This window comes from Mugil cephalus, chromosome 14, assembly GCF_022458985.1.
Source record: "Mugil cephalus isolate CIBA_MC_2020 chromosome 14, CIBA_Mcephalus_1.1, whole genome shotgun sequence".
Lineage (NCBI taxonomy): Eukaryota > Metazoa > Chordata > Actinopteri > Mugiliformes > Mugilidae > Mugil > Mugil cephalus.
In genome coordinates, this window is record NC_061783.1 from 24,248,793 (window position 1) to 24,537,150 (window position 288,358).

The window sequence follows — 288,358 nt, forward strand, 5'->3', positions numbered from 1 at the left end:
ACACCAGGAGCACATTATAGATTGTGTTTGTGCGTTTTGTGTCATCTTTCTACGTCCTCTGAGTCTGTGATGGATGTTGTTTTATATTTTTATTTCAGACTTAAGATGGAAAAGAATCTGGTGCACACACCTATTCATGCCCGTAACACTGATTAATTAAATGTGCACAAACCTAACAAAACACATAATATAATACAATTTAAATTCATTTATTTTAAAAACCCACTTGTTATCAGCCACTGCAGCTGTTTTATTCAATCTCATGAAACATATATTTAAATCTCATGTTTTATTTAGTTTTAATATATTTTTATTTTTCACTGCGCACATTTTTCAGACATTTAAAATTTAAATGCAACAAAAATGTATAAAAATCTCCTTAAAAATAGCTGTAAATTTAATATAATTCACATTTTATTGTTTAATGTCTAATTTTATTTGTGTAACCTCTTCTCTAACGTCAGGATAATTTTATTAATTGCTTCTTTTTTTTACAGATTAGTGAATTTTTAGCCTAAATCTTTTCAATATTCGACCGTTTCCTCCGCAGCAACGCGTCAAAATATAATTTAATGATCTGTAAATTATTTTTGTTTCTCTGATGCATTTAAAAGACGAACGGTAGAAATAAAAAGCGACGCCTTCGAGGTGCAGAGCGTGAAGCCACAGCAGCGTCTCTGTGGCAGAAGAGTTTTTTTTTTTTTTTTTCCTGCAACTGGAAGCTCTTGCCAGTGTCTCCAGAATACACAATCAGGTAATGTTGCCAGGCAAAAAGTGCCAGCTCTAACCAATAAGCAGAGTTTTGGCCAACATTGCTTAGCAACAAAAGTTAAAATCTGAAGCACTCAAGGCTTAAAAACAGTCTTTAAAATAGTAATCAGCAACCGTCTGTGTCACAAGTTTGGGGAGAAAAACGCTTCGCAGGTGATAATTGTCCGAGAGAAAAGGAAAGAGAAGTTCACGTCCCGGTCCGAAGTCGGTTTTTATCATGTTTAATGAAAACACATGCAACAATCAGCCACAACATTATGACCAGTGGGTGAGGCTGATTAACGGGTTATAAAGGCTCCTTAGAATATTTGATCCACAGAGAAACAGAAAACAGAACTGGTTCTGGTCTCCAGTCACCAGAACCGATCAATGGAGATGGGGGGAGGAGGAGGAGGAGGAGGAAGAACCAGAGATATCATCAAAGACCAACAATCTCCGAGAAAGAAGAAGAAGAAGATGAAGATGAACAACAGGAGCAGGAAGAGGAAAAGAACCAGAGCCGGGGTCCTGGACCAGGATCACTGATTCTGACCCGTGTGGTTCTGGTTCTGATAGAACGAAGTCAGAACTCAGTGGATCTCAGACCAGTCAGGGGGTCCATGCTGACCTCTGACCTCTGATGGAAACTCAGACCTGGACCAGGGAGACCTGGATTACGGTGGTTCTGGTTCTAATCGGGTTCTAATCTGGAGAACATATGTTCATTCATATATAAGTTTCTATGTAGGAAACAAGATCTTCCTAAATAAATTCTGAAGCTTCAGGATTTATTCATCTACCTCAGAGGTTCATTCAGATCAAATGTGACAGAGTAACAAGTTTAACTCCAACCAGGTACTAACACACATGAAGACACTATAATATTATATATATATTAATATTATATATATATTAATATTAGCGTTAGACATGAGTTAGAGACTCATATCTGTTTGACTGTAGTACTCTGTTTTGGACTCGACTCGACTCATATGTTCTCGTATTGGACTCGCATGTTCTGTGTGTTGACTCATTGTTCTGTGTGTTTTGGACTCGTGTGTGTTTACTCGTAGTTCTTGTTTGACACTTGTGTTTGGGTGTTGGACTCATATGTTCTGTGTGTTTTGGACTCGCATGTTCTGTGTGTTTTGGACTCATGTGTTCTGTGTGTTTTGGACTCATATGTTCTGTGTGTTTTGGACTCGTATGTTCTCTGTATTTTGGACTCGTATGTTCTGTGTGTTTTGGACTCATGTGTTCTGTGTGTTTTGGACTCATGTGTTCTGTGTGTTTTGGACTCATATGTTCTGTGTGTTTTGGACTCATATGTTCTGTGTGTTTTGGACTCGTATGTTCTGTGTGTTTTGGACTCGTATGTTTTCTGTGTTTTGCTCGGTGTGGAGATCTGAACAGGCCCCGAGAGGCTTCATTCCCACCTTGCACAGATTTGTAACATAATTTGCACTAAACCAATAAACTGAACTAAACTGATTACGGGTATCGGTGGATTATCTTTGGTCTCTTGTGGATGTTCCCTGGACCTGATGCTCCTCCCTCAGCATCGCTGCAGAACATGTCCCCCCTTAAGTGGAGACAGGATTCACTGAGGGACTCTTTCTAATCCTGACCTGCTTTACCTGGTTCAAGGTGGATCTCAGTCCAGACTCTAGTCTGATCCATGACCCAGGACCCCACAGGTGGACTCCAACGAGTCCAACGAGGAGCTGGAAGTCAGAAGATGAACGCACATTAATGAAGACTTTCAAAATAAAATGTAAATGCACCCAATTGCAGCCAAAAGGCTGGTTTCCATTGGGCAGAAGGATCATGACCATATAACCATCTCCTACAGAGGATTCAGGGACTAGTGGTGACAAATTAGCCATTTATTAAGATTTATTTATGAATTAAATTATGAATTTGACTCTGTGACGTTTTGTGGCATTGTATTCCACTCATTAGCTGAGCTGTAAGTAAAACTGAGTCTCCAAACGTGGTTTTTCCCTCTGTCAGCTCCTCTGGTAACACTGGTGATAGATTTAACGTAGTAGTGGAGTTTGCAGTGACCCAGGAGGATAGATAGATATTAAAAGGAGATATTATGAGAAAAAACATTCTGTAGAATCAGGATCAGATGGAGATGAGGACTGGTCGGGACGACCATGGAGACGAGATTAGGAATGGACGGAGGAATGACTGACTCTGAGAAGGACAAGCCAATAGTCTATCAGGTAAAAGGTGAAACAGATCATGAGGAGGAGGCCATGTGGTCATAATGATATGGCTGATGGTTTTGGTGCATGGAACACAGAGTTGAGCTGAAACCCGTGAAACTAAAAGAGGAAATAAACCGAACCACAGGAATCTCTGATTTGTGGCACCGACCAGGTGGACGTTTGAATATTTACGACAAAACAGGAAAAAGTTTGTGACAAAGAAGATTTACATAAATATTGTGTTCAGACAAAACCGGTTATATTTTTCTACACATCCGCCATGAGAAAAACACAAAGCAGGCTTCGAGCAGCCATCCACTCAGCAGCAGGAGTCAAAATAAAACCGGTGTGAACTTTAAAACCAGACACGAAGCAGCAGAAAGCGAAAAGGTTTCATTTATTTATTTATTTATTTGTCCTGCAGTTAAATCAAATGAGTCACAAAAAGAAAAGCAGTTATTGTCAGAGCTCGGCATGTTGAAGAGTTCCTTTGTTGGGTTTGAGGATTTAAAATCCGTAAAACAAAATAATCTGATCCCAGCTCAGTTTAATGGATCGTAAAAGCTAAAAAGAACCGAGGAACGTCTCTTTGTGAGCAGGTTAAATCAAATCACTGACGCAGAAACGTCATATGATCAATATCTGTAAGGAACAAATCACCGGAGGAATCTGAGACGCGACAAATCTTCTCCATGTTTAAAGGTTGATTCACCAACAGAGGATTTAAAAAGATGAATGAACCCTGGTTTCTGAGTCTCCACCGAACTCACAGGGACTTAAAAACAGTCAGAGACGACCGACACCAACCGAAAAATGTCACCGACAGAGAAGTGACAAAAAGCAGCAGTTCCTCTAACGTCCACTAGATGCTTGTAGCCTCATAGACAGAACAGAACCAACTCAAACCATGGATGTTTGCTACATCAGAGGTTAGATTCTACCGTGTAACTCTATGTTGAAATAAATGTCTTATTTCCACCATTAACGTTCCTATAAATGTTATTAATATGTAAAAGGTCCTCACTTAAATATCCCAGCATCTGCTTCCTTTAAATATCTTAAATGAGCTGTAAAATGCTTTGTAGCCCAATCACCTCATCAGTCATGGAGCTGTGTTTACCTTCTCCTCAGCCTCTGTTCATCCATCACCGTTAAAAGGCTGAAATAGTAAAAAATTAAAGTCTTAATGTTATTCAGCACTGTCGTTATAGCATTAGCATGCTAGCCATAATAACTTAGTATCTACATGGACATAAATTACATGAACACATGGTTTCACAGTATATATGACGCTAGCTGCTATTTTTCTAAGCCTTTAGTCTAGATAACTAGCTAGCATAAGGCTAGCATAAGGCTAAGCTAACTTCAAACTTCAAGGTTCAAGGTTCACATTAATGATGGTGTGACTTTATTTTTCTATATAAAATCTTAACAAACATCAAAGAGAGACATTGACATTTACCTCATCACATAATAGAGAGAAACCAGCTGACGTCCAGTTCTTCCTTTTAATCTTCTGCTCCATAACTTTCTCTGTTTTTAACTTTTAATACAACTTTATTCTCTGAATATGTTATTGACACTTCTCTATGAGTGAATATTGGTTGGATGGATCCAACATGGCCCCCATGAAACATGTGACCAGCTCAGAACCAATCAGCAAAGAGGGACAGATCAGACGCTCCATTCCCTCTATAATATACGTCTCTGAGACTTTATAAATATGGACGGAGGAACAGCTCCTCTGCTGTGAAGCCAAAGCTAGTAGAGCTCCCCCTGGTGGCTGGAGGCTGCAATATAGGTCATAAGCTCCGCCTCCTTCATGTTATTGGGCATGTTGATGAATGTTCAAATTTAGTTAGTTTAGTGTGAGTCTGGAGGGAGGGTGGGCGGGGCATCCAGGTGAGGCGTTCAGGTGAGGTTGGAGAGTGATGTGGTGGGAGAAGAAATGATGGAAGGAGAAGGAGTCACTGTCTCCTCTGTGTTACTGTCCCGCCCTGAATTGATGGAGTAGAAGAAGAAGAGGAGCCAACATGTCTCCAGGTTTGTTCAGCTTCTTCATCTTTTCATTCAATAACATGTGAAGCTGATGTGAATTCGTCTTTGATCTGAAACATTTATTTATTTTAAACCTGTCAGTTATAGACCAATCAGAGGTCAGAGGTCATTAATAACCATCAGGTTTTATTCCTGAAGCCTCGACGTTAACGTGACGTATTTATCCGTCGGTCTCTTCTATAAACAGCTCCAGTCACAAGCCTTTTATTTCCAGCCTGATTAAATTAGCTGCAGTAGATTCTGACCTCATGTGTCGGATTAAAGACGATTTCTCTAAATATTCGACAAGTTTTACACACAAGACGTTGTTGTCAAGTTTTGTCATGAAATTGAATTTAAGCTAAACTTTTTTTTTTTTTTTTTAAGACATGTGAGTAGACGACTTTAAAAATAAAATAAAATAAATTGGTGAAACTATTTGCTGCGGCTTTATTTCCCAGATTTGTTGATTTAATTTGGATTAAAAAAAGATTTTAAAAAAAGAAGCAAAGTCCAACAATTAAGTTAGAAAAGAACTTTTCTCACCTTCGTTCTCAACATGTGCTTAAAATTAAAGCAGATTTACTCTTTCAGTCTCTACAGGACGAAAAACTACAACTAGAAACATGGTCTTTGTTTTAGTTTATCAAGTTTCAGAAAAGTTCTTCAGGAAATGATGGAGAAGAAAGAGGAAGAGGAGAAGATGAGAGAAGGAGAGGAGGAAGAAAGGAGGAGGAGAAAGATGAGGGGAAGAAAAGTTATGGGAAGAGGAAGAGGAGGAAGATTGTGGAGGAAGAAATGAAGAAGAGGAAAAGAAAATGAGGACGGAGAAAAAGGGAGAATTCTTTTAAAAATATTCTTTGTGGATTTTGTATTTTATTTTATTTATCGTTTCGTTTATTTCAACAAAAACTGAAACAACTTGTGGAAATAAAATCCTGGAGAGGAGACGTTACACCACCACCAGAGGGCAGCACAACCAAGAACCAAGAACCAAGAACCAAGACCCAAGACCCAAGACCCAAGAACCAAGAACCAAGAGTCTGTCCTCTCCTGAAGAACTTTCAGAATAAATAACTAAAAACGACTGAATATGAACGATAACATTCAGGATGAAGGTAGAAAGAGAAGAAGAAGAAGAAGAAGAAGAAGAAGAAGACGACGACGACTTTGACAGGTTTATCAAACAAACACAAAAACAAAGGAGACAAAGACAAAGTCTGGAGAGTTTAGTTCTGAACCTAAAGTTTAAATAAAGGAATAAATGTTCAATCATCTCAACATGTCACTAAAAACTTTCACCCTCATTCAGTCTGAGCTCAAACACAATCAATAAGTGGAAATAAAAGTGTACAATTGTACAAATGTATTAAATCTTAATGTTGTTCTTTTCCACTGATCAGGTTTTGTGTCATGGTCTCATCTGTTTCTCCTCCATCGGCCTCTAGACTCTTTATTTCTCCTCATTAAAATCATTTCAGTTTTTAAATCTTGACAGATGTTAGGAGACGTTTAGAGCTGGAAAATCAGGAAACTAGGTTCTATACACTCTGACCGATTATTATTATTTTTATTTTAACCACAGTCTGATGCCAACTTTTATCATCATTATTATTTTATTTATTTGTATGTTTTTTAATCTTTTTCTTTAAGTTAATGTCATAAGTTAATGTAATTTAAATGTAAACGTGTATTGTGTCTGTGTACAGGGAAACATAAAATCAGGACGTGTCTGAGCTCCACCACACGGGGGCAGCATTTATCTCTTTGGAAGCTGTTCACTCCGTCATGTGTCTTTTTATTTTCATTTGGTAGTTTTTTATTTAAACTGAACCACCTTCCCTCATTATCTACTGATTCTGTTCATTGATTCCACTGTGTTCTTTCATATTTGACTTGCTCTGTTGTTTTGAATTGAATATCATTGAATTTGATTTTCTTACTCATAGTTTCATTATTTTCATGAAACTCTTTTCTTCCTCAGTCTCTAGTCAGTTAATTAGTTGAGCTCAGACACAGACTGTGGATGTTAGTCGTCCTGTCTTTAATATATTTACTTTGTTATACAAGTCTGACCTCATCTGGTTTTATTTGTCTTTATCTCGTCTCATTTATCGTCTCATCACATCTCGCTCCTCATTCTGTCTGATCTCGTCTTGTTGACCGTCCTTTTTTATCCGTCCTGTGCCACGTTTCAGTGATTTACAACCGATGAAACATTCAGTATTTTATCTTATTTGTGGTTTTAAGAGACAGCATCTTTAGTTTGTCTCCTTTAAACGTCTGATCAGTTTGAGGTCTCGTTTCTTCTTCCTCTGCACTTTTTTCCGTCCTGCATTTATTTTAGTTTGAGGAATAAATCTGCTGCAGAGACGAGACGATGAGTTAAAGGTGTTTGTGAAGGTGAACTCTTTAAACGAAGCGTTTGTGTTCAGGTTAAAGTGAAGATGAATCCTCCATGAAACCAACCAGCTCTTCAGCCTCTAATCAGACCCGTCTCACTTTCTCTTCACCACGTTCACTTCTTCCTCTTTCAGAATAAATCACATCTTGTGGATCAGTTTGAACATTTCCTCCAGCTACACTTAGTTCAGTTTGGTTCTGACTGTTTCATTATTAACAGCATAATAACAATAATTAGAATAACAATAAAAACACAATGTGCCACTAGGTCAATGATTTCTACTAAAATTAGACTGAAAATAAATGAGTAAATAAACTTAATCTGAACATGAAGCATCATTTAAAACGTATTCATTTTAAAATGGGAGCAGGAATCTCTAATATTATTTTATATTATTATGTTTTATATTTTAACCACAATGAGCTGCAGATGAGTTGATAAAGAGAGAAGTGGTTGAACCGTAGCCTCAATGTTCTGCTTCCTTCAGCCTAATATTAGACCAACTTCTGCCTCTTCCTCTTCTTTAACCTCTGACTCAGAGGAAGTCGTGGTTGAATCACATCTAACACACTTTTTATTTTACTGAAGTGGAAGTTTCACTTTTAGCATAAACACATGAAACTCAGAGAACACAAGAAAAACACAAAACACCAACACACAGCGAAACGCTGCAAGTGAAAACACTGTTGTTACATGTTGTCAAATAGATTGAGACCTTTTCTTTCATTACTTGTGTTTTCTAGAGCGTCAGTGTGTTGAATAAACCAGTGAAGGTAAAAGAAAGTATTTTATCTAAAATTAAACTCTGTACTTATTGAAAAATATTGAGAAAACAGCACAACATAAATTTCTGAATAAAAAAATTAGAAAAAATAAAGGAGCAGATATGACTTGAACAGTAAATATACAGAAATTAAGAGTTATTGCTTGTGAGAATGGTCAAAGTTAAAATCAGTAATTATTAATCATAAAATCAGTAAAATGTCATTTTAGTTTTTGGAGGTTTTATCGCATCAAATGTTTTAAGAGAAAAAGTTTTATTCATCAGTAGCTCCAGGAGGCTGCAGGAAGGAGTTTTCTTTCCAGCTTCAAACAGCACATGAACCAAGCCAAGCATACGTTAGTCGGGGATTCTGCTAGCACTTGGGCTAACGCGGCTAACAGCTGGAGACAAACCAAGACAAACCAAGACAAAGACAAGCTGCCAATGCTGCTGCTAATATGTGTCCACTCCTGCAGCCACTGTTCACTGGGAGACACTGTTCTCAATAAGAAGCGTCAGCTCTGCTCTGGTTGGACAATGTCAACAAGTTAGTTTGTCTCCGTAGCAACAGGGACACATTAATGTGGACACATGGTGGCTAAAAGTCTTTCTGCGATTAATAGAGATTAAAAAATGAACGATATTTAATCGCGATTAATCGAAATGAATCCACAGCCACCCTGAGATTAATCTGATAAAACATTATAATGGTTTGACACTAATCTTTACGTCCAGCGGAGACGTTTAAATGTGGATGTGTTTATAACCTGAAGCGTCTCAGCTCAGATCACCTGCTGACAAACACACAACACACACACAGACAACAACAACAGTTGAACTTCAGTTTTATTGTTCTGAGAAAATCAATACCAAGTAAAAAATAAATTACTTCCTTGATTTTTATTTTATTTGAATGTATTTTTTTAACTTCTTCCTGGTCAGAGGTGTAGAGGGACCGACCACCTGAGGCCTCAAACACTCAACGGATTTGGAAAAGTGTGCTTAAGTTTTTGACCCAATGATGAGTTCACGCCTCTAAATAAACCAGCAGTGAAAACTAATCCAATAAATCACACGAGGGTTCGGACTCGTGAGCTGTGACGACTTCAGGAGGTCGAACTTAAAAAATACAAACAGGAATTAAATATGTTCTGTCGGTCGTGTTCCTCTTAAATAAAACAAAATAATAGAAAAAAAAATCCCTTTTCTTGATTGTTAAGTTTGTTTCTGCTTCTTTAACTGAAACTCATTCATCACGGTCGACGACAGAAGAAACAAACCTTAAAGGATTAAAACAGTTTCTGGTTTTTACAACTTATATTTTAGCTTCTCAAACACACGGAGCGACAGTTTGAGTTTAATGTGTCTACGGCTCTATGAGATTAAACACGACGATACATGACACGGTAAAATTAAAAAAAAAGAAAGAAAAAGAAAACATGCAAAACTTTCCATAAATAATTGTTCTGAAGCTGGAAACGAAGGTAACGAATAAGGAACATCTAAATAATTATTATCGTTGGTGTCAAGTCAAAACCTAATTAGAGCGAAAGGTTGAATCTAAATCTTCCAGTACAGGACTTGATGAGGCACTTAACCAACCAGGAACAAGAAATAAACGAAGGAACCTGGAACCAGGAACCAAACTCGACACAGGATCAGTTTTTAAACAAGATTCTCGACTGAGACGAACACAAACGACATCAAACTGTTTTCTTGATGTTAATTCGATAGCATAGATGAGTTTAAATCCTCCCAACCTGATTCCCACCCTGTCCCACCCCGTCCCTCCCGTCCCGCCCCTTCCTAGATGTCCATTAGAAACCCTCTACATCAGGCACTTGTTGATTAGTCCATAACCGCCCAATCAGAAGCAGCGAGCGTCCTCCGTCCTCCAGTCGCCTCCTCTCAGTTAGTTAGTCCGATCTTCGCTGCTCTCTTTAGCCTCCTCTTCGGCCCAACTTTCTCCTCCTCCTCCTCCTTCTCCTCCTTCACCTCCTCCTCCTTCTCCTCCGGTAGGCTCCGGGAGATGCGGTGGACGCCGGGGGACCTCAGCTCGATGTCGGGGTCGTCGGGCGACACGGGCCGGGGGGCCGGGTAGTTGGGCTGGTAGTAGCGGTACGGGTCGTCCTCCTCCGCCTCGCCGTAGTTCTGGAAGACGTTGGACGGCAGTTGGACTGCAGGGAAAGTGCCACGGTCAGTGACGTCGTCTTCGCCTTCTGTGTCGCCCAAGCCGCGGCGAACCAGCCAACGGGCCAACGAGCCAACCACCACCAGGTCAGTGAAAGCCCAAAAGAAAGATGGCCGCCACCACAGGAAGCAATGTTGTGTTGGAGCGATTGGTTCAGTTTATTGGGTTAGCGGGAAGAAGAGGGGGTGGAAAAGAAGGAAGCAAGAGACACAGAGAGACAAGGGTTAACAAGGGTTACCAGGGGTTACCGGGGGATACCGGGGGGTTACCAGGGGTTACCGGGGGGTTACCAGGGGTTACCAAGGGTTACCAAGGAATACTAAGGGTTACCAAGCGTCACCAAGCGTCACCAAGGGTTACAGAGGCAGGGTTTATGCTTCAATGTTTATGCTTCAAATGAAAAGTTAGGATAAGCGCCAGTGTTTGGGTCTACGTCATACAGGTTTCACCAGGCGAGTATTAGACTTGTTATCTATTAGCTGACATTCAAACTGTCACAGTTAAAGTCTATTAAAAGGTTTAATCATACTTAAAATAATGAAAAGAATTTAAAAACGTGCAAAAACTTTATGTGAAAGGCCGTCGTGCAGATGAGCTTTTAGGACGTTTATGGAGGATGTGTTTGTTTTGCAGGAGTTTGTATTAAATGAGTCTGTGGATTAATAAAAAGCTGCTGGTGGACCGTACTCTAGAAGAAAGAGTGAGGAGACGACTGGGTTAGTGATGGTCCTGTGTTTCATATTTATTTCATTCCCAACAAAAAGACGAAAATCTGAGGGATTGTGTGTGAACGTTATTTTTACTGTTGTTATTATTATTATTTTATATACATTAAGCTGTAGATTATATTTAGATTTTAAAGACGAGCCTGGACGAGCTCTTTTTATTTTCCTGGGATGTGTTTGTAATAAGAAAAATAAAAAGCTTGTTTCCAAGAACTTCCTAAAATGAAGTCAGTGTTGACCTGGATGAGCTCAGATTATTAGGACTCGTTCCCCTGGTTCTCCTGTACAGACTAATCATTTGTTTCTGAACAACCTAATAAAATAAAATAAATATTTTCTGAGACAATACTGTACATTTAATAATGCAACAAACTAATTGTAGATGATTTGATCAGTGAATGAATTAAGTTGTGAAAATACGTGATGGCCTGAAGATATTTTGGTTTCTAACTCGCTGGTAAAGAAAAGCAGCAGGTTTGAAAAGTTGCAGGCTGTTTTTTTGCTGGTTTCTTGTTGGTTTCTTGTGGATGTTGTCGCTCTGTGTGTCAACATTTCGTCCATATGTGGCGACAGGGTCATGACGGAGGCTCTGCAGCACTTACAGCTTCTATCTGTTGCTGCTGTTTGATTGAACGTTTGTGGCTCAGTAGTCGTTGAAAGGCACAGCTGATGGTGGTTAAGAGGAAAAGATTGAAAAAGAAGGTGATGATGGACGGAGAAGACACACAAATACACAAAGACAGAGGAATGATTACAACATGCAGATGTTACTCACATAGCGCCCCCTGCAGGCTGCGAGCTGTGCAGCAGCATTTAGGCTGCAGCGTGACCTTTAACCTCAACACATCATCAACATGGACACAACCATGCGTTCAACAGCTACAGGTGACTCCTGCAAAGGTTTGTGTAGCTCCATGTCGGTTGATTTCTAACATTAACGTAGAACGTCCTGATTCATGCAGTGAATCCTGGTCCCATTGAGAGTAAATGAACACGCTGCAGCGTCAGTTCATGTGACTTTCATGTTTATTTTGAAAAGAGATTTGTTGCATTTGGAAGATTTTAATCGGTGTACGCAACAGAAAAGCCTCCATGGAGCATCTTTTCAGATTGAAGCCACACTCTCTGCACTGAGGGACTTAACACCAGGACTCAGTGGAAACACGTTAAGATGCAGAGTTCAGCTGTGTTTCCTGTTTGCTGACGTGAAGAAAAATCATGCAGCTCTTAAAAGGCTGGTTCACCCACTTCATCACAGGTTCTAGGTTTCATTCACTGACTGCCTGACCTTTAACGGCACTGATGAGTTGGACTAGATCAGACAGACCAGACGCTAGGTTGACACGCTAGGTGTCTATAAATCTGTGTTCTCATGAAATGTCACCAGTCTCTGTCCAAGTTCTGGTCCAGATCAAAGAACCATCTGACCGACTACAGTCCAGATACTAAGATGTGTTCTTGCCTCTTCTTGTTTTAGGATGAATCTGGAGGTTACTTGTGTGGACTTCGTACCCCAGAATTCATTTCAAGATTCCAACTTGTCAAATCCAGACTTCTTGTTCTTGGTGTTGATAAACCTCCTTCTGGTTGTGCACTGCATATTATTATTATTCCTTTAGTCAAGTTTTAAAGTTGTTGTGACTCTTTGCTGCTCTTTCTTGTGCTGAGGAAAACTTGGCTTGGATTCAGGTGCAGATTTAAGGGTTTTTGTTTGTAACGTACACTGAATACTACACCAAGTATTAGCTGGACATTTAAGGACTGAAAAGGAGTAACAGGACTTGTAGAGTTTCTTGAAGATGTTTGGTCCAAGTCTTTAGTTTTAGGAACATTTGTGAGAGTTGCCCACTTGAAACTCTGCTGACGACCAGATACTCACCTGGAGTTGGAGGAAAGTGTTGATGAATTATAATCTAATATCGAGATCTCTGAGATAGAATCTGACATTAATCTACAGTCCCAGATGGATCCCGAGAGAAATTCTGTGACATCTGTCCCAAAGAATTTGATGATAGTTCACATTTCCAGTCTGGAGTCCCTGGACAGTAATGGTTGACTGGAGTAACATTCATTAGGGAAGGAACACAACATCAAAACCATGTTCTCCAACTACAGGTGAGTATCTAGTCGTGTGGGTTTCAGGTGAACTCCACCCACAGATGTTAATAATAAACCTCCTACCAGTCATGTAGAACTTAAGACTTGGAAGAAATGTCTTCAGGAAACTCTGCAAGTCCAGATGTCTTTGTTTCATCTCAGGTCTTCCTGATATATCATGACCTGACTGACTGAGAACCTTCACAGAAAGTTGCATGCATGTTTGCATATTTTGGGTGAACCAAGCCTTTTAAGACGGTGATTGACAACTCTGAGGGAAAAGATTTAGAAGCTAATTTATCTCTGATTGGATAAATGAATCAATGTCTTTGAATGTTTACCATTCAGTCTCGTCCCCAACAATCTCCTGACATTTAACATGTTGTAAATGTCAGATCCAGAGACATAACCTCAGCGCACAGACTGGAGGCTGAGCTCTGTATCTTAGCTGTTGTGTATTCAAGGTGTTTCATGTTTCACCTTTAAATACGCGGAGCTGAGAGCAGGGGGACGACTCTGGTGTCAAGCTGAAGGTTTAACTCAGTGAGAAGGAGCCGAATGAATTAAAACGTTTGACTCGACCACCTTCAAACCAAAGGACCAACGCAGCGCCGGAACATTTTCATGCTCATTCATACAGTCACATGCTAAAGAAAGCTGAGTTTTATTATTATATTTTACATTTAAAATATTTTTTAAATTCTGTTTAGAGAACTGTTCATTGATTGTAATTATTCACCATGTCAGATGAGAGGATATTATGTCCGTTATACTAGAAGGGAACTAACTTTTAACATCGTTTTGGATGTTAATAGCTTGGCTGGAACCATACTTACCTCCAACATTGTAGCCCACACAGGAGTTCTGGTCACAGTAACCCGGAGGTCCTGCAGGGCCGATGGGTCCAGGGACCCCGGGTCGACCGGGGGTTCCAGGGTTTCCAGGTCGTCCTGATGGACCCTGGCTGCCGGGTCTGCCTTGTCCTTGGGCACCTGGGAGGATGAGAACCAGGATGTTAGTGGCAATAATTACAAATAAATGTAGAATAAACAGTAGTCATAGCTGAGCTGGAGTTCAATTCGTTTCCAAATTAACAGCCACCGGCAGAAAAAAAGATGTTTAGAGTCAAGAACGTTTCTCTCATTTGTTGTTTTCAGCTTATTCGATCAGCATTGAACCCCCTCCTCTCAGACCAATGACTTTTACTTTCAACATAACACCAGACACTAAATGAAAAGCTGTGGGCTGAAGCTCATGCTTATCATGCCTGGTTGTAATTATGTGTTTTCTCTGTGTCAGTGGGAACAAGCCTGATAATGAACTCCTTCTTGGTCTGGGTTAATTTACCGGGAGGTCCTGGGGGTCCTCGGGGGCCTTGGACACCAACTCCTTGAGATCCTTTCTCACCCTTCTCTCCTGGTTGACCTGGACACACATACAAATAAAACAGATCCTGTCACCACTGATGGTTAACTGTCGTTCAGACGGGATCTGAGGCAAACACTGGAAGCTTTTCAAAGACTAATTATAGGAATTAAGCGTCAAAAGAAATGTGTTCACATGTAACAGACGGCAGCCAGGATGCTTCCTGTCTTACCTCTTTCTCCCGGTTGCCCGTTCTGTCCGTTCTGTCCTGGGAAGCCCGGTCTTCCTGGGAGTCCCTGTTCTCCCTGGGGGCCTGGGTTTCCTTGTCGACCTGGTTCTCCAGGTGGACCTGGCACCGTGCGGATGGACACTGGCTGACTGGGCTGTTGGTTCAGGATGTTGTTGTAGCGCGCCATGTGACCTGGAAACAGGACATGGGAGGAAGTTATTGTGTTGGTCCAGGAGAAATGTGCAGGTGTAAATCTTTACTCCCGGTACCATAAACTTTGCACTATCTCCTGGTCTGTAATGAGCAGCGCCTGATATCTTGTTAATTACACCGTTGTTTGTTCTAAGTCAAACATTGTACTTTTTTTTTTTTTTTTTGTTGTTGTTACTAATTTCTATATATTTCTTGTTTTATGTTAATTTCACGTCAACCCATTAATATGTCCCAATGAAGAAAGTAAGACCTGAGGGAACACGACTTCTCCCAACTTACAGCTAGACCTTCTAGGCTTTTGATTCACTTTCCATGAATTGCCTGGGAAGAACTTAAGACCCAAAAAGTTGCACTAGAAAGACTACAGCCTAACCATAACCTAAACAACCACCTGAGAGGAAATGACCAACTAGTGGCAGTGATCTGGAGAAACAGGAAGAGCTGCTATTATTGTCACAGATGGCTCCTATAATAGAGCGTTTATCAAAACTAAGTACACAAGTATTAGACTTCAAGACTTAATAAGTTCAGCTGATCCTAGTTTAACTCCTTCAAAAACCTTTGAGTTTGAGGACGAGATATTTGAGCATGTAGGGTGAAGGCTTTTACTCACTTTGGATGAGCTGCTCACAGACCTGCCTGGCGATGTCCTGAACTGATGCTGTGGACTGAAGGTCACCCTGGAGAAACGTGAACACAAGTACGTTTATTCTTACAGGTCCGTCACAAACTTGGAAAGTTTCTTAATGTGGATGACTGAGAAGCACTTGGTTGGTTTTTCTATTTGAATCCATCTTTACTGACCAAGACGTCCAGACAGAGTTGTAACACATAAGGAGTTTGTGTAGATGATGTTTTCTTGTGCACCCAAACCATCTGACAACCTCCCGCCAACTCCAACTGTTTGCTTTGCATCAAATTAAAAATCTCCAGACAATTGCTCATCCCGTGTTTAGATTCACAGCTTTTTGCTTCAGTTTGCTCATTTTTATCGACTTCATGTCAAGCTTCAAGCTTCAAGACGTTGCTTCTTAAACAGGTGAGTAGACAAGTTATTTAAATGAGATAGATTATTACGTCATCGTTTGTGTAGTAATGAATGACGTGTGAAGAAACACTCACCCGTTCACCTTTCTCCCCCTTGCCTCCAGGAGGACCCTGCAACAGAAGACAAATTAATAAAGACGCAAACCTGGACAAGACTTAACTCTGAAGGGGAGCTGTTCAGACTTTATTATTATTATTAATATTATTAGAGGATTCTGAGGACTGAATATCAAGTTGGAAATCTGCTCATTGACACAACAGTTTATTGTTTCTCTGGTTTTCTTTGAAATGCTTTGGCTCCTCAGGAATAACATTCACATCCTGATTAGTCAGATTGACAATTTACAACCATCCAACTTTTTTATTTGTCAAATAAAGCTCATTTGTCCTGAATTAATCAGCAGAAAAGTTAAAGTTCTCTTCCAAACCCTGCGTGTGCTTCCATAAACTAAAGTCGTGTCCTTGGACCAGTCAATAAAACCAGTAGAGTCGCTGTAACCTACCACCAAACCATTTTCTAATGAAGAGCATACACTATAAAAATGTAAATATATGCAGTAAACGGACACTTTCAGATTAAATACCATAAATTCAAAGAGATTTTATGAATAAATACAGCACAGAGGTCCCAGAACTGAACCTTTAATCTGCCACTAAAGAGCTGAACCACATCTTTTCCCCTGAGTTCTCGTTAAGACCTGCAATTGACAAAAAGCAGTAATTACTTGATGAAGGCTCTCTGCAGTCCACCCACGCATCTGTAATTACATGCTTGACAACATTTTATCACATCCAAGGAAATTAATTTGTCAGCAGTTTGCATCGCCTCCCACAGAATCTCATTTCTTCTTCGGGTGTGAGAACTGAAACATGATTTACTCTCCGTGAATAATTCAAAGCAGGAATAAATCTGGTCACATATAGAGATAATACAGACACAGACATGGGATTTCCTCTGTGCCGATTTGATTCTTCCAGCTGTGTGCACTGTTTACAGAAACATAAGCAATTAAAACTCACGATAAATATTTAAACGACACAAGGAACATTCCTCCCTTTTTACGTTGTTTGATTTATATGACATCTAAACGCTACAAGGTCCCAGTGAGAAACTCAGATTACATCAGATTTCCAAAGGATTTTAATCCATTTCTGACAGATAGAGGGAAGCAGTAGATGTTTAAAGTCTGAGTTTTCTTGTCGGGTGTCGACATGGACACACTGCTCTCTTCCCTACATCTTGGTTTGTGTGAAACAAGCCGGTGGACGTCCAGACTGGACAGGAAGCCGTTAATCCCGATGACAGACAGTCTGATCGCCTCACTGCTCTGTCTCTCTCTCTGTTTGTCTGCTAAGCCTGACTGACACGACTTCCTGCCTCCCCCTGAATATTTCCACAGAACGATGATGGAAACACAAAAGACGACGTTGTTCCTGCAGAAGGTCTCAGCCCCAGACTGAGCAGGAGCAACGTTAATGAGGAGGCTGGTTCAGTCTATGACACACTCACCGTTTTTCCCAGTTCCCCCTGTTTTCCTTGAGGGCCTGTGTTTCCTGGAGCTCCCGGGGCTCCTGGAGTCCCCTGAAAAAATGATACGAAGACCAAGATGTAAAAGTAAAACAGTCTGACGTAACAGAGGCATTGATTCAACTATGAAATCATTCTGGAGGATGTAGGATTGCTGCTACGAACTCCTTTAAAACTTACAACCACGTTAAACTAAACGTGCAGCTGTTACACACAACAAAGTAGGAAAATGGGTGTGTCTTTGAACAAAGGTGAGCATCAAGCACCGTTCTTCATTAACAAGTGAAACCAGAAGAGCAGTGTCCTGCTGGAGATGATGTGTGTTTTATTCCAGTCTTTACATGTTTTTGTCTTTACAGATGTATTTCATTTGTGTGTCAAACATCCATATGCACGTAATTATTGGACAAAATTGAGTCTATTGGATTAGCTCTTTGAGTAAGCTTTAATTTAATGTAATCTGTTTTTATTACATTTATGAGCTTGTAGCAGCTTCACACAGTTCAGGCTCTCAATTCTTGGTACTGTTAAATATATATTAGATATAAAAAAAAATTGAAAATTAAATATGACAAAGCCCATAATTAGTAAATCAACCTCAAAAATGCATAATATATCAAAATGCACTAACAAATGCATCTTTTCTGTAATAGTCAGTTTAATAAAATGTAATGAAGCAATTGCTTCCATCAGTTTTAATGTATGAAGTTATTTTAGTTTGCTTCAATAGACTAAATATTGATATTGAAACATTAGTCACAAATAAGTTATAAAATATTTCAATGCAAAAACCACAGCCTTGACTTTGGAAATGGCCACATAAACTCCATAAAAAAACACTTACAATAGGCCCCGGGGGCCCCTGTCGGCCCGCTGGGCCGTCTTTTCCTGTCAGTCCCTGTGGAGGTGAACATAGACACACATGTTAAAACTAAAACACGACACAATGAATTAGAGAAGACACTGAAATTAGTCCCAGTAGTATAAGTGATAAAGACAGGAGAGGTAGAAAAAGCATGGGTTACTTCTGTTCTGTTGAAGAGTGTAATTTGAGTGGTAGGAGCAGTAGTACATGAGAAGGGCTGTAGTAGAGCTATGTAATAGTAATGATGATCATATGTTGAGTAGTCTTATAGCTTTTTCGTAGGAGTTAACGGCAGAAAATCAACCTAGTGAGACATCCAGGTATTTTTTGTATTGACACTTTCAGTGTTTTAATTATTAACAATGTCTGGTTGCAGGACTCACTCTGGCTCCTGGAGGTCCCTCTCTTCCTGGACCTCCGGGTCTCCCAGGAACTCCCTGAAACCCGATGAAGAGAGGAACCGATGGTTATTACAGGTCATTTTCAAACCAACTCAACTCAAACAAACTATATTAAAATCATAAACTGATCATTGACTCACGTTAGTTTCACACCCTCAGAAAGAACCCATTTCAAATGGAAATAGAACTCAACATCCGACGGCTTTTTGGTTTCAAAACGTCAGACTGGCCTCTATAACTTACAGGAGAGTAACTATTTGCTGGAGACTCTCTTTCAGTAACATGAAATCATTTTTATCTCTGACTAAAAAAGGTGAAGTGGAGCCCTGCATTATATAATACGCAGAATGAAATGAACGAACACTGAACAATACCATTGTGCCCGTCCTACATATAAAGAGAATTGCTTGTCGTGCATCTGTTTGTAGCTAACATTGGGTCCCTAGTGGACGCTCCAGGCTCTTGTTGTTACCCTCTTGTATGTATTTCTTACTCATGTTGTACCCAAGTAAACCAAGGAGAACATAAACATGTTGCTGGTGTATGGATATCTGGCTTCACCTTTTGGTTCCTACCAAACCATCATGTAAACGTTTGGGGTACGGGTAGTGGCAGCTGTGTCAGCTGGTCCTCGAAGCATCTCCAAAGTTTATTTTTTCTATCATCGCTACAGCAGTAATGGTCTCTTCACTACTAGTCTGTTCCTGTGCATATGTCCACATAGAGTCACCTGTGATCCTTGCTGTCCAGGATCCCCCTTCTGCCCTCGCTCTCCTGGAGGACCCTGCAGGCAAAGTAAGGAGTTAAAATAAAAAACAATTAATTATAGTGAGAGGGAGAAGTAGAAGACAGAGGAACATGTGTCCTACTGGGGGTCCAATAATAGAGCGTCCACTGGGTCCTTGTGGTCCTTGGGGTCCCTGAGGTCCCGGTACACCTGTATCACCAACGGGACCTGTTGGACCCTAAGAAAAGACACACACAGATGAGTTAAACACAAATTGTGGAGTACAAAGTGTAGTCTTGTGCAGCCTGATGTAAGGATGCTTGCTTGACACTTCCCTGAAGATTCACACATGATTATGAATGAGAAATGAAATAATTGTTACACTTCACTGGAATAAAAAAAACTAATAAAACAGTTGCCAAAGTTTCCTGAGGAAGCCTCAGTCAGTGTCAAAGCAAATATTGAAGAAGCTGCACAAAGACTCCTCCTTCTCTCTGAACTTCTGTATGAATACAGCAGCCAGCCAGACCTCATATCATCATATCAGGTTTCAGTCTTTTACAGTGTTTGCAAGACTGCATGGTATTTCCTGTTGTCTCGGACGTGGTAAGACGTCTGATGTCAGTGCCAACGTAGCTGCTGTTCTGTTTATTGGAAGCAACTGCCCCCGTCAATGTTCACTGCCCCAGATTTCACAGTGTTATAGTTACAGGTGAGTAAAGATTAAAGTTTGAGAGGGAATTTAAAATGCATCTCTTTTCAGAGGTGAAACAGTTGGTTTCATTGGATTTAAATCAGGTTTGAACACTCACTGGATGTATTTGAACCTAACTACTCTGTAAGAGGAAAGCAGTTTGATTATCCGAGATGATCATCACTGTAAACCTGGGATGTATTAATGTCATTAATTAACTAGAAAAATAGTTTTCCAATAAAAACTGAGTGTGACAATAAGACAGGCTGTGGAGCTACTGCTGCATTGATCATGATATGATTAACTAGAAAATTCCCTCTGGGAAATTTGAAGGGGCTACGGGAGCTAATGCCGGGGGTACCATCTCTGTCAACATGGGAATTAGCACACTTTGCCTACATTTAGCACAATTAGCTTATGGTTAGCACAGTTAGCTTACACTTAGCCTGTGTGTGAGAGAGTAATGTGCGCTTTTGCACACGTTTGTACATCCTACTACTCTTCCTGAATGTATCTGTAACTGTAATAACATAAAGTTTCCTGTACGTTTTTATGTGCATGTGTGTGCATGTGTGTGTATGTGTGTGCATGTGTGTGCATGTGTGTAGCTCTAATAACATAAAGTTACGTGTGTGTGTTTGTGGTTGAGGGTTAGGAGTGTATGTGTTACTGTAATAACAAATTACCTATGTAGTGTGTGTGTGTTGTTGTAAGTTAGCACATTTAGCCTACATTTAGCAAAGTTAGCTTACGGTTAGCACAGTTAGCCTGTGCGTGAGAGATTAATATATCCTACTACTCTTCCTGTGTGTATTTGTAACTGTAATAACATAAAGGTACCTGTGTGTTTGTGTGTGCATATGTGGGTGCCGCGCTTGCGCACACCTGTGTGTGTATCTATAATTACAAAGTTACCTGTGTGGGTGGGGAGGTGTGTATGTTGGTGTGTGTTGTTGTAACTTAAATGTGTGGGACAGGGATCAGCTGCGTTAACAGCAGAGACATCTGATTAATGAACTGGTCTCAGCTGTGGCTCAGGCCTGAGGGTCAGGGGTTGCCGTGGCAACTCACAGTGGTCGTCAATGACGACGGAAGTGCGCAGAGCTGGGACACAGAAAAGAGCTAGATTTCCCTCCTTTTCGCTGGTCTCACATTTGGGCTCACTGTGACAAAACAGTAGCTCCTATCAGAAAACCAAGCAGCCCGTGGGCGTCGTAAGACCTTCCTGAAGACTTTGATATGTTGTTTGTCCTTCTAGAGTAAATATTTTGTACACACTCGCAAGTTAAACACAAAGGTCCTTCTCCTTCTCTCAGAAAATCTTTGCATTGGAGTGAATGGAGAGCAGACAGGTACTTTACCGCGAACAAAGGCTCACAGTTTAAATTCTGTACGTCTCACTGCTTTGCTGAGCACATTCTGAGAGACACAACAAGTTTGTCCACAACTGTGGAAAAATGTGTGTAGTGTCTAGTGTGTAAATTGTGGCTGGGACGAGCGTGGAAAGAGAAACACGCACACGCTCTCTCACGCTAAGTAGCAACATTCCGCACTCTAAAACGAGATTCGAGAGAATCATTGAACAGTGACTGATCAACAACGATAAGACGTATCAAAACGAGGAAATAATACAGCAATACACAAGGCTTGTGTCTACATTTTAAAGTTCAAATGAAGTCTGTAGGTGAAAGTATGCCTGAGCAGTAGACCTTTGAAAAACTGATTTTTAGGTGTTCTTTTTCAGCCGTCCCATTCATTTTCTATGGGAAATTTGTCGCAGTTTTTCGCGACTTACGTCGTCAAAAATTTGTATTTCGGAAAGAAAAGTAATAGCACACCGATCCCGATTGAGACGCATGTTTTGATATATAACGGACGCAAACGGGGAGGAAACAGAAAAAAATAAAATAAAATAATAAGAAGCAACGCGGGATAACAATAGGGCTTCGCCGCCCCGAGGCTCAGGCGTTGCCCCGTAGCCTCTAATTACATTGTGGTAAAAGTTATTTGTGGTTTAAGAGATTCTTTTTGATGCATTTCATATATCAACTAACCAAGAATTAATATTATCAAAGTTGAGACAGCTCAGATGGATCTGAATGGTTCAGTTCTATCAAACTAAAAGCATTAGAAGCAGTGCTTTAATAAAACTGATCTAAACATCTCATCTCAGCTTTGTGTTGTTACCAAGATGTGATGATTCCTGATGTCTGTAAAGGCTCTTTTTCAAAAGTAAAAAAAAAAAAAAAAAAAAAACTCTTGTGCTCTGTACCATGAAATGAAACAGGAAGTGGTTAACACAGCCTGGTGTTCTAGCTGTATTAGAAGTTTAATTTAGACATTACATGTACAACCTTGCTACGAGTTTCCTTCTAACCACAAGCAAAATATGATCAAGTTTTCTGATAAAACAATACAGTGTTGAGTAATATGACTTCCTCTGATCTGCCTCCACAGGCAAGCATTAAATAAAACTCTTATTTTTGTACAGGGGAGATAATACAGAGAAGCAATGCAAAAATACACAAGAATACCAGAGATGATCTACTCATCATCCCTTCAGTGTCCCCTATGTGCTCCCTTCATACATGCTGCCTTTGACCAACTTCCTTGGAAGCAGTCAATCAAGATGGCAATTATCTAATTCTCAATGGAAAGCTGTGCCACTGGGGTCCATTAAAACCAACGACTACAGCTGTCGTCTATACTGTCTATAAAGTCCTTAACATTCTTAGATGAGTTGTCTTGGTGCGGTACGTTGTGAAAGTGTGATCATTACCAGTCTAGATAACTGATGATTAAGAGTTTCCACCACGTCTCCTCTAGTGATACTACATCACAAACAAACATGCTGTTATAACCCCAACTGCTGCTCAAACTATTTCATTGATAGATTGTTTTTACTTGAAAGATCTCAAAAAAAGCAGATGCATTCAAATCTTTAAACTTAGATTAGCTCTTTGACTAAGTTATAACGGTTGCTTTTTGGTTATTTCCAGCTTTATAAAACAGTAATGTAAAGGGACGCCACTGAGGAAATTCTGTAAGTCATGGTATCAATACGTCACATCTGCAGTAAGGTTCACATTACATGGTGCTGCAGGCTGCCATGATGTTCAACGTGTCAAACTCAGATTAGATTACAGATTTATATTTTTAAAGTTTTTATTCATTTATGGAATATTCAAGTGAAAGTGGCTCCTGAGGTGTGAGGAACCACACCGAGAAAAGCCAAATTACTTCCGCAGGTTTTACTGAAAGGTGATGAAATATTAGCTGTGCGCATGTTTATCTGCACGACTTCCTCAGGACTTCCTGTTGAAACATGGTCAAATAGTACAGGAACAGAAAGACGGAGAAACCTTAGCGGAGGACACAGATAGTAGCATCAGAAGACACAGCACAAAATACATCTTATTTATAGGAACACAGTATTAAAAATCTGTTCAGCGGGAAATACAGGAATTGAGTGATAGGACTGGACACCATTAAAGAGAAACGCGATCCTGCTGAAACTACTCTTCGGTTGTTGCATGTCTTAAGATGTCTTCTAACATCTACGAGTGCATGGATGATGAGCGCGGCGGACTGGAGAACAGGGCCGACAGTGAAAGTGTAGAGTCTAACGTAATGACGCAGGAGAGAAGTAAGTAACAGTGTTGGATATATTATTTTGACAAAATGGTGCCCAGTTCAGCCAGCTAACAGGTAGCGTCTTTGTCTCTATATGTCACAAAGTTGTGGTTGTTTCCTGTGGTTTGTTAATCTGCATTTTCTCTGTAGCAGCTCACACGCAAAGGCCTCCTCCAGCTGTCAAAAGAAACCTCTTTAAAACTACCACACTGATCCTGGCTCTACTGTGTCTCCTGCTCTTAGTGAGGACTGTCCTGTACAAATTTTGTGAGGACTTCATCTTGGCTTTAATGTCATACATTAAGTCACAAAATAAATCCCGTAGAGTTGGTGTGTTGTTGACATGGTGTGCTATATCCCTGTCTCTTTCTGTGCCTTGCATAAGATATTATGAGTGTCTTGGAAGATGAACAGCCGAACATCAAGAATGAGAAGCTGATGACAAACCTTACCAACCTGACGACCAATTTCTGCCAGATAGGAGAAGAAAACCAGACCCAGGGGAGCATTATAGGTGAGGTTTATACAAAACACAAAATGGATATGAAGTCATATCAGACCATCATTATGATGATGATATAATGAGTTTAAACATGTCACTAAAACACTTAAACAACATTTTCTTGGAGAATGGAAGAGATTTCGATGCAGCTGCTACTACATATCTACTGAGATGAAAACCTGGACAGACAGCAGAGAAGACTGTCAGAAGAGAGGAGCACATCTGGTCATAATAAACAACATAGAGGAAGAGGTAAGCGTCTGATAATTAAAACCTTCAGTTATGATTTTGTCATGTTTATATTAAAATATACTTTCTACAATAAGTATGTTTGAGCCTTAATGTTGTGCGTGTGAGTGTGTTTTTGTTTTGGAGCCTCCTCTGTTTAGAGATGGTTGTTCCAGGTCAGGACAAATTTCTTAGCTTATCTTTTAATCTCATGCTCTGGTGCACCGGATTGTTGTGTTTCTATAAAATCCTTTCAAACGTTGCACACATTATGACTACAAACTCTAGTTTTCTTCTATTTCTGGTAATTTGGTTGATCTTCCACATTTTTTTTCTTGCCTTTTACGTATTGTTTTTTGTTTGTTTGTTTGTTTTTTGTGTGCTAGATGAAAAAATAAAATAAAATAAAACAAAATTGTTGCCATTCGTTTATAGTTTTGTCTGTTTTTTTGTTAAGTTATGTGGCAAAGTTCACGTTAATAAGCATGGTCATTATACCTGTTGGATTTGTGCTGCGTCATGATTCTGTCTTTTGTCTTTGTTTTAAACCCCAAGCTTCTAATACTTTAAATTATTTATTTAAAAAAATATGTTTTTACTAAAGGAATGAATGTGTGACAAAAATAAGTTAAAAACCATCTGCTCTTTGACAAATTATCAGGAATATGTCAGTAAGATCAATGAACATGGAGATTCCTGGATTGGTTTGGAGTCGGTAAAAACAAGTGATTGGGGGAGGACGTGGAGCTGGACCTGGTTGGACAGATCAACCCCAAAATATGTGTAAGTCATCACAATAAGTATAATAAGTAAATAAGTAAGTTCCATATGTATCTCTACATTGTTCATTCTCAATTGAAGATCAAGTGCAGTATCTTGAAATCACTGATCTGGAATTTTACAAGGCCTTGGTCATGAAACTGCAATCGAGGGCTTCACCACATGTGAGCACCGAAGGGTTTAGAATAGACTTCAAGACTCAACATGTACAGGGTGAAAAAGAACTGGCAACAAAACACAGATCTCAACATCTTGATGTGCATTGTACAAATCTGTTTAAAGCCATAAGAAAAGTAAAGTGTCAGCGAACAAAGTCAGCGACAAGTTCTTGAAAAATCTCTCTGTTACCTCTAACAATTAATAACATGCTGCTTGTTCAACAGGGGCTGGAAGGTTGGCGTGAAAGCAAACCCCGAGGATGGTTCCAAAGCATATGTTGATCAACAAGGAAGATGGAGTCACACAAACACCTACAACCAAACCAAACACTGGATCTGTGAGAGAGAAATCTACTGAAAGTTTCTGCTGAGCAAAAATAGTGAAGACATGAGAAATAAAACTTACAAAACATGTAAAAAGGACAGAAAACTTACTCATAAGGACAAAATACCAACATGTTTTTCAATAATAAAGATTATGTAGATGTGACTAGAGAAAGGGATCTCAGAAAGTCCAAATTGAGAAGGATTCATTTCCCTGTGATACATGAAGACACTGTCCCTCATATTTAATGTCTTTTCTGCACTGCATGATTTAGCCTGATGGTGGCAGCAATGTAAACATTTCTTGTTTCACACAAATTAATTCTCTGTGTATGTGTGTGTGTGTTAATGCGAGACATTTCTTTTTTAAATGTCCCTGTTGATGCTCTCAATTTTATTTCCTGATTTGTTTAATGATTGTTTGATTTGTTGATGATTTGTTTGATTTTCTTTCTTTGATGATTCTCCTTCAGCTATTTCATAACCTTCACATGTGGAGAAGTAAAGATTTCTTTCTGAAGGTGTGAATAAAAGTTGTGCGTTTCTTTGCAGGCTGTTACTTCCTCAAACTGTTCTACTGAAACCAGACAAGAGGCTGGATTAAAGCACATTAGCATCAGCTCAGAGTCCTGCTCTAGTTAACTGGTAAAACTAGTAGCAGAAAGTCAAGTGAAGCTACGGTTCAGCTCTCTCAGTCTGAAGATGTCGTCAGATATTTATGCCAGACCAGATGTATCAAAGAAGTGAGATCTAATTCTCAATGGAAAGCTGTGCCACTGGGGTCCATTAAAACCAACGACTACAGCTGTCGTCTATACTGTCTATAAAATCCTTACATTCTTAGATGAGTTGTCTTGGTGCGGTACGTTGTGAAAGTGTGATCATTATCAGTCTAGATAACTGATGATTAAGAGTTTCCACTACGTCTCCTGTAGTGATACTACATCACAAACAAACATCCTGTTATAGCCCCAACTGCTGCTCAAACTATTTCATCGATAGATTGTTTTTACTTGAAAGATCTCAAAAAAAGCAGATGCATTCAAATCTTTAAACTTAGATTAGCTCTTTGACTAAGTTATAACGGTTGCTTTTTGGTTATTTCCAGCTTTATAAAACAGTAATGTAAAGGGACGCCACTGAGGAAATTCTGTAAGTCATGGTATCAATACGTCACATCTGCAGTAAGGTTCACATTACATGTTGCTGCAGGCTGCCATGATGTTCAACGTGTCAAACTCAGATTAGATGACAGATTTATATGTTTAAAGTTTTTATTCATTTATGGAATATTCAAGTGAAAGTGGCTCCTGAGGTGTGAGGAACTCCCGTCAAATAAATGACAAACCTCAGATCACATCTAACCATCGAACTACGAAAACAATGACCTGAAAAATGTGTTTATTTATATCAGATTTAAGGATATCAAAATCCTAAATGAGAAAAACGAGAAAAGCCAAATTACTTCCGCAGGTTTTACTGAAAGGTGATGAAATATTAGCTGTGCGCATGTTTATCTGCACGACTTCCTCAGGACTTCCTGTTGAAACATGGTCAAATAGTACAGGAACAGAAAGACGGAGAAACCTTAGCGGAGGACACAGATAGTAGCATCAGAAGACACAGCACAAAATACATCTTATTTATAGGAAGACAGTATTAAAAATCTGTTCAGCGGGAAATACAGGAATTGAGTGATAGGACTGGACACCATTAAAGAGAAACGCGATCCTGCTGAAACTACTCTTCGGTTGTTGCATGTCTTAAGATGTCTTCTAACATCTACGAGTGCATAGATGAAGACTATGGCAGACTGGAGAAAAGGGTCGATATCTACGACAGTGTAGAGCTAAATATTATGACACAGGACAGAAGTAAGTACCAAAAACTTCATATATTGTTTCAAAGTCATGTTGCTAAATATGACAGGTGTGTACATTAAATGGAATATTGATCCAACCATGATAAAAGTCATTATAATGATATTAGAGAATGTTTAAGTTGGGATAGAACATTTGTCACTAAAAGCTTTATATTCATTATCAAACTGTCGTGTAACATGCATCTGCTGTGTCTTTTATTTTAATGCAATCTGGGGTGCTCAGTGAATCTAGAGAGGCTCGAGGGACCCCTATATTCAATTCAAGTAAATAAAAAATACACTGCCTCATCCATCCCCTCCTTCTCAACCCTCCCTTTACATTGTTACTATATTATGATTATTGTGATTATTATTGTTGATAGTAGTACAGTAGTGGTAGTATTAGTATTATTGGTATTACTGCTATTATTATTACCATTGCTACTACTATTGTTATATATATTGTGAAATTGTTATTGTCACTATTTAGTTCACACTACATGTGTCTGTCCATGTCACTGTCTTTGTCATTGTTTTGTGTCACAGCACAATACAATAAAAAAAAAAAAAAAAAAGATTCTACGTGTATGCTTGAGTCAGATGTATGTCTATATGACATGTTAATGTTGATCTGGTGCCACCAGCCTCTCTTCTCTCTTTTTTGACCTCTACCTGGCCGGCCTTAAGACAGATTGGTCCGTCCATATGAGCTGGAATTTCTTTCCATTAAAAGTGAGTTTTTTTATTTCCACCGTGGTCTTCGTGCTCACTCTGGGGATTTCACACCAGGTTTTGTAAAACATCTTGAGACAATTTCAATGTACTAAATAAGATTTAACTCAAGAGAATGAGTAAGATTTAGCATTTCCCTCACAAATATGACTGTTTACCTGCTCAATGGAAAAAACACTGAATTTCTTTGAACATGTGACCAACAGTCGTTCCTATGTGATATCATAGCATTGGATAATTGCAGTATATCATATCAATATGAGCAAGTCTGGCAATGCATCTAAGGGAGGTGTTTCTACACTGAGGCTTCACACTGAAATGTCGTGTCAAAACCACAAATAGATGACAGCAGTCTGGTTAATGTAATCTTGTCAGCCAAGGTCAGCACAACTTTTTTATCTCATATTTTAATCTCATGCTCTGGTGCACCGGATTGTTGTGTTTCAACAAAATCCTTTCAAATGTTGCATACATTATAACTACAAACTCTTGTTTTCTTCTATTTCTGGTAATTTGGTTGATCTTCCAGATTTTTTTTCGGGCGTTTTTACTTATTGATTTTTTTGTTGTTGTTTGTTTTTTTGTGTGTCAAAATAATATATCCAACCTATTCAACCATTACAGTGACATTTGCAGTTTGGCTGGCAAGATTACAATAACTAGTCTAGTGTAATTTGTCATTTTGTGGTTTTGACATATTTCAGTGTGAAGTCGCAGTGTAGAATCACCTCCCTTAGATGCACTGCCAAACTTACCCATAATGACATGATATACTGTAATTAATAATAAACATAATAAACATGTCAAACTGCAAATGTCACCGTAATGGTTAAATAGGTTGGATATATTATTTTGACAAAATGGTGCACAGTTCAGCCAGCTAACAGGTAGCGTCTTTGTTTTTATATGTCACAATGCTGTGGTTGTTTCCTGTGGTTTGTTAATCTGCATTTTCTCTGCAGGAGCTCACACGCAAAGGCCTCCTCCAGCTGTCAAAAGAAACCCTTTTAAAACTACCACACTGATCCTGGCTCTACTGTGTCTCCTGCTCTTAGTGGGGATTACTGTCCTATCCAAATTTTGTGAGGACTTCATCTTGGCTTTAATGTCATACATTAAGTCACAAAATAAATTCCGTACAGTTGGTGTGTTGTTGACATGGTGTGCTATATCCCTGTCTCTTTCTGTGCCTTGCATAAGATATTATGAGTGTCTTGGAAGATGAACAGCAGAACATCAAGAGTGAGAAGCTGATGATAAACGACAACCTGACGACCAATTTCTGCCAGATAGGAGAAGAAAACCAGACCCAGGGGAGCATTATAGGTGAGGTTTGTACAAAACACAAAATGGATATGAAGTCATACCAGACCATCATTATGATGATGATATAATGAGTTTAAACATGTCACTAAAACACTTAAACAACATTTTCTTGGAGAATGGAAGAGATTTCGATGCAGCTGCTACTACATATCTACTGAGATGAAAACCTGGACAGACAGCAGAGAAGACTGTCAGAAGAGAGGAGCAGATCTGGTCATAATAAACAACAAAGAGGAACAGGTAAGCGTCTGATAATTAAAACCTTCAGTTATGATTTTGTCATGTTTATATTAAAATATATTTTCTACAATAAGTATGTTAGAGCCTTAATGTTGTGTGTGTGAGTGTGTTTTTGTGTTGGAGCCTCCTCTGTTTAGAGATGGTTGTTCCAGGTCAGGACAAATTTCTTAGCTCATCTTTTAATCTCATGCTCTGGTGCACCGGATTGTTGTGTTTCTATAAAATCCTTTCAAACGTTGCACACATTATGACTACAAACTCTTGTTTTCTTCTATTTCTGGTAATTTTTGGTTTTTTTTATTGTGTTTTTTTGTTGTTGTTGTTTTTGGGGTGTATGCTAGATAAAAAATAAATAAATAAATAAATAAAATAAAACAAAATTGTTGCCATTCATTTATAGTTTTGTCTGTTTTTTGTTAAGTTATGAGGCAAAGTTCACGTTAATAAGCATGGTCATTATACCTGTTGGATTTGTGCTGCGTCATGATTCTGTCTTTTGTCTTTGTTTTAAACCCCAAGCTTCAAATACTTTAAATTTTTTTATTTAATAAAATATAAGTTTTTGCTAAAGGAATGAATGTGTGACAAAAATAAGTTAAAAACCATCTGCTCTTTGACAAATTATCAGGAATATGTCAGTAAGATAAATGAACATGGAGATTCCTGGATTGGTTTGGAGTCGGTAAAAACAAAAGATTGGGGGAGGACGTGGAGCTGGACCTGGTTGGACAGATCAACCCCAACATATATGTAAGTCATTACAATAAGTATAACAAGTAAATAAGTAAGTTCCATATGTATCTCTACATTGTTCATTCTCAATTGAAGATCAAGTGCAGTATCTTGAAATCACTGATCTGGAATTTTAGAAGCCCTGGGTCATGAAATTGCAATCAAGGGCTTCACCACATGTGAGCACCGAAGGGTTTAGAATAGACTTCAAGACTCAACATGTACAGGGTGAAAAAGAACTGGTAACAAAACACAGATCTCAACATCTTGATGTGCATTGTACAAATCTGTTGAAAGCCATAAGAAAAGTAAAGTGTTCAACAGAAGTCAGCAAACAAAGTCAGCGACAAGTTCTTGAAAAATCTCTCTGTTACCTCTAACAATTAATAACATGCTGCTTGTTCAACAGGGGCTGGAAGGTTGGCGTGAAAGCAACCACCGAGGATGATTCCAAAGCATATGTTGATCAACAAGGAAGATGGAGTCACACAAACACCTACAACCAAACCAAACACTGGATCTGTGAGAGAGAAATCTACTGAAAGTTTCTGCTGAGCAAAAATAGTGAAGACATGAGAAATAAAACTTAGGACAGAAAACTTACTCATAAGGACAAAATACCAACGTGTTTTTCAATAATAAAGATTATGTAGATGTGGCTAGAGAAAGGGATCTCAGAAAGTCCAAATTGAGAAGGATTCATTTCCCTGTGATACATGAAGACACCGTCCCTCATATTTAATGTCTGTTCTGCACTGCATGATTTAGCCTGATGGTGGCAGCAATGTAAACATTTCTTGGTGTATGCAAATTAATCCTCTGTGTATGTGTGTGTGTTAATGTGAGACATTTCTTTCTAAAAACGTATCTGTTGATACTCTCAATTTTATTTTATTTCATGTTGTTGTTTTTTTTTTAAGGATTTTTTTGTCTCTTTCAGCTGGTTCATGAACTTCAAAAGTGGAGAAGTAAAGTTTTCTTTCTCTAGGTGTGAATAAAAGTTGTGTGTTTCTTTGCAGGCTGTTACTTCCTCAAACTGTTCTACTAAAACCAGACAAGAGGCTGGACTAAAGCACATTAGCATCAGCTCAGAGTCCTGCTCTAGTTAACTGGTGACACTAGTGGCAGAAAGTCAAGTGAAGCTACGGTCCAGCTCTCTCAGTCTGAAGATGTCGTCGGATATTGATGCCAGACCAGATGTATCAAAGAAGGCGAGATACACCAGGAAGGTAGAAGAAGATGGAGGAGAATGGGAGGAGAGGGAGGTGGTTATCTACCAGAGTGTAGACGATATCAGACACGATCCTAATGGTTTTCAGTCACAGGAAGGAGGTGAGTAAATTCTAAATGTGACAGTTCAATAAAATAAAAATAATATAAAATTATCTATCTAAACTATCTGTGCATGTGTGTATTAAAACATCTTGGACTAATAGAGGAACCTCGTGTTTGTTCTCAGCTCTACTGGGTTGTGTTTTACAGATGTTTCTTGCAGTTAGTATGATTATTTTCATCTCACAATCGCCCATGTAAACCTACCAGAGCCTCATTGTGTAGAAAACTCATGTGTTGTTTATCTGATGTGTTGATGCCACCAAGCCACAGACCTACACAGTGAGAATGACACCCAGACTCAGAAGTCTATTCATAAACCCACCGTGTGATATTTGCATGTGCAGGAACACAGTTGGACAATGAATTTTTCTTGCTGAAGTTAGAAAAACCACAAACTGAAACTGTGATACATATTTTTTTTTTTTTTCAAAGCTGCTACTTCCGCTAAGTTCTGTGATGAAAGCAAACAGGAGGCTGGACACAAAACACTGACAACAGATACATCAGTATCAACTATCACCTTCTTGAATTTCCAGTATATTTTCTAGAGTAATGTATTAGTGTAAACGACACAGATGTCGTCAGATATTTACACCGAACCAGATTTATCAAAGAAGGTGAGATACAGCAGGAAGGTACAGGAAGATGAATCACAGGGGGAGGAGAGGGAGGTGGATATTTATGAGAATGCAGATCATATCAGACCTGATGAGTTTCAGTCACAGGAAGGAGGTAAGAAAGGTTTAGACATTACAGAAAACAATACATTTCTGCGCATGTGTATTTAAATTGTGTTTGAGGAATCTCAAAAATGCTCTCATTTCAGTTTATTACACAAAGATTTCCAATTCATTTGCACATCTACGTTCTCTCAGGTGTTAACAGAATGTATCTGGGCTGTCTTGAGTAGAAAACTATATCAAACTATTTTAACACAATGTATATATAATAATTCCTTTTTCTTTGTTTCATGTTATTCAACTCAGATATCACCAAAAAGCTACTGATGTCACCAAAACCACAGATCTAATCAGAAATTCTAGTGATAAAAAGAATAGTAACCACAAACATCTACTTTGTGTTATTTTTAGCAGCAACACAAACAAAGAAACATCCTCCTGTCCAGAAAGAGCATTTTAGAAAAGCTACACTGGTTCTAAGGGCGCTCTGCTTCCTGATGTTAGCCGGGATCATCATCCTGATCATATACTGTAAGATAAGACACAACACAAGTTTGCACCAGAATACTTCCCACTGTGCAACATCCTATGACTTTCTTTTTATAGTATGATTAAAGATATAGTAGCATGTGTCAGCTCTGTATCATCCCCATGCTAAATAAACACTAAAAGAAATGGTTGCTGTCAATATAGGTCTTAAGTAACACTAAAAGATTATAAGACACATACTGATTTGAGTATCTCACATTTTATATTAGGTCTGAATCAATATTCTAAAACTATATTGACACATCTTAAAATAACTTGCAACCACACTGATGCTTTTAACTGCTTTTTGCTCACACCTAGGTTACCAACTTTCAAGTTATCTCACTTTCCCACCCCCACACAAATGCATGGGTACAGCAAAAATGTTTTACAGTTTGAAATGCTAAACATTTGAGTCACAAGTTACATTGAGGACTGCAAATAAATGATTCAGGTGGTCATTTTTCATTATGTTGTGATTCATTCAAATATAGTGTCTTTAGGAATAAGCCGGTTGCAGACCCAACTTCTAAGTAAGAAATGTCTATTATATATATATAAATCTAAACAAAGACCCATTCAAATGCACAGATTTCTTTGTAATCAACTGTTTTTGTTCTCAAGACATGGAAGCCAAAAACAGTCAGTTACAAAGCCAGTACAAAACACTGAGTAAAAATCACAGCCAGTTGCAGGATGAATTAGAGCGACTGAAGGACGACAGAAAAGGTGACTAAAAAAGAAACACACACACACACACACACACACACACACACACATATATAGTTTTTTTTGCTGTTTTTACACTTGTTACAACTACATATTTTCATATTGTTTTATTTTCATGAACTGTGTTCTCAAGACTTGGAAGCTAGCAAGAGTCTGTTACAGAACAGATATGAAACAATGAATAAAAGCTACAGTCAGTTACAGGAAGTAATTTTGGGTGAGTACATCGGTTTTATCCACCTATTTCCCGATTTATCTGTACTTGTCATTGTAATTGTTTATGTTGCATAACTTTATCAAGGACAGTTACTTAAGGAGGATGGAAAACTTGAATAAACATAAACTTGAAATGAGAATGAAATCTGTTTCTAAAACATGTTGATGTTCAGGGAAGTGGTGTCCTCAGGGATGGAAGAGATTTGGCTGCAGTTGTTACTTTAAATTGACAGAGAGAAAATATTGGCATGAAAGCAGGAGACACTGTCAGGAAAAAGGAGCTGATCTTGTGATAATAAACAGCAAAGAGGAACAGGTGGGTGAGTTTGTTAATGTGTGCGATCTCTGATGTAACTACCAGTGATCTGATCTCAGATTTCTTCACAATAGAAGAACATCGTCATAATCACAGTGTCACTTTAACAGGGATAAGGAATTATGGGTTAAATGTTTTTTATCTCCTGTCAACTAGAAATTTGTCTGGAAACTGAATATGAATGGAGAGTCCTGGATTGGTCTACAAGCCAATAGAAAGTGGTCATCACAATGGGAGTGGGAATGGGTGGATGGATCGCCACTTAAAGAAACGTGAGTACGTTTTTGTTTTATTAAAGTCAAATCAGTTTTTGAAAGTAACAAAGGTACACCGATCACTCATAACATTACGACCACATATAATGGGCTGGATCTACTAAGATCCCTAATTTACATATGGGCTGGAACTGCAGTTTGCGGGTGATTTCATAACATAACGGGTACAAACAGCCGTATTTAAATGATGGTTTCGTGTGCGCTACTGGTGCAAAGTGCGATGCAAGTGCAAAATGACATTCAGTATCGAAATTACTGGATGCCGACGGTCTATTTTGCACCTTTGAAAGACATCATGAAAATAATCAACAGACAGACATGATTTGAACCTGAGAATGATGAGTTTGGATCAATTTAACAATATTTTATATGTCACACAGGTTCTGGGCAGGGCACTCTGAATATCCCAGGTACCAGCCCTACGCAGTTTGCTGCAACCATCAAGGACAATGGATGCTAAAATATAATGATTATAAGAACTCTATCTGTGAGAAATAGATTTCCTGTTGTCACTGAAGAGGGATAGGTGGTTTTGGGACATCATGAAATGATGTAAAAGCTATGCAATGTCCAGCATGGAAATTTCTTCGCATCATCATTTTGTGTCACATGTGCATTAAATATATCCAGAAACAAAATAGTTGGTCAAGAATGATTCACAGGAATAAAATTAAAGGGTAACATTGTATTTCTGTGTTACCTTGTCAATATTGTTTATTCAAACTAGACACAGCACAAAAACAAGAAACACTGACAGCGGCATCAGTGCAGAATATCACCTGTACAGCTACACAGAAGCAGACTTACTACACAGTTTTGATTTGTGTCAGAGAAGCTTTTTTACAACAAGATTTGGTATTGCAAATGTTTATGATCAATGATCACCTTTTCAAAGGGAAGGTAAAGTATTTGTCACTCATTCAGCTTTTGCATGCATTTCTAGTGGGCAGCATATCTCAGGGCTTTCTAGGTGGGTGGGTTTATCTGCTTATTTTATTATTATGATTACTTTTTATTTTTATTATGGCTTTTAAAGTTCTGTCTATTGTCCCACACTTTGTTTGATTGTCCTGTAATTTTAGTTCTTACAGTTATTTTATTATACCTATATGGGAAAACTAAAGGAAGTCTTATTTGTCACATGTGTGAACCAGTCTTTCGCTTATCAATAAAAATATTTGAAACAGAATATCACTTTTACTACAGAAACTGTTTAGTTCCCTCAGTCCCCCTATGGTGTCCTCATATATTTATACCAAATCAGATTCATCAAAGAAGGTGCAGGAAGATGGAGCAGAGTAGAGGGAGAGGGATGATGATATTAGACATAGTATGATCATACACTATTGTAGAGGCCAATAACAGAATAACCTAATAAATTTGCCATTTTTAAAATGTAATAGGCAAATAACGTAATAAAAGTCCTGAACCAATAACGTCATAACTTTTAAATTGATGGTTCTAGCTATCTCCAAATGAAGATTGTTTGTTGTTTTGTTTTTAAAGAAAAATGTGTGTGTGCATGTATGTTTTTAGCTGATGACCTCTGGTGAATTTTGTGAAAATGAATGGATATATATACATATAATATATAAAACACCGCTCTCACTCTTGTCTGGGAGCTAAAGTTCCACAGAACCTTGGCCCTGCTGTTCTCAACAGCCTTCTGGGGTCTTGTACTTGGGGCCTGTTCTGTGCTGTCTGTCAGTCTAGTCTTTTCCAGCCAATGGTAGGTTTTCTCGATGTCAGCCACCTCTTCAATTTGATGGTGGTACATGCCGTGTAGGGCAGTGGTTCTCAACTGAGAAGGGTCTGGCTGCGGCCTGGGCGTTTCGGTCATGACACGAGAACGCCCATTTGGGCGTTCCTGGTGGCGTTTCATTGACCAATCATGAAGTGTTTCGCAGGGGACGCTGGGAACGCGAACAGGCCATGGCAGCGGCGTTGGCTTGCGCCTTAAAAGTTTTTCAAGGAGGAAGAACTGGCCAAGGGCACGCCTTGTAATGAGGCACATCTCTTATGTCAGATATGATATTATAGATATCTGTCTGTAGTTAAGGTGTTTGGACTCCAGTCTTCTGTTTTGATATGTTTTATGTTATCCTATACTTTTTAAATGTTTAAAATTTGTAGAAAATATGAAAATTCTCTTGAACAATGTTTAAAAAATGTTCAAGAGGAATTCTATGTTAGGTAGAAATTATTTTTGTTTTCATTAAATACAAAAATGGAAAAATAAATTAACCCTTGGAGTGAAATACTGTTTGAATTTTTATTAAGTGTCTGGTAACTGCCAATGTCCTATTTTTCAACAACTTTATTTTAAGTAAGTCACTTAGATTTAAAGTCATTTAGACTCAACAGCTCTTGTTGGAAACGAATATGCTTGCTGCGCAACCCCAACATTACCCAAATCAGTAAACTCGACCCTAGTTGATATCTATGCTTAAGTACGTTAATCAAATGTAAGCTTATTAAGTTTAAATTAACGTTCTTTAATTTGCTTAGCTTACTAATGGTAGCACTATGCTACCTGTCGTATAACCTGACTAGATGTTATTTTGAAATGAAATAACTAACAAAAGAACTAGCTAGCAGATGTTGCTATGTTAACTCAGATAAACCGGATGTTGACAAGTGTGGGTAGGCGAAGAAGAAAGGCGGCGTTCCTATCTGCAAGAACGGGAACCCCTCTCAGAGTCCCAAGCGGCTGGACTATAGACCAATTTACAGTGTATCCCATCAAGAAGCTGCGCGCGCAGCGTGGCAAGTGTCAACGAATGTAGCCTACTATTTTGCCCCAAACAACCAAGCAAGCAGAACAAGCGTCCTGCTTGGACAGACCAGTGACAATCAGTCAGTGTGTGTGCGCACATGCGTGCACACAGAGCAGCGTTCTGATGTAAACATTGGTATTAACTATATAAACTTCACCAGAGTCTCCCTCATTAACAAACCTGTCTCTTCTCATCCACACAGACGTCCTACACCACACCACTGTTTAACGGAGATCTGACATAAAATAACGGAGGGAATGTGACCTCAAAAAATATAAAACGTCCTGATCTCACACACAACATACAGTGGGGGAAATAAGTATTTGATCCCCTGCTGAATTTGTAAGTTTGCCCACTTCCATAGAAATGATCAGACTCTGGTTTTTATGGTTGTTTACTGGTTATGGGTATAGACAGAATATCAGTCGAAAATGCATAAAAAACACACAATCTAAAAGTTATAAATTGTTATGGATTTTATTAAGGGAAATAAGTATTTGATCCCCAAGCACAACACAAGTCAGTACTTTGTAGAGAAACCTTTGTTGGCAAGCACAGCGATGAGACGTTTCTTGTAGTTGGTCACCAGGTTTGCACACAGCGCAGGAGGGATTTTGGCCCATTCATCTTTACAGACAGTCTCTAAATCCTTCAAGTTTCTTGGCTGCCTCTTGGAAACTCGGAGCTTCAGCTCCCTCCACAGGTTTTCGATCGGGTTAAGGTCTGGAGACTGACTAGGCCACTCCATGACCTTAATATGCTTCTTCTTGAGCCACTCCTTTGTTGTCCTGGCAGTATGTTTTGGGTCATTGTCATGTTGGAAAACCCACCCACGAGGCATCTTCAGTGTTCTTGCTGAGGAAAGAAGGTTTTTGTCGAAGATGTTACAGTACATGGCTGCATTCATTGGCCCCATAATGCGGTGAAGTTGCCCTGTACCCTTTGCTGAAAAACAGCCCCAAAACATGATGTTTCCACCTCCATGCTTAACCGTGGGTATGGTGTTCTTTGGGTCATACTCACGTTTTTTCATCCTCCAAACACGGCGGGTCGAGTTAATGCCAAATAGCTCAACTTTGGTTTCGTCAGACCACAGCACTTTCTCCCAAGCCTTCTCTGAGTCATTTAGATGTTCACTGGCAAACTTAAGGCGGGCCTGTACATGTGCCTTCTTGAGCAGGGGGACCTTGCGGGCACTGCAAGAGTTCAATCCATAACGGCGCAGTGTGTTGCCAACTGTTTTCTTGGTGACGGAGGTCCCAACTGCTTCCAGATCATTAACAAGCTCCTGCCGTGTTGTTTTAGGCTGCTCCCTCACCTTTCTCATCATCATCCTCACTCCATGAGGCGAGATTTTGCGGGGAGCTCCAGACCGAGGACAGTTGATGGTCCTTTTATGGGTCTTCCACTTGCGAATAATGGCACCAATAGTTGTCACCTTCTCACCAAGCCTTTTGCTGATGGTTTTGTAACCTATACCAGCCTTGTGCAGGTCTACAATCTTGTCCCTGACATCTTTTGACAGCTCTTTGGTCTTGCCCATGGTGCTGTAGAAGTTGGAATGTAAGAAACTGATTCTTAGAGCAGGTGTGCTTTATATACATGACGAGTTAAGATCAGGAGTATTGGTAATTAGTTGACTGAGCACAGCTGTGTGCCACATGCGCACCAGCCAATCTGTAGGAGCCTGAATTCTAAGTGAATTGTTGGGGATCAAATACTTATTTCCCTTAATAAAATACATAACAATTTATAACTTTTAGATTGTGTGTTTTTTATGCATTTTCGATTGATATTCTGTCTATACCCATAACCAGTAAACAACCATAAAAACCAGAGGCTGATCATTTCTATGGAAGTGGGCAAACTTACAAATTCAGCAGGGGATCAAATACTTATTTCCCCCACTGTAACTGATCAAACCTTCAGGAAATATTTCTTACCTTCACTCTGGTGTCCAAAACAGTCAGCATATCAGTCATCCAGCTCCAACAGTTTAATAAATCCACCGATACTAATCTCGTTTTCAACCCGTTCCTCGCTGTCAGCGCATTTCATCCATTTGCATTGTGTGGATAAAAAAAAAAAAGAAAAAAAAAGTTTTAGCTCACTTTAGCTTCAGGTGTCCTGATAGAAGCCAACAGGACTTGGTACCGAGTCCATACCACAGGTCCAGACAGGCTGTTACTAACTCACCGAGTTGGAACCGTGAAACGGTCCGTGTCCTGGTGGAAGAAGACCAGGAATAAACGACTGAGCCAGCCGACCCGAAACAGCACTACAAACCTTTGTTTTCCCACACAATGTACACAGTTGTAGACAGAGCAACATCTGCCTGTTTTGGTCTGACAGATGTGTTAATGAGAGAGACTCTGGTGATGTAGTTTATTACACTAAATATCAATGTTTACATTTGGTGCTGCTGCTGCTGCCTCAACCCGTCTTTGCAAGGTCGCAAAGCTCATGTTTTGTTCCTTGCAGATGGAGTGGACGCCTTCACACAAAAGTTTGACCTCTGGCATTGCTGCAATGTCCCCCAGCCTTGCAGACTTCACATCAAGTCCAGTTGTCTTTATTCAACGCCTTTTGGAAGGAGCAGTAGTGATAGCTCATCTCCTTGGTATATGCTGCACTTAGGGTTAATGTTGATTTGGGCACCACTAGCCGCAGGACATTGGTGTTTTGTGATGCCTTTCCTATATGCCCTTCCAGTATTGTTCCACCTCAGCTCTTGGTGGGTCTAAACATTTGTTATTTGGGGGGCGGCTATAGCTCAGTAGGTAGAGCGGGTTGTCCATGAACAGGTTCGATCCCCCACGTGTGCCATATGCTGAATTGTCCTTGAGCAAGACACTGAACCCCCAAAATTCATGTGTGGTCATTTTGTACATCATCCTCAAAGAGGCATAGTTTTCATATCATTGGTCTCCATGCACTATATGAGTAATTGTCTGTGTTTGTAAACATAAGTTTTGGAACTTAAATGGCACAAGGAAATGAAGGCAGGACTGGACATAATAATTTTAACCATCGAGTTAAAAAAAAAACGAATGGTGGCGACAAAGAGAGAGACAGAGGAAGAGAGAAACAGTCACAGAGACAAAGTGACAAAAAGAGACAGACACAGAGAGAGTATGAATTTTCACAGTAATATCCAATAAGAAGAAGTTAAATAAAATGATATTGGTATATTATTACTTTATTGGCTCAGTTATTACATTTGCAAAGATTTGTCTCTTTAACCACATGCAATATTATGCTATGTTGTTGATCTGCAGTTAGATTTGTTTACACAACGCATAAATGTAATGACCTGTGATTATGTCATAATTAATATACTTCATACAAACATTTGTTCCTTTTGCACAAAGTCTTAGGTCACCCTTTATAATCATAGTGCTGCACTACAATATAAGCTAGCCATGAAACGTTGAATCAAAAGCGAAACTTAAATAATGTGAGTTCAAAATGAACACATGGGGGGAAAAAAACCCTTCTCACTTCACACCTCACATTTCCTTCTTCAGAGATACCGGTGGGTTTCCGTGTGTTTACTGTGTGGGCAGTTATGTGTGCAGCCATGCACACATGACAAATGCATGCTTCTGACATAAGCCTTTGCTATATGTCACGATTTAACTAGAATATCTCAAATAAGACATAATGAACCTCATTAATCTATAAGCCTTTGCTCTTGAGTGGTACAACTGGCAAACAACCAAAAATAATAATAAAGATTAGGTTTCCTTTGACCAATGGAATAATTGCTAAGTTTGTGTAGGCGTGCATCTGTGGTTGCCATCAGTCCTGTGACCACTTCCTGTGTTGAAGGCCTGGCGACAACATTACAGTGAAAGCTCTGAAGAACTCTTTCACTTGGTGTTCACTTGTGCAAAATATGAGCTTGAATGTGAAATATATGAGGAAAGAAAAAGGAGGCGAGGAAGAAGACAAGCAGGTGGAGATCATAAAAAATGAAGAGTGTCATGCTGAAACCGTGCCAGGAACTCTTAGTAAGTATAAAATTCTGAATTTTGTAAAGGTCTGTTTGATAATGAAGACTCATGTGCTCATAATCCACGACGGGTTACTCAAAATGAGTCAGTAATAGGCTAATGTAATCTATATCCACGCAAACTGAAAAATAACTATTTGTGTCGAGACAACGTAACAAGAGATAAAAGGTCAAATTTGCATCCTAAACAATGTATTTCACTCACATAGGACCAAACCATCCAAAGGACAGAACTGTCAAACGAGAGTGTTTGAATGTTGCTGCAGTGACTCTGGGAGTGAAGCATCTTCTGATATTGGCTGGAATCATTATATGCTGTAAGGAATTGAATCTTTTAACCAACTAGTCATACTCTACGTTTTAAATCAAAAACAATAAACAGACATTTTTTTTTCTTGTCTGGGTTATTTGTACACTGAGATGAGTGTGCACAGAGGCGCCCGCTGCATTCACACGTGGCATGACACTTATCACCCGTCACCCTTTCATTTCTGGTGTACTCGCAATATGCACGCGCATTTTTCAGTCTTTATGCAGTCTTAGGCAACGCGGTTTAGGTGTTTTAGTAAAGTTCGCTGGCATAAAATGCCCCTCATAGTGGGTGAGGAGGTTGCGAATACGGGGGCAGAGCTGTGGCTCTGACTGAGGTGTCAGAGGTTGTAATGGTAACTTGAGGTTGCTGTCAATGACAACAGAGGGCAGGGTCAGAGAGAAAAGAGTGTTTGTGTTCCTCTGCGCTGGTCTCACATTTTGGCTCACTGTGACCAAACGGTAGCTCCTATCAGAAAAACAAGCAGACCGTGGCCGTCATAAGACCTTCCTGAACACCTGATATGTTATTTGTCTTTACATTGGAGTCAATGCAAAGCAGACAGGGACGTGAATGCACTCAGAGGCCCATCTCATCAATCCTGTACGTGTCACTGTTTTACCGAGCACATTGTGAGAGACAGAACAACTCTGTCTACAACTGTGGAAAATAATCACGTGTCTAGTGTGTATGATGTTATATGCTGTAAGGAAGTGTGGTTTGGATCAGTAGTGAGCATGGGATGTAAATGAAGAGGAAATGTTTTTCCTTAAATAAAATTCATTAGAAATGAATGATCTTTATGACCTTTTGTTCTGTTTTGTCCAGACATTTTAACCGATTTTGGGAATGAGCAACTACAGAGAAAATCTGACAACCGGAGCCAGTTACAGGATGAATTAAAGCAGCTTCAGGAAAACACGACAGGTAACGATGTGTGAAGATCTGGACTAGACTACATCGGCCTCCTCATTCACTGGGGTCAATCAACCTGATATATCAACACACCAAAAGAATGCTAATGCTAATGAAGAGACAGTTGCAATATAGTCATAACATGACTATATTGTTGCATCACTGCAGGAATATGTCAAAATATAGTTTTTGTCCATGTCTGTGCAGATGAATAAATGTTGTGAAGTCCTGCAGGACATTATCATGACATTAGGAAGTTTACTTTTGACCTTTTGGATATAACGTATTAGTTTATTCTATTGGATATGTGTATTTCATTCTCATATTTTCATTCTCATAATTACTCCTCCGAGTCCTTGAGTTATGGCCAAAAACATGTTTTATGAGATCTCAGTGACCTTTGATCATTTTCAGGTCATCCTCAAGTACAGTCCCAACAAGATGTGTGCTGTCCCGAAGGATGGAAAAGATTTGGATGCAGCTGTTACAATAAATTCACTCAGAAGAAAAACTGGGAAGAGAGCAGAAGCGACTGTCAGAACAGAGAGGCATATCTGGTCATAATAAATAGCAAAGAGGAACAGGTGAGTTTCTTTGTCAGTATGGGATCTGATAAGTTTCCTGGTTGATTTATACAATCTTTGCATCTACTGTTATTTTATGTGGTCACTAACCATACTCAAAAGCAAAATAATAATTATTCCCTTTTTGGAATTATCAGATGTTTATCCATGAGCTCCAGCAGCCAGGGACATCTTGGATTGGTCTAAAGGCTGTATTTGAACACAACTCAATAGGATGGCATGCAAAATGGAAATGGGTGGACGGATCACCACTGATGATTGCGTGAGACATTATTTTTAAAAGCAACAAACCCAAGTCTTCATCTGCTTCAGAATGATTATTAATATCTTATTAATATAACAATTGAATATAAAGGAACACCTGATTAACTTTCTGTTATTATTAACACGAACTGAAAATATATGGTTTTGATATGTAGGTTCTGGGAGGTGGGGCACTCTCAGAAGACCTGGTACCAGTATGGAGAATGCTGCAGTCAAGGAGGAAAATGGACACAAAGTCGATATTATAATTCTAACAACTGGATCTGTGAAAAAAAGATTTCATGCTTTCCATGTCAGTAGGGAAGTGTGTAGTGTCAGGAAGTTTAATTAGTCAATTTAAAAGTTGCTGATGAAGGTGATGAAAGTTTTTATGAACAAACCTTGGCACCACAACATGGGAGCCTGCAGCACTCACTCACTTAAGCTCATTGTACTTTGGGCAATCCTACAAACTCTGCAAAGTGACACATTGTTATGTGTATATCTGTAGCCCTACTTGGTCCTTTTTCTTGCTGATACCTTGATGTTTGCATGATTTCATACAAATATTTAATAGGATAAAGTATGAAGTGACACATAATAGCCATTATGTAATATGTCTGTTAAAACAGGCAGTTCATATAACTTTAAGTTTATATTGTGTTACTGAGCTTGTCTTATATTAGGATAAAACATATTCACTTTTTTTTTTTTTTTTTGACGTTTTGTCTTCTCTGAGCTACATATTGCATTTTGTTTTTCCATCCGTCAGTGGGGCTAAGGTACACTTCCATGTAAACACCAGGCAGAAAACAAGGTAAGACATGTACTTACCTGGGAAAATCCAACACAAAGACAAAGACAGTGGACACTTACCTTCCCGAAGCTAAACTGAACTATATTCCAGACAACATTGGGATATTTCTTTGTGTGTGTGTGTGTAGTGAAATGTCCTCAACTGAGAAATGGATTAATTATATCATGTACTTACCGTTGAAACGTTTTGTTGTTGCGTTTTGGATTTTTCACGTTTTTTATCTGAAAGTTTGTTTGAACTGGTTTCTCTGTTTTACCGTGTTATATGAAATTATTGTGTGTCTAACTGTAAGTTTAAATTGGCTTACTGATGATTAACATAACTCAAAGCTTTGTACATTTCCGTCTCTCGTGTTGTGTTGCATAGTTTATGCCTTCTCTGTGTTACACACTGTATTTTGTTTTTTCCATTTGTCTTTTTCTGTATGCAGACAATGTTTGTGTGGCTGACATAGCAGCAGCTCTGAAATGTACTTACCTGGGAAAAACCGACACAAAGAGAAAGACAGGAGACACTTACCTTTTTGGGTCTGTCGAAGTTTGTTGTGTGATTGTATCTTGTCAGTGTAATCTAATTTTGTTGTAAAATGCATGCAACATTTTGCAGTCTAAAAACGTCTTCCTTTTAGTTGTACCTGTTCCAACAAGCAATGTGTCTAGGTTTAAGTTTGTATTGTGTTACTGAGCACGTTATTAATACTAAATATTAGGATAAGACTTATTTTTTTCCTTGGTGTTGCATTGATTGTTATGTGTTTTTATCTTGTCATTTTCATCTTAATCCTATGTCTTTTTTGCGTTGTGTGAAATGTTGTACTTGTGGTGTTTCTTTCATTGTTCTATTGTATTTTAGATTTAAACTTTGGGCAATATTACACCCCACACCGTGACAAACATTTTTACATGCATATCGAGCCCTAATTGGTCCTTTTTTCTCACTGGCACCTCGATGCTTGCAAAATTTTGTCCAAATGTTTAACAGGATAAAGTGATAAAATTAAATTTTACAGACAGTATGTATTATAACTGTAAAAAAGGAAGTTTGTATAACTCTGAGTTTATATTATTATTAAATGTATCAGTAATATCATGTATTTTCAGTTTTAGTTTAGTGAAATGCTGTTTGCGGTGTTTCTTTACTTGTTTTATCTTGTCACTGAAATCTTATTTCATGCATTTATAGAAGGTTTTATCATTTAAAATGTATTTTGTGTTATGAAACTAGACAGTTTTTGTGTAGTATTTTTCTCTGTACTTTTTGTACTTCTTATATTTTGTGTGTATATCTGTATGCATAAACATTTGGTTTGTCCAAGTTTGTGTGTGTTTGTATTGTTCATGTCAAAAAACAAACGTGCGTTTTTGTGAATTTATAAACGTACAGAAGTGAACCGGTCTGTGTGTGTTGCCATGTGTTCAACAGTTCCACAGAATGACAAGACAATAATAATAATAATATATTAAAAATGCCTCATGTAACACCTAAATCAGAGCTTTCAATCAGATTGTGTTCAATAGGAATAGGAACAGGACCGTGGAGGTAACAAAACAACCAGGTGTTTGAAAAGATGAATGAAGCTGGAGAATTATTTACTAGAGAAAAACTTACCTGAATGAATAACGCATAAAACAGTGGCCTCTCAGAGCGAAGTGTGCTGATACACTTCTTGCAACAAAACTGAATACAATCACCATGACACCGCAACCTTCTGAAGACAGCAGCACCACAATGTAAACCTAAACAACTTACCACCGGGCCTGGCTCTCCACGATCACCTCGGGCTCCTCTGATTCCTGGGCCTCCCTGTCACAAACACAAACAGCAGGAGGTGATTGGAAGCACACAATCACAGTGCGTCTGTCAACCAAGCTGAGATACAAGAACAGGTTTCAGTCAGACTGAAAAGTGGAAAAAAACTAAAAATAAAAACAACTGCACTACACTGAAGTGTGTGTCAGTCATTAAGGTGTGGTACAGTCTAGTATATGGGAAGAGATATGGTCAGGTGGAAAAAATATTATTCACTTTCATCAGAATCATCTTGATGATGTATCATTGTATTAGTGTGTGTCTCACTGGTACTCCAGCCGGGCCGGGGGGGCCTTTGCTGTCCTGAGTGCAGGTGCAGGCTTTGGGCAAAGCCGGACAGTCCACTTCCTTCCTCTGGATGATCACAGGATGAGCAAGGATGACGCAAAGAAACAAATACAATTAAGATAATGACAGTGAAATGGAAAAAAAACTGTGAATCTACACTGTTTGATATTTCAGGTCATAGCAAACACATTTGTTCATGTATCTCCCAAACAAACACATCAAATGATCACAAAAAATCTTTCAAAAGAATGACGTCAACTTCTTCATGCAATAAGAAGCAGTCTATTTTAAATGAACATTTTAAATCCTCTAGATGTGACCCCCAGCTGAACAAGTATTCAGTCAGGTGTTTGGATAAAGACAAAATGTGACCTCACCAGACCAGGAATTTCACAGCACTTGTCTCTGTTGGCCCAGGAAGTGCTACAGACGATATCAAAGATCTGGAGTTGGAACTGCAGAGGAAGAGGAAGTTTAATGACGCAAATGAGCCAAGAAACAAAATGCCAAGAATCACTGAGAACTGGAAACAAATACTCGTGTCACAATGCAAACATACAGGAACCAATTAAAGTGAACCATAAAATGGAGGAAGAAACAAGCATGACGGCATCCAGCTGTGAAATCAGAGATGTGATGGGAATCAACAGGGGGCATTTTAAGAGGATTTCAAGAGGTATTTTTATTTCACATGCCAGGATTAAGACCAGTGATGATCGGCTGCTACACGTCACTGAACTGTCTTGTGCAAATGAGGCTTTTAATCATAATCCTGTATTATGCTCAACAGGAAAAAAAAAGATTAGCTGGGTTTACAGCTCTACTTTAAATCATTTTGTCTGTGTTTTCAGTTTGTCTAATTAGGAGTGGTGTAAAATTAGAGTATTAGTCAGGGCAGCCCTGCGAGTCACGGCTTTAAATCGCAGTGGGGGACTCTAAGCCTCGTCTTGGATTGTGAAAATATACAAAATGCCAAAGTAGACAGAGAATATATTCAGATGCTCCTGGAGGCTAATGCACAAAACTGCTTGTCCTTCAAGACAGGCCAAAGTTCTCATTATTTTCTGGCTCAAGAACCTTGTCGAAGTGCAAGTTGCCTTGGAAATGTGAGCACAAACTGTACAACCCAGAGTCAGAATAAAAAGATTAGTAGGTGGGTTAATGATTTCTTGGAGGAAGGAATCTTGCCCCGGACTGGCAGTGTGTTATCTGACTTTGTGGTTTGGAGAAATGTCTATAAATCACACTTTGCCACACTGGTGGAATTTTTCAGCCTCAGAGCAGAGTCAGTGTCAAGGGTTTTCTCTTCAAAGGGAGATCAAACCAATCGGACGCGGGGTCCGCCTCTGTATTTCTAAGGGAGGATATCCACAAACGCATTTGTTTGCATTTATACATTTTCTCAAGGAAAAGGTTCAGCTTTGATGAGATCAGTGCATGTGATCAAACACAGAAACACGTCTCTAAGAGAGGTCAGCCGGACGGAGGGACGATAGAGGCAGTGATGATCTGACAGGAAGCATGTATTTGTGTAGAAGCTGATATTCACGTTAACATCCTGTGTGCACGGTTTGTTTACCGGTGCAGAGTTGTCCTTGTTCCCTCTGGACCGAACCATCCTGCCCAGGACCTCCACTCCCTCCGTGGTGATGTTTCCTGCTGCGTTGATGGCTTTCTCTGCCACCATTTTGCAGTCGATCAACACCTTGGCGCTGGTCTTGCTTATTGCAATGTGAAGCTGCACGAAAGAAAACACACATAAGTTACTTCTTCTAAACCCATGTTGTAGTGCTGAACACCTGACGTAGTAAGTAAGGTTTTGCCGTCTGAAAGGCTTAAAATTACATTTTAAATCACTTATTTTAACTATGTAAACTTCTTGCTAATGTAACCCAATTCTGGAGTAATACACGTTTTTATTAGTCTAGGTCCGAATAGAGCTCACACAAATTACATAGTCACAATTTAAGACACTTTCACAGTAAGTTACAATATTAAGTTAAATTTGGTAGAGTACATGTAAACAAAATAAAATGGCGTCTTCAAAAGAATTAAAATAAATAAGTGAATAACGGCTACTTGTTAGTAATTAAGGCTCCTTGAACTTACTCCTTTACGGCTAATTGTTTGCGGCTAATCGTTAGCACTAAGCTAGCGCTAAAAAAAAGTATCTCTTACCACATATTCATTTTCAATTCGGGCTCTGAAAAGCGCCGGGACTCCATTTTATTTGACTAAACAAAATTCCAAACAATTTATAAGTTCAGCTGGTTTGGTGTAACTCATTAATGTTATGATTTCTAATTTCTTAGCTTCTGTTTGTTGCTCACGTAACTTCCCGAGGCGCAGTTCAAATTCTGTTTCTAAGCAACGCGCTGAACTCGTCACGTGCCCTACGTGCTGCCTTCAGGCGCAGTCAGGTTGCTCAGAGATTTGACTACAAACATAAAATAATGTCTTTATCATTAAATTTAAGTGTCAAACGTCACTTTTTAAATAATTGTCCTCATGCAAAAGACAACTGATGGATTTCTTAACAACTTTATCTATATTTAAAAGCTTTCAAACGGTTTTATTGCTTTCACAAACATTTTTATAGACAACACAAGCTGAAACTTGTACAAGTTATAAGTAATATAATTTGTCATTTCCTTATTTGAACAATGCAAATGTGTTAGTAACTCTAAGTTTTAAAAAAAATATATGTTGTCTACATTGTCTGTATTTTTAGATGTAACAGCACAAGTTTTTAAAAGTAGAACATGTGAATTAGATCAATATCGTTGTCCACTAAAGTGGACTTATAATTAGTTTAATTAAACATTCATCAGGGACAATTTGAATAACTTTAACATCATGTTCAAGTATCATACATAACAGTGCTAGAAAGCTAATCACCAATTAGCATCTAAATTCTACCACGCTTCGTTTTAAAGAAACAGCTCAAAACCACACAAACATAAAAAAAAATAAATAAAAATAATTATAATTAATTACCTTCTGAAAATCTTAAAATGATCTTTACCCATTGATAAATGTTGCACTCATTAAAAACAAAGGGGCTACGTGTCTGCCAGACATGCAGTTGGTCTATGGTCCAAAGCCTCCAACGTCTCTCTGGTGCCCCTTGTTTGTGACATGGTGCAGAGGGCACATTCAGCTCAGTTTGATCTTCCATTTGTTTTAATACAAAGAAGAATAAGTACATCTGCATTTAAACAATGCAAATAAAAAGAAATATAAGTGTAACTTGCACCGTGGGTCTCAGTGTTGCATCTGTGTGTTGCATTGTCTTTAGAAATGTCTTGGTTCCGTGTTGTTGTGTCTTTGTGCTGCACCTGATCTAAAGGGCTGTGATGACGATAAAATAAACTTCTTGACATCGTGACCTCTTGCTTAAAGCAGATCTCATGAGAGGGATTCATCTTTCTGTCCTTACTAAACCCTGCAGGTTCAGCTCTGTGTGAGAACAGCTCCCTCTTCCTGTGAGATGCTAAATTAGCAGCTTTCTCTTCACATTTGGAAAATAGTAGTGAACATTATTAGATGCATTAATTAGCACATTTGCTTCGTATATCTCATTGATGTGGATTGATATAGAAGACACAAATGTACATGATGTCCAAAAAAAAAAAACCCTGTGCAAACAACTGCTGAACAGTGGTGAAAATAATGCATTTAAAAGCTGTTTTCAAATTAACATTTTATTTTATTATTTATTACATAATGCTGTTGTAATATTTTATGTTTAGCTGAGGCGTTTTAAAGACACCAGGCCCATTTAAATGTCTTACATCAATGCCACAGATTCACAGATTTCCAGCAGAGCACGTCTGTACTGTCGCTCTGCTCAATGTTCACTGGAATGGGGACAACAATTAGGAGCGCACTTGGTACCGACGCTAAAATTATCTCCACGAGTGACACTGCTATCTATAATTACACAAAGAGGCATTACTGTCAGCACCACGAATACTGACGTGCTGAACTGTGAGGCGAATGAAGCGTCCTCGATGCCATTAACTCGTCCTCTCATGTAAATGTGTCACTGGTGTGTACAACTTTGTGCAACAGGAAAACCATGAGGCTTTAAATGGGATTAAGTTGCTGAACAGTCACTGTATTTACAGAAAAAGGGTAAAAATAAAGAAGCAGCTGTGTGAGCACTAAACTTGGAATATCTTGTTTTCTCTGTATGCATTTTAAATCTTCTATATTTGGGAAAGAGAATGCTAAAAATGCAAAACGCACTTCTAAAGAAAACAAACTCTGCTCTGTAATTTGGATTCTGAATCCCTAAATGCATTTAGGAGAGTTGGCAGCAGAAAGTAAAATAAAAGATTCCACTTTGTCTGGTTGGACGTGTTTGGTTACTATTAGCTGGATGGCCCGGAAGATAGGAAGAGCTACTATCAGCTTAGAGGCTAAGAACCTATGAAAGCTATTTTTAGCTTGGAGGCTAGGAAGAGCTACTGTTGCCTGGAGGGCTGGGAAGCTGGGAGGCGCTACAATCACCTGGGAAGCTAAGAAGCTAGGATGAGCTACTATTGGTTGGGAATGGTTACTGTTAGCTGGGAGGCTAGAAAGCTAGGATGAGCTAGATGTCGCCCCTTCCATCGCTCTTCCAGAGGTCCAACTAACAGCAATGGTGCAGGACACAGAACCACAACCGGGGTCAAAGATGCTCCAGAAAACCACCAAACATCAGCTTCCTGTGTCATGACCTCAAGTCAGAACATATTCTGGTTTCAGGAGCATCATTTTATAAACATGGCTGCACCACTACAGCTTTAAAATATATCCAAACTTTGGTGGCTTACTTAATATCCAGCAGTAGATCTGTTCTGATAAACTGCTCAGCAGTAAATCCATATTTCTGTTCACATTCACAAGCAGAGCACAAGTCCCTCAGACCTCAATCTACTAAATATACAAAGTAAATCCTGTTGAGAGTATGAGTGTAAAGCTTGCTAAAGGATATTTCTGCTCTCTTGTCATAATCCCAAATGTCAGCTTTGCATAAAATAAGGACTACCTAATAAATGGGAGAAGGGAAAATCTGTGTGACTTATAGGAGGATAATTTAATCGTCAAAGACCCTCCGCACTGAGCCGACTATCGTGTTCTCAGATCCACAAACACACAACTATACAACCGTCACACAGAGCCGCCGGCTGCAGGTGCTGCTCCTGTGGAATTCTGCAGTGGCAGAACAAAAGGTGAAAAGGTAAAGCAGGATAAGCTCTGCTGACAGCGAGCAGACAGAAGTGACTGTGGATCAGTCAGCGAGTCCCTCGACTCCGACAACAACACGACTGAGCGGGTTCAGGCTCAGGGCAAGACTCGACTACCGTCAGCCCGTCAGGACTACGACTACAACTCTATCTTCGACAAGGCTCAGGAAAAGAAGGAGGGAGAGAAGATGAACTGAACAAATAAATAACCACTTTAGCTGTGGTGTCCTTTATCTTTCCAGCCTATTTAGTACATGGCCAAAGTTACTGGATGCTGTTCATGAACATCTCGGAGCTCATTCATGGTCTTGGTCTCTTTTCAAAGCCAAGACTCTGAAGTTTCTATCTCAAAAGTCAGAATCTCTCTAAGTGGTTTTGTTCTTGAGGAGTAAAAGTTGGAACACAGTTAAAAAATAACAAGAAGTTGTTGGGTTCTACTGAAGGTTTTGTGTTGGTTGAATCTTATAATGACTTTCATCAATGAAACGAGAAGAAAATGACATATTGCATCATGCAGCATTTACTCAAACACACCTGGAGTCCAGAGCTTTGATTGGTTCATAAACCACCCAGAGGAACGATAACTCTCTATCTAATATCTTTCCTTGTGTATCCTGAGATCCTGGTAAACACGTTAAAGTTGAAATGAATCAGTATTAGTATGCTGAACTCTGGGGTCTGACCTTATGGAAGCTTCCGTAGAAAAGCTTCTTGATTTCCGGTCCTTCGAACGTGACCGTCTGAAATTCTCTTTTGTAGTCGTTGTTGAAGAACGTCAGAGTTTTTCCGCCATCTGCAGGAAGACACAGAAACCTTCCCGTCAGTTTCTCCAACACGACCCTGACTTTGAATTTCAGAAGCGAGTTCTCTGTGTTTGTCGACTCACTGTCCAGGATGACTCCCACCAGTGGCTCGTTGTTCTTGTTCAGGATCTCCCAGATGGCGAAGGGCTCCTCAGGAGTGTTGGGCAGCAGCCTGAACAGCAGGGTGATGGTGTAGTCTGAGGGCAGCCCCTCAGGGTGGAGGAACCTGGGAGCCACAATGGAAAAATCTCAGCATTTTAATAATAATAATAATATATTTTATTTTAGGCACCTTTTTCTCAGTGTTGTCTTATATTAAAAAACAAGCAAGAAAAACACAACAAAAACACACAAATAAAAATAAAATAGAGTGGAGCATAGGGAAAAATTACTTTGAACAGGTGAGTTATGAGGGAGGATTTGATGAGTGGCAGCGACTTTTAGGTGAAACTGTAAATGACTGAAGTCGGTAGTTTGTTTTTTCATCTAACTTTAGGCTAGAAGACTAAGAAGAACTACTATTAGCTGGTTGGCTAGGAAGCTAGTAAGAGCCACTATTAGCTCAGATGCTGGGAAGTTACTAAGAGCTACTATTAGCTGGGAGGCTAGGACAGGCTACTATTAGCTGACAGGCTAGGAAGAGTTCCTATTAGCTGACAGGCTAGGAAGCTAGTAAGAGTTGCTATTATCTCAGAAGCTAGGAAGAGCTATTGTTACCTGGGAGGCTAGGAAGCTAGTAAGAACTACTATTAGCTGGGAGACTAGGAAGTTAGAAAGAATTACTATTAGCTGGGAGTCTGGGAGGCTAAGGGGAGCTATTATTAGCAGGGAGTCTAGGAAGCTAGGACGGGTCACTATTAGCTGGGTGGCCAGGAAGAGCTACTATTAGCTTTTGAGGCTAAGAAAAGCTAATATCAGCTGGGAAGCTGCGAAGGGCCACTATTAGCTTGGAGGCTAGGAAGAGCTACTATTAGCAGGGAGGCTAAGAAGCTAGGAGAAGCTACAGTAAATTAGCCAATGCTTGACACTGGTCACTGGAGGTCAGATGGACAGATGCTAATGTGTCACCTGGTTGGCTGAGCCAGCAGAGCATCACTGTGCAGGTGGAAACAGGGGAAAGCGTTGAAGGTGCCGGGTACCATGGAAACACCAGAGACGCTGCTGTACCGATTCTCCACCAGCCCAAAGAGCTCCATCATACGGAAACCTCAGGAGGAGACGGAGGGAGTTTGTTAACACCGACAGATGATTTAATAAAAAGGTAGAAATTAATGCAATGTAACTTTTCTCATGAACTGCTGTGATCCGAACTCTCACCTGGTGTTGTGCTTCCACTCATCGGTACGGACGGACACGCTGAAAGGACAAAAGCATGTGAAATATTTCAGCAGAACCACGTTAAAACTCTGAGAAAGAAACACAACTCGTCACTCACTGGCTGTGGCGGCTTCGCACACGAACGTCACCAGCTTCTCCTCGATCTTCTTGAAGGCATCCAGGTCGTCCACGAAGAACACGTGTCTGTCGCTGGGTTTGCTGGCGATGCTCACCAGCTCCCCGTAGTCGGCATCGGCGAAGCCAATAGCAAACACGATGTAGCCTTCGACAGGAAGAAACATTTAATCACCACAGGAAAGATGGCGACTCTTATTCTAGTATTCACAGAAAGACTTGAGGTCCGTGTGTTTATTTCAAGTTTGGTTTTTAAACCAGAAACAAAAACAGGAAAAACAACAATTATTTGATTTGGATTAAAACCTAAAGTAAAATGAACCTCCCTTTAATTCTCTGAGTTAATCTAAGTATTAGTGTTGTTTCTCCTGAGTGAACCAAGAAGTAGTCTCTTTGTTGAACCCTGGTCCAGGTCTTACTGGTCCTGGTCTAAATAAACCTGGTTCTTCTCCAGATTTGAGACAAACGCTCAGAGAGAAAAGACCTGAAATCACTGACTGATGGAAACAACTTCTTCTTCTTCTGGTTTTCTATGAATCAAATAACCACCTGTTTGTCCTTTAATTCTGTTTTTTAAAGGACCAACAGTAAATTTATTAAGCTAAAAAACCAAACCTGAAATACCACAAACTACTTATAAAACTGTAGAGCAACTAGAGAAGATTTAATATTTTATTTAAGGAACATAAATAAGCTTATTTAGCTCTTTTTGTACTCAATGACTCTACAGTTTGACCTGGAACATTCAACATATTTGAATATAAATTAAATTATGTTGCCTAGTTTTTTTTTTTTTTCTGTAAAGTCTCTGACCTTCCATCTGCATCTCCTTGGAAACTTTGTTGACGTCGTCCTGCGACCGCCCGTCGGTCAGAACTACCAGGACGTTGGGGACCCCCCTCCTGACTCCTCCCTCCACCGTGAAGATGTTCTGCTTCACGTGCTGGATGGCTCGACCTGAGAGGACGCACACATTCATCCTGAGTTATTTACTGACTGTCACATTAATTTGTTTTTCCACGGTTTTTCCCTGGGTCATGTGACTCAGTGGTTGGATGAGCTCAGAAAGTTGTGGCTGATATGTCGCCACCTAGAGGTTGCCATTCACACAACAGAATAAGACAAGATGGATAAAAACTGAAAAGGGACTCAATCCAAACTGGGTCCTGGAGAAAGGTCTGACCCAGTTGAAGGTCCCACTGTGAGTAGAGGTCAGAAGAAAGGAACCAGACAATGAAGGTTCTCTTTTACTTTTAGTCTGTTCTGCTTGGTGTGAGGGGAGAATCTGTCTAACATAGACGTCGTCCAAAGAAAACTTAAACACCATCTCCAAACAAAAATCCCGTAGGTGATGAGAAACTGATCATTATTTTATTATTTACATTCTGTGACTTTTGTATTTGGTGTCGTGGGATTTTTCTGTGATGTAAAATATGAGTCTTGTCTCCAGAAAGGTTGAGAAACACTAGTGTAGAGCTGAGCTCCTTATAGGAAACACATCAGCACCATCTGACGAGGGCTTTAAAAGTCAACATCAGAGTTGGTGACGAGAAGTCAAACTTTAATCAGAACTGATCATGTGGAAATAACTGTGACGTTAAATTAGATACATTTAGAACATGTTAAACTGGGCTTTTAGAAATATCAGCATTGTCTGTAAAAGACTAAACGTCCCAGATGAAGGAGGAGAAAAGGCGTTTTTAATCTCTGCCTGAAGATGAATCCTCCCCTGATGCTGATGTTGCTCTGAAGCAGTTTTAATTTGGTTCCAGTTAAATCGCTGTGTCTGCAGGAACCTTTGAGGTCGGTAGCTACAGAGCTCCGAGCTGCTGTTCTTCAGAGGATCAGTCCGTCCTCCCCCGACTTCTACAGCCGTGAGTCAACGCCTGATGTTTCCTAAAGACCTTTTTAAAGGTACATTCAGAAAATGAAGACTGATGCACGAAATCCTCGCACAGAAGCAAACATCTGAGTCTTTCTAAAACAATACTTTTTTTCCAACCGTCTTGAAAAGACTCATCTGAGCTCTGGTGGCATGTTTCAAGTAACAAAGACAACACAATCAATACGAAACACCTGGAAACATCCTAATATAGTCTGAATACTGCAGCCTGAATGCTAACGCAGAGAATTAAATCAGAACAATTTCAACATTAAGATAATTATTCAAAGATTGCTGTAAGATTGTGCCCCCTGGTGGATTTATCTACCCTCTGCAGTCAGTAGCTTTTGGCTCCATTTCCAAAATGGCCACCATCATTGCGGTTAAATCTTAACTAATTTTGAAAAGGTTACATTAAGAATATAATTTATTTATGTTGTTACTGATGTTTCATTATGAATATCTGCTTTATTTAATCAACCTATCATCCTACTTCACAATAATTGTTTAAAAGTGCCTATCACAATTAAAAATAAATTCTGACTATAATTTGATACCAGGCTCGTTCTCAGTGGTTCCCTCTGGCTGTGTGGCCACTTCATTCTCTTTATGTCTCAATAAAGGAGAGAAGAAGAATCACCAGGTTTTCAAACACTCTGGTAATGAAATACTCCTCAGACCTGAGGGAACGCAGGGAAACTGAATGTTAATTGCAGACTGTGCTGATTATTGAGCCCTTTAAGGTCCCAACCTGTTGCTTCCTGATAGCGAGTGGATGATTAGTGTTTTCCAATGATGCTGTTACGGATCCGTTCTCTGTAGGAGAGTCTGCTGCTGCCGCTGCTTTATAAACACTGATTAATGACTACACCTCTCCCAGCTTCCCCACACACTTCCTCTCATCACACACTCGCTCCTCAAATATAGACTCTGATACTAACACAACACTGCACTGGGGCACATGAACGCAAACACTGATTTCATTTTCTGTTTGCTCAGTTAGTTCTGCTACCATCTGTCTTTCATGTAGAGATCATTTCTTTTAGTCAAGGAGATTAGGTTTGAACTAATAACACAAATGAACGTTTCATTATTATGATCTCAGTCCAAACTGTTTGAGAAACCAGGAAGAGATCGAAGCAGCTGTAACGCTGTGGAAAGAAAGCAGAATATGAAGTGTAGTGGTAGTACATCATTCTAGCCTGCAGGGGGCAGCTGTGTATTAATCCAACCAGGGAATGTAGCGCCTGATCTATCCCTCTATGCTGATTGGTTCTGAGCTGGTCACGTGTTTCATGGCGCCATCTTAGATACATCTAACTAATATTCACCCATAGAGACGTGGCAATAACAGAGAATAAAGTTGGATTAAAAGTTAAAATATGCCACAGTGCTCAGCCTCAGAAGTTGCTTTGAAGTTTGAAGTTAGCCTAGCATTATGCCAGCCTTATGCTAGCCTTATGCTAGCTAGTTATCTAGACTAAAGGCTTAGAAAAATAGCAGCTAGCGTCATATATACTGTGAAACCCATGTGTAATTCATGGCCATGTAGATACTAATTTATTATGGCTAGCATGCTAATGCTATAATGATAATACTAAATAATAGTAAGACTAGTTTAATTTAAAGCTCCTCTGTAGAGTCCAGACTGACAACAATCCCACAAGAAGAAGAAGCAGAAGAAGAAGAGGAATCATATTTAATCTGGTGCAGACAAGTTGCTTCTGTGTTGCCATGGTTTCAAATCCCAACTTCTGTCATAATTTGATGATAAATTCACCGAAACCATTTGACCACTGGTGCAGCCAGAGAACAGATGCATGCGTCTCCTGCTGTGTCCTCCTCACCTGTCTTTGTGTTTCCTCCTTTGTAGGAGATCCTGTTGATGGCGTCCAGGAGTCGCTCCTTGTCGCTGTATGAGTTCAGCTTGAACTCGGTCCGGGCGTCGTCACTGAACTGGGCTATAGCCACCTGTAAACACACGGCAGCTCAAATAAAACGTCTTTATCTTGAGTTTGGAAGAAGAAGAAGAAGATTGTTTTAATATTAATTCATAATTTATCTGTGTGCACAGACAGAGGTGTCATCTTTGACTCAAGGGGAACATAAGTGAAACCAGAAGTTCCAGGTTCCAGGTACCAGACGTCAGAAACCTTCATTTGTTATACTCATTAATAAATAGTACGAATATCTGTTATTCTAGACTTAAAGTCAGGAGGGAAAACATCACAGAACCCAAATCTAAAAATGTGCCTCGTAGATACGGACAAAAACCACACAGAAAGTATATTTAAACTCAGCAGATATCTATTAAATATTTCAGGGGAAGCTATAGTTTTGTGCACAGGGAATTAATTAATTATTGTTTGTTTCTCTGAGAAAGTGCTGCAGCTCATCCTGGAGGAATGAAAACAAACCTCAGGAGGATCATTCACTCAGACAGAAGAAAGAAAATCTGAGTGAGACCGAGGAACCGGAGGAGGAGCTGGCTCAGCTCACAACAACACTACACGTCCCAGAAGCCTTGTTTTGTTGGTGTTTTTACTACTTTTACCATCTGTAAGCGACTCCTCACTGCGCAGACTACAGACTCCGGTTCAGACCATGTGTTAACATGTGTTTCTGCTTCGTATGCAAATAAACTCCAGCATCGTCCAGGGATCACGAGAATACTGTTAACAGCTGTTGTCTCAGAACAACACACCACCAACTAAATAAAATGTGTCTCCACATGTGTCCTCAGCCAGCCCTGGAGATCTGATCTCAGTCTTTGTGTGAATCAGCAGCAGCGCCACCATGTGGTCATGGGTCTCTACCTACCACTGGATCAGAACCAGGAACAGATGGTTGATGACAAAAAAAAATTCGGATTCATTAATACACAGGATAAGATGTTATAATCCATGATCCGAGGAAAAACAAATTTAGAAGCCCAGTCCAACTGCAAAGCTGACAGCAGGCTAGCAGTCAGCTAGCAGTCAGCTAACAGTCAGCTACCAACTAGCAACCAACAAGGAGACACCAGCTAACTAGCCTAGCCTAACAGCAGTAGGCAGTATGCAGCACGTCATTGGCTTTTTCCCATCGCTGAAGGTGCCCACTTCAAAATATAAAAACAATAATATAACAACACAGTATTAGATACATGTGTAGCACAAAGTATTATTTCCCATAGGCTGAGTCTTTCCATTGGAATTAAATTAAAAGACTTGAAATAAGTATTTTTATTAAACTGTTGAACATTTTCTGACACTGGTCACCGTGCTGAGAGGTTCCATCATATCTTTTCGTCTCTCTAAGGACAGAATGTCTCGTGTCATGCTAACGCCTAACAAGCTAAAAAGGACAACAACAAAACACAAGTGCAGCGTTTCAGTTGTCTACTAAGTCAACAGTGTGTCCCCTACGTCCACCTTTAGAGACCTGACGCTGTGCAGCATCATCTTTTCTGAAACCAAAATAATTCCAATCGCCGTGATTTTCCTCTAATGTCAGTTTCTGCCTGACGCCATTTACAACGAGTTCCGAGTTACACTGTTCTCCAGTCACACGACCACCGTTTATTACATCACGATATAATCACACGTTCAATTAATTGTTCATCCCTAGCTTCCAGGCTTCATCTCAACATCAAACATTGATGCAAAGAAATCAAGAAAAGAACTTGTGAGAGGATTAAATCTGATGAGTCCAGATTTTAGTTTTTGTTCGATGCAGAGAAGATGAACGGAAGGTGTCCACACATTTATGATTTATATATTTATGATTTATATATCATGGCTTCCACTCCATCCCATCTGGTTTAAACTGGAGTTTAGTTGTTTTTCAGCAGGTCAATGAGCCGCATCCCCCCTCCGGGCTATGAGAGCTCTGTCTGAGCGATGGAGTGATGGAGCGATGCATCATCTGAGATGAGCTGGAGATCATAAACTAAAGAAAACATCTCCTTCAAGAGAGTCAGTGACTGGTTGAACGTTGATAAATGTGGTTCTTTGTGGCTGACTGTGGACCAGAGGGAGAACACGGGGCCGGTGTTGGCGGTGTCGGCGGTGTTGGTGGTGTTGATGGTGTTGGCGGTGTTGGTGGTGTTGATGGTGTTGGCGGTGTTGGTGGTGTTGGCAGTGTTGGTGTTGGCGGTGTTGGCGGTTTTGGCGGTGTTGGTGGTGTTCGTGTTGGCGGTGTTGGTGGTGTTGGCAGTGTTGGTGGTTTTGGCGGTGTTGGTGGTGTTCGTGTTGGCGGCGTTGGCGGCGTTGGCGGCGTTGGCGGCGTTGGTGGTTTTGGCGGTGTTGGCGGTGTTGGTGGTGTTGGTGCTGGTGGTGTTGGTGGTGTTGGTGGTGTTGGTGGTGTTGGTGGTGTTGGCGGTGTTGGTGGTGTTGGTGGTGTTGGCAGTGTTGGTGGTGTTGGTGTTGGCGATGTTGGTGGTGTTGGCAGTGTTGGTGGTGTTGGTGTTGGCGGTGTTGGTGGTGTTGGTGGTGTTGGCGGTGGTGGCGGTGTTGGTGGTGTTGGTGTTGGTGGTGTTGGCGGTGTTGGTGGTGTTGGTGGTGTTGGTGGTGCTGGCGGTGTTGGTGGTGTTGGTGGTGTTGGTGGTGTTGGTGGTGTTGGTGGTGTTGGTGGTGTTGATGGTGTTGGTGGTGTTGGTGGTGTTGGTGGTGTTGGTGGTGCTGGCGGTGTTGGTGGTGTTGGTGGTGTTGGTGGTGCTGGTGGTGCTGGCGGTGTTGGTGGTGTTGGTGGTGCTGGCGGTGTTGGTGGTGTTGATGGTGTTGATGGTGTTGGTGGTGTTGGTGGTGCTGGTGGTGTTGGTGGTGTGGGTGTGTGTGGTGTTGGTGGTGTGCTGGTGTCGGATGGTCTGGCGTTGGTGTTTTGTAGCTCCGTCCCGGTGGTTGTGCCTGTCTCGGGCGACGTCCAGAGCCCGTGGTGCTGTACAGGAAGCGGATGATCTTCAGGAAGTTGTCGTCGCCGATGCTCCAGGAACCGTCCACCAGGAAGACCAGGTCTGCTTTAGCTGCTTTACACACTGAGAGGAAAAGACAAAATCCTTCCCATTAGTCTGACGTCTCCTCTAATAAAATCTCATCTAAGAGTCAGTCAGGGCTGATCTGCTCTTTGTTTACAGCCACCGCTCACTTTCTTTCAAAATAAAAGCCCGTCCTGACAGAGGTACTAATTGACTGACCTGTGAGGAACAGATTTACATTGATGCTGCTGAAGCTTTGACTCTGATACAATCAATATTTCAAATATGAAATGATCAAAGTGTTCTTCTGTTAATAAAAGCAGTCGGGTGAATCAGGAAGTTTGACATGTTTTATTGGATGTGTTTGGGTCTGGAAACTCTTTTATGTGTTGGACTGAACTTTATTCGTTTAAGTTAGATTTTTAATTAAGATTCTGCAGTTGCAGCTTGACTGATGCATGTTTCTGTTTTTTGGTGCAAAGATCCGCTCAGTTTCTCCACCGAAGGTCCTGGTGAATCCAGCGTCGCGTCCACTAAAGGCCCAAGTCTTCCTGCTGCACTGCTTCATTCATTCATTAAAATGTGTCTCCATTAATGTGTCCCAGCCAGAACTGGAGATCTGGTCTCAGTTTGTGTGTAAATCAGCAACAGTGCCACCATGTGGTCAGTAGAATATTGTATCAGCTGCTGCCTCTGATGGATCTCTACCTACCACTGGACCAGAACCAGGGACACATGGACGGAGACTTGGAGACATGATCCAGATTTAAGATGGAAAGACTCTCTGTGGTGTAGTGGCCTTTCTTATAATAACTCATTTAAGATCAACTTTAGATGTGAAACTTTTTCTCCTATGATGACGCACGCTGGCGACACAGTGATCCTCGGTCATGGGAACACGGCTAAACTGACTAACGCTCTGTTAAAGATTACACTCAGGCTAAATCAGTGCTGTTTACAGCTGAATCTATCTAAAACCGTCCGTATGGATTTCTCATAAAATAACAGCATGAAACCAGATGTTTTTATTTCTGGAGAAAAACTACAAGTTACCACAGAATATAAATAGTTGGGACTGAATGTGGACTCAGATCTCAGCTTCAGAACATAGCCACATAAAAAAAGTAAAAAAAAAAAAAAAAATCTGATTCATCAGTAATTTCTTGTTAATTGAAGCAGCAAATGTAAGTGTAGTTTCCTTAGTGGTCGTCTCTCATATCACACACTGTCGGAGCTGCTCTGATGCACTTTCTACTCCAATAAAACCACTGGAATCATTACACAAACAAGACCTCAAAAAATTATTTTCAACAACATCTGTCTAGTTTATAACCTCATGCACGGTTCTGATCCTCCTCCACTATCCAGTTTTATGAATTTAATGTCTCATGCAGAGTCACAGCCTGTCAGAGTCTCCATCACATCATTTCATGGAGTTAATGCAAAGGAAGGAACAGTTTGTTAGCATCCAAACATGTGAGCATGGATTCAGGGCGTCTTAATTCCATCCTCACTGCAGCAGCTAAAAGATGTTTTCATTGTTTTTCTTTTGTATAAATGATGATGTCACTGTGTAAATGTTATATTTGCTGATTTTATTGTTTCTAAACTTCCATAAAACACCTGAAAAGCGACGTCTGATGTAAATCAGCCTCAGCTAATTTATGAATGATGTTGAATATTGTCTGTGTTCAAATAAAGAACTGAACTGATGTGAATTAGTTGTATCTGGTTTTAATTGGGGATTTAAATAAACCTGAGTGTTTGTCTCTGGCTGAGACGTGTTGATTTCTGACATGTTTGTTGTTGTCGTTAAACGTCGTGTCGAGAGCGAATGTGAAGAATGTTAATCAGACGTCTGCTGCTGTAACAGATCCAACGTTTATGTTCAAAGCTTTGACTTTAAATGTCTCGTTTTAAGATTTCTCTGTAATTATACGTCTCTTTTGTCTGGAGCTGAGAGTTATCGCTCGTCTATAAACTCTGCATGGAAAGTTTATCTCGTCTGAGTCGTGTGTGGAGGAAGAAGAAGATGAGAACATACGAGAAGATGAATCTGAGGAAACACATAATCTGCTCTCACCTTCCTTGGCAGCGGGGATTGTGGGTACTGGGGCGGGGGTCGGGGGTTTGGGGGGCGGCTGCGTCGGGGCAGGAACTGTTCGGAGACAATAACACATGAAACATGAAGATCAGGACCATGAATGCATCAGCACAGACACAAAGAACAAACGTTCTTTACGTTCTTTACCTGTTTACAATTAGTTTCAATAAAGTGATAATTTGTCGATTTTGTTCAGATGAGTTTTTATCAGTGATGTTTTAGGGCACGATAGCTAGTATTAAACGTGTACTAAGCTCCAGTCACAGATCCAGATCCAGACTGACCATGACAGGAAGTTCAGAAGCTGCCACTTTTCTCTCTTTGTCTTTTACAGCCAGCGCCCACGATAAAAAACCCTCTCACACCACGGAGGCTAAAAACCAAACCGTTAAAAGTCTCTCACACTCATTAAAAACCCGGCAAACTGACTCAGATCACAACACGGCAAAAACAGCAGCATTAAGAACAGAAATTACAGGAGGAGGACGAGAAGGAGGAGGAGGTGGTGGAGGAGGAGGAGAAGGAGAAGAAGGAGGAGGAGAAGGAGGAGGAGAAGAAGAAGGAGGAGAAGGAGGAGGAGAAGAAGAAGCATTTGTGCATCAGAATGTGTTACATAAGTGGATTCAGCTCCTCTATAATCTGGAGGATTGATCACAGTCTCAGCTGCAGTTGTTCTAAATTAAACTCTTTCAGCATCTTACCTGCACACACACACACACACACACACATACACACACACACACACACACACACACACACACACTTTGTTTGGTAACAAGTTTTAATCTGTGATAGAGATTTATTTTATTTCTCTACTTCTTTAATTAAATCCAGTTTGAACTGATAGAACAGAAGGAAAGGTGGAGTTTTTCTGACGTATCTGAGAGGAAGTTAAGACATTTAAACATTTTAATTCAATCATGTGAGCAGTTAAACGTGTTTTAAGGTCCAGGTTTAATGTGAGTTCCAGTCTGGGAACCGCTGTTTTTTTATGCTTATTCATCTGTATTTATCCTTTACTTCATCACCTCTAAATAAGACAAGGTTCAGACTAAAGGAAAAACATAAATCACTGGTTTGTCCATGTTTTCAGTGAAGCTAAAATAACTTCAGCCGATCACTGAATTCACTGAAGAGAAGAGCAAAGAACGGCGGCCGCCTGCAGACCCTGGTCCTGATTAGTCCTGATTAGAGTTCACTGCAGAACAAAAGGCTCCTTCTGAACAGAGGGAAGAAGATTCAGGATGAAAGAGGTTTTTATGTGAACATGACGTGTGTGTGTGTGATGTATTGTTGCTCTGACATGTGTGTGGGGGTTTAAATGGGACACATTATGGGGGAGTAAACGGGACATGTGTTGTGTCCTTACGTGTCTTGGCGGTGGTGGTGACGGCCGGGCCCTCGGTCCCGTCCAGCAGCTGAGCGTAGACGCTCATCCTGTACTCCACGCTGGGCTTCAGGTTGTTGAAACAGTGTCGGCTGCTCCCTCCTCCCAGCTTGGTCTCCTGCTTCTGGCTCCCTGCAGGAAAACATCAGAAACACCTGCATGTCAACGTTATGGGCGCTAACGTGGGAAAGTAAAACCAGATTAACAGGTGGATTCAGGGAGGTCCAGGGGTTAGCATCATCATCATCATCATCTTCTTCTACTCTATCACTTCAGAACTGGAGACAAAGAAACAAAGTTGTTCTCATTATTTTCATGTTTTCTTCTCTTGGTTTTTGATTATTTCTTCTTCTTCTTCTTCTTCTTCTTCTTCTTCTTCTTCTTCTTCTTCTTCTTCTTCTTCTTCTTCTTCTTCTTCTTCTTCTTCTTCTTCTTCTTCTTCTTCTTCTTCTTCTTCTTCTTCTTCTTCTTCTTCTTCTCCTTCTCGTAGACCTCCGTCTCCAGTGGTTGATGTTTAGATGTGAACTCTGATCACATCAAATTCTTCAGGTTGTGGACGTGTTGATGGAGTTGACATCTTTAAATTTCAAAGACTCGTCTCATCAGTGTTTAATCTATCTATCTATCTATCTATCTATCTATCTATCTATCTATCTATCTATCTATCTATCTATCTATCTATCTGGTTTTCTCCACAACGTATTTCATTAAGTGGAGGTAAATTATCTGGAGCAGGAGAAGACCAAGTCTTTTCTACTCTCCATCGATCTCCCTCAAACCGACCTCCTTCATGCTCCTTCATTTTACAGCCTCACATCTCTCCTCCTCCTCCTCCTCCTCCTCCTCCTCCTGCAGACGTCACATGTTCCTTGTAATTATTCACCAGTGGTGTTGACATAAATCCTCGTTTAGCTCCTGCTGTGCGTCGATGGAACTGATCCAGGGGGGAACACGTGGCGTTAATGTGACGTTGATGACGGCGCTGATACTGAAGGACTGAAGGTGACCAGCAGCAGACGTCACCTCCCAACATGAGGGATGAAGCTCTTCTCTCTGAGTTGGAACCATCGGCTGCTTCTGTAGCAAAGAATCTGAATCTGAAGGAACTTAATTTGATGGAGACTCAGCTTCAGGAGATTAAAGGTTTGTTCCACAGTCGATCAAACGATCACCAGGAACTTTGTGAAAGTTTCATCTTTGTGAAAAATTTCCTCAAAACTAAACATCAGGTTGAAGAATGGAAAGATGGAGGAAGAACCAAAGCTGAGATCAATAAGGACAAAGACGATGGAGACATGGAGACATCTTGGTTCTTCTAAGACTCTAGACATTCAGGAGGAGGACAGGGAGGAGGACATAGAGGAGGACATTCTTCTACTTCTTTTGTTGTTATTTCTTATCATATTCATCATATTTATCTAATGCTTTTTAGACACAAACTAAACTAAACTTCTGATCAGACCCATCAGCAGAGGACGACTTTGTGCTTGTTCAGGTATTGTGTAGCTACAGCTACTTCCCCGCCCACTACCTAAACTAAAAGGCCTGGGGGCGGGGCTTAATGTGGTGATGGACAGAAGAGTAACAGCAGTCACAGATGTCTCTGATTGGTTGGAGGTGATGCAGAGATATGTTTTTATTCTCCAGATTATAATGAAATCCAGGTGTTTCCAGACTCGTTTTATGACCACTGTTGCTAAATTCCCCATCAGCTGGTTGAAAGTTTTATCTCTTATTTTTGTGAACAGATGACCCACAGATGACTCTAACCCTAACTCTTCACCAGGAACTAACTTCAAACTACATCTGTGTGTTTAACGTTGATGAACTGAGTTGAATTGTTCCGTAGAGACAATCAGAGGCTGCAGCTGCACCCAACTCTTCACCAGAGAAGCCTTCATCAGTAGAAACACATCAGCAACTCTAACATGACCTTTTTCCTTCTGTATTTCACCTCTTGCAGCAAATATAAATGTCACCACGCTGCCTTCCTTCCTTCCTTCCTTCCTTCCTTCCTTCCTTCCTTCCTTCCTTCCTTCCTTCCTTCCTTTCTTCTTCTAGAGTCTGAACCTTTAAAGCTGACAGCACGGCTCTGACGGGACAAAACAATATCTTTGTCGTCTGGCTGCGCTCTCTGCGCTGCATACTCAGACTCCTACTAACGCAGGTATGCAGCTATGAATGAGCCCCGCCCCTTCCTCCATCCTACTGCTGCAGACATGCGACGTAGGAGCTCGGCTCCAGCAGCATAAAACAGCTGATGTAGCATCAATGATTCACAGTTTCATAAACGGAACAAATCCACCAGATGATCCAAAGAGCCGGCCGGAGTGCTGAGAGAATATTTTCGTGCATGCACATTATTTACGTCTGCATACATCTTCTTCTAATAAAAGGTCAGGGTGACATTTATTAGCTCCGAGAGAGGAGGGGCAGTATGAAAGCTTACGGTAAGGCCTCGGTCAGAGCAGAAACAAGAAGGAAGAGTTTTCTACACGACACAGAAGGTGACTGGGTCTTAATTAGAGCTGTGAAATTAAACAAAATGAAAAGACTTTATTGTCATGGTATGATTTTAAAAGACTATTGCACCTAGATTGATTTAATATATAAATTAAAATAATGTTTCCTAAGCAGCTAATTAGCATGTAGCTAACGTTAATGTTGGTCGTTGTTCAGAGTTGGTTGGAGTTGTTTTCTATTTATTCAAAGTCATTTTTATGGCTCGTTGGTTTCGTTTGAACTCTCCGGAGGCTCCGTCTTGTCTTCTACCTGAGGTTCGTGGAGGAAAGATCACGATCACGATTCACGATCATGAAACTCACCGCTCACGGACTGGGCGGCCACTCTGTAGGAGCTGGCGTGTCGATGCGGCTGCCACTGGATGCACATACTGTTCATCTTCACCTGGTACGTATTCATGTTGGTCACTCCGAGGAAGACTGCAGGACGACAGAGGAGACACAGGTCAGAAGGAAGATTCTTTACTTCTGTTGCACAAACAGGCAAATGAAACAAAGACATGAAACTCAGATCCCAGTCAGAGGATCTGGCTTCTTCGGGCAGATTATTCCTCAGTCGTGGGGCCCTATAGTGCAGATGCCGGCCTCAGGATCAGACAGTTGATCTCTGCATGAACGGGTCAAACTACATGTTGTCATGTTTGGGGCTAAAAGGTCGGTATATGCAGAGAATCTTGGTAAAACCAGACTGACCTGACCCACTCCTGTGTTTCTTCTCCTGACTTAACTCCTGATATCTCTTTAACACTTAAACACGACTCCAGTTTTTGTGGAACACTAAAAATATGAGTTATGGAGCCGTAAGCATTCTTCTCCACACGCTGCTGTAACAACCAACCTATATTTAACAGATCTGAGAAACCACGACGTGTTTCCAGATGACAGAGCGGCCGCTCGGTTTCAGGGACACCAAAGAGCATTTTCACAAAGTTATTTACAGACACAGAGAGAAATATAGCAGCTGCTGTCTTTATGCTTCATGCACATCCCAAACAAACCCACCACACTCTCTGTGCTTATGCAAATAGGACGCGAACGCAGCCACCGTCCGACGTCTGAAAGCATCACTTGTTCTGAGCGGAGACACATTAGCATGCGTGTTTCTGGGAGTCGGTAGTTGGTAATGGCCTCGGGAGGTTCTACACTCATCTGACAAAACACAACACTGTGTCGCATAGATGTCATGACGTGTGTGTCGTATAGATCCATTATGTAGGTCTGCATAGGGTCCCTGAAAGAATGAGGTTTAATCAGGAGGCATGAAGAGACTCTGGTGTTCATCCTCCTGGTCCAGGGAGATTTAACCGAGTCCAGATCCTGCTGCTTCACGTCTCCTCACTCTTCACCACAAAAACCCAGCTCAGCTTTAAGGTTTCTGCTGACGTGGCTCGGTCGAACTCACACTACATCTCACAGGCATTAACAAAGAAACAAGAGGCTGCTTCGTTTGTGCCGTGACTGTGAAGGTCATAGAGACAAATGGACGAGTTCTAATGGATGAAGATTCTTCTTCTGGTATCTGATCTACTGGAAATACGTCCTGGACATGGATGCATTTATTTCCACCAGCGTTGCCAGATACAGCTGATGATTTCCAGCCAAAAAGCTGTTTATTTATATATATGTATATTTAGTTTACTAAAAGTAGTTGGAGCCAGTTCATAAGAAAGTCTGGACTGGACTTTTAGATGTTTGGGGAAAAACTGGTCCAGTTGCCTTTTTAAACCCTTTTCTCTCTGTAACTGAGATCAGAATTTATTCTGCAGTCTGACTTCTCAGTCTTCTTCCTTCTCTGCAGGATGTTGTGCACCAGGCCACATCCTCCAACTCTTCACAGATAATTCTGCAGGATTTCCAGGTTACATGGAATAAAATGGGTCCAGGTCCAGGATGCATGTGCAGGGTGTCAGAGGCCTTCATGCATTAGGAGCTGTTGTTGGTGTCTGGACTCATTATTATTATTATTATTTAGTGAGTAAGTCTTTAAAAAAAACTGTTTATCCTCTTTAAATCTTTAAGAGTTTAAATGTTCAACCAGATATTGTGTGAAACCAAAAAAAAAAAGATCTCAAACTTCAGTAAAAGTTTGTTGTCTCCTTACGTAACAGCTGAAGTTTAAGACGTCGTACAGTGGTACGATGTCTCTGGAAAAGCAGAACTGTGACAGTGAAGCTTCCTTCACTGCTCAGTCGGCTTCATTAAAATGCTGCCGAGTGACGCGACAGACTCCGTTCACCTCCTGGAGTCCCAGCGGCCTCATCATCTCGCCCCCCCCTCCGTCGTCTTTACATTTAGCTCTCTCTTCCTTTTCTTCCCAAACCCGACCTTTGGTTCAACCAAGAGGAGCTTCATTGTGATGCAGCCGGTGGAAACCGAGGCTCTGCTTAGGAGCTGGAGAGTCTCAGAGGAATGAGGACGGAGGCTCCTGCTCAAGGACAGTCCAGAAGGAGACGTGGTTACAGGTTTGGTCTAGGTGGGGGCGACATGTCTAAGTAACATCATCACCAATGAATACCAGGTCTAAACGTTTAACAGCAGAATAGTGAATTGTCACAAGATGGTTTTAAATGTTATTTACTTCCCCTGTCAGTGGTCATAATGCTGTGGCTAATTGGTGACTGTGACATGAACACCCCCACATCCCCTGACCTGGGAGCAGCAGCGGGACAACTCTTCTCTGGAAACAGTTGGCCTGAAGTCATGGGAGGTGCAACATGATGCATCTTTATTTGATTTTTCCCTGTAACGGTTGGACTGGAGAAGGAACCAGACAAGTGTCCACATCAGCAGTGAGGAAACTTTGATCCAGTCCAGGGCTTCAGGGGTGGAGCTCGGTGGAGCTAACCCTAAATCACAGCGATGGAGGAGACGGTAAAAAGAATCGAAGGTCCAAGGTAGAAAATAAAACACTTAGAGAGAGAGGACTATCCAAAGAACCACGGGACTGATGAGCTGACTATGATGAGGTTTAAAATGTAAGAGAGAATAATGTAAGATAAGCTTTCACTCTCCCTGATAAGAGGAAGAACTTTATCCTGCTTCGTCTCCTTTCTCTGCATCTAATGGTTTTCTAAAACGTCCTGGAGCTCAGAGACGAGCTGGAGCTGAGATCAGATCAGGGGGGAACTCACGGGTCTTGGCCTTTCCTGAGAGGGCGTCGCTGGAGCCGGTGGTGTAGGAGGCGATCACCTTGACGCTGTACTCGGTCCCGCTCAGCAGGTTGACGATCAGCATGGTGTTCACGTCCTCCCCCACGAAGGTCTCCAGGGCCGGTCCAGGAGCTGCAGAGGTCAGAGGTCAGAGAGCGACATTAGCTTCAGTTCTGGTAAAGAAGACTCTGTGGTTCCAACTCTAGTCATAATAAAACACATCTTCTCCTACTTGAATGTTAACACATCACTTCTGAAACGTTAATAATACAAATGATGTGGTTCAGATCCTGGTTTAGTTTCTATAAATTAGGGATTTGTCTCATGTTTGTGTTGAAGTGTGTGATGACAACGGATCAAGGGAGCTTTGTGAGGAGCTCAGAAAAGGAGTTGTTGTTGCTCATCAGGCTGGAAAAGGTTCCAGCCACCAACAAACATCACTCCATCATAGTGAGAGAGGAACCAGAGGAACCCAGGGGAACTTATAAGCAGCTAAAGGCCTCTCTCACATTGGCTGATGTTCATGTTGATGAATCCACTCAACAACCAAAGACACTGCTCTCTGTCCACAAAGAACATGTGGGACAATGTTTAGTGGACAGAGTAGAATAGTTTGGTTTAAATGTTTGGAGATGAACCAACACTGCATTCCAGCATCAGAACCTCATCCCTCCATGAAACATGGGGGCGCTAATGTCCTGGTTTGGGCCTGTTCTGCTGCATCTGCTCATCATTGATGGACCAATGAACTGTGAATTCTACCAGCGAACTCTAAAAGAAAATGTCAGTACATGAGTCCATGAGCTGAATGTGAAGAGAAACTGGTTCTACGAGAGAAACATCACAACACAACTCATAAGCGTGAGTTTGTGAGCAGATTTACCAGAAATGGGCTGGTAGACGACCCTGTAGCCCATGGTGGGAGACGGTGGGACGTCCCAGCTGATCCTGAAGCGGTTGTACCATTCCTCCGAGACTCTGAGGTTCCTGGGAGCTGAAAGAGGAACTGAGGAGGAAAAATTAAAGAGAAATGTTGTTTAGTTGGTTGGTGAGTCCATTTAAAACCACACACAAGGACAAAGGACAACAACGCTTTGTTTCATCCAGGGAGAAGAAGAGGTTTGATTTTAAGGCCACACAGATGCTTCAAATACGTCTTTAAAATACTCCACAAGTCCAGTCGCCCTAACCTGAAACTAGAAACCTGTGGAGTGAATAATAATTAACCAGCAGAGACACTGAATCCTCCAGGAAACAGAAGAAACATTCACACACACGTTTAGTGTCGAGTCACATTCAATAAAAACCAAATCTATTAATATTATTTAATCAAATATCAGCACACAGAGAGAAACTGAGACACGATGAAGCTGGATACGACACAAAGAGTCTGTAGCTCCAGAGACGACGGACGTCACAGCACGTTAGAAATAAATAGAAACTAATCACGGTGTATCACATGTTCAAGCCTCCTCCACCTCCATCACTGTTGTGCGATAAGCAGAACTACCTTCTACATACACATGTGCTCTTGTGAGGACAGTAGATTTACTTTTGGTTCCAGTTCTCTCCCTCTGTGTTCTAGTAGCATATTCCTGGTCAAGGCATCATATCAAACTTAATGTTGTAATCAAGCTAATGACATTATGATCGGACATATCATTGTAATTCAATCATAAACTTATAATCAAACATGACGTCATAGTCCTTCTGCTTGCATCTATTTTCCATTTATCTTCTTTTATAGCACATCACAGACTTTAAAATTACACTACAAAATCCACAGTATTTCTTTCCCAAACCACTGAAACCAACTCTTCGTCTTCTCGTTTATTGACCAGCTGAACTCTCCTCGATCCAAATCTTCTAAATTAAACTCCTCAGACGTACGTTCCTCCCTCAGGGCTTCAAACCTCCAGGCAATATTTGGCACCTGAGGAAATTAAAGTCAGCAACACCCACCGACCAATCAACACCCCCCCACCCCTCAGCGGATCGAGCCCTCCTCTTCTTCTGTCACATTATCTATCTTCAGCTCGAGGCTCAGAAACCAGTCGTCCCCTGAATCCCCCCAGAGTTCACCTCATCCCTCATAGGTTCAAATCCCCAGATTACAGCGGCTCCGTCTGTCACACCATCCATCCTCCCTCAGAAGAACCCAATCATCTCCTCCTCCACTCGTCCCTGGGCGATGGCCTCATCCTTCGCCAGCGAACAGGAGCCATTCATCAGCACTGGGCATCGTTTCAGGAGCAGAGTCTCGTTAGCGTCTGTTAATGTGAGATTTAACGTGTCCTCCTCACTGAAAGTCCAACGTTTCTTCTGAAATGATTCCCTCAGACATATATATATATATATATATAGATGCACAGTAGATAAAAGACGACAGGGAGACGCCTCGTTATCCTCCACATTCAGGATCTCTTCTTCTTCTTCTCTTTGTTTTTCAAACTAACGAAGCTGCAGCTAAAAGTGAGAATTAAAGAGAAAGATGTAAAACTGCTTCACTCCCACAGCGTCACTGGTCCTGATCCACAGTGACGCTGTGGGAGTGGAAACCATCCTGGACGATGTGTCCACCCCACTCCCACATGACGTCCACCAGACTGATTTCACCTGGATGCATCAGAGCCACAGGAAGTCTCTCCTGCCCGTGGACATCAACCTGCACAACTCTGCTGTGTAATAACTCACATTTATACTGATATTATGCAGGAACTCATGCTCTCTTCATATATTTGTTCATGTTTCTTTCTATATTTATTGGACTCATCGTTGCAATAATAACAAGTCTTTGTTCTGAGCACTTTGAGTAGGAGCTGATTATGTCTGTAAACAGACGAACCAGAGGACGAACAGGATCCAGGATCAATAAAAGATTAGAGGGAGTTCTCTTGGTTCTATATCTGACCTGTACGAGTCAAGAGTTTTTATTGCTTCCTTCAGGTCACAGTGTAAAACCATTCATCTTAAAACTCTTTTGTCCTGATGGCGACTGCATCACTGAACTCTTCTGATTCTTGATTTTAACTCACTGACGTTTAATCAGTATTTATTATCTATTGTCAAATCGCTCTCTTTTGCATTTCTGTACATCTTCTGATTGATTTATCTCATGTTAGTCTTGTGTGTTATTCTCTGTGTGTCTTCTGGCTGCATAGAGAGTAATAAACATTTGATTTGACTTTTTTCTTTTCTATATGACATGTTTTTTTCTACTTAAAGCACATATGGTTTCATCAGAAACTGTATTTATAGAGGATAATCTCAACAGATGTTTCTAAAACTACAGAGAATAAAGAATAATGATAAAGCTCAGTCCGTCCTCACTGCAGCTCTTAGAGCAGATACACAATACAGACGATGAACTGCACATTATATCTGCCTCTTTCCTTTTATAAAAATAGTTTTAGTTGTTAGAGAAAAGGGAACGAAACATTTTCTTTTCTAATATATTAAGAGACATTTCTGAGATGGAGGTTTTTCAACTGAAAGAAATGAATTTAGAGCAGGAATAAAGAACAACTCTGGTATCAGTCATGGGATATGTTGCTCAGCCTCCTTTTGCTTTAGTTGAAATTGTCTTAACAGTCAAAATGAAAAGGCGTTAAAGGGAAACATCTTCTTCTCCAGTAACATAATATTTCCTCCTGAAGCTGTGGAGCTGCTCTCGAGTTAGAAAGTGAACAGGACTCACGTGTCCGTCCCATCTGAGAGGCCATCGGTCCGTCTCCCTCTGGGTAGACGGGGGTGATGCTGACTTTGTACTCGGTGTCTGACAGCAGAGGCTGGAGGACCAGGCTGCTCTGACCCGTGGGAACCGTCCTCTGTGAAGAGAAGGGAGTTAAAACAACACCTGGACTCATCTCACTGGTATCAGTTATTTAGTGATCAGTCTCCTCTGGTTTAATGAATGTTTCACTGCAGTCGTACTGTGAGGTGTGTTGGTGGAACAGCAGGACGTTCTGAATGATGAGCAAATCTCTGCAGCACAAACTCACGCTGAGAACTTTAATTAACTCAACTGGATTCAGAGGAGAAACGTTTTCAGGTTTACAATCCAACAACGTCTCCTTTATTACACGGCCTCCACAATAAAACATAAATAAAAGAGTTACTGCCTTTAAATGGAGGTCTCAGGTGCTGAGGAGGTCAAGTCCAGGTTTCCTCCTCACGTGTCACTGAACTCAGACGTTTGTTAGAAACGTCCAGGAGAAGTTTTATATCATAGTCTTATAGTTATTTTACTCCATTTTGCAGTTTTATATTCTCACATTTTTATTATCTCTTTCATATTTTATTCTATATTTTTATCCTGTATTTTCCTTCATTTTATTTTTAATGTTCTTATATCTAACTATGTTTTATATTTTATAATTGTTATATTTGTATTTATTTAATCATATAAATTCATTTATTGATATTGATCTTTTATTATTTTAACAGATTCTTTTTACAGTGTGAATTCGTCTCTGTGTCCTTTTTCTTGTTTTACGTTTTATTTGTATTTCTGTCAATCAAAGTGTGAAGCTCTGGCTTTGAAAGAGCTGATTCTTCTGTTCATTCGTTTGTATTTTCTCTCTCTGAATAAATCCTCTTTCTTTCTTTTTCTTTGTTCTCTGAAGCCTTTGATTCATTTCCAATCTAAACACCTGCTCTTCTCTTCCTGTTATCTGAGGTTTAAAATGAGACCACGTCACATGATTAAGGAGAAATTAATATTAAAAAGAAAGAAACACTAAGGATCCCATTAGTCAAACCTCCAGTCCAGTAGGGGGCAGTGATGCACCCGTAAACTGGTTTAACCAACGGTACAAAAACAGTCTGAATGTAGGAACCAGTGGTGGAGCCCACGTTTCCCAGGATGCATTTCACAGGCGTCATCAGGTACGATGCTGCTCCGGTTTCTAGAATGACCCCCCAGAGAAGAACAGGCGAGGTCTGAACTGAGGAGGAGGCGGAGGAGGAGAACGCCTAGAGAGGAAGAGGAGTTCCTGTCCTCCTCTTATCATCCATCGCTCTGATTCCAGCTTCATCTCCTTAAACCTGGATCCAAACCTTAAACACTGGACTAGTTTTCCTCCTCCAGGTGAACAGCGCTGAGGTTTTTCTGTATGAGAATGTAGAGAAACCTCCTTCCCTCTGTCTGTCTGTCTGTATTCTGATCATGTGCCGTCTACCTCGTGTCTTTTCAACAAAAAAAGAAGAAGAAACTGAAAGAAACCCTCCGACGTGTCACTCAGACACAGACTCCTCAGTCCTTGACAAATCAATTCCAGCTCGGCCCGATGAAAAAGCCTCAGAGTCTCTAAACTGTCACCGAGCCACTCCGTCAGAACGCACCTCCTCCAGCTACGCCTCCTCCTTCCTGCTGCCTCTGCTTTGTGAAAGCAAACACGCTTTCATTCACTATTTATATGATCCAGAAAAACCAATCTAGGCCTGTCAGAGGCTGCGAGGCCAGAATATTAAGTTAGACATGGAGGGGGACAGATGCAGACCAGGACTCACTGCAGGACGGAGGAGGAAAGACATGACACAGCTGATCCATGACAGGGACATGTTTAAAAAGAATTACTGATTTATTACACTTACTGTAAATACATACGTTCATTTTAGCCAAACTTCTCTTCCTTGTACCTTAACTATGAGCGATGATCATGAAGCTGAGTCTGTTCTAAAACTTAAAGTTTATAACAGAATGTTTCTGATTCTCTTAATGATGAACTAAACCCTTGGAGACAGACAGCTCCAGAGGGAAACTTCCTAATCCTGTCTCTACTCGTCTTCCTCCTGCTGGAACAAAGGCGGCGCTGCAGAGAAACAATAATCAGCCAAACTGTGTTTACCCGGCTAAAAGCTGAAAGCTTCGGTTTCACTGCTTCAGCAGCAACAACACAACACAGACAGAGACCAGTCACAGACATGAGGCCAAGTTTAGTTTGAACGAGACGTTGGATTGATTGATGCTCACTTCTCTGGAGCATCTGAGTAAAGGACTAAAGACGGAGGAATCTAGACGTGAGCTTCTTGCACAAGTGACAACTTGAATTTAACATGTAGGATGCAGAAAAAGGGAAATGAAGATGTTTGTAGTTAAAGCTAAAGAGGAGTGTGATGTCTGTTTTTTAAAAAAGGAGCTTAGCAACGCTCCAAACAGAGCGGTGAGGTCAGACTAGTGGCTCCACATCGCTCCAGTCTGACCAGACATGGGTCACGAGCTTAAAGAAGGGAGCAGATGGACGGATGGATGGACGGATGGATGGACTAAAAAGTAGAAAACTAAAAAATTAAATAAAGATGTTTGGAGTTGAAGCCAAAGAGGAGAGTGATTAATGAACGCTAGCAGCTTAGCAACGCTGCAAACACAACAGAGTCCAGGGTGAGGTCAGAGCCGTGGGCTCAGCACCAGCACAATCTGACACAGAGACATGGAGACACAGAGACATGGAGCTGGTGGACATGAGGACGAGCAGCTGCTCTCAGTCTTTCTCCTTTACATATGAACCTGGCTGCTCTACAGTCCGAGAATGATCAGAGGATCAGATCTGGTCTCACTGTTCTCTCATCATTCCAGACTATTTACGACCAAGTAACTGAATGTTCATGAACATGTTGGAGCTCATTCATGGTCCTGGTCCCTTTTTAAAGACAAGACTCTGAAGTTTCTGCCACAAAAGTCAGAATCTCTCTAAGTGGTTTAGTTCTGGAGGAATCAAAGTTGGAACACAGTTAAAAAATAAGAAGTTGCTGGGTTAAATTGATCTGAGTCCAGACGCAGAGCTCTGATTGGTTCATGAAGATGCTGCTGTCCCACAAACTTTTCTACTAAAAGTTGCTACATGAACGTTACATCCCAGTAAAGTGGAGCTTCTGGGAAAATTTCGTATCTTTTCCTCTGGTTTGTTTCCATCCTCATCATCTGAGGAAGCTTCACTACACGCGTCTAAGTTCACACCAACTATTCTGCAGGAAACGAGTCCAAACGTTCAGCGACAGGTGCATCGATGGGACCTGTTTTCACTTTAGAGACGAGTTTGGCCGTGAAGGGAATTTAACCAGAAAGACGGAGGGAACAGCTGGTCGACACAAACCAGGACGTCTGAGCAGAGACAGGAGAACAAAGACCCAACTACTCATGAATAATAAAAATCCTTGGAGCAGAGAAAAGACGTCAGAGACGCTCAGAAGCAGAGAAAATAAAATAGTTTTTAGACTTTTGAGAACTAGGAGCCAGAAGAAACCTTCATCTGGTCCTCCACTAATTAAATCCTCCAGGTGGACGAGGAGGAGGAGACGTGGTAACCATGGTAACCTTTACTAATTAACCACCTCCTAACACATGAACATCAGGGGAGGAGTTTCCCAGAGGAACAGAAACATGGAGGAAGAAACAAACATGGAGGAGGAGATGGAGAAGAAGAGGGCTTTTTATATATGGACAGATGCTGGAAATAACAAACACATTTCATATATATATAAAATTGATAGTTGATCTGATTTTCATTTTAAAACAGAAGAAGAAAACAAAGAAAAGAAGAAGACCAGAGGTCACCATGGAGGAGAATAGGACCGGGACCAGAGAGACCCTGAAAGAGGGAGGAGAAAGTGAAGAGGAGGAAGAGAAGATAAAGGAGAAGTAAACAGAAAGCAAGGAAGAGATGATGAAGGAGGAGGAGGAGAATAAGAATGAAAAGTAGGAGGATAAATCTGAGGAAGAGGAGGAAAGAAGGTGAAGAGGATAAGAAGAAACAAATAGGATGGGGAGGAGAAGGAGAATGATAGAGAACAAGATGCAGGAGATACGGAAAACAAGAAGAAGGAGGAGGAGGAGGAGGAGGAGGAGGAGGAGGAGGAGGAGGTGTTTTCCCATCTCTGAATGTAAATATCTTAAATGTCGGTGTCGTTCTGTTTGTTTCCTCGTCTCTGCTGAGGCTCATTAGAGGGAAAACACTTCCTGTTTGAAGACCTGCCACTGGTTTCATCATCATCATCAGCATCGTCTCTGAAGGTCTGTCACCGACTCTAGCGCTGCTCTCCTCCTCCTCCTCCTCCTCATCTCTCCAAGGAGGAGTTTAATCAGACGGCCCTCCATCGTCTTCCTCCTCTTCATCAACTCTTCCTGCCTTCGCTCCAAACACCTTTTATTTCTCATGGCGGCGCGGTGCTAAACCACACATACCGTATTTTCTCCTTACATGCTAACATTAGCCATCATTGATAAGAGCAGAACTGGTGCAGTGAGTGTTTCATGTCCCCTTTAAAGTTCTTGTCCATCAGAAGACAGCCCCATGTGTCCATCTTACCGTCTCCTCTGCTCGGTCTCCCTTAGCGCTGACGTAGACCAGGCGATAATGTCGGATGTTGCTGGCGTCGACGGGCTGCCAGGACACTCTCAGGCTGAAGGTGGTTTGTTCATCGATCTTCATGGCCTTCACGCCGGGACGAGGAGCTGCAATGTGTTTGTATTTTAATGAATGTTACTCATGTTTCACTATTGTAGAGCTCATGCTGAGCCAAGTTAGCCAACTCGGCTAAGCTAGCATATTTACAGAAACGTTTATTAATGTGCATTGTCTCTGTATATTTTAAACCTAAGTACCATTTTTATCACGTCTAACTTATCAATTCATCTTTAATTAATAACAGAAATGATGAAAATGATCCTTCAGAGCAGATGAACCAATGGCGTCATATTTCCTTTTGAGTCCGATTAAATGGTGAAAAGACAAAATTTTATTTAATAAAAAAAAAGACAGATTTCTGTAAAACTAAATGAAATGTGGCAGAAAGAAGGATTTAATCCACTTTAACAAATATATCTGAATATGTATTATATTACAGTACTATATTGGATGCTAAATTAGGCCACGCCCACTAGTGCAGGATGACTCATTGTCATTTTTTCAAACCATTTTCTTGGAGTTTAAATTAAATTCTTGTCTTTCATTGTTACTTCAATAAAACTCTCTAATCACGATAAACATGGAGATTGACTGCTACGTCCAGAATGACAAGATTAAACCATATTAAATGTAATAAATATGGAGAGAGATGAGGAACATATTTACCTTCTGTGGTTGTGGTGGTCGTAGCGATGGTCGTTGTTTTTTTAGCTGAAAATTCAACAGAACGGTCAGAAACATTTGTGGAGTTTTTAAAATCATGAGGAGTTTCTAAAGGAGGACTTTCTACAGGAGGAGTTTCTAAAGGAGGACTTTCTACAGGAGGAGTTTCTACAGGAGGAGTTTCTACAGGTAGAGTTTCTACAGGTAGAGTTGCAGGAGCCTTTAATTTACCGGTGGTCTCCACCAGGATGACCTCGTCACTCTCCACCTCGTTCTGGTAGAGGGCGGCCAGGAGGATTTCATACTCGGTGGAGGGGCTGAGGCCTTTTATAATGTACGTGTTGATATTCCCATTCAACAGGATCTGAAACAGAGGCGTAAAATGATGATGATAATGATGGATAAATTCTACATGAACTGATTTTTCTTCTTCTAAAATTCATCTGAATACGTCTTAATTGTTCAGAGCTCCCACAGACAAACAGCTCATCCAGTCACTTGAAGTAGTTCTGCTGAAGGTGGTCAGCACCCTCTGGATCTAAAGGCATGTGCAGCATTTGAAAATGTTCAATGGAAAGTCACATTCTGTTTTTTTTAAATATCATAGAGGCTGTCCTCCAGGGTCAAAGCATTCCACCTGTAATTCCACGTATTCCAGCTCATTCAGACCTCGGCTTCGAGACTCACTAAGACTAAGACATCTGATCTAGTTTAAATGTAACGGCAGGTGAGGACACGTCTTGTTTAGGGAATTATCATGAGTCAGATAATCTCCAGTGAGTCTCATGTTGTCTTTTATCTGTTTCTGTTTCATTTTTCTATCGTAATAAAAAACGTCTGAATCAAGATAAAAACATTTTTCATTTTAATTTGAGTGAAGGCGATGATGCTCTGCTGCAGAGCCGCCGGTATCAGCAGGACAAAGGAACATGTTCGGTCACATGGATGAAATAAGACCATGAACCACCACCCAGCGTGTTTTATTCTCTCCACGAGCCAACAAAGTGCTAACTACAACGCTAGCTAAACCAGCTGCTTGCTGCAGGGGCTGAGTTATGAAATGAGTCGAGAAGAGGAAAATAAACTAGTACCATGTGTCTTGCTTGATTAATTTACATGAATGCACATCAGCTTTGGAAATCAGGCAGTTAATGGTGGATGTTTTGGATGTTTTGGATGTTTTGGACGCTGGATGACTGAGGACCTTCACAGTAGAGCTGCACCATTCTGGACAAAATGTGAATCGTGATGTTTTTGTTTAGAAATGAGATCAGGTGTATGTGTGATTTTTTTAATGATTTATTGTGCAGCTCTACTTCACAGACATATATTATTACACTTTTCCAGTGTTTTTACAGGTTTCCGCTGCAGACGTGTTTTTACTCCTTCCCTTCTCGTTTGCCTGATGAAAACTCGGACACACCTCTTCGCTGTCCTCTCCTCCGTCAGTGGCCGTCCAGACGAGTCGATACAGCACCACGTCAGAGGCCGGGTGACGCCAGGACACCCTGAAGCTCTCCGAGGACACGTCGCTGCTCGTCAGGTCCATCGGGTCTGGGACGGTCTCTGCACACAAACGCAGGGACACACACAGAGAGTTGAGCTGCTGCATGTTTCATGAGGCCGGGGGCCTGGTATTTACTGCCACAGGACGTCTGGATACTAATAACATTGATCCTAGTTCCCACTTGTGGTGAAGCTGTCCGTCAAGGCCTCGGATTGTCCCTCGTCGTACAGAGCGAAGACGCCGACGGTGTACTCCGTCAGGGAGGTGAGGTTTCTTAGCAACCAGGACGTCACGGCGCCCACGTCCTCCTGCAGACACAGGACCAGGCGGGTGAGCTCTGCTGGTCGGTGCATGAGACAAGTTAAAGCCCAGACTCGGTTCTTCCTCTCACCTCGGTGATCTGGACCCCGTTGGTCTTGACGTACATGACCCGGTAGCCTCGGACCTTCCTGGAGGCGGAGTCCCATGTGAGGCGGGCGGAGCTGTGGTCCACGTCTAAGAAGCGCAGGTTCTTAGCCGGAGTCAGCGGCACTGAAAGCAGATGACAGGTCCTGCTAGCTCGTCTTTAACACGAATCAGCACTTTATTCCTGCAGACGTTCATCTGTTCATGCATCAGATACACGAGCAACAATGTGAACACACGAGCCAAACAAGATCTCCGTGCTACTCAGAGGTCAGGACTTCAGCTCCCTCATGAGCTTTTAAACTCCACTATTCTAATTAAAATGTGGACGGAGCCTCGTTACATCAATCACTCTCCTTCAGCCTCCGTCCCGTCGTTCAGTTTTTTCTCCTCTCCGTCTCAGAGGAGGAAAAAAAAACCTCTTGGCCTCACAGGTTTTAAAATTCAGCCGGAGAATCTGATTTAGCTCCGAAACATTCCTGCTTGGAATTACTAATCTGCTCTCTCTCTCTCTCAAAAAAAAAAAAAGAAAATGTCCCCGCCACCGCTTCACCTCAATTATACCGAGGGTCAGAGTAAAGACAAAGCAGCAGCAGCAGCAGCGAGGAGGAGGAGGAGGAGGAAGGTGCTGCTCCTCTGGTACTGGAGACTGTGTCGAGGTCAGAACAGGAACGAGGAGGATGGGAAATTAAAAAGTTTAGACACAGACAAGTCTCCAAAGTTTCCATGTGTCACAAAAAAATCTCCACAACTCTAAATGACCCATTTAGACAATTGGTGGAGCAGCAGCTCAGCAGGACGCCTCCGACTGTCACAGAAACCGGCAGAAAAGTTTTAAGACTCTTCTTTAATATTTAATAAATTGACGGCTGAATGTTCCAGACCTCTGCTGTTCTCTTCATTCACAACTAACAAGACAATCACAGCTTCTAATAACGGCAGATGAGCAAACTTTGATCCTCATCGAAACGGTTCCTATTAATAATATAGTCAAATCTTTTTCAGAATTTCAAATCCTCAAATCCAATTTGAAACCGAATGAAATGAGAATCAGGTTCCAGATTAGCGGCAGTGATGAGATAAAAAGATGTAAAGAGCTCCTCTCAGGCTCCTGTGTGGACGTCTGGAAATGGATTTAAAAGGACCACGACTCCACCGAGACTAAATCATCTGCAAGTGGCAGAGTTTTAACGAGTGTCGGTTTGTTGCTGCTCGAGCAAATTCAGGCAAAACGAAGAACGTCTGAGCCCCAGAACTTCATCAGAGGTCAGATCTGAAACCAGGAAGAGAAATCTACGGAACAAAGCAGCAGCAGAGGAGCTGATGGGTTATTACTGGACATACAATGACCTTCATCATGATAAAAAGTCTTTACTCAGTGGTATAAATAATATTTAGAATCTGTCTGTGGTGACTGGTTGATTTAAGTCGTGATCAACTATGACAAACTCAGCAGTTACATAATGACCTGATGAACTGTTAGTGGTGGAAGATGATGTGATGTCAACGCGTCAGACAACGAGGATGTGAGGATCCTAAACACACATGACTCGTCATGTTTTCTCATCCATGATTTAACACCGTTAAAAACGACTCTGTCTATAAAAGCCGCTCGTTTTCTTCTGTCTGACGTGATTAACGCCAAGTCAACGCTGTTCCTTTGATGGTGAAACCACAGACGGCACCGAGGCGGATTCTGGTCTTTATCTCTGCTCTGCACCAGGCTCCATCCTCTGTTCACTGCTGCATATTTTATCTTAACAAGTTGGAAGATGGAAAACAACGAGAGGCTTCTGCAGAGGAGCGGCTGTGAGCGTGTGAAAAGCGTCGCAGCGTCTTCCACGCTGATCAGAACGTGATAATTCACTGCAGGCGTCGCCGCTGCACGACACAAACCAATCAACAGAAAGACCAACAGATGTGACAGCCGGTGCATGTGTGGTCGCGCGGTCGCGCCCAGGAATGAAGTGCACGAGCGAAACTTCGTCGCACAGTAATTTGAGAGAGACCTCAATCCTCCGCTCCATAAAAAACGACCAGAGCCTCCGTCCTGACCTGACCTGCATTCAAAGCCGTCCACACGCCACAGAGACATAAACATGCCCCGACGTAAAGCCACAGGCCGCAGACCCTAAAGGGACCTTCGTAAAACGTTAATTAGGGAGCGTCAAAACTTACAAAACGCTCACAGAAAGAAAGTGAGGTGCAGAAAATAGCTGTAGGTCAGAGGAAGCTGGAAACTGGAAGCCGGCACCGCGGACGACAAAGCGCCAGAACGTGACTCAAACGTGATCCAGCTGTTCCAGAAAAGACGTTTCACTCCGAACAAACGAGACCCAAACAGAACTGCAGAGATAATCAGCTAATCAGAGGAATTAGCTGCTGGTTCCTCCCAAAGCTTCAGAAACAAGAACCGGCCACATCCTTCAGGAGATGTGAGGTTTCCATCAGCCGCCACTGAATCTAAATGTCTTAATGTGGAAAATGAAATATGTGCAGATCGTTGACAGAGACGAGAGCGGCGGCGGCTCAGAGTTCAGAGGGTCATAAAAAATCTCTGAGGAATTTAATGAAATTGAATTTCATCAGCATTAAAGCGCGGTGGTGTGTGGTCGGCTATCGCTGGAAGGAGAGTTTAACTCTCTGTTGGAAAAAGAAACGTCTGGTTTCACCTGTTTGATGTTAGACACAAACAGTGACGATTAAAAGACCTTTTTAGATTATTGCATTAAATCCTCAGAGGAGACAAACAGAGCTCAATGAAACAGATGGAACAGAAATATTTTCTCTTTTCTCATCTTTGAACCGAGTCATGCGGCTCAGAATCGTGACACGTCTCTGGTGATATCAGAGGATTTGAGCCACGTTTAGAAGAACAACCACAGACGTCTCTGCTCGTGTTAAATGTTTGGTATCAGGCTTCGGCCAAGACTCATCTGTAGTAGATATTTTATTTGAGGTCTGACATGAACCAAAACCACGTTAATGTAGCCTCAAAACGTCAAAGCTGAAGAAGAAGAAGCTAAAAGAGCAAGAAGAACCAGGATCAGAAGAACAAGAAGAACCAAGCTCAGAAGAACAAGAAGAACCAGAAAAGAACCAGAAAAATAGGAACAAGAACCAGAAGATAAAAAAAAACAAGAACCACAAGATGAAGAACCAGAACCAGAAGATAAAAAAGAACAAGAACCACAAGATGAAGAACCAGAACCAGAAGATAAAAAGTATAAGTAGGAGAAGGAGGAGAAGTAGCAGTGATGGAGGCGTTAGTCAGTGACTAGTATAACATGTCGATGTTCGCAGGAGATAAACAGAATCCATGGAGTCACTCAGGTCAAAGGCTGCAGACAAACAACAACAACAACAACAACAAAAACTGAACGCTGCAACGTTTAAATAAAGAGAAACGTTTCCTGGAGACTCATCTTTCAAATTCATTGACTGAATCCAGTCAAAGAGTTGTTTTAAAGTGAAGGAGTGGAGATGTTAGCCTGCCTGCTGTTAGCTTACCTGCTGTTAGCTTATCTGCTGTTAGCTTGCTGCTGTTAGCCTGTATGCTGTTAGCCTGTCTGCTGTTAGCTTATCTGCTGTTAGCTTATCTGCTGTTAACTTATCTGCTGTTATCCTGCTGCTGTTAGCCTGTCTGCTGTTAGCCTGCTGCTGTTAGCCTGCCTGCTGTTAGCCTCTTTGCTGGTAGCCTGCTGCTGGTAGCCTGCTGCTGTTAGCCTGACTACTGTTAGCCTGCTGCTGTTAGCCTGTCTGCTGTGTGGATGGGACTCACGTGTGGTCTGCTGGCTGGTCATGGGGTCGCTGGCCTCCTCCCCGTACAGGGCGTAAACCGTCACCGTGTACTCGGTGGCTGGAGTCAGTCCTTCCAGCTCCACCTCGTTCACAGAGTCCTCCACCTTCACCTGCACACAGAGAGGAAGGCGGGTTCACAGCAGGCTCATCTCTACCTAACTCACCTGTCCTCTCAGAGAACCAGGGGGACAACAGAAGATCACCTCTGAACACTCCTTATTTTCTCCTCAACACATGATCAAATCTCTAAAGGTATAGTTTCATCTTCTCTGAGGTTTTACTTTCTGGTTTATTTTTGTAGCTCATTAACTCCACAACCACAACAAACTTTGACCTTTACCATCTCTCACCTTCTGCCAAAATGGCTGAGATTTCTTCAGACTAATTAAAACTAATGCTTGTCTACACGTCCCCAGAATAAACGAACCCTGTGAGAAATAACAGCACCGGGTCACGACGGATTCAGCTGAAATGAACTTAAATTAAATCTGTACATTTATTTAAACATAATTAATAAATTTAGTTTCACTAAATAAATGTTTTCTAATCAAAACCACAAGAATGAAGCTTAACTTTCAAAGGGAATGTGTGATCAGAGAGTGGTCCTGACCTCCCAACAGAGAAGAGGAGGAGGAGGAGGGGGAGGAGGAGGAGGAGGAGGAGGAGGAGGAGGAGGAGAGGAAGCACATCCACATGAATGAATCCGGGTCCAAACGTGTCCCAGCAGAACACTGAACGTCACCAGATGGTTGAAATGTTATTTACTCTCCTGTCAGTGGTCATAATGTTGTGGCTGATTGGTGACGCAGACTTTTACTAATTCCAGAGGTACCGATGAAGGACGTCTGCATCCAGCTGGATGTCTTTTAGCTTCCTATGTCCATTCTGACGTCTTTGTTGGACACATTAAAGTTTCAAAGGTCAAAGGTCGGATTCATTCGGTGTCCGTCCACCACTAATGGACGTCCATGTTCTTTAGAGCCTCGTCCTGTCTCCTTGTAGCAGACAGGTGGTCCTCCCTAGCGGTTGCCATGGTAACCCTCTAGCACATCAAAGCAGGACGTGTGAATGAGTCCAGAGTTCGGACGGAGCTTCTGTTTGACAAGAAAATTCATCAAAGCTCCACGATGTCCAGGACGTCTCCTTCAGGTAAAAACCAGGATTAGTTCAGCTCAGTGTCCTCCTGAGTTTACGTTCCTTTAAAACTCTGAGGCTTTGTCTTTTCATTTGGGTTCATAACATATTTTATGTTTCATGTTTACTTCAATCTCAAGAAAATCTGGCCCTCCTCCCAGAGCAGGAGACAACAGGACTTTATGGACTAGAGTTATAATTACTGCAATCAACATGGAAATCTCTTCACTTCTTTCTGAAAACACTAAAAGCACTTCAACAGGGATCTGCAGAGGTACTGAGGATTCAGTTGATTACACATTTTTTAAGGGACAGCTTAGTATTAAATGCTGAATGAGAACTATAACGTATAATGTATATTTCTAAATGGCACTAGACCGAGTTAATACAGAACATATAATCAAATTAAACTTGTTCTAAATTAAAGCTCTTCAGAAGGAAATGAACTGATTCTCTGATCGACTCAAATGTCTCATCTTCGTTCTAAAGCTTTAACTTTTCTCTCGTTTTATTTTTTATTAGTGTTCTTGAATCCTATGTCCTCCTCTATGATCACTGTCACCTGTTTATTTCTTTCCTAAACGACTAAAACCAACTCTTCTCTGAACTCTCTCAGGTTCAAAGCTCCGTCTCCTCGATCTAAATCTCCTAAATGAATCTCTCCAGACGTTCGTACGTTCCTCCCTCCAGGCTTCAAACCTCCAGACAACATGTGCCTCCCTGAGGGAATGAAAGTCACCGATCCCCTGAGTCTCTGTCAGGAAGTAATTCAGAAGACGTGGACATGTCCTCACCTCCTTCTCGTCGGCGGCGTCTCCCTCGGTGAGCGGCGCGTACAGGATCATGTACCCAGAAGCCCCGGCGGCGGTCTTCCAGCGGACCCTCATGGTGCTGTGGGTGATATCGAACAGCTCCAGGTCGTTGACCATCGGCAGAGCCCCTGAACACATGTCATAAAACGGCACCATGTTTGGTCTGGATGTTTTCATTCTTTAAGCGCTGGCACCGTTTCTAAAGATAAAACCTGAACCAGACCCAGACCTGTAAGACACTGGATATTTAGTGGTTACAATCTATAACCTCACCACCAGATGGAGCTAAATCCCACACACTGGTCCTTTAAAACTGCTCAAAATAATTAACAACAACAAAGATAGCAAGAGAACTGCTGCGTTTCAAAAGTACCAGATAAAACCTGGACCAGACCCAGACCTACTTATTTATCCCCCCAGGAGCTAAAGCCTCCTGCCTCAGGTCTGAGTCTGAAAAGTAAAGTTAGAGTTGAATTTGTTTTAGACTTTGAGCCTCAGTAAACTTTCTAAATGTCAGATAAATAAATGTAATTTAACCTGATCTATTTCAGTGGTTCTGTAAACTCTTCTTCTCTTCATCTCCACCAGAAATCACCAGTTTAGCTTCACGTCTCATTTTAGCCAGACTCCATTAACTCTGCTACAAGGCGATGAGGAGGTGGAGGAGGAGGAGGAGGAGGAGGAGGCCAGACGTCAGGACGAGGCCTCGGGCAACACTGGAACAATTAGAGCTCACAGCGGGGACTCGGATCCAGAATGAAACACCTGTGCAGCTTTAAAGGCCTGAGCTGAATAATATCTGATGAAGTACGACGTTTATCTGATGATCAGTCAGATGAACAGACCTGCTGCTCCTCCTCTGATCTCCTCTCTGATCTGATCCCCCCCCGTGAAGCCGGTGACTGGTCGTGAACCCATGAACTCACGTGTGGTGGCGCTCCCTCTCAGGGCTTCGCTGGCGGAGCTGCGGTAGATGGCGAACACGGCCACCTGGTACTCGGTCAGGGAGTTCAGGTAGTTGAGCTCCACGCTGTTCTCCGTCCCCTGGACCACCTGAAAGACAAGAGGCCCGTCCCGGGTTCTCAGAGGTTCTCAGAGGTTCTGAGAGGTTCTGAGAGGGTTCTCAGAGGTTCTCAGAGGTTCTCAAAGGTTCTCAGACGTTCTCAGACGTTCTCAGACTCCACCCAGCTGCATCGGTTTCAGATAAACGCCCGGGGACCTGGACGCTGCTTAGAAACGATTTTAATTTGCTCTGATTTTGACCATTTGTGTGTCAAAAAGCATGAAAGCACCAAAAACTAAAAAGCCTAAGAAACCCTCCTCTTTTCATTAGGCAGCGGCTGCGAATTACAAGGGTGAGAAACGCTCCACACGGCACCGCTGTAGGCACTCAGCTCTCCTCCAAAGAGACTGAAATCAAGTGGAACTGGATCAGATCAGCTTTGATGAAACCTCAGTTTCAGGGGGTGGGGGGGGATAGGCCGTTCCAGCTGGAAGTTATAACAAACATCAAAGAGAAAGTTGGATAAAAATAAAATAGGGAGCGAGAGTTGCAAAAAAATAAATAGACACATAGGAAATTACAGCTCTGTGCTTGGAGAAGGTCGAAGAAGTTACGACATCAGCAGCTCCAACGTCAAACATGCATCTAGAGCCGAGTTCCTGTGCTGTGATTCTTTCCACCTTTTTGTCTCAACACCTCCACCCATGTCTCACACTCCTCCCCTCCGAAATAACTTCTATAACGTCTTCCCCAAACAATCTCAGGTGGAGATAGAGCAGCGCTGAATCTTATATGTTCTTACATGTCCCATGTGTGTAGACTGAGAATTAAAATTCCCCCCCCAGGGACATTAAAGTATAAACATCTTGTGGTTCTGCTTCAGCTCCGAGCTATAACATTATTACTGTAGAGGAATTATGGGTTGTACAGGGTAGACAACATGGACGCCTCCTACAAGAAGGCGAGGAGTTAATGCTTCACTGAAGATGAAGCCTGTTCTACTGTGACACAATGAAGAAGACTGTACGAAGCTCTAGATTTCATTAATTTCTACTGAGTTTTTATCAGGATCTGAAGTGGTGCCACCCTGAGGAGGTGCATGAGGAGGGCCTCTGTTTTAAGATTCCCTGACTGCAACTGCTGCAGAGTAGGTTTAGTTTCTCATGCAGATCACACAGAGGCCTGGACTCGTGGCCCTAAAAGGATTAACTCAGCAGCTTTGACTATAAAACAAAGTCAGTTCTGTTTGACCCGCGCTGCAAAATCAGGAGCAAAGTTCTCCCAATTAAGGCGGCGAAAAGGAAACCACCTTTGATCACTGATCAGAAACACGAGAAGCAGCAGAGAGCTCAGCAGAATTGTCCAGGTCCCGTCAGTCCCACAGGTAAATGAGCCAGGTACCTTCTCCTCGGGCTGGCCTCCGCTGGCCGGGTAGTACACCACGCGGTATTTCTCCACCTGGCCTGAGGCGTGGGTCCACGTCACCCGGAAGCTTCGAGCCGTTATCTCGGAGATCACGAGGTCCCGAGGGGCAGCGACGGGGACCGGAGCCGGAGCAGGTTGTCCTCCACCTGCAGACGAGGACAAACTTTAAATCTCCTCAGGTTCAAACTGAATCTCAGATTAGCCCAACACGCCCTAAAACACCCTAAAGACGAACAAGCAAACAAGCCAGCAGAGACATAACAACGTCGATATATTTGTTGAATTTAAAGAAACCTGGTTCACTAAATCAGAGCGTTAGTCTGGATGTTTAATATCTGTCTACATGTGTAGCATGCTGGCTAACATTAGCCTCGAGGGCTGCTAAATGTAAATGCTAAAAATTAAAATGTAAATCAGCTCGAAGCGGCCAAGTATCACGTACATATTAACATACAGGGAATTTCCTCTGCATCTGTCTGAGGAGCAGGTTTATGGTTTAGGTGTTTTACTCGGCTGTGGATGTTTATAGTTAATAAATACCAAACGCTTCTGAAGAAAAACAAAGGTGATTTCTATTAAGCTGTAGGACTCAGCGTTGTGTTATGTCTACAACTCTCACTACATCTGTGTGAACCCTTGGAATAGTTAATACTTTTATTGGAAAAACTGAACTAAACGTCTTCAATGTAATTTCTGTACTTCTGCAAATTCATCCCACGCCCCAGACCAGAGCCTCTGGTGGCCCCCTTTCGATCCACCAGCCGTATGTTTGACACCTTTGGTCTATATATATACATATATGTGTTTTTGTGTGTTGTCTTGTTTAGCATTTCTTTACTTTATGCAAACAGCTGTTTAAAACCAAACCACACAAATGCGACTTTTGGGTGAAACTGCATAATTTTTGCACATTCAGACCGACCGTCATGACGGATCTGGATTTTCTGAATGTTTCTATATGGAGCAGAGTCGATGCACGTGTTCCACCTCTTCTTCTTCTATTTTTGACTAAGTTCTGTAGCAGAAACAGCACCACACACAGGCCTGAGTTATGTACTACAGCCTAGAAGCAGTTTTGCAATGGATCCTTCTTTACACGACGCCAAGGAAAACCAGAGAAGGAAAGATGGTTTTGGTGCATGTGGACGAGGCCTTAAAGCTACATGGCAGCATGGGGCTGTTTTTTATTGCCTCGGTGTTAATTAGAAACCACGGTGTCCCAACCTCGGATCTTCTTGTCCAGCTGCTCCACGCGGTCGCACACGGTCTTGGAGAGGCCGTCCACGATGTCACTCATCACGTTGAAGTCGGCCACGTTGTAGACGTGCGTCTCCTCCGGAGGGGAGGCGATGGCCTTCAGCTCGTTCTCATCAGCGTTTTTCACACCTGGAGGGAGAAGAAACGGAAACAGGCTGAGAGGAGGAGGAGGAGGAGGAGGAGGAGGAGGAGGAGGAGGAGGAGGAAACCGGTGCCACTGACGGGAGCACGGCCACATGAAAGGTGTCTGAAACGAACCTCGGATGATGTAACACGCATCTCATTTTACCCAACAGGCAGAAGCATTAGTCAGACTCCCCCATACTTTTCACTCTGCTCTATGAAAACTACCAACTGAAGCTGGGAAGTGATTTTCTCTGAGAGCTGACGAGATGAAATGTGTTTAAAAAAACGGAAAAACAAGAAGATTGATTTCCTTCCTCCTTCTTTAACGGAGGGATGAATTAACCTATTATCAAAATATCAGAATTGCAGCCCTTACATGTTGCGTCAGTGTTATTAAATCAGCTCTTTCAGATCAGAGGAGACGAAGCTCTGAGCTCTGAAATTACCCCGTGATTACGACAGAAAACAAGCAAACTACGCTTCTTTTTCCTGTAATGGACGAGCAGACGGGAAGAAAATGAATGGTCTTTATTCTTCCACTGATTATTGAGCTTCTCTTTGTGTCTTATTAGTGTTGGGGGGGGGGGGGGGGTCGTACCGATGGCGAACAGTTCTATCCCGGCGTCCTTCAGGCTCTGAGCTGGAGGGATCACGTCGTCCTGGGACTTTCCATCGGTGATGAGGATTCCTATCTTGGGGACGCCGGCTCTGGATCCAGACTCTGGTTTGAAGCTGTTCTCCAGGATGAAGGTCAGAGCCAGACCTGGACGGAGACAAAGACGGGACACAGTGAAAAAAAGCTCCTGAAAAGACTTGGCTTTGATTCACAGGCTCCTGATTTTATTTGATTTGGAGATTTTTCAGTTTTCAAGCAATTATTCAAAATTCTGGTAGAGACTTTGACTAAAAATCATTCTGATATTTCCACCAAAATTAGAATTAGAACTAGAATACCTCTATTGTCATTACACAGTGTGCATTCATTAACAACCCAACAGAATCAGAGGTAAAAATAGGGGAAATCACAAATTAAAAGCACATGTTGCTCATATATCCACAGTTTTCTTTTTTTTCTGTAGCTCTTCTGATTCTTTGCAGTGATTTGTCGTCATTCTCTGAGCAGTAGCTCCAACGCGCAGTGATGCAATAAGCTAAAAAGCGATGGAGCTATGATGAAAGGTCCCAGCAGACGCGTTATTCTTCTTAAGTTGAAAACAGAGCCACTGGTGGTAAATTTATTTGCATAGAAGGCTAAATCTCTAGAGCTGGCTGGAGACACATTTTAATACCGGGAAGACACGTGCTTGAGGCCGGTCATTTGAAATCAGGAAGCTAAGTTAGCGAGCTACAGCATTCAGCATTCAGCATTCAGCATTTAGCATTGAGCCTGTTTACGTAGCCCTGTTTAACTGTTAGACCACGCAAACTGCAGCAGGTCCTAGTCTGGTTTCAGTTACATGCCTTCATGATGAGGATGTGGGGAAACATGTTTACTTTACAGCAGAGAGGTGGAAGGTAGCCTGAAGAACTACACATCTCTTCTTCTCCTTCTTCTTCTTCTGACGTCTTCTATGATTTGTTGCACCGACAGACGTCGACTGTTTAAAGTGACAGAGAATTAGAGGCACTTTGTTGTAGCTGTAACTTAAAAAGTCTCAGCTGACACTTTGATGGATTCTTCAGTTCTCCCTCTGGGGAGAAGAGGACGGGAAAAAACTTCCAGTTTTTCTTCTTCTCCTCCTCCTCTTCATTCATCTTCTCATTTTACTATGTCTTCTTCTTCTTGTTTTATATTTTTTTATTTCTCCTCTCTCCTCCTCTTGCTCCTTTCCATTTTCCATTTTGTTCTTCTTGTTTTTCCTTGTCTCCTTCTAATTTTTCTCCTTGTTTGTTCATCATGTCCTCCTCCTCCTTCTTGTTCTTGCGTTTCTCCTTCTGCTCCTTCTTCTTTTCCTCTTTTATTCTAACCTCTTCCTCCTTCCCCTGATCTTCCACTTTCTTTTCTCTACTTCCTCTTTCTTCTACCTGGGTTTGTCATTCTTGTCCTCCTCCTCATCATTTATCATCATTTATCTTCTTCTTCTCTTCCTCTATTTCCTTCATCTCCTCCTCTACATCCTTCTTCTTCTTCTTCATCCATTAAAGTGTTGACTGAACTGTGTTGACCTGGTGATTCTGCTCTGATCTTCTCGAGGCTGGAAGGTCTCTGACGTTCTCTGAGTGAATACATTACTAACCGAGGCAGGGGCCAGGGTAACCCGGGTCCAGCTCAGACCGTGATCTGGACCGTGATCTGGACCGTGATCTGGACCGTGATCCGGACCGAGATGAGCCTACCTGTCAGAGTGTTTCCTCCTTTATAGGGCAGGTTCTTCACGGCGTCGATCACGGCGGCCTTGGTGGTGTGAGCGTTGAGATGCCACTCGATCCTTGGGTCTCCGCTGTACTGGGCCAGACCTGCACAGGAAACAACGTCACCGTTCAGTTTCTACCAAAAATGAGATTCTGTGAATGTGGCCGAGGCTAAACACTCTTCAAATAAACCTCCTCACCGATCCTGGTCTTGTCAATCTCCACAGCGAAGGACCGGACCAGGTTTTCCAGGAAGGTCCTGACCAGACGGAAGTTGATGCGACCGATGCTCCAGGAGCCGTCCACCAGGATGACGATGTCGGCCACAGCGGGAGTCTTACACATAAACCCCTCCTCAGCTAAGAACAGACAATAAAAATAAAAAACATTTTTTAAGAACAGCTTTCCACGAACACATTGCTAAAGATACGGAGCAGCAGCCTACAGCGCTCATGATGAATCTGCAGCAGTGAAAGTAGGACAGTTTAATGTGCAGCCTCCGTCCCAAAGTATTACAAAGTCTTTCATTAATTCTAATTCACTTCAACACGGCGTAATTAAACCCTAGAGGAGCGAGCCGCTTAGCTTTAGCGGATGAAGAATCGCAGCCCCTCCGTGCTGTTTGTCTCCACAGTTTACCGGCCGATAAAGCAGAGCGGACTCTAATGAGGCAACAGCAGTTCATTTACGACGCACAGCGGAGCCGATGGCCAGCCCAACGAGCTCCGTCAGCCAATTATCTCTCAGATGGAACCTCCGAGAGTTCGGGCCACAGTAGGAAACGGCGATAACAAAGGGTTCTGATTTCAATCCTCACTAATCTGAGTTAATATAAACTACTGAAAAGCAGCAGAGCAAGGCACTAACATCCCAACATCTGCAGGGAGAGAACGTCCCTGGATGAAACTTCATTTATCCCCAAAGGGCCAAAGGAGACTGCATAGAAGCAGAAATAAAGAAATAAAGTGCATATGAATTGGATTCATGTGTAGAATATCTGAGAAGCTGCAGATGTCAAGAATAGCACAAATATTATTCAAATGTAAAAGTATATTTCAGTGAAATATGGACAAGAGAGCGTGATGTGAATCTTGAGTTTAAATGGAACAGATTTTCACCATTTTACCACCAGGTCTTTTAAAGGTTCAGTTGAAAGGACGTGTTTTTGAACTAGGGTTGGAAGAGACGGGGACGTCCCAACCGGCCAACTGGATCCTAAATGTCCTAGAGTTGGTCTCCTAAAGTCTGTCCTCGTCTCCTCCTAGAGTCGACTGGATTCAGTCCAATAAATCTAATGTGGAGGGGGGAGCTTTTACTTTGTGGACTGGAAGATTAGTCTCCAGGAAACTTTTCTCTTCTTCTAAACGTTGCAGCGTTCAGCGTTTGTTGTTGTTGTTTGTCTGCAGTCTTTGACCTGAGTGACTCCATGGATTCTGTTTTCTTCTTCTTCTCCTCCTCCATCTGGTTCTTCTTCTTCTCCTCCTGGTTCTTCTTTTTGCAGTGTCTTCTTCAGTTTCTTTTGGAAGCTTTGATGTAGCCAACCACCCATTAAAACAGGGGGAGTTTTTACGGTATAGAGATGTGGACAGAATGGGGAAGCTGCTGGAACACTGTTGGGGCCATTATGGGGGATTGAAGCACACATTTGCAAAAACTTCGGCTACAATAATGGGCCCATAAAAAAACGTCCATGGCTCCTTTAAGTGCCACAAACTGCAGTTCCTCTAGTGTCCACTTGAGGCTGGCTCCAAAAGTAAGTCAGTCCTCCTGGACCTCCAAGTCAAAAACATATCAAGACATAAAGAGTTGCAGGATTAAGGGGCGCAGTCACTTTGAGTGACAGGTGGGTGTAATCACAGGTTGCTAGCTGCCTTTAGCCTCAGCTCCATTCACGCTCCACCTCTTTGAAGTTAGCTGGGAGCTAGGTGTAGTTAGCCAAGATCACCTCACTGAGCTTTTAAAACCAGGATGAAGGAGGGTTCACGTGTCTTTGTTTTACAGTGACTGGATCTGACAGATTCACCTGGATCCAGACCAACGTCCTGTCACTAAAGTCACGCAACACCACAAACACAGTGCAAATTACAGTGTTTTTGTGAATGGAGTCTGGTAGCTGTGAGGAGATTGGTGTACTTTAATGTCTTTAGTGCAAACTGATATGGTGGATGACTGTGGATAAAGTAGTAACTGGTAGAATTACCACATCACTTAGAGCAGTTCTTCTTTTTTAGCATCTTCTCTTTACTCTGCAGGATCACAATTTCTGATCCTCAGCACGTATAAGAGAATATTTCCTTCAGGTTGTAGCATGTTTTCAGGTGGTTTGTGTGTGTGTGTGTGTGTGCATGTATGGAGGGGTGGCACGGGCATTCTTCAGCAGTCATTTCATTCATCATTGACAGGAACTAAGTAGGGTATCACTTCTTACAAGTCTCTACAGTGTCGGAATTTAAGCCTCCTCCTCGGTCTAGCAGGAGAGTCTCTGAGCCGCCATCCAGCACGACTCCAGATGAAAGCAGTGACGCATGAGGTGCACAATTACTCCGCCGCTCTGCAAGGAATGAGCCGTGAGCTCGGCGTTGATGAGCAGTTACATATTTAGAAATTGAAGCCCATTCTTTGGCTGCTGCGGCGTACACCGCTCACCACACGGTGCACATACGTCTCAGAGAGAGCAGTCAAATGTCTTCATCTGGTCGGACCGTGTTATTTATGGGAGATGGTTGGCTGCAGAAAATTGAAAACACAATATATCACACTATCGACTCGCAGAGAACAGGCGTCACCCCTCGCTCTCAGCTTGAAGTCTTAATTACGATGCGGGAGTCTCAGTATAATAAAACTTTGAGAAAGGTTGAGCTTGTTTTTACACGCTGCACTTGTGGGTTCACTCCGAGCATTTTGTGCAATTTGAAACACAATCCCTGAGCTTAAAGCACAGCTTGTAACAGAAGACATTACAAAAATGGACAAAATTCAAATATGAACTCAAAATTTCAAGCTAGCAGCAGCATCTATGGATTAAAGACACCAGAATAAGGTTCTTTGATTCCAGACTGAGATCAGAATAACTCCCAGCAGAGCAAACATCTACAAAGCTTCAATAAATTACAGAGAGCAGGGACGGGCCTGTAATGACACCCGCTGCTTGTTATCGTGGAAGATTTAAGTTAGGAACACAGGTGACGATCCATGAACAATGGATCTTATAGAAAAGGAGGATTTAAAGAGATTTACGGCTGAGGGAACGGATGCTTCCCAGTTGGAGCAGGAGGAGAAACTGAAGGGCAAAACAGTGGTTTGGAGCTGAGAGAAGGAGGCCGAGCTACCCTTTAATAGCACATCTGGGAAAATACCAGCACCTGGACAGATGGCGGAAAACGGGAAAAAAGACAGAAGAGGAAGCGAAGGAAAGCTGGGACAGATGCATATTAAAAGGTGTAACTGCACAAGTGAGTCTGCTGCGAATACCAATGTGGTGTTTCACTCTGCTTCGTTCACAAATGCCCCCCCAGGTGCTGGTTCACGGTTCAGTTTTATTAGGTATTTATGCTGTAATTCAGTGTGTGTCTATAATTAAACTTAATAACTGCACATTAAAGCTGGAGAAAAAAATGATGCGCATATATCCGTGATTATAATGTGAACGTTTCTTCTGCAGGAGTAGTGCAATAGAAGTAGTGCAGTTTATTTATGGAAGAAAGAAAACAGAGGAGGAAGGACAAGGTAGTTAACTTAAGCTGCAATAAATATATAAATAAATACATAAAAGTAAAAAACAGTGTGGCTGGAATCGCAGAGAGAAGAGTGACCTACAAAACAAAACTAAAGGATCAGCGGGAAATCCTGTCACACATGCAGCATGGAAGGGAGGAACCCAACAAAAGACACACAGTCGGGATGAGGACGTACAAAAATAAAGAATAAAAGGATCTGCAGAGGTAAGCAGGTACAATCCAAAAGACAAATCCAGCTAAAGGCGTGATCCAAAGCAGACAACCAGAGCACACAGAGTCTAGGAAACCAGGCAGGAACAACTCAGCAACTAACAACCGGGCAAAAGACAAGGCTAAATATGGACACACGGGGGCTGAAGGTTAACAGGACACAGGTGAAACCAACAGAGGCAGAGCAATCACAACCAAAGAACAGAATGAAAGTCCTGAACTGAAACTGAAACGGCATAAGAAAAAAAACGTCCAAAGACCAAACTTCAGGACTTCAAAGGAGCTTTGAGAGTTTACAGAATCAGTTCCCAACAGAGGTTATTATGGCCAGTCAACAACTGAACCGGTTTGATTTGTGACGCCAGCAGGTCTCTACAAAGCTTCTGGTCCAGATATGTGAAGATTTCAAACATGTATTTTGCTGAAATGCACCAGGACAGAGGATCTGTAACAGTTGATACAAATCAGCACTGAGTAACCATGACAACCCTAACCCTAAGTCTAACCCTAACAACCCTAAAACTGACAACCCTGACACTAAATCTAACCCTAAGTCTAAACCTAACCCTAAACCTGAAGCCCTAAACCTAAGTCTAAACCTAAGAACCCAAAAACTGACAACCCTAACACTAAGTCTAACCATGACAACCTTAAAACTGACAACCCTAACATTAAATCTAACCCTAACCCTAAAACCCTAACCCTAAGTCTAAACCTAACAACCCTAACTATGACATCCCTAACTTTAACTGTAAGTCTCAGAACAGGAAGAAAGAGACAGAAGGAGGGAACAGAAACTTACAACAGAGATGTCTGTTGACAGGCTACTGGTCCAGATAGCAATTAGCACAAAAGAGCCCTTCAGGCAAAGCCTCTCTCAGCGGGTTGCCAGGTCAAAGTGGCCCTGTGGTGGTGGGGGAACATCCTGAGAGCATCAGGCTGAGGACGTGACCCAGGTCGGCTGAGTGTAAACAGTATGATAATGAGTCCTTTCTGTTTACTTTCTAATTCATATTCATGACAGCAGGCAGAGCCCACATGTAGATAGAGGCTCAGTCAGTTAACGTCCACGGTCTCAAGGTGTCAGTGGGGTTGAAGGTGTTCATGTGTTGGAGGCTGATAACGGATTAAACCTCAGTCCACCTCACCTAGTGGTGGAAAACGAATGCTCTCACTTCACCTTGTTTTTTGGATTAATGACAGCACGTTGAAGTCTCGTTATTAAAGTAAACAGATGATGGAGACACTTAAGTGTAAAGTAGTTAACAGAACAGATTCAATTTTAGCACCAGAGATCTGGACGTTTATGTCTCAGTCCTCCTCACCTGTTCAGAGTCTCATCTTTTATTCCTCTTTCCAACCATCTGGGTTTCAAAATGTTTCTCATGTTACTAAAAGAATTCATTAAGCATCAGCAGAATCCGGAGGCTCCGCCCACAACGAGCTTTAAAACCATCCTGGTACACGACTGAAGACTTTTAGCTTCCATCTTTCAACAAATAAAAACAGAACTGAGCCAACAAGTGTCCAGGAGTCAAAGCGAGGCCGGGGTCGAATTAAAGAGCTCCGGGCGACAGTCGCGTCAAAGGTGAGCTCACCTGGCCCCCAGCCTTCGTCTGATCCACGCTCAGGCTAATTTACACGGCAGGACGTCAAAAGGTCGGACGCCTCCGGTTCCATCACCTCACCAGCGAGACGACATGAGTGACATGAACTTCATTTCTAGATTCCACGTCGTCATCCGTGTGGAAAGTTGAACTGAACAATCAATGTTTTCTCAGCTGACCCTGAAACCTCGGTCTGATTGTGTAGCTGTGAGCTCGGTCTGAACATAGAACCTGTATTTAGTGGATAATTCCAATCACTGGACCTAAATAAATCAATTACAATGCCCTAATGTCTTAGTGATATTACACAAAACACACATAATAAGCACCAGGGAACCTACATGCATTTATTTTCACTGGTTATTTTCAGATGAGTGATTATGGCTCCAGGAAGGGTCAGAGTTATTATCATTATTATTATTATTATCATTAATGTGATTTTGTCATATTAAGGCTTAAATGTAATGTTTTGAGTGGTGACAGAATCCAAACTGACTGATGTGCTCGTGCTCATTTCTCTTTTTAGCTGCTGCTGCACAACTGGACCAGATTCTTCCAATCAACAGTCTTTCCCTAATGAGTTACACTCGACCGACTAATTATTGTCCAGAGACTCGACTCAAGGTGCGAACCAGGCAGAAACGTTGACACTTTTCTACATAAAAACGACTCGAAACGTCAGCAGATTTCTACAAAAGTCAAGTTGACAAAGAGAAGCTGAAATATTAGACCTTTGTGTTTGTTTATTCAGGTGCACCTCTACGATTACAAGCTAATTTCAAGGTGGAGATGAGACGCCAAGGTGTTTCCAATCAGTGCAAACGTTTTAGCCCAGTATCTCGTTGTTAACAGGCTCCAGTCATGTGAGTTTCTGAACAAATGTATTTAACTCCAACCCCTCAACCAGATATTTAGACCTAAAGACTCAGATGAACCGACTTCAAGAAAATCTGTCTGGTCCAGGTCTGTCTGATCCAGGTCTGTCTGGTCCAGGTCTGTCTGATCCAGATCTGTCTGGTCCAGGTCTGTCTCATCAGGTCTGTCTGGTCCAGGTCTGTCTTGTCCAGGTCCATCTGATCCAGGTCTGTCTGGTCCAGGTCCGTCTGATCCAGGTCTGTCTGGTCCAGGTCTAAGCTGACTATAAATGAATGGTTCATCTTACAGATGTTTCTCCATGAAGCAGATGAGAAACGATGCATATTACTATTACATACCACTGTTATAATTTTCTCTCCATTATGCTTTAAAAATATTTTATTACATTCAGCTCTTTATGTCTCTGAGGACCCTGTGTCCTCATATGGGGACATTAAGTTCTTCATTGTGCAGCTGATCATGGCACAAAAGTGAACCAGGTGCTGCATCAGATTCTACGGTTGAAACTTGTTTGTTCAGCTTATTAACATTTCTAGTTTAATATGATGCAAATAACAAATTCTGTCCTTAGTGACGAGCTACGATGTCGCTAATTAGCAATTTGAGGACATTGGGATTTCATTGTTTGCAATTCTGTCGCTGCTCAGCCATGTTCAGGAATTAAAATAAACACTTTAAGATCTCGTTGGTGTCTTTATTGTATTATACAGCAAAATAATCCCTGCATCCACGTATGAGGACCTCATTTATTTTCCAAAAACGACTTCCAGTTCAAAGATGATGCTTAGTTTTTATACGTCTTAAATGCTACTGATTAAAAAAGCATAGTAAACAAAAGCTCAGGTCTCAGGTTAACGCTGGAGCTCGTTGATCTCGCGGGAAACTCAGCTCACACGTTACATGTTTCTACGGCGGCTGCTCTGCCATTAATCCATCTTTACTTTTGTCCCCACTTAACTGACGCTATTACGAGTGTAAAGCCTGAGAGTTGGCTTTTATGTTTCAGGTGGTTGAATCTGAAGTGTCTAAAAAGCAACGAAACCTGAAGGCGCGTAGCCAGCTAACATGCAAATTAGTGTAATTTCAATCAAAGACACAATTTTCACTTGCAGCATCGGGTAACCATCATTAAATGTTAAAAGCTTTGCAGAAATATTGAAATGTAGCTGTAACCTCAGGGAGAATATCTAAAATAATAAAAGCTCTTTTAAATAGTTTTATAGACCTCACACAGGGTTAAAACCACGACTCTTGCTCCATCGCATCAGACAGCTGGAGAGTCTTCATGCTTCATTACACAGCACAGGTAACAGGTGAGTATCTGTGACGAGATAAAATCTGTATTTGAGCGGCTCTGACAGCTCCTATATTTAGTAGAATTACACGTTATTTTGTTGTTTTTTTTAACCACCCAACCACCGACCAGAGAAGACCAGACGTTATCATCAAACTCAGAGAGCTCGGCTCCTGCTCTGTTTCATACAGTAAATCTAAAGGCTTTATTTTTTATGAGGTTAAGACGAAAGGAGGAAGTTTTACACTTTTTTTCACATCTCTTCCATTCTGTCAAAATCATCATCATCTTCATTCTCACTATCATTCTCAGCCACCTGCTATTTCCAACCACGTGCCAAGAAGTGTGCATTTACAAAGAAGTGACCAAAAGACACAGAGAGAAGCTCCACTCGGCCAAAAACCAAACTAAACAGAAACAAGTGCAAGTGGAGTTGTGGAATTTATTGAAGATGGCGCTTCATGTTTTATTTTCTAAAAGATCAGATAAGGAGTTGGAGTTTAAAAAGTGTCTGTGCATGATTTGGTTTTACCAGTTTGCTTTTAAAACCAGACATGAAAACACTGGTTCAGGTCTAAATAAACCTGGTTCTTGTCCAGATTCAAGGAAACACGGGGAGAAACTCAGATGACCAGATACATTATGTCAGAAATTTTAAACATTGTTCTGTTCTGTTTAGACCAACAGGAAACAATTGAAGTCAAACAACTTCTGCTTTTATATGAAGCAAATAACCACAAATTTCTCCTTTCTTCTTCCAGTTCCTGGTCTCACAGATTTAAAGATTAAAGGCAAATTAACTTCATAAGGTGTTTCCTCCTCTGGCTTATTATCTTTACACCGATCCAGTTTTTGTTTGTCTCTGCAGTTCATGTGCATGTGCGTCCACCCTGTTGCACGTTTTTCACAGTATTACGGTAAAGAGGCCGGGCCCCCTGCAGCTCCAGACAGCGGTTTGTGGTTTGGGGTAAAACAAGGAGGCTGAATAAGACGAATTATTAACACATTTTCCACCAGGAAAGGACGGGTGATATTAAACCTTCCTCGCTGTGTTACACAGGTCGTACAAGCGAGAACGCACTCGTCACCAGCGCCGCAGCGAGTTCGTGTTGACATTATGTTCACAGGTACGTCGACACCTCCCAAGACTCTCTTCACTTGTTTTCTCACAGAGTGAAAGTGAGAAAGAGGCAGAGACAGACAGAAATAAAGGTTGAGATGTTCTCTTAAGAGAAGCCTCATCACAAGAGTAGAAGCAAAACCACAGGAAATGGCACAGGTCTACACACACACACACACACACATAATATATATATATATATACACACACACACATACGCACACACATTCACCAGGAACAGGAACTGAGAAGTACTGTGAGTCTAGCAGGTTCACTATATTCATGTGTTAGCGAGTACGAGGCCGACAGAGTCTGGTTCACTGAAACTCGTTTCAGCACGAACATGCCGGAAATGAAAAAAACCAAACACTTCCTCTTCACCACATAATAAGAATAACTACCACAGAATTATCATTTCTCCAGTTAACATGAAGTGTTAAGTCCGACCCCTCCCCTCAGTCAAGAGGCTGAGCATAAATACAAGAACCACAAGGTTCAAGCTTCTACCCAGAGGCTGAGTCAGACTGGTAGACTGGTGACTCCATCATATCCTGCCACGCTGTGAAGGATGAAGCTCTGGACAAATGTTTTTCTTTATCACTGCATTAACTGTAATTTTATTCTTTTATATATTTCTCCAACTTGTTTTGTACGTTCCTATTCCCGAGGTCAAATTTAGTTTGAACCTCCAGGGCAGTTTAAGACTAACAACTAGTAGCAGCCAAGACTGACGCTGGCGTTGAGCCACTAGAACGCACCACCGAGACTAGAGCCAGACTCCTCATACCAGCAGGTGGCAGTAGTCTGGATTCATCATTCAAATGAGGAAACGGGGTGAGCTACTATTAGCTGTTAGGCTAGGGGGCTGGGAGAGCTACTATTTAGCTGGGAGGCTAAGAAGAGCTGCTATTAGCTGGGATGCCAGAAAAAGATGGGTGGGATAGGTGGGATGCTAGGTAGAGCTACTGTTAGCTGGGAGGCTAGAAACAGATACTATTAGCTGGAAGGCTAGAGAGATCTACTATTAGCTGGGAGGCTAGGAAGAGCTACTGTTAGCTGGGAAGCTAGGAGGAGCTATTATTAGCTGGGAGGCTAGGTAGAGCTACTAGCTGAGATGCTAAGAAGAGCTGCTGTTAGCTGGGAGGCTAAGAAGAGCTACTGTTAGCTGGGAGACGAGGTAGAGCTACTGCTAGCTGGGAGGCTAAGAAGAGCTACTACTAGCTGGGATGCTAGGTAGAGCTACTGTTAGCTGGGAGGCTAAGAAGAGATACTGTTAGCTGGGAGACAAGGTAGAGCTACTGTTAGCTGGGAGGCTAAGAAGAGCTACTGTTAGCTGGGAGGCTAAGAAGAGCTACTACTAGCTGGGATGCTAGGTAGAGCTACTAGCTGGGAGGCTAGAAATAGTTTACTGAGATGAATTCTTGCCATATTTCACTTCCTGTTTCTCTTCTCATGCTTTGAGTTGCCTCGTGCAGCACAAACTTAGAAGTAACAGATTCCCACCAACAACACGGTGGCTTTAACCTCAGACACGCTGCAGACAGAAAGCGCTCCTCTCTGCTAAACGACAATCCAGATGAGACGATGTGAGGACGTTTTTAGCTTCGTCGTAGCGTCGGCGTGAGCTCGTCGCCTGCAGCTTTATTGGCGGCTGTTTGCTCTCGCGAGTAACCACTGAAGAAGCCACAGGAAGCTGATTTACCACTAATGGGACGTCAGTCACAAAGCAACAGCTGCCCTCATCAACGCCTCCTGGGGGAAGTCTTCAGAGTGACACGCGTAAAAAAGAAAGAAAAGAGCAGCGAACGGATGCTGTGTAAGATGGATGGAGGAGGGGAAAATGTGTGAGGGTGAATATGGCTCAAGAGGTCAAGAGAAAAGATGAGGGAGGGATCGAGGGATGAAAAGGGAAGAGGAGGAGTGATTCAGTGAGAAGAGATTTGAGGAAGATGGAGAGACAGAAATAAGTGAGTGGCAGCAAAGGAGGAAGAAGAAGGAGAAGGAGAAGTGAATGTGAGATAAATGTGATAATGAGGAAGACTGACAGGAAAAAAGAGTGAGCAACTTTTCTTTCTTCGGGACAAATAAACAGAGAGAATGACATGTTTACAGCACGGAAACAAACAAGAACAACTTCACAACTTCACTGCAACACTCAGTGTATTTCTGATGGAGGAAGAGCTTTAAGTGGAGACAGGAAATGAGGAAGCAGGAAACGAGGAAGCAGGAAATGAGGAAGCAGGAAATGAGACCCTAAAGCTAAAGTCACGTATAAAACCAAACACTGCACAAGTCTAACTTTTACGCACATAAACAATACGGGTTATCTTCAACAAGCTTTTGAACCTCCATCAAAGTCCTGAGTTAATGTAGTGTGGAGAGTTGCTGACATCACTTCCTCTTCTTCTTTGGTTTGTTGCAGTTTTGACGCCAGCCATTAAAACAGAAGAGGAAGACGTTTTGATGCAACAAGGACCAAATAACTAGAAACGTACGACTATAAAACCCGACTGGGACCTTCACCATCACTGTGTTCAGGTTAAAAAGGTGCATTTCTTCAGGAGAAGTTGGTCTTAAAAATCAGCTTCAGTAACTTTTCTCTGAGCCAAAGTATGTGGATACCTACAACGTCTCCACTGATCTAACACACGGGACAGAACAGGAGAGGACGGGACGGGGACGGGACGGGACGGGACGGGGACGGGATGCGACCGGACGGGGACGGGGACCTGAGCTGGTTCTGCAATAGTGGAAACGTTCCTTTGGGATTTTATGTCCCTGCAGCCTCACGTTTATCGATATAATTCAAATGTAGGAAACACACTTAAAATATGTATACACCAATCAGTATAACAACAGGAATATGTTAGTTAATAAGTGCAGTACATTGGAGTTCAGTCCAGCCAGGCTCATGCCCCCCTCCACCGAAGGCTCAGCCCGTCTCCCTTTCCAATTTCACTAAATCAACATGTCCTCTCCTCTGGGTTCCCAGCAGCCTGAACACATGATTCATTCATCTTTATTTGTGCCGTAGCAGACTGGTATCAGCGCTGAGCTTCTGTTAGTGCTGGACTCATTTACGTCTAATATCATGAATGCACCAGTTACAACGGGACCATGGGAGTTATGTCACCCATGTGGCATCACGGCTCAGCCCATTAGCGCAGTGTAGTTTCTCTACATTGTAAATACAATACATCCTTTTATAAGAAGCTAAGCATCAACAGACATATCTCTGTGGTAAGAAGCCACTTGACTCATATTTCTCTCACAAAGTCCAGACAATGTTCATGAATTTGGTGCCGAGGGTTTTACAATCTGCACAGAACACAGCGTCCAGTGTTCACAGAGACGAAGGGGACGAAGGGGACGAAGGGGAATGGACGGGGAATCTCAGATGGACAGACGACAATGTGTCTTCTAGCGGTTAGAGTCTGTCTCATTTATTCTGTTCTTTGAACATGGTCCAGTCAAGGTAAGTGTCCATCTTGAAGTTCCTGTGTTCACATTAAAAGGTGTCTCCACATGTGTCCCCAGCAGCGTTTGAGATCTGATCTCAGTTTAGAGGCCAACGTCATTCAGGCTGCAGAAAACCAACTCTTATTTATGTATAAATATAAACTAGCAGCTCTGCTATAATCATCAGCGAGCACAGTCCCTACCCAAATAAAATACAGAAATAAAATAATTTCTGAACCATGAACACAGGTTATTATTTGTTGATTAACGCTGATAATAAAGGTAAATAAATAAACTGGTGATTATTTAGGAATCAGAACCTGAACTCCACACGGCTCCTTCTCCATCACTAATGAACCACATGACGAATCCCACTCAGCCTCCTCAGACTCCATCCAGTTGATTCTGGTTCAGATTAGTTTCCAGGACTCACTTTGTGTTCACACTGACCAAAGGAATGAGGTCACATGGGTCCTTCACCACCTCCACACACACCTTGACTCTAGAAACCAGACCAGGTTTGCGGTTTATGCTCCTCCATCGAACATTTCTACCCGTCAACACTCTGTAATCACACCATTTAAAATCCAAGGTGGCAGCTTTTCACTCTGTACCTGAGACGCTACCGTCCACGTTTATTCATCCGCAGCGCAGCAAACAAAGAGACTAGACCAGGAATTCAGGAAAATTCTTGTTGTTAATTATTTTAATTCACCAGGAGAATCTGCCGCAAAACAAGACTCTTCACACCTACTTCACAATCACTCACGCCCTCTCGCCATCAGGGCTCGGATATAAAGGCCCTGCAGTCAGAACAAAGCCTCCAAAAATCACATCCACCGACAGAGTAAACAAACAGAAGGACTTCTGCTGCTCTGACTCAGCATCGGACACATTTACGGAGCTTCGCATGATCTGGAAATAACTTGTAAAAACCACAATCACATCACGGACTAATCTCCGTACGACAGAAGCTCCCAAACAAACAGCACGTTCTCCTGCACGTCAGCATCCAGCAGGACGAGCATCAAACCGGCGCATCCACCGTCCTCCCACCGAGGACGCTGCAGCAGACTGCAGGCGGGAAAATAAAAACACAAACAAGCATCGACATATGCAGCAGAAACACGTCGCACATCTGTTCGCCGCTAAAGCTGAGGAGTTCAGCCGAGCCCGACGTCGCTTCCACAGCAGCCGCCTCCATGTGGAGAACAACACTTTAGAGATTCAAACAGAAACAAGAGGAGGCATCATCTGGAAACCTGACACAGCTCGGAGTTTCTTCATCCTAACAGATTATAAGAGACTGACGTTTGAAGCTGGATGAACAGCTGCATCCTTCTTTTTAACCTTCAAGTTTGATTTGCATTCATTCATTCAGAAAAATAAGCATCTGCAGAGTTTAAATGCATCAGAGCGTTCACTGTTTAGATGCTTTTTATATTAATGTTGCACATCAGGACAGTAGAGAGGAGACAAGCAGCCGCGAGTGATTTGTCAGGTGCCTGATTCCAAATGTCGTCGTCCTGAACAAAGATGAGGAAGCTTCTGCTCAGAAAACTAGTGCTGGATAAATACTGGTTAGGAGAGCACACTAATCATTCCCCCAGGCACTAGTGGGGAAGCTGAAAATAACCGTGTGAGCCTTTTTCTTTCCTTTATCCACAACCACGCACACACACACACACACACACACACAACCACGCACGCACGCACACACACACACACACACACACACACACACACTGTGAGAGGAACACGAGGCTCGAGCTGTGATTTCATTATTCCTGCCCGTCCCACCCTGACACGGTCTAATTACTGCGCTCTGAACAAATGGACCAGGAATTAGACCTCGACAAATGGTTGTGTCAGCCGTCCACACACACACACACACACACACGCACACACACACACACACACACACACACACACACACACACACACACACACACACACACAGACACACACACACACAGACACACACAGGCCCTGCCTCTTACACAACGGGTGTAATTGAAACGTCACTAGTTGAAGCTGAACGTACAGTTACAGAAGAAGAACGGTTATTTTTATCTTCTCACCGAGTTGGTTCTTATAATGAGGTTTGACTCTGAGGTCCCACTCACTTTACGTTCACACCTGAACCCGTCAGCAGACATGATGCTAACCTGGAGTTAGGCAACATGTCTGCATCAGCTGGATGCTCCTTCAACCAAAGAACCATTTATTGACATTTATGTTTGAGGACCACATTCAGTGAGTCAAGTCAAAGTTTACTTCTAAAGCACGAGCACATGCTGCTGTAATCTGGTCTAATTGTGCATTGAGCACTAATTCAGCTCCACCATTGAACCGTGTTACCTAATAACTCAGAGGATCAGGCCGTAGAGGGTGATATAATCAAGACAAATATACTTTCATGTGTGCGTAATGCCAAAGACACAAGCCCACACCTGCCCAGCGCTCGGCTGCCAAAACCCTTTAAACTCAACAAGGCAGCGCAAACCCAAAACAAAGGTCGACGTAGAGACACATTTAACAGACCCACTGTTTCCTGCAGCTTCATGTTTGAGCGGCGCACCCATCACACGCCAAGTAAAACCGAACTACGCTGAATGTACTGAACCATACTGTGTCTGAATGACACCATTCACCTCTAAAGCAAAGCTATGGATTTTAAGTCCCTTCCATCCTGAAACCAGCCAAACTTTAGTCACATCCCAAAACCTATGGACCCTCACAGCCTCAGTGCTGCCATGGTAACAGGCATGAGTCACATCGTGTACCCAATCTTCAATAAAAAAAAGATCTGGGTGTGTTTCCTGACAGAACCTGTGTTTGTCAAGTCTGCACTGTTTGTTCCATAAGGGATGAAGAGACCTTGGCAACTCGGATAAGAAAGAATAAAAAATTAAATAAAAAAAGATTTGCCTGCATGTGACATCTGGGTTTTTCATTGTGGATCACATCTTTTTTTATGATTTACAAACTATTGTCTATTGTTCACCCGTGAGATGAAAGGACCTGACGTAACTGCAGCATAAAACCTCGGCTGGCGGTTACAGGTGAGCTGGAGGTGTGTCGCGTCGTCAGATTTATTGAGAGGGAACAACCCATTACAGATGTTTCAGGGCTAAAATACACCCTGAGGCCAAGAGGATGTTCTGAGTGAACTAAATGACAACTGTGTTCATTCAGGTCAAACATCTGGTTCTTTAAAAAAGGAAAAGAAAGCAAAGCGTTGGAGTTTGTTGAAAATCTCTTTCAGCTACTGTCCAATCAATTTAAAAGCAGCAACAAAGCATCTCAGACAACAAAAACAGCGCAGCTACAATGCTGCTGTCAGGGAGTGAACAATAACAGAATCTGATGGAGTAAGAAAGTGAAGGCGGAACATCCAACATGTTTTTACAGAAGCCCAGAACGGACGAAGCAAACACTCCTCTACAGAGAAACTTAACTGTTTTATTTGGAAGAGAAGCTTAAAGTGATTCTGATCCAAACTCAACTGGGATCAGAAATTTCTGCAGGAAAATGCAGACGTCTCTGTCCACACGGTTTCCAGCTTTGGTTCCTCTGCTTGTTTTTCTACCTTCATTTAAACTGTGGATTTACTGCAACACTTTTACATTTACTGGACCTCAACATCTGATCCATCACATGTTCTGAGGCTTTAGTCTGATTCTTAGAAGAACAAACCAACCATGATGCTAATGCTGCTAATGCTAATGGTAGTAACCAGACTGATCTGCTTCATCTGGTGCCAGTGAGTGTTTAATTAGCTTAGCCTCCTTAGCTCTATAGCTGCATGGATGGAAGTGAAGGTTCATGTCTGAGACCAAACGTTTGTCTAAAGTTTGTCTGGACTTCATCTCTAAAGATGCAACAAGGAGGAAACACCTGAAATTAGATTCAACATCTGACCACACATAGCATTAGCATTAGCATAGCATTTTATTAAAGACCAGACATGTAGCGTCTCTGATGCCTGACAGACCCCACGACACTGGTTCATTATTTATTTTATATTGGTTCATTTATTTCTTAAGTCTTAGTATTTATATTTAAAATTTACATTCTGTTCAACTTGGACGTCACAAAACGCCTTAAAAATAAAAAGGCTCCATTTTTGGACAAAGTTTGCATGATTTCATTCCTTAATGCACCGTTTCAAAAGAACCAGTTTGGCTCCGGTATCAGATAAAATCTGAGCCGCATCCTTCCTTAGATGGCACCGGATCTTGTGATCTATAACCTCACCACCAGATGTCACTAAATCCTGCACACTGGTCCTTTAAAACCGCTCAAAATAACTTAAAACGTTTACACATTTGAACTATTACAAAAGACAGAAAACAGGTCAGTTCAGTAAAGCAGACTGGATTCAGGTGTGTTATGGTCTGGACTTAAGATTTTCTTATTTCCAGCCACCGAGGGGCACGGAGGAGGAAAATAAACAGCAGAAAGGTCAAGACTCCAGCAGCACTTGTAGTAGACGGACCAACTTTAGACCTCATTGTCTAAACACTTGCAGTGAGTGAGCCAACGAACGGAGGACAAAATCATCACTCTAATTCATGCACATGGCACAGAAACACTAACTTCATCAATTATTCAAATCTTTTGAATCTTACGCTCTTATTAACCTGAATATTAAACAAACTGCTGCACAAAGTTCTGTCGCACTTAAAACTTCAAAGCAAAATGTTGTGTACAGGTCGATATATATTTGGGTTGTTTTATGATTCATAATTAAAACAAATACAAGTGACGGTGTTTTTTTTCCTCCTTTATTGGACGATGGTGAAACCTCGTGCAACAAGTTCCCGTTTTAATGGTGAGGTTGAATGAATAACGTGCACTGATAGTGAGGAGTGGAGCAGATATGTATGTGCTGACACCTGTGGATGCCACCTGACTGCTCCGAGAGACAGATCAGATGAGTTATAGAGCTCTCGTGTCAGATTACCCTCCACATCCATCACACGATGGAGGACAGGCCGCGGGAGAATTCAGCTCATCAACAGATAAGCTGGAGACACCAGAGAGACACGAGCTGCTACATAAAAACATTAGGCCAAGATCATTTTTAAAATGACTGATTCCAAACTAAATGTAAGACATAGTCTAGACTGAACTTCCTGCTGATCAGTGTCTGCAGCAGGAATCTGATTCCTCAGATCAGAACCAGTTCAGTGTGAGATGTTGGTGGTTTCCTCTCATCAGCTGATGCTCCAACATTTCTACTGGATGAAGGTCAGGACTTTGACTTGTTACTAAACATTCATCTGGTTCTTCTGGAGAACCACTGGTGTTCTTGGGCTCCTTGTTTTCCTCCATGACCCAGTTTCTCTCAAATGATACGTGACGCTGGTTTAATATTTCTGTTTCATTTATATGATAACGTTTTGAGTCAAGCAGAAAAGTCTAAGGGCACAAAAACTTTTAAGCTCCATTATATTTAGTGATGTAAAAAGAGGAAACTATCGTCCATCGAGTGTCTATATAAGAATCCATAGCTGGACGTTGCCTCTGAATTCAGCGCGTTGCAGCTTTGTCACTTACATTACATCAGTGTTAAACATCTATTTACTCCTTATGGATCTAACGCTGCAGAACATCTGAGCATCTGGGTTCCTCCTTCTGCCAGACATGCGTTAGCATAATATTAGAACCTGGTGTCAGTCTGTGGAGAAGTGTTTCCTCATCTTTAATTCACACCATGACGATCAGAGAACAGGCGGAAAGGTTGTAACCAAATCTGACTCCTACAGCAGTTCATTCTCTATTTTTCTGCACTTGTTTAATGTTTACTTCTTTTTTTTTGTCTCCTGTCTGCTCTGTTCTTTAAACTGTCTGCTGCTGCAGATTTCCCCACCGTGGGATAAATAAAGGATTATCTTATCTTATCTTATCTTAAACTAACATCTTTGTTTCTTTCAACCCGTCACAAGGAAATGTTTCAAAACCACAAACCGCATCACCACTGGAATCCACTGCGATTAATTAAACGAGTCGTCTTCTGTCAAAGAGCTTGTTCTTTAAGGCTTCAGGTATTTAAACTGCAGAGCGTGAGACGTGTGTGAGACAGATAGATGTGTCCTGTGTGCACCGACCGGAGACCTGCAGTAACAACAGACGGACAGAACAACAACACAGACGGACAAACAGGCTGCCAGCCTCCAGACTGACAGCATGGCAGCTGTTAAAAGGGTCTGATCAGCAGCGAGGCAGCAGCCCAACAACGGGCCTGTGAGGCTATAGCTGTGGTATTCAGCAAGTGTGGGCAAGGAGAGGAGTGTCGGCACGGAAAAATCAGACGCAGAGAAAAAGACGGAGGAAGGAGACGACCAAAAATGAATCCATACACTTTGAATTATCATGATCTCTATCAAAAATACCCTCGACGCCTCTTTACAATTAAACACTGCACCTGTAAATAAACCTGAGCATCAGCGTTTGTCTTCTCATCCAGGTGGAAAGTGTGTTCTTTCTCTAAATGTTAAGCTAGTTCGGGTATCATGGCAACAGAAGAAGGAGAACGGGGACAGAATGAGGAACGAAGCCAAGAGGTGGCAAAAGACCAGGGAACGAGGAGAGTGATGAGAAAAAGAGACGGACGACAGAAAACTGTTCAAACAGAGATAGCAGAGCTGGAGGAGGACGGCGGTCCAGCTCCTGTCTCTCCCATCTGTCCCCGTTAGCCTGGGGCTAGTTAGAGCAGCGAGGACGAACACTATGTACTGACACTATGTACAGTATGAATTAGGTCCATTCATGTCCAGGACTTCACTGACTCGGAGCATGAATTAAACAGCCCACTGGTTCATGTATAGTGTGTAGGATGGGTAGGACGTAGGACGTGGACAGACTCTGGATTAAAAGATGGAACAATGTCAACAATATGTCTCAGAAAGAGACGGCTGAAAGAGTGGGTCTCTGGTCGTCTGCATGTTTGTTTGTCTGCAGCTAAATCTCAGCTAATGTAAAATACGCTGTGTGGAGCTGAGGCTAAAGACAGTTAGCCACCTGCTAGGACAACCACCAGCGAAACAAAGAAGCTACGTCCCTTAATTCTGTCAAAACTCATCATGAACGGACACATTAGCATTTTAGTTTTAGTACGAGCCTGCAAACACGATTATTTATGTAACAATGATTCGCGATACAGTTTAAAATCAATACAGCTGAGATGAAAAATGAACCGCAATGCCCTGTTTAAACAGCAGAGGGCGAAGTCTAGTTTTGAGTTCACTTGAACAACATATATTGGTCTTCCTGGGTTCATTTCCATTATTCATTTAGTTATTTTGATGTGGATTTGTTATCATCGTTGTTCTTTTTTCTCTTTTAGTCATAATTTGTCTTCACGCCGATTCTGTTAAAAACAAACTGTGACGTTAACCCAGTATCTGAAAGTTTATCGTTACATCCCTGAAAGTTGGACATTTAAATGTGGACGTCTGCGGAGACAGACTCATCATCGGAGTCAGCCTCTAGTGGACATTAGATGAACTGCACTCACTGATACTTCTACTTCTACTACTTTCTTTAGTTTAAAATGTTCCTGATAACGGTCAGTCTTCACCAGCTGTTTCTATGTTGGTCCCAGTGAGGGCTTCTACTAATGGCCTGAACCTCCTCCAGTGACAGCTCCTGCTCCTTCAGAGAATATTTATAACCGAGTTAACGTGGAGGAGACAGAGAGAGGAAACAAACAAACAGGAACAGGAAGGAGTTCACTCACAAGAACTCCGTTATGAGTTATTAAAGAACTCTATATATACTCATCAGCCACAATATTAAAACCATCAACTGGTGAACATTGCTGCAGACCAAGGATCTCCTTGATAACACGAGAAAACGTCTGACCCGTCAGGTTTAAATCCATAAACGTACATGAATTAAAGTTAGACTTTAAGATCTAATGAGAGTGAAAGATGCAGAAAGAACAAAAACAGGCCGGCAGCAGTAATGAGTCAGAACAGGAGCATTTGTGGGAGCTGCAGGCTGTGATTATCTCAGCGTTTTGGATCGGTTCCCTTTCGGTCCTCGCGCTCCGGTTTTAAAACATTTGATGTTCGGTTGAAGCTTAAACATCAGAGCAGAGTGTGGATGCACAAAGTTTCGTGTTATAGAAAAACCTTCTCCTCCTCAAGTCCTCGTACATTTGCTTCAGTTAATTCTTTATTCTTTCTCTAATCTCAAGTCTGATGGCGCCACACTCCAACCCCAGTTACACAGCTCTGAGAAAATCTATAATTGCATTAAACCCCAGCCAGGATTAAAATGACCCCAGGAAACGGGAGAAATGTAGGATTGTACAGTTTCTTCCATCTGGAGGAAAGAAAAACGACCGGAGCATCAAACCGCCTCGGGGCCACCTCGTCTTTTGCAAAGAATTCAGTGACGAGGTGAGAGCTCGTGTTCTGTATAATTTCATTGAAATGAGATTTGAGCTGCTGCGGCAACGACGCGGCAGCAAACAGACGTAAAATAAATGAGCTGCAACAGACCTAGACGAACCAAAGAAAGAATAAACTAAATTTAAAATGTCAAGTCTTCATCCCGCTGTGAGGATTCGTCAAAGAGGCTGTGAGACGCCCATGATGAGAAACATCAGCGACACAACAGCCTCCAAACAGAACAGCACTCACACATTTTCAAAAGTGCTGCAAAGGAAAGAAATGTTCGGAGCCAAATTTCCTGCAGGAGCTGTTCAACAGGGGTGTTTATTGAAAGGAAAATGTCCTGGGCTGGATTTTATCTGCTGATATTTACATAAAACCTTTATCATATTGAGAGAAATGAGCCTGACATCGGGTGTAAATTGAGTCTGAATGGAAATGCCAGTAAGGCGGCAGATTGCGTGGTTGGTAGCGTGAGCCGGGTACCTGGTGGTTTCCATCTGCCTGAGCTTTCAACCACTCTCACAATCTAATTGGCTTGTTTACCGTTCCCATCTCTCAGCTCATTTCCTGATCACTGCAGACTCGCCCTCCAACTCTTTCTTTTTTTTTTTTGTTTTCTGGGCCATTTCATTAGATTTTCTTCCATCTCCTCGGGAATGAGGCCCAGAGTGAAAATATTACACTCACAGGTCGTTATGTGGTCAAACGTGGGCGATCATCAGGACATTATGGGAAGAGTTTGGTTTTAAAAAGGCCGAGCAGAAGAGCAGCCTGAGCTGGGTTTAGGAGGTGAATCGTTTCCATCCTGCAACGATCCCAGGCCTCGTCAGCCTCCACCCACCGGAGAGTGTTGCATCATTGCTCTGTTTTGTTGTCGGGAGATGATGGCTGCCTGCGTTGGCGTCTGTCACATCCCTTTAGAATCTTCATAAAAATCTCCTCTTTCTGGTTATAAAACTCTCTCCAAAGCCGACCTTGTAGACCGGCGGACGTTTTCCAGACAGAGTCTTGGTGACGGTGGACTTACGGTCTGCAGCTGCTTCAGTCTTTCAGGTTTCATCGCTTCCATCCGCCATGTTTTTTGCCTCTCGTCTTCCTGACGAGGATCTTACCTTCAGAGATCTCGTTGTTCTCAGACTTGGCGCCGCTCGGTCTCGTTTGGGGCTGAGTCATTTCAGAACCCGACTGCTGAGCTGGAAGAAATAACACACAAAATATATATATTAATGAGGTTGAAGTTGTGCTTTCTGGTAAAAAAAAAAAAGCTGCCATTACAGCAATGTTTCTCAGTTCGAGTCCTCGGGAGCCACTGCCCTCCTCCACCAGACCTGATCCAGGCTCTGCAGTGGCCTGATAAGGAGCCATTCATTTGAATCAGGTGTGTTGGAGAAGGGAAACATCGCAAACATGCAGGGCAGCGGATCCCAAAGAGCGGAACTGAGAAACACTGCATTACGGTAATGATGACACAAGACCAGGGAGACCCAGGAAGACTGAGTAGTTTGGTGGTAAAAATGAATTGAGATGTCACGAAGGTCTTCCAGACAAAAGCACAACTTCCCAGTGTTCAGCCACACTTTGAATTTTGTCAGTAGCACAAACCACTGTGAGTTACGGTTATTCAAAAACCATGAGCTTTAACGGACGGCCAACAATCCATTCGGTTTTAAAGTGTTAATGAATCAAACAGAAAAAAAGAAAACACAAGAAAACACTGAAAACTAAAGTGAATCTTAGTTACCAAGAATAGAATCAGAAGGAGAGAAACTCTGGTGACTAATTAAATGAGTGGTGTTAAGCTTTAAAGTAAGAAACAAGCCAAGTGGCAGCAATTGAAAGAAGGAACATCTACAAACTCTGATCAATTAGACACAGAGTGATTAAAGGTCCTCGGGCTCTGAACCAATCAACACCAACGCTCTCCACTTTAGAACAACATGTCTCCACGTCTGCACTTTAGCATGTGTCTGGAATCAACCTTCCTCATAGTGTGTAAGTCTCCAGGTTGTGGTGACAAGGGAGAACGGACATGGACCTTCTGAGGGGGGTCTTTGAGGGGAGGGGCCTCTGTGGATCATCCCACAGATACTGGATCAGTTTGGGATCCAGTGAATCTGGAGGCCAGGTCAACGCCTGCTGATGTTCTTCATGTCTTTTTGTTTTTAGTTTAGTTTTAGATGAAAACCAGGTTCGAACGTTTACCAGCAGAGACTGAATCACCACAGGATGGTTTTAACATTATTCTCTTCGCCTGTTAGTGGTCATAATGTTGTGGCTGATGCTGTGCAGTGCTGCCATGAAAGGTTTCTCATGAAGAGTCTCTCTGTGTGGGCGGGGAGTTGTCAAGAGTCCACTACTAAAAAAACAATTGAAGGGATTATGAATGTCACAGACCTGGTGGCCCTGATTGGTTGGAGGAGGTTCCAGTTGAGGTATTTTATTTTCTCTGAACTGGTCGAAACACGTCTCATAATAAATCCCAGACTCTGATTCTGACCAGAACTGAGCTTCTCTGTGGTGGAAAAGAAACAGATCCAACAGATGGTGTTAAACAGATCAGACTTCATCAGGTTTTAATACTTGTCCTCATCTCTGATGAAGCTGATTTAGAGCCTGTGTCCAAGTGTAAATGTGTGGATGACGCCGGGGATTTCATGAAGTAAAACATGAGTGAGCACTGAAGCCAGAGACTTGAGTCAAAGAGCTTCTCCTCCCCGACGTGACGACACGAGTTCAGAATGTCTTTCAACAGCTCCGTGTTCTCCTGAAGCTCAGCGTGACGAGTAAACACCGGCCGTGGCTGAATGTCAGCGGCCGAGACAAAGCAAACACGGCGAGTATTTCTGCATTCACAACCACGACAGGGAGACGAGGCGGGATGCTGCCTCCGGAAACACAGCGAGAGGCAAACACGGCGCCAACAAAAGACGAGCTCAGGATTAAAGTCCGGGGACTTTCAGGCTTCCACCTCTTGAGGCCACACCCCAATCAGTGATGTCACAGCAGGTATTCTACCAATCAAAGTTGATGGAAAAACACCCGCTGTGACATCACTGATTGGAGCCGGAGGTGCAATCTGGTCACACAGTCATCAGCTGATTCAACATGGCCGCCGGCTTTGACTCTTACCTTCATGTTTGGCCTGAAGAGGTTTGCTTTCCTTCCCCCCGCCGAGCGCAAAGATCTTAAACCTGTACTCCTTAGACGAGTCAAAGTCTTCAATGATCAGCTTTGCATCCTGCTTTGAAACTGGAACCACCTTCTGCTCTCCACCTGGTCCAGAGCAAAGAAAAGCAAAGAAACCAGTTAGGATGATCAGACGGGAGGAAACCGATGCTGGTTTGAGTCCTGGTCCAGTCTGAACCTGTACCTCTGGTTCAGGATGTTTAATATGTGACTCGTTAGGCAACGATGCTGAAACTTATAAGCTATAAATATGGGCAATTAAGGCATTTACATAGAGCAGCTTTAAAGTGTTTGCATCCTTCTGAATTTCCTACATTTCTGCATAACCACATAAAATGAGCAAATATTACATATCTGGGAGCTGTGCCTTTAGGATTCCAATTTACTTTCAATCTGTTCAGCAGTGTTTCCATCAATGTGATAAATCAGGGTGAGCGGTCACAATGTTGTGGCTGATCGGTTTAGTTGGAGGAATATTCGACCGTGCTTCTGCTTCAAACATCTCCAGCCTTTAATCACATCCCTTGAGCTCCAATTAGAAATACGTGTTTCACAATAATGGACGTGGCGTGGTGTCCTCTCCTCAGAGACAATCGCTTCATCTGCATGTAATTATTTAGACATAAACTCAGACCAGATGCTCCTTGAAGTCGTTTCCAGCAGCAGAAAGAACAATGGGGAGCAAATCCAACCTCAGACAGAGGAACTTATTTTATCTGCAGACAGCAGACGTTAGCGTCCGCCCGCCGAGAGTCAAGTGTTTTAAGAGCTGAGTTATCGGGATGGAAATGTTATTCTGACTGACTTCTGCTCTGTGAACTGCTGACAGCTCTAAAACAACACGTGGATCAGTATAGACACCGACAAACTTAGTCTGAGAGGAGCTGAAAGGGAAAAGAACGTAAAAACAACAAAAGGTAGAAAGGAGGAGCAACACAAGGCAGCTTCTTTAAAACTATTTGGGAGGAACCGTAAAGAAGGAACTCCTTCAGACGTTAACTCATCTTTTAGATATAAAACATGTTGGACATATCTGTAAAATCTGCTACTGTTGTTAGGTTAAAGAAACCAAAGCTTGATGTAACATGGAGACGAACCAGGAAACGATAGCAGACGTGCTAATGTTGGCAAGCATTTACAAGTTTTACTTGTAAAAACTAAGTTTTTAGTGGTTTTCTATGAGAATGGATCATAAACTGTAGAAATAATGGATGATAATAACAATAATCACCACTTCCTCCCACTCGTATCGCCCTCCATCTGGCATTGAACTTATTGTTTTTTTTCCTATTATTGCGTGCATTTGCTTCAAGGAGCGGTTGTTACTGGCAACTGTCAATCATCACAATGTCACATCCTGTTTTTATAGCGTCTAAAAACAAAAATTTCTCAGATAAACGGATTCTTGAACAAACATCAGCAATATATTAGCCACCAGCCACCAGGGGGAGCTCCACATGCTTTGGCTCTACTTTAATAGGAGCTCCACCCGTGGCGTTCCTTCCTTCCTTTGGACCCTTTTTTGGGGCAGTTTTGGCCCGCGGGCCGTATGTTTGCCACCCCTGGTCTAAGGAATGGACCCATGAATTGCTATTGTTTGTGTATCCTGGCGACAGTAACTTGATAAACTCCACATGTGATTGGCGCTCACAGAGAAACAGAACCAAATTCCAGCCGGTTCATCTTTGAGTCAAAGTGACGTTTTTTCCTGAGAATGAACCGAACGTTGGGCCGACCTGAGAGCATGCAGCAACACATAGCATCTACTCTCCTCCTCTGATCCAGGTTTCAGCTCCTTCTAAAATGTACAGAGCGCTGGATGCGATGAGGTCTAGTACTGACAAGTATCCCCAGAACGTGCTTGTGCAGCATATAGAAGGGCAAGTTGATACAACCGGCTGCATTGTGCTCCCTGGAACACTTTGACAGTTTGACTTCTGACTCACATCAAGGCTCAAAATTCATCTGCAAGTGAATCACAGAATACAGGACAGAAGAATCGGGCTGAAACAAACCAGTAAAAGGCAGGTTTGCAGCTCTGCCCAGTGTGTGAACATGTAAACAGCTTTATTCCCTGGTTCTCCAACACGTTGAGACAGGGTGGGAAAAATAAAATAAAACCAGGTTTAAATAAAACCAGTTCTGATTTTTATGATTCATCTGAAACTTAGGGCCACCTCTGACGTGATCCATCCATCCATCCTTCACTGTCGTCTAGAGGGTTGCTAGGGGACTGGAGCTGATCCCAGCAGCCTGGACAGGTCACTAACACTAACACAGAAAGACAACCAGCTGCTCACACTCACATGCACACCTAGAAGCCAATTAGGAGGCACCAATTAAAACCGAACAAACCGAGCAAACCTAACAAGGACCGTGGGAGGAAGCATCTGGATGCAGGAGAACATGAACCTTTCAAACCCAGAACCTTCATGCCGTTCCACTCTGTGACTGTGAAAGGCTCTAACAAGGAACCATGGAGAGGGAGAATCCACATAAGGTTTCATAAACCACAGGAAACTGATGCCGTTTGAAATTCATTCATTCATTATCTGTGACCGTTGATCCTCCAGAGGGATGCAGGGCTGCTATCTGCCTCTGGCACGTCATCAGGTCGACACTCAATTACAGGGTTTACACAGAAACACTCTGATGAATGAATTAACTTAACAAGCATGTGTCTGTCCTGTGGGAGGAGGCTGCAGGGAGAACATGCTAACTCTGGACAGAAAGTGTCATCTAATGTTAGTGACTCGTCTAAACCCGGAGAGTCAAACACACGGCCTGAGGGATTAATCTACAAAGGGCAAAAACTACGGGGAAAACTTTAACTACAACTTTAGCTTTTTTTTTCAATATAATTTACACCTATTCCAAACTTGTCCATTAGGGGGCGCTGAGACCAGGAACTATACAGCAGACGACAGCAATGCATTGAAATCACTGACGGTTTATACTATGGACATCATGACATCACTCGCTGTATTCTGAGCCTCGAAAGTGAAGCCAGAAGTGGGGGAGCCTGTGGTCGCCATGTTGGATGAGCTTTACTCCGCCCACATTTGGAATACTCCAAAAACGGACATGGAGGGTTGTCAGACCCGCCCACCTAACTCTCCGCTACGTGTCACTCAAAGCAGGAATGCCCTTAATTATGCAGAGTTTTAAACCTTAATAAAAAATAAACGAATTATTCAGAGGTTATTAAGCTACTATGTCACTAGAATAAACGGGGCGTGGTGAGAGATTTCTTGAAAGCCGTGTTTCCCCTATAACCATCAGGACGATGGCGGGTTGGTCATAACACCTGCATGAAGTCACAGTTTGACTCGTTTCATTTGATCCTAAAGATCTCGTTAAAGTGAAACTCATCTTTTCAGTCGGCTACAGACACATCCACCTCCAGTAAGATTTCACTTTTTCATCTATTCCATCCCTGTTGTTTCTTCCTATGCATGATATAAACCGATCTGCCACAACATTATGACCCCTGACAGGAGAAGCCAGTCAATCTGTCTCTACTAAAGCCTCAATATCTCAATAAGTAACAAGTTGGGACGAAGATGGTTTTGTAGACGACCTATGAACATGTGAGGCGTTGACACAGGCCCCGTACCTCTCTGGATTCTCTAATGACTTCATGTTACAGTCACAAAACATGTGAAAATGTCTGCAGCTCAGTCTGAAAACCCTTCCTCAGTGCCCAGAGAAGAGAGCGATCAGGAGGAGGAGGAGGAGGAGGAGGAGGAGGAGGAGGAGGAGGAGGAGGCCTCTGGCTCCAGGAACCGAGCAGAGTAAAGATTAAGCTTTATTAACACCTGAGGGGACGGCAGCTCATCCACGCAGCAACAAGCAGAGCAAAGGCCAAAGAGAGCAAACAGTAAACCAAGAAGACGAGAGAAATGTATCATAAGAAATCTAATAAAAAATATGGATTCAGTAACTAATCCTAGTGAAATGCTGCAGGTTTCTGCTTCCTTATTAGTCTAAGAGTCCTCATGAAAGCAAAGGGCTGGTTCTTGGTTTGTCCTCCCTCCTCCTGCCTCCCTTCTTCCACTGTCACTGTTGCTCCAGAGCAAATGTTCCAGCAGGGATCAATAAATCTACTGAAGCTGTCACAAACCAAAGAGGATTTATCCTCAGATCTAATTTTATTTTATTTATTTTTTTTTCAGAGGCATCTGGAAGTAAATGACAGAGCTCAGAGGACGTTTCTCTTCATCAGCAGCATCTTGATCTAGTCAAGAATAACTTCTTCATTTACTTTCTGAATCGGATTCTTCTAAAGGTACCCGAAGGCAACACGTCGTATGTGTGCGGGCACGTCTGACTAGACTAGAGATTGGGGGGGGGGGGGATGAAAATGTCAGAAGTATTTGAATATCTGGGAGATTGTGGGAAAACGTCAGTGAAGCTTTTTAACACAAACAGTCACAGTTGTGATTAACACAGAGCTCAGAAAGAGACCCCCCCATCCCCTCCCTCCTCCTCCTCCATCCTTCCCTCCGGTGACTCCTACATTTTATATTCCTGCCTCGTCTCCTCCTGCTCGCTGCACCTTATCTGACATTTTCTCCATTACTGTGATCAAACAGCCCCCCCCACCCCCAGACTCCAGGCCACGCTGGATCACTACGTCCAGAGGTAAATAAGAAAAGTCTGAGACCGTCTGGAGGGAAAAGTCCTCACACATCACTCATCTTCATCCATTCAGGATTCCATCAGATTCAGTGCAGGTGTGACTCCCAGGTCTTTAGAGGAGAAAGGAAGAACTATTACTGCTGCGTCTACGTAGCTCAACAGCTTCACGTTCAACGAGGCTAAACGTCAGAGCAGCCTGATAGAAACACGTCTTAGAACATGTTCAGAGCTTCTAACTTCCAGTCTGTGCTCATGAACTCAATATAATGTATGAGCCCGTAGCAAAAAAAAAACAAAATGAAAACTTCCTGGTCTGGATCTTAACCTGAATGTTTGTGCATCATTTTAAACTCAGAGTTCAGACTTGATTCAGTACTTTTTATGCCAATACTGGTATTTTCTTGTTCTATTTTATTTTATCTCATCATTCATCCTCTACACAGTCCACTCTTTACTCTTTATTTCTCTGTATACTTCTCACTGCAAGACAAACCAAGGCAGCTAATTCTAATTCTAATTCTAATAAGATGTTATTTGAGATTAACGGTTTGACCTCATATTGATTTATCTCTGATAATCTATGTCTGACCAGTCGTCTGTTTATGAATGAATATGATCAGGTTTAAATGAGAGTAAATGAAGAGGATCAGATGTTTTGTCTGACATCTCTCTACAGTAGCTGCAGGAACCAGGAACGGTGCCGATGACTGAACCGGTTCTCATCATAAAAACCCGGCCACACGTGTCTGTGAGATGCTGGGGTGAAATTTAACTGTATCTCCTCAAACCCACGGGCCTCTCACTCTTTACCTCCCGGGACCTTTGTTTTTAAATGTTCCACTCCTCCTTTACAACGTGAATTCTTGAAAACTTCCATCACGACGACAGTAACGAGAACAGAAGACGCTTTTAAAAAGCAGCGCTAGCAGCTGCACCTCCTCCCTCTGCAATAAAACACCTCCCTGCAGCCTGATGCCTTTCACAGAGAACACGAGACACATTCAGTCGCTCCTGAAAGGAGAAAACTTTTACCTCGTCTGATCTTAAATAAACCACACGTCCTTCACCGTAGTTATTGGTCGACATCACGTGTGCACAAACAGAGCTGTCAAAGCTAATGTAGCGAGGACACGGTACCTGACCTGACCTGGTCTGGTCTGGTCTGGTCTGGTCTGGTCTGGTCTGGTCTGGGTGGGGGCTACATGTCCAGACGTTTAACAGCAGAACACATGGTTTAAATGTTATTCTGGTCTCCTGTTGGTGGTCATAATGTTGTGGCTGGTCGGTGTGTGTTCAGGTATTATAGTGTCTGACTCAGAGGTGAACGGGGGCCGGTCACCAGCTCTAAAAATATCCCCACGTCCTGAGCTTCCAGGACGTTCTGTGAACAGAAGCTGTCAGATCTTCCTACACGGTGGTCGACCTCACGCGGAACAAGCAGCTCTGCTCACAAACGCATCTCTGGCTCACGGCTCTGCATCCACACAGCTAGCGCGAACGGAGCAATAAAAACATAGAGCGGCGTGCCTCATGCACATGATCACAGAGCAGCTCAGGAACTCGTCTCTTTATGACTCTGATTACAGTCTGGGCCACGGGGAGAACTTCTTTAAAGAAAAGCTACTCATCCAACAGCAGGATGACGTGATGCTGCAGCCCCACAGGTACAGCCACTTTATTAGGCACACCTGGCTTCACGCTAGCAGGCTAGCAGGCTAGCAGCATTAGCAGACTCAGAAGAGTCAGACATTCTTCTATCTCTACCACACATGAGCAGTCCTGTTACACCATTACACATGATGACGGTCATGTGTTGAAATGAAAACCTAACTGTGAGGAGATGAAGCTACTTCACTACAGCAGCTCCTCAGTAGTTTGTTTTTCTGCTTGATGTTAAACTAATTAACTTAATTGTAGAGTATGTCAGCGTTTCCCTCCTACTGCTCTGATTCTGTAAATTCCCTGGAGTCTAACCTCCACCTGAGATCCTCCAGCAGAGATCCTCGTCTTCTACCGTTTTCTAACATCAGTCCCTGAAGGGGCCCCAGCCTTCGCTCTGCTCGGGCCCCTCGTTCAGGAAAGTCCCTCCCAGAGGACACGCTGTCTTTCTAATCTAGGTTTTATTGCCTGGCTTTGTCTTAGTTCATCAACCACCAGGTCCCTTTAAGGTCCCTTTAAGGTCCCTTTCAGGTCTGCACACTGCAAAAAAAGAAACACGTCTTATATTGTGTCAGAGACGAGAGTCAAGCAAAAAGAAGCTTAACTCATTATTATTTTCTCAATATAAGACGATTTGATTGATTATAAGAATATTCTGCTTCTTTCTAGTGATGCTGTTTTTGCAGACCACAGGTCGACCCAGGAACAAGCTGAAGCTCACTACCTGATTTCAAATCCATTCTTTACACTTATTTCCATTCCTTGGCTTTAATTCAGTCTCAGATCTGATCGGTTTATTGTATTTTAATCAGTGTTTGTTATTTAGTTTCCTCTTCGTTTGTTTAGTTTTTGTCTTGAATAAACTCTGAATAAGTTTGACGCTTGTGCTTTTTAAATGTGCTCAGAAATAAACTGACACATAAAAGTAGTTTCTATCATTATTGTAGTAAATCTAAATAGTTTAGGCTCTGTTACATGAGGGCCTGTATTACGCGTCTGTCTCTGTCTGTCTCTGTAGAGTGAATTATGAACCAGCGTTGTGTGAATACCACATAAAAAGCTTGATTTGTTCTCCCTCGGGGGGAAGAGACTCTCCTCTGTGCATAACTAGAATATTTGCCTGAGCAGAAAAAGACAAACACGACGTAGTTAAGATGATTTGTGAAAACACAGCGTCGCTCTGTGTGAGGGGCCAATGGAGGAACGTTCTTTAAGAACATATTCCTGCACTAATCTCTGATGGTCACAAACCGTCTGTCACAGAGCGTCCAGGAAAGCACTGGACACCAGGCAGGACGGAGCAGGAGCTCAGCTCTGAACTCTACATCACTACGGTGTCTGAACCACCTCCACACGCCTCAGAGGAGGTTTGGTTTGATTTCCTTCTTCCCTCTGATCTTTAGACGCTTTGTTTCTATGAAAACTGAGTTTGATGGAAACTCAAATGTTAATTGAAAGATTTATCTTGAGAACTCTGAGAAAATGAGCTCCGAGTCGTCAGACTCAGGAATTACTGCTTCCAAAAAATAAAAATAAATAACTGCTGCACATATTTTAATGTACAGCAAACGGTGACACTTATTATTTCTCCTCAGAGTTGACCTGTAACACGAACAGCCGACATTCTGCCACTGCAGTAACTCAGTGTGTTTACATGCACATGTTAACGGAGCTCTGCTCCAAACTCAACATTCTGGATGTGGTCTTTGTCCCATTTTACATGTGGAGAAAACTGACTGGAACATGTCCTCCTCCTCCACACTAGGTGGCGATACGTGTCTTTTCAGTGGGTTAATACCACGTTAATACGTCTCCTTTCTGGTTGATCTATGACGTCATATAATAAACAAGAGACCTTCAGACCAGACCAGCATCAACCAGATGGAGAATAGTTCAGATTATTAATCTCGTACATATCTGAGCGCTACTTCTGGTGCAGATAGATGGCGCTATCCCTCAGGTGGTTCTTCTACCGGCTCTGTTTCCCTACTTCCTCTGTGACCAGTGTTCTAGGAGGTTTTTCTTCCAGTGTCATACGCCAGTTAAAGTCCAGTTAAAGAGTATACATGGCGGAGAAAATCAGTTTCCAATCAGGTGATCAGATGGGGATTAAAGTGTTTACATGCGCTTGTTGTCCAGTTAAAGTTGGATTAAGGCAGTAATTAGATTTTTCCATGTAAACAACGGCTGAGTAAATGTATGAATCCAGGAGAATGTGTCCTAACTGCAAACAAAGGACTTAAAAATAGTTTAAAAAAAATAATAACAGCTAATATTAAATGTTAGGATGAAAATTTAGTAGAGTAGATTTAAGAATATGATCTACAGTTACTTTTGTATAAACTGAAAAAAAAAGTTGCAAATTAATGAATTAATTAACTTGAAACATTCAGCCTCAGGGTTTTTGTTTTTGACTTTAAGCTCTGAACATGTTTCATGTACAGATGGAACCGTTCCAGGCCCGATGGTGCGTCTGTTTGTGTACGGGCTTAGAAACCAGAAGGGGGCGCTCCAAGGAAAGAAGTTTGGACTGGACTGAAGAACCAGGAGTCCCACAGATCATGGAACAGAACCCACCAGAACCACATCGGTCTGTTTGCTAAACGTGTCCCTGATGAAGAGAAGAAGAGGAAGGAAACGTTCTCACCCGGCCTCGTGGTGTAAATGACTTTGTAGCTCTCGAACTCTCCTTTGGGCTCTTTCCACGACACCTCCAGCTTCTTAGGGCTCAGGACGTTGGCTCGAAACCTCCGCGGCGTCGCAACTGCAGAGAGAAGTCAGGAAGTTAAACAGGAGAACTCACTGATGATGTATGGAAATGTCTGAATGAATGAATGAATGAATGTCCCTCCTCATGCACCATCCACACCTCCAATATTCAGCTGTTAATATTGGAGGAGACGTGACAGTGGAGGGAGTTCAGGTTCGTCCCGTTTAAGGGTCTTTGAACTCCGTCCATCTGTGTTTTTAAACCAGTGAGAAAACAGAAGAAAGAAAAACAGAAAGAGGGATGAACTGTATCTCATCCGAGAGGAGGATACGCATCAGAGAGACGCTCACACTGATGTCTCGTTAAAAAAAATAGTCCCATTCTCCTCCTCCCCCTCCTCCTCCACCTCCTCCCCCTCCTCCACCTCCTCCCCCCCGCCTCCTCCTCCCTCCTCCCCCCTCCCCCTCCTCCTCCTCCTCGCCGCCATTGTTCCATCTCTGTGGGGTACGACAGGTCTGAGCTCCTCTCGCCGTCTGCATCAAAGCGCCGCCGCCGCCTCTCATCCTGATTACTACCACCTCTCTATCTGTCTCCTACAATCACTTTCTCCTCATCTGTCCCCATCATCCCCCCCCCTGGCCCCCTCCTCCCCCCTCCCCATCTCATTTTCCCTCTCCTTTCATTTTCTCGTGGCTTTGAAATTCATCAGAGGGTGAGAGGAGGACGACAGAAAATAAAGGAGAGAACAAGACTGGAAGGAGAAGAACGACGAGAAGGAAACAAGAGGGAAAAGTTTTCCACTGGATCCACACAAACCCTGACAACAGTCAACGGGTTAACACGGCGGGGGAGGAGGGGGAGAAGGAGGAGACGCCAGAGAACCACATTCACAGGGTCAACAACCACAACACCTGGAATTTACACACCTGCAGAGCCAAACCCAGATAATAAACACGTATCCACGAGAAGCACATTCCACCAAATTTACTCACTTATAAAAAAGAAAAGAAAAGAAAAAGACCAAATAAAAATATGAAACCCACAAACTGCTGGCGTTTGTGTCCTCGTCATGAGGTGAGGCGGCGTCTTTAAATACCTACACGGTGACTGATTGATGTGTGGTGTGAGGAGCGGTTCACCCAGAACGACCAACTTCACACACATCCACCTTCTTCCTGTTTCTCTCCAGATGTGACGTGGACACGCAAAGTCCTGATGCTCTAATCTAATAGAGCCACAACATTATGACCACCTTCCTCAGTCTGTGTAGGTCTGCAGGGACATGGGCCTTCTGGGGCGGGGGGTCTGGTCTGGTCTAGGTGGGTGTGATATGTCTAAGTAACATCCACATGAATGAACACCAATGATTTATCACAGGATTTGTTTTAATCTTATTTATTCTCCTGTCAGTGGTCATAATGTTGTGGCTGATCATCTTTTTATTGATCATGTCACATAAATCTGGTTAACGTTAATCATAAATAAAACTCACTCTCCCGTCAGTAAATAATTTGCTGCAGGCGCGTTTTAATGACCAGGTATCTGCTCCTCTGCTGTCACTGCTGCACACAGAGTTTTACAGGTTTTTAGTTTGAATCACTTCCACTGAGCAGAAGCATCTACAGATGACCACATGTTAGAAAGAAGAGGAGAGGAGGCTACGAACGCCTGATGCAAACAATAACACGTTTAGTTGTGACTTCGGTCTGAGGAGAAAGTGTTTCCTGTTTCTCCCTCCACGGTGCAGAGCTTAGTGCCTGATAAGAGCCGTCACCCAGCGGCTCTGCAGCGTTCGGAGTGAACCGCCTCCCTGTGCACCAAACTACTCGTGTAGGTATGCAAAGAAGAGAGGATAATCCTGATTCCACCAGCAGGCAAATATATTTATAGACAAACACACACACAATGGAGACTGTAGCAAGTATCTCACCAACCTGGGGCCGAGGCTGGGGGCTGCTGGGGGTTTCAGGGGGCGGAAACAAAAGGACCTTCTCTCGTCTGGAGAGGGCGGCTCGAATCCCAAACGGTCGGACGACGCGCTGATTTCTGTTTGTTGTGTAGCAGGACTGTGTGCATCCACATGTGTGTGTGTGTGTGTGTTTGAAACGAGCGCGTTCTGGTGTTTGCACAGAAAAGTCTCGGTGCATCTGATCCCGTAGAGATTTGGTGCTTTTTGATTATTTTTATTCTTTATTTCTCAGACTTTTTAAGAAACAGCATCACACACACACACACACACACACACACACACACACACACACACACACACACACACACACAGATCTTCTCTGACAAAAACAAACTGTTGCTCATGGAGCTGATGTGGTTCAGATTTCTCCTGCTGCTTTTTTAAAGCGTCTTTATTTTGAGTTCTCATTATTTTCATTGTGCATGTGACAATAAACAGACTGAATGTTTGAACCGTGAATGAAGCAGCCTGGTGAAAATAAAAGTACTCGGCAGCATCAGCTTCCTTCTCTTCTATCTTCCATGGACGTTGTGCACTCAGAGCGAACCTCTTCCTCTAGGACGTGAAGGGACGACGCTGAGCTCTGGGACGCCTCAAAGTCCCTCAGAGACGCTCTTAAAGATGCAACACGCAGCATTTCAGCGTCCGTAGATCATCACAGATCAGGATCCACCAGTCTGCTCCCTGGTCGTCCTGGTTCCTGGGAAACATCTTCATCTCTGCACAAGTTGTGTTTGGATTGAAAGGAGCAAAGTTTCATCAGCTCCGTAGTGAGGACGTGGATCAGCCTGGTGCTACATGACGACTGTCCTTCGTCCTCCAGAGTCAAGTCCAAACCGTCACATGATGACGGAAGGTTGAGCACTTGGTTTTAAATCTTCTCTTTCTCACAGATTTCACTTCTGCTCCTAAAACTGGGAAACGTTGTGACCTGGAAAAGAGCCACAGAGCAGCACTGACATTTGACCACATTCCCGGAGCTCCAGATAAACTGCAGATACTGTTCCTGCAGGAGAAGAAACCACGGCCCTCATCCCCCTTTCACCTTCCACCACTTCAACAGGAATTCTGAGGCGTGTGTTGAGCTCCAGAGTAATTTAAGACACGACCAAGTAAGTAATTACCAAATTACAGCCTTCATCCACGTTTCTGTGGCTGGAGCAGCTGACAAAGAGACGGAGGAGAGCGTCTCCGCTTCACGTCTCTGGGCTGTTTTAGGTGAAAGTTCGTGCTCACAGATCGTTTCTGCCTCAGCTCCACCTGATCCGACGCGTTATCAGGCAGCTTCTGGGTGGAAGCTCTCCAAGCTGCTCGTAACTCGCAGAGCTGTTCCTGGGTCACCGCTGTACCGAGGCCGGACCATCGGACCACCGGGGGCCGGGGCCGGGACCGGGACCGGGGGCCGGGGAATCCTGAGGCTGAGGCCGAGGCTGAGGCCGAGGCTGCTTTCACTTCAGTCTGGCCTGAACCTGGAAACTGTCCTCAGCGCGACACTGGGATGAACACGTCCATGCACACGCAGTCATGTTCCTGAGCTCATTCATGTGACATATTCTTCTTCTTTCTAGAATCATCTGGTTCCAGCTCTTCATTAACGGTGCAGATAAATTAACCCTTTAACATCCAAACCTCAACCACAGAAAGGTCAGAAAAATGTCCTGTGACTAAATGCATTGACTCATTTTCCCAGAATACCTGGAACATTCGACATGTGGCCGTGATTTACTCAAGCGTGACACTTCTTTGACTCTGGAGAGCGACAGCCTCGGCCCTCGGACGCCGCTGGATTCTCTCCATAAACCGTGGCATAATTACAGTAATCCAGAGTTTACTCAAACACCAGCCACACAAATAAAATGACGAGGAGGAAGAACGACGACGTCTCCTCAGGCTTCAGGGAATTTATGGGCCAGTTATACGTCAGGACTTAATCAGAGACACAGAATCTTATTTAAAGCTGGGAATGACCTCCTACACAAAAAGACTTATTGAAAAACATATGATTTAGGATCAAAAACACCACTATCTGCACTACAGTGAAAACGATTATGTCAGTTTGAGGTTTAGAATATGGAATGATATGAAATGTGCAATAACGTCATAAATTTTAAGAACAAATAGAGTGTTTGTCGCATAAATGAGTATTTGGAGCTAGAGAACCTTTAACTTAATTAACTTAATTATGATGGGAGGGCGGAGCTTATGTGACCTGCACTGCAGCAGGCCGCCACTAGGGGGAGCTCCACATGCTCCCCCTGCACATGCACATGCTTTGGCTTCACTTTTTACAGTTTACGATGGAGAGAAGGAAGTTTTGCTTTTCTTTTTTTCATTATTATTGAGGTTTTTAAAAGTTCTCAGCGCACACTGCATGAGAAATAACATCCAGTCTGGATTAAACAGAGAAAACAGAGCGCGCTGCTACAACACGCTGTATTCTGCAGCAGCACGGTGACACTGAGCTAACCTCTCACTAATCAGCTCGCACGCTGACCTTCTACACCTCCAGACTACTATTATGGTCTGGTGCAGAGCCGTGAGCCCGTGTTCTGACTCGGCGTCAGGACGCTTTGGTTTGGTTTCACTTCAGCCTCTGAGAGCTGAGCCAACACAGAAAGCGCTGGGGCGCAGCTTAATTGCATTTTTTATTTTTATTTTCTCGATGCCACAGCCAAACATTCAGACTGGAAACAGAAACTGCTTCTGAGCTGCATCAGATAAATACAACTCACCCAGAGCAGCTCGTTTAAGACGCTCCTGGAATATCAAGCCATCATTTGCATTCTGGGCGGGATGGTCTCGGCGAGGTGTTGGAGTGTAATTATGGTAATGGTGTTAAGGAGACTCGCCTCCCTCTAATGAGGTAATGAGCGAGGTTAACAATTAACTGTGAATAAGTTAAACAGGCTGAAGCTCAGGCTGACGACAGGAAACAAACAGAGGAGCAGGACAATAAACGTCAGAGCAAACAGGCGGAATAACGGCACAGACCCAGAGCTGCTGCAGAACAGGAGGAAACCGAGCGTCTCTTATCACTACACTCTGCAACGTTCCACCATATTTCAGATGTAAACACCTGTGTAATGTATGAAATGAAGGCGTGGCTGCTTCTGGTCTTTATAAACACTTTGTAACGGATCAGATTTCAGACTGTGATCCAGATGAACGGCTCTCACTAGAAAGTTAATGCATTCCTTCACGCAGGCCTCATGTTTTTTAGATTGAAGGACTAAATAAATAGTGTATATCTCAGAGTGAACACAGCGTTATCACACGGTGAAACAGGTTTTCTGTGTTTGGCATCGAGGCTTTTTTCCCTTTGACAGACACTTGGGGGAAGAAGCATCATGAATAAGTGATATGAAATTCTTCAGAGCAAAGCTGCACATCAACAGTCACAGAGAAACTGAGGGTTCGGAATGAAACCTGCTGCAGGGTGAGAAGACACCCCCCCCCTCACCGCCTCACCGCCTCACCTCACCCCCTCCACCCCCCACCCCCCACCCCCCCCACCCCCCCTGCCCCGTGTCCCCCCGACAGGACGGGACCGCACCGAGGTTCACCAGCGCGCTAATCACCTTCTAGCTGCAGCGTCGTGGAAACCAAGAGACACTGGGTTTGTTTATAGCTTTGTTTGGCCCTGGTGCAGAACCCCCCCCCCGTCCCCCTCCATCCTCCCTCCATCCTCCCTTCCCCTCCCTCCATCCTCCCTCCTCCTGCAGACTCTGCTGTTTGTCCTCGGAGCTGCAGGATCCAGGTTACCAGCGTAGCAGAAAAGTCTCCTGAACAACCAGTGAAACCTGGACTCAGAGAGGAGGCAGCGAGTCAGAGTCAGAGTCAGAGGCAGAGTCAGAGTCAGAGTCAGAGTCAGAGGCAGAGTCAGAGTCAGAGAGGAGCAGAGGGTTTGAAGGTGGAGGGAGCACCATGAGTGACGCTCCTCTAAAAGAAAGGTTGAGCCACGTCGGGGCCGTGTGGTGAACCTCTGACTGGCCCTGAAGACCACGTGGTTACTCACCTTGTCCTCGCGCCGTCTCAGGGAACACGGAGATGAGAGCGAAGCTCAGCAGGAAGAGACTCATCTTAACCGGGACCTGCATCCTGACACCAGCAGACCAGAGGTCACCACACACCTGAGGATAGAAATGATATCGATTTCGTGAAACGTGAAAAATCACTTACTAAATGAAATCTGAAGCTGACACGCGGCTGCAGCTGGAATCAAAGTCTGCGCGTAGAGTTTTTACAAGACAGAAAATCTCCCGAGGGCCGACCAGCGTTAGATCACTCACATCTGAGCTCTGGCTTTTTACAGATGAAAACTTTCTTCTGTTACATTCATAAACCATCTCCACCTCCAAGCAAACCCTCTGCAGGCCGACACCAGTCAGCCACCGTTAAAAGCTCGGCCATTTAAGCTGCGTTCACATTCCTGCAGACGTGCACGAGTCAAACTATTTCATCTTAGAGTAAATAAAAGCACATTCAACAAAAAGTTTCAGCTTTAAAGTCCAGCAGCCGCAGTGAAACTGAAACAAGTGCAGCTCTGATTAAACCTTCTACACGTGAATCATAAACCACCTGCAGCTCCTCCAGATGTTTCACCTTACGTCCTCCTCCTCTAATGAAATCACATTTCATCACATTATCTGCAGACAGACGTCTCCAGACCAGACCTGAGTCCAGCAAACAGGACACGAGGACTGAAAGCAGCTCTGCTTCACCATCATCTGTCACATCTGGAGACACGTCTTCACCTCCTCCAGCTCAGACTGAGGAGGAGGAACTCAGCATTTAAACATTTCATCCTCCTTCACGTCTGGACCAAAAATCTCCATGAACCATCAGACGCAGCCCTCACACAGACCAGCTCACATATTCCAGAGAAGTTTCTCCTAATTGAACAGAGGACAGGTGAGACCTGCAGCTCTGCCCCAGACACGGTCCGAGGAGAGGAGAGGAGAGGAGAGGAGGACAGGAGGACAGGAGGAGAGGAGAGGAGAGGAGAGGAGAGGAGAGGAGAGGAGAGGAGAGGAGAGGAGCAGCTCTACCTTCTCGGATCAGACGTCTCCTCCGGACAGCCGCACACTCCAACAGCTCCAGCTCCTGCACAGCGACTCTGAGTCGCTCCGTGGCCGAACGTGGAGTCAAGTTCCCGACAGTGATGTTCGGCAGCGGCGGAAGAGATTTTCAAAATAAAATCCCTAAAACGTAGCGTTTCAGAGAGTGAATGTGACCCAGAGATCAGCAGGAGGAGGAGGAGGAGCAGGAGGAGGACCCGCCAACATGTTGACTCAGTTTAGAGCAGTGTTTCTCAGTCCTCACTGCCCTGCATGTTCTTACCACCTGATTCAAATGATCAGCTCTTCATCCAGCTCTGCAGAGGCCTGATTCGTTTGAATCAGGTGTGTTGGAGAAAGGAAACATGAAAACGTGCAGAGCAGTTTGTCCCGAGGACCAGAACTGAGAAACACTGGTTTAAAGGGAGAATCTGATCATTTAAACACTGGCTTTGAATTATCTGAGACCTTTTCCCATTTGCTTAAAATTCAAGATTCCAGATTTCTTCATTGTCAATTTCTCTATATGTCCGGGCATAAAGAAAAATCTCACACATGAAATATATGGAATACAAATCTAAAAAATAAAAATGAACAAAATGTAAAGAAATAAAACAAATCTAATAAATAAATAAAAACAGCCTATTTACAACAGTTGAGTTAACATGTTGAGTCTTACAGCAATTACATTTACAAAATTTATGAATTAATTTATAAAAGACTCATTTTAAAAAAAACTGCAGATAAATGTATTTATTCATTTAAATTCATATTTTATGCTCATTCGTTTCCTTAAAAATACAAATACAAATACAAATAAAATACAAAGAGTTTCATGCTTTACACTCAGTTTTACTATGTGTAAGAGCTTCTAGGATGGACCGTGGAAAACTGACCCTTTGACCCCAATAACATCACAATAACATCGTGCAGCGACCTCCTCTTTTATTTTGAAGGCTGCATTGTCTTACTTCCGGTCCATGCAGCTTGCAGCCATCCCTCTCTCTCCCTCTCTCTCCCTCTCTCTCTCTCTCTCTCTCTCTCTCTCTCAGTTCAGGCTTGCAGAGGGCTGATGGGTGTTTCCCGCGCCCCCCCCCTTCCTCCCCCCTCCTCCCCCTCCCCCCCCTGCAGCTATTCATTCCTTCACCTGGTTTAATGTGAGGGAGGCGAGGCAGGTAGAGCGACCGCAGGGACGAGCTGTGGGTTTCTGGGTCCTCTGGGGGGTGGGGGGGACGGGGGGGGGGGGGGGGGGGGGGGGGGGGGGGTGCAGTCTGCTGAGGAGGAGGTGATGAACGTCTGATTAGATTAAACTGGTTTAAATAAAAACAAACACACAACGGAGTCTGTGGTATTATCATAGTCATCCATATTTAGCAGCAGGAATCCAGCGTGGGCCCTTCACACCAGGAGCCGCACGGCTCCAAAACAGACGCGTGAATACACGTCTTCAACGCTTCACGGCCGAACGCCGGCTTCTTATCAGGCCACAAACTCTGACAGAGATCAACAAGCATTTATTCACATCACTGCAGATACGGCAGAGGCCCCAGGCTGGTGGGGGGGCCATGGAGCTGCATGATATTCGACTTTACATGCAGCGGAGGAGATTAAATAACTGACGGGAACACGTCCTCCTCCTCCACACTAGGGGGCGATATGTGTCTTTTCAGTGGGTTAATATACGGCCCGTTTTCCGGTTGACCTATTACATCATATAATAAATGAGTCGTTCATGCAGCATTTCAAACAATAGTACTTTTTTTTTATCTCGTACGCAATGTGTTTTCTGCTTCTGGTGCAGATAGATGGCGCTGTCCCTCAGGTGGTTCTTCTATCGGCTCCATTTACCTTCTTCTTCTTCTTCTATGACTGTCTTTCTTGTTTGTTGTTGGAGTTGTGGAGCACTCGCACACAAATGGTCCTGTTAGTTGTCTGATTATGGCGTAAACATGGCAGAGAGAATCATATTATCTGGGTGTCTGATTAGTCAGTTATTAGTGTTAATTGGCCGTAGGAGAGCTCCCTCTGGTGGCTGACAAATTTTAAACTACAGTAGTGTCAGTGTGTCATTGATTGTTCACTAAAGGCCCCGGAGCAGCTTAATGACTTTAAACTGCAGCAGCAAAGCACCAAGTTTTAATCACCAGTAGGAAACCTTGTTAAAGGCCCCGGGTCCCTCAGCTCTTCTGATTAGTTGCTGATCTAAATGTGTCGTACAGACAGGATTTATCCACATACGTGCGTTGAAATGCTGTTACAGTGTAATTTAAGTTATTCATGTTATATGTGAACTACAAGCTTGTGTCACGCTAACGACGGCTAAAAACAATAGCCTGGTAAAACCAAAACATCATCGTGGTAAACTGGGATTTTACTTTTGAATATTTTTATAAATTTCTGCCTCGTGTGATCTTGAACATTTCATCACTGTAAATAATTGTAGTAAAAAACTCATGACTTCAAGTTGTCAGTTTAGTTTAGTTCAACATTATCATAATAATATTAGTTAATATCAAGAATTTAATTAATTTCACTTTGCACTTGTAAATATTGAACATACCAAGTTTCCACCAAGTTTTATTGAGACAAGAGAAGAGCTTTGGTGGAGGCGGCCATCTTGTTTTCAGACTTCTGGAAGTGGAACGCTGATAACTCCAGCTCTGAGGTCAGTGGGCTACACCAGCTTCAGCTCCAGCTCCAGTAAAGCAGATAATGAGGATTAATAATAATATGCTGCTGATAGTCAAAGCACAAATAGTGTAGAGACTCTTGAACCTCCTCTGCTGGTGGTGATGGTCGTCGTGCTGCTCCGCTGGAGGTGAACAGGTGGCTGCAAAGCAACTCAAATCAAAGAGAAACCTGAAAAACACGAGTGGTTCGCCTGCAGAGCCTCAGATCCACTGAGGACAGATCCACACTTTGATCGAGACTGAGGGGAAGAAGAAACATTCATCAGTCTGAACATGAGGAAGTTTAGGTCTGATATGATGGAACCTTTCCCTCCTTAAATCATTCTACTTGTTGACGTATACAGTAAAAAGAGAGAGTTTCCTCTGAGAGGAAGAACACGCTGAAATGTGAGGCCTCTCCACCATGTTCAGCTGAACGTTTAAAGTGACTGAGTGTTTTTCCTGTTTCATTCTGTTTTCCATGTTGTTTTGCATGTGGCTGATGTGAGTCACAAGCTGCAGCAGATGTTCAGGTGGAGGCTGGTGAGTTGTCCATGCAGACTACAGGACGGCTTTACTGCAATCATTTAGCTTTTTGATTGACAGACATTTAAAGGAGGGTTCAGACAGTCCTGGGTTCTGCCACTAGGAGGCAGTCTAATAAAAGTCATCCATGCTTTCTGCAGCTATGACTGCACATAGTTATTTAAAATCATCGTTTGTGTGTTAGTGTTCAGTTCAGGTAAAGTTCCCCAGGAAACATTTGGGACATTTTTGTCCATTTGGGCAAAATTTGACAAAAACATCCACGAAAAGAAAATTCTGAAATCTCTTAAACCACGTCAGCACTTTCCAAAACCACGAAAAAGTCAATCATTTTGAGGATTTCAACCCTTAAAGTCACTGATGTTTTTAATGTAAAAAAAGAAAAACCCAAAAACTTGTTATTTTCCATAAAACTAATGTTGAGAGTTTTTTTTTTTTTTTTAAATCCGTCTTGGATGTGACCAACATTTTCTAAAATATTGACTTGATTGCATCATTAGTTTTTTGTAGCGTCAGATTTAAAATTTACTACTAAAAATGTCCCATTGACTTCCATTATAACCACATTTATTAATGTCACAGTTACGACACATTGAAATCACTCATTCTGTGATATTAGGGTTCATTCAGGAGAAAAATGTTTCAGAGTTCAACACTAAAACTAACTATTTGAAGGTGTGACTTCAAGTGATCAAACTGACATTTAAAGACTTAAAATTCCTCAAAATTATGGAATTTTTGGTGGTTTTGTAAAGTGTTGAAGTGGTTTAAGAGATTTATGCAGAAAAAAATCAGAAAAATATATTCAGCTGAATTTTTATAGCAGTTTTTGGACATGGACATTTTTGTCCACTAAGGCTACAGGAGGCTGGTAAATTAAACAGATGCCTGCGGGTTAAAGAAATGAACTCAACCTGAGTCTATTAAAACATGTTTCATGACTAGATCGGACAAACTGGGACAAACCGAGGAGGCGTCTCTGCTGCAGCTCCGGGGTTTAGTTGAGCTCAGGGACATTGTCCAGCAGAGGTGAACAGATGAGGAGGTTAAAGACATGAACTGAGCTGTGATTTTTAATAAACGTCTGCAAAACCCTGCTCACCTGTACAACATCCTGAGGAGTTGGTCCCAAACCAAGTGACTTAAAGTCAAATCTGATCAAACGTCTTTATTCTTGCTGAAATACCACAAAGCAGAAGTTCTTTGACTTTAAACTCTGATTCTTCTATGTTCTTATGCGCTGTATAGTTTTACGGTGTTGACTCTTCTGGATCTAGATCTGAAGAGCCTCCTCTCAGCCTGGAGCTCTGGTTAACCAGTCATTCATTCAGTCGCAGCGTTGCTGAAAGTCAAAGTGTTGTTTTTCTTGTTCTTCTCTTGGATCCAGCCCCTTGTTTACGCTCCAACCACCAACCCGTCCGCCACAATCACAGATCACAGCTCGACAGGTCGACGCTGGCGTCGGCGTCACGGCCACAGAGGACTCAGCCGTCAGCGCCTCGGCCACGTCCTCAGTCTGATGTGTGGTTTCTCTAAATGATCTGACGAGCTGAGTTCATTTTCTCGTGCTTTCTGTGTGGTGGCCCTTTAACCGTCCCCTGATCTTTCATTTGCATCGTCTCTTCATTCAGTGAAAGCCTGAAGTGTTGGAGGTTCAGTTTAATGTGGTTTCTGCTGCAGTCTGTGGAAACGTCTGGTGCTTCCTCATTGTTTTTACAGCAGCATGAATGCAGGTTTGATCCCGTGAAGCTCTTTTACAGCTCTCCAGGCTGCAGGGAGATCTGAGGCCTCGCGTCTGCGTTGGTGCTGAATGTGTCTCTACAAGTCGAAAACCACTCACCTGGAATTCTCTGCAGCCTCCTGGAGTTGTCAGGAATGTCACTCCGTCCTAAATATCACCGGGTGGAGACGAGAGGCTGTGGATCTGACAGGAGAATCTGGGAGAAAGTGTGATCTGTGATTGGTGAGGAGTGAACCCTCCCCCCTCCCTCCCTACACCACTGGTGAGGAGGAGGAGGAGGAGGTGAGTTGATCTTCACTGTACTCTCCTGCTCTTGACCTGAGCTGACCTTCCATCCTCGTTGCATTCTTGAACCTCACACATGAAGCTCAGTGACCTTTTTTATGAACTGGCTAATAACTCCCTGCGTTGACAGCAGAGAATGTTTCTCCTTCCTCCTCTTCTTTTTAAATCTCACAGTCAACACTTCGGTTTCTAAAGAACTTGCTGCAGCTCTTCATTTTCTGAGCTTCTGTTTAAGCATAACACACATGCAGGTGCTGCCACCAAGCGGTAACACTGGAAACTGCAACATTTGTACGTTGTCCTCCTCCTCCTCCTCCTCCTTCTCCTCCTCCTCAGACAGTTCATCTTGTAGAACATTCATCATGAGCCAGGTGCAGTTTTATGTCCGTCCTGAACTATTTGTATTTCTAATCATTATGAGAAGAGAAGGAAAAAAAAAGGATTTTAAATAATCAAACTTGTCGTCACTGATGAAGACGCTGCTGCTGTCAATTTTTTCTTTCTTTTTCTTTCTTTCTCCAGCTCTCTGGGGTTTAAGAGGTGTAACATAAAAAGAACCAGGTGACGACAGGTTTTAAAGGTGAATGGTTATTTAATAAGAGCAGATTTAAACAGAACTAGAAGACAAATAAGGAGGCGGAGGGTATGTGTTTCTGAACCAACCTTAAATGCTCTGTAACATGCGTCTACGCAGGAGGCGACTTTGAGCCAACACCGAACACCCAACCAGCTGTGAGAGTCCACACTGACGCATGAACCACTGGGTTCAGTGCAGATGAAGAACTCCCCCAGGAGCAATCGAAAACCAACACCTGCGCTCTGACTGTAACTCTGTACTGGACTTTAAACACGTTTCTTTAAAAAAAAACATCCCTAGTATCTTTATTAAAACTATACACGTACTGTATGTGTGTATCAGGTTAATTCTTCTTAAAATCTCCATGAAAACAAGCATTAAAGATCCAGGAGACTTGCTGAAGACAGACGTCTTTATTGTCAATGTACAAGTACAGGTGGAGCAGTAGAGGCCTCGGCTCCAGGAAACAAGGTACGAAAAATAGAAATACTCAGACGAACTTAAAATACTATTTACAAATGTACACTCTGCAGTTGAGACCTGAGAGAACAATACTAATAACAGGCGAGTAGAATAATACTATGATAATTGGGCTTAAGTGAACAGAATCTCCAGGACGGTCCTGCACAGAGACACGATGAAACCAGAAGACAAAACAAAACACTTCAGCTGATCTGCAGCACACCTCCCTGCACTCCTCACTTCCTTTCTGGGAACCAGACGGGAGTGGATGGAAACGCAAACAGAGGAGGAGGAGGAGGAGGAGGAAGAGGAGGAGGAGGAGGAGGAGCTGTTTGTGTGGATGAGGCAGTGATGTGTGTCAAAGAGCTGACAGAGGCCACAAAGTCTGTGGGCACCTTGAAACCAGCTCTTTAGTAGAACCCTCAGAAGGTCCACGTCCATTCTCTAAAGAGGAGACCTACACAGTATTAGGAAGGTGGTCATAATGTTATGGCTGACACAGCTGTACCTCTATCCAATTTAAAGAAAGTGCTACTTGACGTTCTGCAGAAATGTTGTAACTGGAGCCTGAGTCAAGTCAACTTCAAACTCCCATCACGTAGTTTGTCAGATGTTTGTTTGGTTCCTGGTTCAGATCTTTCCACGAATGTTTGAGGGTTAAAACGAGTTCAGATCTGGTTTTAGGGGTCAGGGTTCTTGAGTTCAAAGCGTTCCCCTACTGCTCATCTGATGTTCCATTGTTCCATTGTAACTGTGAATGAACGGCCTCCATCAGGTGAACAGGAGCAGAACGTTCTCCATGTGGTTCCGTCTCCAGGTTCATTGATGCATCTTCTCACATTCACAGATCATTGAAATGCAGAACCAGGTTTTCTCTCAGACTCCACTTAGTGTCCGTCTGGTTCCCTCCTCAGTGTTCAGTCTCCTCCATCACCTCCATGACCACGGTCCGGGGTCCGGTCAGGATCAGGTGGCTGACGGTCCGATAGTCCAGGTTCAGGACATTGAGGCCGTTGACTGAAACCACAAACTGGCAAACCTGCAGAAGGAGGAGATGCTTTGTTCAAAGTGGCTAAATAAAGGGAGTAAATGACGACTTTCAGGGACTACACGTCCCATGATGCCTACCTTCATCCCTGCTGCAGCAGCCGGGCCGCAGGGCTCCACGGCCTGGATGTGACACGGCCGGTTTCCTCTGACCACGAAGCCCCAGCCCACTGCATCGCCCACAATCTGCACACACACAGGCGACATATTTAACATCTCTGAAACTCATCCGTTATTCATGAACACGTTCCTGCGTTGACATCTGTTCTCTCAGCTTTAAAATGTGAACTCGTTGACGTACCGTAAAGGTTTTCTTGATGAAGGGTCCTCCGGGTCTTTGCAGCTCCTCCGTGCTCACAGGTCTCTTCAGGACTGAGCACGAGACAAAAGATGTTCAGCGTCTAATCAGAAATGTGTCTGATTTATTTATTTATTTGTTTATTTATTTTTATGTACCTGATTTGGGGTTGGAGAGCACCGGGGAGCAGGAGGAGGAGGAGGAGTATGAGGAGGAGGTGCTGGAGATTGTGACTGATCTCCTGCTGTACCTGCTCCCATCACTGCAGCTCCTCATCCGAGCTTTGCCCTGACCTCCACATCCTCCACCCTTCACCGCTTTCACATCTTTGGTCGGAGTGACTGGTGGAGACACAGAGGATTTAATGAACCACACCATCAACCACATCAGGTCCATCAGTATTAACCGGGAGTGAACGGTAGAACTCCACACGTTAAGTAATCACAATTAAAATTGACCCAGTTCTGTGTTTGACTTCCTCTATTCAGCTTCGAGCCGATCTGTTTCTGTTCAAACATGCCGTGATAAGACGCTTCTTTAAATAGCCCAGATAAGGAAGACAAACTGAGATCAGGGTGTTGGACTGAGTGGAGGAGAAGGAGCAGGAGGAGGAGGTGGAGGTGGAAGACAAGTCTTCAGTTTCCTCCCTCAACCAAGACACAGTTTACCAGAAATACTGTGTATTTTCAGATTACGCAGATTCATTGTACAGTTATTTATTGTGTGCAACAATAACATTACTGTAATTTATACATTTATATAATATATTCAGACACAGTTTGTTCTTCTGTATGTTGCTGTAATGATGCTGTGTCAACCTGAAATTCTCCTAATGGAGACCAATAAAGGTATATCGTATCACACCATATCCCATCCATATCGTATCGTATCATTTCGTTTCGTATTGTGTCACGTCGTGTCGTGTTGTGTCGTGTTGTGTTGTGTCGTATCGTATCGTATCGTATCATTTCGTTTTGTATTGTGTCGTGTCGTGTCGTGTCGTGTCGTGTCGTGTCGTGTCGTATGGTATGGTATGGTATGGTATGGTATCGTGTCGTGTCGTATCGTATCGTGTCGCATCGTATCGTATCATATCGTATCGTATCGTGTCGCATCGTATCGTATCATATCGTATCGTATCGTGTCGCATCGTATCGTATCATATTCTATCGTAACGTATCATATCGTAACCTATTTCCGTTTTTTTTTTTTTATGTACTTCTGGAAGGCTTTCAGTACCACGCAGCTCTCGCGCAGAAAGTAGAATGGGGAGTAGAGCTCTCAGCTACCAGCCCCCAGTTTGGGTTTTTGGGTTTCTCTCACCACCCTTGTCTCAGTGCTCGTCCTCGTCCAGGCTCTGGACTCTATGATTGTTCCGAGACCATTTGTTATTTATGACATAATCAATGAAGAAGTGTAATATAATAAACTTTGATTGACTCAGATGAGAGAATTTAAAAGTCACTGCCAGTGTCAAGGTGTGGTGTAGTTATATAACTATAGTTTAAGTTTGTTTACATCGCTACCAGTTAAACAGTTTTTTATTCCCTTTTCACTTCCTCCAGCTCCCATTCATTTGTTATCAGCTGTTGCGATGGGTAAATATTTACGTGTCTCCAGGTTCATCTCTTCCCCCAGTCACTGCTGAGCTCTGCATACCACATATCACACCTCCAGCACGTTAGTGCATCGTCCTTATGTCCACATACGCTCCTTTAATTGGGTCACTAGTTGAAGCCGCGATGACGCAGCAATTCATGGAATCCCCCCCCCCCCCACTCACACCCCCGCACAATAAAAGCAGAATAAAACCATAAAGCTGCCTGATGACAAATAGTCACGTTCTTCGTCTCTTCATAACACAAACACTTCCTGTTGGGACAATCATTTACTCATGACTTCCTCCTGTGGTGAATGTCAGTGTTCTGCTTGACGTAGCCAGTAATTCATTTAGATAAAAAAAAAAAAAAATGCTGAAAATAATTCACAGAAATGCTTATACACAACATAACAGGATATAATATTGTCTGCACTTACACTTTTGTATTGCATCTGCACATTTACTGTATTTAATTTACTTTATTTTACTATATTTACTTTATAAATTATATAATAAACATGAATTAATTGCTGTGTTTGGTTTAATGTCTTTTTAACAGCCTGTTGATGACTTCTAATAAAGACTAATGCAGTGAGATGCTCTTTATCAGCTCCTTCAGTCTATAAACCACATAGAGATGTGTTGTGTACACACATGCAGTCGTACCAGGACAGAACAAGATGCTCATTCACAGGTAAAATGATTTTACATCCCTTACATCCCTCTAAGGCTCTGGGCTCTGGAGTGTGAGTCTTACCTGCTGTACGAGGTCCCATCTCCCCTCAGCTGTTTATCCGGTGGCTCAAAAACGAAAGCTGTCAACCAGGCGACTTCTAACGTCTCGTAGAAACAGACGGACTGATCATGAGTCTGTGACAGGCGTCTTTATTCTTTACACAGGTTTTCCCCGAAGTTGTGTTCTTCAGGTTGTCCCTCAAAGCTGCCTCCAGTGTGTTTACAGGTCTGAAAGTGAGGGGGAGTCGACTGGTTGCAAAGAAAATGTGTGAGTGAGCTAAATATTAAACCCCTGAACAAACAGAGGGAGGGAGGGAGGAGGGAGGAGGAGACAAGCACAGTTTCTCATCTCTGGAATAAAAGTACAAGAACGATTCTCCACAATTTATATCTATTGGCTGAAAACTAAATTAAACAAGTTGCAGAAGAATTTGCAGCAAACTGTTTTTGCTCCAGTCTGCAGAGGCTGCATGTGAAGCTTAGATTTTATTTCACCAGTTCAGGATGTGACAGAGTTCTACACATGAATTAACTTCATTGAACTGTGGATAATTTAAATAATGTCTGGACCTTAGATCAGGGAAAGCAAAGGTGGAAGAGCTTCAGGATGAAAGTCAGAAGTGATTATACGTAACAGGAATATTGTCTGCCTTTATGCTTTTATACTGCATGATTTCATCAGTGAGCATCTCCACGTTTACTTTTCAGTATATATCATAAACATGAATTAACTGCTGTGTTTAATGACCTTTTAACAGCTTGTTGGTGACTTGTGATAAAAACTAATGCAGTGAGCCGCTCTTTATTAACTCTCTCAGTCTATGAACTATAAACTGCAACAGAGGCCTGTGGTGTGACAAAGTTCCTCACATGAATTAACTTGATTGCACGGTGGATAATTAGATCAGCGAGAGCAACTTCAGGATCAAAGTCAGAACTTGGAACTGAAGAATCTTTTAAAATCATATCATGCACAACTAAAAGAATAAAACTGTGCTCTGATGAGTCATATGTGGGTCAGGCAGACTTCCAGGTTTCTGGTTTGTCTCTGTTGCCCCATAAGCAGCAGCAGCAGCTGTTGACAAAGGTATCGAGCCTCATGTTTGAGCTTTCAGTAACTGGACCAGAGAATAATATGAACGATATCTGTGTTTAACCTTTTGCTCTGCTACTGGTTTTTGATTCATGCTGATAACTGATTTCTTCATAGAAATCCTGCATTGCGCAACTATAACACACTTCAGTCTTTCTTTTTTCTGTTTTTCTAACAAAGGCAGTTGTGTCGCTCTGCAGCAGACATGATTAGAGGACAAGCGGACGTGTGACGGCTCGAGGAAGGCTGCAGCTCTCCGGCATGGTTGCCATGCAGACTGTAGGAGGCTCCAGCTGGAGAGGAAATAGAAACACGGAGATCATTTCTGCTCCGATGGATGGAGGAGAATTAGAACAAAGGGGAAAACGGTGGAGGTTTCCATCAGTCAATACGGAGCAGACGCCTTCAGAACACAACATCCCATGCAGTATACTGTATGTCATGTACGTTATAGAGAATGTGTTGGTCTCTGGTGTTCAGTAGATTCTCAACTTCCTCATCATTCCCTGATCTGGAAAATAATAATCTGAATAAAAACGGATTATGCACAGTATGGTGTCTGTGGGGATGTGAAGAAAGTATACGTACATAAGAAAGAGTGAAACATAAATGTATGAAGCAGGCATGTGATATTTTGGGGATTCATCCTAATTATAGTCATAAAGACAAAGATAAACACACTGAAAGAGCCAGAAGGACTAGCAGCATTAGTTAGCATTAGCATTAATTTCTGAAAACCTAGAACCCGGCAAAGACAGTGATTTCATTAGTTTATTAAATCTGCAGAAAAGTGGTAAACTTCCAAAACATAAAGTTTGAAGCAAAAAGTTTCAATAAAATTGAACCGATTTTTTTTTTTTTTATATTGGTCGTAAGAAACAGATTTAAATAGAAAATGTGTTTTGACACGAACATTTTTTTATTATATAATTCATTCTGACATTATTGATGTCAGAATGACCTGAGCTGAGTCATCTGGACAACGTGGCCGACAATGACAACAATGTTGTTGTCAAGTAAACAGGCCTCTGATAATCCTCCTTGTGTTGTGTCTGCAGGACCAACATTCCTGAGTCCTCACGATCAATCGCTGCAGCTGTTTCATGAGTCACACAGACAACAAGGCTTCTCAAATTTCTCAAAAAGATAACACACACACACAGATACAGACAAGGGAATCAACAGAACAGTTTGTTTGTTTTGTTTTTGACACTTAAAGCTCCTCCTCCTCCTGGAACTGTCACTTTCTGTGTGAGTCGTGATCCAACATAAGGTTATTTGTCGGCGCTCTTGGCACCATGACGGCCTCATGACGCTCGTAGGTCCATGATTGACTTTGTAGTCGTGTCATCTGACCTGCGGCCGTATGTTCTGGACGCTCAGGTGAAGAGAGGATCTCCATGTGATGGTGAGTTGGATCAGATGTTGGACCTGGTAGATCCAAACAAAGAGTGAGGGTCTACTGAGAACGTCTGGTGGAAGAACCTGTCAAGAGGGTCTTCAACTCCCACCTCCGACAGAGCTTGAACCGTGTCCCGGGGGAAGTGGGGGGACATTGAGTCTGAATGGGAATGGGTGTTCTGCTCCGCCACTGTTGAGGCAGTTGCTGTGAGTTGTGGTCATAAAGTCGCTGGTGCTGGTCATAGTGGTAACCCCCCAAACCCACTGGTGGACACCAGAGGTGAGGGGGGTCCGTCAGGCTGAAGAAGGAGGCCCACAGGGCATGGTTGGTCCGTGGGTCTCTGAAAGCAGCTGACCGGTACCAAATGGTAAGAGTTTGGTGAGGCTATGGAGGAAGACTATCGACTGGCTCCAGTGAGGTTCTAGGGAACCACCTGGAGACTCGGGGCGGAAGGCGGCAACTCGCCCACCTCCGTTTCCAGAGGGGTTGGGGAGCTGCTGACTTTGAGGAGCTCCTCAACCCCACCAACACATATTCCATAGTGGAATCGGAGCCAGAATACCTGGGACGGGGCCGTCCAATCTCTGGGACAAGGTCACCGAGGTAGTGAAACAACTCCTTGTGGTGGAGCTCCAGGAGAGGATCGTCCTGAGTATCTCAAGGCTCTGGATGTTGTAGTACTGTCCTCGGTGACACGCCTCTGCAACATCACATGGATATCGAGGACAGCGCCTCTGGAGTGGCAGACCGGGAGGGTGGTCCCCATCTTTAAGAAAGGGGAGGGATCACACTCCTCAGCCTCCCCAGGAAAGTCCACGTCAGGATCCAATCGATAGATGAATCTCAGATCGAGGAGGAACAATTAAAAGAAGATTCAAAGAAATTCTCAGAGTTTTTGTTGAGAATTGTTGGATAAAGTGATCAGATAATGATCATTTTCTGGTTTTCCTTCAGTCTATAGAAGTCTGTGCTGTGATGGGGTTAACGCCGTTAAGGCGGTCATCACATTCATCCTGTAATCACTCAAATATTTTGTCTTTTGTACTTTGTTCTAATGTTCTAATCAATAACAGCTTCTGCCCCAAAAGTGATCTCAGTTATTGGAATTCCTTGAAGCTCCGGACGTATTGCTGAAGTTCGAAGAGTCGATTTTTACTTCTGGTTGTCCTAGTTGTGTGAACTGTGGCCCGACAGTGAAAACACAAGTAGGTTTAGGGATCCCCTGAAATCAGCTGTTTGTTTGTTTATCAAAACAAGCTGTTAACCTTTGACACGGTGACCTCAGAGCTACGAAGCTCCTGTGATAACGACTCACCTCATTTATTTGTTTACTCGCCTCTACGAGACAATTAAAACCAGCCCAGAGCAACGGTGATAAAGTGTATGACTTTATTGGCTCACATGAGGGCAGTAGAGGAGTGTCAGTATTTTATTGGACCTCCATGACTCTGACTTGGAAAGAAAGTTATGCTCTGCCTAGAGACTCCCACGACAGAAAAACAACAACTTCTGCATCAATTAGATAATAATCTAAAGGGAGGTGGAAAAAGGCCTCCCCCTTGTCAGTGCAGATGAATATCAGCTGGTTCAGTCCAAAGGTCACACAAGGAACATCTCATGATGGGTAAAAGCAAAGAACTCTCTCAAGACCTTAGCAACCTTATTGTTGATAAACATTCTGATACTGTTGGTTCCAGAAGGATTTCTAAACTTCTCGACGTTCTTGTGAGCTCTGTTAGGGACCATATCATTCGACCATAAACCGGTCATGACCAGGTGCTCCTCACAAGATTTCTGACAGAGGAGTGAAAAGAATTATGAGAAGAGTTTGTCCAAGAGCCAATAACCAGAAAGACCTGGAATTAGCAGGTACAATAGTTCCAAAGAAAACAATAAGCAACACACTCAGCAGCCACGGCCTGTATGCACACTCACCACCAAGACTCCATGTCTGAAGAACAAGCATGTTGAAGCTTGTTTAAAGTTTGCTGCACAACATCTGGACAAAATACTGGGAGAACATAGTCTGGTCAGATGAGAGCAAAACTGAACTCTTTGGATGCTATAACACACACCATGTCTGGAGGACACAATGCACATCAGCCCAGAAACACCATACGACAGTGAAGTCTGGAGGTGGAACATCACGGTGTGGGGCTGTTTTTCTACATATGCTACTGGCAAACTTCATATAACTGAAGGGAGGATGAATGGAAACATGTACCGAGACCAGAATGATGAAGATGAAACGAGGGTGGACGTTTCAGTAAGACACTGATCCCAAACACAGAGCCAAGGAAACTCTCCACTGGCTTCAGATAAAGAACATAAAGCTGCTAGAACGGCCCAGCCAATCAGCTGACTGGAATCCACCTGGACATCTATGGACAGAACTAAAACTCAGAGCTGATGGAAGAGGCTTCAAGAACCTTCATGATCTAAAGACTGTTTGTGAGGAAGAACCTCAGCAGCATGAGACTAGTTTCTCCAAACAGGAGGCGTCTGGAAGCTTCATCACCAACAAAGGCTTTTCTAGTATTAAATAAATATCAGTAAGTGTGTTCAAGACTTTTTCCCTCCGTTATTTTACATTATTACACATAACTTCATTTCTGAACTCACTAGTTTTGGTTTCTTTCTATGTGTGGATTATTTGGGTTACCAACACCTAGTGAATGATTTTGTTGTTCATATGGATCATTGAGTCCCAGTCTGGCTGTATTTACTCATACATTTCACCATGTTTTTCCATGGTTTGCATTTGGGGGACAGCAATGACAATGAAAGCCTTTTATTATGTTATAGGGTAAATATGGACACATACACTATATTGGTGTCTGCATTTGTTTCATGTCATCTTTAAAAGGTTGTAACATGTCAAATGTGTGTTAAAGCTCATTGGTGAGTTCTACTGCCCCCTGTGGCCAAAATTACAATCAGTGCAGTTTTCATTTTTGTGATTCTAATTACTTGTGTAGTTTTAGAGTTAAGTTAAAGCTGGGTCGGGTTGTTGTCAGGTTTAAAACATGCTGACGTCCTCCACATTCTCCCTTTTATTTTCTATAAATGTGTATATAAATATGTCTCCTACAGACTCAGGTCTGATGGTGATGAAGTTAACACTGAAGTCTATTTTTGACTGATGTCTATTTCAGGAGACACTCTCCTCATAAACTCAACAGCTTGATGATCTAATGCTGTCGTGTCTCATTGATTTGATGGATCAATAAGCTGCAGCACTGAGAACATTGTAGTCGATGTACAGGGAGTTATAACCCTTCACATGGTGTTTTATAAATGATTCACCGCGTGCATTTCTATTTATTGCCCTTTTCCAGAGTTAATGTCAGTCACATGGAAAGGTCACAGATAAAAACTGCCTGCAGATTATTTATAATACTTCTGTGCTGTTACAGGTCTACACTGTTACTGTAATTTTGGTTTTGTTCTATAACTTCCAACAGTTTCCTTCTACCTCCATCTCTCTCTGTTATCTGCTGTAACAGAGTTTATGCTGCCCTCTGCTGGATAAAAGCTCCTTTCACACTCAAAGCATCAGGTCCCCAAAGACTTTTTTCTTATTCTAAGAATCCTGATTGTATAAAGAGAATCATAACTATTTTACTTTGACATTAGTTCAATGGGAAATTGCCGTTTCGCCATGATTCATTAAATGTGATGATGTTCAAAATGGAAACAAATAAAAAAAGGAAGACATCTACTGGAAAGGGTTAAAATGAGAGTCAAGGGCAGACATATTTAACGTTTTTCAGGTCCAGAACCCCAAACTGATGAGAGATCCAGTAGGGACCCACCTACTATATGTACACTACATTAAACTCAGCCTTGTGCTATTTATAAATGTACATTTGCATTAAATATTAAACTATTCAGTTAGTACACAGGCTCAAATATTCACTGTACAACAGTAGGGTGACCGTGCAACTGCCACAAACATAAACATATGTGTACATGTCACGCTCTGTTAACTTCTGTTCTGCTAACACTGCAGTGTGTGTGTGTACGGGACGTCCCTTTACTAAAACATGTTGGATAAAAATTTTGACAAAATAAATAAATATATATATAGGGAGTGAAATATATATATATATATTACTCCCTAGGGGCCATGGACCTATGGTCAAAGGGGTACGGTCGGGACATGACCTGTGCTGAACACTTTATACAGAGTAAACAGCTGAGTTTTATTTATTTTGCTTTTTTTTTTTTTTTTTGGAAGGAGATCAAAACTCTAGTAAATGTGTAAATGTGGGTGAATTCACAGCTCTTGCAAATCTGTTTACATTTATTTCTAACAAATGAAAATAAGATGTTGTGTAGAGAAGATCACACTTTTAGCCTTTAAATTATGTTTTGTAACATTTTTTTTTTTTATCCAACAGAGTTCAGCTTGTGTGAAACACTCACGTCACATTAAAAGCTCCCTCGGTTAATTCTTCTTAAGCAACAATCTGAATCAAATTGTGCCTGAAAATGGAAAAAAAATGTTGTTTATGAGGAGAAATAATGGAGAGTGAGCGTCACTGTCAGATGAGACATGTGAACATTGGAACAAGCTGTTTGTGGGTGTGTGGTTGTAAGTGTGTGTGTGTGTGGGTGTGTGTTTGAGCATAGTGAAGCAAACATTAACTTTGTTCAAAGTACATGACGGTTCCTGTGTTACGATGCACAGATCTCAGCAGAAAAAAGGACACGTCTCCGTGGAGTGGAACATGTTTCAGGTGGAGAATACTCCCACTGATAATGGCTAAATAAATGTTAACATTAATGCATCCAGAGCTGTTTGCTCCTGGGTTCACTACAACAACGTTTAAAAAGGTGATAATAAGTTAAAGGTTTGAGTTTGAAGCTCGTTGGTGAGTTCTACTGCCCCCTAGTGGCAAATATTACAATTATTGCTGCTTTAATAGTTGGGAATCTGCTAATCCAACAAAAACCTTATTGTTCATGTAGTTTTTAGTTTATTTATTGCTTTTTTTATCACCATTCTGTCCCCAAAGCGCCCCCTTGTGGATTTAATCATACTCTACAGTCAATATCATGTCCCGAATGGCTGCTTTAGAGATTTATTTTCCATTTCTTTGCAGGGAAATCATATTATTATGTGATACATTATATGCATATTTACTTTATCGACACAATGCAATTACTCCGTACTTTACAGAACACTGTAAAATCATGAAGAGCAGGTATAAATCATCATTTACCGTAAGAATCAAGACATTTTTTTTTTTTCCATCTCTGCATGAACACACAGGAACTCCCATGTGGTCGCCCCGAGTCAGACAAAAAGACACAGGGAAGACACAACATTATACATATAAAGAGATACATACAGCTGTATAACATATAAAAAGAGCATAAAGCTGTGCCCAGGTATTTTGTGTTGGCACAGTGCAACACAATGATTTAATCTTCTCCTCTTTACATATTGGGTTTTATGCAGTTTTTTGTCATTGTAATATATTTAATACATGATGGAAGCAATCTGGATCATGTCTGCCACAATCATTTATTTATTCTAATTTAACCAAAATGTTAAAATGTAAACTTTATTTAGTTAGCACGTTGCTCAGGGAAAAACCACAAAGTGTTTGTAATAAGACAAAATGTTGCACAATAAAATAAAAACAGAAGTAAAAGAAAGTACATTTAATACAGTTAAGAAAAGACATCAGAAGAATAAAGCCCAGATAAAAAAAATCAGCATTAACTAATTCTATTTTATATTCAAACAAGCAAAATGAAAATGTCATAAAAATGATGCTCTTTGGAAAAAACAAAACAAAACAAAAGCAAATAAACAAACATAAAGAAACGTTTGAAATGTTCCAAATATGAAACCAGACGCTACTGTCTGACCTTTATTTTAACTTTTATACGACAGGGCCAACTTTTCTTTAAGGGACAATGAATTGTTCATAAATGCTTTTTGATTATTTACCCAAAGCAGAAAACGAAATGAAATGAAACAAGCTTGACTTTAAAAACGTCACACATTTATTTCAACTTTAAAATTCAGAATCACGTTACCTCCCCTTTTTATACTAGTAACATCATCCTCACTTTCATTTCAGCGAAACTCCGTCAGCTCTCCCAGTCAGACTCTCTGCAGGAGCTTCCTCTGAGGTTCAGCAGGAGGGTTTGAAAAGGAGGTAAAACAACAACACATCCAGGTTTACTCAGCACACGTCCACTCACTTTGATTCTGATGCATTTTAAATGGATTTTGTCTCGTCAAAAGTTGTTTTCTGGGGCTTTAATGTTTTTATTTGCAGAAAAGGGTTCAGCCTGGAACTGAGCACCATGGGCATTGGACCAGGTCAACTAAAACCAAAACTTATATTTTTTAACGTTCATTCATGCAGACATCGGTAGTCTCTGACATCAGTCCTGCACCTACCCTCATCTCCAGGTGCACTGAAACTCAAGCTCTGACTTCCTCCAGTTAATCATGGCCTCAGGTGACAAACCCATCGGCCAATCAGATGGCTCCATGGCTGATGGAAGGTAATCTGCACCAGGGGCCCAGTGTGTGTCTTTGTGCTTCTGGGAAGATTGTGGTTGGCTTCAAACGCCTTGAAATGTTTTGTATTCAGAGTTGACTGAGTGTGTGTGTGTGTGTGTGTGTGTGTGTGCCTACCCATGCATATGTGACTGTTTATGCATGTGTGTGGTTTTTGTAAGATGAGGATGTTTCCCCCGAGGTGAGGACTGTGCAGATCACTTTCAAAGCCGAGAAATCTGTTCCCCCCTCGAACAAAATGTTCCTGGGCAGAGTCAGAGCCAGCACAAAACTTTCCAAAGCCCCCGACCTGAGAGCAGCGCTGTGAACAGAGGCTTCGTCTTTCTGTGGCGTTCATCCAGATTCACACAGCAGATAAACATCTGATGAAGGCTGGTACCTGTCGTGCAGAGCTCTGTAGCTGAGGTGTTAGTCTCCAACAGAGCACAGAGACGGCTGCAAAGAAGACATCTGTCTTCATAGCACGACGTCTTCATCTCATTTACTTCACAGAAAAACAGTCAGATATTTCCTTCTCTCTCAGTTTATCTCACAGGACAGGTTTGGGAAAGGACCAGTTATCAGACCAGAAGCTTAAAATTATCGTACTTTGAGGAAAGTTATCGTTCATACTAAAATATTAGCTAAGTAGAAGCTTCCAAACATTTGTGCATGAAAAAGAATCTGTTATTTGTTTATGTGGAGAAATTAAAATAAGATCTGAGTCCAGTATAGTAGCTGATGAACATGGTGACGCAGCCACAGTTTGGATGATGGTTAAACTTTGAATGAACTAAGTATTCAGCAAGTACAAACTTTAGAATTCAGCAGGCGTCTGTAATAACTCTGAAAGTTGAGTTTCTGTGGAGGAAATTAGCCATGAGACTGTTTTCTCGAGATCTCAAGATATATTTAATGTTAGAGAGTTCTGTCACGCTGACTAATGGACCTTAACACTATAATATAGTAAATAACAGCCGAATGTAATAGGTCTACTGTACGCTGAGCTGTTTGTTTTGTACTTTGATGTTTGCTAGATAATGATTTTTTTCCGAGATCTGGAGAAAACAAAGCTTTGTTTTCCTGACATAATTAAGTCGAGATCTCGAGACAACAGAGAGGAAATAATCTTGTTATCAACGGAGGAAATAATATGTATTAATGTTTCTGTACAAAAGGCCAGAAAAGATCCCTTTGAACCGGGGAAACCTCCATCAGGATCCAGCTGAAATGGTTGGGTGAGAGGCTAGTTTTCATCTACACAGCAGCTGAAATGTATTTAAATTCAAATCTGATGGAAAATATCATTTCCTGATGATATTTTCTATGGTAGGCAACATGTAACATGCATAAAGTGAAACGTAATGGCCCTACCACAGAACCTTGTGGAACACCGTAATTATCAAGTTTCAACTGGATAGTCTGTCAGCCAATTGGACACCACGATGTTCACCACGTTAAGCCCCGGCCACACGATCTGATTGGACCGACAGAATCTGATGATGTTTGATACCACTGATTTCCTTTCCGATCCGATACGGGCTAAAGTTCAGGCTGATATCTGCGATACCAATCCGATACCGATACTTTGTGTAAATACATCCTAATGTGTCTGGTAAACCTAAATAAATTACTCTGATGTCTGGTATTCTTTATCAAGATTTTTTCTGGTAATTTATTTTAAACTCTGAAGTATATTGAGGTAGTAGCCTCATTTACTTTATAGCCGAGATAATAAAACAACAGAAAAACCAGACAGAGACAAACTCATACAAAATATGTGAAGATGGTGTTTTACAAAAAAAAGGAATGAGTAAAATAATAACACCATTAAAATAAATGAATGTTTAACTATTAAGAACTACTATAAAATGAAAACTTAGTTGTGACGCTGTTTTCTTGTCATCATAAATGCCTTGTGCTCTGTGTTGTGGTTCAACCTGAGGAGTTTCACAAGGTTTGTTGTGTTGCCATAACTCAGTAGTTTAATAACTTTCCACTATGTTCCTACATCACCTCCAATGACTAAAGTATGGGAAGTATCGATATTTTGATCTGAGAATCGATTTTAGAGCATAAAGACCTTTCGGTTTCGGAAGTATCGATACTTCAGTATCGCTCCGCCGTAGCAGAATGAGATCCCAACAGAGACTCCACATAAACTTTACGGTGTCAACATTTTATGAGCACTGAAATCTGCAGATACTTCATTCCAAAAAGGACCTCCAGTCACCGCGAGACTTTGACTCAGCAGCTCTATGATGTAATATGTGTGCAGATGTTGTTCTTTGGTGCAGACTTTAAAACTCAGAGGTCATCATTGACCGGGGACACAGGAGCGACTTTAGTCTCCGACACACAAAGAAAAACCCCATCTTCATTTATGAAAACTGTGGAGCGGAGACAACAGGACATTATACAAGCTGTCCTCTCCCCTGAGTCCCTCTGTCTCTGGGTGTCCAGTTCAGAGCTGCTGACTGTGTTGGACTCCGGAGCGTCACCCCGACCTGACGCACTCTTGTACCAGAGCGCAGCTGTCACCATTACTTCATGCTTATTGGCTCAAGACCGAGAGAGGCAGAGGGAAGGCAAAGTCAAACAACTGGAAAAGAGAGAGAGAGAGAGAGAGAGAGAGAGAGAGAGAGAGAGAGAGAGAGAGAGAGAGAGAGAGAGAGAGAGTTGGACCCCTGCGCTCCGCTCCATCGATCCGCAGAGGTGCGCAGAGGATCTTCTGTCGGACGTTGGACGCAACCTGTGCGCTGAGTTTTTTTTAAGGGGGAATGCCAGAAGTGGATTCACTGTTTGGAACATGCTACTGGGCAATTTGGTACGGTAAGAGCGTGGCGGCTCGTGTTCTCTTGCGTGGCTTTGCGTGTAACTTTCATTTTGCGCGAACCAAAGTGTTCCCCATGCTCGCCCCCCCACTCCCACCCCCACCCCTCACCTCACCTCACCAGAGATCGCACTGTTGCAGGATTGATGTATCGACCGGCGGGAGCTGCTCTTTCACTCAGGCTCTGACATTTGGAAACTTAACGTTTTGAAGAGAACAAATGAAAGAGAAGGAAGGAAGGTGGGATTACATAACTCTGGTGAGGACTGTGAATAACGGAGCAGCTGTGACAGGCGGCTGTTGATCTGGTCAAGACGTAGTATGATGATGATGAGGAGGAGGCGGTGGGGGAGGAGGAGGCGGTGGGGGAGGAGGAGGGATTGCTTGGAAAAGCTCAATGTCAACAGTGACACAGATTTGTTTACCTGGGGGAGGTAAAGGTAAGCAAGCTGTAGGTTAATGGTTACACTATGGATTGCCCTAATTTCATGGATCTGATCTTCATCATCATCACGACTAAACGTTCTTTTGCAACATGTGAATTAAAATATGATGAATTAGATGTGATGTGTTGCTGGACGCCTGCAGAGGTTTGGTACTTTGGTTAGTGACTCTCTGGCTGATGTTCAGAGGGTCCACATGGTTTGAGTCAGAGGTTCCAGGGGAAGCCACGGAGCCTCGGCTCGTCTCCACGACGTTTCTTAGGAGCATGACATTCAAGTTCAGGGAGGAAACATCCAGGAGGTTCATATCTGAGCTGGAAGCGTATGCATCTGTGGGAATCTTTGCAGAAAACTCAGATCAGCCATAACATTAGGACCTAGTATTGTGCACATCTCCCTTGTGGTGACTCATCAGAGAATGGAAAGTGTGTTTGTGTGTGTCTGTGTCAGGCTGCTCCTGCTGGGGAGGCCTGAGCGTCATTGCTACGGGGTGGGGGTGGGGGTGGGGGTGGGGGTCTGGTCTGGTCTGGTCTAGGTGGGAGCTACAGGTCTAAGAAACATCCACACCGATGAAAACCAGGTCCAAACGTTTCCCAGCAGAACACTGAAATGTCACAAGATGTTTGAATGTTCTTCACATCTCCTGTCAGTGGTCATAATGTTGCGGCTGATCAGTGTTTACTTGCTCTAAACTTGGCCCAGTTTCCTCTGTTTGACCAATGCTTGCCTACATTCCCTAGAATACCTTTGGACGCTGTCCTTTATGAGTCAGTGGAGCGAACACAAGCACCAGCTCAGTATGAAGGAGCTCCTCCTGAAGTCTGTGAAAGTCCTCAGTCATCCAGGTCAAGTCACGGCTAAAAAACCTCCATCCAGGTGTTCACAGCTACAGGTGAACATCTGCTCATTAATGACTCTAGTCACGTTCGTTTCTGATGAGCTTCCTGTTAGGACTAAAGACCTGGATAAAACATCTTCGAGAAACTCTACACGTTGTTGTTCTCACTTCAGATTATTTTTGGGGATTCTTCTTGAGTCCTGGACAGTTCTCTCCGCAGAAGACACAGCGTACCTTAGCGTCGTAGCATCTCCAGGCTGTGCTAGCTGCTCTGTGCTGAATGTTGTCTGCCTGCGTGTTTTTATTGTAAATGAAGGTTTTGTTGTATGCATGGATGTATTTTATATGTTGAGTGCATGAGTGAGTTCATCCTGGATAAGAGTCTTTATCAGCGGCTCAGTGTTAAGTTTATCTCTGGGAGCTATATACAGAGAACCGATCAGCCGACACTCAGCGTTTCCTGTTGCCATTCCTGGCTGCCCGTTGACCTCTGACCTCTGTGACAAGGTGTGAACATGGATGTGTCTCAGAGGAGAGGAAAACTGAACTCCATGTTTGGCCAACAAAAGCAGCCGTGGCCGTGGCCGAGCCGTGAAGCTCTGGAGCTGCTGCTGCTGCTGATTCTGACCTTTGACCTGTGTGGGCTTTGTGGTTTTTGTGGTTTCTGTGCAGGTAGTGCTTGTGTTCTGTCTGTGCGGTTTTGACGTCAGCAGAGCTTATGTGTTTCAAGCCACCCGACCTGTAGAGGGAGGAGAGATCTCCACGCCTCGCGTAAAAGGTGAGGAAGCTTCAGCCTCGTTCAGGAAGCTTTTCTTTTCGCTCAGATGTTAAATTACTGTTAAATACAGCTACAGTGTCTCCAGCTCCTCTCGTTTGGGTCAAGTTCACTTGATGCATTTAAATGCTTTAACGTCTCAGAATCAATTGCATGCAGCAGAAAAATGATCGTATGAATGTTCTTATTAATGTAAAATAATACCGCTTACACACATACATGCTGCTGTTACATAACTGTTGTTACAAAATGATTCTGTTAATCCAGTGATACCTGAGGAGCCTCAGTGTTTACATGCTTAGACAGATTCTTGAGCTAGCTTTAAGAAAAACAATAAGTCAGATTGTAGAGATTCATGTCTCACTCTGGCCTCATGTCTCCTCCCTCCAGTCATCTCAGAGTGGGTCAGCTCAGCGGGCTCCTGCCTGGGGAGGTGCTTTGAGCTGGAGGAGGCCGATCCTCCGGGATGCAGATGTGACAATCTGTGCAAAACCTACTACAGCTGCTGCTCGGACTTCGACGAGCACTGCCTGAAAACAAGTCAGTCCCACACAAGAGTCACTTCATCTGGTTTCTCCACACACTCAGTAAAACGTGACGCTGGTTTCCTCATCTGTTCGGTCAGAGTGACGTAGCTCAGACACAAGGAGGAATCATCTGGATGTGAAAACACGTCTAGGCTCTAGCTAGCTACGTAAACATAGCATTAAATTAGCCACAGTTGCTACTGTGAGCTTTTGGCTACGATCATCAATAATCAGTGGAACTTGTTCCATGTTAGATGAACCAACACAACCACTACAACGTGGAGATTTACAGGAAACACAGAGGAAGTTCTGAGGCCACTTTTTGGAAAACATCTTCCTTCCTCTGGAGAGGTAAAAGGCTTTCCTACATCTGAAGGGATGTGCAGCAGCGTTTCTAGAACATCCTCAGTCTGTAGAGGCCTGTGACTCCTCCACACAGACTTAGATTAGATAAAAGCATGAAAACAGATTAGAAAGCATGCAGGAGTCCAGTTTCCACTCCGTCCTCTTGAATCAGGAATAAGCTTGTTTATTTGAGGTTTTATGGAAAGCCAAAATAAAACCGATACCTCTAACCACTACGCAGACTGCTACTGCTGAAGAAAGCTTTTATTTGTATGAGTGCTGCACAGCGTCCAGGAAGATAAGTGCTTTCTGCTGTTGCCTCTTTAATGTGGACAAAGGGGCTACTGTAGGAGAGTTTGCTCATTTTCATCTGATGCTAATTTAGAGTCTGGCACTGGGTGAAACGAGCGTACGAGCTTCATCTTGAAGACATTAAGGCCACGGCAGTGGGACATTTTCCAAAACAGAAAAAAGGAAATAGTAAATTTTAGATGGTTCTTCAACCACAAAGTACTTGCGACTTAATTTGCAGCACATTGAGGCTACTTCACTCCACTTCAGTTTGACCGCAGTGAGGTTAGGGGGATGTAGTGATGTTTAATGAGTCGCCGTCCTTGGTGTGTCTCAGAGGGAGGTTTCGAGTGCACAGAGGATCGCTGTGGGGAGCAGAGGGACGACAACCATGCCTGCCACTGCTCAGAGGACTGCATGGAGAAGGGAGACTGCTGCTCCAACTACAAGTCCCTCTGCAAAGGTACACATCATGAAATAGATGTTCCTGAAATTAAAGACAAATGTACCTCAACGTGGGTAATGACTGTGGTCTGTGGTTTCTGTGTGAGGTGAGGTATCGTGGACGCAAGCGGACTGTGAGGAGATCTCGAAGGCTGAATGTCCTGCAGGGTGAGACTCTTGTTTGTTGATGTGCAGCAATATATTCGGATGCAAACCTGTGTTTTAGCCAAACGCCATAATCTCAGCCTGTCTGTTAATGTGCAATAATAATTAAAGTATAAAGAGAAGCTTCTAGAAGACATCCCTGCATTTCTGTAATCACCTGCCAGCCGCCTATTGCCCACTCCAAAAACTCTAGATCCTATATTTCCAATTGTGCAAACGTGTGTCTAGTATCTTGAAGTACAACCTCCTTCCGTACACCAACGTCTTCCAATCATCTCCAGGCTGCAGGCTTTTATTATAAAGTTGCACGACTGAAGGGAGCTTCCAAAACCAAGGTTGTTCCTCTGAAGCCAGGAGCATAGATCCCTATGGTCTGGTGTGAACACAACAACGAGCCTGTTAGAGACTGTGGTCTCAGCCCAATAAGAATTGCTAATTGGAAGGAAACACAGGTGAAGCGACCCTGAGCTGCTCTTTAAAGAACTGGTCTTTTAACCCTCAGACAACGTTAGGGACATTTTTGTCCATTTGAACCAAATTTTCCTCTTCATTTTGATTGTATTTTTTGTAACTAAGTCTGTCTCTACACAGATTTAGAAATTAAAACAAATAATCAATCTAATAGGTTGACAGAACACTATAAAAAAAAAATAAGCGCAAAAAACTACCAGAAATTAAATAGTTTTGAGGATTTTTAAACCTTGAAGTCACTGTTGTTCACAAAAAACAAAACAAAACAAAACAAAACAAAACAAAACAAAAAAAAACAGCTATTTTCCGTAAAACTAATGTTGGGTGGCTGAGACATTGTTTTAAAAATCAGTCTTGGATGTGACCAACATTATGTAAAATATTGACTCATTTGCATCATTAGTTTTTGTGTAGCATCAGATTTAAAATCTACGACTGAAAATGTCCCATTGACTTCCATTATAACTCCATTTAGTAATCTGTCAGCCATGACACAATAAAATCATTCATTCTGTGATATTAGGGTACATTCAGGAGAAAAATGATCAAATTTATTATTTTTAGTGTTCAACTGTAAAACCATCCATTCCCCTGTTGAATAAACTGTGTCCTTCTCGTTCTTCTCAGCTTCGTCCGTCCTCCTCTCATCATGCTCTCTGTGGACGGGTTCAGAGCCTCCTACATGAAAAAGGGCAAATCTGTGATCCCCAACATTGATAAACTCAGTAGGCCTCCCTCCTTTCTTTACTCTACTCCACCTGAATGCAATGATAGTCACTGCAGAGTGACTCTGTCCTGTTCTGCTGTTGTATCTCAGCGTATGGCTTCTATTTGTTTCAGGTTCATGTGGTACATCAGCACCGTACATGCGACCAGTCTACCCATCAAAGACTTTTCCAAATTTATACACCCTGGCCACGGTGAGTGAACCAGCATCATTTCTATCGTATTGAAGGTGCAGCAGTCTGCTAACGAGTGGTCTCGTCTGGTTCTGAACGCTCTTGACTGATTGCTAACTTATAAAACACGACTCTGTCTGCAGGGTCTCTACCCAGAGTCCCATGGCATTGTGGGAAACACCATGCACGACCCGGAGTTTAACGCCACCTTCAGCTTGCGCACCAGAGAGAAACTGAACCATCGCTGGTGGGGGGGGCAGCCTGTAAGTACAGTCGAGAGTCCAGCTGGTGACTGGACTGGATTAGATCAAGATCTCTGACTGACTCAGTGAAAGAATGAACCAGAATCAGAGACTAGTAACACATCATTTGGATTTAATTCTCACTGATACGGAGAAAGAAGATAAATCTACGATGATAATTCTAGACAATTATCTTGTTGTGAACTAATTTGCCCAAACGATCTGATTGGAGCATAATCTGTTCCCAATGGAGAGGCTGGATTCCAGACTGGTCTCATTCATGTTCTGTGTCACTGACAGAGCTCCCTGTAGTTTATTTCATGGAGGAATCCTCTAAGAAAAACTACACTGTGGTTTTACATTAGACAGACTTTAATGATCCACAAGGGAAGTTTATTGGTCGTAGTAGCTTAGTTGTTTCAAAGAGATGAGCTGTTATCCAGCTGGATAAAGTTTGGTATAAAAGAAGTTCTGTAGCGTTCACTATGGGAGCGAATGTTTGGTGAAGTGGACAGGATGGATTGTCCATAATGGAGATCAGGTCATCCGGTGTCCTCCTGTCCCTCACTGAGACAAACGTCTCCAGCTCTTTACCAAACACATGTCCAGCCTTTTGTATGAATGTGTTGCATTTAGCATGTAGCTCAGTTAGCTGTGAGCTCTGATGATGGCTACTTGATTTGCCTTAACCTTAAACCTCTGGTAAGAAAGATGAAAAGACGTTTTATTGAGATCAGTTTGCAGCTTCCACCTGTTCTCATCATCTCTGCGCTGGTTCTGAACTCTCACATCAACATGGTCTGAATGTTAAGACACATGCTACAGCTGCAGAAATCTTTAACCAGAGAAGACACAGGAATAATGATGGATAACTGAAAACACTGCTCAACAGACCAGCAGATATTTAGTGCATGCAGAATACAATACACTGCTGCAGTAATCTGGACTTCAGGTGTGACCATATGATCTGAGGACTGGGGACGTCAGATTTGTGATCACCTCTGTTCTTTCCTGTTTTGCAGATCTGGATCACAGCAAAGAAACAAGGAGTCAAAGCAGCGACTTTCTTCTGGCCTTGGTACTTAAGTTGGTACTGGAACATTTTTCCAATCGTGTCAGACATTGTAGCATCGACAGAGAAGACTTTACAAGACGAGAGCTACGTCTGTAAATGTGAGCCAGATATTCAGTCACGAGAAGCAGACTGGAGACAGACCACAGTGTCAATAAATAAAATAAAATGTTAATAAAATGGTGGAAGAACATAACAAGTCACTTAAATTCATACCAGGAGTGTGTGTTGGTAAGAACTAAATTACTTTTGCCTTCACTCCCCAGACATCACTCACACAATGATTTGCATACATCAAAGCTAAATGGATGGATAGTTTACTTCTTTTTCTAAATGCAGTCGTGCAAACAAATACAAAAGTGGTAAAAAAGGAAATAAGCCCATTGTGACTTTTCAGGGGTTCAGCAGAAATCTGTAGCTGGCAGCTTATAGACCCATAAAGACTGAAGTAGACACTCTTCTGGGTGTTATATAGCTCATATAGACAACACTAAAGTATGTTTTGACCTAAACTAGTTTTAGTGTAAGAAGCTACACGTGAGAAAGACAGGACTATATATAACACACACAGGCTGACGAGACACAGGTGAAACTACTGAGGGCGGAGCAAACCAGAAGAAACCAATCAAACAATCAAAGATGGGAAAATACAGGAGGTGAATATTCGACATTAAGGCAGAAACTGTCAAAAGAGAAACAGGAAAGGAAAAGAAAAACAAACGGAACAACAGAAAATGTTTCCAAGTCAAAAGCAGCACAAAAACTGTGACTGGATTAAATCTGAGCAACACAAAAACAACAAAGTAAAATTAGTTTTCATTGAACGGGTTTTATTAAAAACTCCAGACAGGCAGAACTGTGCAGACGGATCAGTTTCAGAAAGCGTGACCTAATGATCAAGAGGGCGGCAGGAGAAGACGAGCAACAAACGCTGCACAAACAGGACAATGGCCTACACACTCAGACACAACAGACACCATTGAAGACGGAGCCGCACTGAGCTCCAACAAGAGCCTGGATTTGAGTCATGTTAAATAAAAAGTGTTTAAACTTATGATTCAACGTTTGTTTCCAGGGTGATTCCTCTTGAACGGAGGATTCTGACCATCCTGCGCTGGCTCAGTCTGCCGGATGATGAGAGGTGTGTCCACATCATTTTTACATTAAGTTTAATTCTTTTGGTGCATTTGTGTTTTTCAGGTTATTGGGTTGTTAAGTCTTTACGTTCATAGCTGTCTGACCATGTTTGACACAATGCCTCTGATGCTGGATTTGACCTTCGATCTATTGTTTTCTTAGAAAATACATTTTAACTCTACTCTTTGTAGTGATTCAAGCCAGTCACGTTTGAAGCTGCTACAAAATGTCGTGTAGCACCATATATATTATATGCATCATGTGAAAAATAACGGCCCTTGTACAGAACCCTGTGGAGCTCCGTGAGTAACTTTACGTGGAGGAATCTCTGCTGAATAGCTGACACATTCCAGATAGTTTGATAACATTTGGTTTTCGTTATGAGGCGGTAGCCTTTATAGGATCATAATCAGCTCCCAGTGGAGAGACTCTAGACCAGCTCCCCACTTAAAAACAACTAAATGTTATAGCCAAAAGCTTAGCCTAGCTTAGCATCAAGAGCAGAACCAACAGAGCGATCCAACAGCAACTTCCTGTGTTAAACATGTGAAGATAAAGTTGTTGAATTGTGGAGCAGGATGAGTAAAGCAACAAGCTCAGTGAAGGGTTCTTCTGGTCCATTGTCTTGTCTTTTATCATTGTTTGTGTAAAAGTGGACATGGTTTTTAATCTGTCTTCGTTGCGTCTCCTAAGGCCGTACGTTTATGCCGTCCACTCAGAGCAGCCTGACGCCTTCGGGCATCGCCTGGGACCTCTCAGCAGTGAGGTGAGGGGCGGCAGGAATAGATTTTGTCCTGAACTTATCCCAAAGATCTTTTTTTTTTTAAATCTGTTTTTGTTTTGCATCCCGTCCACAGCTGGACAACCCTCTGAGGGAGATTGACAACATCATAGGTCAGCTGATGAACGGACTGAAGCAGATAAACCTGCACCGCTGTGTCAATATCATCATTGTAGGAGACCATGGTACGAGCACACGGACTATTCAATCATAATTTATTAAATAAAAAAAGACCAATTCATTTAAACATTTAACTCTTAAGAGTCTCCAGCAGTTCATTCGGATCGCTGCCTCCTCCCAAAACTATGGAAGTGAAAGTTATTGATGCATCTTTTTAAAAAACATCAGTTTGTCTGAAGAGAAGCAAAGGACCAAGACTTGGCTAACATTTGGTTAATTTATGATAATATATGCAGGACACTGTCCATTTGAAGGGAAATAACAGCCAGTGTAGAGCCTTGATTCCTGATTGGACCTAAACATTAGCATCTAAGGACAGAGTGTCTTCAGATCTTTTGCACACCAGTCGACACGTAGAGAAAACGTGTGTTTCCATAACTTGATTTAGTTGATTTGTCTTCTCTGTCTCAGGTATGGAGGAGGCGCACTGTGACAGGACAGAGTTTCTCAGCAACTACCCTCTCAACATAGACGAGATCACGTTGATCCCCGGTTCTCTGGGGAGAATACGACCCCGCGACCCCAAATCCACCACATGTAAGCGGAGCCTGCTGGTAGCATTTAGTCTGTGGGGGACGCAGTTTAACCATTAGTCTTCATAAACCTCTGTTTTCTATTTCCAGACGATCCAAAAGTTGTGGTAGCAAACCTCACCGTAAGTAATAAAAGCTACTAGACCAGATATGAGATATGAAGCTCTGTTCTCCAGCGTACAGGGAGACTGAGGGAGGGAAAGGTCGGGTCGTTCAACTCTGTGTTTGTTGTTTCAGTGTAAAATGCCAACTCAGCACTTCAGGCCGTACCTGAAGCAGCATTTACCCAAGAGGCTTCACTACGCCAACAACCGCAGGATCGAGGACGTCCACCTGCTGATGGAGAAGAAGTGGCACGTCGCCAGGTTTCAAAAGGACAAAAACTAGTGTTGCATTAATAAGTCTGAGGTATGAAGGGTCATGGGATGTGATCATCCCTCACCGGGAAAATGTCTGTTTCAGGAAAATGCCACAACAAACGAGGACACGATGTGGATTCTTTGGTGACCACGGCTTCGACAACAAGATCACCAGCATGAGGGTAAAGTCTCCTGGGTCCTGGACCTCACGACCTTCTTCTAGAAACACTCTGCATTTGTGCTGATTCTATTTATAAGGGAATCCTCATGAAGTGATACTCATTGCTACCACTGAAAGGTGGCAGCATTGTGCTAAGTAAGACTTGAAGCTAGAACTTGATGCAGTTAATAATAAGACTTCAAGGCTTTAAAAAGAAAGATTGATCCCTTGTTGCTCCTCCTCTGACTTCTCTGAGCTGTTTTGTGTTTTTCTGCATGCAGACGATCTTCATGGGCTACGGCCCGAGCTTCAAATTCCAGAAGAGAGTGCCGGAGTTTGAGAGCATTGAACTGTACAACGTCATGTGTGGTGAGGACACCTGTGGCTTTATCTAAAATATCCCAAAATACTGCAGATGACTCACGTTTGTCCTTTTGTTCAGTGGGAGGATGAAGAAAAAGATGTTTCAGCTGCTCTGCACGGACCTGCAGCCATATGTGATTAAATAGTGCTGAATAGTACAGAAGCTGATTGGTCTTTTGTGCCTCTGGGTCAGATTTACTGGGGTTGAAGCCGGCTCCAAACAACGGGACGTACGGCAGCCTGAACGACATGCTGAAGGATCCACCGTTCCACCCCAGTATGCCCGAGGAAGTCACGGCACCGACACCGACGTCGGCCTCCGACACCAAAGGCACCCACGATCTGGGCTGCAGCTGTGACGATGAGGTGGGTGCTTAACATATATACATATATACATATACATACATATACATATGCATATACATATACATATATATATACATATACACATATACATATCTATAATTAATATCTATATACATATAATACATATACCATATATATACATATATATATACATATAACATATATATACATAATATATATACATATTACACATACAATATACATATATATATATATACACATACAATATACAATTATATATACACATACCATATACATATTATATAACACATACAATATACATATATATATATACACATACACATATACATATATATATATATACACATAACATACATATATATATATATACACATATACATATACATATATATATATATAACAATACATACATACATATAATATACATATACATACATACATAATATATATACATATACTACATAACATTATATCAATATACATACTATACATATATATACACATACACATATACATATATATATATATACACATACACATATACATATATATATATACACATATACATACATATACATATATATATATACACATATACATACATATACATACATATATATATATACACATATACATACATATACATATATATATACACATATACATATATATATATACACATATACATATATTATACATACATATACTATATAACATATAATATTACATACATATAATACATATAACATTATATAGTATATATATCATATATATATACATATACATTATATATATACACATTATATATAATATATATCATATATATATATACAATATATATATACATATACATATATATATACACATATAATACATATTATACGTATAATTATATATATATAATATATACATACATATATATACATATATATAATATATACTATACATTATATATAATATATATATACATACATATATAACATTATATATACATTATAATATATATAATACATAATATATAACATATAACGTATATATGTATATATATATATATATATATACACACACATATACATATATAAATAAAAAAGGCTGCAGTAATCGTTTTAATGCATCTGGGAAAACCAGTTAAACAAGCTTGAACATCTTTTTCTGCTTCAGAACAAAGTGGAGGAGGTCATTGAAGCTTTCAGTCCTTCCCCAGATGGAGTCTACACTTTCAGTAGGTTTCTTTGATATTAACGCTGTCATGTGTCTGCTTGTGTTTTAAAAGGCGCACTGGAACAGCTGGATGTGTGTGTGTAGCAGCTGTGGAAATATCCAGCTATGTAAAGTACATGGAGCTTCATAGCGCCACTTAAAAGACACTCCTCAGAGTTTTCTAGATTTCTGCATAAAAATGACTAAAAACTGAGAATTCTGACACAAGTCCTGATAGGAGACAGGAACCCAGGAACATCACTTGTACATCTGTGAGTTTGCAAAAACATGTCCAGTGTGTGAGTCTGTGAGCTCCTCCTAAATGTTTGTGGTAACATCTGATCAGTCAGAGGAATCTGATCCCATTAATCAGAACAGAACCAGATGAGTTGTGAGATGTTGGTGGTTTCCTCTCATCAGCTGATGCTCCAACATTTCTACTGGATGAAGGTCAGGACTTTGACTTGTTCCTAAACATTCATCTGGTTCTTCTGGAGAACCACTGGTGTTCTTGGACTCCTTGTCTTCCTCCATGACCCAGTTTCTATTCACATTCAGCTCATGGACTCATGTCCTGACATTTTCTTTCAGAGTTCACTGGTAGAATTCACAGTTCATTGGTCCATCAATGATGAGCAGATGCAGCAGAACAGGCCCAAACCAGGACATTAGCGCCCCCATGTTTCATGGAGGGATGAGGTTCTGATGCAAACATTTAAACCAAACTATTCTACTCTGGTCTCATCTGTCCACTGAACACAGCTTTATAGTGAAGCATTGTCGTCAGGTTTTGTGTGTTCTTGCAGACAGCACCCACCTCCCGTTCGGCCGACCGGCGGTGATGTTTCACACCCAGTACAGTCTTCTTCATCACGTGGAGTTCATCAGTGGATACAGCAAAGAGCTGGCCATGCCTCTGTGGACGGCATACACACTGCCACGACAGGTACACACACACACACACACACACACACACACACAAGGCAAAGCTCGTCTTGTCAGCTGCCTCAGATGTCCCTGATCCTTGTTGCTGGGAGATTTCCTGTGATGCACCGAGCATCATCTAATTTCTCCTCTTCTGCTATTTATGCACTTGTATGCCAGGTCTCTATGGCACGTTTTTAGCTGTGTGTCCCTCTCCATCCCCCAACTATGTGTGTGTAAAAATGAAAAGCCTTGTATCTCATAATAAAGAAACTTCTTAACAGAAGTCTCAAGTCTCATATGTAGACACTAAGCAAATATGTTAACTCCCTGAGATTATCTACAGTTTCTGCTGCACATTTTCAAAGCTCATGACACAAAATGACGGTAGAGTGGCAGAAGTGGAGCGGCTCTTGTATTTCTGTGACTGCTGCAGCTCCTGACTCTCATTCATTTAAAGCAGGTGTCAGGTTGTAAAAAGCCGCTGTGTGACACGTGAACACAGCGAACCTGTTGAGGTGACAGCGTGTTTGTGTCAGAGCAGAAGGCGACGGAGCTGCAGAGGCACGTGAACGTGGACTCAAACACGTCCAGCAGAGTGTGTTGGTCTGAACACACACGTGTGTCTCATGTTTACGGGAAAAGACCAACATGTAAAAATGCAACAAAAACACTCTCAGTCTGAACAACTCGCTTCCTTTTCTCCCTCAGTGTCTTTTTTTTCGTTCTGTCATGGTTGCTCCCAGGGACAGAAACTGTTTCAGGTTTATTTTGGAGCTCGTTCAGTGCTTCTTTGTGTTGCAGGAGGATGTGACTCCCGTTCCAGATGTCTCTCCGGTCTCCAGCGTTCAGTGCGTCCGGGCCGACTCCAGAGTGTCGGCTGATCACAGTCAGAGCTGCACCAGCTACACTCAGAGCAGCCTCCTCACCCACGGCTTCCTCTTCCCCCCAGGTAACTGCAGGCCGACTATCAGCGCTAATGTTCATTCGTTTTTGATGCATAATGAAAAGAAATCAAACAAATCTACCACATTATATTCATAAGATAATTCAAAAATGAACATGGGGGAACATGCTCCCTGATAGAATCCTGTAAGTTTCGTTATTAAGAACAACTAATAGAGAGATTAAGCAGAGACGCTCTACCTACTATATGTGTTCTATATTAAACTCAGCTTAGTGTGATTTATAAATATACATTATCATCTTCATTCTACATGCAGCATTAAGCTATCACTGCTAATGTGTATTCAAAGAAATTTAAATTTGTTAAATCCCCCCCAATGCAGTACCTCCACAGACCCCTAGGGACCTTTGACTTAGACAATAAAAAGTTTCACATTTGCTACATGTTGAGAATGTTTCATTAAAGTCATTATTGTTAATTACTACATCTAACGTAGTGATTAGACCAGAAACTGAGGCTGAAACAATAATACATTTAAGAAAATACAACACAATCATTTCATGTAATCCTCTCTCTTCCTGCGGTTGCTCTTAAATAAATTAAGCATCAGTCACAAGTCAAAGAGAAAGATGCAGCAGAGATAAGTCAGAGTGAGTCAGAAGCACAAACAGGTCAGGACCAGATCTTTTAGACAAATAACAAACGTTTCCATGGCGACATTATGAAAGCACAGGCCCGTACCAGCAGCGTGTGATGAGTGTGTGTCTTTGTGTCGACAGAGTTGGCCACGTCTCCAGAGTCCAGATACGACGCTTCGCTCATCACCAACACGGTTCCCATGTACCCGGCCTTCAAGAGTGAGTCAGCAGCACCACCACAGCAGATACTGCTCCCTCACTAAAACTAGTCAGGAGCAAACGTTCACCTGATGCTTTACGTATGTGAGGAAACGCCTGAACAAAACAAAGTTACCCCCAACCATCAGTTCTGGGTTCAACTCGATTCTGTGAATTAATACAACTTGTTATGTTACGTTATCCATGAAGGGAAACTCAGAGTTACAACATAAGATAATTTTAACTGAATTCAGATCAGCACTAATGTTTTAGTTTCTTACTCATTCTGAGATAAAACATTTATTTTATTTATTCCTTTTAAAGAGAAGGACATTAAACATTTGACACTTTGGAATTCATAAAATCTGCCGGTCCCTAATTATGGTGCCAATATTTTATCCGAGGTTGTAGAAGCTTGTTTCTAAGGTATCACCACCTTAGAGTAATAATCAGCATCAGCCTCTAGAATTCCCAATATTCATATCATATCACTCTTCCTCCTCTTCCTCCACCACCACTTTGTTTTTTCAGCAGCAGATTTTTATCAAGAACGTCTCGGTACATGTTTTCATTCATCCTCCCTTCAGTTATATGAAGTTTGCCAGTAGCATATGTAGAAAAACAGCCCCTCACCGTGATGTTCCACCTCCAGACTTCACTGTCGTATGGTGTTTCTGGGCTGATGTGCATTGTGTCCTCCAGACATGGTGTGTGTTATAGCATCCAAAGAGTTCAGTTTTGCTCTCATCTGACCAGACTATGTTCTCCCAGTATTTTGTCCAGATGTTGTGCAGCAAACTTTAAATGAGCTTGATTTTTCTTCAGACATGGAGTCTTGGTGGTGAGTGTGCATACAGGCCGTGGCTGCTGAGTGCGTTGCTTATTGTTTTCTTTGGAACTATTGTACCTGCTAATTCCAGGTCTTTCTGGTCCTTGTCTCCCTGCAACTCTTCTGATAATTATTTCACTCCTCTGTCAGAAAGAGAAGTTTAGAAATCCTTCTGGAACCAACGCCATCAGAATGTTTAGCAACAATAAGGTTGTGAAGGTCTTGACAGAGTTTTTCTGCTTTTACTCATCATGAGATGTTCCTTGTGTGACACCTCGGTAAGGACACGTCTTTTTATAGGACACCAGTTTGGACTCAACCAGCTGATATTCATCTGCACTGACAAGGGGCAGCATGTCTGTCTGATCACTGATAGATTTCACCTGGTGTCTTGGCTTCCCGTGCCTTTCTGCACATACCTGTAACTTAATTTCTGAACTTATTAGCTTTGGTTTCTTTCTATGTGTGGATTATTTGGGTTGTTACCAACACCTGGTGAACATTTCATGTCGATAGCATCTTTAGAAATATGTTCACTATGAAACATTGTGATGTGTTCGTTACTTGTTTTACCCATATATTATGATTTTCTTATCTTCAGACATAGGATTATGAGGAGATGTTCGTGTTACCTGCTTGATGTTTTTGACTGTGACATCGGGGAGTAAAGTTATTCTGCATAATGCTGAGGTTTGTCGTATCTCCTCCTGCCTGCACGTCTCTGTCCACATGGATCCAGCTTTGGTTCATCAACCCGATGTTCATTTATTTATTCGGAGATTATTAGTAAATGTTTCCACGGTTACCGCCTCCACACCCACCGCCTCCTCATGCATGAGTCTGGTCTGACCGAGGGGTTTGGTGTGGGGGGGGGACTTTCATTCAGTGAGTGATTTACTGCTCGACTGTTCGCTTCCCGTGCGTCACCGGAGTCCAGCGGTGTCACATGAGACAAAGACAGAAATGTGGTGATGTGAGTTCTGAGCGAGGACGGCCTGACACCCATTGTTTGTGTCCAGAGATAGAGACTTATCAGGACAAACCACACATTGGGCCTATGAATCAACGTCTCTGTGTCTGTGGATCTGGATTATTCAGGCTTTGAAATGAACGGACAATGACATTTATTACTTTTTTAAAATATATGCAGAGAAATGCTTCTGTTAAGACGTTTCTTTATTATTAGATACCAGGCTTTTCATTTTTAATGGTGTTCAGCTTTATCAAAACCATATGTCACATGACCTGTTGGTTTCCCACCTGCAGTGAAATAATACAGCAGTTCTATGGGCTTTAATTAATGGATTAAACACACCTGAAAATGTGAAAATACACAACAGAAATACTTCCAGGAAATATCTTCAGCGCTAAGCTAAGCTAATAAAAAGCAAAACTCCTAGAAGGAGTCATGTGATCAGGATGTTAAAGGTGAAATGAACCTCGTATCTAACACCACTGACGAGTTCGTCACTGGTTCCCATGGAAACGTCTATTTATTTCTTGTCGTCTCCTTGCAGCGTGTTTCTATCTTTGCTGGTGTTGAGAGTATTTGCTGCACATGTGTTGTCAAAGTCAAGAAGTCAGTTTCTATTGTAGGGTAATCATATTTCTGTGAGTTCTGGGTTTGATATTCATTCATTTCCTTCAGTCATCAATATGACACCATCAGAGCTGCTGCAGATGTCAGAAACAAGTGGATGTGACTGTTCATTTAAACAAAATCTAGTGAACGGACCAGAGTCATGAATTCAAAGATCAGATAGAACATAAACTGTTTAGAGAGTCATAACAACAGGAGGATTTAAAAACAATTTCTGTGGTAAAAACCATCTGGTAGGAGTCATTTGTAATGTTTTAAAGAACTGGAACGTGTTGAGTTATTCTATTAAGTGCAGAAACATTTGTTTTTCTGGGCCTGAACACAACTTCTGCTCTGGAGCTTCTTGTTCTTGTTGGTCCTGGCCGACATATGCTCACCCCCACGTAATAACCCGCGTAACACGCAGCCTGCCAAATAATGGTCAAATACTACACCTGATTTGTTCATTTCTGTCCTCCAGAGACTTTCAAACATGTTAAATTAGTCTTTTGGAAGTAATCTGTCATGTGTTGGCAGTTCAGCCTGAGTTCCAGACACATGGGAAGCTGTTTCCTTTGACTTCCTTCCTCAAACCTCAGACTGGTAGCATACAATATATTTAGTGTTTGCACTGAACAGCAGTGTGCCTTGTGTTGTGCAGAGATGTGGAGCTACCTGCAGGGGACGCTGCTGAGACGCTATGCAGATGAAACCAATGGCATCAACGTTCTCTCCGGACCCGTCTTCGACTACAACTACGACGGCCTCCGAGACACCGCGGACAGGATTAAAGAGTCAGTTCAGACCTAATGACGCCACGTTAGCTGTGTCAAATTAAACTTAAGAAAAATGAAATGCATTCAGTTCCACTAGAGATAAGGCATGTGCCAGGTAAAAGCTCCACTCTGAATAGAACAGAATAGAAAAACCTTCATGTGTCTCACACTGGGAAAATGCAGTTTGCAACAGCAACATGGTGCAGAAAATCAACAAGAATAAAGAGTGGACGGTGTAAAAGAATAAACAAATATTGGATTGCAAAAACTGTGAATTGCAAATGGATATATAACAGATGTTGCACAGAGAAGATGATCGGTACACAGGTATCAGTTCAAACAAGTGCCACAAGGGAAGAGACAAAAGGTTAACACAAAATTAAGACAAACAGGCTCAGAGGCAGAGCAACTTTACACCACAAAAAAACAAGAACAGAATGAACGAATGAACTAAAGAGGGAAGGATGGTCCCGTCATTCTGTGTTCATCTTTTAGTCTTTTAGCCCACGGTCGTTTATTTCATGTCCTGGATATGAAATGACCCCCCCGTCCTAATCCTCCTCCTGCGTCCAGGTCCTCGGTGGACGGCCCTCCGGTTCCCACCCACTTCTACACGGTAGTGACGAGCTGCCAGGAGCTGAACCAGACGGTGGAGGAGTGCGACGGGGGGCTCAGGGTCTTTTCCTTCGTGCTTCCTCACAGAGCGGACAACACCGAGGCCTGCAACGTGAGTCCTGACCAAAACACACAAACACACAAAACACACGACCAGCAGAGGGCGGGGGCGCTCCAGCTGTCAGCACTGCTGCACCCTCTCCCCTGAGAACTTCCACGTTGATTTCTTTCACACTTTTACTCCGTATTTCTGAGGCTGCAGCCTAAAAAGAAGTCACACAACATGATGCACTGGATTTAAAATAGAAAATGTAATTTAAAATTTAACTGAAACCCTTCTCATACAAAAATGTTAAACTTGCATGGTTTCCTCTTGGTTGGTTTCCTCTTCTCAAACCTCCTGAGACCTAAGCAGTTGTTTGGAATGTATCTTAATTTCTTTAAGATCTGATCTGGTCTTTAGGTATTTGTGATCAGTAGGACCTAAGATGTATAAAAAAAGCACCATCTTTGAACAAGAAGTAGGTTTTCAAATAAATGATGTGGACACATGGATTATTTCATTGTATTTAACAATTAATTCTCCAATGTGAACCAAAATATAAAACTATTTATTTTAATGCAAAAGCAGAATTGGAAACAATGAACTTTCAACGTCCTCAAACAAGTCGAATTTGTTAAATTTTCATGTCACATCAAACTAGAAAAGATAATAAGCATAAATAATAAACGAAGCACAATATGAAGCTACAAACCTAAAACATAATGTCCACATACGTATGAGGACGCTGGGTCTCAGGAGGTTAATTACTGTAGGTTTAATATCTAAACCAGTGATGCCGCTCTGACCACATTTTTACAGTAACAGCAATCTAATGTGACCATTTCCAACCCAGCATTTAGATTAAAGATACTTCAGTCACTGTGTGGTACTATTTTCCCCGTTTTCCTGAGTAAAAATATTACAACTAATATGGAAATGACTCAAGGGAGTGGTCTGAATGACTTCTGGTCACACAATCATCCTCCTCAGTGGAGTCAGGTGGAAATTTACAGTGACTTAAGAACAAAAAAAAAAGTGTTCACGTCACTCTCTATTCATTTGGTGAGAGGTCACAGTTTGTTTTTTACTCCCACATGAGAGACACCATACTGCTGAGTTCAAGATGACTGCACAGTGTCTAAATTAGTGTCTGAATCAGGAGAATTAGCACAAGTTGGAGTAACTGAAAAGTTTTAACTTTCTGGTTCTGGTGAACACAGTGGTTCTATTTCATTGCGGTGCACATCCATCAACTTCAAGCTTAGACCAGGAGACATGGTGGTCAAAACACTGATGGTGACAGTGAAGATGTGAAGAAGAGGAGGATGAGGCTGGAGCTCTGGATGAGAAGCTGCAGTAACTCATCTGACATGACCTGTGACAGCAGCAGACGAGAAAGTATTTAAAGGGTTAAAGCTAAAGGAACCGTAGTAGGACCATGTAGTGAGAACTTTATCTTTTGTGACTCGTGTTTCTTTTCCAGCAGTGAAAGCTGATGTTGACTAATCATGACTGATATTAACCAAGGCTGTGAGTCAGAGTTTCAATAAATGCCTCAAATGCCAGGATGCCAAACACCAAACGGATAAACTGGATCAGAACATATGAGTGTTTGCAGTAAATCAGTGACTCACAGATGGAGAATCTGTTCACAGTAAGAGCTCAGCGATGCAGCTCAGGATTTCTCTATGGAACTGTCACATTATTATATATTAGGAAATCTGTGCCAACAGGAAACAGGATGCTACGTTCAGTCCCAATAACAGATCTGTTTAAATGCTTTAGGGACTCAATTTCAACTTTGATCATTCTGTTATTGATTGATCCTATTTGATCAACCAGTGTCCATCAGAATCTCATCTCTTCATATCATTCAGAAAGTTTTATTCCAGCCTTTCGAGAATATTTAACCTCTTTTCAAATAAAGTTAAATATATTATTCAATCTGAGGCCAAATGGAAAAATCTGGTGTATTTACATAAATCTGCAAAGTACAGACAGAAAAATCAGGACTAAAAACAAGAAATGATGACGTGGGAAAAAAGACTGAAGACAAATAGAAAACTGTTTATATACAGTTTGTATAGTGATATTCTGGACTTTTTTAACCATTATGGCAGCGCTCTGCATCCAAGGAAAAGACGAGATTTGGCGGCAGATATCGGGCTCTGTGCAGGACACACTTATTTATTTAAATATCAGCAGCCTTTAGAAAGAGCAGGGTCCATTCTTTAGGTCAACAACAAACTGAAAGCGTTAAAAATACACCATGCCATTATTTATCTGCGATGTACGCGATGACCAAGCACCAAAGATGAGTAGACCTGGGTCTGAAAATTAGATTTTCGATGTGAAAGTGGTATAACTGACATTAGGGTGGAGATAAATAATAAGAGACAGACTGTTCCAGAATATGCATCATCTCTCACACAGGCAGTAAACAGCTAGGACTCCATGTTTGTACATCCACTGCCTCGATTTGCTCAGTGCAGAGTAAACTTTGTCATTTTCATGCCATGACAAGACCTCATGTTTGTTCTTGGTTGTTTGTTGATAAGAACACGGAGCTCACAGGAAGTCAGAGGCTGCAGCAGTCAACCACCAATCACTTGCACCTGTACGTTGTATTTAGTTAAAGAGTCTGGTCAGCTGAGTCATGGCTTGGTTTGATTTGTTGTTTTTTGGAGGTTTCTTTCATTTTGTGAGTTCATGTAATACAATAAATCCACGTTGATGACAGAGAAAGTGTTTATCACTCATCCTCTGACTAATACCACTGATATGGTAATAAAATGACTGTATTATGTGATGAGTATTTTCTCAAAACTAGAGCTACGCTTGCTGTGATCTGTCACTTAACGCAGGAGAAAAGCCAAGAAGCTTTCATAAACTGATTCTCTGTGTCTGATATACATCTGGAAATAATCTGCAGTCAGAGCTGCTGTGTCCTTAAATCCCCTTTTTATGGATAATGGAGAGGCTTGTTTACAGCTACAGGACTCTTCTTTATTTGCAGGGTAGCATAATGAGAGGCTACAACCTGAAAACCTTCATTAGTCATTAGTTATAAATGTAGAGGTTGTCTTAGAGCTTCGGTCTGTGCAACCTGGCATTTCCAGAGAATTTAACCACTAATGATCCACTGTATTTATACAGTCACAGAGATCTGGTAGTGCACCACCAGAGGAGCAAAATCAGGAGGAATATTGAGCAGCTTGAAGTATTAAATTTGATTTATTGATGCATTAATGAGTTCATCTCATCGGTAAAGGTAGGGCTTTAGTTTTGATAAATTCACTCCTGGGATTAATACACAATGATTACATCATGTTTTACTTTTAAAAATAACTTTTTTATTGTGATCTGAATCTGCCAAGTAACGTGAAGCGCCACGGCTAAAGGAGTAAAGGAACGTGACATAAATAAGCACAGATAAACAACGATGCAACTCGAACAAACGATTTAAATATTTAATAAATCTCTCTTGAACAAAATGAAGTTACACATGTAAACTCTTATCCAAGACAGAAAACAGATGGGAGTAGCACCCCTGAACCTAGTGCCTCTACACAAATCTTCTAACTGTATCCAAGCGTAAGAAAACAAAACCTAGCTTAAATGTAGTTCCAAAAACAAAACAGCCGATGATAGTAAACCTTCTAACAATGTGGTTCTAAAGATTTAAATCTAAACAGCAAATTGTCAACAGGGTGCTGATAGTGAGTGTTCATGTGAGTCCAGGTCCAGGACTCTCTGAAGTCTCATTTAAAGTACTGCAGGACATAGACACTGTAACCTACTAGGGCTGGGTTTTTGGAGAAAGTAGCTGTGTTTCCATTCCAGTTTTTCTCAAAATAAAAGCGATATTTCTGAATTTTGATAAAGTCCAATTGCTGCTTGTAGGTATTTCCACTGAACGAGCTCTAAGCCTTGTGAAGTCTCGTCTTTACGTGATATCCCACAGTTCTCTTAAATTCTCATCACTTTGAGGAAGATGAACTTCAGATGAACATGACATGAGATGATTCCTGCCTCCTCACCACAACCTGTTAACGTCATCGCCCTCTGAATCTTCCTCACCACAATAACAGGGTGTAACCAGTGTTTTTCTGAGATGTAAATCAGGAGTAGGAGCCAACACAGCAGGTTTTCATCTGGAGTTGTAGGCTGATTTTCCAGAGCATTTTTGTATCTGGAAATTATTGTGCAACCAAAACTTATGCAGGTCGAGGGAGTTTTTTATTCATTGCTGAAAGAATCCAGTGTGGGCTGCAATGGTTGCTTATTCTTATTTGCCTATTTTAAATAACTACCGCTCAGACCGCAGCTCTACAAAACATAGTTACAGTTCCAGCAAACAAGAAGCTACTGAATCTCCAATTACCTTCAAACCTTTAGAAAACCTACATTAACCCAGGAGAGCCTCGAGTGAGATGAACAACTTTCCACCCAGTTCCTGTCACGTCAGTGTTACGTCAGAGTTATGCAGAAATCTGGAAACTTGGCAAATGAAAAGAGAAATTACAGAAGACAGGCAGTAGGCAGACTATTTTCTCTGTTTTTGCATTTAGAGTCAGGGTGGACCCAAACTTATTTAAGTCTGACGTATTAATTCACTGTTTCTGGGAATTTAAAAAGTAGTTAAGTTTCCTGTGTCCTCCAAAACCTGGAAGCCTCAACATGTATTTGGAAGAGGGGAAAATACATCCATGTAATATTGTTTGAAGACAGGAAGAAATCTACGGACATTGGTTTCAAAAGACTCGTGGCCAAGAAATGATGTTTATGTATGAAGAGTTTGTATCTGCAAATCTATTTTGGCGAATTACATGTTTTAGTTCAAAGAAATCCCTTTATTATGGTTCTGTGGATTAACATTGTGGAGTCAAACTGCAGCTTTAAGCCTCAGCATTTACCATGGATTAGTCAAGAAGGAGACACAAAAGCAGAAAACACTTACAGGAGTTCAGTGAGTTCAAAATGACATGATCAGAAACTGAAAACTGGAATTAACACACTTAACACACTCCTCGTAAGCCAGAAACAGGAGGAATTTCATATTTTCTTTTTAAATTTAAGAATCTAATAGTTTGCTGATAGTTCCTGAATCCACTTTAGTTGCAGGAGTTTTTCTGTTGCCTTGAGACTGATGCCAAAACAGCTGCGGTGCAACAAGCTGAGGCATGTACTCCATAAAGCTATGAAAATATGTATTTTCTTTTGTAAGTCTCCCAGTGATACTGGCATACGGTAACATGAAACCACCCAAGAGTAACAATGAAAGGTTAGTCTCAGGGCGGATTCTGGGACACTTTGATCACACTGGGGCTCACTGCAGGTTAAACTGGTTAAATTGATGTTCAGGGGTTATCTCGGATTACAAAACTGATTACATCACACAACCTTTTCTGGCTCCCAGGGCTGCACAGACAGAATGACGGCATTTTTACTGGAGGTTGGAGATCTGCTTGTGTTTGTGATGGATCAGCTGTTTTCGATCACGACGTGATCTCACTTGTAGCTGGATTTGGTCGATTATCACCGCCGTCGTCTCGCTTCTTTGAGATGGCGGTTGTTATGCTTAATGAAGTGGGCCCCGGACAAGTCTGACTGGAGTATTTCTGAAACGGCCACACAGGATGGTTGGTAAAGCTGGTGGTCATTTTACAGGGAGAGTGATGCATTGCGTGCACTAAGAGAACCAAAGAAATAAAAGAAACACATACGCTTGTAATAAACGCTGCTGCTGTGGGTTCCCTCAGCAAAGACTCAGCCTCAGGCCACACATCTTCTGAAAAACCCCAACGCCATGCGCTCTGCCGTCTAACCTCTTTTATGCAGGTCATACTGCCCAGGCTGGGGCTGTGCATGCATTTTAAGGAATTTGGAAAAGTTACAGAAAGCTGCACAGTGCCCTTAAAAGGATGTATGAGTGAGATTCTCTTAATTGGACAAGCCCCTCTGTTTAATGGTGTCATGTCCCAGAGCTTAGGAAACTTCTGGGGAAAGAGAGCTCTTAGGAAGATGAGGAAGTGAAAGCAGCTCAAGTGGAGTGGTTACACTTGTGCAAACAGTCAGTGGATATCACACGGTGTTCCCTGAAAAAGAGATGAGCTGCTGAAATATGCAACACTCGGGACACACTGACCTTCTCTTACAACCCGAAGGCCAATTTTTCCTGCAGCTTTTAGCCATGTGTGGGAAGTTAACGTGCTCCTCAGAGCCCTTGAGGGAGGGGCCCACAGAGCTTCAAGTGTAGTGTGAGTCTTGGCAGGATGCCCTCGCTGCATAACTGGAAAGACCGTTCAAGGTGACACACACAAATTTTCAACGCTCTGCTCCGTACAACACATGCCAGAAAGATGAAAATGATTATACCAGACAAAAACATGCATGACTGTCAGTGACTCAGACAAGTGTGTTCTTGGAGAGTTGCATTTCCTGGATGCAAACCAACTAAACAAAAAAAAAATTATTTATTTTTTTTTCTGAGATTGATGACTTCTCTATGTGACTTACACTGAGTCACATCCTTAAATAAATTATTAGTCATTCAATAATAAAAAAGAAAGAAAATACAAATCTGGATAATTTGATTTGATAATATTGGTGCATTACTCATGGAGGCTGTAAACTTTATGGAGGTTGTGAAAACAACTCCTCCAGACTCCAAAGAGCTGAAAGGTGAAGGGAAACTAAAGAAAGACAGGAAGGTTTATGGTAAAGCTGGAGTTTCTCCAACATTGTCACTGGGATGAGTCCTCGGTTTGTTCATGTCCTCCTGTCTTTGGTTTGTCACTGGTCCTTGGTGTACACTGGCAAAGGTTCAGGACGGTGGTGACTGTGCACTTTGTCAGTACTGTTGACCAGAAAAAAAAAGGACTAGAAAAGAATCATTCGCCCACGAGTTTCACACATTTCAGGAGAAAGTTCTCTGCTCTGTGGCCTCTAGTGTGTGTGTTTGAACTGTGGCTTTATATGACAAAGCAGAACATTACAGTCTGGTTTTAATTGTGGAAACTCGACAAAGGCCAACTTCCAGGGTCTATTTGATCTCCTCCATTATCTCAGTCAGCACTCATCATTGATGGAAACCAATATTTATTCCACTGTTTACTACACATTGTTATCACATTCAACTAGACCCACTGACATTATTTAAACATTGGCTCTCATTTTAGATGGTTTTACAATCAGTAGATAGTTTAGTTTCCTAAACTAGACTAGACTATATATAAAATACACATCCTATAGTAATATAAATACACGTCAGAGAGTAACATGAGGTTTCTTTATTGAATAAGAATAAATCAAAGCCAGTAAACTGACGTCACACAGAGCTCTACAAGATAGAAAGAACAGAGTCACAGCATATTATACAACACAAGAATGAAAACACATTCACAGAGGTCTGTATGTGACACACCCTGCAATAAATGCAACAAATAACAAATGAACAGGCAAATGGCAGGTGTGTACACACACGGTTTACAGCACAATAGGCCAAATCAGTATAAAATAACAGAAATTCCTCTGCCACTGCAGTGAATTTAAAGCATGGCTGAGCCACAACACTGCTGATCAGGTAGTCAGATTATAAGATGTAGACTATCAAACCAATCATTGCACATCCCAAGTAATGTACAGAGTTTATTAACTGAAAATATCAAAAGTCATGTTCCCCTGAACATTGATGCTGTGAAAGGATTTTTTATTCACTAAATTTCCCTCACAGGAACATGAGCAGGGTTTTATTTAGATGTGGGTTCAGTCAAATGCACCAGCGATGTTGGAGAAACCTGTAACACAAAGCAATGAGCATCCTACTACGACTGTTAACACTCGTCCTGTAATTAGTAATTTCCCTATCACATTTAATGTGATAGGGAGTCCAAACGGATTCAGTGTGAATGGTTGGATATGTCCCATGTAAAGATGGAGCAAGATCCAAGCCATCAACATGTCTGCACTAGCAGTCATCGTATACCGTGCTGGGATCATAAGCTGGTCAAACAGGAGGCAGAAGCCACAGATATGAAGACCAGAAAGCTCCTCACCATGCACGGAGGGTTTCACCCCAAGTCCAACACCCTGAGACCGTGCGCTGAGCAGAAAGAGGCAGGCCGAGGACTAGTGAGCATCAACGCCACGGTCCAGGATGAAACAGCAGAAATAAGGAACTAAGAGAATGTTTCAGACAACAGAAACCCAAAGGGAGTTCAGAGGAAGAGGAGCAGACGACCTGGAGGGACAAGAACTAGACAGGACTAGAAATCATTCTAACCATCAGGTTAATTATAGAAATACATGGAAGGAGAACGTTAAATAAAAATGATACTGGTGTATTATTACGTTATTGGCTCAGTTATTACACTTACAAAGGATTTTTTTTAATAACGTAATAATCAGCAAATAATATAATTACATTATTTCGTAATACGTTATTAAGTTATTATGTAATAAGTTATTACGTGGCTGACGGTGTATGTCTACTAGGCCAAGCTTTTACTGGGAACAAATATAGATGACTGAGATCCTCACAGACATATTGCAACACAATTTGTGACAAGCACCCTTTGACATCAAGGGAATATACAGACTTCCCAAAAGTTGTAAATCCCTTAGGTGTAGGCATGTAGGGTCGCGCAGAGTTCATTAGGAAGTAGTGATATAATATCTTAGTCGTTATTATGGCAGCTTTCATGAACAGACAGCCTTTGTTTGGTTGTGTTTTCAGAACATCTGCAGCACAGCTGGTCACATCCTGTGAGACACAGACTCCTCTGACAGATGTCCAACAGATTAAGTGTTAGGTGAACTGTGTGGCGTGTGCGTGCGACTGGCCCGTTACCTGAGGAAACCCCAGCGTCACAATTTAGAGTTTTAGGACATGCCTTGCTCCCACTGTTCTTTGACTTAAACACAGGCTTTGTTAGAAACCCGTTGACATTTGTAGCTCATGTGATGCTGGAGATTATCGTCAGGTGTTCCCAAAACAAGTGGGAGTGTTGTGTTACGTTACGATTTAAGCTGAGACCATCTTGTGATAGGATCCTGGGCCACACCCATCTGTTACCATCGTGACAATCAGAATCTGTCCACAGACACAAAGCGGTGCCTTCATGCTTGAACCTCAAGAACAGAAACTCTCGTTACTATCATTGTGAGGACCCTCTTGCTACATAATACATCCCCCGTGCATCCTCACCCTGACCCTATGGGCCCAAAATGTTAGGATTCTGCAAAGGTTTGGCACTAGAAGACCACACACATGCAGATCACAGATCAGATCACAATAGTCGGTCACCTTCTTTGACATGTTTTTGTTTCCAGGCCGCTGCCTTCACTTGTTTGTTCATAGTTTTATCTTTGGACGGTGGAATGCAGCTCGATCAGATCAGATCTTTCAAAGCTCTGCTGTGAATCAAGTGCCACACGTCTTTTCTTCATTTGTCTGAATATGATTTACCTCAGTATTTTATGCTACTGTATTTAAATACCGGACTCCTATCCATCCATCCATCCATCCATCCATCCATCCATCCATCCATCCATGCATCCATCCATCCATCCATCCATCCATCCATCCATCCATCCATCCATCCATCCGTCCATCTGAGGAGACGTCACCAGTGGCAGAGCCTTCGTTGGCATCAGCCTCCTCCTCTGTGAGTTATGTCGGGTCCAGACACATACAGATCTAAGTTAAGCACAGCATGAGTTCTTTACGTGGAGACGACACAGACATACATAATTCTGAAGCATAAGTTCTGCTGGGAAACCTTTGGACCTTCATAGATTCATAGATTATTACTCCTCAAGGTTCTACACTCTCACCGTTCACTACCCACTGTGTACTGTGTACAACCCTTTTTTGCAATTTAATGCTATTTGTATATATATACTTGTATATTGTTTATTCTATTCTATTTTTTAATCTTATTTTTATTTTATTATTTATCTTTTACACAGTCCTCTCTCTGTAAGCTTTCCAAATTGCAGTTTCCCCATTGTTGGACAAGTAAAGGTTTTCTGTTTCTAATTCTAATGTTGTCATGACCTAGAAACACAGTATCGGCTGAAATAACCCCTGGGTCCACTTGGTTGGTTTTCCTGTAACTTACGCAAGAGATTTTAAACACAGGCTGATTGTGATTCACAACCAATTTCAGCTTCACTGTTTTTACTGCTCTGACGCCATTTGATGTCATCCTCTACTTGTTATTGGGCCACAACAGACTTTTTTGAAAGCAACTCCTGAGGATGTGCGTCATTTAATGTGAAACAACAAAGATTCCTGAAAATAAATGGGAATAAAGAGAAAAGGATTGAACCAGGAACATAAAACCACATCTTCATCTGTGAGAGCAGTCATGGGCTTGTTGTATCCTTTGGTTATTTATCTGAAAAATGTGACATGCAGCCATAACATTATGAGCTGTGAGGTGACTGACGGAGATTATCTAACGCAGGCTCTCACGTCGTCTGTCAGTCAGTGGGACGCATTTGGCAGCAAATAAAAATTTTGTCCTCAGAGAACTTTTTGACCCACTTCAGAGCTTTTCCATGTGGGAGGAAATGACCCTTTGACCAATGTTCTGTTTGAAGATGTTTGGTCCCAACATCCATGTGGATGCTACTTAAGTGTCATTACAAACCACAAGCATCCTTTCACGGAGATGGTTGCATCCAACTCAGAACCATGGAGGCCCCAACTCACAAGTTACAGGACTGAAAGGAAGATACCACAGCACAGCATGCACTGCTAGGCCAGGGTGGTTCAGAGTTAGTGGTCATAAAGTTATGGCTGATCTGTGTGTTTAATCCTGTGTTTTCATTTCTTATTTCTGTAGAAACGTGCACCAACAGTGAATGTTTCGACAGCTGGATGTTGAGCTCATTCCAAAACAACTCTCTTCTCACTAATCATTGAACTGACTCAGTCATGTGAGCGCTTAAACAGCGTAGGTCGTAATAATAATTATCTTGGCAGACTCGTATCTGAGGTTAAAGGTGTAGATGCTTTTGCCAGCTCTTTAATTAATATTATATATAATATACACAAACAAATCCACATTCATGCTGCAACAAATATTGATCAAACATGTATTAAATTAAATGTTCAAACACTTAAATAATGTCAGTGACCAAAGTGGTTGATTAATAGGTTCACTTGGAAATCATTTTATAAAACAGCAAAGTTGTAATAAACAAAGTAATAAAGAACAGCTGGTGTTTTCGTGCAGGCCAGTCGACAGACTGGCTTTCAATAACAGGGAAGCAGATAATGACCAGAATAACTGTATAGTATAGTCTTAATTAAATATGGAGAGGAGACTGTTCTGTTGTCCGTGACCCCGTCTGGTCAGGAAGCCTAGGGCACCGGTCGTCTCTGTTAATGTGCCCACACATGATTTTCCTATGAATGTCATCGGGACTGGAATCAGCAGACAGTGGTTTTGGTGGATGATGATTAATGTTAAAAGAACCAAACCAGGGTTCACACCCAGCTTCTCACGTTGTTTATGTTGGAGAACATGCAGTATATCCGGTTATGATTTAATTAAAATAATAGAAAAAAAGACAACACGCCCAGTCAGACTCTCAGATCTTCATCATCCACGTAAACGAGTTCCCTTCTACCCAACATCTGTGACATCGACACATTGACTATATTTAAATCCTAGGCCTCCCTACCCGACTGTCATTCTGGCTGTTTTTATCCTTTTTTAATCAAATCCTTTATCTTTTTATCATTCCAGTGTCTCATTTCATACATTTTTAGTTTTTTGGTGTCTGTTGTGTATTTTAAACCCTGTCTTAATTTGTACAGCGTCCTTGGGTGTTTTGAAACTACTACTACGACTACTACTACTTCATCGACTAGTTTTGGCTCATCAGGGTCATCTAGAAAAGCTTCAAAGGACACTTTGAATAATGCATGCAAAGAATGACCAATCATCATACATGCACATGAGCCACTGGGGCACCTGCAAACATGATAATTTTTAATTGAATCCAGATTCAACATTTATAAGAAATCAGTACACTCACCGGCCACTTTATGAGGTACACTATGCTAGTAAAACGTTGGACTTTTTCCTTCAGAACTGCCTTAATTCTTGCTGTCAGACTTTCAGCAAGGTGTTGGAAACGTTCCTCAGAGGTTTTGCTTCATATTGACATGATAGCATCACACAGTTGATACCTGATCACATGGTGAAATATTGTGCTGAGATCTGGTGACTGTGGAGCCACTGGAGTACAGTGAACTCATTGTCAGTGTGCGCCAAGTGTGTCCACCAGCAGCCTGAACCGTTGACACAAGGCAGGATGGATCCATGCTTTCATGTTGTTTACTCCAGATTCTGACCCTGACATCTGAATGGAGACTGATCAGACCAGACAATGTTTTTCCAGTCTTCTATTGTCCAGTGTTGTTGAGCCTGTGAGAACTGTAGTCTCAGTTTCCTGTTCTTAGCTGACAGGAGTGGCCCCCGGTGTGGTCTTCTGCTGCTGTAGCCCATCTTCTTCAAGGTTGGACGTGTTGTGCGTTCAGAGATGGTATTCTACATTCCTTGGTTGTAACCAGTGGTTATTTGAGTTACTGTTGCCTTTCTATCATCTCCAACCAGTCTGCCCATTCTCCTCACAACAACTGCTGTTCACCGGATATTTCCTCTTTTTCAGACCATTCTCTGTGAACCCTAGAGATGGTTGTGAGTTAAAATCCCAGTAGATCAGCAGTTTCTGAAACACTCAGACCAACAACCAGACCACGTTCAAAGTCTCTTAAATCCCCTTTCTTCTCCATTCTGATGCTTGGTTTGAACTCCAGCAAGTTGTCTTGATCACCTCTACATGAATAAATGCATTTAACTGCAGCCATGTGATTGGCTGATTAGCTATTTGTGTTACCAAGCAATTTAACAGGTGTACAGCTGCTTAGAAACTGGCAGGAGTTTGGTTTGCTGTCCTGATTTACTCATGAGATCTTTGGACAGACAAGTACAAGAGCCAGCAATGGAGGCGACCTCTCTAGAAGCTGTAGGAAATGTGTTTTACTGCCACACTAAAGATTAAAGTTGACTGCATTACCTTCAGCCCTGCTCTTTCTATTGTCTACATTCTGTTTCAAATGAACAAGGTGTCTGTGTCTTTGCAGAGTGCAGAAGACGAGTCGGAGTGGGTTGAAGACCTGCTGAAGCTCCATACGGCTCGGGTCCGAGATGTGGAGATCCTGACAGGCCTAGACCTCTACAGATCCACCAACCTCACCTACATCGACACCCTGAGGCTCAAAACCTACCTGCACACGTTTGAGAGTGACGACTAGGCGCACACAGATACACACACACACACACACACACACACACACACACACACACACACACACACACACACACACACACACACATATAGGATGTAGCCCCTTTATAGAGGTCCTGGATTTTCGCTGCATGCTCACCGGACAGATGGTGCATCACTGTTCCACAAAAAAGGTGCCTTCCTGAAGGAACTGCCCAAGATGTGCTTGGAAATGATTTAAAAGATTAAAAAAGAACGTTTTGTTTGGAAGATTTCCACAGTAGTATCCAAGTAGAATAAGGAATAATGCAGGGTGGGGCAATGAAAGAACCATACCAGCCTTTGAGCTCCTTAACCATGACTGATCTACTGCACCCTGACACTTATAAAGATCAATTATTAAGTCTTCAGTCAAGGACAAAGGCCTTGAAATTAGATTAAAATCTGTACTTAATGGACTAAAACATCCCAAACTGCTGGTGTGGTTCCTTTGTGTTAAATATGAAGCTGGGGCCAGAAGCCAGTCTCTGTGCTATGCTAAGCTAACCACCTCCAGCCTGTAGCATCGTATTGAACACACACACAGCTGTCAGTGTGTCGTCAGTATTCTCACCCAAATCAGAAAAAGTTAAAGAGCCTATTTTTAAAACATATTTCTTGCTATATACTGTACATGTTGGATATTAAACACCGGGACAAGTCACGTGACCGCCAGCGTCGGACATAATGCATATTTAACGAAATAAATATTAAAACAACGTGTTTTTGTGTGTGTGTGTGTGTGTGTGTGTGTGTGTGTAAAACACCTCCTACACTTTATTCTTAATCACTAACAATGATTTCCCACTGAAAAAATCACAAAAAAGTGAATGACTGGTTTTAGAAATGTCAGTAATACAAATTAAGATAAAACCAAGTGTTTCCACCTCCCTCCACCCCAGCTGATCATCTAGGTGTATATTTTCGTACAATTTGTCATATTTATTATGTAGCATCATAATAATAACAGCACCTAGTGTTACTGTATTAATTCAGTTTAACTGCCATGTAAAAACATTAATAGATCACTAACGTAGCTGCTTTTCCCCCATGGAGGGGGTAAGACCACTGATGATCTAAACAGAATTTCTTTCATTTTAAAATGGGTTTCCTGTGTATTGTTGCACAGTAACAGCTCAACACCACAAAAAAGAGGCAACATGTCCTCTAACCCACATTTTCCCACATCGCCTCAACCAACCACAGAAGAAATAAACAAAATTATTCAAATAATTATTCAAATCAGACATAACAGGTTGGTTGAAAAATCCACCTACACACATTCTCATGCATTTATTCCAGTCTTTATTTCTTTATTTCTGATCCCCATCAGTCACTGCCTCACCAGAAACTAATATTCATATTAAAACACAAGTAAAAAACAACAATTATAATGCAGGTAAAACGAACAAATTCATATGAATTGACAAATATCATCTTCGTACAAAAACAAAACCAACAATTATCCTACATGAGAAGAAACTGACTAAGAGCTGAAGTTATAACTGACTTGATTCTAAACAAAGTCAAGCTGAGATCAAAACAAATAAAGCCCAGAACTCCAGAGTACTGTAAACTTACAGAGTTATTCACAATCTAAAACAATCTCCTATGAATTACATTTCCCAATTTATTTTTAAAACCAATTTTGCAGACAATTGAGATCAAGTGTGTCAAACCAAACACAAGCATTTGAAAAACATGAGTGCAACAACACAACACATCAACATGAACATGACTTTGTTAGTTAGAGTAGACCCTCATATGAATACTGGTGACCCAGATGTGTTTTGCAGAATCACTGTCTCCAATAAACAACTCAGCTTCCTGCATACACATACATCCTAACTCAAGTCAGAACTTGTATGTTTGTTTCCATGTTTAACATAGCTAGTATAGAAACAAATGAAAATGAAAGAGAAGCCCATTAAACGACTTAAATGACTCGAGCTTGCCAAGCTGCAGATGAAGCCGTGTTTATTCCTGTAGACTTTCAAATAAAACAGTTGGAAAAACTGAATGGAGCCGAGTTGTTTTTAATGTGGTTACTGAATTATTCTGTCAATCAATTTCTACTCAAATGTCACATGTGCCAGGATGAGTCTGAGTCTCAACCACTTAGGGTTTTAATGCTGGTCGGAGTTCATGCAGTGGTGGATAGCAGGGGTGCCTACCTTGTAGGGTAGCAGGGGTTGCTGGAGTCTATCCTATTGGGCGAGAGGCGGAGTCCACCCTGGACAGGTCTCCAGTCCATCACAGGGCTAACACTGAGACAAACAACCATTCACACTTACACCTAGGGTCAATTTAGAGTCACCAATCAGCCTAATGAGCATGTCTTTGGAGGTGGGAGGAAACTGGAGTAGACACAAACCCACACAGACACAGGGAGAACATGCAAACTCCATCCAGACAGACCCAAGCTGGAATCGAACCAGGACCTTCTCACTGGGAGGCAAAACTCAGCAAGTCAGCATTCGGGTTCCCAACTAAGGAGCTTGCTGTTTGATTTGTAAACAATTGAGTGTATACTGGGTTCTGCTCAAGGTTTCTTCCCGTTAAAAGGGAGTTTTTCCTGCTACCGTCAACGTTTGAAAGCCTCCTGACACATTTTGTATTGTTATTGACGCTATGTAAATAAAATTAAATTGAATTTGTATTTTCCTAGTCACTGGAAACAGAATCTGCATTACCAAAACAGATGTCATTTTATTTGAAATATCTGACTGCTATTTCATCTAACCACACAGCACCAACAGAACTTTCTGTAAATATACATGTAGTAGTGATTAAACATACGCCTCAATGAGACATCATTTGTTATCTTCACAATGATTTCACTGGATAATCAAAACGAAATATGTGAAACACATCTGGCTTCTTTTCTTAGCTCTCTCATTCCAGTCATATTCGACACGGGAAATACATTTAGAAACACATTCGCAGGAACGCACAAAATTAAACACCAATGAACATCTGGGATTTGTATTTGTTGACAAATATTACAATTCACTCCCAGGTCAGATGACTCATCAGCAGGGTACACATATGTTCCGCAACCAGATGAACCACGCTGACATGGATGTTGTTGTACCACTCCCAGTAGGACTCTAGGAAGTCCCAATCTTGCATCATCTCATGTGTGTTTATTCTCAAGAGAAGGGGTTAAAACATGTAGCCATGCTGCATACTGTTCACTGACCTAACCTTAGGATAAGACTAACCCTAGGATCGGGGCTAACTCTAACCCTAGGATCAGGCTAACCCTAACCTTAGGATCAGGCTAACCCTAGGATCGGGGCTAACCCTAACCCTAGGATCGGGGCTAACCCTAGGATCAGGGCTAATCCTAGGATCAGGGCTAACCCTAGGATCAGGCTAACCCTAGGATCGGGACTAACTCTAACCCTAGGATCAGGCTAACCGTAACCTTGGGATCATGGCTAACCCTAGGATCACGGCTAACTCTAACCCTAGGATCGGGGCTAACCCTACCCTTGGGATCAGGGGTAACCCTAGGATCACGGCTAACTCTAACCCTAGGATCAGGGCTAACCCTAACCTTGGGATCAGGCTAACCCTAGGATCAGGGCTAACCCTAACCCTAGGATCGGGGCTGACCCTAGGATCAGTACTAACCCTTACCCTAGGATCGGGGCTGACCTTAGGATCAGGGCTAACCCTATTGTCAGTATGTCTGTCAATGGGTGCATGGTAATGTGTGTGTATTGTTGGAAGGTGCAAAAGTAAAGTAACTGGGAAGGAGTCAACAACGCCAAAACGCGACGGCGGGGAGATCAAAGTTGAGAGGCCAGAACTTAGTTAAAGGCTCAGGGAGTTGCCCAAATTAAGCCCGGCCACTAATTTACCTGCAGAAAACAGACAAGTACAAAACAAGACACGACCCAGGACTACACACCAGACAGCAATGAGCCCAAAGTGGAACTAAAATGACACTGAATGCACTGTCCTAACGTGTGATGAAATTGTTTTCAGACGTTTAATATCATAGTTCGGGTCAAATTTTCATTTTTAAGCAACAGTACAATATTTCTTCATTTCCAATCCTACAACATGAGCCAACATGAGTTGTCCTTGAGCTGGCGCCAGTGTAACCTCCACATCTGGACAAAATGCTTTTGCTGTGAGTGTTAAGGTTTACTGTTAGTGTGTCAGGCCTCCTCATGTCCACAACATCCTTCTCCATTATCTTTGTTTGACTATCTGCTAGGTAATACACTCTTTCATGATCACTCACACTAAACAATGACAGCAAACTATTACAAGTTTGGAAAAAATGAATCAATAGATAGATAGATAGATTACTTTATTCATCCCCGAAGGGGAAATGTGTGTCTCTTGTAGGGCGCTTTGGTTTCACTCTTCTGTCCAGTTCACCACAAACCAGCTCCGTGGGGTTAAAATCTAGAGCCCTGACCAACTATATCAGAGGATACTGGTGCTGGTAAAACTTTTGACCGCTAGTGTAAAACCTTCTGAGAACAGGGGCAGTGGACGGACACTTCTCCCCAAGACGTTTCAGCCTCATCCCCACCTTGAGACTGGAGCCTATGCCTGATAATGTGTAGTTAGAGAGGACAGAGGACACACAGCCCGTCATTCTTTTACTTTGATTGATCAGGTTTTTAAGAGAGTTTTGAAACTTGAGATGCGTCCTGAAGAGTTTTAGATATCACTCACTTCCGTCAAACTGAACGCTCTCCACGGTCTTTGCAGGTTTCTATGAATCCATATCGCTTCACTTTATTGCTGTGCCATCTTAAAGGGAGCTGCCCGAGTCAAAGGTCTCGATCTGTCATAATTCATACTCTAATCAGGGTTTATCAAGCCATAGTTCCAAGCTCAAGGTTTCTGATGACACTCCAATAACTTCCCATCTGATGCCCGTTTATTGGAACCGTTAAAGGCCAATTATGAGCTACAGAGTCACTACAGCCGCATACTCTTCATACTTATCAAAAAACCTGTTAATATTTCCACTACGTTATCAGCCATTGATACGGAGCAATCGGACCGTCTCTCACCGGCAGTTTGAATCTATAGATCTCAGTTAATCATTACTCACAGCTTCTTGTCACTTTGTCTTCCTTTTGCCATCGTCCACATGTCAGACCGGCCAGCAGCTCACAAGCCCGAGGCTGTATCCTTGTTCTGGCAATCAGTTACTTGCATGCTGATTGCCCCTGGTCCAGAGGTCACTGTAGAAACGCCAGGCTTCAGCCACAGCGAGAGAGGGTTGTGTCTGCATCTGTGTGCTTCTTTGAGTCGTTGATGGGAGCCATGGCACCGATGAAGGAGTCCCTGAGAAGTAAGAAGAAGAAGATCATTGTAAGTGTTGATTTTTGTTCTGGGTGAGGATGAGGAGGGAGGGGAAGACGTGATATTTGTCCAGTGTTGACAGCAGAGAATAAAAGTTTAGTTTTGGATGTTCCTGCTTCGGCTCTGAGGATTTACATCTCTCCACATCGTAAGAGGCATTTAGAGCGTAGGATGATTTTGAAGTGAGCACTGCTCATGAGTGTGATCACTTCACACTTCACAATATTACTTTATCAATCCCAGAGAGAGGGACTGAGATTAGGTTGACAGTGAGCCTTATAATTCATATGCATGTGTGTTCTTCTGTGCCTCAAACGTCACTAGGGAAAGGTTTAAAATGAGTCGGGCCTCATGCACATGTGCAGTGTTTTGTTTTTTCTGTTTTTGTTTTTCTGGATCACGTACAGTTTCTGAACTTGGCTCGTAGCTGCAAGACATTTGTTTTTAATCTAAAAACCTGCTGCACAATACATTTATTGGAAGCATTTATTTCACCAGAAACAAGAAGGAAACATCATTAAATGCTTCATCACTGTCCACACTCTGTAAATCATTGTTAATCCCGACGGTCGAATCAAGCAAATCAACCCCAGCTGAGTTCAGATGAGGATCCATCGTCTGGGGAAACTGAAGAGGCCCCAGGGGACTACATCTCTCAGAGACTCTCTGCTTTCTTTGCTCAGTCTCGCTCTGTGAAGTAACCAACGTGTCTTTGTGTGAGACAGGTCGGCGTGTTGGCTGTGTCCATCGTGGTCATAATCCTCGGCCTCGGACTCGGCCTCGGGCTGGACTTGCAGAAATGTCGAAACGAAGGTGCTGAGGAACACACACACACACACACAAACAAACACACAAACAGACACACACTCCATCCCATGCAGCAGCGCTACATGACACTACAGGCTCACATACTTGACTTTCCCCCCCAGTGTATTAAGTACCACATTCCTCAGATTCTCTGGACCAAACCATCTGTAGTATCAGGAGCGCATGACTCATTTGGTGAGTGCTTCATTGAGAAATCTCTGTACCTGTCACAACCTCAAGGTTATTGCACTGAAAATTCTACTAGATATCAGCATGGAATGAGCATCACTCATCAGCTATTTGCTCAAAGGAATGTCAGAGTGGACGCATCGGTTTACTGTACATGTGCATTAAATCCTGAGGGTATATCCAGGGGAACAGAGCAACTAAGACTCCATCACTGCAGTGGCATCGTTTTTGCAGTGTTTGTAGCTGGATACATAGATAGCGTCAAGCAGTTACTGACGAAGCGCTCTGGTTTTAACTGGGGAAGAAAGTAAATGGGCCACACTTGTTATTATGAGGGACTAGTTTAATCTGGGGCCTCTGGTAATCTGTTGTCTGTGATCTTAATCCCACGTGAATCGTCCATGTCAGCAATTTGTAAAGAAAAACGAGACATAAGAGACCAGAGACAATGTTTATTTAATCCACGTGTGAAAATATATGACGTGTGAAATATATATATATAACCAATAAAAAACAATATTGAATTTGAAAGAATATAGAAAATATACAAGAATATAACAGCACTCTGACAGTCAGTCTATACGATGTGGGCTGGGAATTAAACACATATAATTGCTAAAATATTAAATGTGGACAGTGAGGTTAATTTAAAAATGAACTGGATTAATTTTATCATAGGACCTCTATGATATATTCAGCAGGGGCGTCACTATGTATCTCTTTATCTGGAGCATTTTCATTCAGTTTGAGCTTCTAAATTGATCTTTCACCACCGATACCGAAATCTGAGGTTTAGTTTCATTGTGTGGAAAAGACTGGGATCATTCTTTTGTGCAAGGCAACATCAGACTTGACTTAAATATTTCCTTTTTTAAAAAAAAAAAAACAAAAAAAACAAATAAACAGACATAAATGTACCGAATTACTTAATTTACTTAATAATTGTGCACCAGTAAAACAATCTTAACCATAAAAACATAAGAAGTGTAACTGGTTCAGTCAGTGCAATTAGGGATTTAAAATCAAATGTAAAACAAAATAAATATTAAATAATAAATGAAGGAGATGAAATTGAGAAAAAAACAAAACAAACAACGGCTTCTCTAGCTTGGTTGGTAGACTTTCAAAATAAATAGCAATCAGCTCTTAATATAGTTTAGTGCAAATAGGAATTAAACATCCATTACCGATATGGATCGGCTCATTGTCACCGATACCCGATCTAGAATTTCCTTCGATATCGGTACTGATACTGATACAAAAATCGGACTGGTGAATAAGAAACCAACCTGAAACCTCCAGAGCAGCCTGAGGGCGACGGTGGCAAGAGGAAACTTCCTTTACAGGAAAAGACAAACATTCTAGATTGACTCAAACTCTAACAGACGTCAATCACAAACCATTTACGTCAAACATAGTTCTTGAGTCCTAAAACTACGTAATGTTTGCAAAGTGTGAATATTACACATTAGACAAATTCGAAGTTGCAGACATAATAAAACACTGAGACCCAGAACCAAACAGCAGGTGGCGGCAATGTGCTGAACTTGCTCTTATTCATCTTTAGAAATTTCTATAAAATGTTTTGTAAAAGGGTAGTTCATTAAATGTGAACATTCCCATAATTGTTCTTGTTTGCACTGAAACAAAAGAGAAACATCTGGAGTTCTTTTTTCGATTATTAGCTAAAATAAGTTGGACCCTCCCCCGTCTGTCTCCGGCCCAGAGACAGACACACTACGAACTATCAAGCTCAGGCACGTTGCCAAAAGTCACCCTGAATTACTACGACGTCTTGGTTTTGTCTTGTCAAAGGTCACAGTTTCTGCTTAGTCACTCCTTTTCGTTCCACAGGGAATCTCTTAGTCATGCCTTTTTAGTCTACTCAGTCTCTCATGTAATCCACGCAGAGGTGCAACAACAACATTAGGACAAAACTAACAAAACAAAAATTAAGACCGGCACATGTCAGAACTAATCCGTCTCGCTGAACCGGTTATTTCTAAAAAATTATTTTCTAAAAATAATCTGAGCTGTGAGGAGAAACCTAAGGTCACATTAAATACAAAATGAAAAATCTAAAAAATAATAACACATTAATTAAAAATGATTATGCGATAATATAAACAGACATTTTGTGATGCTTATAATCACATTAGATTAGATATTATGGTAATTTTGACCCTTAAAAAAAATCAAAGGGGAAGCAGGACCTCCATGAAACAGGGAGGAAGTCCAGAAAAGGGAAGTTGTCACATGATCTAAATGCCAGTTGAGACGTGCTAATGGCTCTGACGTCTGAACTGGTCTGACCTGCATGTAGGAACCAGGGCAGAACAGAACAGAAAAAAAAGGAAGGAAACCCTCCATCTCACTTGCATGACTGTGACGTAAACCAAACCACCCACTTTTATTTATTATGAATCAGTCCCACTCACACTGACAGAAGTTATATCTGTTTTTAACTACTACACCCATCCCTCTGAAATCTATCAAAATAACCCGTCTTGTCTTTGCACTGCAGTCGTCCCCCACACGTCCTGCAGGAGCAGATGCTACGAGCCGTACGACAACGAAGTCCCCGGCTGCAGATGTGACAGCAACTGCAATGAAACCAACTCCTGCTGCTACGACTACCACGACATCTGCACCGTTCCCAGTGAGACGTCGTTCGTTTATATCAGACAGGCTGGCTAGGATGTTTCTGAATACGTTAGGGAAAAGTATCTTCCAGCCTCCGTGGTTGACCTGATGACTGCAACAGCTTTGCTACCTTTGCTGCACTTTATTTTTCTTGTGACGTTTTAGCAAAATGGGCATTTCATCTTGAAAACTTCACCTGTTACCAGAGGAGTCCCCCAGGGCTCTGTTCTGGATCCTCTACTACTCATTGTTTTCTTTCTTCTTCCTTGTGGCATTATTTTCCATAAATACAAGCTACATACTCGTACGTGGGTGACTTCATGAAGCCGAATTCCCCAGTCCCTGCTCTTTACGTCTGTCTAACTGAAATCAGATCCTGCTTCTCCTGCAGCTCTTTACAAATTTAAAAAAGTGCAGGTACTTTGCTAGAAGCCCATATTAATTGATTACTGTAATGTCATCATAAACTCCTCCAATACCCTCCGATCCTCCTCGGCCACCTAGTTTATGACTCCACCTGCCTGACTGTCCTTCTGTCCATCTTTTTAAAACTGCTCACGCCATCTGTTTTCCCTACCTTTTAAAATTTGTCTTATTTTATTTGTATTATTGTTTTGTCATAAAAGCTGCAGGTTTAAGTTGTCCCACTAGAAGCCAGCGGTTAAACCTCATGTTGAGTTGAACTCTGTGATGTTCTCCACAGCTCAGCAGTGGGGATGCACGAAGCTGCGTTGTGGCGAGAAGAGGCTGACTGAAAGCAAATGCCACTGCTCTGATGACTGTCTGTCTGTGGGCGACTGCTGCACAGACTACAAACACATCTGTCACGGTGAGAATAGTTGAAAGACGAGGGAAGACGAGTAGACGTTGAGACACGGACACGGTGTCGGGTTAAATATTTAACCTCAAGAAAGTAAATAAACACAGTCTGCAGCCTCATCATTAGATATTTAGTAGTACGTTCAATTTAGATTGTTTTACTTCAGTCCTGTTGAAGACTGTGAAGCGTGTCCAGCTGTCTCTGTGCCACATGTTTCTTTACTGGTGAGATGATTCTTTCTTCCTTGCTGCAGGAGAGACAGAGTGGGTGGAGGATCAGTGTGAGGATCTGTCAGTCGCTGCATGTCCAGCTGGGTAAGAAATACACTCAAATGGAAATGTAATAAAGTCAGTGATCAACTGAGAGCGGAGTGAAACCATCCTTTATATTCTGAGAGAGCTCAAGAGGAGACAGGTACAAAAAATGACAACAAACAAGGAAAAATAAGAAAAGCTCTTCATCACAACACCAGAGAACATGCTGCAGGAGTCTGCTGGATGAGGACATTTCCTTATGTTTTGTTTAGTTGCATGTGTTCTCTATAGTTCCAGCGCACCTTCAACCCTTGTGTCTTATTTCCTAAATTTCACTGAATGTCTACAACAGCAAAATCAGCGTGTCTTATGTCTTAAATGATGTCTTTTCTCTCCGTGATGCTTTTTTTTTTTTTTTTTTTTAATAGCTTCAAGCAGCAGCCTCTGCTCCTGGTCTCTCTGGATGGCCTGAGGGCTGAGTACCTGCAGACGTGGAGCACTCTCATCCCTGTTCTGGACAAACTCAGTTAGTGTTGATCTCATTCTGCTCTTCTCTGATGTCTTTAGAGCAAAAACAAATTCCGAATTTAGTTTTAATTACTCCTCCGTATGTGCCGTAGGCCTCTACAAACCAGCTCACTCTGATGTTTATAAATGTTTAATGACCCACCCACAATTCCTCCAGACTCACCGGTGTTTTCATTATTTAGGATTAATTAATCCTACGCTCTGCTCTACCTCCACCAGCTACAAGGAAATGTTGATTATACACTGAACTTATTTTTTACAAAACCAACAACACCCCTGAGCAGTAGGCATGGAAAACGCTGGTTGCCATTTAAATGACCTTACTGCAGCCTCCAGCCACCAGGGGGAGCTCTACTGGCTTTGGCTCCACTTTAGAGGAGCTTTTCCTCCATCCATATTTATACAGTGATATGTGATCAACTCAAAGGAGCATTTAAAGAGCCATGTTCATTTTTATTTTTAGATTGCCTTTCTTTTCCTTTGGTTTAAGGTCATTTAAAATTGAACCCAACTCAAAGTGTTTTCAAATGACTTTTGACCGCATCACCAAATGGTGTGATGACTTTGTTGTTTTTACATTACATTACATTACACTGTTTAGTGTTTCTGTGTGAGCAGATGTTTATACATGGCTGTTTTTCATGGACTGATGTTGGTGATGTATTTATCTAGTCCACATGTAGTGAATCACACATTCAGCCTGATCATAATTAGGATTTATTAGGCTTTAGGTTCCTCCCTCCGGCACGGAGCTCTTGGTTCATCATGGTTTGTTGTTTGGTATCACAGAACGATGTGGAACGTCAGCTCCGTACATGCAGGCAGCGTTTCCAAGCAAGACATTTCCCAATCATTACACCATTGTTACGGTAAGGACACACAACCTGACGACATTCACACACACAAAATGTTCCAAACAAACGAAAAACCTTTCAGAATGTTTAAAAAGTTTTGTCTGTCTTACTGGAATTATAGGGCATGCACCTCTTGGTTTGTGTACAACTTTCTGAGTTTCAGACCGTTTCAGAACATTTCTAGCCATTCCTGCACAAAAATGTATCGTCCCCATTCATTGTCCCTCTCTAGTGTCCAATGAAACGTCAGGTAAACAGAACCTAAGCTGACTGGTGTTTATTCTGCAAAATTATGACAAAACTCCAAAGAACACAGGGCTGAGGGTGCATCAGAACTTTACCTTCATGCATCAAATGAAAAACAAATGTAACATATTGCGCAATATTCTAGAATTTACTCCCTGAACCACAACAATATTTAGGTCTGGAAGCTTCCGAAGTGTTAATACTTGCAGTTTATAAACATATGCTTAGCTTCTTCTTCTTCTTTTCTTTTCACCTCCTCCTCTTTATTTTTTGCTGACAGCTTAAGAACTATAACTACTTTATGGATGGAAAACTTCTCACAGACTACTGCCACATGCTGTGTTTCCATTTCTGTGCAAAACCTAAAAATTGTAATAAAATACTGGTAATGGAAACACATGCATTTTTAAAAAACCTCTCAAATAACTAAAGCTGGAACATTTTTACGCTGTCATGAGGTAGTTTGCAATGGAAACACTTTTTTCCCTGGAGATGATGCGGGGGGTCATGTGACCGGAGTTACAGCTCATTCACAAAACACCTTTCAATGGAAGCAAAGAGCAAATGGACTTAGTGGAAATTTCAGATATATAAAACACCTCAGCATATCTTATGTCTCCATCAGAAAAGAGCAAAGAGAATAAAAGGGAAAGTTTAGTGTGCACAGTGTAAACGTACTGGAGCCAGGCACTCATACACTCATCAGTTATTAGGAACAACTGTGCAGCTTTGTTATCCACCTCCATAAACAGGAGGCGGTGCACAGGGACGATGTGAAGACACCTTTAAACTTCCAGGGAAAAGTTTTAGCCCAAAGTTGAGGTTGTAGACATAAGAGAGCATGAACAATAGCATCCAGACCTGGGAGGAAAGCCACAGCTAAAATACACAGGAACACTTGATAAATGAGGAGCAGACATCGTAACATGAACACTGAGAGGCCTGTTATGTGGCGTGTTTCATTTGATAAATGATTCCTCAAACAAATTGACTGGCTGCCCAAATTATTTGACTGGCCGCAGCAGGTCTTTGTCAGTTTCCAATGGAGAGACTTGAGACCAACTTTCAGCCACAAAAGAAACACTTTGCATATGCATATGATCATCTTACATGCATGATTTGTAGAAGACATCATGGGAAAACAAAGCTAAGCTTTGTATTGTGTTCAGTAGTTACCTCACATTTAAATATTTGAGTGGAAGGTCACACCTGAGATAAGCGGAAATATTTCAAACATGCGTCATCCCATTCTTGCTGGAGGTTATACGAGGGAATACTACACCCACGCAATTTGTGAAAGCACCGAGATACAAGTTTGACTTGCATTCAACAGATCATATCCACCCTGTTATAAATCAAACATGACTCATCTCACACTTATAAAAAAAACTCAACACAAAATAACTGTATATAGCAGCACTGTCTAATAACTGTTGTCCCCCCCCCCCCCCTCCTCCCCCTCCCCGCCCTCAGGGTCTCTATCCAGAGTCAAACGGTTTGATTGACAACGTCATGTATGACCCGGTGTTTGACGCCGTCTTCAGTCTGTCCAGTCCGGAGAAAGAAAACCCCGACTGGTACCTGGGACAACCTGTGAGTCTGTCAGTGGTTCACCTTTGAAGTGACATGAATTTTGATTCATTTTTCCTGCTTTACTGAAATAACTGATTTAAAAACAATTAAGAAAAATATGTAACCACAGGTGTGACCACGGTGGCCTTACCGATCATTTGTGGGCTAAATAAAGATAATAGTGGTACTGTTTACTAGAACAGTACATGGGACGTTACTACTGGGCTTTGTTATGTCCCTGTGTACTGTTTCCACTGTGGAGGCCGTGGTTTGTCCCCATTTGTTTTATTCCCCCCCTCCCCTTCATTGTCAGTTCATATTTGTTTTGGCTGACACACAAGTTGTTACAGAGACATAGAGTGATATGGTGTTTCCAAGGAAAAATGACCAGAAGCTACCACACAGTCATAAGAACCCAACAGAAGCCCTCTGTCCCAAGAGCGTCACTTCAGACCCTGCTTGCTTTCCATGTTATTAATGCTTTGTGGTTTCCCCGTGTTTCCACTGTGGAGGCTGTGGTTTGTAGTACTGAGGCACTCATTATTATATTGGCGATATATGTTTTTATTTCTTTTGAGACTCACACTTCCACAGAGGTGGCTCATTCTCCACACGGTTGTAACCCTGATCCAAATGCTATAAATATGTCGCTGCTATTTAATAACTTTTTTTTTTTTAATGGAAAAATGTAACCGGAGATCCCAAGGGGCATGAGCCAATACAACACGCCTATATTTGCATGTCATTGCTTTGAGTGTTGGAAAGAGGAAGACGTTGCGGCGCCACCATCTTTTATCCATAGTCTGTGAAGGAAGAAGAGTGGAAGTGTGTAGAGCTTGACATGACCGTTGAAATCTCTGAGTTTGTGCAGTGATCAGCGCCAATGAATCAAGTTTCAGTAAAGACCATGTGGTTTCTTGTTTTTTTTGTTGCCTGGAGATTTGGCACACAGCTAGATATCAGGGACTGAAGTCAGGAACCTTCTTCTGGCCCGGATCAGATGTCAAAATCAACGGGAGCTTTCCCAACATTTACCAACCTTACAACGGGTAAGACCTCGCTCCTGCTCCTCAACATTTTCTTGTTTTTTTTACCATATGTTCAACTTTGACCTTTCTCTGTCAGCTTTTTTGTGCTGATTTAAATAAATAATATTAATTATTAAAAAATAATATTTGTGCTGTAAGATATAAGGCAAGAAATAAGCACAAATAAGACAGCAGTTGTTAACGGTTCATAGTTTCAACTTGTTACTGCTTTAATTAAATTAGTTCATTGTTTATTGCATGAAAATAATGTAGTGCTAAAATCTATTCTCACAGTTGATTTAGTTGATGTACACTGGACAGCTGCTGATGTGGTTCAGTGTTTCTTTAAGTCCACAGCCTCCCTTCAGAGAACATTTGTTCTTTGGAAAATAACAATGGAAGTTCCCACCACTAAGTTTCCGCTGCAGCGCTGTAGAAATTCTCATCAGTGAGGAAAGCAAACTGCAGTTAATGTGTGTGTGATGATTACTGTGCAGTTGAAAATGAGCCAAATGAGATACGGTCGTAAATAAACACCCGTCATGCTGCATCTGGTCCTGCCAAAGCAGTGATTCCAATAAAGCAGCCGAAACTGTCAGGGGGACTTTTAATGACAACTTACAAAAACAGGAACTAAATGTGCTGCAGTTGTGAAGCAGGTAAAACTAAAACCACACATCAAAAAGAACCAGTGCAAAAGCAAAAACCAGAGGCTCCAGGAGGAGTACGAGCATGGGACGGCTGCTGGCGGGATGTTGGTTTAGTGACTTTATATTTACAGACATTTACAGACTGTTTCAGAAAACAGGCCTTCATGTTGCATTCACATCCCAGGTCACGCTGTCTCTCCATGTTAGGGCTTTCAGTGGATTTAAATCTGTTTAAATGTGTTTGTATGGGATCGATGGTATCGTGCTCAGCTCTCTGCTCTCAGCTGATCCAGTGAATTTCTGTGTGTTTGTTTCGACTTGCTGTCTTCTCTTTGAATGTTTTCGGTGTCTGGACACCACTGCCTTCCACAGGGAAAATGATTTACTATCTACTATAGCAGCTTTCCACATCATTGTTGTGGTTTGATTGTACACTTTCGTTCTTTACGCTGCATCAGAGCAGTGACAACCAATCTCCGTCCGCCTTGGGGGCACCCCTGCCACCCCGGGGGGTGGATGGGGGGGTAGCTGATGCCATTGCTCGGCTGGTCGATGCTGGTTCTTCGGGGTTTCCTGGGGGTCTGTCGCATCCTGGTTGCTGTTCTGGGCTGGGGGCGGGGTCTGGTCGGGGGACTTCCTGAGTCCTGGGGGCCCTCGCCCCGTCTGTGGGTCCCATGGGCCGCTGTTGCGCCTTGGCCCTGCTGCCGGGGACTTGGCCCTCACTTGCCTGCCTCCTAAATTGCACTCACCTCACACTCCACCATACACTATGTCGCCCATTACAACCAAGGCTAGGTACACCACACACACCCATCCCAAGTTTTTAATGCACCTCACCTTAGGGGTCCACCCAGGATCGGTCAGGGTCAGGGCAAGCTGCAAGACAGTAGTGTGCTGCAGTCCTCTGACCCACCTGACCCTCCTGTTTGCCCCCTGTCTTAATGCACCACACCACATCCAGGTCACAGGGTCACGGTGTAGGGGCTTGCTTCCTCATCAGGGACTGAGGAAGCACAGTAATAGGGACACTGTCACTTTTCATTATCCATTGGCACGGCTTGGGGGGCCTGGTCCTCCGCTAGCAGGGGGATCTTGGACTGGCGGTCTGTGGCCCCACGGCCGTTGGTAGGGGTATCTACCTAGGTTCTCTGGTGTCCTCTTGGCCTGGCTTTGTCTCCTGGTGCTGCGTGGCGACGGGTTTGTGGCGGCTTCCTTGGGTACCCGGTTGTTCCAGTATCGACTGGTTCGGGTGGTGGCTTGGTGCTTCCCCTCTCCCTTCGATGGGGGGCTGGGGTCTCTCCCTGGCGGGTGGGGGTTCTCTCTTCCCGTAGTCTCCCTGGCCTGGTCGGTCTGGGGGTGTTGGTCGTCGCTCGCCATCTGCGCTGGGGTGTGGCTTGCCCCGTGGCTACGGTGGTTCTCTGGTCCTGTCACCCATGCGCCCCACACTGGGGTGGAGGTTCTCGGGTGCTGGGGCTTCTGACCTGACTCTGGGCCCTGGTAATGGTCTCACTCATATTTAGGGAATGCCCACATGCATGTGTGTTGTCACCTGCCAGCCCGTGCTGGATCACATCAAAAAGAATTGATGAGTCCCGGCTATTAAGGGCTGGATTATTGTTTTCACTCTATCACTACGTGCCCTATGGCAGACTTCTCTCCTTCCATTGGGACACCCTTACCCCCCCTGGACTCTCTCATCTCTCCAGAGATGACTGTACCCAGTCATACTTGAGTGAGGTGACTTGGGAAGCACAGAACCCTGCACTCCACTAGTTCCTACTAGCACCACATGTATCTCCTCCATTGTCCATCCTTCTACATCTTTTCTTTCCTTTGTTCCGTCCCTCTATCCACTGAGGTGAAGCACTGCCCTCCCTGCCACACAAGGTCACTACACTCAATAAAGATCAACAGGACAGTTCTCAGGGAGGCTGGTGATGGTCACACTCACGCACTGAAGTAATAAAGCTTTCAGCTGCAAGAATATAACTGCATCAACCTCATATAATGTTGACACCCTGTGGTGTTCAACTATGCAGACAAATGCAGACAAATGAAAAAAAAAAAAAAAAAAAAAAGAGCAGTGACAACCAGCCCTCCATTAAATCCTCGCTTCATGAAAGTTCCGGTGTTCAGCCGTTGAATGAAATGAAGGCGAGGGCTGTTGATTCTCACATTCCTGACGCTGTTTGTATGATTGATATAACAGAAACCAGGTCCCAACGTTTCCCAGCAGAACACTGAATTGCAACAAGATGGTTTAGATCGGTGTGATTGCTTTCAGCTCGGGGCCACAGCACTACAACCCTCTGATAAGACAGCAGCAGCTCTTTTACTTTTAAATGTGAAACTGCTGCATATCCTCGGAGAAACTATACTGGTGACATTTGGAAAAAGTCAAAACAACTGTGTCCTTTAAACTCGCCACAGAAAAAGCTTTGGATTTCGGGTGAAACATTTACCTTTGTTTGTTTTCCCTTTTTCTAGTAAAGTTCCTTTTGAGGAAAGAGTATTTACTGTCCTGAAGTGGCTGCAGCTGCCAGATGATGAAAGGTGGGCAGTTCCTGGATTCATAGCAAAGTCTCATGTTTATCAGTTTCATTCCTGCAGAAATGGAAGTCTGTTGGATGTGATGCAAAGTAAAATCTGACCTTTATTCCAGACCAGACTTCTACACGTTATATCTGGAGGAGCCTGATAAGTCTGGACACAAATACGGTCCCGTCAGCGGAGGGGTAAGGTCACGTGATAAGACGTTGATGTCAGGCTTCACCACAAACGCTCACTGAGAAGAATCTTTCTATTAAAGGTCCACAGTTAAATGAGATGAGCTTTTAAAGTGGTTAAAATCCCATCTCATGAGTAATGAATAGCGTGGCCAGTCAAAGCTGTAACCTTTGAAAGTCCCATGAGACACATAAACACACACTTTACTGCTGTTATGAGTCAAGACAGATAGGAGGAAAGCCAAAGAGCATGTGGTTAAACATACTGCTGACTGAAGCAGAGTCAGAAACAAACACGTTGGATGTGTTTTGGTAGCTTTGGATTGGTTGTTATGATCAGCTGGTTGTGTTTTTACCTCAGATTTCTTCAAAACATCAAGCGCAATACAATTTTAGTTGTGTTTGGGAATTTGCATTCATTTTTACAGTCTTAATGTAAGAGTCCTGCTCTAAATCCAGCCTCCGTGAAGGTTCTGGTGCTGAGCTTTGGTTTCTAATAACTGACAAACTGGGGTTTCATTGTGGAGGCTGTCAATCCACAATGTTCATCAAGTTCAGTCTGTGTCAACATGAATTCAACAGTCGACAGCCCTGCAGAGAATTTGCTGCAGGGCTGTTATACTACTAGATGCATTCCATTAGTTTATGGATTTATGATGAAATCTAAAAATAGATTTAAAAGAACAAAACATTTTACTTCAGTGGAAAACGAGGGAGTAATTTGAGTAAAACATATTACCAGTCAGACTGTTGTGCAAAGCTTACATGATTATTACAAACTTCCCACTTCGTGACTTTTACAGATGGCCTGGAGGCATGAGGTTAAAACACAAATGAGTTTCCATAGAATGCTGATTTAAATGCTCATAAACTCTGGAGTTCACGTGTAAAGCAGCGACTCATAAACCAGAAGAGCAGCAACTCACCGTGGACCAGCTGCTGCGTTAATGAGACACAGGTGTTTGGTAATGTCTTGTTTTTGACTGGAGGGGGGAGGAAGATATATGTCTGTGTTTGCAGGTCTAGTTTTGTCTACATTTATCATCAGGACTGTGTAGTTGTAACAAGACAAATTAAAGTTGGAGCAAAACAAGATCTGACATGAGAAAAAAAGCCAACATGTCTCAGCCAAGAACCAGCGATGAAATGAAAATAAACAAGTGGCCTCCACAGCTTGAAAGTGTGACCCATCTTAGCCCCCACCAAGCCCCTGGTGGGACCCATTAATGCAGCTGCACTGTAACAAAGTGCATCTGCACCTGCAGTGTGTCATGCCAACTGTTGAGGCGGGATACAGGAAGTCAGGAGCCTGCAGGGTGTTCTTCGACAGTTAAAACCACCCAGACAGTTGGAATCAAAACAAAAGTAAAAAGCCAAACCAAAGTTACAAGGAACTAATGAACTACTGAAGGCACTAATTAAAGCAGGCTGGAGGACGAGGAAATTAAGGGGTGATGAAAATCACTGCATAAACACATCATACGACACTCAGTCTCGTACAATGATCAATCGTTTTATGAGATGGAACCGCAGACAGGAAGTAAAGCGAGAGAAGAAGGAGGAGGAAGAAAAAACAAACAGAAGCAGATCCTGGATCCTGGATCCTACACTACCCCAGATAGACACGACTGTCGTCAACGTAGCGCGTGAGTGACATACTGTAAAGTTAGGTGTTACATCCATTGAGGCGGCAGCGGATTAAGACTGGAGGGTCAAGCTGAGTCTTGACTGAGTCTGTCTCGGTCCCTATTCGGCTCAGAGAGTCTTAACAGTGGAAGATCCCCCACACTAACACTAACATGTTGTTTTCATCTGCTGCCATCAGTCATCACTCCAGGCCATGTTGTGTGTCACCACAACACATGTAAGTTTCATTTCACATCATTAAGAGACACCCACGCAGCCAGACCTCAGCCCACATCCCCTCATCCACATCTTCATGTCTTTTGGAAGCTGCCTCGGTTCAAGGGGAAGTTGTAATCAAGCTTCAGAGTTTGTTTACCCGGCTTGTCAGGAATAATGTACTGGAGGATTACCTCTGCACGTCCTGGCAGACGTAGCAGGGGTTTCCTGCAGCGTTCTCTTTATGAGTGGATCATTGTGAGAGGTGATAAAGAGAGACACTTCCACTCGTTAAATTTTACATCTTGGTCAGTGTAAACAACGCCGCAGTTCATTGAGGAGGGAAAAAAAAGAGACTCTTTTATATACTCACATTACGACCGCTAACAGGAGAAGTGAAGAACACTTAAACCATCGTGGGACGATTCATGTTCTACTGGGTCACTTAAGGACCTGGCATTCATTCATGTGGATGTTACTTAGACATGTAGCACCCACCTAGACTCCACCAGGATGGTGGTCATGATGTTATGGCTGATCGGTATTTCTGACTTTATCCAAACTTTGCTGCGTTTCTTTGGATTTCTTTCTAACTGGAGTTGTGTTTGCTCCAGATCATCACGTCTCTGCAGGGCGTAGACCAGATCATCAGACAGCTCATGAACGGCCTCAAGCAGATCGGCCTGCACCGCTGCCTCAACATCATCATCGTGGCCGATCATGGTAACACACGACACAAATCATACAACACACGACAAAGACACTATGTCTCTGTCAGTCCTGGTTATAGTTGACTGTTTCCAGTGAATACAGTGAGTTATATGAGATCTGGAGTTGAAATTGCACAACCACAGTATAATCTTTTGTGGTTGCAGAACTATTTAGTTGCGTCTCTTCTTATCTGATGAATATTAAATCCAAACCTTTATCAAATCAGGTCATACTGTTTTGTATTAAAGTTCTGTGTAGGAGTCGAAACTCCTGCAAGTCTTTATTTGGAAGCAGAAACACTTCCTGACAACATGTTTCACTCATGGTTCATTCTATCAAAGACACAAAATCATCAAAATGTTCTGAGGAAAAACTTTGCACATACAGAATTTCATAAAACTATACCACTAATCCAGAGCCAGATATGACACTGTAAAACAAGTTTTGGAGACGTGTGTTTTTCTCTCAGATGCTCCTATCTGGTCATGCTCAATAGAACACAGCATTGAGCATGACAGCTTACAGCTGGCGATTCAGTATATTGTAAATATTATATTATATATATTATATTATATTATATTATAAACCTGCTTCGGAAGCAAATTTCAAGTCTCTGTAAATCTGTTCCTTGTTCTGAAATTGCCATCTATGTGGAAAGAAAGAGGTAAGGCTGTGGTGATGCATCAGAGTTTCAGAGGAAACCGCTGCATCGCTCTGTTCAGTTGGTCATAAGATGGAATGTGTTATGTAACAGCATCAGCACAGGATTTATACATGTATGGAATGCTGCTGCAGGTATGGAGAGCACAAGCTGCGACAGGAAGGAGGTGCTGCAGGAGCTGGTGGGAGATACCAGCGGCCTGGTGGTCAGCGAGGGGCCCCTCGGACGCATCAGGCCCGAGAACAAAGACACAGTGTGTGAGTAAATACTCAGACAGAAGCAGCAAACCTGAGGGAGGATGGGTGACAGATGTTTGAACTTTTGTTCAGCCAGACACCAGTCCAACAGAGCATCTGGACCAGAGAACAAGTTATACAGTAAGACACCAGGTGTAACTGGAGGGTGATGATGCACGTCGGCCACTCAGCTGCTGTCATGTGGAGAAACTGACTTACTTTGAACTTTTCATCAGAGGAAGGAGGTGGAAATGTTCTGCTTCAGTTGCTTGCATGAAACACTGAATTCTTCATCGTATAAAAGACAGATATAAGATAAAATGATCAGCCGCAACATTATGACCACTGACTGGAGAAGTGATAATTCAGTGTCAAACTTTTGGACCTGGTATTCATTTGTGTGGATGTTACTTAAACATGTAGCCCCCACCTAGACCAGACCAGTCACCTCCACCTCATACCAATGACACTGACATTGATGGCAGCGATAATAATAAATGATATATGGTATCCAGTCGATGATGAGTCATCACCATCGTAGAAGCAGGAAAGCCTAATGCTTGCTCATCTAAATCCCGCAAAAACTATTTCCTTGGAATTATTCCTGAAAGTGAAAATGAACTCTGTGAGAAACACTGGTGCTTTAAGCCATCCAACAATCCAGATCCAGCCATCCAGATTTAAGTTGAATCGTTTGCGGCGTTGTGGAAATTTTAAGAACTTAATTGGATCAGAACAGATCACAGAGGTCAAGTTTTGAATTATCTTGCAGAATCTTTAGTTACAGTTAGGTGGTTTGTTTCACTTCAGCAGAATGAAGTTAAGTCTTGACATGCTTGGTACAGTCACGTAGCCGTCGCCCTTTGGCTAATGTTGTTGCTCTTCTCTACAGTGGACTCAGCCGGACTCGTCTCCAACATGACTGTGAGTGTTTATTCTTTACATGTTCAGCTCTGAACCTCGTTAAATGTGTTGCATTTAAACTAAGATTGCTTGTTAACGTTTTGGTGATTTCAGTGTAAGAAGCCGGACCAGAAGATCAAGCCGTACCTGAAGGCCCACCTACCAAAGCGCCTCCACTTCGCCAACAGTCGCCGCATTGAGGACGTCAGCGTTCTGGTTGAGCCAAAGTGGCTGTTTGAGAGGTACTTTTCATGAACCAGTAAATCAGTCAACCTTTATTTGTCCCACAGACTTGGAAAATTACAGGAAAAAAAAAGATGCAGAGTGACATGAGGACAGGGGAGGAGAAAAAGTACCGCCCACACTATGTGTATGAGTACAGTGTGGGAACGTAAAAGAAAGACGTCATCACAGCGTGGGTTGGGGAAGGAAACATGTTGACTAAATGGAGACATTTTAAATTGTACCAAACATCAACAGTTTAGACAAAGCCTTTTGATCGTGGGCCGGAAGTCATTCAGATTGTTATTCATTTCTTTCATTATGTCATAGATGTAGTTTTCCAACTGTAATGTCCACAACATCTGACTATGTGTCAGAATTCATAGTAAAGGTTGGTGGAATTTTAAAACTGAAAAACTCATCCTTGCCCTCACAGAGCTCCTGGATCCCTCACATTCTGCTCCGGTGGAACTCACGGCTACGATAACGATGTCGAGAGCATGCATGTGAGTGCCGCCTCTGTTCTGTATTTCTGCATACCAGCTTTAAAACAGTGCCCCAACCTTCTTACCATGACCTTCGAATGTCTTCCTTCTTTTTTTGCAGGCTGTGTTTGTCAGTTACGGCCCCAAGTTTCAGTCCAAAATGGAGATCGAACCCTTCTCCAACATAGAGCTCTACAATTTAATGTGTGGTGAGTTTAAGTTCTGTCAAAAAGTTAGTGGGGCTGCAATTTGTTGTGGTTTGGCTGTGGTTCAGAATAAGAAAACCCAAATGCAAATGGTTTCCAATCATGATGCGAACGTTGAGGTTTGCAACTGCATTTCTGCACAATACCACAACAACTGGGCTACAATGGCTTGATTCTGATTTATTGCAGACGTGCTGCAGATCACTCCTACTGACAACAACGGGACTCACGGCAGCATGAACCACATCCTGAAGCAGCCTCCCTACACCCCGACCCTCCCTGCAGAGCAGAGTGGACCCACTCAGTGTCCCCTGGACAGTCTGGACCCTGCAGACAGCCTGGGCTGCTCCTGTCCCGGCGTGGTGGGTATCATTCTTCCCACATACACCACCAGGCTGACACGTTCTCTTTGTATTATTAAGTGTATTATGCTGAAATGAGACTTTGCAAGTTATTTTTAAATTTGCACCAAACAAAAAAAAAAAAAAAAAGGGGACAGATAAAAATGTGGCTGTTCCTAACCTGTATGCAGTTTTCAGGAAAACGAACTCCCAGAGCAATCAAGTCCATAGAATTGGTATTATAAACTCATGATGACATGGCCAGATTAGCGGAGTCATGTGGACAGGAATGTAATTAGAATCGGTTTAAAAAAGGGTAGCGAGGGATATAAAGTGGAGGCCAGAGAATAAAGATTTTATTCCAGTAAACCTTATTAAAAACAGAAACACGGAGCCGTTTCCAGGCTTTTGTCCACAGCCATCCCACAGGCGTGGTAGCCTGGGCAACGGCCTGGGCGCCCCCCGATTCCAAAAGAACCATCTGACCAAGCAGCGTCCAAATACCCAGACGTATCTAGGACTCACTGAGAGGTAACCTGTGTGGAATCGGTACAGCCAGGTATCCCAGGATGCATTTCATGAAAGCAGCTAGATTCTACACATTCTATTCAAATTTGTCCAAAATATGCAAGACTGAATTTTCCAGTTTTTTTGTGTGACCAGTAAATACAATGAGGAACAGGTATCAAAAAGTACCAACAGAGGCCACAATTGCTGGACAATTGACACAAGCTAATTTTACAGGTAAGAAGAGCCGTAGTCGTGCAGTCAAGGAATAATAACATTTATTTGCAAAAATGAAATAAATGAAAACAGAAACAGATGGTTATAATTTTAATTTTAAAAGGTACTAGACAGGGTACTCACTGCAGGAAGATTCTACCGCCAAACCCAACAACCACCATGTGTTTACACCGTGAGGAAAGCAACAGAAAGGGCGACTCTACACACCAATAAAGTGACCACTGCACTGCAAACCTACCATCATGCATGCGATGTGTGTGTGTATCCCACGCATACTCCCCGCAGGTCCTCCCTCTGCCTAGAACAAAAGACAAAACAAAATGTAGTAAAAAGTCAGTTTGTTCACAGCCATCAACCATTAAAAAAATGTGTATAATATATAGACATCAGGGATGAAACTACAAGCAGTTGAACAGTATGATTGTGAGTCAGAAAGGTGAGAGTTTCCCAGTCCTTTAACCAAATGGCTGCTTATAATCAGTCCTGATGCTGCAGCCTGGTTACGTTCATCCCGACAAAGCAGCAGCCTGGCACCAAATCCGTCAGCAGGATTACTGCTGGAGCTGGCCCAGGTGGGGTGACTGGCTCGGTGCAGTGGCCCGACCAGGGGAGCAGTGAAACGCAGACTCTTTGCCTGACATTCAGAGGCCCCAAACGCAGAAGCAGTAATTGTGCACACCTGAGCTTATAAAGGGGGAAAGCGCCTCCCTCACCTAGATGGGCGGGACGTCCCACTCAGGTGTCAGCCCTCATGCTTGGTTTTAATACATGCTCTAAGTCTGGAGCTGGAACCAGACAACAACGATCCATCTGGTCAAATAGTTCAAGTTTCACACAATGATGGATGGAAGCGTAACAGCGAGGTAATCATGTCTCATCTGAGCTCCAGGGATTGGTTGGAGGACTTTAACGATGCATATGCCACTAATTGATGCAGAGCTATTTGTTTATTAGCATCCATTGAAACATGCTTCATGATTAAGTCCAGATGGCGTCTTATCAGACTCATATTATAGAAACTGGGTCTGGTAACATGCCATCACAGGTGTGTGGCATTCTTTTAAACCTGCATGTGCTGCATGGATGCAGCTGAACTGGAGAATTTTATTTTATTTTATGGAGACTACACATAAATTACTTTTTTCGTCTGTTGGAGACGCATTTGTTGACACGGGGCAGAAATGCATCAGAACCATGTACAATAAACACCCACCCACCCATCCCTTCTGAGATATTTCCTGTGTACTGCTAGCATCACTGAGAGCAAGTCCCGGCAGCACAACATGAGATTCTCAGTAATAACTAGATGATCGTTGTAATGTTGCCTGACTTGATGAGAAGATTAAATGGAAACGGATCCAACTCTAACTTGACGACACATGCATGGATGAAATGCTGCTTTCTCCATTTTGCATTTTTTACTGCTCGTCAAAAGCAATAACAACCTTGCTCCCCAGCAACGCCAACAAACAGCTGATCTGTCAGTGACTCAGCTTGACTTTAGTTGATCGCTTGGTCTCCTTGAGACGAGTGAAGTGCAGGAATCTCCAAAAAAAAAAAAAAAGCAATTGGACTTGCAGAGTTTTCCTTCTTTCGAGATGTTTCATCCAAGTCTTCAGTTCTAAAAGACTGGTTTAACTTTTATTTAACCAGTTAAATCCCACTGAGATCGTAATCTGTTTTTCTAGGGTGACCTGGCCATGAAGGTGGCAGCACACATCACCAACCGTCCAGTTAAAGCTCGCTGTCCTTTAGGAAACTGAGGATTGTTCCAAGTTGACAGTGCAGTTTAAATGTGAAAAGTTTCACATTCATAAATGTATCTCATCTTAATTGGAGGAGACTTGGAGGAAACGTCTTCCAGTTTCCCTTGTTTCAGCTTCTTTTTTAGATAAACAATGACCTGGATGCCTGACAACCTTCACAGACACAATATAAATACATTAAATATATCAACATACATGATCATTTTATACATTATGGATACAAAATCATGAAACTACAAGTTTCTGAGGCTAACCAGATCATTTTGTAAACTGGCAGAACGTTATAGCCTTATAAACTGCATTTAAATGCACAGCTGGGTGCATGACTTTCAGCTTCTCAGACTAACGACTAAAGGATTAATTAGAAACTGTTGGCAGCCTCTGGGAAGTGGAAATGAAGCAAGGGGCATGCTGACCTCAACAGCTCCTGAAAGCGTTTAAAATAATTCTCTGCAGGAGGGAGACGATGGTTACTTTAATCACATAATGTGTGCGGTCAGGCCAGCACAAAAATAACAGAGTGGCCTCCACCAGCTTCAAAAAGACAAAGAAACAGCAGAAACAACTGACAAAATAATTAGGATGCCAGCCAGAAAAAAAGACTAAAGACTGGACTGAAAATATTCAAGTTCTTCCTTAAAAGACTTGAGTTTCCTGTTGTGGGTTAAACTCCAAAAATCCTGCTGCCACGTTTCACCGTTTCACAACAATTTATTTTAAGGACTGCTACCTCCAATCCTCACCAGGGTGGTGCGGGTTGCTGGAGCCTATCTCAGGTGTCATCGGGTGAGGAAACAGGGAGAACATGCAAACTCCACCCAGAAAGACTTCAGACCTTGCAGGGAATTCTCCTGCCAGACAATGAGGTTATTTCCCATCGGCTGCCAGAAAAACTGCTCAATTTATGAGTTCCAGCGCTGAATAGATGACATAATCTGAGTAAAAATCTGAGGAAACATGACAGGGCAGAGTCCCAGATCGGACCAGACTGGACAATAAAGAGCGTAGACGAAGACCACGAATACGCAATCCATCCATCCAGACTCTACACTCTGATTAAAACCAGCACAGGTCAGTTCTGGAGGAGCCGTCTCATCTCTACATGATCAGGATAAGCGTCAGGAGAGATCACAGTGTCCCCATCACCCCCACCGGATGACCGGATCTGTAGCATCACCACCACAGAACTTTCCAAACTCTGGGTTTTCTTCCTTTGATATTTAGTAAGGGAAACCAGTAACAATGACGCCATGTTTCAGCTGATGAGCCACAACAACACAACTCCACTGACGTTTGGACCTGGTATTCATTGGTGTGGGTGTTACGTAGACATGTAGCCCCCACCCAGACCAGATAAATGGTATCCAGCCATACCTTCACATGTCCATATACTACTAGTGTTGTCATTCTTTCTTATATTTGTCCAAAACATGTGTATTTTTTCTGTGGCACATTTTTGCATTGAAGTAGACACAGACGAGACGTTAACAACCTCAAACCTTTGTCCCTCCTTTAGAGCAACGCCATCAACGGCCGCCTGAACCTGACCTCAGAGGAAGGTGAGGATGTTCTTCTTCTGTGCCTTGAATGTCTGCAGGAACTCCACTTTCATTTTCATTTTGCAGATTTTTGTTATTCCTGATCGGTCCGACTCATATGCCGATGACAATAGGAGTGTCTGTCTGTCTGTGTGATTTTTTAAAATGATTTCTCTTTCAGTGTCTGCAGCAGAGAAGAAGCACCTGGTGTTTGGTCGTCCCCGGATGCTGCAGTCTGAGCAGAGTTACTGCCTCCTCTACCAGGAGGGATTCATCAGCGCCTACGGCCACAAAGCCCTGATGCCTTTGTGGAGCTCCTTCACGGTCGACAAGCCGGTAAGTGAGTCAGCACGAAATTAAAGGCAATGATTTAAAAACCATTAAATCTGACGCAGATTTATCCAGACGAAGTAGTCATTTAACTTCAGTCTTTGATACTTTGAAGGAAGAGCCAAGGCTGCCTGCATTAACTGCATAATTTAAATGAGCTGAGCATTAGACCAAATCAAATATGGTATCCGGAAATCACACAGCTGGAAGACTGGAAGATGGCGTTACTGATTTTCCAAAGAAGAATGATTTAGAAAAACAAGGGAACTGGAGATGCTGAATGTTTGACCTGACTGGATGCAGAAGTAAACTATAAAAACTTCTCATATGAACCTGTATGACCCGCCGCTCTGCACCGGGGAATGTTTGCAGTGTTACTCAGGGTATAGTCAGACGTGTTAACGGCGAATTCATCACTAGTCAAGATTCAGAAATGTGTCTGTTCAGTCAGAAAGATAAAATCATCCCTGATTTTATTCCACATGACTCATTTAGCTTTCGGTAAAGAGTCTAAAACTCCGGGAGCAGCAGTTTGGATCCAACGAAAAGAAAGAAAGACGTGGCATTACCTTGAATGTTAAGTAAATCCAGATCATTGTCAAAACTCTTTTAACCTCCTGTATTAATACGGCCTCTCCATGAAGGAAACATAAATCATTTAGTCTGAGTTTCAGATGAGAAGCACATCAGGATGCAGCGTCGAGGTCTGGGCCTCAGCTTTTGCACCATCATGTTTCCATCCATCTATCAAACCTCATGCACCCAGCAATGATCATGTTTCTTCCAGCGGTTTCATGAACCATCTGGACAATGTGACTTTTCACAGTGACATGTTGCAAAAAATATTTTTAGTCACTGCTGTTTTGTTGAACACTAAACACACCCAAACTGTGAATCCTAAGGTGTGGTCGGTAAGGTCGTCATGGAGGTTTCCCACGTTTCATTCAGCTGTTAGTCCTCCTAAGTCACAACAGAAAAATTGTTGGTAATTTGCCTGCACAGACACGTGAGTGAGGCTGCAGAGATGATGACTGAGTTGTGCCTACAGATTATTTATCCCTCTCATTCTTGTAGGATAACGTGGACCCGTTGCCACCAGTAATGACCAAGTGTCTGAGAGCGGATGTGAGACTTCCGGTGTCTCAGAGTCCCAGATGTGATCAGTATGACTCCGCTGGGAACCTGACTGCTGCCTTCACATATCCACCCAGTACGTATAATGGAGCCGGTGTTGAGCTGCAGAGACGCAACAGCAACTAAAGAGTCAAACACACGAGACATGAGCTCAGCTGAGATAATTTCCCCTAGAGTGAAAGTGTCTCGTCCTATCATTGGGAGCTGCAGCAGATGATTAGGGGATTAACGTGCCAGCTGGATGTCAATGAGCTGTCTCTTGTCCAAGTAGCTGAATGTGGCATGAGGAGGGCGGAGGTTTCCATTTCCGTGACTGTAGTAATGGTTGTGTGTAACTTTCAGCAGCAGGAACAGAAGGATTCCAACAAATTGAGAGATGCGTCCGAAGACATAAAAATTAAACTTCTGTGTTGCGTTCGCCTTCCTGGGAAAAAAGACACTCTCATAGAGCATAGAGCATATTTGGGTTTTAGAATCATTTAGTGAGAATTAGTGTCCATTCACTTTATTGTAAGACGCAGTGTTTTTTTTTTCTTTAGGGGGCGTGAGTCAGTTCTTACGAGAAAAGGTGGTGCAGGTTCAGAACCATGGGAAAGTTGTTTTCTGGCTACATTTATTTTTACCAGACCAGACCTGTACTGATCAGTACTGCAGATTAAAGTCCATGATTAATATGTGTTCAGAAAATTATGCAATATATTTACTATGATGTACTGACAAACAGCTACTGTGCATATTCTGAGCAGGATGCATTTAATTCTTCACGGTTTTTACGATTATTTAGTAGATGTTCTGTTTGTGAATAGAAATGTATTCGTAACACTTGACGGCTTGAACTGTCACCACATAGTAATATTCCACTGTTATTTCAGATAGCGTTCATTAACCCTAACCCCAACAATACATCTGTTTAGAAATTCAACATTATTCCAAATGTATTTCTCAACTGCCCACATTAGCACAAACCTATTCGCTGGTGATTAAGAGACACATGCATAAGTCAATGTAAGTCATGCACTGACATGATTCAGAAGGTTGGAAACGGAACACTCATGCTTTCTGTTTCATAATTTTCTGTATTATTTCCACAGATCTGAATATGACAGCAGACCAGCAGTACGATGCTTTACTGCTCAGTAATGTGGTGCCCATGTACCCCGAGTTCAAGAGTAAGTTAACGCTTGATGTCGCTGCAATGACTGCGGTGCACCACGAACCCCGGGTGACCGGTCTCTTCTCACCCCTCAGAGATCTGGGACTACTTCCACAACACGTTACTGAAGAGGTACGCCTCGCTTTACAACGGCATCAACGTGGTGACGGGCCCCGCCTTCGATTACAACTACGACGGCCGCTATGACACTCCAGACCAGATCCAGCAGTACGTTTCAGCGTTTCATTCTTCGTTTCAGTACTCGGTTCTCCTCATTTCCTTTATTCTCTTGCACTTAAGGAGGAGAAGGTTACGGAAAGAAAAACAGAGGCCAGCTATTTATACAGGAAATTGTTTGACATCATGTGCTAAAATAATGCATAATGCATAATGTGAATTATCAGATCAGATTAAGAACAACCGGACTCAACAATGATCCATAACAACTAACAAGTAACAAATGGTCCATGAACACTGACATGTGGCCAGAAATCTGTTCTCCTCATATTTATATGGACCTGATTTCAACAGCAGGAAATACCACACTGATACTAAAGTATGACCTTATGTACCTTATACAAGTACCCCCTTATTTGGAAAACTGGAGTAGCCTCAGGTTCGGTTAGTTACAGTTCATTTCAGTTATGATAAATGTAGCATGTTGGCTGAAACTACGTCACATTAGCTGACACTAAATGTGAATCTCAACACCGGGTTTCTGTGTCTGGATTCCAGCTGTTTCTTCTAATGCAGTGATTCATTAACTTCTTTTTTCTTTGGCAGATATCTGTAAAAATGTGAAATATATCTCTGACTACTTTTCAGATCTGTTGGTTCAGTCAGTCACACAGCAGGTCTTCATGTTTTTCTTTTTTTGTTATTTAGTTTTACAGTTTAGACGCTATTAAAGCCAATGATTCAAACCAATGCTGCTAATCTCCATGTCACTCTACTGTCACTTGTTGCCACTCAGTGGCCGTAACCATGGAGACTTCAGCTAACTGTGACGGCACATGCACACACCTTGTCCTAACATAAAAGGTCTGTTGTGCCATGACGTTTAACACAATGCTTCCATGGATATGAATGAATAACAATCTGGGTATGAGGTGAAAAGCTAAACGTGGTGCAGTGACATAATGGGGCTGGATTAGGTCACAGTTTACACAAAATGTGTGGGCAGCAGTCTAACGCATTACGGTTAAGGGTTAACATCAGCTTCAAGTTATTTCCCAGGAACATGATAAAACCCCCCCGCTGAAGGCAACACACTCTTATCTCATCCATTCAAAGGGTTTAACACATGTATGACATAAATAGCCAAGTGAGCATGAGATCAGAAGAATTGAGCTTGCTCCCAGATATCGACCCATTGGTCGTCTCTATTGGCCCACCCTCAGTCATTTTCACCGGAAGCTTTAGTCATTGCTCCGGCTTCCTGTGCCCGTTCAGACAAGCTCATTAGGTTCATTGGTTCTAAACTGGCCGTGGGTGTGAGAGTCTCTCTGTGTCAACCCTGAGACAGAGTGGAGACCTGTTGTTAGCATCACCATTAGCATCTGCTCCATAGTCCTTACTGGAACACAACGGCGCTTTGTGAGCGCGTGTAACCATGTGGGCAGATGTGTCACTGTGTTCCAGAGTCTCTTTTAAAATAAATAAAGAAAAGCTCAAACTGAAACTCTTGTAACGGGCCGTGTGACAGTAACTGTGTTGTCTCTTTGTTTGTCTCTAGGTTTGTGTCTGGGACAAACATCCCCATCCCTACGCACTTCTTTGTGGTGATGACCAGCTGCAAGGACCCGGCCCAGGAGGTCAGCACCTGCGACGGCGAGCTGCAGACTGTGTCCTTCCTGCTGCCCCACCGGGCCCAAAACTCGGAAAGCTGCAAAGTATGGTGGAACAATGCAGTTAAAAATAGGCTTTGCTGATTCAACTGTATTCAGGCTCTCCTTTCCCAGCAGCAGAGGAAGCCAGGCTTATACCCAAGAAGGCAGCCTTTCATTGTTTTCTTTTTCCGTGTCGTAGGATGACTTTTACTGACCCGTGACGAGTGAAAGCATCAGTGCTGTGACATAGATACAGATAAACAGGCCTATTCCTGTCAGAGCCAGTTAAACAGAATTAGTCTTCACATCACTCTGTGTCATGTAGCCTCGCTCTCAACTCTGTTTCATTTGAAGTGTGCAGCATGGATAGGAGGCGACTAGGGAGTGCATACTACCCGCAAAATGAAGATTACTGTCTTCATTTGTTAAGAAGTAAACCTGCAGATAGTCTCAGCTAGCCGCAGGGGAATGAAACCCAGTATCTTTAATGCAGAAGAGAGAGACAACAAATATCTGCAGCAGGTTTCAAAGCTCATCTGAGACTCAGAAATGATTCTGAGCAGTATTCCCCATGTGCTCCAACCGTCTGATGTGTTTTCTCCCTTTGTTTTGTCTGGACAGAACTCAGAAGCCGAGTCTGTCTGGGTGGAAGACCTCATGTGGTTTCACCAGTCACGAGTCAGAGATGTCGAGTGGATCACTGGACTGGACTTTTACCAGGGCAGCAAACGACCAATCCCAGAGCTGCTCAGGGTCAAGACCCGGCCCACAGCCACCATCCACAGAAAACAATAAAATATCTACCAATGTGTTTTTTATTGTTTTCGACAAACACATTGAACAAAACTTTGTGTTTGTGTTTAAACTCTTTTTCTGCACTGGACTGAATGTATCTGTTATCTATTTATTTACTGTAATCTCTTATTCTTTGTCTGATTTAATCTTACTTCGTGATTTTTTAAATCTGTTGTATCATCTGAGGATGAATAAAGGTTCATCAACGTCAGTTATTATTGGCATTTACATTTGTTCTAAACCAAACAACATATATTTAAAAAGAAACCTGTGGGCTGCAAACATCTATTTGTTTTTATCAGTTTTTTTGGGATGATGCCTTGATAAATTTTCTGAATAGCTGATCCATCCTTTAACTTACCACCTAACAATAACCTCAACTTCTACCATACAACCAACATGTTCTCATACTGACCTCTGAAAACTATGAAATCAGATTCACATTCACACATTCATTACCTCATCATGCTATTGATCACGAGATTTGTTCAGTGGAAATATGAGGAATGTTGTTTCCTTCACTCTTAATTTGCATTAATCATCACACATTGTGTTTTTAGTGTCTGATTCAACTGTGATTGTAAATTCAGATGAATTATTGCTCTGCTAAAGGTCATTTCCACCCTGTTAGAGTACAGCAAACTGCTGCATCACCATCAGCTTCTGCTCTACAACGTCTTTGTTGAGTTTTCATCTGAAACACAAATGCTAAGACAAGGAAAGTTTGATGAGCAGCACTAAATGAATTTAATAATTTCCCAAGGGACAAAATGAGTAAAGCCAAAAACAAGAAAAACCACTAGAAATAAAGGCAGTCACACAAGAGGATTAAAGGATTCAAACCCTTCACATATAGTGGATGTATTTCTAAACATCAGGAGAATGAAGAAGAAGATGGAGCCAGACCATTCACTACCGACAAACAGAATCAGCGGTGGAACAGAACAAGTGTTTATGGCACTAAAGTAAACTGACAGTTGAAGGTTTCCTTATGTCGGAGCAGTCACAGTAAAAAGGGAAAGGCCGGAGGGAAAAGCCCTCACCAGTCCCCCGCTCCAAAGACAAACCGTCTTGCACATTAGCATTACGTCCTCTGAGTGGAATACAAACAATGTTTGTATAATTCTTCTGTGAGCACATAAGGCAAAGACCAGCAGACCTCCCTCAGGCTGCACCTCAGCTTTGAGTCATTCTGTCTGCCTGTCTGTGTGGTTTGCATCACCCTCTTTCAATGTCACTCTCTTAAAGCTTTTTAACATAACTCGATGTCAATTAACAGAAAACAGCACTGTATATTTTAATGATGCAGAGTGAAGAATATTTGAGGGAGGATGTCACGTTAATCAGGCTGCAAAGAGGAGAAAATGCCAATGAAATGTATGTTGTCCATAGCTATATTTATATTGTTATTCATATTTATACTCATATGTATATGACAGTCTACATTTCAGCTTTGGTTTACATCTGTACTGACTAGGGCTGGGTATCCGATACAAAATGTTCAAAAGTTTGGCTATACTACGCGCCTGTGGTGCCAGGTACAAATAGATGCTTACAATGCAGCAAGGTAATTTCGGGGAAAACGAGGAACACTAGCAACATGATGAAGCACCTCATCAAGCACGGAACAAACTTCAGGGTGGAGAAGTTTTGAATGATCGAATGAAGTACTCAATTGGTATCGGTATCATTTTAAGGGTACTGGTATCGAAATTTTTTAAACAACACCCAGCCCTAGTACTGACCATATTTATTCAAGGAGCCACAGAGGCCCTTCCCCTCAGAAGGCCCACGTCCATTCTCTGATGAGTCACCACAGGGGAGAACTACACAATATGAGGACAGTATGTGGTCATAATGATATGGCTGATCGGTGTGGATACATATAAACCGTAGCAGTGCATCATTAGTTGTACAATATTAGTTGTCCCTGCTGAAACTAGCTTATGGGAGTGCTGCATTGTGTGGGTACTGGAGTTCTATTGTAGTTGTTAATACTTCTATATATTATACATAGACAAGTGCAAACATGGCATTTTGAATTTCGTAGTCTTTTATGTACTGGCTACAGATGATCTACCGATGATCGGCCTGGGCATGGGCGTTAGTGGACAGATTGAACTCACTTCCTTATATGCACAGCAGAAATGCAAACACATCTCTGGCGGTCTGCCGGGGTTATGATATTAAAACACTTTTTCTCAGTCAAGATGAGGCAGACGTGGGTTAAACAACTTTCCACTGTTGCTGCGTCTTAAGCGTCGACGCTTGTCACCTTATTTGGGCTCAACACACATGAGAATTGATCAGCAGGGAAAGGTGACACTTGCTTTAACTTGTCAAATCATGCAGCGCTGCACCTGAGATGTCTATTGTCTGGAGTATTTTTTCATGGTTTATAGACTGTAAGGAACCCCGCACTTGCCATTCCATGTGCGTCAACTGTTACTAGGGGCATGGCTGACAGTCATTCTAGTTACATAATTCTAGTCTCTCCAGATTCATAGAGAGAAAGAGTTCATAGGAGAAGTGCTCCAGTGTTCCACCTGGAAGTCTTTACCGACAATAAACAGCTGAACAGAAATAGAAGTGAACACATCGTGGTAGAGTCAAACTGCTAATGTTATGGATTAAAGGACAAAAAAAGCAATGAGGCAGCAATATAAGCACTTAAAATTTACAGCCACGGTAAATGGACATTCACTTCAAAGTACAGCTTTTACAGACCCATGAGATGACTGGACCCTGCAAGGTCTGCTCAGTAAACAGAGTTAACAGTCAAGAGCTATATATGCAGCATGTTCTCACTCTGAGGATGATGACCAACGTGGACTGATAAACATAATGTAAAAGGAGGCATGATGAACCGTCTGGAAAAAAAATGAGTAAAAAGAGGGTTTCACATTCATGAAGTTCTTCTACTCCATGGTGGGGGCTGGTTGTTCAGGGGCTGGACTTGGACCCTTAGTTCCAGTCAAAGGAACTCTGAATGCTTCAGCACCGATATTCCATGCTGGATCTGGACCAGTTTGGGGACGACCCCCTTCCTGTTCCAACGTGACTGAGCACCAGAGCACAAAGCAAGGCCCATAAAGACCTGGATGAGGACGAACTGGACTGGCCTCACAGAGTCCTGACCCCCATAGAACACATAGAACCCTCTTTAGGATGAATTAGATGAAGACTATGAGCCAGAACTTCTCCTCCAACATCACTAATGACAACTAATGGAAGAACTCACTCCTGAACCTGGGGAAAGTCTTCCCAGAAGAGCTGGAGGCGTCATTAAACCATTAAGAATGGGATGAAGCTCACATGCATGTAAAGGCAGTTCAGGGAAAACTTCTGGCAATATATTTAACCAAGCAGTTCGTTTGATGAGTTTCTGCAAGAGAAACTGTCCTTGAACATATTCCAATTGTGCTTTTAAAGACACAACCTGGATAATTGACACTCAAGACACTATTCAGATCCAGTGCCATGACCTGGATAACTGAGAACCTGAAAACCCAGAAGCTAGATGGAGTCCATCTAATTACTCCCTGGATCAGGACGAAGTACATTTGTGACCACACCCTGAGAACATAACACAGGAATCCAATGTTGTCCAGAGGATGAACAGACAGAATATTCTCACGGAATATTACAGTTACAGGAAAAGGTTTGGTTTAAATGACGTGCCCGTGTAGACAAGTTTGGGACATAGACCGCGCCCCAAGTCAAAAGGTGCTTCTCTTTGTTCTCCCTCTTCCACCTTTCATTCTAAGAAACAGGAGGACAAGGATCTGAAGCTTCCTGAGATTCCCTGGGTTCCTCTACCGTCATCCATACACACAAACCCTTCAGCTATTTCCATCCCATCCCCTTGACTCTTTCATAGGGATGGATACCATATTTATATTCTGTTCAACATGCACGTCACAAAACACCCTAAAAAATAATTTAAATAAAAGGCACCGTTTTTGGACAAAGTTTGTATGTTTTCATTCTTTGGGCACCGGTATCACCCCACACCTTTCTACCATTCTCATTCATCTCTCTCACTTCCTGTCTTCCTGTAAGGTGTGGTCTTTATTAGGGCTAGGTCGTTAAATCAAGCTCTAACCAGATCTCCTCCACCCTGATCCATGTGCTGCCAAAGGTTTCCAACAAGAGAGTTTGCTCTCACCCAGGAATGTGTTGTGGATGCTGCTTCTTTAGTTCAAACTTAATTTGGATCTTTTCTTCTGTTCTGATGTTGTGCAGCCTCACATAAAAAATACAAAGGCTTCTTTCTTGCTCTATTTTGAAAACATAGCAGCACTGAAACTAGAAACCTCCTCCAGAGAAAAATTATGCTAATGACTTATATTAAGTTATTTTCATCTGGGCCGTGTGACTCAATGTCTCTGCTCTTAGTGCTTGAATCTCATCAACTTAAAGCAACACAGCTGTGGACCGACTTCACAGCAGAGTGTAAGGAAGACATGTTGGCGACTATCCACTGGGAGATTTACAAATGAATGAATGTGAGTGAGACTGTTGTAAAACCAAACCACTGCTGTAGCTGCACACTACATGAGTGACACACATGGGAAATAGTTAGGGGCAATGCAAGTGACATTTTACTTACTTCAGTACATTTAACTACAAGACGGCTACACACATAACTACAAATAGTATTATTATTAGTGCTGTTATTATTATTTAACTTATGCACGAGTGAAATACAATATTAAACTGAAGAATGAAAAATAAATGAGACACGTGAAATAATATTATTTGCACAATAAATTCATAATACAAATCATTTAGATATGGGTCTGGATTTATTTTACATTTATACTTCAAAACTGCATTGTTATAGAAATGTTTGTGTTCATTAAATCGAGTTTCGTACAGTAAGTAGCAGAATGTGATACATTTAGAGTGTAATATTTCACATTCCTCTCATGAGCTAAAAGTAAATACAACGGAATTTATCCCCTCTCAATGTATTTATTTATGTTCCCTTTGGCCCACGCAGAAAATCAGATGTTCCTGAGTCTCACATTTCCATCCACATCTTAATTATTTAGCTTTCTTGACCTCTATGCTTTCCATGTTTTTCCATCTGTGTAATTACCCTCGTTCTGTTTCCAGGAAAATGCTGTTTTCCAGCTCAGTCATACAATCTAAGAGTGGCTAATGACACCGTGTCACGCGAGTGTGTAAAGAAGACAGAGTGCTGTCAACAGTCCACCATCAAAGGACAAGCTGAAAACAACAGATACGTGTAGTAAACACAGATAAGTGGTCGGTTCTTGGTCAGGACACATTAACCAAGATTTGAGGTTTATTTAGGGATTACGTCAGTATATTGACTCTCAGGGGTCAGTTTAGTGCTTTAAACATTAGATCAGGTGTTTTCCAGGACGTTTGCTTAGTTTTTTTTTTTTTTTTTCGACTTTTCCTTGAGTGTTTTAGATTGGAGCATAAATGTTTACGACCACATCAGCAGATGAACACATGCCTCATACAGTACTTTTACAAAACCGTTTGTCATTTTATGTCTCTGCATCGCAGCATCATCAGTGAAGACTTCTGATTGGATGCTGTCGGTAGAACTGCCATCACTACAGACTGTGTTTTCATGAATTTTTTATTGGATGAAATGCCACAAAGTGTAGGCGTGGATGTTCCTCCAAAGATCAGCCTCATCTGAACAGTGGACATTGTGATTACTGGTTTGGTTTAGCTCCAAGGAATCATTTGTGAACTAAAACAACTAAATGAAACTAAAGTGTGCGTCTGTGTCCTTGAAAAAGCCTCGGACCATGAAAGTATGGTTCTGGTTCTGTATCAGCGCCGCTGGGAGTCGGAACACTAAATGTTATGCACAAAATATTAAACCTCTTCTGTTCAGTGACAGTGTTCATACTGAGCTGTTTATGCGGCTAATGAAAGTGTGTAATTTGTTCCACAGTGCCGGCACAGCCTCCCTCTTCCACTCCTTCAGCTGGTTCCTGGTAAAAAGTAAATGTTGCGATATGTGTATTTAACTCTGTTGAAGTCTTTCATAATGCGTGGCTGGGAAATGGTTCACTAGATTGTAAATAATAGCAACATGTCCTGCACATCCTAAACCAAAAGTGTTGTGTTCCAAAAGACTAACGCACGGTTCAGATGATTTGTTTACACATAGTCAGAGTATTAGTGAACACTCAGGTGAAGAGAAATATCAAACAGTAAATGTTATTGCACCTGTGAAGTTAAAGACATTATTGGGACTATTATGATACTAAAAGACTGAATGATCTCAGAGTTTCAGTTTGAGATCTTTCATTTTAAGAGTAACAAAAAGAACTTGTGTTGAAATCTGCATGTAAAAATTTTGTAGACACACACAAATGGAAAGTGCTTTTCCGTCCCCCGTCCAGCTGGGATAGTTCATCGTGCTTTGTGTTGTGAGTTTCACGCACACACTGAACCTCAGACTGCTCGTTACTGCTGTGCAATCACATATAGTGACTCACATTAAATACTACAACATACGCACATCGTGACTCGCGTTGAATACTATATCAGTGAGAGTCAGAGTGAAAGCATGAAAGGGGAGTATGGGCGGGTAAACTCATCACTTGCAGATTGAATTAAATGAAAATGAAAAACGCGGGGTCTGTGACCGGGAGGGGGAAAACCGCTCTGTCGCTCCAGGATCTTTCCTGGAAACGTCTTGTCCTACTTCTGAGTGGTTAAGCTTCACAAATAGATTTATTACATCCGTAACCCTGATGATCATGCTCTGGCTTATGAGAAAAACTGGCCCTCAGAGCACAAACAAGATGAAGTGATGTCTCAGTCAAGCTATAATGTTGCGCCTTGTATCTGAATGGACATTCTTACTGCTCATTAAAGTCTGCGGTCTGAGCACAACAGCCAATAAACCCTGTATATGCATCATTTACTCGCTGATTCTCTTATTCCACGCTGTATTTACATCTGATATTACAACAACTATTCATTCCTTATTATTCAACGCCTTGGATGCATCTGTGTATATTTGAACAAACTGTGGGTAGTTTCTGTTGTTGTATAAACTCCTACATGGCCTTCGTCACTGTGACATCATGATGTCAGCTGGAGGCAAAACAGAGGGAAGCTGGAGGCGAACACCGTGAAAATGACGTCTCTCCGTGTGTTTGGTGCCAAAACCGAAAAATCGAAAACATTAACTAAAGTTTTATCACATACCAGCCACTGCCAGTCTTTGGTTCATTAGATTCACATGCATCACCAGTTTCATCATGGATAACCTTATGGGTTAGATTAAATCGTGACTGAAATTACTTTAAGTTAAACATTATCCGGGCAATTCTTGTTACATGTTAATGCTAATGCTAACTGTGAGCTAACGCAACATTAGCTGCGTGTTTCAGGGGTGTCAAAGCAGAAGTGGCATTTACTTAGTTCCCCTCCACAGTGGTTCCTCTTACTTCCTGTAATATCTTTGTTGGAGAGGTATCATTTGCTAAAGACAGACCAGACTTTGTCCCCTCTGTGTCCTTTGGTCAAATCGTCCATCCAGTGAGTGAGAGTGTAGAGATCGGTGAACATAGTCCCATCAGTCAGAGTCCACTTTTTAAAATAACACTCAGGGTTTCAGGGAGTGAGTGTGTTAGTATATTCTCTAAAATATACGTTTTCCTCGTCCATCCCAGTCAAAACAGTCCATTAAACAGTAACCGCCGTTTACAGGCTAGAATGTTGTTTTGCCTCCAGCTAAGCCCCGCCCCTCAGAAAACCTGCTGTGAAGGGATCTAAACTCTGCAACATTTGAAACAACCAAACCTCCTTCTCCTGTCAGACTGTAGACAATGACCTGCAGCAGGTTCCTATCACACGCTGGAGATCAGGTCATTTCTTCATGTGCATCTCTAAGCGTTCACCATCGAATCGATCCTGCCACATATCGTTTTGAATTTTATTTTGCGGATAAAATTGAGTTTGGGATTACGATTTTTTTCTTTTATTTTTCTAATGACTTGTTAATGCCACTTTGAAACATAATCAAAGCGCATGTTCTCCTTCTACGACAGCATGTACCTGACTGGTGGAGGGCTAAAGTGGTGGAGGATGGTTTTCTGGGCCTACACAAGTTTTTGAATCTGAGTCAGGATGGAGGCAAATAAAACAACTAAAAGAAGAAGTACACAAGAGACTCAGTGGGAAACACAACAGGCAGTAGTGATGTTGGATACCAAAGATTTCCTTTCTGATCTGATCCTGAGCAAAATTCAGGCTGGTATCGGCGATACCGATCTGATATCGATACCTTGTTTAAATACACCCTAATGTGTCTGGTAATCCAAAAAAAGTAGTGTATTCCAAATCCTAGCTTCAATAAGAGTCTAAGTCCTCAGAGGTATGGACATTATCGGTGGTTTTGACATTACAGTATCGAACTGCACATCAACAACAAGTTCAAGAAGATTCAAGATGAATTTACATCCAAATCAGGTCAATGAAGTAGGAATGACAACAGTTCGAATATGTGCTCTCCCAAAAGTAACGGGGCAAATCAAACTTTCACATTTTGATACTTGGTTGCAAGTAATTACAGCCAATTACAGGCTGAAGTCTGGAAGGTACAGACAAAACCAGCCGCTGGGTTTCATCCCTGGTGATGCTCTGCAAAGCCTCTACTGCAAATGTCTTCAGGTCCTGCTGGTTCTTGGGGCATTTTCCCTCAGTTTTGTCTTCAGTAAGTGAAATGCATGCTCAGCCAGATTCGGGTCAGGGGACTGACTTGCCCTCACCCTAACCCCTATCCCGTTGCATAACATTCCACTTCTGCGTCTTACAGAACTCTTTGCTTCGAGTCATTGTCCATCTGCACGGTGAAGCACCATCCAATGAGTTCTGACGCATTTGACTGAATATGAGCAGATATCATTCCCCGAATCGATCCTGCTGCTTTTGTCAGTCGTCACATCGTCCATCCATCGGCAGCCAAACATGATCACGCCATTGTTACAGGTTTTGGGTGAGGGGACAAGTGGCAGGTTGCTGTTTCCTGTTCTTCAGGAGAAATAAAGGGTCAGAACGAGTCGTTTTGCTGGCAGCTCTTGAATGAATGACGAGGGGCTTCCCCTGCCACAGAAAAGAGACACCGCCAGACAAACCAACGCTACTCCACCTATTGTCCCAACTGTGCTACTGCATGAAATTGTTCAGTGGACAAATATGCTAATACCGCATGAAACAGACACAGGTCTTCTGGGTCTTTCATGTTGCTGTCCTTTCTTATTCCGAACAGTCAATTTGACCACACTTGCTGTTCTTGCTATTACTCTAACGGGTTTGTTTGGATTTTCCAGCCTAATGATGGCTGGTAAATGGGATAATCAGGTAATAACACACACCTGGTCACGGAACAGCTGAGCAGACACACCTACAAACTGCTGTCATTCCTTCAGCTGTTGACATGATATCCATGTAAATACCCTCAAATTAAAGCGGTAAGTCTGCAGTTGAATCTTTTAGTTCAAATCCGTTGTGGTTGTGTATAGAGCCACAAAGATGAGAATTGTGTGAATGTCTCAGTATCTATGGACCTGATTGTATATGTGCTGCTAGATATGTCCTGTATGTATTTATGTCAGGGGTTGTTCACCCAGTCTGGGTCCACTGTTCCCTTCACCTTCCACGACGTCCTCCACTATCCATTACCAGGTTCTCCACTACCTTTACTCGCACACATTCATGCTGCTATGTTGCTATTTTTTTAAATGTATATTTCCACTTTTGTGTATCTTTTATTCTGTATCTATACTGTGCAATTTCTTATTTTATTGAAAATTCAATGCAAATGCAAATTCATTCCAGGCCAGACTGAACCCTCTGGAGGGCCAGTTTTGGCCCCCGGGCCTTACGTTTGACACCCCTGATTTAGGACCTATATACTATAGTTACTTCTGGGGAAATAATTTGGGAATAATTTCATTCAGTATGGTTGCAAATGAAAAATAAAAATCCTTGAATCATCTTTCCTGATCTTCTCCTGACTCATTTTTCTTTCATCTTAGGTCACGTCTCTGAGGTTCATTTGTCATCAGTCTCCTTCCTTCTTCCTTCCTCCCTAGTCTAGTTATCCAGCGATACCCAGTGATCCTGAACGCACCACAACACATCATCACACGGCTTCAAGAATTCAAGAATTCTTTTAAACAAAAACTGCACTGCACATGTTAAACAAACATAACTGTGGAAGGATTCGTCCTCTTTGAAACGTCTCAAACTTTAAAAACACATTTTATCCTGGTATTTCATTTTCGTTCCCTGTTTAATCCTCTGTGACTGCCTGTGGCCTCCACCAGAACGTGGTCTATGTGGAACCACTTTGTCAAACTATTCATTCCAGCTCCTCTAACCCACTTATTTGCTCTGATGAACCTTTCATTAAACCTCTCATCTAAAGCAGTTCTGCTGAACACGTGCTGCTTTTACTTGGTTGAGAGTATATAATTCACATTTAGACCATAGTGATTCTCCTAGATTATATATTTGAAGACAGACATTAAGGCTGTATTTCTAAATAAAGGTTTGAAGAATTTATCTTGACCTTCTTTTTTTTTTCTTTTTTAATCATCCTGAAAAGAAAAGTTGTTTTATTCTGAATTGTTTTTTTAAAAAGATAAATTGAATCCACGTCTCCAGGGAGAGGACGTGTATCCCAGGGTTATTTTTCAGGGTTTTTGACCCGGTGATGATCTTTGGACTGAGATGTCACTTTCAGTCTCTTCGGATCTTCTTGCGTCGTATCTGTCGTGTGCAGAAGCGGTTTCTATGACCCAGATTATCGGTGATAATCATGTGACTAACTGAAACCTTGAGAGGCACAATGATCACGTTGTGAAATAAAGAGTTGGTTTCTGTGGTGAACCATGTTCCTCCCCACATACATCTACTCACTGTGTTAATGTCGTGCCTAAACATAAATGAATCACTTGACTTTAAATACGAGTCATACTGCCCTCCCGGAAAAAAAACAGAAAACAAAACAAAAAACAACACAAACTGAAACAGAAATTACATGTTTTGTCCACTAGGTGTCGCCACAGTAACACTCTCGTCAGAGCCGCTGATACTGATGTATTCAGCTCACTATAGTCGATTACTGCTCTCAAGATTTTTCATTTTTATCTTTAAATGGTAAAAGGGATTTTTTTTAAATACAACAACTCTTCTCAGACACTGTAATGGGATCAGACTGTTATCACAGCTGAGGAGGACTTGTTACGTCATTCAGGATGTGATGGAGCTCTAAACTCTGAACTCAGCCTCTCCGAGGGTCTCAGCATCCAAAGGGAAAACTGTGTATGGCAGAGAGACGATCACTGCTGTTAAGACTTTCCAGTTTCTGCTCCTGAATCATGAGGGTGATGTATTTTTGGAGCGTGTTTGGGGTTTTTTTGTGAGGCAGGTGGAAAATGTAAATGTTATTCTTATCCTACTGTTTCCAGACCCCGGAGAGCTTCACAGGAAGGAGAGGAAACCGTGAACATTTGAAGATCGAGAAAAACCGATATCTACTTTCATTCATTTCAATTTGCTGGTATTATTCTTCAAAAGTAAATTTCATTCATTCATTCATTCATTCATTCATTCAAAGAGTCAAATAAAGTTAAATAAATCTGCACACACAGGTCTTTGCAGTGAAAAATAACCACCTCCTAGACAGACAGACAGACAGACAGACAGACAGACAGACAGACAGACAGACAGATAGATAGATAGATAGATAGATAGATAGATAGATAGATAGATAGATAGATAGATAGATAGATAGATAGATAGGTCTCTCATGTGTAGTACTTATTTGATATCTTTCATATTGTCAGTCATGTCAGACAATAAACCCTTCGACTCTTTGGTGATTGATTCCAGTCATTAATTAGATGAAAAAGGTGACTCGTTTGTTCCGACGAATCCATTAGGCTGGTGGGGGGAGGTGGGGGTGGGGGTGTGAGGTTGAAGAATAAAAGGGCTGGGAGCTGAAGGCAGCTCCATCCTCCTGACGGACTCATCCTCCCGCCGCAGGCTGCAACAACACACAACAGTCACCATGGTAGGTGGAGACTGGTGGTGGCGCTCTGTCGGGATCTGACTGTCAGAGGACGTGACTGACAGAAACACGATGTTGGCTCTCATCTGATTCGGGAGAAAATGCAAAATCTAGATTTTGCTTTATTTATTTTATTTAATTTTACTTGTAGCTGATCTTTTGGATTGTTGATTGTCCAGATGAACCTGCGCGTCTTTATTTTCCTTCTTGCACCCTCTGTTCTCCGGTGGTGAAGGCTTTCTTATATGTTCTGTAGACTATTCCTGGCTAAACTCTCCTTCCTTCATTCCAGATGCTCTTATCGCTCCTCTCGGTGTTCTTGCTGCCGCTGCGCAGCGCTCAGGTGGCCGGAGCCGCCTCCCCTCTCCTGACCTTCGAAGACACGGACCCTTTAACCGGCGTGACCGTGCAGTGTGACCTCTGTCCGCCGGGGAGATACCTGCGCGCCAGCTGCTCGTCCACGCGCAAGAGCGACTGCGCCCAGTGTCCGCCGGGCTCCTTCACCGAGCTGTGGAACTACATTCCAAGGTGCCTCCGCTGCTCCGTGTGCGGACACGACCAGGTGGTGAAGAGCGAGTGCACGCCCAGCAGGGACTGCCAATGCCAGTGCAAACCGGGCTACTACTTCAAAAAGGACAGCGACATGTGCGCCCGCCACAGCGAGTGTCCGTCCGGGCATGGAGTGCTGACCGCAGGTAGGATCACCGTCAGACATCGGGGTGTCATTTAGTTCTAAACTTCACCCGAGTCCGCGCTGCCAGGTGCAGAATATTCAGTTGAGTTCAGTATTTGGAAGTGTGAGGTATGAGGCGACTCCTAGTGGTGGCACATACGAAACAAGATCTGGACGTTTTCTTCATTTTCTGAAATTTATAGTGAGATTTGATTCGTATCAGCCTGTAGAGCGGGAGATTTGGCCCAGGGGCCATATTCAGCCCAGTCTGGCCAAAAGGGGACCGGACCCTGAACACAACAGAATAAAAACCTAAAGCACTGTTTCCTTTTAGTTTAATAAGAGAAAACACTTCTTCCATAACCTGAAATTTCTTCAAAAGATGTGTGTGCTTTACAGCTTACAGGTCACACTGGCTCAAAAAAAAAAAAAAAAAAAAAAAAAAAGGCATGGAACATTTAGACACATCTTGTCAAGACCTAAATCTATATTTAATTTAAATCTGTGCAGTAATCCTGACTCGCCACACCATACAAACTAGAGTGGAACAAAGTCAACTCATCCCTCTGCTTTGGAAGTGTCGAAAATTTATATATATATAAGAAAACTCTGGCTTGGATGAAATGAACAGTTCAGACAGAAAACTGGTTGATTCTAACAGGGCTCGTGATTTCTTCAGCATGATTCCATCCCCAAATTATTGCTTTGATGGTAATGCTATGTCACTAGCATTAAGGTACCTAGTAGAGGGCTGCATTGGAATTCAAAACCTGTGGGAGCGGGCGCCTAAAAAAAAAAAAAAAAGGCTGACATTTGGAGAAACTTCTCAACTGTCTGTGACGAACGAACTGAACTTTGTTAGTTGTAACGAATGTCCAAAAATACTAGTCTACAATGGACACAAATCCGGCTCCTCTGGGTTGAGGCGACACACCTGCTCTGTTCTCCAGGAAAACGAAACAAACAACCCCATGAATGTCTTTATCAATAGCCTATAAAATGACACAAAATCACTGCATTTCTATTATTATTCGGGTACAAATACTCAAAGTTTTGCGGGAGCGGGCGGTAATGGTCAGAAATTCAGCGGGAGCGAGATGAAGAAAACAGGGCTCTGGTATCTGGCTTTCACTGCTGCATCACTGGCCTCTCGGCTCCAGGTTAAAACCTTCATGGGAAATGAATCCCGTCGGCCACACCGGGCCCTCTGGTGGTCCGGCTTTGACACCCCTGCTCTAGAGGCTGAACCCATACTGTTGCCAGCAGACTGGTGTGAACACGTCGACTTTAAGCCAGTGCATACGGGAAGGAAGCAGTTTGTGTCTCAGTCTGCAGTTTACTGGGTGTTTGTCATTGCAGAGGAAGTAAACTTTGTGAACTGATCCACTTCTGCATCTGCAACATTTTGAGCAGGGCTCAGATGTAACTCTCGGTCATTTTACTGGCTCCAGAAAACTTAGATGGGTCATTCTCAAAGCCTTTTTGGTCATTTGGATATAAACCAGCCCACCACTGACTTTCCAAAGTGTATTTGATTTGTGAGATAGAGGCTACAGCTACATGTCTGACTGGCGTCACCGATTTTCATTAAAGTGAAACGTTCTGTGTGTTCTCCTGCAGGTACACCTGATCACAACACAGTGTGCCAGGTTTGCTCCAATGGCACCTTCTCCAACACTTCCTCTGCTCAACATAACTGCACAGAGCACAAGACGTGTAGCGGTGCAGGGCTGATACTGGTGCTGAAGGGCTCCAGCTGGCACGACAGTCTGTGTGCAAACTCTGCAGACCCCAAAGGTAGGTTCACCTCTTCAAAACGCTTTCTGGATTTCTAGAGGTCCACTTATTTTGGTAACACGATGACCCAAGCGACTGAGAACCTTCAGACATTCATTTTTTTTTCCAAATTGCATTTTGATGCATTTATTGTTGACATGGCAGCCAGACTGAACATTGTAGACAAAGTTATAATTCACAAAATAAAGAAGACACTGGGTTTGTTTAGATCCCTGTCCCTGTCACCCCCATGCAGCAGATATCTAAAACTTTCACTTCTCGTATCTCTGTGCTCTTTCAGTTTCTACTCTTTGGAAAAGGAATGAATGTCTCTGCTTCGTGTCCAGCCTCTGTTCTGGGTATTTTATTGTTTCTGTTCTTTGCTTCTTGCAGACGGAGCCGAATACCTCCGAGAAATCCTGCCCGCTTTCTTCCTTCACCACAAACTTAACGTGAAGCGGCTGCGTAGAATCGTGAACAGGCTCCTGCCACAGGACGGCAGGAGACACGTAGCAGCGGACCTTAACACCTCCGAGCTTCATGCGCGTATCAACTCGTGGGCTGCCTCTGCGACACCAAGCCAGATCCGGCAGCTTCTGTCGATACTGATCAAAACCGGGACCAATGGAGCAGAAAGGCTAAAGAACAGGCTGGACAGAATTGAGGCTAATCTTAGAGAGCATTCCAGTATAGGGAACGAGGTGGGTGTTTAATGACGTCGTAGACTAGAGAATATGTAGTGCAACAACTTTGACTGGTCTTGAGTTCATTTAAGAAGGTTTTTCTCTTGTGTAGTTTAAATAGTAGCCCTATTTGAGATGTACTCTCAATGCTGCCGCTGGTCCATTTCGAATAGTTAAAGAAGAAACCCGGTGAATCCAAGAAACATTCTTACGTACTTCTATCATCATGCTCATTTAGCATTCTGCCTTTTTCACTTTTTTTATATCCTCCTGCTTTTTCATACAATGATCCAAACAATCCAAAAATGATTTTGCCACCAAGCTTGACATTCAGTCCTGTATTTCCAAATGAATAAATGTTATAACCCATAGTTCCAGGGAAGCATGCTTTGCGGGATGTTTATGATGCCATGTGTAGATCTTTTGCTGTCTAGCTCTAGTCATGTTTGCTGCAGAACAACAATGCTTGCTACTGCAAGAACTACTGAATTCCAAAACACAAGTTCCTTCTGTCTTGTGTTTGGGAGCAAGAGAACCTACAGAATCAACACACAATATTCAGAAAAGAAGGTATTAACCTTTGAAGAACAGAAGGTGTTGACCCACAGTATATCTACCTCTTCATATGCCTGCAGTTAAAAGTCAATGTTGCATTGATTCTGCTTATTTCAAACGATTTATAGTTTTATGTAACAGTTTGAGTTGTGAGCGGAGGTCTTTAATTTATTTTTGCTATATTTATACATGCAATAGTTGTTGTGTTTGTTATTTTTTTACCTAAAGAATGAGTAGCATTTTATGCAGGTCATGTTGCTCTGAATAATGTACCAATAAAAATGACTTAGCATACAACAAGTGGTAGTCTGTGATTTTATAAAAACAAATAAAGGAAATTAACAAAAAATTAGAAGACATGGTGAGATAAATGCACAGATGTGGCTTGGTATGCACCAAAGAGTCAGTTCAGTTACTGGTGGCAGTAATAGAAGACAAAATATTTCTTTAAGACCAGGTCAAAAACTACTCGGTGCATCAAAACTGCAAAAACACATATGAAACCTTTAGCCTTAAACGGATCTACTGGATTTGAAAAGCTGACAATTCAACACTATGATGCAAACTGGATTCTCAGATACTGAAGCGATTCCAGTCCTGAATCAATGAATCAGTCAATCGATCTTTATTTACAGCAGGTAAAATAAGTATTGAACACATCACAATGTTTCATAGTGAACATGTTTCTAAAGGTGATATTCACATGAAATGTTCACCAGGTGTTGGTAACAACCCAAACAATCCACACATAGAAAGAAACCAAAACTAATGAGTTCAGAAATGAAGTTATGTGTAATAATGTAAAATAACGGAGGGAAAAAGTCTTGAACACACTTACTGATATTTATTTAATACTAGAAAAGCCTTTGTTGGTGATGAAGCTTCCAGACGCCTCCTGTTTGGAGAAACTAGTCTCATGCTGCTCAGGTTCTTCCTCACAAACAGTCTTTAGATCTAGAAGGTTCTTGAAGCCTCTTCTATCAGCTCTGATTTTTAGTTCTGTCCATAGATGTCCAGGTGGATTCCAGTCAGCTGATTGGCTGGGCCGTTCTAGCAGCTTTATTCTCTTTATCTGAAGCTGGTGGAGAGTTTCCTTGGCTCTGTGTTTGGGATCAGTGTCTTACTGAAACGTCCACCCTCGTTTCATCTTCATCATTCTGGTCGATGGCAGCAGATTTTTATCAAGAACGTCTCGGTACATTTTTCCATTCATCCTCCCTTCAGTTATATGAAGTTTGCCAGTAGCATATGTAGAAAAACAGCCCCACACCGTGATGTTCCACCTCCAGACTTCACTGTCGTATGGTGTTTCTGGGCTGATGTGCATTGTGTCCTCCAGACATGGTGTGTGTTATAGCATCCAAAGAGTTCAGTTTTGCTCTCATCTGACCAGACTATGTTCTCCCAGTATTTTACAGGCTTATCCAAATGTTGTGCAGCAAACTTTAGATGAGCTTCAACATGCTTTTTCTTCAGACATGGAGTCACCTTTAGAAATATGTTTACTATGAAAAATTGTGATGCGTTCAATACTTATTTTACCTGCTGTATATAGCACTTTTCATATAAAAAAGCAGCCCAAAGTGCTTTACACAAATAAAAACATAAAACATTACAACAAGAAACAAAATCAGGAAACCACCACCACATACGTACACATGCCAAGCATGGCAGGCCCCCACAAGAAAACACCGGAGAACTGAAATGCTGAAACAATAAGATGTGGTAATTAGAATAAATAGAAATAAAGATAATAAAATAGTAAATAAAAGTTAAAACACTCTCTACTAATAAAAATAGGTTATAAAAAGAAATAACCATGTAAAAATAAGCCACATAAAACACAAATAAGATAACTAAAAATCCAATGTGATAAAATAGAGTTAATAGGAATTAAAATCATGAAAAGGCCTGATTAAAAAGGGGAGTCTTTTTAAAAGTATCAGCAGAGTCTGAGGCCCTGAGGTTCTCCAGCTGTTCCACAGTCGGGGCCATAATAACTGAATACTGCCTCCACATGTGTCCTAGATCTAACTTGTGGTACTGATAAAAGGCCGGCGCCAGAGGACCTCTGGGTTTGTGAGGGTTGATACGGTAAAAGCAGGTCAGACAAATAAGAAGGCCAAAGACCCTAAAAGAACCTTAAAATCCTGAAGCACACGGGGAGAACAATGCAGAGCTTTTAAAACCAGTGGAATGTGTCCCTGCCCTCTGGTCCTCGTCAGCACACGAGAGGCTGAATTTTGTTAAAGTTGTTCTTTTAGTGAAGACGAGAGAGCAGAGCATTACAATAATCCAGACGACGGAAGATAAAAGCATCAGAAACAGGTCGACTGTGGCTATATTCTGAAGGTGGTATAAATCTATTTTTGTTACACTTTTGATATGTGGAATAAAACCAAGCTCAGAGTCAAAAATCACACCCTGAATTAATACAGATTGTGATTGTCTTAATGTCCTGTAGATTTGGTAAAAGTTTCTCTCTCTGGCGTTCAGGACCAGTGACTTAAACCTCTGTTTGTCCTGGTTGCCTTGAGTCATTAGGAGACACAGTGATGTTGTCTGAGTATCGTCAGCATAACTATGAAAGTTTATGCCATGTCTCCTGATGACGCCTCCCAGACAAGCTTCTATCGGAGAGGTATGAGATGAACCAGTTAAGAACAGAACCAGAACCAGAGAATCAGTCTGTTTATGAATATACGATGGTCTAATGTATCGAAGGTGGCGGTTAGATCCAGCAGAACCAAGACTGTGAGTTTATGGTTATCTAAGTTACACCTGATGTCACTTAAGATCTTTAAAAGGGCCGTCTCTGTACTGTGGTTCATCCTAAAACCAGACCAATGCTTCTCTAAGACGTTGTTGTTGAATGAACCAACATGACATGTGGAGTTCCCCAAGGTTCAACCTGTGGGCCTCTAACGTTTCATGCCTTACTTTTATAAAAATGTAAACACATAGCATGTGCAAAATTCCCCAAATCCAGGACAAACACTGTCGTCCCCTTTGTGGCTGGAGAAACAGAGGAACTAAAAGACAGTTTTATCTGGGACCTCCAGTAACTTTTATTAATGTTGTTTTTACGGAGGTCGTCTGTCATTTCTTAAGGTACACAGATCATGTACCCTATGTCTCCTAACACAGAGGTCCTGTGATAAAAACCAATCCAGTGTTAGAAGTGGAGACGTCTCTGACCCATTCTCCCATTTAGACCAGGGATGAAATCATTAAATCAAACATTAATGTGTTCATGCAGGCAGAGGGCTAGAAGGAGAGTGGGGGGCCCACCACACCCTGTTCACACCCTGTTTACATCACTCCCATCAGGCGGCAGGTTCAGGTCCATCGGGACCAAAACCACCCGAACAGTTTTTTCTCCAGGCCATCTCTCAAAATGTTCGTCTGTCTGTCCCGTGTGAATGCATTTGGTTCACACCCCAAAAACATCAGAGCAACGCAGAATATACAGTTCGGTGCAGAAAAGTAAGTAGAGACTGAGACAAACCATCCCAGTCACAGAAGCGTCGTAGCCCTGATCTGTCCATCTACAGCTGAAGGACAACAGCCACATTTTAGCCAGAGAAGACGGATGTTTTTAAAAGAGTAAAAGAAAACATCTGTGTTAAAAGGAGTTATTAAGTAACTTTTCCTTGACATGCAGTAAAGTGCCATGAAGGTTTCTATTGCACTTGGATAACTTGCGGGAAATCCCTTTAGCAATAAACCATGTGTGAAGGAATGAGCTGTTCGTGTGTCAAACTTTCTGAGGTTAATCCATCAAACCATAGACTTTGATATAGTGCACAATGACACAGAACCAATATTTAATAATGTGTCATGCCATTTGTGAAAAACAAGCCTGCAGCCCTGCATGGGCGATGAATGTTTTATTTTTTTTGTAACTTCTCGTTTTCTCCGTCCTTTAAGCTCTGACTTCCTTCCCTTAAAAAAAAGGAGAAAACAGCTACTAACACAGTCAGCGCTCAGTGGTTTTCTTCACAAATAAAATAGAAAAAAAAAATCTAAAAAGTATAAAAGTGAGACAGGAAAAATGATCTGAAAACCAGTTTGGTTTTGGGAATGTTTTACAGGCGGATTCAACCGGTACCTCAGGGTTCTACAGTGAAAACAATTATCGCAGTTACTTTGATGAAACCGGTTTAGTTATTTTTAGTCTGGACATAAAGGAGTGCTCTCAGGTGTAACTGTATGTCGTGCTGTTGTTGTCGTGCAAAGCAGCACGTGGAAAATGTTAGTGGCCGTGCTGTGATGAGTTACATAACCTGCCTTGTGTTTATTTACATTCTTACTGTCGCTAAGCTGTCCTTGCTCCAGGACGGGGAAGCCCTCGTGCTTACCGCCCTTCAGTTATTATGTCAGAGGGGAGTTCCCACATCAGCGCTTGTTTTTCCTTTACGTGGATGGTGGACGTGAAGGTTCTACGTCATCCAGGTTATAAAAAGCAGACAAAAGAAAACCTCTAGCTCTGCGCGAGTTTCACGTGTGCACCACCCACAAATGCTCCCATTTATTCCCCAAACCTATCAATTATGATTCTTATTGTCTGCAAACGTAATAAACCCACCACTCCCCATCACTAGCATTTAAACTCATAATCAGGTGGCTCAGATCATCTGTAGAGAGAGTGTGTGGAAGGAGGACGTCAGCGTGAAGGGTTACCTTACGAATAAAGGTGTTCAATCCCTTTGGGACGTCTGTTCCCCCTTCATTTTGAAGCTGTGTGTGGAGTCGCCACATGCCATACTCCTGGGAGGCTTCCCAATATATTACAACGGGTTGGCTGGTCTGTGTAGGTGCAAGTGGTCATACGCTCAGTTTGGATTTAAATGTTTTATTAATTTGTTCATGGATGAGCTCTCCAAAAGACTTAATGAGTGTAGGACTGGTTGCATGGCGAGACAACAGCTAATCAGTCATTTAATGCAGGCTTAGGACCTAGTCATCATGTCTCCCTGTTCAGGTGGTCTGAAAGCTGTTTGTACCTGTGTTCCCACCTTAGAGGCTGTTCTCAGGAATTCTATGTATAGTTTTATGACCCGGTTGAAGAACTCAAGCCTAATGAGAACAGTCCCGTGTACTTTTCCAGTCTTTTTCTTGTTGCTGTTTGTGTTTGTCTCCTGTAGTAATTTATAATTATCATTTTGATTCAGTATTTCCTTTTAATTAGCAGCACCAGTGGCGGCTGTGTGGTCAGTAGTTCACATAATAAGTCTCTGGAAATCAGATGAGAAAATAAAGACGTCTTTGCCAACGCACAGTGGCCTCTTTCAAACTTTCAAATGCAAGAGGAGAAAGCACCTTTTCAATGTGGACCGAGATGTAAATGATCAACCCAAGAAATCTTATCTGTTTTGTTTTTCTAATCTCAAACTGTTTCTGTACAGACGTTGCCATAAATAGCTCAGTGTTTTACTGTGAAACTGATTATTCATTCGAGGCTGAGCCAGAGGCAGCATTACATACAGAGGGAGATCCGAAAGCAAACATTAGACATTAGACACACAGGCTGCTCTAGTTATATATACACACATATTTATTTTATGCTTAGGAAGGGCACACCATTAGATTAGTGCAGTGAAACAACCACATAGAAGGACGATTCATCCACTTCATGAATCGATTTATTTTCCTACGATCCAACTACATCGATCTGTGCTTGGCAAGTCGGCCTTCTGGGTGACATACAAATGGACATATAAATTTGTATGACATATATGATGATTATGACATAATCAAGGAAATAAGGCATTGGATTAAACAGTCAGAGGATCCGCTTAGAGTATGTACTTGAGAAACACTGTAAAACTGGACAAACTAAATTTACAAATTAGTTTTATGTACTGAAGACACTGTTATACAAATATGCGTTAGCTTCCGGCTAACATCAAAGGCAAAATTATTGTATATGCTAATGCCTGAGGAAACGCTGAGTAGGTATTTATTTCAGTCACACTGGTTTAATTTTTGGATAAAAACTTACTGAATCGATTTCAAGTCTCTGAATGGTTTCGTATCGTATCGTTCTAAATGAACCAAATTCGTCCTTGAATCGTATCAGCTACCACGAAACGTGAATCGAATTGAATCGCTGTTAAAACAAATCGTTATAGTGATGAATATAAATTATATATATTTATATATTATATATATATTTGAACTGAGAATTAAAAAAACATCATCTCACGGAAATATCTGAACTTTAAGGTGACCTTTGATGTTAAAATAACTTGAACTTCCTCCTTCCTCCAACATTGGTATATATATATATATAAATATTGCCTTCCCATGATCCCTATGCAGCTTGAAGAATCTACACAACAACTAGAGTTTATGGCAGCAAATTTCCCCTTACGTGGACTATATATGCATGTATGTATATGAATATATTCAGGAAAATGAACCTGAAAAGGCCAAAAGGTTTAGAGACACTGATGCAGAGACACTGAATGGAGAAGGGACATCATTCATCTCTCAGCTCAGGTCAAAACATGAGTCCGTTGGGTTTTATTGGGCAAAAAGTAAGTCAGCTCAGTTCGTTTCAGTTCAGATTTACTGACATCCTGAAGGAAATTCACTTTGCAGCAGACACCAGATGACATCAACAGAACACAATAATCACAACAAAAGTAATAAAAATTGTATTAATAAAATACGTGGCACATTAAAGTGCAAGGTGGATGTGCAAACCATGCATAACGTGTATAGTATTAAGAAATGTATAACATTAAGCGTGAACGAGGCACAATGGGGAGTGCAGACAAAAAGCCTTTCTATGGTGACAGACCTGGCACGGCACCTCCTTAGCTCTGGCATCTCCAAGCGGTAGCCAAAAGGGAGGAGGTCTAACTCCTTAAAACGTGGGTGTTACAGACTCTCTATAATAACTTCAGTCACGTTCCTTAATCGCTTCAAATAAACATCCCACCCTGGGCTTGCCTGCCTTCCCATCCCCTTACTTGCAGTTTTGATAAGCTTTGTCGGGCTGTTGTTACTGGCCATAGTGAGGAAACCAGGCCACGCAGCAGACTGTAAGGACACACTCATCACAATAAAACTGGTAAAAATAAAGTCAATAAAACAAATGAACGTCTCGCCTGTGTCAAAGCTCACCTTATGTCAGTCACAATTCCCGGATGTTTCTATACTGTGGTGTAGCACAAAACCTGCTCCAAAGAAAACATCTGGTTTATTATTGTTGGTCTAATCACACGTGTCTCTGGAATGAGACCGAAATAGAATGAGTCCGTGAGGAACGCTATCAGTTGCAACCATATTTGGACCAGGATCGTATTTTTCTTCGCCTACCACCTGTGACAGCCACGTCTCACAACTCTCCCACAGCTTAAATCCCACAGATTTTTCTGGTTTTATCATTCAAATAAATCTAAATGAGAGGCGCTCCCAGATTCCTCCTCGTTATTTTGCACCGTATTAACAAGCTTCAGGTCTTGGCCCACATGGAGCCGTAGACCATTTTTGAATACTTGACTGAACGTGAATTGATTTGGAATCAAATGGAATCTCAAGACGCATACGTGTTACAGTAATTATGGTGAAGTTTTGAATACTGTTTGTGCAGTATTTTAACCCACACAATTGCCCTGAAGAACCACTGGAATTCCCCTACAACATGCACACACGTCTTAAAAATTATAAACCACGCTGGAGGTTTAGAGACAATCAGCCAAGTTCTCTACGGTCCTAACTGCATCCTGCTGGGGATGGCTTCTGCCTTCAAGGAATGTCATTGCTATGGGGTGGGGGAGGGCTACATGTCTTCAGTAACGTGCACACTAATCAAAGCCAGGACCAAAAGTTTCCCAGCAGAACAGTGAATGGCCACCAGATGATTTAAATGTTATTCACTAATGTAGTTAAGATTTAAGTGGCTACAGACGCCATGAACATGCACCAAAGTCATTATCTTTCCTGTATGTTGACCTCAAAGTCTGAGCTTCACACACCCACCATCAACCCCCACCACACTCTGCTGACACTAATGCACTTCAGTCAAATGGCTTTTACATTTCTTTTCCTGTAACTCCAGACTGATGTGGCTTTAGGTAAATGCGATGCAGCCACCTTGACATGTGAGACTGCCTCCAGGTGTAAACGGGTATCAGACACGTTCTAATGTTCCACGTTCCCGCTAACAACATTCAGCCCCCTCAGAGCGCCCATGTCCACTCTCTGGTGAGTCACCACAGGGAAGACCTTCAAAATATTAGGAAGTGAAATGTTGTGTTTCTGTAAATGTTTCAGTGTAAAAGTATTCTGTGAATGTACGACAGAACCACGACTCCTGGAAGTCCCACCCCGACCCCCACCCCCACTCCCACTCCCACTCCCACACAGTGGCCTTACAATTATGCCAAGTCAGTTTTCTGACAAGTGCTTACCAAACCCTGTTCTATTGAAGTGTGCTGACCTGCCCTATTCCGTCTTATTTCGTGTTCAATTTTCAGAAAGGGAGACGAAACTGGGAGTCGCAGTGGAAGCAGAGAACACGGGGAGCAGGACAGCGTGGGCGGACAGGGTGGGTGAACAGCGTGGGAGAAAGCACAACAGGCTGCAGGTCCCAGGGCTAAAACATCTGGCACGATGACCAAGTAGAGAAACAAACTAAATGTTACGTGTGCTGATTAATCCTTAAAGTATTTATAGCGCAGCAAATGAGGACGTTAGCATTATTCCACTCTAACGTAACCAGAAACACTGCATTACAGAGCAATGGTGGCATGGAATAAACTACCTTTTTTTCTTGTCTCAGAAAGTATTGTTATGAGTTTTAAGAAGAAGCTTAAGTTCTTTTTATTTACCCAGCAGATATAAACAAACAAACAAACAAACACACCTTTTGTATTAGTTTAGCTCAGTAAAGTTCTGAATTCTGAATTCTGAAATGACCTGTCAGTGAAGAGAGTGAGGGTGTTAATTGTATGAAGCTTTGAGCATGTGTCTTGTGTTGCATTTGTTGTCGTGTATGAACCACACACACACACACACACACACACACACACACACACACACACACACACACACACACACACACACACACACACTTTGGATGAAAAACAATGTGTGACCTGAACCCAAAACCAACTACATGACTTTGCCTGCAAGCCGCAGACAGAAAGTCTTAAATCTTCAAATGGTGAAGTGACAAAGGGAAACACAGTAGCACAATAATGTGAGGAGAGAAGCAGACGTGTGATTTAAGCTGAGGTTAGTTTGTGAGAATCAGGAAGAGCGTGAGGGGGAATTCAGCCCTGGCTTCTTCAGTGGCTCTAAATGACAGCACCACAGATTTCCTGTTTCTGCTCTGACAGTTGTTTTTCATATTGAACTGTAAATGTTTGAGTCAGGAAACGTTACAAGACAAAGGCACGATGGCAATGTTGGCTGATTTCCCAATGACGGAGGAGTTTCTTTCGTCTGGTTTGGTGACTTCATCGTCTAGTCCTCAAGGAAAGGTTTCAGAAAGCCGAAAGCAGAAATTATGACTGGAACTGAGTCACGTGAGTGACTACGAAGGCTTTTGTATGACACAAAGCACGAACACAATATCTACTAATAGTGACAACACTGAGATGTAATGGACTGACTTAAAGGAGTTGTTTTTATTTAATTTAAAAAAGATATATATTTTCACAAATCAATGCAAATGCAAGTAAAGGACATGACTTTGATTTTATTTTGTCTGTGTGTTTTAACTTTACTGTTTTATTTGATTTGATTTTATTCACTGAGCTCATGTTTCATGATTCTAACCTCTTCAGTGTGCCAGGCTCAGAGTGCAGCATCTTTCTGCTGACTGGGACATTTTTCATGCTTCTGCAGCGTCTAAGACGAACATGGACATGCTAATTCTGCAAAATCGTGCATGCTTCCTGTGCGATGCTCTGTTCTACAGTCTGGGTCCTTTGAATTCACTGCAGGCCTGAAACTCACCTCCTTGTTCTTGTCCTGCACTGGTCTCCATCATCTTCTAGTTTCATCTGGGACTCCATGATGCCTCTTCCCATCAGAGTCCAACACATCTTCTCTCTCTTCACTGAAATGTCAGACAAAGATCAAATTTATAACTTGAAACACACAGCGGCCTCTGGGAGGTCATCCCAAAGGAGACAAGCTGTCTTCTCCTCTATCTTGACTTTCATGGGTGTCTTCTTACCATTTGGCACTGAGGGAAATCCAGACAATTTATTATTTAAAGAAAAAAAATCAGTTCTGATCGTAAGACACGCCATCTGCTTCCCTAACGGCGTGGTTGCACCGGGGACTTAACGCAGTAAACATTTGTGAAGTACGCTTTTAAAAAGGAACAAGAAACTGAAATTGTATTCACCATAGAGCTCTCTCTTTTCTTTTAGTCTAATGTGATGACCAAAATAAGGAATTCCCGGTAACAGTTTTCACAGCTCCGGTATAATATATCGTATTTACCAGCAAGCTATCGTCACCCCCAGAGTCAGGTTTCTGGATGTCACATGAGCACCGAGTCTGACTCTGTCTCTGGTCATTATCGATGTTCTCTACTTACACACCAGCTAATGTTGAACCGACAGTCTGCTGGTCGTCTACAGGCCATGACTATTTTCACTAAGACTGTCCCACTCCCTGCTTGAGAGGAGTGTAAACTAGACTTTAATGGATTAAAGGCTTGTCACGTGCAAATATCTCTGAAGGACAGAGCATTACGTTGTGACATTTGATGAGCGGCAAGTCTTTTAAATTAGAATTAGCACAAGAGTGAGTCCACATTCACAAGAAACACAGAGGAGAGGATTCTTTCTTGGTTGATGCATCCCTGGAATTATGTGGAGACTCCATAAGAAACACCTTGTGTCAACTCTAGCTGTTAAATAATTATTAACCATAGCCCTGACCCTAACCCTAACCCTAACCCTGACCCTAACCCTAACCCTGACCATAACCCTAACTCTAGCCCTGAACCTAACCCTGACCCTAACCCTAACCCTGACCATAACCCTAACCCTAGCCCTGAACCTAACCCTAACCCTGACCCTGACCATATCTATAGCCCTGACCCTAACCCTGACTCTAGCCCTAGCCCTTGCCCTAACCTTAACCCTGACGCTAACATTATGACCACTGACAGGAGACAAAAATAACATTTAAACCAACTTTTGTATTTAAACAAAATGAGAATTCTCCTCATTGCGGGTGACAGGAATATGTCCAGTAGTCCAATAAAAATCAAAGAAGAGGAAGAACATCTGAAAACAGAGAGAATAATGTCTCTTATCCAATCCAACAACAGGACAGCACATTTTGAAAGTCTGATGTTCAGATAAGATCTTATCACAGCAGTTAACATTCCAGTCTCATCGCGTCAACAGGAAAAAAAAACACAAATTCTGTCACAGATTTTGTCTTCAGATGTTAGTTTTAAGCTGGTTGACGTCTTAGTCACTGGAAAAAAACGTCACTGTCACCATTACGTCTTCACTGATACTAAGCACTCATTAAGAACTTTAGTTTCCATCTGACTGTTGAGCTTCCTCGGTTTCTCTCCCTGCTAACCTGAATCATTTGCTTGTATCCTCTCAGTGTCTTCTTTATAAAGCAGATTTACTGAACGGAGAGTGACACCACTTCAAGGCTTATTGCGCCACAGAAATCCTCTAAAACCCACAAACAACAGCACAAGGCATTGACCTGATTCACTAGATCCCAAACTTATCAAGCATCTGTGGGATGATCCACAGAGGCCCCTCCCCTCACAGACCCCCCTACTAACAACACTCAGCGGCCTCAGAAGGCCCTAGTCGATTCTGATGAGTCACCACAAGGAAGACTTTTTGGAGACGAATGATGCACTAAAGAAACACTGCATATCGGGTTGTGTTTAACCATGGAAATATTTGCACTTGGCTACTCATCAGACAATGCTTACATGGCAGTGTGTGGTGAGAAGAACAAATAAGCCATTGACCTTGAGTTCTCAGACCAATAACTGGTCCCGGTGGTTAAAGGGGAGGGGGGAGGGGAGGGGGGGGACGTTGTATGGGCGTTGTATGGGCATTGAGTGATCTAACTGAAAATCTCCCTGGTAACCTTGGTTTTCTGTCTGCTCACTCCGCTGCTGGGTTATTTTGGTCAGAAACCATGATGAGAGAAGCAGCTCGAAGCTCTTTCACTATTCACATTCAACAGTTTCTACACTGGTAAACTTCCAAGAGGGAGCTTTTCTGTCCTTGGTTTTCCCTGTAAAGTGGTTCCTGGTCATTCAGCAGCACCGCGTGTCTGACGTGAAGCGGTCATGCAGCCACGGCTGTCGCGGGTGAAGGCCGTAGTTTGATCCCGGCCCTGCATGCTGAATGTGTGTTGGCGTTTTAGGCGCATGCATATGTGTGGATGTCTTTATTATAAATGACTAGGCTCAAATGGAACAGCTGGTTAAGCAGGTATAGCCTCATGTTTAAAACAGTTGCAGGATTTCCCTGTAGAGGCTCAGATTCTTGTAAGTGACTACAGCGGTACAGAAGCTAATATAGGATTTGCAAATTGAAGCAGACTTAGACTGAGGTGAAAACCCAGAATCACAAACAGGAAACACTCACACAAAGTTAAAATCAGTCCACATCTTTTGTGCAGATGAATAATATTTTATGTGCACCAGAGAAAATGCAAATGATTTCCCCGTCGTCTTGTGACTTGCCTCATTCTTCTGTTCACCCGTCGTACCTACACAATTAGATGTTACACCTTCCCACCTCTGCTGTTTTCCATAAGCAGCTCATATCATGCGTACAAGCGAGCAAACGGGTTCTTTACTTATTAGTCTTCGTCACTGTTATTGTTACTCACCTGTTCCACGTGGGTGTTTTTTTGTTTTTCGGTTAGTTATAGTTTATATTGCACTTGCAAATATTACTGTATATTAATGTTTTCTATCATCATAGATGATGTAGGGACAGTACGGTATGCTTTTTATCTTCCATAGTTTTAAATGAACGATGTTTAATTTTTTTTAAATTAATTAATTTATTTGAATTATTAGTCAAACTAAAAGACATGCTCCTTAGCTTAATTGGTGACTCTAAATTGACCGTAGGTGTGACATAAAGTTACAGCTGCAAGGAGACAAAGTCAAATGCAAATAGATTTTTTTTAAAAAAAAGTAATATAATAGGTAAAGCTGCAAGATGCATAAAAAACAAATATTGCATGAGTGTCCACAATTTGACAGAGGTAAAATGGTTACAAAACAATTCAGTTTGGCTTTTAATCGAATCCTAACTATCTTTTTATTTAATTACTATTTCTTTTTTAATCTTTTTACTATTTTAGTAGTTGGCATTTTATCACTTTCTCTTTTGTTTGCCTTGCAGCATTTTTAGTATTTTTTATTTTTAAACAAATAAAATGCGTCAGCGGTTTGAGTTAAAAGTTAAAAGCACAAACAAATCTTATTACGTTCAGTTGTAAAAGGAGACGTGTCTGTTAATCTTCCCTTAAATGAGTTTTCCTTATTTTTTTATAGTTATGTTTTAATAAATAGTTTGTGGAGTAAACAAAAGTAAAAGTTAAACAACCCGTCGAAAGTGAATTTGGGAAATTCTTGGCTATAGTCCAGCACAAATATAGAACGGCATCTCTTATCTACACCAATGACAGGGCAGCACAGTCTTGGAACTCGTGGCCTTGAGGTCATCGCTCATTAGGAACTTCAGTTTCCATCTGACTGTAAACCCCTGAAGACCTGTGCTTTCCAACTGATTAGCATCCTACACTACCTGTTTAACCAGGGCCTGAAGTTGGAAAGAACACCAGCGCTATGGAAAACATCCTCCATCGTACCGGTGCTGAAGAAGGAGCAGGTGAAGTAGTGGACCACTACAAGAACCTGGGAGTCCACATGGACAACAGACTGGACTGGAGGGACAACAGTGATGCTGTGGACTAGAAGGACCTGAGTAGACTCTAGTTCCTGAGGAAGCTCAGGTCTTTGAATGGTGCAGTGAGTTACTAGAGTCTTTCTACCAGTCTGTTGTAGTGAGTGTCCTGTTCTTTGCTGTGGTTTGTTGGGGGAGTAGCACCAGCAAACAGACATCAGTAGGATCAACACATTAATCTGAAAGGCTGGACATGTGATCGGTAGAGAGTTGGAGTCATTTGTCTCAGTGAGGGACAGGAGGACACTGGACAAACTCCTCTACATCATGGAGAATCCCTCCCATCCACTACACCAAACACTAGAGGGTCAGAGGAGGAGTGATTCATAGTGAACGCTACAGAACTTCTTTTATCGAGATCCTCTGGACATCGTCAGTAACAACTTCACCAAAAGTCCTGTGGTAACAGAGAGAAGGAGGCTGCACATAAACTGTTTGATAAAGTTATCAAAGAAATACCTGCTCCACTGTCCATCCACCTCCAACATCCATCCTGCCTCCTAGTCCTCCAGTAGGAAATGCTACTGATTGTTTTTATACAGCTGATGATATGAGCTGTTCTCAGGTCAGACATCTAGATTCATTACTTTCTACTGGCTTTTTATTAGAGACATGTTCAGAGACTAGTCGGTCTTTGTGCAACCACACGGCTTTATCCATTTATTGCAACATACATACGTCCAGACACATGATGTACATCTGGACAAGCCTCTGAGTCATAAAAGGGACGGTGTGTGAATGATCATCCTTTTTGTTTTTCTTACAAAACATCACATGAATATGAAGCTGGTTGTCAGCTCCCTTGGGAATCCCAGACTTTGCACATAAGCACAATAGATTGTTGTTGTAGGACTGCATGTGAGACAGTCACATCGAGGACTCATTGAGTTATGACCAAATGTGACTTGTCTCCGAAGAAAATGGCCGTGTGGAGTCACAGGTGTAAGCAGCAGATTTCCTTTTACAGGAACATATGTAGCTGCATCGTGAGTCCCGTCTTTTTACCCATAACACTCATGAATAAATGAAGTCATCCCAGTCAGCTCAAAACCCGAGATAAACCTGAGAGCGCTGTCTGATGCTAATGCTGCTCAGGGATCTTCTACCATTAACTGACTTAATCATTGATCTCCTGTCTAATATGAAGACATGGTGACGCTGCCATCACTGAGTTCCAGGCAGAATCAGCTGTAAATATTAATCCTTCCAGGAAACATGTGCTTGTGTTAAATATAGGTTTTTATTTGTATAGTGCTGCGTATTTCCATACGTAAAGTGAGGCAGCTGTCCAGACACGTCCCCACCACACTGATTAATTGTAACCCAGGACACATATCTACATGAAAGTCAACAAAGATAAGTAAGCTCTGAGCAGGAGGCATTTGTTTTGTAAATGCAGGATGTGATGAGCGTGGAGTCATGAGGCTTACTGTCTAACAGCAGCATGCAAAACCACTTCCCTTAGCAGAGAGATGATGTGTTTAAAGGCACATATTCAAAAAGCTTTTCCTGGAACGCCAAACACTTGGAACAAGGAAATGTTTGTCGCAGCTATTTCCTCCTCCTTGTTTGTAGATATCATTGTTTTATTTACTTATATAACATCTACGGCAACAGATTGACACAATGACACAAAGCGAAAGCAAATGTGCTCTGAAACAGTCTCTCATTCCTGTAAGAACTCATAAAACTCTGTAAATTAACGAAGGAACCCAGATGGTGCAAAGGTGCTGCCAGGGGTTAAAGAACCTGCAGAGCTTGTGTCTGCCTACATGTAGAATTTCTGGAATTTGGAAAACTGTTTCCATGAAAACCAACAAAACCACCACCACCTTCAGCTTTGTTTCAATTCAGCACATACAGCTGTTCCAGGTGTGTTTAGTGCTTCCTCTACCAGCCCGGGGCTGTCCAAGGTTCTTTCCTGATAAAAGCGATTTTCTTGTTTTTTTATTTCATTCATCTTCTCTGAACTGTGCGTGATACGCTGAAGGATATTATCTTGTGATGAAAAGCCTTTTATCAATTTGTGCTGGAACTGTTGCGTACATGCAAGCAATGAATACTTAATAAATAAATTAATAAAAGTATCACAATGAGCCATGTAAAACACTGATGACATAAATAAAACCTAAGTGTGATAAAGTAGAATTGAGAAGAATTAAAGTCATATAAAAGTCTGATTTTAAAAGTATCACAGTCTCTGTGACCCTGGGGTTCTCCAGCTGTTCCACCGCCGGGGCCGTAATCACTGAATGCTGCCTCCCCGTGTGTCTTACATCTCACCTGCTGAATTTTGTATTAATTGTAGATTGTAAATGGTCTTTTAGTGAAGACCAGAGAGCAGAGCATTACAGATAAAAGCATCAGCACCTCCCTGTTAGTCTGAGAGAGAAACGGGCCGACTCTGGCTATATTCTGAAGATGGTAGAAACCCATCTTTGTAATATTTTTGACAGGAGTCAGAGTCAAAATAATACTGTGAAGGGTTAAAATCCTGGACCAGTGACTAAAACCTGTTTGTCCTGATTGAGCTGTATCATCAGCATAACTATGGAAGCAGCTTTGGGCCTAGAATTGACCCTTGGGGCATCCCACACTTAAGTTTATCTGGAGGAACAGGTATCCATACTTACAAAGGGATATCGAGCTGCCAGATAAGAGCTAAACCAGTTAAAAAAAATTGGATTTGGATGTAAAAGGCAGGCTGCTGGGAGAAAACTCTGCCGTGTTCCCGCGTCAACCAGAGCAAAACTCTTGAGTGTTTCCTCAGGTAAAAACAAAGGTGTGTAAAGACTGCTAACACACCTAAGCACACAGAACAGGTCAGCGTCAGCCCATTGTTAGCTCATTGTTAGCCCAGCACGGCAGCATTCTCTCTAGGGAGTGGACTGTTTGCAGTGTGTGCACATATATGACCTGCAGACTGATATGACTAGTTCATAATTACAGAAGCAAGCTGGTGACCTGTTAAGTGAGACAGTGAACACCTGAAGCTGCTGGTAACAGCCCATATGTTCAACCAGTTTCAACAGGTGGTTCACATACAGGGCTCTGGTAAGTGCAGCAGTAAACGCCAGTAAACTCGCTGCCAATGTTCCACTTTCGATATCCAGAGATAGATTTACCGTATTTCCTCTGATAGTGGCCGAAGGCGTGGTTTACGCGAACAACTAAAGGCCGACCTCAGATACAGGCCAGGTCAAAGAAAAAACGGACGATTGTGGAGGCACTAGTTGTTCTTAACGTCTCAGCCAACTATACATGCAGAAACAACAAGTGGAAACAGGCAGCAGTAGCTACATTTGAAGTGTCCCAGAATTTCAATGAAACACTGTCAAGACAACAGAGAGCTTTAGCAGCGTGGTGCAAACAAAAACGTTTGACGTGCACTTCACCGATAAGGTTTTCAAATATGCAGCAGAGCAAACTACAGGAGAGGAAGCTGTGAAAGGCTTTAAGACACTGGCACGCTGTGAACATTTCGTTTCGTGTGTGTACATAGTCAAATACGATACGCTTGTAAAGCCTTGTCAGTTTCCCAATAAATGGACCCTGTTTGAAGTTCAGACTGATATAATAATGTCATTTATTAGTTCTGACCACCAAGCGTTTACTAATCCTGTCCGGCTGGACCTGCCGGTAACTACCGGTATGAAACAAAGGGATCAGAAACAAAGGCCTCCCTCTTATAAAAGCCTGGCTCTAATCATGGCCTGGTGTTCTGGGCAGCCAAGTACATAAAGCTGTTCTTGCAAGACTAGAAGCAGTTTGCTAGGATGCAGTGTTGAGGTCGTGTCAGAACTTTGTCTTTGTTGTTGCTTCATCTCATGTTAAAAGGACAAAGTGGACAGATTATAGTGTGAACCCTAAGCCTACCCCTTTAAATCACCTCTAGATACAAACTCCACTTAAAACTTGTAAATTACTTGTAAAGATGACAACTCATCCAAGCCCAAGTGAAAAAAGCAGTCCATCATTTCATCAGTTGAAAATTGATGAACTAAGCTATTGGAGCAATAATAAGTAGTCGCAGTCTTTTCAATGAATGTCTTTCATTTCATCAGTCATTTCATAAACACAGAGGAGGTCACAGAGGTCAGCACAGGATAACGTCCCTCTGAGACCTGAGCTTTAGCTTGGTATGCATTTTTAATAATCTCTTTATTTGGGATTAGTAGGACCTAAGAAATATAAAAATGTGACTACTTGCTCTGTGTTAAATGCTGTTCATGCACACTGACTACTTCAAACATTAACCCTGGAATTGATGACATGTGTTTGCATCCAGTTTGAATATTTTCTAAAAAAAAAAAAAGCCTCTGTAAACTGAAGCCGCCTTTCATTTGCCTATTTCTGTAGAACTTTTGTGCTGTTCCTGTTTCCTCAAACACGCAGTGAGTCGGATTTAATCAGGGCACTGGGCGATCAATTAGAACCTCCAAAGACGGCTCGGTTTCACAATGACAGCAGTACCACGAAAACTGAAACAGAAACCCAACACCACTGAATATGTGGGTTATTCAAGGTGTGTCACGTGCAAAAAAAAACAAACAAACAAAAAAAACACCTTTCCAGTCAGTCTTGTATTTTACAAAGCTGCCCTTCCTGTTGGTTGTTTTTTCACACACACTGGGCAGGACTCAGCAGAACAATCCTAGAATGGTTCAGGTCCTACTTGGAGGAGCGAAGTTATTTTGTGACCATTGGAAATTATCAATCGGACCGAGTGGCTATGACATTTGGAGTTCCTCAGGGGCTAGTCCTTGGACCCCTACTGTTCAGCCTATATATGCTGCCATTGGGTCAAATTCAGCAAGATTCTAATGTCAACTATCATAGTTATGCAGATGACACTCAGATATGTCTCACACTGTCTCCAGATGACTGCAGTCCAATACAGCCATTGTGTCACTGCTTAGAGAGAGTCCAAAATCAACCAACATTTCCTTCAGTCAAACCAAGATAAAACGCAACAAAGACAAGAGGGTTACTGTCAGTAAACACCTTAAGTCACTGTCTGTAGAAACAAAAGACCAAGTCCGAAACCTTGGTGTGCTATACAAATAAAAATGCCTTGCCTTGGCTAGTTTGGACTAATATATATATATATATATATATTGTATATTTCACCTTCAAAATAAAACTGCTGTGCTGCACCTTGCTGCCTAAATAGACGGATAGAAATAATATATTGATCCCGAGGGGAAACTAAAGTTCTAAGATCAGTTAAAACCATATGAGGAAGGACACAATGCAAGAAACACAAGCTGCTCTCTGGTGAGCATCGAGGTAGCTGCAAGTTTTAAATATATTTATTGTCTAGGTTTCACACAAAACACAAATCTGCATCTTGACACAAATTGTTATAGATACAAGAACGTAGCTTGAACCCTGGCATGACGATGTCACAGAGACTCGCAGACTGTTCCCTCCAGAGGGCAGAGGACGATCAGCTGTAGACTGATTTTAGTTTGTGTTTTAAAGTGTTGCCTCATTGTTGCAGCAGACTGAGTTGATTGTGTTTTATTGGTAATCATTTCTCAGTGTCTCACCATCCTCACTGACTATGAAAAATGAGAGTAAATCAGCTTGGATTATTTATTGATTTGTGGTAGGAACAGCCATGACAACAGTTTCATCTAAAGAGGAAGTGGGGACAATTAAAGCGTAATGTATGGGAAGGGCTGAGATTTATTGTGGGTAGTTAAAGATTATTGAAAACAGGCTCAAATGTTTGTATGACTTGACCTGGAGAGTCCTCCTCAGTGAATGCATGCAAAGGAACAAACAGGGGTTGTGGTTAGGTAGGTCTATGTGAGGTCTGCATGCGGGCACATGCTCCCAGCACACCCTGATAATCACCCTTTATGATATTATTTGAAAATATAAGTCATGGGAAGTCAAACATGCAGCTCACAACAATGGTTGCCAAAAGCAACAGTGTGGACAATAAACCCTAACACAGAGGACTGGGCTTAATGTCCTCCCAGTGGCTGTAGATGACAAATCAGCACTTACCAGAAATATTAAGTTACTGCACAAGGAGCTCACGGCAGATACCGAAGACAATGATTCATTTACTTTAACAACTCAGATATGAACAAAGGAGTTGTTGGATAAATAAACACATAAAATATATTTATGATTAGTCATGTGGGACAATGTTTAGTGGACAGATGAGACCAGAGTAGAATAGTTTGGTTTAAATGTTTGGGCATCGTCATGTTTGGAGATGAACCAACACTGCATTCCAGCATCAGAACCTCATCCCTCCATGACACATGGGGGCGCTAATGTCCTGGTTTGGGCCTGTTCTGCTGCATCTGCTCATCATTGATGGACCAATGAACTGTGAATTCTACCAATTCTACCAGTGAACTCAGTGAAATGTCAGGACATGAGTCCATGAGCTGAATGTGAAGAGAAACTGGGTCATGATAATACACACAATACACATAATTTTGCAACTCACAGATGTACAAATGATTCATTTTCTTACATAAATAAATGCAGTGCATTTACCCAATGGGTCGACGTGTACACATCCCATGAATACAATGGGAAATTCAAGCACTGGTGCATTTTAAGGAAAAATATTAAATGGAACACAACTAGAGACATATGATAGAATGAAAATGAGATGCTTTGAACTTTTATTTCCCAGGTGCACCTGTCCCACATTGCATTACATTGTAGCCATAATAAAGCACAGTACTTTCTGACCCTGAACACTGGTTTCATTTAGAACTGAGTGACTGTGTTGCATCCAGGATGAATCATAGCAGCTTCTGACTGGAGCACCTCGCTGAGTAAATGGCCCAGACTGTTGTCCAGGCTTTGGAGCTGTTTAGGGGTAGTCTGTTTCCTCTTAGTCATGTGCTTATCAGCTGAGAAGAGACTAAACACCCAAAAACAAAGTTTTATGTGCTTGTTTAAGCTGTGACAAAAATGCCAGCATTGTTCTGGTTTGGGACTTTATCGCAGGTTCCTTATGTGACATCCTCTCAGCAAACAATCTGACTCTATTCACGTCCATACAGCGACCAACTCACCATCTCGAAACGTCTGATGAGTCTGAGCCGTCTCGGAAACTTTCTCAGCTGACCACAGGTTATGGTCACTTCCTTTGGTGGCTTTTCACTTTTAGGTAGGCTTGGAAACCTCAGATGAAGCTGAGGGAAGAGTTTCCGTTTAATGCATCACGGTAACAATGATGGTAAGTGCTGATTCAGAACACACTCACGGTCAAGGTCAGTAGGACAGACATAAGAGAGATACACTCATCAGCCACAACGGTGCGACCACCAATCAGTGGGTGGGATGCATTAGGGAGCAAATGGACATTTTGCCATTAGAGTTGCAGGAAAAATGGACAAGTGGAAGGATTTAAGAAACCGTGTCCCAACTGTGATGGCTAGATACCTACACCCAAAGGACAATGATGCTCCTTTGAAGACAACAACGTCCACATTTTAGCCAGAGAAGACAGATGATTTGAAAGATGAGTAAAGGAAGCCATCAATGTCAAACTGGAAAAACCTCTGAACAGAGGAGGTGGACTGAGATATAACACAGTCCTAACTTCTGTCCCCACTAGAAGACACTAGTCATGCAAGTATCTACTCCTATTCAAAACTCAACTCCCACAAGTCCTGTAGAACTGAAGAAGCTGCTCAGACGAAACGTCTTCAAGAACCTCTACAAGTCCATTTTCCTATCTTTAAAGCTAGACCTAACTGGGTCACAGCATCTCCAGTCTGCAGGGGTCAGTACCTATTAACAGTGGCCCAGGGAAGGAAAAGAACCACAGAGAGGATCATTAGAGGATCATTCTGGATCATTAGTGTCTGAACCGTGTGGTTTCAGTCCAACAGACGAGTGACTGGAGCTCAGACTGCTGAACAAGTTAATGATTGTTCAGACAGAAGTGAACTGAAGAAGAATACCCACTGGATCACAGCTCCTTTAGTGTGTCGCTGGAGGCCAGTGGGACACGACAGAGGTGGTTCAGGTCTGGTGGCTCAGAATGATACCAGGATGCATTATGGGAAGTCAAGCCGGCATTAATCTGGATTGTTGTTTGTTCATGGACTAACAGATAGTTTTCTAGCGGTAGTAATCGTTCCCATTCTGGGACCTTTATTATTTAGCATGTATCTGAGTTAAATCATCAGCAAATATAACCTCCGTGGGTTTTAGGCGTGCGACAACAAGTGGGTGTTTTTCTCTTAGCCATGTGCTCATCGACTCAGAAGAGACTAAACACAGAAAACAGAAAACAAATTACTCCAACGCTCAAAAAAGTCCCTAAATGTTTCTTCACGTTTGTTGGAGCTGCTACACAAAATGATGCTATTGTTATGACTGTAGGGGTCATGATTTGGATTAGGTTTTGTTTTTCCTGTTGTGTTGTTCCTCCCTGTCCGGGGGGTGGGGTTGTGGGGGGGCTGTTTCAATGTGTTGGAGGGAGTCCTGAGGCCGCGGTTTCAAAACTAGAGCCAGCAACAGACACAGGCTCTCTCTCTCTGGTTCACCTTGGCTGCCTTGCATCCCCTGCATCGCGACCTTCTCCGACGCCAACCCGATCTGGCCTTCTTGCTACCTGTGTTGACTCGGTTATGTACGGGTGAGATGTTTATCTCTCCTGTAAATATTGTAAATAGTAGTAATAGTTCGCAGTCCCATATTAGTAGGGGTCAGTAGCCTTTTTATTTTTGTCCATCTTTTCTATGGTTTTGTTGGTAGGGAGTCAGTGTATAAAACCTGTTTTTTTGTTGACTCCTTTTTTTCTTTTGGTTTAGGCAAGTCAGTTTTCAAATCCAGCTCGTTTTGTTTATTGTTTTAGGTGATGCTCACCCCGAAGACTTTATGTTTGTTTGGGTAAATAAATCCCTTCGTTTTGGACTGCATCTCTCCATGTTCTGTGTCACTTTTCATAAGAGTTGGTGTTTATGTTATGTTTAGGTATCCCTAGGCCGGGCGTAACACTATAATGTGACTTCTGAATTCCTTTCTGCATGCAGTTCATCAGCAGTTTTGTGATAGCACTAGCAGTTATTATACACGGATCAACCATAACAATATGACCACCGAAACAAAACAGCCCTGACTTCTGGAGGTCTCTGAAGGTGTCAGTGGTACTGAGACGTGAGCAGCACATCTTATTATCCAGCACATCCCTCAGACACTGGACTGGATTGGGATCTGGAGGATCTGGAGAACTTGATGCTGTGTTGCTTTGTGGACGGGAGCAGAAAGTTCTACTGAAAGTTCAATATCTGCTATGTAGCTAAACCTTAATGTCTTGTACTAACTTTACAATAAGGGATAACATGCAGAACCCGGGTTCATTTTAATGTGTCATCATTTTCTGTATGCACAGTGTGTCCTCTGACACTAACACCAAGCAAAATATAAAAACAAGAACACGTCTAAGTTTTCCTGCAGCCACGTCAAGGAAAGAACCGCCCTGAACAAGAACTACAAGCATGTACTTCAAGCATGTACTCCTTGTGCAGAAAGTACCAGCATGGGTGTTTTCTAGCGTGACTGGAAGGATGTGAAGGATAAAATGAGTCACCAAAAGTCCTAAATCCGCATGTCACAACTTCATAAAACCATTTGGGGATGAACACATAATGCTTTTAATGACTGTAATGTTGTTTTCACACTCTCGTAGGGAGGGACTGTTTCCAACATGTATTAGAGGAAAGGAAGCGCTAAGAGAAACAATAGCTTGTGCATCATTTCACAGAAATCATTCCAGGGAATAAAGATGTGCAGATGACATGTCAGCCTATCTTTTTGTTGCTTGTACAACACTCGCTGCATGTGCATTTAGACTAATCCACAGTGAATCCTCCAAGGAAAACAATAGTCATGACGTGGTTGGACTCAGTGACGCTCCTCTCATGAAATAATCAAAAGGCACTAGATCCTCACTGCGTTTGAAGCCAAAGAAAACCAGCCGGTGTTATTTCAGCACCTTGGACAGATCATCCCCCTCCCAGCTGGATTTCAAACCCTTTTTCTTTATTTATCACAATGCTGACGTTTCAATTCCCTGAAAATGCATCAGTACGTCTTCTGTAATAAAACTGAATCTTCAAACCGACGTCATACAGTGTTTTACCACGATAAATATTACACACGCACAGCGACCTCACCTCGCAACAAAGGATGAAGAACCAAAGCAATAGCCCACCCTGCAGGCGAAAAGGGAGAGCGGAGAGTAGAATCCTTCTGGGAAGGTTCTGGGTTGTCCTGGTCTCGGTATATCCATAAAATGCTAAATAAAGAGAGTGTTCTGAAGAAGAGTGGTGGGAAGCTGGGGTTTAAATGGGAATAGCTGTGGGTGGTGTCCCGCCAGAACTCACATGACTGGAGTCTGTGGACGAGCAGATACACATCCGTAATTGGAATCTGTTTTCATCCTGTTTTGCATCCGATAAAAAACAAAAAAAAACATTGTGGGGGAGGTCTAGATATAATCTGCCATCACTTTAGAACAGTACGTGCATCTGTCCACGAGACGTTTCACCCTCGTTGGCTCTTTGAGGCTGAAGTGTCTGCACAGTAACGGGCTGCGGGAGAATAAATAACCTTTATAGGGCACCCACTGAAATACTGGGAACCCCAGAGACTTTTTTACTTTTGTGTAAACATGTATTTGTCACATTAGAACATCAGAGCTGATTCAGACACTTGTCAACATCATCACATTAGAAACATTAGGACACTTGTTCTTCTTCATGGTTCCTAATAAACCAGTTCAGAGGAGGACCTTGTAGACCACATTAGACCCTGATTAGACCTGACAATGTTTCCTGGATCTTCTCTGATTAGCCCAATGAAAACCACATGACGATAAACCTCACTGAGAGGAACCAGGAACCAAGTTACCACATATGGTTCCTTGGACCATATAGAGGGTTAACCCCCAACCCTCCACCAGCACCAGTTTTTAGGACTGAAGATTTGGATCCAAGAAAGTCTAAATTGAGCAGGCTATTTTTTTCTTTTTCTTTTTTTTTGATATTTTGAGTTGCATTTTTGGGCTTATTTTTCTTTCTCCCTCCTCCTAAGTGGAAGTGTTTCCAGAGGCACAGAAGGGAGTGTAGCTTTGATAAGTCAACACTAGAAGGGTCAAGCTGACCTGACCCTACTGACACAATAAAATATTAAATCACACGGGATTAAAGCTGATTACCCGGAGGCTCGTGTCACTGTTTTCACAGATGTCGGTATCAGCACTTATCAGATGTGCACTGTGACATTTAAAGGAGGTTAAAAGAATTACTTTTAGCTTTTATTGGACACATTCACAGAATTTAGTAGAAACTTGTCCACACATGCTCGGACTCCGTTTCATTTAGGTCAAAGTGACACATCAGTTCTACCAGATGACGCGTCTGAAGAAAACTGCAGATAAACGTTGAAACACGTCAGGTATTTAATCTGACCTATCCCCGTTGTCTCATCAAAAGAATCGAAGATTATTCAGTTTCATTTAGTTTTTGCAGCAGTAAGGCAGAGATCAAAAACCAGACCAGAGTTCATCCTGGTTGTTGATCCTGAATTTCTACATTGTGAGGCAACTTCATATTTGTTATTAGCAGAGGGATCTGAATACATATTTAACAAAAGTCATGGTCTTCCAGCGCATTTGTTTCATGCTATGATTGAAAAATATCCCAGAGAAGAATCAATATACGAATAATTAAATATAAATATAACAATGAATGCATTCTTATTTTAGACTTTTAATGAGAGCTGTAGAATCAGATTGAGTCCACCTGCTGCGTGGGTTCACATGAAGCTGATCGGGTCATTTCCGAAGAAGGAAACCTGAACACACTGATCCTTGTTCCTCATTCAGACCTCAGCAGAATACTGATCATCTAAACGTGTCTCTCTGTTCACCACTGGACCAGGAAAGAGTCAGGACCAATTAAAAGGAGCCGTCACTGCTTCACAGCTCTTTGTCTCCATCTAGTGACGGAATCAGATCCTCACACCACAGACCAGACAGATGTTAGCCTCATCCGAAGCTTCAATTAAAAAAAAAATCCCGACTTTAGTACAAATTATCCTTTATTTAAAACAGAGAGAGAGAGCGAGAAAACAAACAGGCAAAGAGCATGGAAGACGATTTTAAAATGCTGTGGGGTAAATCAACCCTAATATAAATATAGATCCTTCAACTTTGGTCAAAAACTGTCTTTAACAGATGATATTTATCACTGAGAAGTTCAACCCTAACTCATTAAGTCAGGAAACTCCAACACCATCGTCTTTTGCTTTTCTTAAACCTCATTTCCTCAGTCTGAAAATCAACTGTAGTCACACGGAGAACAAACATCTGCTCTTACGTTTTGAGTTAGAACAAACACGGCATGTGAAGCTGCTCTGATTCATTAATATTACGTGATATTATGTGTGTTGAGGCTGTGTGAAGAAAACATTTTTCACACATATGTGTAATATTATCACACCTCAAGGTTTCAACACCTTTCACTACCTGCTGTGTACGCTGGACAACTCTGGCATATGTGCAAAAGATATTGAATTGCACAGATGATTATTGCAGATATTGCACAATGTAAAGTGGTACTTTTTTATGCTATTTTATTGCATTATTTTGAAGCAACGATGGCTTGACATTGGTTTATCTGAGCATTGCTTTGGCTGGTTTGATAATTATCGTTGTAATAGAAAGCAATGTGTTTGTTTTGAAGGCAGCTTATCCACGCTGTTGAACGTGTCGACTGGCGTGCCCCAGGGCTCAGGTTGGGGCCCTATTCTGTTTGTTGCATTGGGCAGAGATGTGGTTTCACTCTTGCCGAGGCCCTTGGCAGCTAACAGATTGCTTTTAATCTTGTGGAACATCAGCTCACTGAACTAAGACTAGTTTTAAAAGCTGCCAAAACTAAACGGATGATTTTTTCCAGTGGCAGGGAACGGCGTGAGATACGAGCGTCGACTTCCTTTTAAACCACATGTAGAAAACCCGGTTAAAAAATTAAACTTGGATTCTTGTTTTACTTTTGCTGCCAGGAAAAAAAATTGGTTGCTGCCACCTTCCTACCTGTACTTGATTACAGCGACCTTTTATAAATGAATGCCCCTGCAGATCGTCTGCGAACCCTGGAGACAGTGCATCACGGTGCCCTGAGGTTCGTCACGGGTTGCAAAGTCCTCACTCATCACTGCACTTCATACGCCCAAGCTGAGTGGCCGTCTCCTGCAGCACGTCGCCTTACACATCGGCATATTTTTATTTCTAAAGCTATGTACTTATTAAACGAGCCCAAATCTCATGGTAAACTTGGTTAAACTTGAACACTGTTTTAAGTTCTCTGCACCTGCTGCTTCCCTGCACAAAACTTTAAAGTGAAAGGAACTAATCAGCCTTGGATCTTTGAAAACCCGTGTGAAAGACCTTGGAGCAGCTACTTTCTGTACTTGTACTTGTTTTAATGTAAACTCTGAGTCTTAGTCCTGGGTTTTTTTTATCTTCAATGTATTTTATTTGTGTTGTGTGAGTTGCCGTCTGTTCTTAATTGTCGAAACTTTCCTAGGCTGCTGTCTTGGCCAGACTTCCCTCGGAAAAGACGTCTTTGTATGTGAATGGGATGTTAAATGAAGGCTGGAGACTAGGCTACATTATTTATCTTTTATACAGTTCACTCTTTACTCTTGTTATTTTTCTGCCCCTTTGTATGCTGTTGCAAACTGTAATTTCCCCATCACGAGACAAATCAAGATTTGAAGAAGTCTAACTGTAATTCAAAAAGAAGCCGTTTCAGTTGAGATGCACTGTGTTGTGCTGCCAAAGGGAAAAAGGCAAAGTTCAGGCTTCCAGTCAATCACAGTATCACAGGACAAACACAAAAACCTGATGGAAAAAACCTCCTCTCAACAGGCATCACAGTCTGGTACAGAGAGAGGAAGGTTCTGCAGAAAGTCACAAAGATACAGAGAACATCGCTGGAGCAGAACATCCCTCCATCAACACAATCTACACACAGCACTGTCAGAAAAGACTCCTCAGAGACTCACTACATGCACATACAAGCGTTCTAGTCAGCTGGGCTGGTGCAAAACAAACTGGTTTAACAGATGTACAGTACGTGTCTAAACTGATGCACAAAATAAAAACAATCATTTAGAGTAACAGACGTGTCTTTGAGCGGTGGGAAGAAGTTGAGTCAGAGGCCACACACTCAAAGAAATGATGTAGTGGCTCAATGTAAAAACTTCATGCACAGTTTGCATGAAGTTTTTAAGGTGAGACACAGCAGAATTTAATCTGACTTTGATTATATGATATGTTTTACAGGATTTAAGTAGATTTGGTTTTGGTTCATAGTTGTGTTCAATAAAAATATACATCACGATTTTGTGTTTTTCTGCTACTCTGAACCTCCACTTCAGTGTCACTTACACAAACCAAACCTTGCACTTTTATTCCCACGTTCCCTACGTTCTGCAGGTGTTTACAGAGGATTTTCATATATAGAACATTTAACTCCGAAAAACAAAACAATAAAAAGAGAGAAATCCAAAATCTAATACGTTAACAAAATGAAACAAACTCACTTTAGCCATTATTCAGACTCGTTTAAAAATGGTGCATATTTAAATAGATAACTCCTCATTTGCATATTTACATGCTAATTCACAGAAAATTGGAAAACAAAAAAAAATATTGTATTTATGTTAATAATCAGCTGGACATCTTAAGTTATCTCATATTGAGTACATGCTACGAGACTTTTCTAGTCAGGCCAACTCAAATACTTTTTACTAGCCACAGGATTTGCCGTGTCACCTACAGGCTCATTTAAGTTAAACAAACTTAATTTTAATTGCATTAAAACAATAATATATAGCACCTAGATAGCGTGGCTATCAATCCACCGACCTCCAGACACAACGAATAGACCAGAGACAGGGCGGAATAGAACCACCAACCTTTCAGTCATTGGACGAAAAAAAAAAACTCTTGATTTTGAGCTGCACTTACTAACCACATGAATCAGTTCTGAATCAGAGCAGAGCAGAGCCAGAAAGTTTAACTACCAACAACAAAGAGACACAAGACAACCATGACCTGACTCCAAATGACCACAAAGAGCAGACAATCACTGCAAAGACACAAAAAATATTCAAGCTAAGAAAAAAACCAGACGATGCAAAGATCATTTGTGTTTTCAGTGATGAACTGGAAGCAGATGACAGATCATTTTAACATATACGGAAGGCAAACGGAGTCAGGGGTCCCATAGGTGTGAGGAAGTTAATCAACGAACCCACAAACACATGCAACTCAACTATCATAAACCCCAGAATGACCACAAAGAGCAAATAACTACTACACAGAGACAAAAAAAAGAAACGGATAAGACACGAGGTGAGTGTGATCTGAACATGCATTCACTGGTGTACCTAATAAACTGGCAGCTGAGTGTATATGCAGCCAAGTAATAAATAAAGAAAGAAAGAAATAAATAAGGACAGTCTGGGTAAATTATAGTAAACTGTAATGTGCGTAAACGGCCACTAGGTGGCAGAGTTGTCCCGTTTTCTCTCCACATGCAGAGATTCGGAGGAGGAGGAGGGACCTGAGAAGAAATGTGTCTCCTGAGTTTGTTGTCACGCCGTGTGCCGTCACCTTTGGATTAAATGAAACCACCTTTAAGCAAAGCTTTAACCCTCCTCGTCTCCTCGTCTCCTCGTCTCCTCGTCTCCTCTCACAGCTGGAATGCAGAAGTAAAGAGCGCGCGCGTGTGTGTGTGTGAGTGTGAGTGTGCAGCGGTTTGCAGGAATGGATGCAGACAGTGAAACAGTTAGGTAAGCGGCGTCTCGACAGGTAACCGAAAAGAAAAACGGGACTACACCTTTTGCCGTGTTTGCTGCGCCCCCCCGGTCCGAGGTCTTCTCCTCCAGCCGCTCCTCTGCGCGGGTTCGGCCGCTTCTCCTCCCTCCTCTGCGGTGTTTACCTCGGTTGAAGAAATGTCGGAGGAAAAGACGGACATTCCCAACGAGCTGCTCGGTAAGACTGAGCCCACTCCACTGACTCATCCACGGAGCTGCTGCCGCTCCTTCAGAGTAAAACTAGAGAAAAGTTTGACCAGGTGACACTGACACTTCCTTTATATGCAAAATGTCTTTGAAAAAAAATCTTCTGACAGTATGAATACTTTAGAGCTTACAGGACATAAATCTGCTTTCAAAACCGAAATCACTGCAGGTCACCTTTGATCAGGATATTTAGAAGCAAAGATGTTAAATTCAGGTTGTTTTTAGGATTTAAATCATGATAAATCAAAGCTGTGTTTAAATTTCTATTTTGTAGACATGCTGAAGAACTACATTAGTTCTTCATAATGAAATGTATCCTAACCTTCAGACACACTATTCTGACCCTGTCTGATTATGAGGGGGCTATAGTTACTGTTGAGATTTTACTTCAATTCATCTTATTTCACAACGTCTGTCGTTGGCTCCAAGTGAAAAGTTTCTCTGGTTTGTTTTCATGGCCTGAGGGCTCGGCTGGCTACCTGAGCGTTTCTCCTCTTCTACTTCCTTATCTGAAGGAGTGGGGGGAGAGGGAGGGAGGGAGGGGTGTGTCCTGTGAAATTCCTTTGGAGTGTGAGATATTATCAGCTCAGACCAGTGCCCCGATGGACCAACAAAGAAAGAAACTGTAAATGTCTGTGGCTGAGCTGGAGAGAAGAGTCCAGGTTTTAAATGAAACACGTCACAGAAAGAATTGGAGTTTGACCCACATTGTGTTGTGGGCGCTGGTGTTACTGACCTCTGAGAGTTTGGAGCGACGCCCGGTATCGTCTTATCTGAGAACCAACATGAGTGGAGGCTGATTGTCCGGTGCAGGGATTCAGAATAAAAAAGAAAACGCTCACAGTTGAGGCTCCGTCATGTGACCCTGAAGCGTCGCTTGGCTCTGCTGCTGTAGCATCTCATCAGAGATATGTCCCTCTCTCAGGTCCCTCCTATGAATTTATCTTCTCCTCCTCTAAACCTCCGGCCTCAAGCAGATGACCTGGTTCTGCTCAAGGTTAGTTTCTTGTCATAAAGGAGACTTGTTCCTGCCACGGTTCCTGCTCAGGCCCGTGTTCACGTCCATCTGTCCTGGGAAACAGGATCGGAAACTTCACGTTCATTCCTCACACCTGGTATTAAAATGTGTCTCCAGATGTTGAGCTCTGATCTCAGTTTGTTTGTATGTTCACTTCAGGCCAAAGGTTTGGAAGCAAACGTCTTTCTTAAAAACCAACACGGGTTCTGTGTATTCTGGGATGTATTTACTGCAGGATCACACTTTGCTTTTACGGATATGAACCATTTTCCTCGGTTTACCTTTGGGTGAACATTAATGTTACCAGACCATTGCTGAATAAAAAAGGAAAGAAGAAGTAAAAAAAAAAAAGCAAAAACAAAAATCACAGTTTACATTATTCACTTTAAATCTTTCACTTTTGAGAGTATACATACTATGAAGAAAGAAAACTCAAATACCTGATAATCATAGTATAAAAATGTCTTTAAGTAATAATCATGTTCATGTTGATGCAGTAAACCAGTGAGACTATGACCTGATGCTGCCAAACCTTCGGCCTGTTGTGTAAATAAGCTCATCACACAGCAACACATGTATTTTCTTAGAGTCTTATGGGTCAACCCATGTGCAGTATGGAGTCATCTGTGTTGCAGTCGTCTCTCAGTGTCAAATATCTTGTCAAAGACTGCAGGTTTATCACTTCAGAGCCACGTACACTGAGAGGATGTCTGACCCAACGCAGTGGAACCAGGACCAGTTGCTTCCATCCAAAAGGAGACTTAGAGCCCTGAAACCTAAAACCGGCTGAGGACCTCTGGTCCACCATTCTGCTGATGTGTTGAATGAGTCAGGGTCTTGAGGAGGCTCTGGATGTTTGTGCTCCACGTCACATGTCTGAGGTTAGAGTTTGTCTGTGTGTCTGATGTCATATTGTTTCGTCTTCTTTTATTACGAGAAACACGTGTCTTGGATGCGAGACACATTTCAGGAGGAGGCGCAGTGTTAACACAACAGCTGTCCCTAATGGATCTCCACTGTTGTTTCAGAACCAGGAACAGAGCTGTGTTCTGTTTGTGTGGCTTTGGAACACATTAGTTATTATTTATTGATGTTCTCCTCTGATGTTAGTTAGTTTGTTTTTCAAGACCTGGCCAAAAGTCGGATTACTGATCACATCAATAATTAACCACATGATGAATCACACGCAGCCTCCTCACATTCAGACACTTCCCGGTTTCATTCTAGTTTAGATTTATTTCTCCTTTAGTTCGTTAACAGCTACGAGTAAAGAATATTTTAAATCGTTCTCATCACGCTTTTTCAGGCCATGGTTTATATGAGTGTGTGTGTGTGTGTGTTTTCTGAATGGATGAGGAATGTGGACAGATGTGTCCCAGACCATCTCCAAACGTGGACTGAGATCTGATCTATCAAGTACGATATCAAAGCGTCCTGAGTTGGTCCCTTGGGATCAGATTCCTCAGGATGGATGTTAATACAAGGTCTGAACAGGGCCCTGTTGCTAAAAGTCATCTCTCACCTGCCTTTAAACGCAGATGAACTTCAGATGTGTCCATTCTTAATCCATAAGGTTTAATGTGACGCCTCCAGCTCTTCTGGGAAGACTTTCCACAGGTTCAGGAGATGTTGGAGGAGAAGGTCTGGCTCACAGTCTTCATCTAGTTCATCCTAAAGGTGTTCGTCCGGCTCGTCCTCATCCAGGTCTTTATGGGCCTTGCTTTGTGCTCAGTCATGTTGGAACAGGAAGGGGGTCGTCCCCGAACTGGTCCAGATCCAGCATGGAACATCGGTGCTGAAGCATTCAGAGTTCCTTTGACTGGAACTAAGGGTCCAAGTCCAGCTCCTGAACAACCAGCCCCCACCATGACCCCCCCTCCACCAAACTCCACCCTTGGCCCAGTGCAGTCAGACCAGCAGCGTCCTCCTGGGAACCTCCAGACCCAGACTGGTCCATCGGGTTTGTGGATGTCCCTCCAGAGAACGTCTCCACTGCTCTAGAGTCTAGTGGTGCTGCTTTCCACCACTGCATCCCACGCTCTGCATGGACCTTGGTGATGTCTGGATGGGATGCAGCTGCTGTATAGTGTGTATATACAGCATGAAGCCTTTCTACGGTTATTAGCGTTCAAAGCTAACCCCATGCTACATGGTGCTCTCCGTTCTGACAGTCTCTGGGTGAACTGATGAATGGCCTGTTTGTTGCCAGCTCTGCTCTTGGTTTAATGAGACAGAATGACCTGGTGCTGCTCATCAACATCAAGTTTTTAAGCTGTAAACAAAATCAAACGAGAGTGCAGTGGCTGTGGGGGCTAATCTAATGAGAGGAGAGGATGGAGAGGGTTTGACTGCCCGAAGAAGAGCTGTAAAAACCTCATAACGACAGTGGCATTTATGTCTGAGTGTCTCTTGTGTTTATGGAGGAGCTGCAGCTACTCATCACGTTCCCTCCATTCTGTAAATGAGCCGTTTGTTCAACCAATCAGAGTCACATCCTGTGTGATACCTGTCACACGCTTCTTATTTATTTCATCCAGGTTTAAGCTGCTGATCTTCATCGTCATTAATCTTTCAGTTTGTGAAATGAACATAATGATCAATGCACTGAAAATCATCCATGTTACGCATCACATGTTAGTTTTAGCTCTTCTTTTAAGTGGCTGTAGTCAAGGTTATTCTGTTAAGTTTTTACAGTAAAGGACAAATCTTACCTCCAGAGTTAAAGAGGAGCTGGTCAATGTAGGTAGATTTTCTTTCCTGAGGAGAACAAAAACAGAGCTAAAGAGAAGGTTTGCTGAGGACAGTTGAAACAAATGACCACACCAAAAAGAAGCACGAGCAAAACGAGTTAACTTCAAGTCTGTTTTCCAGGTCAAACCCTCTGACTCATGGTCAAGTCTCAAATGTCCTTTGAGAGGAGATCAAATCCTTACAAATGAGAATCTGGATCTTTTTCTTTTTGCTCAGTTATGCCGTCACTTTTAAACATAATACATGTGTTTTTATTCTACTTCTTTTTTAAGATTTATTAGCACCTACTGGTTCCATTCCTGTTTGAGAACCTACCGTCCTACCAGCCTGGAACCCAAACCATCTGCCACCATCACACGTTTTTGCTGCAGAAAGTTGTTCTGGAGTCTCTCCATTGTGCTCCTGCAAACATCTCCCTGGCCAATCAGATGCCATGTAGTCACACTCATCTATCCAGTAGCATGCAGAGCTATTTTCATGTAAACGCCCCGTAATGAAATCTAAGCAGAGTGACCACACTCATTTTCTGATTCTATTTGATCGTGGCTACGTCACGTTAACTAAAAAACACTAAAAACAAACAGAGGCCTATGTAGCGTAACCATTTGGTTTGACCCTTCTAGGCTACTGTAGAAACCTATCTTTTATTTTCAGGTGATTATACGCTGATGAAAACTTGATTATTTACATTTTGACCAAGAGAATCCAACAAACTGAACCTTTAATGCAGAGAAAATGACAGGTTGTTTTTATGAACCAATTATTCTGTTGGGAAGTTCTTGTTTTTTCTGTGAGTTTGGGAGAAGCCCATGTGTTTCTGATCAGCCTCCATGCTGCTTCATGCTGTAATGTTTTGATCCTCCTCATGACCTCATCATGTGTCTGGGAGCAGAGACGAGGAGGAGGAGGAGGAGGAGGAGGAAGAAGGAGGAGGAGGGCATGAAGTCATGAAGGCGGACCCTCACTTCACTCTTTTCTTTCTCCCCCATCTCACCCACCACATTTCCCCAGACCTTTAGCCTAGAATAGAGCAGAGCTAAACCAAGACACATCATGTGTAATGTTTTCATTTTGGGTTCTAAAGAGCAGATTATGTTTTACACGGCACATTTAGAGGCGTCACAGCCAAATGCACCTAGAACCACAGCGGCTCTGTCAGAGAATATACTGAAAGTAACGTAAACCAGAGTTAATCTCAAGGATTTCAGTCAGTTTACGTTTAGAAACGTTAATGAACTGTCGCTGCGACGCACCCCCGACGACGATCTCCAGCTCCGGTTCTGCTGTGGCCTGGACCGTCTCAGCCCGTTCTGATCCTTTGCATTATTCAGACCTCTTGTTGAAAGCTTTTCAGCTGCTTCCTCGTTTCGATCTCAGCCACAGTCTCTTTTTCTTGTGTTTAAGTGCAACGTTTTGGTGACGTCACAGTCGGCCTTCGTTCCCGGTTTCCGTCTGTGCCTTAACGTTCAGTGGTATTTATGGTTGCCTCTGAGATCTGGAACCAGGACAACAATCATTACGTTCAACTGTTGAGGTCTGTTGTGTTATTTAACGACCACATCAATGAGCCACCTTGATGCACTTTCTCAAAAGAACTTAAAACAGATCTTAACTGAAAGAATATCCAGATTAAAAGATTTTGGACGTTTTCAGAAACACCTTCATGAATCTGTGCTGCACATTAAAACCCAGGTTTCCTTTCAGTGATCGTAATCAGATGCTGTTCTGAAACCAGGGTCACTGTGTGTAGATCAAATCTCTCACATTACGCTTCATGTTTTTATGTGTTTTACTGCCGTGCAGAGGGAGAGTCCACTCTAACCTCCACTGATCTGTCAGAAGAAATCATACATGTGGCAGTAATGAGGTGAACATGAGCCCGTTTGGAGGCACCACATCATTTCCATTTTAATTAAGCCCCTCGTTAGCATGAGAGGCGTGGCTGTTTGTGGTGCAGCTAACCGAGCGCTGCAGGTGATAAGTCCTGATGTGATGCCTCCAGCTGCTCTTCTGTTAATGGTCCTGATTTGCTTTGTCCCTGTCCCTTACCCTGTCCTCCCCCCTGTTTTTGTGTTGTAGAGAGTGTGCGGGAGGCGGTGGGTCGGAGGGTGAAGCTGACCCTGAGGCGCAAGGTCCAGCTGGAGGTCAAAGGTGACAAGGTGGAGAACAGAGTCCTGGTGAGTTTATTTTTAATGCTGTCGTGTTGATGCACTTTGTTTTTATGTCCTTTTCCAAAAGAAAAAGAGAAACTCTCTGAGGGTAACTTCATGTTTCTGTTCTCTGTGACTTCTAAACCTGACAGACTGTAGAACTAGATTATTCCTGGAGACTTGGGCACCACCATCTAGTTTTCATTTGGATCCAGGTTCAAGTTTTTTTTTTTTTTTTTTTTTTACAGTCTATGCCTAACGATTGTTTGCACCAAACACCCAGATTCATTCTTGCTCTGTCCATTTCTTCGAGGATGTATCAGGAGGTAACTTGTGTGTAGTTGGCACAGTCGGATATTCCAGAATACATAATGTCCTAAGTACCAGAACGACCACGTCTCCAGATCCGTAGTTTCAGTACCATTTCCATTTCAATTGATAAAGGCCTCATTTTTCCAGGGTTTTAACACCGATTAGTGTCACTCAGGTTTCCTCCTGTGTTTGAGGAGGAGTGTCTGCCCTGAAGCAGGAGCTAGAACAGTGTCCTACGGAGGTGAAGGAACTTTGAAAATGTTCCCTGAGGTAGCTGGTGAAAACCCAAAGCTCCAGTGAGCTACGTTGGCGTGGGCATGTCGCTACAGGAACTTCTGAGACATAAAAACAAAAGCAGGAAGGTCAGACTGAAGCTTTATCAAAGACAACACACAGCACTTCATGTTTTAATCTGCTGGAATTTTATCACCAGTCATTTATCTCCTTCATCTTAATGCGCTGGAATCAGCACAATTAGCCCAAATACGTGCACCCGCAGAGGCTGCAAACCCACAAGACAAGTACTGCTGCTTTGTTTCTGGATGCTACGCACCTCTGACCTCTCCACCAGACAGGAGCAATGCTAATTCAGCTGCAGTGATTAGTTCTGCTTTGAACACGTTCAAGATGCTGTTCAGCAGTTTTCTCTCGTGCATGTGTGTTATTGTCAAACATCTTAAACTCACAATAAAAAAAGCATGTGACCAAGAACAAATAAAATGATCGGAGCTCCTCTAACAGGGTGGAGCAGGTCTGCTCACTGACAGTCAGCTGGTCCTGACTCTGAGTTTATATGTGAGCTGTGAGATTTGGGCTGGAGCCGCTGCAGGAGGCCGCATGCGCTCGCTTAACATTTCAAATGACTGTGGCTTCGGTAGCTCAGTCTGAGCTGTGATTCACGATGTGACTGCTTCTCTGTTTCTCTGCAGCTGCACAATCTCTTCCCATTTCCCATCTGTTAGGGCTCAAATGACAACGGTGGCGCAGGCTGGACTTTAAAGTTCTGATTAGTGGGGAGTAGAAAACAAAAATGAACGTGAGGGGAAATTGCCGGATGCCGCTAATTGCTGGCTCCGAGTGTCGTATCGTGTTGTCGTTCCACATCAAACCTGGAGTCGCTTCTTTGTGTTGGTGGACGTCGCCAGGCTGAAGCAGGAAGGGACCTTCCCCAGGAACTGCTGGCACGAACAGAAACAACATGATGTCTGAAATACCATCTACATTTCCTTTGATTTAAGGAGCTGTGCCAACAGGGGAACGGTTCCAGATCTGGAGTTTAAAGGACAGAAGGGGTTTTTTTTTTTTTTGTGAATCTCTTTCAACTTCCAGCTAATTCAAGTGTTTGCTTTGGGAATCATGAACGCTTTCCACCCATATTGAGTAAGTGTGGTGAAGCTAAATGCTGGTGTGAGGAAACTTAAAACTGTTCTGCGTACTGACTCCTGTACTGAGAATGTGGGTGTTACTGTGGCAGGGATCTGGTTTCAGGTACCTGCAGGTATGTGGATTCATCTCAGCTCTGTGGGGGAAACAGAAACAGATTAACAAAACTCCAAATGTCTCCTTCGGCTCTGAGCTCAGTCAAACGTCCCGAGAAGTGCAAAGAGAAAAGAGGGTTTTATTACGTTTTGAGGCATTTCTGATTTTTTTTTTTTTTTTTTTTTTCCATCTTTGTCCACATACCTTGGCTGTGAAATCCTGTCAGGACTTGACTGAAGCAACCCACTCACAGCCACAGGGTGTTAGGACACACACACACACACACACACACACACACACACACACACACACACACACACACATACTCTCCATGGTGTATACACTCCACATTCCACAGCTGTAGATCAGCAGATTAGAAGCCAGTGCTGTAATTTCTTCAAATGAGGCAAAACTCACTGAATGTTTGATCCTGATAATGTGTCTGTTTGTTTTCATTGGTCTAAAATAAAAACAAGTAAGAAGAACAACATAAAACAGTGGAGCCGTGGCTCAAGGAAAGATAATAATGGAGAGAATAATATGATTCTCATTGAACTGTTATTGATTTCCTAATGTGAGCACTACTTGTGGTGCAGATAGATGGCGCTGTCCCTCAGGTGGTTCTCTTGGATGTCTAGTTAAAGTCTGATTAAGGCGTTTACATGCCGGAGAAAATCAGTTTCCAGCTGCATTGTCTGGGTGCTTCAGTTAAATAATGAGTTGTTTCTTTTTCACATGTAAACGTACTGAGTGAGAGAGATTTCTTAAACCCTCTCTTATATTTATCTGTTGTTGTTTTTTGGGTGAATAACTTCCTCAGTACTAAGTTCAAACACAAAAATTGCAAAAACTGCCAACATACTCTTTCACCAGGAAGTAATTAAAATGTTTTCCCAATCATCAGTGGATGATCCTGTTTGTTCATAGTTGAATGAACTGATAGATAAATGTGAATAAGAAGCAGATGTAGAGTGTGAGGGTGATGAGTCTGAACAGGATCCATCTGTGTTGTGTTATCTCGTGTCCAACCTGCAGAACACCTGAACCAGGAGCTGAATCTGAAGCAGATGTGAACTTGACTGACTTCACTCATCTGTACCGTACATACCACAGCTGCTCACATAGCCCCCCCCCCCCCCCCCCCCCCATACTAATATCATTACAGTAGAAATTAAAGCCCCGTTTAATGTAACTCGCACTGATTCAGATTCAGCAAACATCTCTGACGCTGGAGATGAATATGAGGTGGTAGAAACGCGCTGGCACTGCGTCCGCTCTGTTGAGCCAGGACAGCGGTTCAACACGTGGTCAGAGATAATATATATGATTATCCCACCCAGAATAAAGCCTCTCCAGGGGCACAGGCTCCTCCCACCTCCTCTGGGAGGAGACGACAAAAAGACGAAAACAGGCAAGTAAATCCGTCAGCTCTAGAAACCTAGAAGCTTTGGGTCTAACGTGATATTTACTCTAACTTCATGAATCTATTAAAAGAGCCAACTTTATATCAGAAGACACCAAAATAAACATGTGTACACTGATCAGCCATAACATTATGACCACCGTCCTAATATTGAGTAGGTCCATGTGGTGACTCGTCAGAGAATGACGGTCGACCAGGTCAACACCTGGTGATGTTCTTCATGCTTTTTTGAGATGTATAGCTCGTATTGTTTTTATTGTTTGATTGTTTTATTATTTGAATAATATTTATTAAAACATTAAAACATCACAACACTGTTCTAATCTTTGTGCACAAGACTTTGGACAACCATGTTATTTTTATAGATTGATCAGTCGGTTGGTTGGTTGAAGGAGCGTCATTGCTATGGGTTGGGGGGTCTGGTCTGGTCTGGTCTGGCCTGGCCTGGTCTGTTCTGGTCTGGTCTGGTTTGGTCTGGTCTGGTCTAGTCTAGTCTGGTCTGGGTGGGGGCTAATGTCTAAGTAATGTCCACATGAATCAGTCCCAGGTCCAAAAGTTTCCCAGCAGAACAATGAAATGTTCCAAGACGGTTTAAATGTTATTCAGTTCTCCTGTTGGTGGTCATAATGTTGTGGCGCTCCAGCTGATATCGATTGCCACCTAAAGAGCTGAATGAGTCGTTGCTGAAGTGACTTGCATGTTATTTGTGATTGACCTGTGTCTCTGTCTCTGTCCTCAGGCCTTGGCTTCACATCGAGCCTATCTGCTCACAGCTCGGGTCCCGTCTAAGGTGAGTAAACGGCTTTTAATTTAAACAACACTTCGCTTTCGTTGTGGCCTGAAATGATCCATCAGAAAGACCAGAAACCACACAAAACCACCAGTCATCTGTAGCTAGAACTTAAATCAACGTAACACCTCAGAAAGTTGGCCCTGGTCCTGGTCTCTGTTGGTTCTGACCATTCACGTAGCTACACCGAAGTACACGATAGACGCCAACAGCTGCGTAGAAGTCATGCAAACACACGCCAACCAAAGCAACAATCTGATCACTGATCACTGCACAAACAGTACAAGAAGTGAACATTTTTATTTCTACGGTAAATTGACTTGTTTTTGGAGCCTCGAGTGGCCATTTGAGGAACTGCAGTAACTTTCCAGTCGGTTTCTATTACTTTTATATTAACTCAAAACTATCTGAGGTTATCTGTGGTATATTTATATTATAACGCTTTATCTTTTATTATCTTTTATCTCAGTACTGATTCATGCTGATGATCTGAGCGGATCCCAAATTAAACAATAGAAATGAGCTGTAAGCTTTAATGTGACATAATTAGGAGGAAACTGTGTGTTTGTTTGGGACTAGTTTTTGGCAGCGGATGAATACACATTTGGCAGTATGTAGTGCTACGGCTCACAGATGGGTTTTTAATAGGAACATTATACAAAAACTAAAACCCGTTTGTAAGATTCAGTGATTTCTTTGCAGATAAAATGAAATGAATCAGACTTCTACTCATGTATTTGACCTATTTTTATTCCTTGTGTTGAACTTTATGAATCCACATTCAGCCACACTTCTTCTTCTTCTTCTTCTTTTTCTTCTTCTTCTTCTTCTTCTTCTTTTTCTTCTTCTTCTTCTTCTTCTCTTTTTAACTGAATTATGCTGAGATGTCTTCGCCCCGCTCCGCCCCTCCCTCCCTCTCCATGTCTCTGGACCCACAGATGAGAACAGGTCCCACCATATGGAGTCATTTGATAGTTTTTACCCATAATGCAGCTGTGGGAACTCAGCCTGTGGGAAAGGAAAACAGTGGCAGGAAGAAAAGTTCAGGCCAGAGGGCGAGGGAGAAAAACATGCCTCAAAGAGGAAGAAAGACAATTCTGATAGAAACAACAACAAAAAAAAAAAGATTTATCCCTGAAGTGACTCTAACTACGAACTCCCAGAAATTACAGCCCTTCACTTTTATGCAGCTCTAAAATTACTCTGTGCTCTTTCCTTTTTCTCAGTGTCGTCTTCCTCCTCCTCCTCTTCTTTTTTTTTTTCTTAAGGAAACACTCCAGGGTTTTTGTGGTTTCTTCCCAATAAGCGTGTGAATGTGACCAGACGTCGGATGAATAAGTGGGAAAGTCTGAAGGAACAGGGCGTCAAGTTAAAGCGGGTGTAGATGTTGGAACGCTGCGTGGATCTAAAAGCTTCGTTCTGAGAAGACTTTATGTCTTAGTGTTCTGGTTCTGAGGCTGATGTGAACTCAGGAATGAGTCCGTGAATCTACTCCACATGTCCAGGAGGAGCAGAAAAACCAAGATGGAGGAGAATGTGTTAGATCTCCACCACCTCATCCTCCATCTTCACACGCTTCTTCTTCTTTTCCTCATCTCCGTCCTCCCTTTTTCTTTTTGTGTCCTTGTCTTTGTGTTCTTCCGTCCTCCTCCTCCTTCTTCTCATCCTTCTCCTCTTACTGCTCCTTGCTGTTATCATTTTATTTGTTGTCCTCTGATCAGAGTTTGGACAAAGTGTCCCTCAGTGTGTTTGTGTGTCTGTTGTTGGGATTATTTGTGTCAGATTTTTCTCCTCCTCCCTGTGTATTTATAAGAGACGTTGGCTGCAGGTGATGTTTCTGGACGGTGGTGAATAAACCGAGCCTAGCGCCCCCTGCTGACCCCCACGCTCTGTTGTCCCAGAGTGGGACAGTTGGTTTTTCCAAGTCAAACAGAGGCTGGTTTGTTCCTCGATGCGTCCTGTCCCAGAGAGGGAGAAAAAAGACAATGGAGGAATTTAACAGCTGGCAGGGAGAGCAGGGAGGGAGGGGAGGAGGAGGGAGGGGGTGCCCCCCCCCCCCCACACACACACTTCAGTTTCACTCTTACTCTCTTTTACTTTCTTTCTCCAGTATTCTCTCTTGTTTTCTACTTTGTATTCAATCACATAAACCTTTTTTACTTTCCTTTTTCTATCTAACCCCCCCCACCCACCGTCTTTGGCAGCGGGTTAAGGGAATTATTTTTACTCTCTGGATCGGAGCTCCGGCTCGGCCTCCGCACACATTTGTTCTGCAGACCGTTTGTGTTTTTACATTCCTTTTGTGTCTGACATTTTTTTCTTCTTCCTCCCGTTCAGTGATTTGTTCGTATCAGCTCAGATTTCCACTTCTGACCCTCACGTTACCCTCCACTTCGCTTCTTCCCCTCCAGTTAATGATTAGAAGATAATCTAAAGTGTGCAGCCTGGATTCTGTGGAGACACGACTTCCTGCAGGTTGTTGTGACGCAGAAAAACTCCCAAACAAGTTGGAGCTTGACCAGTCGGCTCAGAAACCCTGCAGAAAAATGTGCTGGCTAGAACGTAGCGTGCAGCTAGCCTCTTAGCGATAGCAGCTGCTATCTGGTTTCACTGTACGGCCAAAAGTATGTGGACGTCTGTGACAGGTGAGCAGCTTCACTCTGCTCCGTTAACAGCCTCCGTCCAGATGTTCAGACACATCTGTGATTGGATTTTTATTTGTCTGAAATATGTTCAAAAGAAACAGTGAACATTACAGAGAAAGAAACGGCACGCTGTGATGAAGAGCAGGTTCAAGAAGGCTCTGAAGGAATTCATACAACCTCAGAAATAATTAAAACATGTAACTTTAATGTGAAACAGAGACCTGATTACAAACATACCAACTCAATAAAGTATAAAATGAGCAGTTCAGTTCATTATAACTGACCAATAGTGTGTTTGTATTTAATTTAATGCACATTTTTATGTCCTCGTCTAGTTTGTTCCACAGTTTTACCAGAGATGCACAGACTTGTCAGAGTGGAGTGGACGGTAAACTGTTTAAAGTGACCGTCCCCTCTTAAATTGTACAGTTCTGAATTAAGAACAAAGGGTTTGTATGCGTGAGGTACCAGCATGATGTTTAAGATGTGTTTCCCCTCATCGCACTAGGACAAATCTGGGTCAATAGGTGCATCGTGTCGTATTAGAAGTGATTTCTGAACTCATGCATGTTTAATTTTGCGCAGTAGTCTCTTACCTGCCGGACGATGAGGTTCAGGCTGAGGCTTATGTGGGTCTGTGGTTTGTGTGAAGGCCAGGTTCAAATCCAAGAGTGAACTTAAATATGTGCATCCACACACTAACGAGGTGGTCACGTGACCTTTAACCCGTTAAAGTCACATGACGTCTTCGCTCCCTCGCTCTGTGTAGCAGGCGTTCATCACCTGGAGTCTACATCCAGTTAATACAAAGGATTTACGTTCGCTCTCTGTTCCTGGTTTATTTTATTTTATTGTTTTCTCTGAACTCAAACCTCTCGACCCTGAGTCGACGTGTCCACACAGTTTCCTGATCTGTCTCTCGTTGCTCGTTGTCAGGTTGAACAATCCTTCAGCTACTTGGACATCCAGGGAATCAGCAGCAACAAACCCACTCAGGTGACGACAGGAAATACACAAACACACAATCACTCACAAACAGACACCAACCAAATAACACAGAGGCTTCAGAGGCTTCATCCTCTCTGGAAACTCCTTTCTCTTTGGCTCAGTTTGTGTTAGCTCTTATTGTTTTTATTGTTTTATTATTTTAATATTTTGATATAGTTTTTGTCTGTGTTCAGCACTTTGGCTTCTATTGTTTAATTTTTGATTTTAGTCTTTTTTATCTGTATATGTACAACACTCTGGCCATTCATGTTGTTCTTAAAGCACTTTATAAATAAAGATTGACTGGTTGGTTGGTTGGTTGGTTGGTCGGTTGGTTGGTTGATTGGTTGGTTGGTCGGTTGGTTGGTTGATTGACTGGTTGGTTGGTTGGTTGATTGGTTGGTTGGTTGATTGACTGGTTGGTTGGTTGACTGGTTGGTTGATTGGTTGGTTGGTTGGTTGGTTGGTTGGTTGATTGACTGACTGACTGACTGACTGACTGACTGACTGACTGATTGATTGGTCGGTTGGTTGGTTGGTTGGTTGATTGACTGGTTGATTGGTTGGTTGGTTGGTTGATTGACTGATTGACTGACTGGTTGGTTGATTGATTGGTTGATTGGTTTGTTGGTTGTTTGATTGACTGGTTGGTTGGTTGGTTGGTTGGTTGATTGGTTGACTGGTTGATTGCTTGGTTGATTGGTTTGTTGGTTGTTTGATTGACTGGTTGGTTGGTTTGTTGGTTGGTTGGTTGGTTGATTGGTGGGTGGGACATGCTTCATGGAGACTAGAAATGTCCCCTCACCGTGTGGAGTGTCTGTGCTTGGTCTGTCCTGCAGCTGGTGCTGGAGTATGAGCGCGGCCCGTGGAGCCTCCGTCTGGGCTCGGCCGAGGAAGTGGACGAGGTGATCGCTCACATCGGAAGCTGCTTACACCGGATCTGCCCCACCGGCTCACCTGTGTAGGTAGCACCTGAGGCCAGGAGGAACGCTGTACTCTGTCATTTATGAATATTTACTGGTGGATATGTGAATGTTCATGCTATTAATAACAGTTACCTGTGTTGTCTTCTGCTCTGTTTAATATCAAATACACTCAGAGGCCCCTTTATCAGATTTTGGTTTTACATAAAAAACAGGAATTTATTTATGTTAAGAAGCACATGATTCAAACTACTTGATTTCTTTAGGACTAATTAATTTCCTTTTTTTGGTGGAGTATTGAATTGAAGTTTCTCTTGAAGCATGCGGCTCTTAAAGTTAGCTTCCAGGTATAAATACATGCGTCCTCTCTGTCTCTGTAAGGAAGGAAGGCGATGAGGAAGCTGAGTCTGAAGCCCGTGGACAGGACTGCAGCCCTCCAGGCCGTCTGGGAGGAGCAGGGCTCGGCCGACCTGGGACCCTGTGGTGAGTTTTACCAACAACTCCAGAGAAAAGTGTTTAAAGTGTTTGGTCTTGACCTCGTTGTCATGTGACTGTTTGCAGGCGGCTTCTCTCATCAGTACTGGTGTGTGTGTGATCACCTGGGTCTGCCGTACAGGGAGGAGGTCCAGTGGGTCAGTCCCTTCACGACATTAATATTTTCGGTTTCTGGCTAATTAATAATAACATTGAACGCTGCCTCGCTCCCTGTCTCACCTTGTCCTCGTTGTCCTCTTCCTGTCCAGGACGTAGACACCATCTATCTAACCCAGGACACCAGGGAGCTCAACCTGCAGGACTTCATCCACCTGGAGAACAGGTAACAAAAACGAGCCGTCAGATTAACCAACACGCAGCGATGCATGTAATACCGTCCGTCACCATGGGAGGCGCTAATGCACGTAATGAACTTACCTGTACGGACGCACCTGTATTTATATGACGCCTCCACATCCCTACACTCATCGTCCTTTATTGCATCTCACATTCTTGTGCTTTAGAGCAACAATTGAACTGAACTGATTTATTTCAAACATGTCACAGGGTTCCTCCGCAAGTATGGAAAGTATGAGATTTGATTTAATACCAGGTCTGGAAAAGTACTGAAAATTAATATCCAAAAAATATATATAAATAAATAAAAAGATCGATCATCTGTTTTTATTTTTTTAAGGCGCTTGGCAGCACAACTAAAATGTTTGTCACAGTCGCTACACAGATGATCATGAAAAAAAAAACGTGCACTGAATTTATCTGTTAAATTTAACTTATGTGTATGAAAAACATGACCTAGCTATGATCTGACAGAAGTGATTTGGTGTCATAACAGCAGATATGTTCAGATTTTTGACATGATACACAACTATTTACACAAATTCCATAAATTAGATTTTAGTTTTTTTCTGAGAAGTCTGTAAATTAGGGTCTGGAAAAGTTTTTAGATGTCAAATGAGTAGGAACCTGAAAACAATAGAAGTTTAGATATTTTTGTGATATTTTTGAGACTTCACCTCAGATAATAAATGTCTCTATTTCACTGCTGCCCCCTGGTGTGTGAGCGCTGTATCACATTTCCCTTACGTCTCGAGTCCACTGCATTGACTATGAACCAGGTCTGAGGTTTCTGAGTCACTTCCTCCTGCAGGGACCTGGTGGCCATCATCGCGGCTCTGGAATACAACCAGTGGTTCAACAAACTCTCCACCAAAGACTACAAACTGGTGACGTCCTGTAGTTTAAGTCTACAAAACATTTTAAATGATTCCTCCTGATCTGAAATGAAAGTTAATGAAATCCATCTTCTTTCCGTTTAGTCCACAGACGTGTGTGACCAGATCCTCAGGGTGGTGGCTCGGTCCAGCCGCCTGGAGGAGCTGGTCCTGGACAACGCTGGACTCAGAAGGTCAGAGGTCACATAAGAGAACTGGTCCAGTCCAGTGTTACTTCTTTAGGTTCATACGTGGAAACAGACAGATTCTAACAGAGTAACGCTGCACTACATCTCAACTTAGTGATGGTTCTAATGTTTGTTTGGTTTTTAATAATGGTATTAAATAATTTATTAATAACAATAATAATAGAAAAAGAGAGAACAATGAATACAACAATTATCACAAAGAAAAATAATCCTGCCCCTTTCTGTAATACTATGAATAATCATACTGATATTATTATAATAATAACGTCATAATTTATATGGTGATATAATAATAATGATGGTGTAAAATGATCTTCTTCTTCTTCTTCTTTAGTGACTTTGCTCAGAAACTGGCCGGTGCTCTGTCACACAACCCCGCCTGCACACTGCACACACTCAACCTGAGCAACAACTCACTGGAGGACAAAGGTTGGAGCGTGTGCACGCACACACACACACACACACACACACACACACACACACACACACACACACACACACACACACACACACACTTTGAGGGTCTTGTTCTGATTATATGTATATTAAATAACTGGATTATTTGTGCATATGTTCGTTTATTCTCATTCACTGTGATAAATGTAAATTGCGTTTCCTGTAAATCCGTGTCCTGTTTGTTTTTTACATGTAGAAGCTTTTCTCCATGTTGCGCCCCCTGGTGTCTGCTCCCAGAATAACTCTGGTCTTCCTTTGTGCAGGTGTGTCTGCTCTGAGCGCTCAGCTCTCCAAACTGCCCATGGGTCTGAAGCACCTGAACCTGTCCAGGACCTCCATGTCTCCTAAAGGTGAGCCCACCACAGCTGAGCCCCCAGGGGGGCGGGGAGGGGAGGGGGGGTACTAACAGGTCTCTGTGGTCCTGGACTCTGGTTTTTCAGTTTGTCTTCACTTGCAGGAGTAAACAGCCTCTGTCACGGCCTCTGTGCCAACGCGGTGGTCTCCACGACCCTCACGCACCTCGACCTGTCGGGAAACTCCCTCCGAGGAGACGACCTCCAGGTACGAGGCTCCTGTAGCCCCCCCATCCTTAACAAGACGAACCCCGGAGTCTCCCTTAAGACCTGAGGGTGTCACAGTGTTTTTTATCTTTGCAGAATCTGCACAACTTCCTGAGTCACTCCAACCACCTGGAGACTCTGGATCTGTCCAACAGTGACTGCTCTCTGGAGCAGGTAAGAGCTGCACACACTGGTGTCGGTCTGGGTCTGGATCTGGATCTGGGTCTTGGTCTGAGTCTGGGTCTGGGTCTGGGTCTGGGTCTGGATCTGGGTCTGGGTTTATCTATAGAAACAGTGCTGGTGCTTAAAGAATGAAAACATACAAACTTTTTTATTTTTCATGTTTGTGACATGAACAGAATATTACTTTAAATAATATAAATACAACTAAGACTAAGAAATAATAATAATAATGATAAATCAGTGTTGTGGGGTCTGTCAGGCATCAGAGACGCTACATCTCTGCTCCTTTAATGAAATGCTATGCTAATGCTAATGCTAATGCTATGTGTGGTCAGATGTTGGATCTAATTCCAGGTGTTTCCTCCTTGTTGCATCTTTAGAGCTGAAGTCCAGACAAACTTTAACAAACGTTTGGTCTCAGACGTGTTGAAGCTTCACTTCCATCCATGCAGCTATAGAGCTAAGGATGCTAAGCTAATTAAACACTCACTGGCACCGGATGAAGCAGATCAGTCTGGTTACTACCATTAGCATTAGCAGCACTAGTATCACGGTAGCCAGTATCAGGGCCGTCCCTAGATGTGTGCTTCACATGACCTTTTAATCTTTTCTTTTTCTGAAGGTGTGTACATCTCTGCTCAAAGGATCTTTGAAGCATCTCTCTGTCTTCAACATGTCAAAGACAGTCTACTCTCACAGGTCGGACATTAAACTCGTTGTAGCGTTGCTAACTTCTGCTGCGATGCTACGATTTTAACACACTAACACGTCTCTTCTCACACAGGAAGTGTAAAGAAATCCCTCCGTCCTTTAAGCAGTTCTTCAGCTCAGCTCAGGCTCTGACGTCCGTCAGTCTGTCAGGAACCAGGCTGCCAGCAGAGGCTCTGAAGTAAGACAGTGTTTCATTCATTTATTCACTGTTTGAAGGTTAAGACAAACAGTCAAAATAGAATAAAACACATTTTAGACAAAAAACAAGCTAGTAAGACAGGATAAATAACCATGACATGTTTGAATGGTCCCACTCTTTGTTATATTTTTATAGTTTAATAATCATGTGGTTGTGATTATACACTGTGATATTTGCTGGATTCATGACAGTCAGTGCTTGAACACACACTTCACCGTGTGTCTTTATTATAGAGGGTGGAGCCCCAGCGTTTACTGCTGCTACCAACTATTTATGGATACGATTATGTCCCTTAATTATTGATATTAATTGCCAAGAACCAAACTGCGCCCCCTACTGGAGCCCAACATTATGATATGTAACAAAACAAGAAAAGAAGCAAAAAGGCTCATTGTTCATTGGTCACATGTTTGTTTTTTATATCTGTTCTGAAGATCAGTGTGAACTTCCTTGTTGACACATTTAAACTCTTCACTGCAGCTGTTCCACATGTTTCCTCCTGGTGCAAAGCTTCTTCTTTGTGAACAAACTTCCCTCAGATTGAGTTTATTTTCTCTGACCTGGAGCAGCTTTCAGACGCCGATGTTTTACTTTGTGCATGAATTGAGCGGCTTTGATCCTTCGGTTTCAGTGCTTCCAGTCTGATGAGGAGCGTTAATGGTTCACTGTAGAAACCCTGGTTCACTGTTTGCTCGTTTTTAAAGTCTGAATATCGTTTCCGTATTTGTTGTATATGAGTTCCCACACACTCACATGCTCCGGTTAATGTACATGAGTATGAGAGAACAGTAAAGGTGTGTAGTGATGACACAAGGTAAAAGGTTCAGCCGACATGTAGTTGGATGAACGTCACATAATCAGGACAAAAAGAAAAAAGTGAGACATTTAGTGTCAAAGTTTAAATCGGAAACGGACACAAAGTCATTTAAATATCAAACTCTAAGTGGGTTCCTCTTAAAACTTTCCATCTTATCAGATTATTTATCGTTTATTTTCTGTCTGAACAAAGATAAATCTGTCGACGTCAGAGGCTGAAGGATTTTTCCAGGTCAGGTCTCCTCTGGCTCTAGATCCTCTAGATGTTTTTAAGATGCTGATGTCTTTTAAAGCTCCGTGTCCGTCTCTCAGATGTCCCTGATGAAAACAGAGACAGGATTAAAACAGTCTGTCCTGGTTTTTAATTCTAATTCTGTGTGTTTATTTCTTTTATTTCTGTTTCCTAATGTTGAGTTTTAAACTGTTCAGAATTAAAAGTGTTTTATTGTGTCCTGAGTTACTGTCTCAGCCTCTGGTTCTGTGAGGACGTGGTCTGGTCTGATCCCTGCTGGTTTTCCCGTGCAGGGCGCTGCTGTTGGGACTCGGCTGTAACCCGAACCTGGGCGACGTGTCTCTGGATCTCAGCTGCTGTGAAGTAAAGCCACTGTACACGTTGATAAATGTGGTTTTAGGCTGAAGGTTGAGTCCGTCCGTGTCCTCATGCGTCTGTCTCTGCTCTCAGCTGCGTTCTGGAGGCTCTCAGATCCTGGAGGGCTGCATCGCAGAGATCCCCAACATCTCCAGCCTGGACATTTCTGACAACGGTCGGGACCTTTTTTCACCTGAAAACGCTTTAAAGCGCTTTGACCTTTGGATCGTAGCTTATTTTATGTGTCTGTGCTCCGTGCTCAGGTCTGGACATGGATCTGATCACCCTGCTGGTCTGGATCGCCAAGAACCGCTCCATCAGACACCTCTCACTGGGCAAGAACTTCAACAATATCAAATCCAAGTGGGTCTCAGATAATCTGGATATTTCATTTGTTAAACTGTTCTCATGGAGGGGAAGTGCAGTATGAATTAAATAAATATAAGTTTCAAGTTGTACAACAAATAGAACATTAGATGTGCTTTACACATATATACATATATATATATAAAGCACAAAAGTAATTATTTTTTAATAATTTTATTTAACAAAATGATTTGTGTAATATGTTTTATTTATTATTTATGTAATGTGTAAAATAAATAATATAATGAAATAAATAATAATAAAATACGTAAACAAATTTAAATATAATAATAAATAATAAATTAAAAAATACAGAAAATTTTAAAAACACGAAATAAATATGTAAATAAATTAATTTGAATAATAAATAACAAATTACAAACTCTATGAAATTAGAAAACAAGCTTTAATTTTAATAATATTTATAAAAATATATGAACTTAAACAACAAAACTAAGTTTCATGGTGAAATCTTTATTTTATTCTTTTATAAATCTCTATCTTTGAGCCGCCCACAGAAACATTTGAAGATTTCCCTGAAATTTGTTAAAATTCTCTTGTTGTGAGTTGTTGATGTGTGAGGGGTGGGTTGAAGTTCTTAGTATGAAACTGACCTGAACTAGAATAAATCTTTGTTCTTAACATAAACCTTCTTTTTCTTGATCCTCTGTCACAGGAATGTGGCTCAGGTCCTGGACAACCTGGTCCACATGATTCAAGAAGAGGAGTCCGTGAGTAGAGCTCTTCATCTTTTATTTATTCTCCTCATTGATTCCTGTGACGTTCATTAATGAACTCTGCTCCGTCTCTGCAGCCGCTGACGTCTCTGTCTCTGGCCGACTCCAAGCTGAAGGCCGACCTGTCCATCGTCCTCAACGCGCTGGGCAGCAACACGTCCCTGACCAAGCTGGACATCAGCGGAAACTCCATGGGGGACATGGGGGCCAAGATGCTGGCCAAGGCCCTGCAGATCAACACCAAGCTGAGGTGAGACGTCCACCAGAGGACAGAGGACAGAGGACAGGCCACAGCATCGCATCAAGAAACCAAGAAAACATGACAATGATCGTGTCTGCAACTCCGTACGATGCCGCTCTGCTAAAGTCTATGTGCTGCTTTACAAGTATCTGCAGAGATCATCTTTTCTAAAAGAAACAGGCTTTGCAGTACATTTTAAAGGATATTCTATCTAGGCTGGTTCTGCAATGGGCTTCTAGTAAAAACATTTTACCTAATAAAATAATAGTTTTCACCTAAATCACCCAATCTAATGTTTAAAGGAGTAAATTTAGGACAGATATTTAAAGGCCTCAGTCAGTCACTGGTCCAGAGGTTTGAAACACAGGGACAATAAATAAAAAAGTAGATGCATCAGGTTTTCGTCTTCTTCATTATTACATCATTACATAATGATGAGTCAGTATTAAACACATGAAGCTGTTTTTTAGGAGCAGTAAATCTATAAAAAGGCTCAAACTGAAACATTTCAGAATCAGTTGTTTTGTTTTTATTGTTCTGAAAATTGTTTCCAAGGTATCGAAGAATTTAGAGGCCAGGTCGACAGTGTGTGATGTTCTTCATGTTTGTTTCCGTTGTGTTTTTGTGTGTTTGTGTCATTGCTGTGTGTGTGTGTGTGTGTGTGTGTGTGTGTGTGTGTGTGTGTGCAGGACTTTGGTGTGGGACAGGAACAGCGTCAGCCCTCAGGGTCTGCAGGACGTAGCAGCAGCTCTAGAGAAGTAAGTACGAGGTGACGGGAACAAAACCAGGCGCCTCGTTTATTAAAGGTTTGAACACAAACGTCATTTTAGCAGCAAACTGATGATGAAGCTGCTGATCTACTGAGGAGGTGAAATGAAAGTTGCATCTGTCAAACGTGCAAAATACTGGGCGGAGAAGTTGCAGATAGATTATTTAGTGCAGGTGGTGATTTACTAAAGATGGAACTGATTACAGTAACAAGTTTTTGCACCTTTATTTAGCACATTTTAAGCCTGAGCAGTGGCATCAACGACTGCAGTTATTTTTATTTCCTTTAACACCAAAATATGTTTATTTGCCTCCATTTCCATGGCTTCAAATTTGGTCTTGTGCTTCCATCCAGGCTCCTCTCCCACATTGTCTTTAGTGGACAGCGGTAAAATCCTCATTTAAATGAGGCAGTCTAGATCAGTTTTGACCTGTCGTCAATTGTGCATGAAATCTCCACAAAATCAACACGCACAATCTACCACACCCCTTATATAAAAGGCTGTCGCATGCTCCTCCACCAGGAACTACACCATTCGTTTCATGCCTGTCCCCATCATGGACGCTGCTCAGGCGCTGAAGGCAAATCCAGAGAAGACAGAGGACGCTTTACTGAAGGTTCCCATCGCTTTTCATTTTAACCTTCTGTCATGTGATATATATATATACACACTGTGTGAGTAGAAGAACTGATACTGTCTGATTCATCTGTTCATTCATGATGAAAATAAACTATTAACATGTCTGAAAGCATTCTGAGTTTACAGCATTTTTCATAGCTGCCTTGAAACTTTTGCACATTGAGCTGAAGGTTGAGATGTTTTCTGGTGCAGATGGAGCAGTACCTGCTGAGGAACCACGAGACGCGCAAATACCTGCAGGAGCAGGCGTACAGGCTGCAGCAGGGAATAGTGACCACCACCACCCAGCAGGCAGGCACACACTCACACAGACACACACATATAACACACACACACACACACACACACCCTCACCTGTAACCGTTAGAATAAAAAACCCTCAAACAGCCTTGTAAAGAAGTGAGGACCGGACAAAATGTCCTCACTTCCCTAAAGAGACACTGTCCACTGACCTCCTCCCTTTGCTGTGACCCAGATGATGGACACCATGTGTGTGAAGGTCCAGGATCACCTGAACTCTCTGAGGTTCAGCGAGACCAGCTGTGTCCAGGAGGACATGAAGGCGGCCGAGAACCTCATGAAGGACGCCAGGAACTCCAAAACTGTGAGAGGACCAACATGCTGCCTCGGCCCGTTCCCTAAAAACCAACTCTTCTCTAAGTTATGTGCTTTGTTTCCCAGCTGCTGCCCAACTTGTACCACCCGAGGAGCGGGGGGTCCAGAGGAGCCTGTGTCGGGGCCATTCAGGATAAACTGGAGTCCATGGCTGGAGAGGTGGCCAGAGTGATGGACGAACAGCTGAAGGTACAGGATGTGTAAGCGGGTTAATCCCACAGCGAGACACTCGTCCCTGGTCCGGGACACAGTGTGAGGTTTAATCTGTTCTTCCAGACGATGCTGGTGTCCATGGTGGACGCTGCCGAGGGGCTTTGTCCTCACGTGATGAAGAGGAGCAGCCTCCGTCAGGAGCTTCTGAAGGCCGGAGCCGGGAGGACGACTGTTCCCCGGAGCTTCATCACCACCACGCTGCTGGAACAGTCCGGCGTCGACATCGTCAACAAGATCAGGTCCGATCCCATGCTTCATACGTCCCCCATGTGTCTCCACAACACACCAGTCCTCTGTCCACTTCTGTGTTCTGTTTTGTGTTTTTTCTTATTTTTTGTGCGTCTTTTTATTT

The 288,358-nt window shown here is 42.2% G+C and overlaps 8 protein-coding genes and 1 long non-coding RNA gene across 12 annotated transcripts in view; 6 read left to right on the forward strand and 3 right to left on the reverse strand.

The window, feature by feature from the left end:
- Positions 1-8,998: 8,998 nt before the first annotated feature.
- LOC125019887 (collagen alpha-1(XIV) chain) lies at positions 8,999-133,008 on the reverse strand. Its single transcript, XM_047604922.1, has 48 exons — positions 132,910-133,008; positions 131,877-131,991; positions 125,830-125,946; positions 116,826-116,969; positions 114,809-114,889; positions 93,183-93,341; positions 92,968-93,087; positions 91,229-91,393; positions 90,472-90,633; positions 89,224-89,393; positions 87,746-87,872; positions 86,802-86,947; positions 84,854-84,983; positions 81,059-81,198; positions 80,849-80,975; positions 80,584-80,726; positions 79,392-79,524; positions 79,164-79,208; positions 78,399-78,544; positions 73,790-73,919; positions 70,976-71,098; positions 70,075-70,224; positions 67,247-67,363; positions 64,404-64,553; positions 63,014-63,088; positions 60,877-60,990; positions 57,824-57,964; positions 54,908-55,051; positions 54,078-54,242; positions 53,960-53,998; positions 53,711-53,849; positions 52,726-52,868; positions 52,523-52,632; positions 48,185-48,343; positions 46,983-47,060; positions 46,585-46,671; positions 46,258-46,311; positions 19,701-19,796; positions 19,562-19,615; positions 18,814-18,867; positions 18,410-18,463; positions 17,548-17,619; positions 16,113-16,148; positions 15,604-15,670; positions 14,781-14,969; positions 14,531-14,608; positions 14,020-14,175; positions 8,999-10,389 (listed from the first exon to the last, which is right to left on the reverse strand). The coding sequence occupies exons 2-48, from the start codon at positions 131,956-131,958 to the stop codon at positions 10,079-10,081; spliced, it is 5,622 nt and encodes a 1,873-aa protein (XP_047460878.1). The 5' UTR covers positions 131,959-131,991; positions 132,910-133,008; the 3' UTR covers positions 8,999-10,078.
- Positions 23,566-26,422, forward strand: LOC125019886 (CD209 antigen-like protein E). Of its 2 annotated transcripts, none has more exons than XM_047604921.1 (6): positions 23,566-23,898; positions 24,039-24,152; positions 24,271-24,399; positions 24,515-24,639; positions 25,277-25,398; positions 25,779-26,422. In XM_047604921.1, the coding sequence occupies exons 1-6, from the start codon at positions 23,796-23,798 to the stop codon at positions 25,909-25,911; spliced, it is 726 nt and encodes a 241-aa protein (XP_047460877.1). In that variant the 5' UTR covers positions 23,566-23,795; the 3' UTR covers positions 25,912-26,422. The 2 variants fall into 2 exon arrangements, with proteins under 2 accessions (XP_047460877.1, XP_047460876.1); XM_047604920.1 differs by having other exon boundaries at positions 23,569-23,898; positions 24,036-24,152.
- On the forward strand, positions 27,458-31,786 carry LOC125019885 (CD209 antigen-like protein A). Its single transcript, XM_047604919.1, has 6 exons — positions 27,458-27,751; positions 29,433-29,552; positions 29,671-29,796; positions 29,912-30,036; positions 30,665-30,786; positions 31,178-31,786. Exons 1-6 carry the CDS (start codon positions 27,646-27,648, stop codon positions 31,308-31,310), a joined length of 732 nt encoding a protein of 243 aa, XP_047460875.1. The 5' UTR covers positions 27,458-27,645; the 3' UTR covers positions 31,311-31,786.
- A 6,126-nt stretch (positions 133,009-139,134) lies between the features above and the next one.
- On the reverse strand, positions 139,135-143,115 carry LOC125020221 (DEP domain-containing mTOR-interacting protein-like). The gene is made up of 5 exons (XM_047605536.1): positions 142,901-143,115; positions 140,702-140,884; positions 140,547-140,617; positions 140,327-140,431; positions 139,135-140,237 (listed from the first exon to the last, which is right to left on the reverse strand). Exons 1-5 carry the CDS (start codon positions 142,917-142,919, stop codon positions 140,109-140,111), a joined length of 507 nt encoding a protein of 168 aa, XP_047461492.1. The 5' UTR covers positions 142,920-143,115; the 3' UTR covers positions 139,135-140,108.
- An 11,442-nt stretch (positions 143,116-154,557) lies between these two features.
- On the forward strand, positions 154,558-186,884 carry LOC125019955 (ectonucleotide pyrophosphatase/phosphodiesterase family member 2). Of its 2 annotated transcripts, none has more exons than XM_047605102.1 (25): positions 154,558-154,726; positions 156,686-156,791; positions 157,179-157,328; positions 158,289-158,414; positions 158,503-158,563; positions 159,659-159,756; positions 159,872-159,951; positions 160,074-160,193; positions 161,195-161,262; positions 162,320-162,385; positions 163,075-163,147; positions 163,239-163,347; positions 163,754-163,879; positions 163,966-163,997; positions 164,113-164,240; positions 164,338-164,416; positions 164,676-164,763; positions 164,951-165,123; positions 166,267-166,327; positions 167,112-167,251; positions 168,034-168,181; positions 168,916-168,993; positions 172,042-172,174; positions 172,730-172,883; positions 185,980-186,884. In XM_047605102.1, exons 1-25 carry the CDS (start codon positions 154,709-154,711, stop codon positions 186,148-186,150), a joined length of 2,586 nt encoding a protein of 861 aa, XP_047461058.1. In that variant the 5' UTR covers positions 154,558-154,708; the 3' UTR covers positions 186,151-186,884. The 2 variants fall into 2 exon arrangements, with proteins under 2 accessions (XP_047461058.1, XP_047461059.1); XM_047605103.1 differs by having other exon boundaries at positions 154,559-154,726; positions 161,195-161,250.
- Positions 186,885-191,352: 4,468 nt separating this feature from the next.
- LOC125019750 (venom phosphodiesterase 1) lies at positions 191,353-218,925 on the forward strand. The gene is made up of 25 exons (XM_047604715.1): positions 191,353-191,510; positions 192,227-192,314; positions 195,022-195,156; positions 195,844-195,969; positions 196,214-196,274; positions 196,643-196,740; positions 197,532-197,611; positions 199,316-199,435; positions 200,354-200,463; positions 203,580-203,645; positions 203,755-203,827; positions 206,275-206,383; positions 207,167-207,289; positions 208,161-208,192; positions 208,286-208,413; positions 208,830-208,899; positions 209,000-209,087; positions 209,274-209,446; positions 213,452-213,494; positions 213,655-213,809; positions 214,878-215,013; positions 216,029-216,106; positions 216,186-216,318; positions 217,826-217,982; positions 218,541-218,925. The coding sequence occupies exons 1-25, from the start codon at positions 191,454-191,456 to the stop codon at positions 218,712-218,714; spliced, it is 2,613 nt and encodes an 870-aa protein (XP_047460671.1). The 5' UTR covers positions 191,353-191,453; the 3' UTR covers positions 218,715-218,925.
- LOC125019802 lies at positions 210,194-264,480 on the reverse strand. Its single transcript, XR_007114124.1, has 3 exons — positions 264,335-264,480; positions 244,462-244,564; positions 210,194-210,467 (listed from the first exon to the last, which is right to left on the reverse strand). It is a non-coding gene; the product is annotated as an uncharacterized LOC125019802 (long non-coding RNA).
- On the forward strand, positions 230,695-234,783 carry LOC125019768 (tumor necrosis factor receptor superfamily member 6B-like). Its single transcript, XM_047604747.1, has 4 exons — positions 230,695-230,802; positions 231,092-231,494; positions 233,093-233,269; positions 233,642-234,783. Exons 1-4 carry the CDS (start codon positions 230,800-230,802, stop codon positions 233,959-233,961), a joined length of 903 nt encoding a protein of 300 aa, XP_047460703.1. The 5' UTR covers positions 230,695-230,799; the 3' UTR covers positions 233,962-234,783.
- LOC125019746 (F-actin-uncapping protein LRRC16A) overlaps positions 264,093-288,358 on the forward strand; it is a 31,794-nt gene continuing 7,528 nt past the window's right edge. The window contains exons 1-27 of one of the 2 annotated variants that reach the window (XM_047604709.1): positions 264,093-264,489; positions 270,367-270,464; positions 274,391-274,441; positions 278,023-278,082; positions 278,913-279,034; positions 279,382-279,479; positions 279,558-279,628; positions 279,740-279,813; positions 280,639-280,714; positions 280,808-280,896; positions 281,246-281,340; positions 281,631-281,717; positions 281,825-281,928; positions 282,024-282,101; positions 282,733-282,809; positions 282,895-282,999; positions 284,362-284,431; positions 284,519-284,600; positions 284,689-284,788; positions 285,468-285,522; positions 285,606-285,778; positions 286,459-286,527; positions 287,062-287,155; positions 287,371-287,469; positions 287,654-287,782; positions 287,860-287,982; positions 288,070-288,245. In XM_047604709.1, coding sequence (XP_047460665.1) covers positions 264,450-264,489; positions 270,367-270,464; positions 274,391-274,441; positions 278,023-278,082; positions 278,913-279,034; positions 279,382-279,479; positions 279,558-279,628; positions 279,740-279,813; positions 280,639-280,714; positions 280,808-280,896; positions 281,246-281,340; positions 281,631-281,717; positions 281,825-281,928; positions 282,024-282,101; positions 282,733-282,809; positions 282,895-282,999; positions 284,362-284,431; positions 284,519-284,600; positions 284,689-284,788; positions 285,468-285,522; positions 285,606-285,778; positions 286,459-286,527; positions 287,062-287,155; positions 287,371-287,469; positions 287,654-287,782; positions 287,860-287,982; positions 288,070-288,245 — 2,495 coding nt within the window. In that variant the 5' untranslated portion in view covers positions 264,093-264,449. Of the gene's footprint in view, positions 264,490-270,366; positions 270,465-274,390; positions 274,442-278,022; positions 278,083-278,912; positions 279,035-279,377; positions 279,480-279,557; positions 279,629-279,739; positions 279,814-280,638; positions 280,715-280,807; positions 280,897-281,245; positions 281,341-281,630; positions 281,718-281,824; positions 281,929-282,023; positions 282,102-282,732; positions 282,810-282,894; positions 283,000-284,361; positions 284,432-284,518; positions 284,601-284,688; positions 284,789-285,467; positions 285,523-285,605; positions 285,779-286,458; positions 286,528-287,061; positions 287,156-287,370; positions 287,470-287,653; positions 287,783-287,859; positions 287,983-288,069; positions 288,246-288,358 lie in introns of those variants that run through there. The other variant, XM_047604710.1, reaches the window with a different exon arrangement.

What these genes read in the sequence shown, in the direction of transcription:
- LOC125019886 (XM_047604920.1), top strand. Translation starts at nt 23,796, where the DNA reads ATGTCTTCTAACATCTACGAGTGCATGGATGATGAGCGCGGCGGACTG. An exon ending in GACTGTCCTGTACAAATTTT is followed by an intron (nt 24,153 to 24,270) that starts GTGAGGACTTCA and finishes GCCTTGCATAAG; the next exon opens with ATATTATGAGTGTCTTGGAA. An exon ending in TAAACAACATAGAGGAAGAG is followed by an intron (nt 24,640 to 25,276) that starts GTAAGCGTCTGA and finishes ACAAATTATCAG; the next exon opens with GAATATGTCAGTAAGATCAA.
- LOC125019885 (XM_047604919.1), top strand. Translation starts at nt 27,646, where the DNA reads ATGTCTTCTAACATCTACGAGTGCATAGATGAAGACTATGGCAGACTG. An exon ending in TAAACAACAAAGAGGAACAG is followed by an intron (nt 30,037 to 30,664) that starts GTAAGCGTCTGA and finishes ACAAATTATCAG; the next exon opens with GAATATGTCAGTAAGATAAA. An exon ending in AGATCAACCCCAACATATAT is followed by an intron (nt 30,787 to 31,177) that starts GTAAGTCATTAC and finishes CTTGTTCAACAG; the next exon opens with GGGCTGGAAGGTTGGCGTGA.
- LOC125019887 (XM_047604922.1), bottom strand. Translation starts at nt 131,958, where the DNA reads ATGCAGGTCCCGGTTAAGATGAGTCTCTTCCTGCTGAGCTTCGCTCTC. An exon ending in GAACAACGAGATCTCTGAAG is followed by an intron (nt 93,342 to 114,808) that starts GTAAGATCCTCG and finishes GTCTGTTCTTAG; the next exon opens with CTGAGGAGGGGTTTATGTGT. An exon ending in ACAAGGACAACTCTGCACCG is followed by an intron (nt 47,061 to 48,184) that starts GTAAACAAACCG and finishes CTTCCTCTGCAG; the next exon opens with TTCCAACTCCAGATCTTTGA.
- LOC125020221 (XM_047605536.1), bottom strand. An exon ending in GCTCTCCAACCCCAAATCAG is followed by an intron (nt 140,618 to 140,701) that starts GTACATAAAAAT and finishes TCTCGTGCTCAG; the next exon opens with TCCTGAAGAGACCTGTGAGC. An exon ending in TCATCAAGAAAACCTTTACG is followed by an intron (nt 140,432 to 140,546) that starts GTACGTCAACGA and finishes GTGTGTGTGCAG; the next exon opens with ATTGTGGGCGATGCAGTGGG.
- LOC125019955 (XM_047605102.1), top strand. An exon ending in AGTCTGCCGGATGATGAGAG is followed by an intron (nt 162,386 to 163,074) that starts GTGTGTCCACAT and finishes GCGTCTCCTAAG; the next exon opens with GCCGTACGTTTATGCCGTCC. An exon ending in TTGTGGTAGCAAACCTCACC is followed by an intron (nt 163,998 to 164,112) that starts GTAAGTAATAAA and finishes TTGTTGTTTCAG; the next exon opens with TGTAAAATGCCAACTCAGCA.
- LOC125019750 (XM_047604715.1), top strand. Translation starts at nt 191,454, where the DNA reads ATGGGAGCCATGGCACCGATGAAGGAGTCCCTGAGAAGTAAGAAGAAG. An exon ending in CAGCTGCCAGATGATGAAAG is followed by an intron (nt 203,646 to 203,754) that starts GTGGGCAGTTCC and finishes CCTTTATTCCAG; the next exon opens with ACCAGACTTCTACACGTTAT. An exon ending in CCTTCACGGTCGACAAGCCG is followed by an intron (nt 213,810 to 214,877) that starts GTAAGTGAGTCA and finishes TCATTCTTGTAG; the next exon opens with GATAACGTGGACCCGTTGCC.
- LOC125019768 (XM_047604747.1), top strand. An exon ending in GCATGGAGTGCTGACCGCAG is followed by an intron (nt 231,495 to 233,092) that starts GTAGGATCACCG and finishes GTTCTCCTGCAG; the next exon opens with GTACACCTGATCACAACACA. An exon ending in AAACTCTGCAGACCCCAAAG is followed by an intron (nt 233,270 to 233,641) that starts GTAGGTTCACCT and finishes TGCTTCTTGCAG; the next exon opens with ACGGAGCCGAATACCTCCGA.